The following is a 240,242-nucleotide window of genomic DNA, read 5'->3' as shown; positions in this document are numbered from 1 at the left end:
CACAAAAAGTGTTAACACTGAGTGGACCTGGACGAATGTTAAAACAAACACGCATGGTGTTAAATTAACACTTTCAAATTTGCTGTGGAGGCGAGGTCAGTACAGGTGCATCAAAGCTGGGACCGAGAGACTGAAACAACTATCTCAAGGCCATTAGACTGTTCAATAGACATCACTAGCCGGCTACCACCCGGTTACTCAACCCTGCACCGTCGAGGCTGCTGCCCTATATACATAGACAGGGAATCACTGGTTACTTAAATAATGGAACACTAGTCACTTTAAGAATGTTTACATACTGCTTTTCTCATCTCATATGTATATACTGTATTCAGTTCTACTGTATTTTAGTTAATGCCACTCCGACATTGCTCGTCCTAATATTTATATATTTCTTAATTTCATTATTTTACTTTTAGATTTGTGTGTATTGATGTGAATTGTTAGATATTACTGCACTGTTGGAGCAAGGAACACAAACATTTCGCTACACCCGCAATAACATCTGCTAAACATGTGTATGTGACCAATAACATTTGATATGACTTGAAGAGGGTATTCCATAAGTGCAGACAAAGGATATCAAAGATCTGGAAAGATCCTGTATGGAGGAATAGTCTAAGATTGCTCCTAATGTGTTCTCCAAGCTCATAAAAGATTTTATAAAAAGGCTGTGCTGTTATCCTTGAAAGTGGAGGGTGTTGGAGTAGGTGACTATCTACAGACGGGTTTGATTTGGAACTGAGCATATCTTATATTGCCCAAGTCAAGTGCACTGGGTGTGTGACTACGTAATAGGCCATATAATATATTATATTGATGTTAACATTCTTTTGGGATGGGCACGTATACGCTCACTGCACTTTGGGGATGTGTTATGCACTTTATACACTTGATGTAGTTGCATGACTGATATGTGGTGTGTACATCAATATGAAACATATAATAAAATTATAATTAGACATTATAATTGAAGTTTAATTTTGGAATCGGTCTCGGTGTAATCAAGATTTCTCTTCAAACTATTGCACACAAAAGGTTTTGTGTTATCTTGAATAAAAGCATAAACATCAAACTGGTTTCATTCGGTGAAGGGAAGTGTGAGCTGAGACGGTGACAATAGATTTAAGTTTAAACAACATCTTTAATCATCCAGTTCAATTGCAACAGTGGACACATTTAATTAGAATCCCTCAAAGTAAACTATAATAGGACAAAAACAAGTATTTTCTCCATTTTAGAGCTGGCATAATATGGGCATGTTATGCTTTGCAATGTTGATGACAATGGATTATTTATCTACTAGTAGCACACACCACAAAACATCTTTAAACTGGCATAAAATAGGCATCTTATGATCTACTAGTCAACACCTCAAAATATGTTTACCAGCCATTGTGAAAACCCTCAAAGTTCGCTGTAATATAGAATAACCAATTATTTTACACCATGTTAAAATGCTGGCATAATATGGGCATCGTATGGTATGCAATGGTCATCACACTGGATCAATGATCTACTTGTGGCACACGTTAAAAAGAAATTCTACCAGCCATTTTTAAAGTTTTTTATTTTATTACATTGGGGTCATCAAAGTTCACTGTAATATAACAACATAAACAAATGATAAAGAATGTGGGGGACCAAGTAAATGTATGTCACGTCCTGACCAGTATAAGGGTTATTTGTTATTATAGTTTGGTCAGGACGTGGCAGAGGGTATTTGCTTTATGTGGTTCGGGGTGGTGGTTTATTTAGTAGGGCGTTTGATTTATTATTTCCGGGTTTTTGGGTAATGTTCTGTGTTTGTATTTCTATGTGGTCTCTGGTTTTTTGTATTTCTATGTCTGGTTTATTGGGGTTGGACTCTCAATTGGAGGCAGGTGTTTTCTCGTTGCCTCTGATTGGGAGTCCTATATATGGGTATGTGTTTGGTTTAGTGTTTGTGGGAGATTGTTTCTTGTTTTGTGTGTGAGTGAGCATGACAAGACTGTTTTTGTTGTTCGTGAGTTCTTCGTTTAGTTATTTTGGTGTTATCTTGATTTAAAATAAATACAAGATGAGCATCCACATTCCTGCTGCGTTTTGGTCCTCCGTTCCCGACGACAACCGTTACAATGTAGTTATTTAACCATTTGTATTTATTTTACACTTTTTTTAATGAAATACAAAGAGAAAAATATCAAGCACACTTAGATATTGCTGTGAAGCTGTTTGTTTGTGTGTGTGTGTCTATAGTGCATTGTGTATATCATGACTATGAGTGTGTTCCTAAATTCTATCTGGAGTGCCAGGGTGCGCTCAGGGTGTTCGTAAATTCAGAACATTGTCAGTAATACTGTAAGTCGCTCTGGATAAGAGCGTCTGCTAAATTACTAAAATGTAAATGTAAATGTCAGATTGTCCTTTGGTAAATTCAGAGTGTTTCGCTCTCGGAGCATTCAGAGCGCATACTGGACATTCTAGCCGAGGAGTAGGGTTGATCCGAGCATTCTAACCTCACAACGGCAGTCAAGCAACCAAGCTAAATGGCTAATGTTGGCTAGCTTGCTAGCTACTTCCAGACATAAATGAGAGAACAGTAGAAAGCCTAAACAGTATATTTGACCTCTGAGCTTCCCTATCAAATCAAACAATTTCAAGCAGAGAACCTAAAAAAATAACAACAATGACAAATGGTTTGATGAAGGAAGCCAAAACCGAAGAAAGAAATTGAGAAGCCTATCCAGCCAAAAACATAAAGACCCAGAAAACCTGAGTCTATGCCTTCACTATGGTGAATCACTAAAAGAATACATAGTTACGCTACGGAAAAAGGAGCATCACGTCAGAAATCAGCTTAATGTAATTGAAGAATCCATAGACTAAAAAATATATATATATATATTATTTCACCTTTTTTTAACCAGGTAGGCCAGTTGAGAACAAGTTCTCATTTACAACTGCTACCTGGCGAAGATAAAGCAAAGCAGTGCGACAAAAACAACACAGTTACACAAACAAACGTACAGTCAACACAATAGAATAATATATGTACAGTGTGTGCAAATGTAGAAGATTAGGGAGGTAGGCAATAAATAGGCCATAGAGGCGAAATAATTACAATTTAGCATTAACACTGGAACGATAGATGTGCAAATGATGATGTGCAAGTAGAGATACTGGGGTGCAAAAGAGCAAAAAGATAAATAACAATATGGGGATGAGGTAGTTGGGTGTGGTATTTACAGATTGGCTGTGTACAGGTACAGTGATCGGTAAGCTGCTCTGACAGCTGATGCTTAAAATTAGAGAGGGAGATATGTCTCCAGCTTCAGTGATTTTTGCAGTTTGTTCCAGTCATTGGCAGCAGAGAACTGGAAGGAAAGGGGCCAAAGGGGCTGTTGGCTTTGGGGATGACCAGTGAAATATACCTGCTGGAGCGCGTCCTATGGGTGGGTGTTGCTATGGTGACCCGTGAACTGAGATAAGGCAGGGCTTTACCTAGCAAAGACTTATAGATGACCTGGAGCTAGTGGGTTTGGCGACGACTATGTAGCGAGGGCCAGCAAACGAGAGCATACAGGTCGCAGTGGTGGGTAGTATATGGGGCTTTGGTGACAAAACGGATGGCACTGTGATAGACTACATCCAGTTTGCTGAGTAGAGTGTTGGAGGCTATTTTGTAAATGACATCGCCAAAGTCAAGGATCGGTAGGATAGTCAGTTTTATGAGGGTATGTTTGGCAGCATGAGTGAAGGAGGCTTTGTTGCGAAATAGGAAGCCGATTCTAGATTTAATTTGGATTGGAGATGCTTAATGTGAGTCTGGAAGGAGAGTTTACAGTCTAACCAGACACCTAGGTATTTGTAGTTGTCCACATCTTCTAGGTCAGAACCGTTCAGAGTAGTGATACTAGTCGAGCGGGTGGGTGCGGGCAGCAATCGGTTGAAGAGCATGCATTTAGTTTTACTAGCATTTAAAAGCAGAAAAATCTAACCACTTTGGGAAAATTGGAACACACAGTCTTTAATAGCTGATTCTAAGATTTGTAAAGTTTTCGCTGTTTGTTTTTTGTTATAGAGCCAAAAAGATTGGAGAAGGGGTTTAGATAACTCTTTGTGTTGTCTAAACCCTCTTTGTGTTGTCTAAATAGATTCTCCAATTACATTGAATGAACTACAGGACAAAATACAAACCCTCCAACCCAAAAAGGCCTGTGGTGTTGATACATATAAAGGCCTGTAGTGTCCTACATAAAATGATAAAATATACAGACCACAAATTCCAATTGGCTATACTTAAACTCTTTAACATCATCCTCAACTCTGGCATCTTCCCTAAAATTTGGAACCAAGGACTGATAACCCCAATCCACAAAAGTGAAGACAAATTTGTCCCCAATAATTTCCGTGGGATATGCGTCAACAGCAACCTTGGGAAAATCCTCTGCATTATCATTAACAGCAGACGTGTACATTTCCTCAGTGCTGTACTGAGCAAATGTCAAATTGGATTTTTACCAAATTACCGTACAACAGACCACATATTCACACTGCACACCCTAATTGACAAACAAACAAAACAAAGGCAAACTCTTCTCATGCTTTGTTGACTTCAAAAAAGCTTTTGACTCAATTTGGCATGAGGGTCTGCTATTCAAATTGGTGAAATGTGGTGTTGGGGAAAAACATATGACATTATGAAATCCATGTACACAAACAACAAGTGTAAGGTTAAAATTGGCAAAAACACACAGATGTCTTTCACAGGGCCGTGGAGTGAGACAGGGCTGCAGCTTAAGCACCACCCTCTTCAACATATACACTACCGGTCAAAAGTTTTAGAACACCTACTCATTCAAGGTTTTTCTTTATTTTTAAAATGTTCTACATTGTGGAATAATAGCGAAGACATCAAAACAATGAAATAACAGATATGGAATCATGTAGTAACCAAAAAAGTGTTAAGCAAATCAAAATATATTTTATATTTGAGATTCTACAAATAGCCACCCTTTGCCTTGATGACAGCTTTGCACACTCTTGGCATTCTCTAAACCAGCTTCATGAGGTAGTCACCTGGAATGCATTTAAATTAACAGGTGTGCCTTCTTAAAAGTATATTTGTGGAATTTATTTCCTCCTTAACCTCTTACATCTAGACGTTCCGCTAGCGGAACACCACTCCAATATCCAATGATAGGGCGTGGCGCAAAATACAAACTCCTCGAAAAACCGAAAACTTCAATTTTTCAAACATATGACTATTTTACACCATTTTAAAGACAAGACTCTCGTTAATCTAACCACACTGTCCGATTTCAAAAAGGCTTTACAACGAAAGCAAAACATTAGATTATGTCAGCAGAGTACCCAGCCAGAAATAATCAGACACCCATTTTTCAAGCTAGCATATAATGTCACAAAAACCAAAACCACAGCTAAATGCAGCACTAACCTTTGATGATCTTCATCAGATGACACTCCTAGGACATTATGTTATACAATACATGCATGTTTTGTTCAATCAAGTACATATTTATATCAAAAAACAGCTTTTTACATTAGCATGTGACGTTCAGAACTAGCATTCCCACCGAACACTTCCAGTGAATTTACTAAATTACTCACGATAAACGTTCACAAAAAACATAACAATTATTTTAAGAATTATAGATACAGAACTCCTTTATGCAATCGCGGTGTCCGATTTTAAAATAGCTTTTCGGTGAAAGCACATTTTGCAATATTCTGAGTAGATAGCTCGCCATCACGGGCTAGCTAAATTGACACCCACCAAGTTTGGTACTCACCAAACTCAGATTTACTATAAGAAAAATTGGATTACCTTTGCTGTTCTTCGTCAGAATGCACTCCCAGGACTTCTACTTCAACAACAAATGTTGGTTTGGTTCCAAATAATCCATAGTTATATCCAAATAGCGGCGTTTTGTTTGTGCGTTCAAGACACTATCCGAAGGGTAATGAAGGGTGACGCGCCCGGCGCGTATCGTGACAAAAAATTTCAAAATATTCCATTATCGTACTTCGAAGCATGTCAAACGCTGTTTAAAATAAATTTGTATGCGATTTTTCTCATAAAATAGCGATAATATTCCGACCGGGAAACCCTGTTTTCGTTCAGAGACTCAAAGTTGAAAATGGAGTCGTCTCGTGCACGCGCGCACCCGTCTCATTGTTCTCAGATTGACCACTATCCAAATGCGCTACTGTTTTTCAGCCTGGGACAGCAGAGTCATCATTCAACGTTCTGGCGCCTTCTGAGAGCCTATGGGAGCCTTAGAAAATGTCACGTTACAGCAGAGATCCTTTGTTTTGGATAGAGATGACAAAGAAGGCCAAGAAATGGTCAGACAGGGTACTTCCTGTACAGAATCTTCTCAGGTTTTGGCCTGCCATTTGAGTTCTGTTATACGCACAGACACCATTCAAACAGTTTTAGAAACTTTGGAGTGTTTTCTATCCAAAGCTACTAATTATATGCATATTCTAGTTTCTGGGCAGGAGTAATAACCAGATTAAATTGGGTACGTTTTTTATCCGGCCGTGAAAATACTGCCCCCTATCCATAACAAGTTAATGTGTTTGAGCCAATCAGTTGTGTTGTGACAAGGTAGAGGGATATACAGAAGATAGCGTGTCTTTGTGAGATGCAGTGTGGGTGAATGGATATCTCTGCATGTGTATTTCCCACCATAAAGCATGGAGTAGGAGGTGTTATGGAGTGGGGGTACTTTGCTGGTGACACGGCCTGTGATTTATTTAGAATTCAAGGCACACTTAACCAGCATGGCTACCACAGCCTTCTGCAGTGATACAACATCCCATCTGGTTTGGGCTTAGTGGGACTATAATTTGTTTTTCAACAGGCCAATAACCCAACACACCTCCAGACTGTGGAAGGGCTATTTTACCAAGAAGGAGAGTGATAGAGTGCAACATCAGATGACCTGACCTCAACAATCCCCCGACCTCAACCAAATTGAGATGGTTTAGATGAGTCGGACCGCAGAGTGAAGGAAAAGCAGCCAACAAGTGCTCAGCATATGTGGGAAGTCCTTCTGTTGGAAAAGCATTCCATGTGAAGCTGATTGAGAGAATGCTAAGAGTGTGCAAAGCTGTCATCAAGGCAAGGGGTGGCTATTTGAAGAATCTAAAATATATTTTGATTTGTTTTACACTGTTTTGGTTACTACATTACTCCATATGTGTTATTTCATAGTTTTGATGTCTTCACTATTATTCTACATTGTAGAAAACAGTAAAAAATAAAGAAAAACCCTTGAATGAGTAGGTGTTCAAACATTTTTGACCGGTAGTGTATATAAACAAATTGCAGAGGGCACTAGAACAGTCTGCAGCACCCAGACTCACCCTACTAGAATCTGAAGTCAAATGTCTACTGTTTGCTGATGATTTGGTGCTTCTGTCCCCAACCAAGTAGGGACTACAGCAGCACCTAGATCTTCTGCACAGATTCTGTCAGACCAGGGCCCTGACAGTAAATCTCAGTAAGACATAGATTATGGTGTTCCAAAAAAGATCCAGTTGCCAGGACCACAAATAGAAATTCCATCTAAACACCGTTGCCCCAGAGCAAACAAAAAACGATACATACCTCGGCCTAAACAATCAGCCCCACAGGTAACTTCCACAGAGCTGTGAAAGATCTTAGAGACAAGGCAAGAAGGGCCTTCTATGCCATCAAAAGGAACATAAAATTTGACATACCAATTAGGATCCGGCTAAAAATACTTGAATCAGTTATACACTGCTCAAAAAAATAAAGGGAACACTTAAACAACACAATGTAACTCCAAGTCAATCACACTTATGTGAAATCAAACTGTCCACTTAGGAAGCAACACTGATTGACAATACATTTCACATGCTGTTGTGCAAATGGAATAGACAACAGGTGGAAATTATAGGCAATTAGCAAGACACCCCCAATAAAGGAGTGGTTCTGCAGGTGGGGACCACAGACCACTTCTCAGTTCCTATGCTTCCTGGCTGATGTTTTGGTCACTTTTGAATGCTGGTGGTGCTTTCACTCTAGTGGTAGCATGAGACGGAGTCTACAACCCACACAAGTGGCTCAGGTAGTGCAGCTCATCCAGTATGGCACATCAATGCGAGCTGTGGCAAGAAGGTTTGCTGTGTCTGTCAGCGTAGTGTCCAGAGCATGGAGGCGCTACCAGGAGACAGGCCAGTACATCAGGAGACGTGGAGGAGGCCGTAGGAGGGCAACAACCCAGCAGCAGGAAAGCTACCTCCGCCTTTGTGCAAGGAGGAGCAGGAGGAGCACTGCCAGAGCCCTGCAAAATTACCTCCAGCAGGCCACAAATGTGCATGTGTCTGCTCAAATGGTCAGAAACAGACTCCATGAGGGTGGTATGAGGGCCCGACGTCCACAGGTGGGGGTTGTGCTTACAGCCCAACACCATGCAGGACGTTTGGCATTTGCCAGAGAACACCAAGATTGGCAAATTCGCCACTGGCGCCCTGTGCTCTTCACAGATGAAAGCAGGTTCACACTGAGCACATGACAGACGTGACAGAGTCTGGAGACGCCGTGGAGAACGTTCTGCTGCCTGCAACATCCTCCAGCATGACCGGTTTGGCGGTGGGTCAGTCATGGTGTGGGGTGGCATTTCTTTGGGGGGCCGCACAGCCCTCCATGTGCTCGCCAGAGGTAGCCTGACTGCCATTAGGTACCGAGATGAGATCCTCAGACCCCTTGTGAGACCATATGCTGGTGCGGTTGGCCCTGGGTTCCTCTTAATGCAAGACAATGCTAGACCTCATGTGGCTGGAGTGTGTCAGCAGTTCCTGCAAGAGGAAGGCATTGATGCTATGGACTGGCCCGCCCGTTCCCCAGACCTGAATCCAATTGAGCACTTCTGGGACATCATGTCTCGCTCCATCCACCAACGTCACGTTGCACCACAGACTGTCCAGGAGTTGGCGGATGCTTTAGTCCAGGTCTGGGAGGAGATCCCTCAGGAGACCATCCGCCACCTCATCAGGAGCATGCCCAGGCGTTGTAGGGAGGTCATACAGGCACGTGGAGGCCACACACACTACTGAGCCTCATTTTGACTTGTTTTAAGGACATTACATCAAAGTTGGATCAGCCTGTAGTGTGGTTTTCCACTTTAATTTTGAGTGTGACTCCAAATCCAGACCTCCATGGGTTGATAAATTGGATTTCCATTGATTATTTTTGTGTGATTTTGTTGTCAGCACATTCAACTATGTAAAGAAAAAAGTATTTAATAAGATTATTTCTTTCATTCAGATCTAGGATGTGTTGTTTAAGTGTTCCCTTTATTTTTTTGAGCAGTATAGAACCCATTGCCGTTCATTGTCTGGGGTCTACTCATCAACCAATAATCAACAAAATGGGACAAACACCAAATTCAGACACTGCATGCATAATTCTGCAAAAATATCCTCTCATGTACAACGTAAAACACCAAATAATGCATGCAGAGAAGAATTAGGCCGATACCCGCTAATGATCAAAATCCAGAAAAGAGCTGTTAAATTCTACAACCACCTAAAAGGAAGTGATTCCCAAACCTTCCATAACAAGCCATCACCTACAGAGAGATGAACCTGGAGAAGAGTCCCCTAAGCAAGATGGTCCTGGGGCTCTGTTCGCAAACACAAACAGACCCCACAGAGCCCCAGGACAGAAACACAATTAGACCCAACCAAATCATGAAAAAACAAAAAGAGAATTACTTGACACTGGAAAGAATTAACAAAGAAATTGAGCAAACTACAATGCTATTTGGCCCTAAACAGAGAGTACACAGTGGCAGAATACATGACCACTGTGACTGACCCAAAATCAAGGAAAGCTTTGGCTATGTACAGACTCAGTGAACATAGCCTTGCTATTGAGAAAGATTGCCGTAGGCAGACGTGGCTCTCAAGAGAAGACAGGCTATGTGCACACTGCCCACAAAATGAGGTGGAAACTGAGCTGCACTTCCTAACCTCCTGCCAAATGTATGACCATATTAGAGACACACATTTCCCTCAGATTACACAGACCCACAAAGAATTCGAAAAAACAAATCAAATGTTGATAACTACCATATCTATTGGGTGAAATACCAGTGTGCCATCACAGCGGCAAGATGTGTGACCTGTTGCCACAAGAAAACGGCAACCAGTGAATAACAAACACCATTGTAAAGACAACCCATATTTATGTTGATTTATTTTCCATGTTTTACTTTAACTATTGCACAATCATTACAACACTGTATATAGACATATTATTTTGGTACTTGTGTGAGTGTACTATTTACTGTTAACTTTTTATTGTTTATTTCCCTTTTGTTTATCAATTTCACTTGCTTTGACAATGTAAACCTATGTTGAATTGAACACCTCACTTTGACTATTTACTCCCCCAAGCAGAACTGGTTAGACTGTAAATTCATCAGTATTCGGCGCGAATTTACGAACGCACCCTATAACTAAACACATTTTGCTTTCACAATTTAACATTGGCGGAACAACCCCCCAGGGAGGCTACTGCAATCTCACTCTACCCGTGACGTTAAAGTAATAACATGAAAAAAAAGCCTGCTAATTAAAACAAATACGAGTTGGTATAATTTTTATTGGGGAAAATTGAGTAAGTGTGTGTCAAACTGTTTGCTTGGAATGATTTGTAGCTATCGTCTCAATCTGTGCATGAGAGTGGATCCGAAAACGCGCGATACCGTAAAGTGTTTGCGCACCCAAATTCAGGAAGACACAGATTGATGGATTGACTGCGTTTTGCAAGTGTCGGCTTTCTTGGCCGCATTGTCTCTTTGCATATCTCATATACCCAAGTGTTGCATGAGTCGGGAAAAACTTTTTGTCTTGATCAAATTACAATAAAACCGATAGACTTCACTTTCTTTCGATCTATCATTCGGGTCAGTCGACGTGCGTCTACCAGTTCTGGCATGTTCTCCCCTAAACCACGAAGACTCATTCGAGACGTCAGAGATAACGCTTCCTGGGTGTGAATCATCAAAATCTTCCTTCATCAAGGGGTCAAGTAAGCTTGGTGACATTTTGCACAAGTGGCCCTACATGAAAAACAATGACAGTAATCTAATCATTGTACGAACTAGAAAGAGTTTTGTGGTAAATTAGGTAACTACCTTGTTTGTATGATCAACTATAGCAATAACTCACTTATTTTACATAGGCAGACTTGTTCCAACTTTATTTATCTTTGCCGCAATGGTTTATGGGTAATCCGGAGTGCAGCCAGCCATCCAGCTCGATCGAAACGGCGTTGCTGAAAAAGTGGAAGTTACAAAGGTAAACAGGGACGCTGTCAACACAACACTAGCGAGAAACGATGGAATGGACCTCAACCGACAATTTTTCTACATCGATGTCTGTGGACACCGAGGATGTTACTATCTAGGCTAGCTAATGCCAATTGTTGAACAGCCACATAGGCTACGAGTCAAACAACAATTCGCCCGTTCAGTCTATTCAATTTCAGCAGTGCAATGAGTCTGAACGAACATTCATTGCAAGCACTGTCGTGGAGGAAGCTTTACTTGAGTCGAGCAAAACTGAAGGCTTCCAGTCGAACGTCTGCTCTACTGTCTGGGTTCGCTATGGTAAGGAATAAACTGGCCCAAAGTCAGATGCATAGCAGCAGAGGCAATTATTTGATGTGCCTAGCATGAGGACCAGCATCATACAAAACCAGAAACGTTATCTATTCATCATGTTGTATGGATTTCTTGCACTCCCTAGTTTAAAAAAAAGACAGCTCTGCTTCATTTTGGAAGGTCATGTTCCAGACAGCTTGTCTTGTTTGCTTATGTCACAATGTTCATCCCCCCCTTTCTTCTCTCAGGTAGCAATGGTGGAGGTTCAGTTGGACACAAGCTATCCATACCCACCTGGTCTCCTCATTGCCTTCAGTGCCTGCACCACAGTGTTGGTGGCTGTTCACCTCTTTGCCCTGATGGTTAGTACCTGCGTCCTGCCTAACAGAGGCAGTCAGTAATGTTCACAACCTCAACTCGGTGAAGGAGTCTCCACATGAGAGAATGCACCACCACATAGAGCTGGCCTGGGCCTTCTCCACAGTCATTGGCACCCTGCTCTTCCTAGCTGAGGTGGTGCTCCTCTGCTGGGTCAAATGTTTACCCATTAGGCCTAAGAACCACAACCCCAACAATGGGACCATATCTGCAGGTGTGGCTGCTGCCATCACCTCCACCTCCATCATGGTGCCTTTTGGCCTGATATTTATAGTCTTTGCTGTACATTTCTATCGTTCCCTTGTCAGCCACAAGACAGACAGGCAGTTCCAGGAGCTGGAGGAGTTATCCAACCTGACCAGGCTGCAGAATGAGCTGGACAGTAGAGGGGAGTCCCACTTGCCATCCCCCGGCTCTCATTTCCCATAAAGACTAACCTCTTGTTGATAATGTCTATTTCAAGCCAATCCTTTGTTGCCAATAGTTTTATTTCTATTAAAGCATTACATAATTTCAAAACATTTGATGTTACTCAGTTTCCAAATGTTCACATTTCTAGAGAAAAAAATAAATTAAAATAAAATAATTATTCCAGTCGATGTTACTTTTAACTGTGAAACTATACCAGTTAACACATCGGTGTCTTAAAGATGCATTCCAACCAATCGCAGCACTCCAACGAATAGCAGCTGTCAGCAATTCCAACACCACGGATAAGCTCATATTTGAAACGCATGAAAGCCATTACAAAAACAGAATTTCTATCCAAAAACAAAGCGATTCAAATCAAATCAAATCAAATTTATTTTTATATAGCCCTTCGTACATCAGCTGATATTCTCAAAGTGCTGTACAGAAACCCAGCCTAAAACCCCAAACAGCAAGCAAAGCATGTGAAAGAAGCACGGTGGCTAGGAAAAACTCCCTAGGAAAAACTCCCTAGAAAGGCCAAAAACCTAGGAAGAAACCTAGAGAGGAACCAGGCTATGAGGGGTGGCCAGTCCTCTTCTGGCTGTGCAGGGTGGATATTAAAACAGAACATGGTCAAAATGTTAAAATGTTCATAAATGACCAGCATGGTCAAATAATAATAATCATAGTAGTTGTCGAGGGTGCAACAAGCACGTCCGGTGAACAGGTCAGGGTTCCATAGCCGCAGGCAGAACAGTTGAAACTGGAGCAGCAGCACGGCCAGGTGGACTGGGGACAGCAAGGAGTCATCATACCAGGTAGTCCTGAGGCATGGTCCTAGGGCTCAGGTCCTCCGAGAGAAAGACAGAAAGAGAGAAAGAGAATTAGAGAGAGCATATTTAAATACACACAGGACACCGGATAAGACAAGAGAAATACTCCAGATGTAACAGACTGACCCTAGCCCCCCCGACACATAAACTACTGCAGCATAAATACTGGAGGCTGAGACAGGAGGGATCAGAAGACACTGTGGCCCCATCCGATGATACCCCCGGACAGGGCCAAACAGGCAGGATATAACCCCTGCCTATAACGATTAAATGGCTAAACAATTGAAAAGTGCGCAGGTACTTGTTACTGTGATTCCTGAAATGCAGAGCCTGTAGAATTATTTTTCTAATTAAAAATTATACTTTAGTTACATTGTTTGCTAACTCAGATGCTTAACTAGCTCTGTCTTATTGACCACCCAATATTGCGGTTAATAACTTTTTTTTAATAAAAAAAAAGCTAAATTAGCCGTGCTATGAATACAACTCTCATCTGCTGTCGACATCAGGATACGATTTAAGAGCACTAGTTAGCTCCAAAAGTGGTTAGTAACTTTGGCTGCATGCTGACGGTGCATTCAGAGCCGTCCAGTGGCTAGCCACACTACAACCTTCATTTTACCAGGTTCCCATGAAGCAATTGCAATGACAGTCAACCACAACATACCCGAGAGTCTCCTGATTAGCACGGGGTAGTCTGTGTTTAATTTCATTGTGTATTAAAAACACAGTTTGTCATTGTGAGGGGATTACGCCAGTGGTTTGAAGGGGGAATTAGGCTTCCTGGGAAAACGTGGTCCAAGGTTGCAACAGTAACCAAGGGGGCCGGGGGCTAAGCAAAGGGTCATTTGGATTCGTAACATACCACACAAATTGCTGAATCGTATGAAATCATACAAATTGCTAAATTCATAACATATCACACAAAATGGATGACATAGCACACAATTGGATGAAGTCGTACAACAAAAACGGGTAGCACTTTTGTCTTGTGACCAGCACTTTCAAAACTACTGGCTGAAGTTACACAAGCGTTTGAGAATGCATCTTTCACTGGCACTTGGAGCATTTAGGCCAGTTTTGTTATTTGTTTTACCTTACAGATAATGGTAGGAGGGGGCTAAAGAGGCCTCTCATTAAAGGGATAGTTCACCCAAATTACAAAATGACACTGGTTTCCTTACCCTCTAAGCAGCCCAAGGACAAGGTATGAAAGCAATCTATGCTTTGGTTTCCCTGACACTGTTTCCACATGTTAAAGGTTTTAGCATTTGTGGCACAAATCACATTGGGTCAATATTAGCAATTTTCACACATCATGTCCAAATCATAAGAAAGTATCTAAAATTGATAGTAAAGCTCAAAAGTCACTTAGAAGTTTTGAACATGATGTGCAAAAAATTACTTGAATGGGATTTGTGCCTCAAATGCTAAAACGTTAGCTTGTGGAAACAGTCCCAGGGAAATTAAACCAAAGAATGGATTGCCGTCATACCTTGTCCATAGACTGCTTAAAGGGTAAGGAAACCAATATGTCATTCTGTAATTTGGGTAAACAATCCCTTTAACTACTATATTGTGACAAGGTGGCTTGCCTCATTGTATTCTATGAGCACCAATGAACGGGCACGTACCTCTGCCCAGGCGTTGCTGATGCATGCCAGATCTTACAACGCTTGGATAAGTATTTTAAGTACCAGCTAACCACATATGTTATAACAATCTGGTGTCCGAAGTCACAGTTGACGATGTGGCATGCAACCATTGGTTGATGCATGCAACGTCTGACCAGCAGAACTCGACCATTGTCTTACTTCTGTCAGTTCTGTATTCAACCTAATGTTCAGGTTTCAATTCATGTTTGAGAGATTAAATGTAAGCATCCTACTTAAGTTATTTTTAGTTTAATCGGTTTGCCAAATGTTGCTGCAAACTCTACAAAAAGTGTTTTCATAGTTGTAAACTGTGGTATTGAAATAGCATTTTGTGCCATGATTATTTGGTCGCAAAATATGAATGTGACTAGAAAAGCGTCAAGTTATTTTCACTGCTGTTTAAACAGTGAATACAGAGATTAACTGCACATTCTTTCTGAACACAATTGGCTTTGTAAAAGTGTTATCTGTAGCTTTCATTTTCTGTTCAAAGTGCACCTTTTGTGACTTGTTTGTTTGTACACTGAGTGGGTTGGTTTTGGCAAATGTAACTGTTTACTTTTTGTTTTGCTTCTAGGAATTTGTTTGTAATACCTAGAGTTGCCACTGGGGAATGATGACCAGATGGCACCATGATCTCATTACAAGTCAAATCATGTTCAGTGGTCCCGTTTTCATAGAAGTAAAATTACTAAAATCCTCCTCATGATGATGTGCTCTCTTTATTCGTTACATGATGGAATTTAACAGCATGGTAAGTGAGCATGGTGTCCAGAGATCAGCAGAGATGGAGCACTTTAGGGTGTTCTGATGTTCTTTGGCTTGTCCTATTCACCGTGGTATGTTGATTGTGTTTCCATTAAAACTGATCTCACATCCAACAGATGTACCTTAAATAGAGAAAAAGGGGACACCTCACCATACAGTGAATTGATATTCACATAAGCAGGAGGCTCAACACTTGCAACACCTGGTAAAGACAAACCTCTTAAAACACTTCAAAAGACAAAGTATGTACCTTAGGAATCGGGTATATTGTTGGTGTTGGTGCCTCCGCTCTTCCAAAGTCAGACACTGTTCCACATTTGGCCACTCCGTCCACCCAGAAGCCCTCATAAAGCTGACCTTTGTCCAGGTAAAAGAACTTCCCATGCCCATTTTTCTTCCCATACTTCCAGTTGCCTTCATACCTGTTTTCATTGGCTTCAAAACAAATGAGAGAAGTCGCAACCTGACATATAGTCTACGGCTAAATCCATTCAAACCCAAACAGAATTCATTCAAACCAAATGACAACTTTTTAGTGTTTCATTGAATTACATCCATATTGTCAAAATACACTAATGAAGATGCAATAAAACTTACTTCATCTTTCTCACCCATCCACTTGCATACTCTGGAAATCAACTTTTTGTCTTTCACACACCCCTGGCAACAGTCATTACTTTAAACATTTTTTAACCTTTATTTAACTAGGCAAGTCAGTTAAGAACAAATTCTTATTTACAATGACGGCCTACCGGGGAACAATGGGTTAACTGCCTTGTTCAGGGGCAGAATGACAGATTTCTTGTCAGCTCGGGGATTCAATCCAGCAACCTTTCGGTTACTGGCCCAATGCTCTAACCACTAGGCTACCTGCCGCCCCAGTCATGAGATAGTCTTAAATGTAAAATAATGTGCCCATACCCAGACGAAGCATGCCCTGGCCGTGATGTTTGTTTTTCAGCCATTCTCCCTCATATATGTCCCCATTGTCATAATACATCCTGCCCCAGCCACTCCTCTGATCCTCACTCCATTCTCCCTCATAGCAGGCAGTGTCACTGTAGAAGTAGGTCCCAAACCCCTAAGGTAGATGAGAAGACATATAGAAACTTGCCCTTGTTTCACTGAGGCCAGGTGTCTTATAATAAATGAAGAAATAGAATAGGCCTAGGTTTACATTATTTACATTCTCAGCCTAACAATACAAACTTTGTCCTGTGTACATACATGCTTCTTGTCATTTTTCCATCCACCTGAGTATTCCCTTGAATACTCATTGGTTACAGACAGGAGTTTGCTGTAGGTCCCATATCCATCACGTTTGCCATATTTCCAGTCTCCATCATAAATGGCCCCGGCCTTCTTCCAAATTTGAGTTCCTTTGCCTAGAAAAATTAAATGAACAGTGAGAAAAGCCACCCAAATATTCATTGCACATAAAAAAAAGTAATAATAGGTCTAGCTGGTAACAAATTAAGTGGTGACCAATACTATTGAAGTTATAGTGGGGGAAAAAAAGAAGTAATCTACAGTACCTGACAAAACTTTGGTCACACCTACTCAATCCAAGGTTTTTCTTTATTTTTACTCTTTTCTACATTGTAGAATAATAGTGAAGACATCAAAACTATGAAATAACAGATATGGAATCATGTAGTAACCCCCAAAAAATGAATTAAAAGTGTTAAACAAATCCAAATATTTTATTTGAGATTCTTCGAAGTAGCCACCCTGCTTTGCACACTCTTGGTATTTTCTCAACCAGCTTCATGAGGTAGTCACCTGGAATGCATTTCAATTAACAGGTGTGCCTTGTTAAAAGTTCATTTCTGGAATTTCTTTCCTTAATGCGTTTGAGCCAATCAGTTGTGTTGTGACAGTGGTGTTATATAGAAGATAGCCCTATTTGGTAAAATACCAAGTCCATATTATGGCATGAACAGCTCAAATAAGCAAAGAGAAATGACAGGACATCATTACTATAAAATATGAAGGTCATTCAATATGGAAAATTTCAACAACTTTGAAAGTTTCTTCAAGTGCAAAAACCATCAAGCGCTATGCTGAAATTGGCTCTCATGAGGAATGCCACATGATTGATTTGATTAGGATCTATTTTAGTCCTCACTTGGACTAACCTTCCAAGAGTCCTTAAACATTAAAATACAATCACATTTTCACATACAACACTGTTACAGACTGACATATTGACCAGATAAATACTCTAACAGTCTAAAAAGATACATTGATTCTTCATCGACCATAGTCCAGCACAACTTTCCTGTGTATTATATTTAAATGGTTTTAAAGTAATGTTTGAATTTATATATTGAAAGGTTTCTGGTTTGCTCAGATAAATTATTCAATTTCTTTATTGCTCTAAATCGATAATGTTATTTTGCCTATCTCTCTTTTCTGTCTGTATAACACATGGTGGACAATCTATTCCTAGTATTTACTGAATGTCTGTCTCTTACCAACATTCTCTTTTGTCCAAATGATTTAATGATCCACTAAATCAAAGGCTGCACTAAAATCTAAAAATAGTACTCCACAAACCTGCCATTATCCATAGCATTGAGCCCCTGGTCAGTCATGTCAACCAATGCAGCGGTAGTGGAATGGTTTTTGCGATAAGCATGCTGATTGGCTGTAATCATATCATTCTTTTCCATGTACTCCCATATTTGTCTACTCACAATACCCTCCAATATCTTACTGAGTGAAGGGAGTAGACTAATTGGTTGACTATTGGGAGGAGTAATTGGTTCTTTGCTGTCTTTCAGGATAGAACACAGTTTAGCATGCCTCCATACATTTGCAAATGTCCCCTTTTCCAGTAACCAATTAAATATGTATTTCAGTGGAGCTGCTATCTGGGGAGCAGCATAGCGATGAAAGAAATTGGCCATAAGATCATAACCTGTAGATTTACCGTTGGGTAATGACTTCAATAGGTTTAACACCTCTACTGACCGCATTTCTAGCTAAAAGAGCATGATTTTTTGCTCATAGTATGATCATCAATCCATTGGACAACAGCTTGTTTGGAAGTATGGGTGTTTACATTATCGCTCAGTAAATACATTTTCTTTGTAAAAAAAATAAATTGCAAAATGATTGGCAATGTCAGCTGGTTGTTATTGTTCTCCACACTAGATAGGTATGATGAAATAGATGTATCAAGTAAGCCATTCACTGTATTCCATACCTTTTTACAACCACTAAAAGCATTTTTGTAAAATATTATTTTTTTCTCGATTTAATTTAACTGCATAATTACGTAATGTTCTATAATTCTGTTCATCAAGTTCTAGTTCAGATTTGGCTGCTAAGACTTTTGCCAATTTCTTTGAGAAAAAGCCACACCCAGTTCCTCATCAATCCATGGAGATGGATGAGCCCCAACTGTACTACTGCTTACTGGGGCATGATGGTCCATTACCTCAGTGAGCAAATCAATAAAACATTCTGTAGTGTGATTTAAATCATCCTCTATATAAATCAGCTGTCAGGCGGTGGGTGTAGCTGGTGCACGAAGTCAGGCGCAGGAGAGCAGAGATGAGTGAAAAACGCACTTAAGAAATAGCGCACAGTACACATACCAATGTGCGAACAATAGCGGTTGCCACAAAGCACAGGTGAAATCAGCACCCAGAAAAAAAACCCAGCCAGAAACGTACTGACCTGAACAATACACATTCACACACAAAGACAAATGGGAAACAGAGGGTTAAATACATGACCAGTAATTGGGAAATGAAAACCAGGTGTGTGGGAAACAAAGACAAAACCAATGGAAAATGAAAAGTGGACCGGCGACGGCTAGAAGACCGGCGACGGCTAGAAGACCGGCGACGGCTAGAAGACCGGCGACGTCGACCCCCGAGCGCCGCCTGAACAAGGAGAGGAATCGACTTCGGCGGAAGTCGTGACATCAGCTCCCAGGGTACAGCAGCCAAATCATTCAAAAATAGCTCATGATTACATTTTATTTTATTTATCATGACCACAAACCTTGGGGTTTCTTTGGAACGTTGGTGTTCATGGTAATGGCCACAATATTATGGTCTGTCCAGCCCACTAGCATTGATCTGACTGTTAAGCATTGCAATGGTATATTAGAGAAGATCAGATCAATGCATGTATCCAAACGGTGACCCAACTTGATGATCTAGTAGTATCATTAACCATTTGTTTCAAACCACAGTTCTCAGCACATCTCATCAATTTAGTTCTATTCAAATTATTATGATCCTTCCAATTTATATTAAAATCACCCAAGATAAATACATCTCTGTTACTATCTGTGGCCTGGTCAAACCCAGGTCATAAGTCATCCATATAGGACACCTTAGAGCTAGGTCTATACACACATCCTACCAATATGGGTGCCTGGTGAGGCAGATGTACTTGTGCCCATAGTGCCTCTATTTGACATACATTGTCATCCCTCCTCTCAAAAGGTATATGATTCTGAATGTACAGTGTTACACCCCCACCATTCCTATTCCTGCCCCTTCTAAGTTGACTATATCCATGAATGTTAATTTGCCCATCATTTACAAATCAGGAAAGGAAGACCCAGAGTTACCTCTGCTGCATGAGTTACCAGCCTCAGAAATTGCAGCCCAAATAAATGCTTCACAGAGTTCAAGTAACAGACACATCTCAACATCAACTGTTCAGAGGAGACTGCGTGAGTCAGGCCTTCATGGTCGAATTTCTGCAATGAAACCACTACCAAAGGACACCAATAAGAAGAAGAGACTTGCTTTGGCCAAGAAACATGAGCAATGGACATTAGACTGGTGGAAATCTGTCCTTTGGTCTGAGGAGTCTAAATGTGAGATTTTTGGATCCAACCGCTGTGTCTTTGTGAGACGCAGAGTAGGTGAACAGATGATCTCCACATGTGGTTCCCACCCTGAAGCATGGAGGAGGAGGTGAGATGGTGTGGGGGTGCTTTGCTGGTGACACTGTCTGTGATTTATTTAGAATTCAAGGCACACTTAACCAGCATGGCCACCACAGAATTCTGCAGCGATACACCATCCCATCTGGTTTGCGCTTAGTGGGACTATCATTTGTTTTTCAACAGGACAATGACCTAACACACCTCCAGGATGTGTAAGGGCTATTTGACCAAGAAGGAGAGTGGTGGAGTGCTGCATCAGATGACCTGGCCTCCACAATCACCCGACCTCAACTCAATTGAGATGGTTTGGGATGAGTTGGACCGCAGAGTGAAGGAAAAGCAGCCAACAAGTGATCAGCATATGTGGGAACTCCTTCAAGACTGTTGGAAAAGCATTCCATGTGAAGCTGGTTGAGAGAATGCCAAGATGGTATTATTCTACAATATAGAAAATAGAAAAATAAAGAAAAACCCTTGAATGAGTAGATGTGTCCAAACTCTTGACTGGTACTGTACGTTCTTAGAATCAGTTGAAAGATTTTAAATAAAAAAATGGAGAGAACCAGTCACAGCCTATGTGTCTGAACGGTGACACAGTAAGCCTAATACTTGGTGTGTGCAAAATCTATGTCATGCAACAGTAGTACCATGCTTCTTGCTGTCCAGCCAATCCCCTGTGTATTCATCTCCATTGACTGAATAAACAGTGTGTCGCAGTCCACACTTTTGTGCCTTTCTGTCCCATAATTTTGACAGGGGCACCACCTTTCCAGGTTTCTTCAGATGAGGCATGGCTGTAAGCAAAACATACATGATTTTCAAACATTGTTTGAAAAAGTTATTAATTTAAAGGCACAATCCTTAATCAATTTACAGCAGAACTGCAGTCCCACCACCACCTGGTTTGGAGGATGCTGTAGAAATAGATTTATCTGGTAACCACTAGACTACTGCTATGGATGCAAAGACTTGACAGTCCATTCATGGTACAGGTAGGTGAAAATAGTTTATCATTTGAAGCTAGCTATAGCTACATTGTTTGTTTACAATGACTGATCAAATGACAACCAAAACAGAAACAAAATAAGAACATTTCGCAGATTGTGCCAACTAAGTTAGCTAGCTAGCTAATGTGACATTTTTATACATTTACTTTTACAGCTAAAAATAAGTTATTAACCCAAATTGTACCTCGTATGTGTCCAAGCGAACGACTCCTTTTAGCTCAGTCCACTTGTCTTTTCAATTTTCAAAGTGAAGTAAAATGTAACATTAGGTCAATATAGGTGGTTAGCTAGCTAGGTGGTAAAAGACATGCGAGGCAACAATGACCAAGCGTCCTATCCCCATAGCAACCAACTTGCATAGATGTACAAATACTAGATTTCGTTCAGGCTGAGAAACTTTCTCAGTTTTTGTAAATGTGTCATTATATTTCCCTCAAAATCATTATTCAAAACATTCATGCAAATACAGTTCTGTTTATGAAAATGTTACTGTAGTAGGGGTTCCTGTCTAGTAAGTTTATTTCTGCACTTTAGAACAAGTGACGACACAAATGTACATTTGACAGTAGTAGGCAGTCGGGCGCATGCGCTCAAAATGAAATAAGAAAATAATCGTGGACAGCTGTACTAGCCGTTGGAGGTTCTGTACGGTGGGAGTCGGCGAGTGCCGCTTACTGACACAATGTCACTGCAAAGGTGTCAAACTGAATGGGGAGAAATTGACCAAGAATATCAACAGTTACAGGTAGGCCTATGTGAAGCCAGTTTGATAACTAGCTAGGTGCGTGGCATGACGTGGACTACAGCTAGTTCAGAAAGAGAGGTTGGAGGATGATAACTGATATAACGTTACTATTGTCAGCTCAGCTAGCTTTCTAGCTAACCCAGCCAACATGGCTAGAAGCTAGCTAGCATACTAACTTGATAAAGGGTTTCATCAGGTATTTTTGTAAACGATATGTTGTATTTAGGAGCTTTCCAATATAACGTTAACTAATTCATTTCCTGCGGTATCTGCAAGTCAGATGTACTTGAATTGGTACAGCTAGCTTTTAATATACGCACATGTTAGCTAACGTTAATTATCTAGCAATAATGTTAGCCTGTTTAAAGTCCTTATAACCAGCAAGTTAACTAGCTAACTCCGATTAATAACAATGATTAGGTAACGTTGGTGGATTTCACTAAAACGCAACTAAGTTTTCACCTCGGCGCAGTTAAATCAGTCAACCAATGCGGATAAGTAGCAAATAAGTGTCACTTAACTCCGGGTGTAGTCGTCTTCCTTGCTCTTATTTCCTTAATTGCTACCACTTGAAACGACTGGATAGGTTTCAATGACATTGTAATGTTGCCTTCCATCCACCTGTCATATTCTGCTAGACCAGGGACCATAGAGAGAGGAAATAAAGTAAGCCACTGAGACGGCCTCAAACTGCAAGAATAAAAGGGGGGGGGGGGGGGTCTGTCCTAGACCTTATCCATCGCGGCTTTTCTAAATTCAGACTTTGAAAATAATTGCCTGACAGTTATCAACATATCTGAGTACTGGTGAGCAATGTGCAGTCATTTGTTTTCCATTTTTATTTCTAGGAAACTCACAAAGTGTACAGACAGAAGCTCGAGGAGCTCACCAACCTCCAGGCAACATGCAGCAGTGCCATTAGTAAACAGAGGAAGGGTCTAAAAGACCTCCGCCACAGTCTGCGCAAGTAAGTAGCCTACTATTAGTGCTGGCAGCTTGCAGTTATTGACAAAGAATGGTCCAGTCTTGTTTTCCTGTACCAAATGTCCTCAATTAGGACCTGAGCATTTAGTGTTTTGTTCTATTACAGATGTACAAAAACAAGCGATGAGAAAGAAACGGAACTGATCAAAGACATCCAAATGCAAATTAAAGACAAAGAACATTTCTTCTTTGATATGGAAGCCTATTTGCCAAAGAAGAATGGGTCAGTGTATTTGAGGACATGGTTCTTTTTTGGTTGGTTACAGATTTTACGCAGTTTGTCATTAGAGGGTGTAAAAGTATGTTGTAAAATATTTCTCTTTTCAGATTGTACTTAAATTTGGTCCTTGGCAATGTGAATGTCACACTCCTCAGCAACCAGGCTAAGTAAGTGTGTTGCTTCAGCTTTAGCAAAATATCTGTATTCAGTCACATCCGTTTGGTTGCTGCGTCTGATTCCTTGTTGCTTCTTTTCGCTCGAGCAGATTTGCCTACAAAGATGAATATGAGAAGTTCAAGCTTTGTATGACAATAATCTTGATGTTTGCTGCCATAACCTGTCTCTTCTTGTTCAATTACCGGTGAGTTGATTATATTATACATTTTCATGTTTCCTCATAGCATCGCTTAATGTTTTGTTAAAGCAAGGTAGTTGTAAATGTCTGTTTTGTTTCAGTGTCACAGATGAAATCTTCAACTTCTTGCTGGTTTGGTACTATTGCACTTTGACCATAAGGGAAAGCATCCTCATGAGCAATGGGTCCAGGTGAGCTACTAAGCTTTTTATGTGACTGAATTATTTATTTACTCCATGAGATTCAAATACTAGACTAGCATGTTGACCTAGTTCTGCTTCTTTATTCTAATTCCACTCAATGTGTCCTTTCAGGATTAAAGGGTGGTGGGTCTCCCATCATTACGTCTCTACCTTCCTATCAGGTGTAATGCTTACCTGGTAAGTCCTTTTTATTTATTTTCAACTTTGAACACTTTCATTAATTGCGGTCGATCAAAATCGATTGACAGTTACCCTCAAAGGTTGCCTGACGAGCAGTTTGATTGATAAATGTTATTTGATCGCCTGTATTGATTGGTTCCTCTGTTTCTTCTCAAAGGCCAGAGGGGTCCATGTATCAGATGTTCAGAAGTCAATTCCTTGCCTTCTCCATTTATCAGAGTAAGCATCTACTTTCTCATTTTATCTTCGTATGTGTTGAGTTTTTTTGAAAACAATTCGCAAAGTGTAAGTCTGTCATTACTCATACATGATTAATTGTAAAAGTATTTGATTCATTTGTTGAAATTCATCACTGTGTTTTTCAGGCTTTGTGCAGTTTCTTCAATATTACTACCAAAGTGGCTGCTTATACAGGTTACGAGCTTTGGGGGAAAGAAATCAGTTGGACCTCACAGTGGGTAAGATGAGTTCCTTTTCAGTTAAGACAGTTTCTAAGGCTTGCTTATTGGTTATGACTTGGGAAAGCTTTTGAACCATTAAGTCACAACCAAAATTATTGGCACCCTTGATTAAAAAATATATATATATTAAAAAAAGGCTGTATAAAATAAATAATACAAATACTGAGCTATATTGTATGTTAAGAAAAAACAGAACATTGTGCGTTTGCATTTGTTGGATGAAATGGAGCTCTTTGGCCACGCACACCAGTGGTGGGTTTAGCGTCGAAAAAAGGATGCATATACAGAAAAGAACTCCATACCTACTGTAAAATATAGTGGGGGGGGTTTTGCTTAATTAAATTGTCGCCAGCAGCACAGTTAGTAACCAACGGTCTGGTTAACATTGAAACCAGCTGTGCTAGGGCAAGTAAAATGGTCAGAGTGAGGTGTTCTCTCATTTACGTCTGGAAGTAGCAAGCAAGCTAGCTAACTTTACCCAGTTAACTTGGGTGCTTGACTGCCGTTGTGAGGTCAGAACGTTCACATAAACCCTATTCCTTGGCCAGAGTGTGCAGTGTGCGCTCAAACGCTCCAAGAGTAAAACGCTCAGAATTTACGAACGGACAATCTGACAACGCTCTGAATTTACGAACGCCCAGGGCGCACTCTGGCACTCCAGAGTGAATTTATGAACGCACCCCAATAATCTGGAAATATTCTCTATGGAGGAATGATCTCTTAAAATCCCTTCCAATGTGTTCTCCAATCTCATAAAACACTTTAGAAAAAGGCTCTGTGCCGTTATTCTTGCAAGGGGAGGGTGCAGGAGTATTGAAAACACGGGTGCCAATAATTCTGACCCCTATCTTTTTGAGAATACTTTTTTATTACTTGTGAAGTAAAATATTTATCTCTGAGCAGTTGTATTAGTATAAAGTAATATAATTTTTGCATACAATATCTCAGTATTTCATATAATGTTTTTTTTTTTCTTATCTTGATCAAGGGTGCCAGTAATTTCAGTCATTCCTGTAAATCAAATAACCATGTGTTGGTGACCAATAAAATGTTATTGCGAGTGTAGCGAAATGCTTGTGCTTCTAGTTCCGACAGTGCAGTAGTATCTAACAGTACTCTAACAATTCCACAACTACCTATTACACACAAATCTAAGTAAAGGGATGAGCAATTACCGAGTGGCATAGGCAAAATGGTATAGAATACAGTATATACATATGAGAAGAGTAATGCAAGATATGTAAACATTATTGAAGTGGCCAATGATTTCAAGTCTGTATGTGGGCAGCAGCCTCTCTGTGCTAGTGATGGTTGTTTAACAGTATGATGGCCTTGAGAAAGAAGCTGTCTCTCTGTCCCAGCTTTGATGCACCTCGCCTTCTGGATGATAGCGGGGTGAACAGGCAGTGGGTCGGGTGGTTGTTGTCCTTGATCCTTTTGGCCTTCCTATGACATCGGGTGCTGTAGGTGTCATGGAGGGAAGGTAGTTTGCCCCCGTGTGATGCATTGTGCAGACTGCACCACCCTCTGGAGAGCCTTGCGTTTGTGGGCACTGCAGCTGCCGTACCAGGCGGTGATACAGCCCGACAGGATGCTCTCAATTGTGCATCTGTAAAGGTTTTAGGTGTTAAGCCACATTTCTTTAGCCTCCTGAGGTTGAAGAGGCACTGTTGCGCCTTCACCACACTATCTGTGTGGGTGGACCATTTCAGTTTGTCTGATGTGTACGCCGAGGAACTTGAAGACTTCCACCTTCTCCACTGCTGTCCCGTCGATGTGGATAGGGGGGTGCTCCCTCTGCTGTTTCCTGAAGTCCACGATCAGCTCCTTTTGTTTTGTTGCCGTTGAGTGAGAGTTTGTTTTCCTGACACCACACTCAGTGCCCTCACCTCCTCCCTGTAGGCAGTCTCGTCGTTGTTGGTAATCAAGCCCACTACTGTTGTGTCGTCTGCAAACTTGATGATTGAGTTGGAGGCGTGCATGTCCATGCTGTCATGGGTGAACAGAGTACAGGAGGGGGCTGAGCACGACCCTTGTGGGGATGTGTTGAGGATCAGCGAAGAGGTGTTGTTTCCTACCTTCATCACTTGGGGGAGACCCGTCAGGAAGTCCAGGACCCAATTGCACAGGGCGGGGTTGAGACCCAGGGCCTCAAGCTTAATGATGAGCTTGCAGGTTTACTATGGTGCTGAATGCTGAGCTGTAGTCAATGAACATCATTCTTACATGGGTATTCCTCTTGTCCAGATGGGATAGGGCAGTGTGATGGTGATTGCATCGTCTGTGGACCTATTGGGGTGGTAAGCAAATTGAAGTGGTTCTAGGGTGGCAGGTAAGGTGGAGTTGAGTCTCCCAAAGCACTTTATGATGACTGAAGTGAGTGCTACTGGGCGATAGTAATTTAGTTCAGTTCAGCATTCTTGGGTACAGGAACAATGGTGGCCATCTTGAAGCATGTGGGGACAGCAGACTGGGATGGGGGGAGATTGACTATGTCCATAAACACACCAGTCAGCTGGTCTGCACGTGCTCGGGCTAGGGATGCCATCTTGGCCGGCAGCCTTGCAAGGGTTAACACGTTTAAATGTCTTACTCACGTTGGCCGTGGAGAGGGAGAGCCCACAGTCCTTGGTAGTGGGCTGCGTTGGTGGCACTGTATTATCCTCAAAGCAGGCAAAGAAGGTGTTTAGTTTGTCTGGAAGCAAGATGTGGCTGGTTTTCTTTTTGTAGTCTGTTTGCCTGTAGACTCTGCCACATACGTCTCGTGTCTGAGCCGTTGAATTGCAACTCCACTTTGTCCCTATACCGACATTTCGCTTGTTTGATTGGCTTGCGGTGGGAATAATTACACTGTTTGTATTCCGCCATATTCCCTGTACAAGATATTTGCATGTGTGTTAATAGTTCTTACAAAGAAGTGGGCCACAAGCAACCCCATGACTAGAAAAATGGGACAAAGGTGGTGTTTTACCCTTGAGCAAGTTGCTACTCTTCCATGTTGAGTGATGTCCCAGTTGTCGGAATGCCCTGCATGAGTTCACACATGTCCTCTTTGATTAAAAGTTTACATTTCTACTGCCCAAAATTCCAATTATGATAGACTGTAGAAAAATGTATTTAGTAAAATCTTGCTTACCAGAGGGAGCTAATGGACAACATTTTGCAATCAGTTTGCAGCTTCCCTTTGAACATAGTATTGTTCAAGAGGATAAAGGTTTTGTCCCTCTTGTTTAGCTGTTTTTGATATAGCTTACTTTACTCTACAATGCGTTTTAGTCTAATGATTAACCTGTACTCCTGACAAAGTTAGTTGAACTGGATGTAAACATACTGTCTTTCGGGAAGTTTATGCATTATTCAATGTTTTGGATTTTCCACCATTTATTAATTGTTTCTTTTTTGCAGAGGGGTTCCAGTCATGGATGTGGAGAGGGCTCACCTTCCTCTTGCCATTCCTCTTCTTCGGACATGTAAGTCTAACACAACTGTACTAAAATGGTTATCCAGGGATGAGGTCTGAGTGTGTGCCAGCTTGTTTCACACAGACTAGGATGAGGCATTATGGGGGAAGAGAGTGGAGTGGGGAGACTTAAAAGATGGTATTGCAAAATCTGTCACACTTGTAAAATAAGTGTTGCCCAACATGATTGCAAAGCTTACATTTTGTTCCTTATTTCAGCTAAGATGGTTATTTCAGCTGTTTATACTTTTACATGTACACACGCCAGCTGCCATGCTTGTGTTCTTGAATAAGGTTTTAGGTCTTAGACTGAGCTTTTCTCTCTCAATCCCATTCACAGTTCTGGCAGCTGTACAATGCTTTGACCCTGTTTCGGTTGGCAGGACATAAAGACTGTAAAGAGTGGCAGGTAAGGACAGAAATTCTACCATCCAATCTCTGTAAAATCCCTTGTTTTCAAATAGAATACAGTACAACATGCCTCTACATCCACCCCTGTCTCGTTACAAGACTACTCTCTACTCAGTCACTGGCCACATCATCATGATGATGCAAAATGCATCCATTTTGTGTCATCATGAAGTAGCTGGCGACACTTTGCTTCTTAAAAGCCCAATATCTTGGAAACTTCACTACTGACATGCCACATTTTTGGAACTGTGTATAAAAATCCCTTTAAGAATGACACCTGTGACTTCATTGTACTAGATGTCATCAATGGAAGGTTTAACTTCCAGTGTCAGAGTAGTCTTGTAAAGATTTTCAGCAAAAATTGGATTTCTTATTTAATGCCTTTTTGTGTCTTTCAGGTATTTATGTTGGCACTGACATTTCTTGTCCTATTCCTGGGGAATTTTCTTACCACATTGAAAGTTGTTCGCCAAAAAGTCCAGGAAAACCCAGAGAAAGTGCAAAAGCAAGAGTGAATACGAGTCTGACTACAGCTCAGACTCCCAAGTGACCATGAAACAAATGGCACTTTGAAACGCACAATCGATGGAAATATGGACTGCAGAGGGTTTTTGCCAGGAAAAGACGGAGTGAAGAGACTGATGTGTGTCTCAGCCTTGATGACAGCTGCAACATTAACCAATAACCTTGGCTGAATGTGCTTTTGTTTCCAATAGTTTGTCGTTGTCCTTGCTACCCATGCAATCACAACACAGAGCGGCCTTCTTCTGGCAGATGAACCACTGCGATCCTGGACCATTTGAGGCTTGATCCTGTAGATTTAGTGTAATTGGACAGACTTATTCATTATGGTGTGGATGTATTTAGGACGGAGCATGAACTACATGTACAGAGATCCACTCTTTAAACTATATGCAACTAAACAAAGACGGGTAGCATTAGGTCATGAGAAGAGGTTAGATTACCTACAAAGTATATGTACTGTCAATATTTCACACAGCTGTTTTTGGTATGGAATATTTGAATACATCCACGGCACATTCATTTTTACTGTTCGCAACTACAAGTGTCTGTCGTTTTGATATTTTTTTCAGTAAAGATGCATTGAACTATACAATTCTCCCGGTGTGCTGTTTGAAAGTAAACCAGTTTCTTTTCTCTGGATATTGACATGTTGATGCAGGTCCAACTTATATAAAGAAGTAAAGCCTGCTTTTTATTTCAGCAATGTACCAGCTAAGACTTGTTAACTGATCATAGACATTTACAAACTTTAACAGCAGCCATTTACTACCATTGTTGGGTTGATTTGGCAACCATAAATTGCACAGCTGTACTATTTTAAATAATGAATATAGTAATACATGTCAAGGTTTTAGTATACAAGGATTTTCTTTCCCTTCTGTAATGCACCTTGTTAAACTGAGTTCCTGGTGTTGTAACTTCTCACAGTGGATTCAGAATTAAGACACAAATCCATCTTTAAATAAATCCTGTAATCTAGTTGAAAATGATAACCCTTTCAATTAATGATTATTTGAGACCTGTCCAATTCAGGCTGTGCTGGTTGTTTTGAGTTCACCTTTGTCACAGTATGCTGTAAAGGTCTACTTCAAACAATTACTGCTATGAGCACTGGTACTTTGAGCAAATGATTGGGAATAATGTCTTCAGTACAAATGTGCAGGCATGATCAAGTTCTATAACTCTGCTGACATACCGTATGTATTGTAACGCATCAACTCTGAACTAAGGCAAAATCTCATGAGCTTGTGTATCCCTTTTCAGTGTCATTTAATTTTGAGCTGTAGTGTTAAATCTGAACAACTTTATTACTTAGTGACAGCGCGCTCTAATGCCTCATCTCTCCCTGTAGCCTGTCACAATTACTTGATTTGTTCCATTTGGAATCAAGTGTTCTGTTTTGTTATTGAGAAAATCTAAGGTCTTAGATATTAGTCTTGTTTCCGTAAAGAAGAAAAATCAATTCTACGCTCGAAGGGAGCCACTCTTTTTGTTATACTTGTAGGCAAAAACCTGTTATTGACCATTAGACCAAAATATTACATTCTGTTTGTAACATCAAAACTGCCGCAATGCACTATACAACAGCACCTATTTCCTCATGTTGTGGTATTGGTTTCATGTCATAAGACTGTACCTTGTGCCTAAACGTATCACTGTAACAAGAGACAATGGACTAAGTGATTATTGCTTCTGTCTCTGATTACATCTGATTAAAGGATGTTATCTGAGAGGCATTTTATTTACATTGATATAAGGCCCTGTGTTTTGGAACTAGCAAATATTAATTGATAAGTCATGTAACAAACGTATTTGCTTAGCAAAGAAATATATACATCAGCTTTCACATTTTATTCAGTTGCCTAGCTACAGTACTACTGTAGGACACATTGCTATGTCAGTATTTTTTTCATAGCAACCACCACTAGTGGGCACTGTCATTAAACTTTAGAAAACTGCAATAGATATTTGTCCAGACTCCAGCTCTGAAAGGAACTGATGTCTATCAGCTTTCAACCACAGTAGTAAATGGTTGTAAATTGTCCTGACAATGTAAAAGGTGCAGACTACTTATCATCCTCTGCAGAAAGGGTAAGTCGCTTACATGAACATGTGTAATGGCAGTGGTGTAAAGTATTCAAGTAGTTTTTTGAGTATCTCTACTTTACCATTTATGTTTGACTACTTTTACTCCACTACATTCATAAAGAAAATGTAATTTTTATGCCATACTTTTTCCCTGACACACAAACGTACTTGTTACATTTCAAATGCTTAGCAGGACAGGAAAATGTTCAAATTCACACACTTATCAAGTGTAGGCCGTCATTGTAAATAAGAATTTGTTCTTAACTGACTTGCCTAGTTAAATGTTTTTCTTTAAAAACACCCCTGGTCATCCCCACTGCCTCTGATCTGGTGGGCTCACTGAACATATGTTTTGTTTGTAAATTGTCTTAGTGTTGGAGTGTGCCCCTGGCTATCTTTTAAATAAAAAAAGAAAACCATGCTATCTGGTTTGCTTATTTATTACAAGGAATGTGAAGTGATTTATACTTTTACTTTTGATACTTACAGTACCAGTCAAAAGTTTGGACATCTACTCATTAAGGTTTTTCTTTTTACTCTTTTCTACAATGTAGAATAATAGTGAAGACATCAAAACTATGAAATAACATATGGAATCATTTGGTAACCAAAAAAAGTGTTAAATCAAAATATTTTATATTTGAGATTCTTCAAAGTAGTCACCCTTTGCCTTGACAGCTTTGCACACTCTTGGCATTCTCTCAACCAGCGTTGAGGTATGGAATGCATTTCAATTAAGAGGTGTGCCATTTTTGGAATTTCTTTCCTTAATGCGTTTGAGCCAATCAGCTGTGTTGTGACAAGGTAGGGGGGGTATACAGAAGATAGCCCTATTTGGTAAAAGACCAAGTCCATATTATGTATTTTGATTTAACACTTTTTTGGTTACTACATAATTCCATGTGTTATTTCATAGTTTTGATGTCTTCACTATTGTTCTACAATGTAGAAATCGTACAAATAAAGAAAAACCCATAAACTTTTGACTGGTACTGTAAATATATTTAAAAACAAATGCTTTTAGACTTTTACTCAAGTAGTATTTTACCGGGTGACTTCCACTTTTACTTGAGTCATTTTCTGTTCGGGTATTTTTACTTTTACTCAAGTATGAGAACTGGGTACTTCTTCCACCACTGTGTAATGGGCAAACTATTCCTTGAGTAGGTATATATTTATAGACGACTTCATGAAACAAATCTTGCCAGGTGATAAAGTGATCAGTGGAACAAAGCTCTTCCTAGGAATTGAACTGCTAAAGAAATTGACATTCAACCTCTCAATGATGGATGGTGAGACAAGCTTGAATGTTAAGTCCCCTATTTAGGGGACTATGAGCAGTTCTTGGACCGGTTCCGACTGACATTTGTGTGTATGGGCGCTCTGTGAACCGCGCAACATGTACAGGCAGAATTGAAGCGTTCATGTAAGCCAATGATGAGATCATAGAGATCCTATTAAATTAAATTCAAATTCTATGGCTGAGATGCAGTAGGTGTAATTGTAACAGTGTAGGTTCCGTCCCTCTCTTCGCCCCACACATCAACAACTGACACCCCACGAAGCATCGTTACCCATCGCGCCACAAAAGCCGCGGCCCTTGCAACGCAAGGGGCAACCCTACTTCAAGTCTCAGAGCGAGTGATGTCACCGATTGAAACGCTATTAGCGCGCACCACCGCTAACTAACTAGCCATTTCACATCGGTTACACTCACCCCCCCTTTGACCTCCTCCTTTTCCGCAGCAACCAATGATCCGGGTCACGGCACCAATGTAACAGTGTAGGTTCCGTCCCTCTCTTCGCCCCAACCCGGGCTCGAACCAGGGACCCTTGCACACATCAACAACTGACACCCACCGAAGCATCGTTACCCATCGCGCCACAAGAGCCACGGCCCTTGCAACGCAAGGGGCAACCCTACTTCAAGTCTCAGAGCGAGTGACATCACCGATTGAAACGCTATTAGCGCGCACCACCGCTAACTAACTAGCCATTTCACATCGGTTACAAAATCTGACACCTCATTTGCATAGAGAGCAACACGTCACATTTTCTGGCCTATCCAGACAAGGGATCGATTTCCTCTGGCTGTGAACCTCGCAGCTCAGCTTACAATATGGCATATGAAACGGGAAAGCAACTGCAGCAAAAGCAGTGTCATCTTGCTGTGATGTTCTCAGATGGATTTAGAGATCAACATGAAAAAACCCAATCACTTCGTAGAATTCAAACAAGAGCACTTTTTCTTGTTCACAGGGGGACTAAATCACTTTGTGCTTAAAGCTGAAGTTGTAACGAGTTAGCAGGCATTTGAATGGCGTCTCTGGGCAGAAATGGTACCAATTTTGTACTGCCGCTAAGTACAGTTGAAGTCAGAAGTTTACATACACTTAGGTTGGAGTCACTAAAACTTGTTTTTTAACCACTCCACAAATTTCTTGTTAAGAAACTATAGTTTTGGCAAGTCGATTAGGACATCTACTTTGTGCATGACACAAGTAATTTTTCCAAAAATTGTTTACAGACAGATTATTTCACTTATAATTCACTGTAACAATTCCAGTGGGTCAGAAGTTTACATACACTAAGTTGCACGTGCCTTTAAACAGCTTGGGAAATTCCAGAAAATTATGTCATGGCTTTAGAAGCTTCTGATAGGCTAATTGACATCATTTGAAACAATTGGAGGTGTACCTGTGGATGTATTTTAAGGCCTACCTTCAAACTCAGTGCCTCTTTGCTTGACATCATGGGAAAATCAAAAGAAATCAGCCAAGACCTAAGAAAAAAAATTGTAGACCTCCACAAGTCTGGTTCAATTCCCAAACGCCTCAAGGTACCACGTTCATCTGTACAAAATACCAAAGTCAAACAATTTAAAGGCAATGCTACCAAATACTAATTGAGTGTATGTAAACTTCTGACCCACTGGGAATGTGATGAAAGAAATAAAAGCTGAAATAAATCATTCTCTGAACTATTATTCTGACATTTCACATTCTTAAAATAAAGTGGTGATCCTAACTGACCTAAGACAGGTAATTTTTACTAGGATTAAATGTCAGGAATAGTGAAAAACTGAGTTTAAATGTATTTGGCTAAGGTGTATGTAAACTTCTGACTTCAACTGTATGATCATATTTATTTTCTATTTAGAAGGTGAAATATTATAGTAAGTCGTTTATAATTTGAGCATTTCAACCATTTCCAGCCCTATTCACCCACTTTTGTTGAATAGGGGAAAAATCATATATGATTTGTCATATTTGTATCATATTTGTACTGTGTACATGAGCTTGTGTCCTTAAAAGTGATTACAACTCAGCAATTTCTAAATATTTTTACCCAAATGGTGAGATTTTAATCTTTCTGGCAGTATAAGCATTATTTGGTATTGTTTATGGCCCTCTCATGATAAATAATTACTTTGGTATGTCTATTTAGGCAGAAATCTACATTTTGATATTACATTTAACTGGTTAAAAATAAACGAATAAATCACAGAAGACCAGCAATGGGTACAACAAATTATTTATAAAAGTAAAAATATCAATTCAGTAACTGATAAAAAGGATATTTAAAATTCTATGATACACAATCTCGATCTACTTCTATCATATTCCCACTTATACTTTGGCCTAACGTGGAGACAAAACCACTCTGGAATCCCAGGATAGACCTTGCGCCCACAGAACTAGCAGGATTACCATCTCGACCCAAGCAGACATTAGTTCAGTGTTGAATATCATTGTCCAGATCCCAAGGGCATGAGTTGGCTGGGGATGGTGTCTCTAGACAGGCACTTGATGAAATTGAATTAGGATGACCCAGGATGTGGCAAGCAGTTGTTTATAATAGACAAGCAGCAGATGGTGTAGATTTTACATGTAAGACCAGGGGACAGGGTGTCCTGTTGTGTCAATTGACTTCAAGCCTCTGTCCTTTCACTAAGAGGTCACAGGACGACACAATGCCTCTTCCTCGTACGGTGTTTTGCTCTGCGGCTGGATGCCAGGGCTTTTTTAGTGGCCTCTCTGAAAATGTCCTCCACGTTTTCACGATATTTGGCTGAACACTCCAGATAAAGCTCAGCACTCATGTGCCGCCTGGTGTCCTCACCCTGTGGAACCAAACAAAGAGTACTAATTGGAAGACGGGAGTACTGGATCAGAATTGGAGACTGACACACAGGGCAAATCAGGTGGACTAGGATCAAACATTTGAGAAGCAATTGAAGGCCATGATCCATAATTCAAATTAAATGGTTAAAGTCAAAGCTGCACACTGCAAGTTATATGGATAAATCTGTCATCAGGAGGACAGGTTGATCCTCACCTGTATGTAAGTAATGGGAGCCTGGTCCATGGCTTTGAGCCTCCTGGTACGTTCCTTATCCTTTCTCAGGTCAGTCTTACAGCCAATCAGAATGACAGGAACATCGCGACAGAAGTGGTTCACTTCCGGGTACCACTTTGTGAGTCAGCAGATCACAAAAGTGAATGTAGGGGTCAGAGGTCAAGGTAGGAAGGTGGTCAAAATATCACATTGGGATTGCAAAAAACACTTCATAGACAGGTTGTTTGGTTTGGCTCTACGTCCATTGCATCACACACCCAGGTATCGGTTCTACAAATAGGTGTGTTTTCTTTTGTGTTTACTTCCTCCCTCCCTTGCTGTAGTGTTTTATGCTTGCAATGTCTCACTCTGACTGCATTCCCCATGTCTTTATCACACTTTGCATTCATGGCTCTGTATTGACATTTCCCTGCTCATTGAGGGAGGCTTCCAGCACAGTCCCAGTTTGTGCTGTGGTTGATTCACATGTAGCGAGGGGAGTCAAAAGAAAGTACACCACAATATCAAAGTCAATCATTTACAGTCATTCATCAAACTAAATTCCTACCTAGACATGACGTCTAACCACTGATAAGAGGTGAACTCACACAATCCTTTTCCACCTCTCTGTAGTGACTAATGTTGGGTTTGTTGTACAAACCACACTCAGTTAATGTTAGTTTCATTATGCACTGTACTGGGGTCCTAGCAAAACACACCAGCCTGTCAAATTCACTCTGTGGTTAGCTGCTTTAGCGTTGGATGTTGTTGGGCAGAATATGAATGTCATTGGCTGTCACTGCATAATGTAATATCGTTGATGAATCATGGTCAGTGAGCTTACTTTGATTAAGACATTTTCAAAACTGGTGGGGTTGGTTACGTCATAACAGACTAACACCAGGTTGGCATTCTGATAGGAGAGTGGCCTCAAACGATCGTAGTCATCTTGGCCTGAAAAAGGTACACAGAAATACACAATGTTAAGTGTTTGATTACATTTTTTCAAGAAAATAGAGACAATAGTAAACAAGGATCTGATCCATTGGGTTTATCCTTGCAGTCCAAGAATGAAAAAAAAAATGGCACATTCATAAAATAACGATGTTAAAAGTATGTCAAATTAAAAATGTTCCACTTTTATCAACAACAAAAAAACTCTAGTATGGAACAAGTTGATACAGAACCATGCTGGGGGTGAGTTATAAAACCACATCCTGACTTCAACTTCCATTTCCTGTAAAATAAAGTGGCTGGTGCAGCAGTTAGGGTAAGCTGATGACTCACAGTGAACACTGTGAACACTGTGCTTGGACGTGATACTATGTTCCAGGAACAACCTAAGTAGCCTTCCCTGTAGCTCAGTTGGTAGAGCATGGTGTTTGCAACACCAGGGTTGTGGGTTCGATTCCCACGGGGGGCCAGCACAGAAAAAGTGTATGAAATTGTATGAAATGTATGCATTCACTACTGTAAGTCGCTCTGGATAAGAGCGTCTGCTAAATGACTAAAATGTAAAGTGTAGATCATTCTGCCAATTATTAGTCAATACGTGTCATGTATATATCTAGAGGGGAGTGGAATATCCAGTATTGATAGAGAACACGTATAAAGTCATTTCTGAAACTAATTTCTCAGGAAGCCAAGTATCCTACAAGTCTGGATTAAAACCCCAAAATCCATAACAAGGAGCTGAAAGACTAGAAATCAAGTTTGACATGATCCTAATCAAATAAAAAAACTTTTCAACAGAGTAAGGTATTATTTTGAAGCTACTTGCAAGTAACAATAAAACAAAGATTTTCAATTCAATATCTAGCCATTTCATCTGATAATCTGAGGTTTCGTTGACAATGTCTAGTTAAAAGTTTCAAAGACCAGTCAGATGACAAACACAGATAGAAACAGCATTTCTGTCTATAGATGAGCCTAGGCCACATCCTGTCACAACAGCTTTCTACAAAACTGCTGCTTATCAGTGCTGCAGGAGGGCAAGGTGTAATGCTCAGTGAGATGTCGTGTCATACTCATAGTTTACCAAAAATGTTTTATTAACTACAAAGTCAGACAGTATTCTACAAAAATCCACTATGACATTTCAACACAACACCTTGTTCGGGAAAAAGGAGCCAGTCAGATAAAAGTCATAAGACATGTTCAGTGCTCATCCTAGTCCAATGTTAGTTTTTACTGCTTATTCTCCATAAAACAAGAGTATCTTTTTAAAACGGATGGCTATATTAGTTTCTAATTGAAACCCTTCCAGAATCTCTGTTTTGAACCCACTGTTTTGAATGCATTGATGTCAGACACAATTCTATCCTTCTCTAGCTTTATTTTCCACCTAGCTGATCAAAGATCTGCTATCAGAATACCTCTGCTTGAGCATGACAGGCAAGGTGACTCCACATTCACACCCCACACACTGCATATCTGCCCATGTGCAGAACTTAACTTAACCCTCTGTTAGATCTATAGATACTTAATAATACTTACCAGCTGTGTCATAGAGGTTTAGTCGAATCTCTTTCCCTCCAAACTTGACTGTGGTGACATATTTCTCAAACACAGACGGAGCATACTTCTGTTAAACAGAAATGACAAAGGGAGAAAGAAATTCCGTATTTCAATCATTGGGATAATATTAAAGCACATAATTGAGACATAATAGAACCAAAACTGGATACAGTGCCATAGAACACTACATGTATTCAAAATCTGTCTCGGACAAAACCCTAATTATGTTACAACATTATTTTTGGAGATGGAAGCCTATATTTAGAATAGTGTTATTTCTCTGTTCTCAAATACCATGATTTTGTTTGGGAGTGTCAATGTGGTGAAAAAGGAATATATTTGCCTTAATTAATTATTTGAAAGGTTCATGTTTATGCTGGAACTTTGGCATTACACGCATTTCAGTCTGAACTTGTATAATGAACTAAACAAATCTGCTGACCAAAATTAAATGGAGATGTCAATAGAATAACTGTTTTATTTATATTAAGACATTTTAGTAAGATGAAATATATAAACAATATACTTTTATATAAATTTCATGATAGAGAAGACTACGATCATTAGACTACTCATAACATTTTAGTTTCACAGCCAACCCGAGCATGGCTTGGTGATGACACCCTCAATAGGGCACAAATGAATCAGGACTGCATAATTGAATATATTTTTTAAAGGGTGATTATCTTAATCTAAACAATAAAATTCAAAACACATTTACCTTCTTATACTCTTATATTTAAAGAGACGCCTTGCTGTCCTTACCTCTGGAAAGTCTCCTTTGGCATAGACCATTAGAAGGGATGTTTTCCCACAACCCCCATCACCCACAATAACAATTTTGAGTTCTTCTCCCTTCTTAGCGGTGCCATTGCTTGTCATAGTACCATTCTGTGTCATATCTCTTCTGTACGGTCCAACAGGTCGCCGTCAGACAGAAGTCAGGGTAACGTCAGTTCCTCCAAACAGAGTCCAAACACATGTCAGTGTTGCACGATAAGTTAATTTAAAGAAACTCAGCTTGGCTAAGTGAGAAGAATAAGTGAGTGAAAAAGGCAGAAACAAAGTTCAGGCTCATCTTAACCAGGTCTTTCCCTCTGCTCACCACTTCTTGTTCCTGTCCAAACACTTCTCACCCGCATCAATTTGTTCACCGGAAGAGTCTCTGTGGTAAGACCTGTCACACAATAGTCAACAGCAGTGCTCTCTCACCTTCCCACTCTGTAGTCATCTGGCCTATCCCATAACATCACTAGGTGGGGCTGAGGCTCACACAGAGGCACTGTCTCTATTTGAAAAGGTGTATTGAGTGTGCTTCTGCAAAGTTCTGAATAGTTCACTCTCCTCTGTGCCCTCCTCCTCCCTCTCAGAGAAGAAATCAATAATGATCAGTGGTATCTGAGAAGTATTGGTGCTCTGTGATATAGAGGGCTATTATTGCAAGGACTCTGATGAAGAGTGGGGTTAGATGGGGTCAGGGATCACACAGGCCTTTGATGGATCTGTGCCACCTTGAATTCTAGAGCTCTCTTATTTTACTTAGAGTTAGGGATATAACCACTATGGATGAAAAGGCTATTCTATGTCACCCTGTGTGCCTTCACTGGGCCTCTGAAATTATACTGAAAATGTGACCACTAAACCACAATAAATGTAAGTTGGCAGTTTAGTACTCAAGATACTTTTTTCTTAGCGTAAAGATGCAATTTGCTTTTAGAAATCATCTCTGAGATGTCTTCTTCATTTTGACAGTTGTCAGTAATTTTAAACCACCAACAATTTCAAAAACGCAAAGACAACAAGACAGCCATCTTATTGATTTATATTTATTTGCAATTCAAAATGATATTTTGATGAACATTTCAAAAGTAAGAGCAAGCATGAAAGACCATTAGGCAAGCAAATATATTTTTTAAAACAGCTTCTTACAAAAGTAACATGATATTTTGATTAACATTTTATAAAAAGAAAGTACATTTGAAAGACCATTGGGTAAACTGTTAAACATTTTTTTTTATGTTTAAATGCGTACTTTTATGTAACTCTTTTCAACCTAGTGCTTCATTGCCACCTACAGGAATGCCACCAAAAGGGATATTTCATTTTGGCTTCTGACAGGCAGTATGCGTGTGAAAAACAATAAGGAGAGAAAAAGTATATTAGACATCTATTTGGTTTAGATATCATACAGTTTGTGGCAAAATAAATAGACCCAAAGAAAAATAAAGTCAACTTCAATATACACACAATATCTACATTTGTATCAGTGGATTTTGTCATGCATTTCTAATCTAAATTATGGGATTTATGTGAAGTGATATGTTATATGAATAATAACGTTGGCTATATTCTGTTATTATTGCACCAATAACAGTTAATCAATTTCTCTTATATTTATTCAGCCCTTTGGAGAAGACAGGCAGCTGCCCTTTTGAAGGACTAGGCCTATAACACTCCTATGCTCTCAAGCGGTTATGGAGCAGGGAAAAGACTATTCAGAAAAGAGAGTGAACGCATATGAATAATGTAGGCCCTTGGTTTAAATACATTCATAAACATTCAATATTCGCATTAAATTGGAGTAAAATATAGTTTTGACTAGCGGTACTAAAATGGCCGCTCTCTCTCTTCTGTCCATTTCGTACTGTGTGCAAATGGTGACGCTGCAGTCGAGGCCAAACTCGAGGAAATCTTGACGGCCTCCACATAATGTATTCGCCTCCAACACTATCCAAATCAAAATTATCCATGGGATTCATTTTGATTTAGATTGTGTTGTAGGCGAATAAATGTAAGCAACATTTTTGTTTAAATCTTACAATTGTATCTTTATTTTCCTGTGACATAGGCCTACTGAATTAACACAATTTATGAGCTAAAATGCCATCGTGCACGCAACAGAAATCAACGGGAGTAGCCCAATTTGATCATAGTAAAGCCCTCCCTAATATATTATATTTCTGTGGGACTGCAATCCAGATTAGAACGGTCAAAATGTGATTCGAAAAATAGACATGTAGAATGTATAGTCTATGTTAAACGTTTATAACGGTAAATATACATTTTGTAACTTTTAACAGTGTTTAGTCAATTGGCAAATTATCTAAATTACCATGGGTCTATTTATTTTGAAGTCTATTTTAGTTTGTCTATAGGCTCCAGGCGATGAATGCTGGTTGAATACATTTTCAATGTATTATTCTAAATGAAATTCAAAACAATGGTGCAGTAACCTGTGTCTAGTTCTCCAAATACATTCCAAAACATTTTTTATACAACTATCGAAAGCAGTATTATCCCCAAAATATATCAACATGAATTGACTTATGCTATCATTTTAACTATTAACAGATTGACATAAAGGCCTAAATAGATACCCATCTTGCCTGCATAGAACAGCTTGACGTGCAACGGTCCGAGTATTAGGCTCTGTATTTACGAATGTGCAAAGAGAAATAGTGTAGCCTACTGTACTGCGAGCAGTCGTTGGTCTTCTGCACAAGAGGCCCATTCCCTTTTCCCCCTGGGTGTGCGTTTATGTTCCTTCAATGCTTGCGTAATGCTAACATTGCACAAAAACAGCTGGCCGGCTTTGCCATACAAAAAAACTTCACTATGATTCAGTCGGATTTTTAATAGAGGTCTGCCGGTCATAGACATTTGCGTAACTCTTTTTTTTTAACTTTCCACTCTAGTTGCTTCTATAATAGTAAAAACACGTCCTGCAATAATTTGAACACTGAGGAACGAATGGTCTGCATGGTTATATTCTATATGTTATATTCTCTACAAGAAAGGCCCATCAATTGCTGGTATGCCCAACGCATCAATGTTGTTTTCAGAGGGTGTAAACAACACGTCGTTGGATGGCTGGTTTAGGCTAGTTTAGCCTCGTGACCTTATGGTTCGACGATCCTTTTACCCTTGGCCAATTACGCAGCAATTGTGCAATGCATATTGAACCCTTCCTGGAAAACCCAGCTCCTCTAAAGTTGACTAAAACAATTCCGACATGTAGACTGTTCTCTGTTTTTGACAGTGAGGTTATTCAACCGCTGTGTTGATCAAGAGACTAAGATTGATCAGCATTATGCATGGCATAGACTACTGTACGCATAGCAACTGTAGCCAGACGAGCACACCTGGAGACCCTTACTCAGGGAAAACAACCTCACCACACACACTGTTTTGGTCCCATTGTTCTGCTTCACCTATAGGATGGATTACATCTTGCTTGTCTGACATGTAACATCTTCTGAGTAGCTGATCAACACCTCGAAATACAACATCGAACAATTATCTTGAAGGGGAAATAGAGAGCACGAAGAAGTCTGAAATCCCTTTTGAGTATCCTGAACGAAATACAGCACTATGTTCGAAATCGTTTCTTCTGACCTTATATGGCTGTGTGGGTGCAGTTCTCTCAGACGCGTGGCAACCGGCCAGATTCTCAGATTACTGTCGTTCGCCAAAACCGGTTTAGATCTACCAGCAACTAGACTGAATGTGCCATGTTTCTCCGCTCTGTCGTTTGAATTCTGCTGTAGCCTACACTCTTTTACACACACACACCCGTTGAAGTCATATTTCTTGCGCACCATTGAAATGCTACATTTCCAGTGGGCAAACAGAGACCTGTATGGGAGACTCAGTTATTTTTTGCGACTGACTATTTCGCCCAGCAATGGCGCAGCAACATAACCAGCACATAGTGATCTCGTTTGTCTATGAAGAAGCCATTTTGAAATTGAGAACAGAACAGCAGAGAAGCCATTAAACAACAGTACATATAAAAAGGTCGTTTTTGGACAAGTGGGAGCAATGAGATGTCTACAAGATTAATGACCCCTTAAAGCATTTCAGTGCTCCCAATAAGACATCTTTCTATTGGATTACATGTTTAATTAACTGTAAGTGTATGATTAGTATTTAATTCCAACAATATAATACTTGTTAAGATAAACTTGGATAAATACATCCTTGGTGAACCTGCTTCTTAAAACAATCAACTTTCCCATTATTGTTGTTTAGAACTATAGTCTATGCTTTGAGACAGCTCAAAATCCATTACCTTTAAAATTACAAGCTTTCCATGGCAGTATGTTATGTCGTGTAGCTTCACTTTTAACATCTTCAAATTCGAGGGTGAGGGATTTGACTGCAATTCTGTCATCAGGAAGAGAGAGGGGAGTTGGTTTGCATATTGCTCTCACTGATGCTGATGGAAGATTTTCAGCATTTGTTATTCGTTGGTCAAATAGCAGTAAAGACTAAGTCAAAAGCTTCAAGTGAAATAGTTTTGGGCTAATTGTTTTCTTCCTTTTTAGGTGTTGCAACCCCACCCCTCCCTTAATCCAATATTAGAGGATCCGAAGATGGGAATGAAAACGTTCCATTTAGGCCTGATAAATGTATTTCATCACAATGTTAAGGTAAATATTTTCATTAGTTTCATTTTTCATCTGCTTCCTGTTGGATTCAGTATCTATGTGGTTAGCCTTTGGAGATACTAATAAGTAGGATTGTGTCTGGAATTCTACAGAAATAAAAATATGCCCTTGAAGCAAGGTCAGGTAAATGTTACCCTCACATTCGTTCTGTCTAATGCCCCAAAAATGGTAGGCCTATAGGCTTCTCCTTACTATGAACCTTTATCATTTGACACATTTAGTGCATGAGCCATCATTTGAAGGAAGAATACTTACTGATTTTCAGGGCATTAAAGGTATCTGTTGTGTAACTAGATGCTGTAGCCTACCATGTGAAAGAGAAGCACCCACTCTTTAATGTAGAAAAAGGGGGTTAGTTGAGAACAAACAGCCAATTTCCAGATTCAGCATTTTTGAGAAAGGCCATTTGCTCTCTGGCCTGTTTTGTGCTGACATTAGAGCAGCAAATATACTTAGCCTCTGATGGATACAGTTAAAACAGCATGCAAATTAATGTATTGAAGAGAGGTGGCAATTCTACTGACACCATTACTCATAAATGATAATGTATGATAGAAGTCAATGAATAAACATAATTCTGATATTTTAATAACAGTAACTGCACATTTCCTACATTTAAAAATTTACAAAAGTTAATAATGTAATTTACAAATGCTATCATACATGGCCATTTACAGTGCAAAATGCCATTACAATGTCATTATACTTTCTCTTCATAGCAACTACAAGCTGTTTATTCACTATTTTTTACTTTAGAATCAAATACTTTTATGGGTGTGCCATGACCTAGTTAGGACAAAGATGGATTCCAAGCAGAGGAGGAAAAAAAGGTTAAAAATGTCAAAGGGATAACATCCAGTATTTTATCTTCCTTCTTCTCAATCCTGTCAATGAGGAATCATTGTAATTTATCATAGTCCATAAAGAGATGAGGAAATCAAGTATAAGATCCCTTTTGGAACAAAGGAAACCCATATTTGCCATTGAGTCCCATTTCAGGAAAATGGCTGCTGAGCGCGCGCTCAGCCCCCTCTCTGCTCACTGTTAAAGGATTCCTCAGCCGTGCCTCTAATAGCAGAAGCTAAAATGGAGCTTCGCTCTGATTGGCCAGTGGAACTGCTACTGTTAACCAGCCAATTGCCCAAGCACTGCAAAATATCATATCATGCAATGGATGGTACATCTCCTTAGCATACTTAACACAAAAGCTCAAAAAGACAATCGATCAGATTAATAATGCAAAACGTGTCGGCTAAGATAAATGGTTCGTTTTCAATCTCCCCATATGTGGCTTTTGGATATTATAAGGGTATTACAGACTATAAGTGCATAGGTTATAATGTAGTCCTAGTCTGCAGTCGCAAACTGTTTTTGAGTAATGTTTTATTTACGTAATATATTGTAAACAGACCCAACCGTTTTCCTGAGATACACCATTAGCACAGCTCTAGGGTCAGGCTTTAAAATTCCTTTGGCTAACCTTTTCAATCAGGAATTAAAACGTAATACTGACCCTAGATCTGTGCTTAGACAGAACTTGCGTCTACCTTCTAAGTCCATCTTGTTTGCCGTTTGAGTAAATGTAGGCGGTAGATTCAACACTTATTACATGCCCAATGTGCGAGCTATAGCTACTATACAATTACTTTAAATATTTACATTAAAATGCAATACATATCTTGATTTATTAATGTGACTTTGTGTTTAAAAGTGTCCAATAATATTCCAAAATATACACATACGTAAAGAACCTCGAATCGAAAGTGCGAATGGTATGAGGGAAGGGAAGCTCAATAGTGGTGTATTGTGGGAGAGACCGAAACCCCAGACTGGAGGCACAATATGTGTTGGCTCGCAAAAAGGAGACAGTATCCTTTAAATCATGTAGTGTAATCAGTGGGAGGTAAACGATCTCGCCGTTTGATTATTAAAATATCGTTCGATCGGATAAATCATGTCCAAGCCAGGGGAAAGAAACAGGCTAAACGAAGACCATGGCAGAAAGCAGAGTTCAAGTAAGCCTGCTCTTTTTTTTTTTTCTTTCCTCTGTAATGTCTGTTTCGGTTACTGGGATACTCTTCTGACCCCCATTTTCTTCCTCAGTATTTGCAATTCAAGCATCTACTACTGTAGCCTATCGCTACAATGTAACGAGTGTTCGTGCGTGAGTCTGTTGCTCTCATCTTCTTGAAATTTCTACACAGGTTTGGCGAACGGCATGGACAACCACCATCCCGTTTGCAGTTCGGGAGAGAAACGAAGTCACCATTGGAGAAGTTTCAAGTTGATTATTGACCCAGCGTTGAAAAAGGGATCGCACAAACTGTATCGTTACGATGGAACGACTTTTAACATGCCCGTAAGTGTTACATCCGTATTAGAAAAGAGAAACCCCTTCACTACATTGTTGCAGAGTGTTTGCCTCAAAGATTGACACAATGTACGTTGTTAGTGGGCAGGACACGTTACTTTCTGCACCTGACACAGTGCATCAAAAGTGTCACTATCCCGTCGCTACAAACGCAGTCAAGGGTTTATGTAAAAAAAGAAACTCTAATCAACTTGATTGGTCGGCAATCGACCTGTTATAATATTCCTGCTTGTCAGAACTTTGAATGGTTAGGCTACATTTTATCATTCATTCTACAGAACCCTGGGATGCCACCCGTTGATATCGTCCGAGACCCGAGAATCGGTCGTCTCTGGACAAAGTACAAGGAGATCGATCTGCCGGTTCCGAAGTTTAAGGTAGGCTAATGAGTTTACCACTGAGATCTTAACCGAATATGCAATGATTTAGACATTTTCGGGCTGTTACAGCCTTCTAAAGTTCCGAAGTTTTAGGTATGCAGACACACCCCCTCGCTGATGTTGATTGTGTCATGTTTTTTATTTAGGGCTCCAGGCAGGCAGCACATGCTACTGTCCCTTTATAGAATACACATTTTGCATGATGTAGCCTATGTCAACACCATTCTATTGTGGTTATTTGGTTTTTCAAAATGTGAACAGCAGCTGTCCTAAAATGATGACATTTAATCAGGTATACATGCATTTTATTTTTGTTTGTAACATTGAAGCCTGTAACTCTGGTTTCAATGGCTAATGGATAAATATGCTGTAGCATAAATAAATGTAACATTGGATAATTTAATGCAACTATTTTATTTCTCCAGATTGACGAATGTTACATCGGCCGTGTTCCACCCAAGGAGGTGACATTTGCAAGGTTGAATGATAACATCAGAGAAGGTTTTTTGACTGACATGTGCAAGAAATTTGGAGACATAGAAGAGGTGGAAATTCTATACAATCCGAAGAACAAAAAGCATTTAGGAATAGCTAAAGTTATTTTTGGAACTGTAAAAGCAGCCAAGGATGCTGTCCAGACTCTACAGAACACGTCTGTCATGGGCAACATCATCCACGTGGAGCTGGATCCTAAAGGTAAGCAATCTTTGCATGGGCTAAATATATGAGTATTTATAAATGATGTGCAAATAATTCTCAGTTGTAGAAACTACATTTACGCATATGTGGTAACTTGATCCTTTATTTATAAGGTGTCACTAATTTAACTTTTGGAGGAGAACATTTAGTCACGTGTATACATTTACCTCTGGTTGCTTGGTTATCAGAGTAATTGCATCTCAATGTCAGTACGATTTACATGGGATTCAGCCCACGAGCATCAAAACGGTGTACAAACTGCAGAACGGTATTATTTTGACTAGAATACAAATACAAATGAAACACTGTTTAGGCCTATATTGGTTTTGACTTGTTTATTTGATTTATATCTGCTTATTTCAGTAATCATTTAATTAGTTATACTTGTAGTTGTTTATTTCTTCTTTCTGTGCACAGGGACGGGCTATAATCAAACAGTTAGGCTTGAAATATGTTAAACTACAGCCAAAATATAGTTGCTTAATTTCAGCCTATAATTAAACAATATTTTACCTGTTCATGCTAGCTGCATTTTACAATCTTAATATCTTTGGCTGTAGCCATTAATATCGGTAATGAAGGACTTGTGCATATTTCAAAATGGAATATCATGTATCTTATTTAAAATTGACACATCAAGAACCTGCAACAGTTGTATTCTCTTAAAGAGACAGTGGTTCCTCTCATGTCAGCAGAAGGTGCTCAGTTATGCATTTGGTTTATACGCCTACCGGTAGCCTATTCAGTAGCCTATATAGATAGGCTGGAGATCAAGCAGAAAATCTTAGGCCTACTGAGTACTGTCAATTTATTATATTTTCACCTGCCAGCAGTAGTAGGCATATATCCCGGAAATTGATTTTTCAATTAGGCTAATGAACTCCATGTGTAGCTGGTGATTTAAAACTTCCATGAAATGTCACAAGAAAATTTTCCTTGTTATAAATCATGCAGAAACTCCTCCAAACCATAATTTTCTGTTTTCAAGTTTTATAAAATAAATTGTATAATAGTGTCTTCAGAAAGTATTCATACCCCTTGAGTTATTCCACATTTGGTTGTGTTTCAGCCTGAATTCATGTTGGATGAAAAAAATATATAATTCTCATCCATCTACACACAATACCCCATAATGGCAAAGTGAAAACATGTTTTTAGAAATGTTTGCAAATCTATCTCATTTACATAAGCATTCATACACCTGAGTCAGGAGAAGTAGAAGCACCTTTGGTAGCGATTACAGCTGTGTGTCTTTCTGGGTAAGTCTCTAAGAGCTTTCCACACCTGGATTGTGCAACATTTGTCCATTTTATTATTTTCAAAAATGTTCAAGCTCTGTCATATTGGTTGTTGATCATTGCTAGACAACCATTTTCAGGTCCTGCCATGTATTTTCAAGTAGATTTAAGTCAGCTGTTATTCGGACACTCATGAACATTCACTGTGTTCTTGGTAAGCAACTCCAGTATAGATTTTGCCTTTAGGTTATTGTCCTGCTGAAAGGTGAATTCTTCTCCCAGTGTGTGGTGGAAAGCAAACTGAACCAGGTTTTGCCATTAGGATTTTGCCTGTGCTTAGCGCCATTCAGTTTATTTTTTTATCCTGAAAAAGTCCCCCGTCATTAAATATTACAAGCATACCCATAACATGATGCAGCCACCAATTTGCTTGAACATATGGAGAATGGTACACAGTATTGTGTTGTATTGGATTTGCCCCAAACATAATTTTGTACTCAGGACAAAAAGTGTATTGCTTTGCCACATTTGTTGCAGTATTTCTTTAGTGCTGTTGCAAACAGGATGCATGTTTTGGAATATTTGTATTCTGTACAGGCTTCCTTCTTTTCACTCTGTCAATTAGGTTATTATTGTGAAGTCACTACAATGTTGTTGATCCATCCTCAGTTTTCTCCTATCACAACCATTAAACTCTAACTGTTTTAAAGTTACCATTGGCCTCATTGTGAAATCCCTGAGGGTTTCCTTCCACTCCGGCAACTGAGTTAGGAAGGACACTTGTTTTCTTGTAGTGACTGGGTGTATTGATAAACCATCCAAAGTGTAATAATTCAATTCATCATGCTCAAAGGGATATTCAATGTCTATTTTTTTTATTTGTACCCATCTACCAATAGGTGCCCTTCTTTGAGAGGCATTGGAAAACCTCCCTGGTCTGTGTGGTTGCATCTGTGTTTGAAATTCACTGCTCGACTGAGGGACCTTACAATTATCTGTATGTGTGGAGTACAGAGCTTGAAGTAGTCATTCAAAAATCATGTTAAACACTATCATTGCACATAGAGTCCATGCAACTTATAATTTTAATTGTTAAGCACGTTTTCTACTCCGGAATTGTATGATTGCCATAACAAAGGGGTTGAATACTTATTGACTCAAGACATTTCAGCTTTTCATATTTTATTTATTTTTTGAAAAATTTCAAACAACATAATTCCACTATAACATTATGGGGATTTTAGGTAGGCCAGTGACAACTCAATTGAAACCATTTTAAATTCAGGCTGTAACACAACAAAATGTGGAAAAAGTCGAGGGGTGTAAAGGCACTATATATCACATTATTTTGTATTTATTGCTGTGCATGATGTTCTTTTTACTCACCTAAGGCGTCAACTAAAGGGTAACTGAGAAATATAATTTTCTATTTCAGTAAGGTGCCACCAAACTTTTATTGTACCATATCTTAACCTTATCCATTCAGGAGAGAATCGCCTTCGATACTTCCAGCTACTTCTGAATGGCACCTTCACCCCTCGGACACTTCCGGTGGGAGGAGAAGTGTCCCCTCGTAGCCTGGCAGAGGCTCTTCTGGTAAGACCACCATTTTTGTGTTGATGTTTAGCAGCACTTATGTTGTATTTGAGAAAATGTGCAAGTGTTCCATAACAGGCTCACAGGAAAGGTAAGCATGTTTAATTTGTCTGAACATTCTATTTGATGTACCTTTTGTAGTACTCGTCTCTCTGCAGTGCCAACTGATAGACAAGGCCCTAGTCCCTTGAATTGATTGTAAAGTTCTGAGCATAATCCAGAGTCTCCCAACTTTCAAGGAAAACTCCAACCAAAAATGTTTTTTTGGTGTTTGTCCATTGTTGACTTAGTTTTCGAGATATGTAATTTTAAAAATGCAGAAATCATCCCTGTATGTTCCGTAGTCAATATATACTGCAGAATAGCCAGTGTGAGTTTATTGTATCTCACCAGAAATGTAATTCAGTTGAAGACCTAGTTATGTAATTACTGTCAGTAGTTTTTCCAGCTTCAAAGGTTTGTTTGGTGAATCTTTTTGCTCTATGCCTGAATCATTTACCCATTTCAGAAAGATGTGGTTTATTACATCTAATAAAGAAATATATATATATTAATTATATGGCAATGTTTTTATATAACCTCCTTTCATACAGCCCCTTTACCACGTTCTTGCAAATTGTAACTTGCAAATTGTGATGGGTGGGGTGTGTTGTAAAACCATGGGGGCTGTTGGCATTTCAAATTAGGGAGGTGTTACATTTTATTTTACCATTATTTTACTAGGCAAGTCAGTTAAGAACAAATTCTTATTTTCAATGATGACCTAGGAAGAGTGGGGTTAACTGCCTTGTTCAGGGGCAGAATGACAGATTTTTACCTTGTCAGCTCGGGGATTCGATCTTGCAACCTTTCGGTTACTAGTCCAACGCTCTAACCACTAGGCTACCTGCCGACGTGTTAACGAATTTACCTACAAAAAAGCACAGAACCATTTACACAGACACAATACCTGTATTTTTGTTACATGGTCTGTGAAAATGCAGGAATCATGTCTAGGTCTTTAGGTGGCTTTTCATTTGCTATGTTTTTCACCCCCTGCCCCTTTCAGATCTAACAAAAAGCATGTAAAAAGAAGTAGGCATGGTAAATTAGTGGGATTTTGGTCTGTGTATGAAAGGTATAATTGTTACTGCCCTGTACTCAAGTGAGTCCCAGTGAACCCCTAGCCAATCTAAACTGACACCCTTATCTCTAATCTCTATCAGTGCAGCAGGTGGTAAAATGGGGCCCAGGAAAGAATGTTGTCAAGAACGTCTGCCTGCCTGCCTGCAGAGAAAAGGGGCTGCCTGTACTTTGAGCCGTAGCCCTACTGCCCAGCTGCTCCTGCAATCACTGCTAGGCTGTCTTTAGCTGTTTCAATTAATACATAATGGGAAGTGTTGCAAAAACTCTAATTTGACCATTCATCTTTAGATATAACTGTTGGCCTGTAAAGTGAAATCATACCTATGGCGCTGATAATCTGATGTTATATACAGTCAGGCCCAAAGTTTTTGGCACCCTTGATTAGCAAAAAAATATAGTATAAAATAAATAATACAAATACTGAGCTGTATTTAATGCCACATTTTTTTACAAGGAATATTTTATTTTAATGGGGGTCAAAATGAATGGCACCTCTGTTTTTCAATACCTCACCATGTGCGGATAATGACAGTGAGACTTTAAAAAATATATATTTTTGAGTTTGGAGAACACACTGGGTGGGATCTTAGACCATTCCTCTGTACAGAATCTTTCCAGATCCTTGATATCCTTTGTCTGCGCTTATGGCAAAGATGTCATTTCAGCTAAACCTAGGGTATGGCAAAGTGACGGGGGGGATTCCACCCGCTAATACTGCTAAACTGCATTTGCCTTTTAATCGGGATTAGAATGATTTAGTAGCCTATTTTACATTGTTGGTGTTGAGCTAGGGTATGGCGACTGCCATAACCAATGTACTTCCCTGGCTTATGGACTGTCCTCTTCCATTCAACCACAGGTTTTCAATGGGGTTCAAGCCGAAGACTGAGATAGCTAATGCAAAATGTTCATTTTTGTGGATTTTAATGTGTGCTTGGTTATTGTCTTGCTGGAAGATCCACTTGTGGCCAAGTTTCAGCCTCATGGTAGAGGAAACCAGGTTTTTTGGCTAAAATGCCCTAGTACTGGGTAAAGTTCATGATGCTGTTGACCTTAACAAGGGCCCCAGGACCAGTGGAAGCAAAATGGCTCCATAAGATAAAAGATCCACCACCATATTTTACACTAGGTATGGGGTTCTGTTCTTCATATGCATTTTTCTTGTGACGCCAAACTGGTGTGCGTGGCCAAAGAGCTTTATTTTCATGTCATCCAACAAATGTAAACGCCTGGAGATTGCTAAACGGGATAGACACTTGGATTTGAACCTGTGCAATGGTCAGATTACATGGAGGTGGATCTCTATGGCCACACAAACCATGTTTCCATCCACAGTTTTTATGCAAATAAACTGATATCGTATGAAAAAAAATCATAATCATCTGTGATGGAAACAGGCGATTTCGGTACATTTTCTAAATGCCGACCGATTAATTATTCGTTCGACCTGGGATCATTTTGTGTCTAAAATTAGTTATGCGAGAAATGGCAGTGGAAATGCCTTTATGTGCAAATATTTCAATAATAACCATCATATCGAGGTAAACTTGGAGTCACGTGATGATATGGTGTGTGTGTGTGGTCTTCCCACTACGACTCGAGAAACCATGCAGGTTAATAGATTACAGATAAAATGTAAGTTAGGATGTACTTCACTGGGTGGTGAAAGTGCATGGTGATGAGCTTGATGCTCCTTTCCAATAAATATCTAGGGTCTTATTCTGATGACATGATGCTTCACTGTCATTTGATAAATAGAAATTCTTGCTCTTATCCAAAGTAATCTCATGCAGACTAGCCTACTCGCACTGTATCTGCTAGTTCTTGGCTAGAGCGCACTTGCCAAGACCAGACATGAGTTAACACAACAGTTTTTGTTAAACTAGTTGAAATTTGTTGAAATGCAATGGAAACACATTGAACTTTTTATTTTTATTCAGTACATGAAAACGTAAGTGGAAAAATTACATTTTCTGTGCACTACGTCATCACACATTTCACATTTTATCCGCAAGTCAGTTTTGTGGAAACGCACCACTGATGGGTAAATGCATATATTTTCTTTATGCAGATTTGAGAATATTTGCATGCAGATATGTTGCCCATTGGATGGGAACCTAGCTACAGAGGGCAGTCCAAAAGCACAGACTAAGGATATCAAGGATCTAGAAAGATTATGTATGGAGGAATGGTCTAAGATCCCTGTGTTCTCCAATCTCATTAAACCTTTTTATAAAAAGGCTGTGGCATTATCCTTGCAAGGTGAGATATTCAAAACAGGGGTGCCAATAATTTTGACCCATCTTTTTTGGAGAAGAATATGTATTGCTTGTTAAAATATATTTCTCTGAGCAATTGTATTAGTATAATATAATTACCCAATTTTCTTTTTAGCATACTGCACAATAAAGCTCAGTATTTGTATTTATGTTTTTTTTTTTTTTGCTCATCTTTATCAAGGGTGGCAATAATTTAATTAATTTGACCCGACTGTGTTTCATCACTGCTTTCTGTGAGTGGGTTTCCTAAGCAGATTTTGGTGTGTCCCTCCCCAGGCCTGTGAACCCTTGCGCCGGCTCTCTGAGAGCAGCTCATCTGCTGCAGTGGGAGGCACAGTGACCCCCAGCGGCGCCGCCACCAACACCACCCCATTGTCCCAGGACACGGCTTACTCTAGCCTAAGGCAAGACACGCCGCAGTCCCAGGGCACCCCTCATACCCCTCGCCAGACCAGCACCCCCTTCTCTCAGGACTCCAGCTATTCCAGCAGACAGGGCACCCCAGCCTACCAGTCTAGCCGGACCGAAGGCTCCGGAAGCTACAAGTCTCGCAGACACGAGAGCAAGTTCCAGGATGCCTACAACCGGAGACCGGAGAGGCGCTACGTCCATGGCGCTGGGGGATCGGGATCCTCCTCATCCTCCTCCTCTTACCGAGGCAATTTTGAACAGTCTGCCTTTAAGCAGCACCAACCTGCCCCACCTGAACCCCCTCCCTCTGCCTCATCCTTTGCCCACACACCTCCTCCCCCTTCCAGTGCCAGCTTTAAGTCAGCCTTCTCCCCCTACCAGCAGGCCCCCATGCCCCCTGCGTTCCCCCCCTCAGAACCTCCGATCCACCAGCCTGTCCAGCGGGAGGTGGAGTACCGGAGACCCCCCCAGCCCCCCATGGCCCCTGCCACTGACTTCATGCCAATCAAGGATAAGCCAGGTACTCCACCCATTCCAGAACCCCCACCTGAACCCAAGGCCCACCCCAGCACCCCCCTTGCCCGGAAACCAGAGCACTGCCCACCTTCTCCTGGCACCCCTTCGCTGGAGTCAGAGCGAAATAGCCTGGACTCCCGTATCGAGATGCTGCTGAAGGAGAAAAGGACAAAGCTTCCCTTCCTTCCTGGAGGCGACTCATCAGACACTGAGGTGCGTATGGAGGGGAGCCCCATCTCCTCCTCTTCCTCTCAGCTGTCCCCCATCCCTCCTTATGGGGGCACCCACACCTCTCGGCCCTCTAGCACAGGCCTGGAGGACGTCAGCCCCACGCCCCTGCCTGACTCCGATGATGAGGAGCCCATCCCTGGAACAGGCTTGCTCCTCGAGAGGGTCATCTCCCCAGACCATCTCCATGGGATGAACACCACTGACCTGAAGGATGGTCGCCTCGGAAACCACACACCCACAGACAAAGTGGAGGTAAGAACAAACAGTATCATCCTAACTTTGGGTAGATGCACTGTTTTTAGAAAGTTAGGGATGGAAAGGGGGAATAGAGGGTCCATTCTATACATGACATGTTATTTGCCAGAGTAGTAGTATTGCTATGGAGATGTCTGCTTGCAGCCTGATCTATTTGGCAGTTATAGAGGGGGCACAGGAAGTAAACAGGCCCGCACTTTGGTTCGTTTCATTCTTGTGCTACTAGAGGAAATGGTTTATACTGGTTTCACAGCAAACAGTGACTGTTATTTTATGGGTTTCTTTCAAACTTGGTATGCTGTGAAGTTATCAACAACATACTGGGATACAGAACGTTTGAGTAGTTTGTTTTTCCCCTGCCATCAGAACTCTCAAAGAAATACACTTCATACTTTTCATGTACTTTGACGATCTATTTCCATGGTCTTTCTGTTTGTTTGGCTTTGTGTTTAAAAAAAACATGTATTAATCATTTTGCAAAAATGCAAAGCTCCTAAAGTTGCTAGTTAATTCTCTACATGGCACAATTAAACATTGCAGCCAGCCCTCCAAAGTGTGGACATGTATCAGAGAAACATCAAACAAAGGCTTTAAAACCTGATCCCAGAGCAATTTGACAGGCAAAGTAAGTGGCAATACAGTTGCGGTACAATTTTAGGGCCTAATAGGGTACCTCTATCGGTTCAACTAGTCTTTCATAGTCAAAGAAAAGTACTTTAGGAAGTAATTATTCTCTTGATGAGTAAACAGTTATTTTCCTCATGTTTTATACTCACTGTTTGTAACTAGCTTGTGCCCTGGTAGTAGTAGACCCACACCCAGTGATGTGACTGGGAAAGAGAAACCGGACTCCTTCTGCTGTTGGGGAATAGAGAACACTTTCACTTCCTCTTTTTAAAGCTCATTGGACACGTTGTCAGGGGAGGAGTAGCCTACAGGGCCTGCTGGCCTTTGGCCCCATTCAACACTCAACACTTACTGGTTCTGTTGAGCCTGACATTCAGGATTGGCCACATAGCCCTGTATGTTTCATGTTATCATAAAGCAAACATTTCAATAATATGACCAGTTTGGCACACACGCCACTCCCCAGGCTTTTTAAGTCTTTATGATATTGTTTGTTTCATGAATCATGATTTCATTGCCACCCAGATATGGTTTGTTTAACAATGATGGCTATTATTAATGGGTTGGGGGAAACATTCGTCATTTTATTCATGCTTGTGTTCAGAATCCATTTAAGTTACTAGGGCGATTCCGGTGTTTTGGGCATTGCATTTTTCACACAAAATCACTACTTTAATGTCTCACAGAATGGACAAGCAAAATGTAAATGAAACTTTTGATTTGTGCGTCAATAGTAGCCCTTGGGGGAGTGTATACCCCAAAAAGTGGACTTGTAAATATTGACATGTTGGAGAAATAAAGCAATTATGAAGTGCGTTTATGGATGTTACGTGAAATGGACAAGCTTTTTGGGGAGACTGAAAATATTAGCAAAAGTCTGAGTTGCTAAGTCTTAGGTCAAACAGAACAGATAGATGGCAATAAAAACAATACCATAGAGGCTCAGAATAAGTTAGAGGAAAAACTAAAAGAAATTGAGGAACTTATTCAACGAAGATCAAGTGTAATATATTATAATAAAAAAGCATACTGGATGGAAAATGTGGAAAAATGTACAATGCATTTAAAAAAAAAAATCTTCAACGTAGAAATGCTACCAAAATTAATTGACTAAAACTTGTTACAAATGATGGGGTCACCTATGGTTCACCAAATTATATTTTGAAAGAGGAAGCAAAGTTCTTTAAGCATAGGTTTTTGTTTGTTGCCTCCATCTATTAATAATGTAATATTAACAGCAATACAGAAATACTCATGTGAAGGTGAAATTACAGAGGAGGAACTTATTGATGCAATTAAAGCCTTTAAGTCCAGTAAAACTCCAGGGCTGGATGGCATACCAGTTGAGGTATACCAAACCTTTTTTGATATACTCAGATGACCGTTATTGGCATGTTTTAACCACTCCTATAAAAATGGTAGATTATCAGACACTCAAGGTCTGATTTCATTATTACTGAAACAGGATACAAGTGGGAAATAAAGATCCAGTCCATTAAAAAAATTGGAGGCTTTCAGTGTTGTTACATTTACATTTTAGTCATTTAGCAGACGCTCTTATCCAGAGCGACTTACAGTAGTGAATGCATACATTTCATTTCATGCATCTTTTTTTATTTTTATTTTTTATTTTTTTGTACTGGCCCCCGTGGGAATCGAACCCACAACCCTGGCGTTGCACACACCATGCTGGCGTTGCAAACACCATGCTCTACCAACTGAGCCACAGGGAAGACCGTGATGTTGTGATGCAAAATGTATAGCGCATAGGTATAGTTAAGTATTAATTCTAATCAGACAGGTTTTTAACATGGACGATATATTGGAGAAAATATAAGGCAAGTACTGTAAACAATACAACACTATGAAAAATTTGGGAAACCAGGCCTGCTATTCATAGCAGACTTTGAAAAGGCTTTTGATAAAGTACGACTGGAGTTTCTATATAAATGTCTGGAACATTTCAATTTTGGAGAATCTCTTATAAAATGGGTTAAAGTTATGTATAGTAACCCTAGGTATAAAATAGTAAATAATGGCTACTTCTCAGAAAAAATGTTGAGAGGAGTAAACCAAGGTTGTCCACTATCAGCATATCTATTTATTATAGCCATCAAAATGTTAGCTATTAATATCAGATCCAACAATAATATCAAGGGATTAGAAATACAAGGCTTAAAAACAAAGGTGTTATTGTACGCTGATGATTCATGTTCTTTTAAATCCACAATTTGGATCCCTCAATAGAGGATATAGATATATTTTCTAACCTCTCTGGATTTCAACCAAATTATAAGTGTATTACGTATTGAAGCACAAAAATGATGTGCTCATTGTGTGGAGGCTTACCATTTGACTCTATCAGGTCATATACTGTATAGAGAGATCCTGACACCTTGTCCTTTCCCTCTCCCACAGAGCCATCAGTCTTCTGGGGAAGACATGGAGATCTCGGATGAGGACGACATGCCAGGCACACCCACGCACAGTGGCGACTGTGCCAAAGGCATCGTGGTCCACTCTGCTGTGTCCCCCATGCAGTCTATGCCCCTCCCACCCCCCGGCTTTCATCCTCTACCCCCTCAAGCAGGCTTCGGTCTTCCACACCACCTCTCTGCCGTCCCGGGCCCACACCTGGCATCTGGAGTGCCCCACCCCATGCTGCCTCACCTCTACCCCCATGGCATGGTGCCCATGATGCAGATGGAGCTGATGAGCTGCCTGCCTCAATGGGGCAGCGTTCACATGTCCTTCCAGATGCAGACCCAAATGCTGAGTCGCATGGCCCAGACCCGGGGGCCCTACCCCTACCCACACTTCATGAACACCGGAGGGACGACTTCAGCTGGGTCAGCAGCCATGCAGTTTGGGGGTCCCTACCTACCCTTGTCCATGAGTAGCACCCCAGCTGCCAGTGCAGGGGGCCACGGGCAGCAACCTTGGCCCCATCCCAGCATGCCCAAGTTCAACCCTGCCGTTCCTCCACCGGGCTACGAGGCTAAGAAGGAGGATCCTCACAAGGCCACCGTGGAAGGGGTGCTGCTGGTCATCGTCAAGGAGCTGAAGGCCATCATGAAGAGGGACCTCAACCGTAAGATGGTGGAGGTGGTGGCCTTTAGGGCCTTTGACGAGTGGTGGGATAAAAAAGAACACTCAGCCAAGGTGAGTCATACTTCAAATCCAGCTCCTATCTAGTCTCACTTCAGTCTCACGTGAACAGTCAATTGTGTTCATGAGAGTGGACCATTTTTTTATATTTTTTATTATTATTATTTTTTTTAACTAAGCCTGTCAATGTTGGTTTAGCTCAAATATATATCCCTCAGTGTTTTTGTGGCCATTGTTGCTTGGATACAAAATTAATGTTGTTAGGAAAGCCTAAATTAGAACTCCTGGAATGTTTTGTATCAGAAAAGCTCAACTAACCTCATATTTTTGCGAAGTCGAGGTTATGAGGTAAAATGTATTTGAATGTGTTGAAATGATGGACTCTTGACAACAAGGTAGGTATAACAGAGCTATATATTTAGAGAATTTGGCTAGTTGAAATGGGTGAAATCGTTGAGTATGAAGGACATTGCTGTGTGAACTGGCTAGGTTGTTGTACTTTGCTATTTCACAAACTCTAGCTACCATTTTAATTGCAATGACATGACTATTCAAGCCAGGTATTCTCCTGCGTTAACTAGCCAGATAGCAAACAGGCTTTCATGTGAGTACCATGTTGTTCCTTCCCCCAGGCGTCCCTGACCCCGGTGAAGGCTGGCGAGGAGGAGAAGGAGAAGCCCAAGCCCAAAGAGACCATGGGCTCCAGTCTACTGGAGAACTGGAACAAGGGAGAAGGCCTAGGCTATGAGGGAATGGGCCTGGGCATCGGCCTCCGAGGAGCCATCCGCCTGCCCTCCTTCAAGGTACCACCAGCCACTTTTAGGATTGACTAAGAATATGTCTAAAGGGCTCTGGTGCTTTGTAAAATCGTTCAACAGTTGTATTTGTCAGAGATGATTAATGTGTGTGTGTCTTCAGGTGAAGAGGAAGGACCCACCTGATGCCACCTCCACCGGGGACACTAAGCGAGCGCGACCCTCCACGCCTGTGGACGATGAGCTGGAGGACATAGCGGAGCTTCCAGAAGACGGGTCCAGGATGGACGAGGACAGCGCGGCATTACGGAGGCGACATGCGCGGCCGCTGGAGCTGGACAGCGAGGGAGAGGAGGAAGTAGAGACTTCTGGGAAAGAGGAGTCTCTGTCCGATAGGGAGGAGGAGCCTGACGAGACAGAGGCCTCTGAGAGGTTGTCATCGGGCAAGGTGAGCTGTCAATCAAATGACCACATGTCCTAGAATGGTAGACGAACTGTTGACCATCACAACCTTCAACAGGTGCTTCAGCTCATTGGGAGAAGGCAACCTGAGGCATCATACTGTAGACCAATGCTTTTAATAATAGCTTTTAACCTCTGTGATTGGACCTTTCAGGAGAGTGGAGAGGAAGAGGATGAGGACGAAGATGAGGCGGCCTCAACCAGTGATGGTGAATCATCGGAGTCGTCGGATGAGGGTAAATCCACGCTCATGTCAATGACCATAGTTATTGGGTACTGTGTGTAAACTCTGCCTCTGTAACTTGTCCTATTCTCTCTCCTCCTCGCTCCCACAGATGTTGCCAGTTCAGCATCCTCGAAAGTTGTCTCTGACTCCTCTGCGAGTGGGGACTCCTCTGACTATGATTCCAGTTCAGAGGAGGAGGCAGAAGAAGAGGAGGAGGAAGAGGAGGAGGCGGCGGTAGACGTGGAGAGTCTACCGGATAAAGACGAGGACCGGGTTCGGACATCTTCGTCCTCATCCTCCTCTTCGTCTTCATCATCTGAGGAGGAGGTGGAACCCAAGGCGCCCAGCACGCCCTTAGGTCCTCCCCCAGAGGACGAGCCCTCCGAGCTGGCTGGTTTAGAGGAAGACCAGAGGCCTAGGGAGGGGCTGAAGCTCAAGCCCAACCACAGATCCCTCAGCGAGGTGGAGGGAGCAGCGGAGCCTGGCCGGACCAGCCTGGAGGACCTCAGGCCACCTTCACCCAAAGGAGTCCCAGGTCTTAACCCTCTCCTGTTACCTAACCACACAAGCTTTGTGTTTCAGATGCCATTTCAGATGTTACACTCTGCATATTGCTTTTAACTGACAGATTGTCATGACATGTTGGTTGTCTTTCAGCTGAGGAGTCGGACCTTGACGTGGAAGTCGCCATCCCTGTATTGAAGACAGAGCCCCAGGATGATGTTACTAACCTGCGGCCACCCACCCCGACAGGCTCCCTGGCTGACAGCGACCAGGACTCTCGACCCAAGGCCCACACAGAGGACAAGGATCTGCCCTATACGCCAGGTAGAGGGGCTTCCACATCCCTGGAGCCCGACACAGCCCTCCCTAGATCCCTAGTAGTCCCACCTATGCACCTCCCCCTCCCCCCTTCCCCAGCCATGGGAGGCCACTCCCTCCTGCTACCGCCTCCCTGCCCCATGCCGGACCTCCCGTTTAGGGCCAGGCTGTCCACAGACGAGGATGTGCCCCGCACCCCTGGCAGGGACCTGATGGACCGGGCAAGGGGCCTGGGCAAGTCCCAGAACAGCACTGAGAACGTGCCCGTCACGCCTGGCAGCGATGCCCCTCTGACTGGCAGCAGCCTGGTCAGCCTCAGCTCCCCCCACATATCCGGCAGCCCCTTCTCCTACCCTGCCCAGTCCCCCGTCCTGAGTGCAGGTATCCCCCGAACCCCTGGCAGAGATCTGACCTTTACCCCTGTCTTCCCAGACCCCACAGCCCTGGCTGCTGGCCTTCCCATCCACCGGAAAGCCTCTTCAGAAAGCCCGCTGTTCAAGGAGCCTCCACTCAGCACCCTGGCCAGCCAGACCCTGCCCCCCGACTCCCTCCAGGGACAGGCCTTAACCAGCGTGCCAAAAGACCTGCCTGCTGTCCCGGCCTTAGACCTCCCAGTGCCCCCGGACGTAACCCCGCCTAAGAGGAAGCCTGGGCGACCCAAGAGTAAAAAGGCTGCAGCACTGGCAGCTCTGGCAGCACTGACTTCTCCTAAGACTGAGTCTATGGAGCTCTCGGTGACTCCCACCTCCATGCCCCCCTTTTTGCCTCACGATGCCCAGCTCCGAGAACTCTCTGCAGACACGGCTGCTGCAGCCACTCTTCCTGACATCCCCGGCTGCGCTGGGCTAGACTCCTCCACAGTGGGCCTGGACTTCCGGGAAGGGGAGCCAGAGCCGCATACGGTTCTGCCCCTTGACGACCGGTTCCTCCCCTATGAAGAAGAGGAGCACGTGCAGAAGCCTGCCCGTAAGGTGCGGCGAGGGTGGGAAGAGCTGCTGCTGGCTAGCCACTCCCCCGCGTTCACGCCGCCGCGGCCCCACTACGTCCCACGCTCGGAGTTTGAGGAGATGACCATCCTGTACGACATCTGGAACGACGGCATCGATGAGGAGGACATCCGGCACCTGCAGGTCACGTACGACAAGATGCTGCAGCAGGACAACGGCAACGACTGGCTCAACGACACGCTGTGGGTCCAGCACCCTCATATCCTTTACTACTGCCGTTGATAATATTACTGCCCATTTATTGCTAGTACATTCATATTTGCCTTTAACTGTATAGCAATGATAGGGCCCTCTGATGCCTCTCTACTCGAATACAAACAAGCTAGTCTTTTTTAGTCCTAAAGTGTTGTTCCTTTATTGTCCTTTTTTCCCTGTTCTTTTTAGTATTGCTTAGTCATCAAGCAATTTAGATAGTTGTACATTTAGAAATGCTTGGTCATGGTTCTACCAACCCAAGGTTTAGCCTTTTCCAAAAGTATTTTGGAATGATTTCCCTTGACTCCCCTGCACCTACCAACATCCCAGCGGTGAAGAGGAAGAGGAGGGACGACGGCATGAGGGATCACATGACTGGCTGTGCCCGTAGCGAGGGCTACTACAAGATCGACAAGAAGGACAAGATCAAATACCTCAACAGCAACAAGCACCTGCTGGAGGAGGGGCCCATAGACATGCAGGTGGGTTTCAGCAGAGAGTGGGCTGATGGGCTTGAGTTCACATCAGCAAGGGTGTCTGTTCATCTGCGCGTTTGTGTTTCTCGACGCGTCTGTTTGCCTTAAGGTGGCGTTAGGAGCTCATTGTGTTTTCCTTCTTAATGTCACTCAATCTCCTTCTCTCCCTTACTCTGTCTCGCTCTGCAGGGCAAGAGTATTCCCGCGCAGCCCCTAGTCTCCACCAGAGCTGGCTCTGAGCGGAGGTCAGAACAGCGCCGCCTGCTGTCCTCTTTCAGCTGTGACAGCGACCTGCTCAAGTTCAACCAGCTGAAGGTACCAAAGGCCAAACACAGCCCACACACAACCACTGTTATTTTACTCTGTTAATGTGTCAATGCAATACTGTCACTTCAACTTGTCTTGTTTTATTTTACTCTTTCCCCAGTTCCGTAAGAAGAAGATTCGGTTCTGTAAGTCGCATATCCACGACTGGGGTTTGTTTGCTATGGAGCCAATTGCTGCTGACGAGATGGTGATTGAGTACGTGGGTCAGAACATCAGACAGGTGAGTAGAACTGTCTTCTCAGTCTGAGGGAGGTTATGTGCAGACGGGAAGCATTCTAGAGATTATCCGACAACACAGACGTGTACTTTGTGCCGGCTGCAAATCGTCATGTCCTACAGGTGAGTGTTAAGCAGGCTAAGTGTAAACCCATCCAATCCTCTGCCCAGGTGATTGCTGACATGAGGGAGAAACGCTACGAGGACGAGGGCATCGGGAGCAGCTACATGTTCCGTGTGGACCACGACACCATCATAGACGCCACCAAATGTGGCAACTTCGCCCGCTTCATCAACCACAGCTGCAATGTAAGTGTCTCCTCTCATTCAAAACTGAATCTAGTCAAGTGTCAATTCGTTGACCCAATTTCACATTGCTAGGCTAGCAAACACGTTGATGCTAACACCTCTGTTTTGTTCGTGTTCTCAGCCCAACTGCTACGCTAAGGTGATCACAGTGGAGTCCCAAAAGAAGATCGTCATCTACTCCCGACAACCCATCAATGTCAACGAGGAGATCACCTACGACTACAAGTTCCCCATCGAGGACGAGAAGATCCCCTGCTTGTGTGGGGCAGAGAACTGTAGGGGAACGTTGAACTAACGTTAGACCCTGGCCAAGGGGAAACTCCCGGAAAACAACAAGCACTGTTACCAACTAACGTTGTCCCCCATTCCCTGGACACACACACAGAGACACCATGCTAAAAACACAAGGACAAAAGAGGAGGGGTGGAAGAACCAGGAGATGGGTAAACAACCCATCATCTGGATACAGTGCAGCTACCTGTCTGGGACTCTTTTTATACATGCAGATATTTACTCAAGATTGTTTACGATTCCAGGTGCTCTTTAAAATGGACATAAACATGGGTTTTCTACTACTCTGCCAGTGATCCTTTGAATTTCCACAATGCTGTACACCATCTGGCTTCCTGGTGCAGCACTCTTAATTGTTTTGTGTTCCATTCAGCATGGTTCCCCCCAGGTCTGGTCTTGGCTTGTACAGTTTTACCTACTCCAACTTTTCTCATAAGCTTTACGGAGACCACGTGGAACGTAGCCCCCCCCCATTTTCTATGTTCACACACACACTTCTAGCTCTAGCTGCTCATTAATACTGTTGACACGCACAATGAAAACACTTGGCCGTGGGAGGGACACCGCTTCCCCCATGGGAGATGACACTATTCTCACCATTTTGGTGGTCATAGTGGCACATACAGGAAGTAGGTTTCGGGTCCTGAGAACTGGGTTTGCTACCCAAGGACAAGCCTGCGGGGATGCCTCCATTTCCTTAACCCCCCCCCCCTTTTGTTTTCATTGTAAATGCAGAAAACTGATGTAATTGAAGCTACAGAATGAGTCATTGTGTCATCAATTCACCAACATGTGGAGATCACTGGAGTGCAGATGAATCCACACCTGCTCATTCCAGCAAAGAATATGGAGTATGCTGCTGTCTGTTACTTTATTTAAACATGAAGGAATACGTTTTCAGAGATTTATAAAATGTTATTCCAATGGTTTTGCCATCCTTTGTCATTCAGAAATGACCCTTCATACTGTCTTGTCTTCCCCCCAAAACACTATTGTATTTTGTGTGCAATGAGTGAATGTACTGCCCTCTGTAGGCCATACTGTAGAAATAGGGAATGGGAAAATAATGCAAGATGGGTTCCTTAAAAAGTGAGCTTTTACACCATAGTGTAGTATAGTGTTTCCAAAAGCAACCATAGGCACATCATTCCTTCCATAGCAAACGTTGTTATCCCTGCACAGTGAGACTGCTGATGCAGATTGTATTGAAATGTTTGGACTTCATGATGCCTTCTCACCTCCAACATGACATCCATACATGTCAATCTGGTTGCTAAGGTTACCATGTTATAGAAGTTATTCACCATTTAAAAGACTGCTCTAAGGAAGGGTTCCGATCCGTACAGCTGATGAGTGAATAGCAATTTCAACTAGCATTATTAGCTTTAGGCTTTTTGTCAGGCTTAGATTTCTTCCTAAAGCTTATCCAATGCTGTCTGGAAGCCATACAGGTGTCCATTGCATTTCCAGTGTTAAATCTTGAGAAAAGCATTTATTCAATGCTCTATAAAGTTCACAACAGGAAAATGATAGTAAAAATAGGTGTAAACTAGGTAAATGTAATTCCAATGTTCTCACATGACTGCAGTTAAGAGGAACTTTTTACATTAGAATTACCTTGACAAAAGCCTTGGAATGGGGGGTGTGGCTAGAAAAGAAGGCAGTTTATAAATGTAAGTTAAACCACAAGTGTCATATACATGTCTAGCTTCTGGGGTTTCCATGACTACAGGGCAAAAGTGTTTCTGAAATCTGCCGCTTGCTACTGTGTTAATGCGCATGCACTATTATGAATTGCTGTCTACTTTCGCCTGTGTGAATGTGTTTGTATGACATGAATGTGTGTGGTGTACGTGACATTGTTTTTATTTTACTGGCTGGCGGTGTGTTGGTGGTGGCTGGTTTAGGTGTTCTCACCCCATGGTGCTTCTTTGTAACATGTCAGGTCCCTCCCGGTACAAGTTAGTTCAGTATTCTACTCAGTGTTTCTAATCTGAAACAACCCAATAGACCTTGCACTATCACCACCACACTAAGAACCCCAAGCTTCAATCTTCTGTTTGTGTATGTTTGTCGCGTGGGTATTGTCTCTTGTCATTCAGTTTCATGAATCATTGCTGTTTGTGAATGCACTGGAGGCTTGCACTTCTGCTTACGCCCTCCTAGCCAATCAGAAGTCTGACAACCAAGTAATTCATTGCTTCTCATTCAGTTGGATAGCTCATAGTGTCTTTTGTTAGTTTTTTTTAACAACCGTGATGTTTATATTGTACAGGATCACTTGTATAGAAAAATACCTGAAGCTTTTCTTTTTTTTTTATCGTCATGGGGAATAAATAAAATGATGCATCTTTTTTATTTTTTAACAAAAGATTGAGTATTTGAAGTGGTCTTTTCAGGGATCAGTAAAAAAAAAAGTAATCTTTAAAAAAACATGGGTTTAATTGTTTATTTAAAGGAAAGGTGCATCTTGTACAGAACAAAAATCTCCATTTCCCTTTGAAAGATTGTTTCTTGTAGAAACGTCTTCATTTTTTTCTGCCCATTTCCTTTGTAATCTTAAAATGAATAAATACTTTAACTGTGAATATATATATATATATATTTTTGTTCCAGGGGATTTGCTACAGAAATACAGCTGAGAGATCTGTGTCAGACAGAGCTGGTGAAGCTGGTGGCAGTATTTTCAGCTTGTGTCAAGCTTTATTTAGTATTTTCTGTTGTAAATTCTATGAAAACTTGTTTGCAGTGTGGAGAAAGGAAAAACACATGGTGCAGAAATGACATGGGAATGGGGTGGAATCATCAGCCTGTTTCTCATGTCTATTTATTACACAACAAATGTATGAAAAATAAAATCATAGAAAATAAAGCCTTTTTTCTTCTTCAAATGACTGAATGAATACATCAAATTTCAGACAGCAATTACTGGATGATTTTATGTACAGTAACCCAGTAGTATCAACTGACACACAGGACGTTGGAAATAACATTTCCTTCATGTTGGAAACCTCAATGGAGAATGCCTGCATACCTTCACCCATAATAAGCAACATGAATAAACCAACATTCAGAGACGTTGTCCTTTTGATAAAACAATGCCCTACTGTCTGTCAGTGTGTAGGCTACAGTTTGGTTCAGGACCAAATCATGTGATTTCTCCATTTCAAGCAGTCAGGCAGTGTCAATTCTAGGGATCCTATGGACTCCCAACAGTATTAAATCAGTAAGTGTATATCAATAGCATCAATCTCCAATCATAGCAATAGCATCAACCACTTAAAGGTATGCAGTAAAGCAATGTAATAAGACTACATATGATTTATGGTCATGTACCAAAATACAAAGATACTGGTCTGGTGTTCTGCAAGAAATGTAAAAGATCCTAGGGGTCGATCTAGAATTGGACCCAGTCTCTCTACTGTTAGGTCTCCCTAGTAGGCATGTAACTTCTGTGGGTAAGAGGAGGCTTTACAACATCCTTACCTTCGCAGCGAGGAAAAACATCCTTTTACAGTGGATTAGTGATAAAGTTCCTTCTATTAAAGATTGGCATAAGATACTATTTGAATGGGTGCCACTGGAATATTTGACATGTACATTGCATTCTAAGACAGATCAGTTCTACAAAGTATGGGAACCTTACCTAAATTACCTAGAACCTGAAGTATCAGCTATTATGCTGCAAGGATTCTCTTAGAATGGTGGTGATCTATGTATTTCATAACTACACTGTATGTATGTGTGTATGTATGCGTATGTATGGGTGAGTGTGTGTATATGTATGTGTGTATGTATATATGTATGTTTGTGTGTATGTATGTGTGTGTATGTAATATATATATATATATATATATATATATATACACATGTATATGTGTGTATGTATATGTATATATATGCAGGTATGTGTAAGTGAGTGCTGTTTTTTGCTTTGTCTTTGTTGTTGTATCTCTTAATATGGGTGAAAACTGTGAAACTCCAATAAAAATACTGTTACAAAAAAAAAAGACTACATATGATTGAGGCCTCCCATGACCTCATTCTCAACCATCCGGACTGACGGAGACAGAGTGGCCTCTGTGTGTCTGCCCTCTGCCACCCCAAGTCAGTGACAGGAGGTGGATGGTGTGACCAGCAGTAGGGGAACAATACAGTCGGCATGGATACACAGGTCAGGCTGTCAGGCTCCCCGGGATCACCATTCTCTTTATCGTATTGGATTTGGTCAACCGCCAGAACTGAACAAAGTGTGAGATGTTGTAATGCCACTACTTTATCAATCCACACCTCACTCATACAACCCCCCAGTATAAGCATGTCATACCAGTCACTCTGAGTGAGTCACCCCTGGTAGTTGCAGAGCAGTGGTGTGACATGGGGAAGTTCTTCTGATGACCGTTTCAAGTGGATCAAATTCATGCAAAATAAAGGGAGGGAAGGCAGGCAGTGAAATAATATCTCTGCTACCTGCCAATAGCAGTTGCTGAGGGAATATACAGCAATGTCATATGGCCACCAGGGGGAATATAAACACTGAGTTCAAATTCAATTATTTATTTTAATTAACATTAATATAGTAGGTCAGGTAGTGATTGAATGCAGTACAATCAGAGATGCATACACGGTAGCATTGATGAACAACATTTTAGTACTGTCACCAGTACTAGATCTAGTCTACACAATGTTATGAATTGAACTGTTAAACATGTAATGAAACATTAAACCATTTCTAATTGAATGCAATGACAGTGATATGATGAAAACATACAGTGGTCAATCACAGTAAACAGTACTCTTTTTTTTCACAGTATTTTATGTATCCTCTGTAAAAGAAAATCTATGGTATTGGCAACTTCAGAGTTTCTCGGCTATGATGCTGTCCCACAAGTAGAGAGAGTGTAAAGCTAGCATGAACAAAACAGCCCTAAGCAAAGAGCTAGAGCCCATAGATGAGCCCAACTGTTAAAGTCAGTTGAAGGAGAAGTATTGAGAGTGCTGGGCTATAGAGGTGATTGGCCATCGCTGTAAGCAGTTTGGCATCTTTGGAGGCGTAGACGCTGCGACTGAAGGTGGGATGGATGTGTCGGAAGTTATCATGGAGATGTGCTACAAATTCTTCATCCTCCTCTGTGGAGAAAATCCCAGTGACAAACTGTTCAAACTAGGGAAGAAGAAACACATTAACAGGGTGGTTATTTATAAACTGTGATGTAATTAAGCATGATCATTCATTCATTAGATTCATCAGATCATTCATGGTACTGTTTTCCATCACTAGTAACAATCCTAGTATAGCTGTTCGCCCAGGGTTGTTCCATGGTCACAGTATCCTGGTGGAACACAACAATCAGGCTGGTTCTACCAGGGTATGGTGAAAGCATAGATTCAGGACTTTTTCGCTAGCACAAACTGGAATATGTCCCGGGATTCATCCGATGGCATTGAGGAGTTTACCACATCAGTCACCGGCTTCATTAATAAGTGCATCAACAACGTCGTCCCCACAGTGACCGTACGTACATATCCCAAACAGAAGTCATGGATTACAGGCAACATCCGCACTGAGCTAAAGGCTAGAGCTGACGCTTTCAAGGAGCGGGACACTAATCCGAACACTTATAAGAAATCCTGCTACGCCCTCAGACGAACCATCAAACAGGCAAAATGTCAATACAGGACCAATATCTAAATCATACTACATTGGCTCTGACATTCGTCGGATGTGGCAGGGCTTGCAAGCTATCACAGATTACAAAGGGAAACCCAGCCACGAGCTGTCCAGTGACGCAAGCCTACCAGACGAGCTTAGTACCATCTATGCGCTTCGAGGCTAGCAACACTGAACTATGCATGAGAGCACCAGCAGTTCCGGACGACTGATCACGCCCTCCGTAGCCGATGTGAGTAAGACCTTTGAACAGGTTAACATTCACAAGGCTGCAGGGTGAGACGGATTATCAGGACGCGTACTCAGAGTGATCAACTGGTAAGTGTCTTCATTGACATTTTCAACCTCTCCCTCACCCAGTCTGTAATACCTAAACGTTTCAAGTAGACCACCATAGTTCTTGTGTCCAAGAATGCCAAGGAAATGACTATCGCCCCATAGCACTACCACCTGTAGCCATGAAATGCTTTGAAAGGCTGGTCATGGCTCACATCAACACCATCATCCCAGACACCCTGGACACACTCCAATTTGCATACCGTACCAACAGATCCACAGATGACGCAATCTCTGTTGCACTTCACACTGCCCATTCCCACCTTCACAAAAAGAACACCTACGTGGGAATGCTGTTCATTGACTACATACAGCACAGCTCTGCGATCAACACCATTGTGCCCTCGAAGTTCATCACTAAGCTGACCCTAGGATTAAACACCTCCCTCTGCAACTGGATCCTGGACTTCCTGACGGGCCGCCCCCAGGTGGTGAGGGTAGGCAACAATAAATCCGCCCTTTGACCCTCAACACGGGGGCTCCTCAGGGGTGTGTGCTTAGTCCCCTCCTGTACTCCTCCCTGTTCACCCACAACTGCGTAGACGCACACGACTTAAACACCATCATTCAATTTGCTGCCTACACAACGGTGGTAGGCCTGGTCACCAAAAACGATGAAACAGCCTACAGGGAGGTGGTCATAGACCTGGCAGTGTAGTGCAAGAACAGCAACCTCTCCCTCAACGTCAGCAAGACAAAGGAGCTGATCGTGGACTACAGGAAACGGAGGGCCAAGCACGCTCCCATCCACATCGACGGGGCTGTTGTGGAGCAGGTCGAGAGCTTTAAGTTCCTCGGTATCCACATCACTAAGAAACTATCATGGCCCGCAAACATCAGCGCAGTTGTGAAGAGGGAACAACAATGTCTCTTCCTACTCAGGAGACAGAAAAGATTTGACATGGGCCCTCAGATCCTCAAATAGTTCGACAGCTGCACCATTGAGAGTATCTTGACTGGTTGCATCACCGCTTGGTATGGCAACCGCTTGGCATCCGATCGCAAAGCGCTATAGAGGGTAATGCGTACGGCCCAGTACATCGTTGGGGCCAGGCTTCCTGCCATCCAGGACCTCTATACCAGGCAGTGTCAGAGGAAGTCCCTATCAATTGTCAAAGACTCCAGGCACCCAAGTCATAGACTGTTCTCTCTGCTCCCGCACAGCAAGTCTGGAACCAGCAGGACCCTGAACAGCTACCCCCAAGCTATAAGACTGTTAAACAGTTAAATAGTTAACCAAAAACTCCCTGGAATATCTGCATTGACCCTTTTTAACTCATCACATACGCTGCTGTTACTGTTTATTATCTATCCTGTTGCCTAGTCACTTTATCCCTACCTATATGTACATATCAATTACCTTGTACCTCTGCACATAGACTCAGTACTGGTACCCCGTGTATATAGCCAAGTTATGGTTACTCATTGTGTTGTTCACAAAGCATGTAAAAAATACAATTTGATTTGATTTGAGATTAAACCCATTTCATGAGTGTCCTTCCTTTCAGTAGTGCTTGCTTACCTGTGACCATGAGATATAGGTAGGGACTTCATACATGGTCCATATAACGGCTTGAGAACAAGGTGGAGTGGTGAGGCTACCATGGTAGCGGTAGTACTGGGACAAATGGCTCTCAGGCAGAAGGCCGATCAATGGGAATGGCTTGACTGTAGCCGTTTGACCTAGGAGAGGGAGAAAGACCTTTATTAAACGTTTATTAAACCCTACATGGGACTGAAGCATGTTCACAGTCACCACACTATATATATATATACACTGAACAAAAATATAAACGCAACATGCAAAAATGTCAACGATTTTACTGAGTTACAGTTCATATAAGGAAATCAGTCAGTAGGCCCTAAACTATGGATTTCATATGACTGGGCAGGGGCGAATGAGTTTTTCCCCACAAAAAGGGCTTTATTACAGACAGAAATACTCAGTTTCATCAGCTGCCCAGCTGGCTGGTCTCAGACGATCCCGCAGGTGAAGAAGCCGGGTGAGGACGTCTTGGGCTGGCGTGGTTACACGTGGTCTGCAGTTCCGAGGACAGTTGGTCGTACTCCCAAATTCTCTAAAATGATGTTGGAGGTGGCTTATGGTAGAGAAATTAACATTCAATTATCTGACAATAGCTCTGGTGGACATTCCTGCAGTCAGCCTACCAACGGCACGCTCCCTCAAAACTTGTGACATCTGTGGCATTGTGTTGTGTGACAAACCTGCACATTTTAGAGTGGCCTTTTATTGTCCCCAGCACAACATGCATCTGTGTAATGATAATGCAGTTTAATCAGCTTCTTGATATTCCACACCTATCAGGTGGATGGATTATCTTGGCAAAGGAGAAATGCTCACTAACAGGGATGTCAACAAATTTGTGCCCAAAATTGGAGAGAAATAATATTTCTTTGCTGATGTGAAATTTCTTGGATCTTTTATTTCAGCTAATGAAACATGGGACCAACGCTTTACATGTTGCGTTGATATTTTTGTTCAGTGTACATTAGAGTACTTATGTTTCTACAGACCTTTGTAGGCAATGGAGGGAAGTAGTCGTGATATGCGTCCAAAGTGTACATTTTCAATGTAATAAAGCTGCAAGAAGTTAGAGGTTTAGAATATATGACTTCATCATGACAAAATAAACAGATATTTTTTTAAATATGCTCTAAAATGAACTACATAAAGTATTTAACTATAGTTTACATCAATAAAGAACGCAAGAACTGCAAGGCCAGTTGGGTCATCCAAGGCAGATGTCAAATTGGGGTGACTTGACTTCATGTTGACTATGTGCATCTGCAAAAGAAAATGCACTGTCAATTAAATATAAAACCAGGATGCAGGCACTGACAGCTGCTATTTATTTTGTTCACCAAAGATATCCACCCTTCAGTGTAAAGTTGACTGGATGTAAAGAGAACCATCACCCACACTTACCTCCATTGGATACCTGTGCCTGTCCACAGTGTGCTCTGAGCCGTTGGTGTTGAGGCTTCCCCAGTGAAAGTGGAGCTGGATGGTGTGGTACGTCCCAGGAAGACCTCCACCACTCACAGACATCCCATTCCCAACCTCCAACACAACTGCATACAAACACACAGACCACTTATAAACGTCTACACAAAATGCACAACCCATTCTCACACATACATTCTCACAAGCACACACATAGTTGTCCTGTGATGTAATAAGAAACGGGACACGTAGGCTAAAGTCGCTAAGTAGACAATAACTACTCAGTAGACACACCTCCTCACAAATCAATTTCTACGGTAATGATAGAGGATATTCACCAGAGTGCCCATTGTTTTTCAGTTTCCAGTGTCCTGTATGAACAGCATGAAAACCATCCAGATGTAAAGCCTCCAGTGACTCATTTCTGGTCATATGATGATCCAGGTTGATTGGAGAGTGATGTTCTTCAAGTATTGGGTGGCAGGATGGGAACGCGTCTCCCCATGCATATGGATCTGAGGAGGACACAAAAACACACGCTGATGGCATTCAAAGTGTAAGTCTACAGTCACCATAGAGTTAACACGATAAGAATATTACTATATTTTTTATTAAAATATCGATTTGAAATCTACCGAAAATAATTATGAGAAAAAAACATTTAAAAGTGCATTGTCTCTACATTGAATAAACATAGACACTTACCACAATAACTCTCATCATAACAGAAGTCCACTGAAAACGTAAAACAAGGAGGATATCAACTGTAAAGCGTTCTTACCCATGACGTAATACACACTCAAACAGCTGCCTACCTTGGATAATATCAAGGACAAGCCGGATACTCACCGGTGTGTGAACCTGTAATAAACATCACTAGGAAAGTTATGATTGCCAAAATCATTTTTGCGCCAATAAATGAGCACAGCATTTCAATAGGTCTAGTTAATGTCTAAATAAAAATGACAGAGGCAGGTCTAATCGGTGCTTAGGGATCTGTGCAAATGCCAAGCTTAAATAGGACTGGGAAAGTGAATGCTGAGGGCTTTTTCTTTCTTTCTCTGTTTGGTCAGTGGAGTGTGTCATTGCCAGTGGTCTTTACTGATGAATGTCACATAACGGGACATTGATGTGAGGGAAGCTTGCCAACTCTCGGCTGAGCACCGATGCCCCCAAGCGGTAAGGTCAATTGTTTTTTAATTTTTTTATAAAAACGATTAAGTAGCAGGTTGGAATATGTAAAATGTTATCACTGTTTATTTTGTCAGTGTATCTCCTAGTGGTCTGCCGATAAAGGGTGCCTGTCGAAGGAACGGACAGCTATAGGTGTATAGGCCTAAGATCAGGTGAAAACATATGCTGCAATATGCTACTGATGCTTGACACGGTCTGAATAGTAAATCGTACATCTTTTGGTTTCAGCCTCACTGCGAAGATAAGTTGCCTTATTGGAGCGAAGACTGATAAACCCATCTATTGCCAGGGAGGAGAATTAATTAACGGACAGGGCTCCCCTTATTCCCTTCTCTGTCAGCAACACACAACTGACCGTTTAGGGATTTCCCACTTCTCACCTTAATCCCCCTGACATTTGGTTACAGTGGCTGAGGGATTTCCTTGACCAATCAAGAGAACTCAGTGAAATGCCAAGACTGATGAAACACATATACAGTACCTTCGGAAAGTATGCAGACCCATAGCAAAGGGCAAACCTTTTCCACATTGTCTTACATTACAGCCTTATTCTAAAATGGATTAAATAAATAACCTCTTTAGCAATCTACACACAATACCCCATAATGGAGGAAGCGAAAACAGTATTTTCTTGTGTTCAAATTTATACAAAAATTAAAAACAGAAATACCTTATTTACATAAGTATTCAGACCCTTTGCTATGAGACTCGAAATTGAGCTCAGGTGCATCCTGTTTCCATTGATTGTCCGTGAGATGTTTCTACAACTTGGAGTCCACTTGTGGTAAATTCTATTGATTGGACATGATTTAGAAAGGCACACATCTGTCTATATAAGGTCCCGCAGTTGACAGTGCATGTTAGAGCAAAAACCAAGCCATGAGGTCGAAGGAATTGTCCGTAGAGCTCAGACAGGATTGTGTCGAGGCACAGATCTGGGGAAGGGTCCCAAAATAATTATGCAGCATTGGTCACGAAGAACACAGTGGCCGCCATCATTCTTAAATGGAAGGAGTTTGGAACCATCAAGACTCTTGCTGGAGCTGGCTGCCCGGCCAAACTGAGCAATGGGGGGGGGAGAGAAAGGCCTTGGTCAGGGAGGTGACCAATAACCGATGGTCACTCTGACAGAGCTCTAGAGTTCCTCTGTGGAGATGGGAGAACCTTCCAGAAGGACAACCATCTCTGCAGCACTCCACCAATCAGGCTTTATGGTAGAGTAGCCAGACGGAAGCCACTCCAGAGCCAGGACATTAATCCAATCAAACATCTCTGGAGACCTGAAAATAGCTGTGCAGCAACGCTCCCCATCCAACCTGACAGACCTTGAAAGGATCTGCAGAGAAGAATGGGAGAACCTCCCCAAATACAGGTTTGTCAAGCTTGTAGCGTCATACACAAGAAAACTCAAGGCTGTAATCGATGCCAAAGGTGCTTCAACAAAGTACCGAGTAAAGGGTCTGAATACTTACGTAAATGTGATAGAAAAAAAATATACAAATCCTGTTTTTGCTTTGTCATTATGGGGTATTGTATGTAGATTGAGGGGGTGGGGGGACAATTTAATCAATTTTAGAATAAGGCTGTAACGTAACAAAATGTGGAAAAAGTCAAGGGCAGAAGCAGGTAGCCCTATTCACCCACTGCAGTCAAGTGCGCAGTCAACCATCGGTCTCAAGTTCTCTGCTAAAACTACAGGCTTAACCTTCCCTGGGTCCTTACCCGAATTGAGACAACAGGCATCTGTCCTTCATGATACAATTTATTTGGCATTTGGTTAGATGTACATCTACCTCAGAAAAATACATAAAAGCACCCTGCAAAATAAGCAACAAAAATTTTACAATTTAAAAGCTATGAAATTAAAGAGAATACAATTAAATGTATCAACGGTTGCATTTTACATGTTCTAACTCATTGAACATGTCGATAACAAAATCAACTACAGTTTAAATACAGCAGTTGGGGTTGGAGCAGGGGTTCCAATGCATTCATCTATATCAACCTGTAGGCAAGCCTCTGAGCTAAGCCTGGGCAAAGATGAGCAGAACTTTGTTTAAATGATAAAATCTGTTGGAAATCTCAGCATGCCTAAAGACTAAAACATGCACTATAGGCCCTAAAACAAGCTGAAAACACACTCAAACCAAATATTGAGATCTGACCCCCAAACATGCATGCACACACCAAAGTTTATTTTTTTAACAATTCAAGACATGATTTCCTTGGATAATCCACAGAAGGATTGTCTATGCTAAAAAATAGAATAAAAGTAATACAAAACAACTTGAGACCTACCAAAGAGAGAAAAAAGGAAATGCTACATACAACCATACATAAAACACAAAGCTGCAATTCTCAAGATATATCTTCAACCATTTCATTGCTGCTGGTGATAGACTAAAGCCATATAGATGACCATGCTATGCAGATCCTGGCTGGTAAGGGCTTGAACTAAACTGACTCCAAAATCATCATAGGGGCCTTTGTGCTTTCATAGGCCTGGCATTGTAGCCTTCCTACTCCGATGACCATTCAATGCCACAGGTGAACAAGCAACATGGCTCACACAGGTCTACAGTATATACACATCAGGAGTGTATAGAATGATTGTCATAATGGGGACAAATTGTGGTTTTCCTAGTAGCTTTTTCACTACTGCGTTAGACTTTCCTGTCCGTCATCATGAAACAGAAGAAAGGGGGTTGACCACTCAATCCCATATAGGCTACTACTAAAACCTAAACAGGTAAATCCCCAATGTCATGTTATAGTGTGAATCTTAAATACACTGACATGACAATGTACATTGGTAAGAAAAGAAATACAGCAGATCCAATGGCTTTCAAAAATGAGAATTGATGAATGTGTACATAAACCCTCACACATACGTAGAGACAGTTGAAGACAGAATTCATTTAGTATTAATTGTTAATATCATTTCATGAGAACACTTTTTTAGTGTAAGAAGTTTACTTTTACAAATTTCACGAGGGGGTATAAAATGGTAAGTTACCCTTACACATCGCTAGGAGCTACAACTGAAAAGCAAACCGTCATTCACCATTCATTGACATTCTCTTTCATGAGGTGAACTCATTGACTAAGGTGGGGGGACCCATCATCAATGTTCAGATCCCACAACAAACAAGTCACAGCCTACTTCTTACCCAAGAAAAGGGCACAATACTCAACCTACTTCAATTAGAACTCATAAAATGAAATTCAATACTGTAGCAAGACTATTTGAAAAGTTGTAGCATTTACCTCGGAAAACAAAGTAATAGCAGTGTGTTAGTTGGAGCTAACACTAACCGTACCTAAAGATTTTTGCAAGGTTAAAAAAACCTTTTGTAGCAGAACCTTTCATTTTCCTATTCAAATGTGTGCCATCAATCTGGAAGACGTCTTAGCATATCAGATTGATTGGAGAGCGCAGAAATCCCAGTTCGGAGGCGGTGCTTGTGATGGAAAAATAATGCATTTCATTCATGGAGGAGACTTGGATATCTAGTAGGGAGGGAGAGCAGAAGCATTCGATGCTTCGAGTTGTGTGTGATGCTCTCTAAGTCCAACAAATGACAATCCAAGCTCTGCCTCCAGGATATAAGCAAAAGGACGGAAGCCATCTACCCCCTCCATTATTACCTGCTGTAATGCCTGAGGGAGTACTTACATCAGGGGCAATCTGGAGCATCAAGCTCAAACAATACAATTGAAAAGCTTTGTCCAATGAAAAGTAGAAGTGGAAACTCAACCTCCTCGGCCCGGTGTAGTGCTGTTAGTTCTCTGTACAGAATAATCAGTCGTCAAGATCCTTCTTCACCGGTCTGTGTTCACCTGTAGTAAAGTGGTCTGCTTCACACCATTTTCTCCAAGTTCAACTGACAGACACCCGACCGATTTCAGTTCACCTGTTTAAGAAACACACCAGTCCGATTCTCCTCACCGCTGCACACCTCAAGGAGTAGACTGGTCCCTCAATCCATCCTGATAGTCTCTACCCTCTATCTATTGCCATTCCAGTCTCTTCTCACCCTCTCCTCTAACTAATGGACCAGTCCGCTCCAGTCCACCCTCCATATGATGGACTCGTCTGACACTGTCCACCTCTCTCAATCTGTGGGTCCAGACGTAGCAGTTCCCCTCCCCCTCATCTCAGTCCTATACCATGGTGCTGAGGGATGAGCTGCTGCTGCAGTCTGCAGGCATGGAGTCAGGGGCGTGGCCGTCAGTGGGGGTGTCAGGCTCAACCAGGAGGGTACTGCTGTCGATGGAGTCCTCCCGCTCCTGGGAGGACAATGGCACAGAGTCTGGCTCGGGGACAGGTGGGGCTGGGGCATCTGTCATGGCATCTACCACATCCCTCATCTGACTTGGGATCATCTGAACTCCATGGCGTGCTGTGGAGAACAGTGAGGACAGGGTTCAGAAACAGCTAGATACTTAACATTGTATCTAATAATAATCACAACTGTTCTATCACAGGAAGTGAGTAAATCACAGTAACAACAGGGTGGTCCATAAGTTATTTTAGGCCTACCCAGGTCCATATAGAGAAAGCTGTCGGGGTTGAAGGAGGCTTCGTAGGGAGGAGGGGGGTCGTCTGGGTGCTGGATGTCTGGGTATTTGTAGGCAGCGTAGGGTGGGGGAGGTTCCTGGAAATGAAATGCACCTCCCTCTCCATCATCAGAGAGGTGCAGGGGAGTGAGACCAGTGCCAAAAGCATCTGGGCCATAGTCAAAGCCTGGGACTCGTCGCCCAAGGTTGAAATGATGCACTGAGGATAGAGAGAAGGAGACAACATTTCCACTAATTGAAACCAATGTAGACGGATACTCACAAAATAAAATGTGAATACACTGAAGTACCCGAGACTAATACAGGCTAGCTAGGAGAGGTGTTCCGGGTTTGTTAAAAAGCCAAAAAGGGCTGTTTTTTCAAGGGATGGCAGTGAGCTTGGTGACATACGTTGTTCGTATGAGTGCGATTATATGCTGCTTACGGTTTCCTCCAATGAGTGTTTCGATGCGCTCGCGTCGTCGCTGCCGGAGCCTGTGCACCATGAACAGCAGCAGAGAGAGGATGAGGAAGGAAGAGACACAGCTGACGATCAGACGCATCCCACTGGCCATGGAGTCAAACAGGTTGCTGCCTTCTGAAAGACAGAGTGTCCACATTTTAATACAATTCAAATGTCCTTAATTTTATTACAACCGTTTCTCAACTTTTGTCCTTTTACTTCCATCTTCTGAAACTACAGGGACAAACATTGAGGCACATGACAAGTGAGATGTGTTAAGAGCGCCACCTTGTGGGACATTCAAACATCCATAGTTTATTTTTTTTTTAAATAATTAAATAGGGAATTGTGTGAGTATTTAGGCAGTACCTGGGTCCAGGCAGGTGAACTTGCAGCACTCCTTGGGGTCCTTGCCGAAGTGCTTGCAGCCCTCCGGCCGATTACACAGTGCAGCCACACACATCTCTGGCTCGCCGTCGTGACATGTGCAGCTCAGGCACGGGTCTTCCCCCTTAGGCGTGAAGTAGTACCCCTCAGTCACCACCTGGTCCTTTATGTCCACACATGTCTGCCCTGTTAAAATTAAATCAAAGGTTTACAACCAGAACCAAACAAAAACTATACCTACAGAGGATGCTGGACTTCCCTAATTTACATACGCATTACAGCACGCATTACAGCACACAATATTTTTGATACAGAATTATGACTCAAACAACCAGATTTCCACTGAGCATCTACACTTGTTACAATCAAGCTACTTTGATCTCCTGTGAAGCTGCAAAGGTCATTGGGTTTTAATAAGAGCAGACATACTCCTCTTGCACAGGAAAGGGAACTTCTTGTAGCAGTTCTCGGCATGCCAGCTGTGAAGGCCGCGCTCGTTCATGCTCTTGATCTGGAAGCGCTGCAGCTGGGCACAGAATACGTTGTCCTGAGTGGGAGATGCCTCTCCAAATTTAGTCAGGCCCTCCGGGGGGAGGAACACCTGCATCGACCCTGAAGAGGAACAGAGAAGGGAACAAGATGAACCTAAACCAAATACAGGTTCATTGGTTTGGTTGTTTGAGCATGACAATGAGTGCTCCTTGAGTTCAACTGCGCCATTTTGCCTATTTTCATTCATATTAACTGCACCCACCTTTATAAGCCACCTCCCAACGGCCCTCCAGTGAATGGTTCCGATTGGTTATGACATACTGGTAACCCACCCAGAACCTGAATCAGAGAGAAATTGGATGAAATAATGACTATGGGAGAGTAAAGCATCAGCCTTCAGATCAACACTATATCACGTCATGTAACCCATCCTTAGCAAACACATACTCACTTGCACTGGTCTCTGCGCTCGCACACTTTCTCGTCGAAATCCACCTCGATCTTGAGGATGAACTGCAGTTCCTCGTTGGTAACAAAAGTCGCCAACGAGCCATTGACTTTCTGGCATGTGTCCACAGCTTGCCAGTAGTTCTCGTTCCTCAGGTATACTTTGTAGCAGCTGGCTGTCTTCTCGTAGTGATGCCACCCACTTGGGCACTTCTCTGTGGAGGGGAAAGGTGCTTTAGCGCTCCTCCAGTGTCCAGTAACAAAGCTTTCCATCTGTTCTTTTAGCAACACTTCCAGTAGTTTAGATATTGTTTTAAAATCTCTCTAGCTCATCTTAGATGAGTACTGAGTGAATGACTGATGGAGGTAGTTAGGTGGGGTCTTACTGTTAAAGCGCATAGGCTGGGCCACACCGATGACATCTTCCACTTGGTCAAACTCATTGGCAAAGTGAAACGTCTCATCCTTCATGGCTGTAAGGGAGGATCCGAGAGAGAGAGATACCAGAGTAAGCAGTGTTTCAATAAAAGGAATGTAGTGGCTACTGGCTGAAGATCATAAAAAAACCTTCTGAAGACAGCTTCGTTTGGACTCAAGGAACTTCTTATTAGGGGATGGAGAAACTGCCTTTAGCCCAGTCACAGGTCATCAACATTAGTTATTTCTCGTGACAAGAAATAGTCAAATGTTGACTGCTTTTGCTACAATTTATCAAATAATGTAATATGCACACAGTCCAGATGAAACAAGATGGCCGTGTTATGGAGGTCAGATGCTGTGTGTGTACCAAATCCTTCCCAGAATTCCTATAATGCAGCCAGCGATCAGTGCTAGTTCAGGAATTAAGTAGCGGAAACAATAGGATTTCCTTCTATCGCTTACTACTGCAATATCTAACCACATTAAAGTTCTACAGCTGCACCATTGAAAGCATCTTAGCTTGCTGCATCACAGCTTGGTATGGCAACTGCACAGTCCTCGATTGCAAGGCGTTACAGAGGGTGGTGCGGACGGCCCAGTACATCACTGGGGCTGAGCTCCCTGCCATCCAGGACCTCTATACCAGGCGGTGACAGAGGAAGGCCCGGAAAAATTGGCAAAGAGCCCAGCCACCCGTCATAGACCGTTCTCTCTGCTACCACACAAAAAGCTGTACCGGAGCACCAAGTCTAGGACCAAAAGGCACCTGAATAGCTTCAACCCCCAAGCCATAAGACTGCTGAACAGTTAATCAAAATGGTTAACCAGACTTAATACCCTTTTTTGCACCGACTCTTACACGGACTATGCTCACTCACTGGACCCTACCCACATGCTCACACTCCACATACACTGCTGTTACTCTGTTAATCTATCCTAAATGCATAGTCACTTTAACCCCTACCTACATGTACATATTACATCTACCTCATAGCCCTGCACATTGACTCGGTACTGGTACCCCTTGTATTTGGCCTTATTTATTGTGTAACTTCTACTTGTTTGCAAATTCTTTTTTTTACATGTTTTGTATTGTTGGGAAAGGGCTCGTAAGTAAGCATTTCACAGTGGTCTACACCTGTTGTATTTGGCGCATGTGAAGTTTTTTTATTTGATCTCCCCAAAACTGATCAAAAAACAAAGCTCTAAATGAAAGACGTTAACAAAACATATGCACGTATGAGTTTGTTGGTTCCCATGACATTTAGAAAGTTGTTTTCTAAGAAATCTAGAGCTGCTCTGACTGCTGTTCAAGATGAGCCTTATAGTATTGTGGGGAATGTAAGAATTCTCTGTCCTTCACTTTGGAGCATGCAACACAATATAAATGGACATAGAGTATCATGATTGTTAGGGAGGGGGACTAGAGTTCAGGATGAGGTCTAGGTACAGGGTTGAAGAGGTGTTACTCACGGGGGCAGTCCAACTCATCGCTCTTGTCCTCACAAGCAGTCCAGCCGTCACACTGCCAGGACAAGGGGATGCATTGCATCTTCCCACTGAGGCAGGCAAACTGCCCAGGGCTGCAGCGCAGCTCTGAAACACAGCACAGAGGGAGGCTAACATCACACAGCGCCCCCAGTAGTTTTGACATGGCCACTGCAACACAGCTCTTGGTCTCTCAGTTTTGCTTACCAACTATAAAAACACAAGTCTATAGAAGACTGAGCATTTCCAGCTTTTAGGATCATTACTTAGACACCTGCCCCTGTCTAGTGATAAATAAGAATTAAGGTTTCACCATTTATCATAAACATTACATTAACAATGCAACCGATGCTTAAAATAATGAACGGTTTCTGGGAAACAAAATTAATAAAAAGAAAGCATCAAGGGAAAAACAAAATATTTATTGGAATTCAGTTATGCAGCAATCTCTCAAGTATTCTGACGGAGTTCAATTCAGGTCTGGTGGTTAAAATAAAAATCAGAGCAGATACTAGCTATTAAACAAGATAAATCCGTATAACTAGAAGCAAACAGGGGTCATCATTGTGAGTGCTATTGAGAACTGTGCTTAGAAACTAAAATATGAGAAACAGGAGAAATGAGGGACATGTATCAGGGCATAACAATTACCTAAAATAGGCCTCTATAAACAAAAAATGTATAGCCTAAGACGAGACATAGGCCTACTATATACATTTATGGCTAGACACTAAAATAAAGGTAAGTGCCAAAATAAAATAAATGAGGGATACAAAGTATTTTGAAAGCAGGTGCTTCCACACAGGTGTGGTTCCTGAGTTAATTAAGCAATTAACATTCCATCATTCTTAGGGTCATGTATAAGAATGCCCAATTGCCCATTAAATTTGGCTACAATGGCTAGAAGAGAGGGATCACAAAGGAGCATAGGGGGTTTAAAGGGTGTGCGTGTCTCAGTCATCAGATCTCAACCCAATTTAACACTTATGGGAGATTCTGGAGCGTCTGGGATCGTTTTCCAACATCAACAAAACACCAAATGCTTGTGGAAGTATGGTGTTGCATCCCTCCAATAGAGTTCCACACACTTCAAATCTATGCCATTGCACACTGAAGCGGTTCTGGTGGCTCAACGCCCTATTAAAGACACTTGTTGGCGTTTCCTTTATTTTGGTAGTTCTGTATATTCCTTAGTAACAGAGAAGCAGAGTTAAGTGGGTCAGCGTCTCTGTGCCATGTGTGATTAACATGAGACGTGCCACAGCATCAGGGGTTATCCTGTGAGAAGGTATTAGGCCTAGCTTTCTAAAGCAGTTAGAACTCTTCTCACTATGGCCCTGAGCAGATATAGGCCTGGCTTCTAGACAATCAAACTGGATACTTTGAAGGTAGTTCAATATTGTTAAAGGAGTTGAATGCATAAAAAATAAAAAATAAAAGAGTAAATATCTGAGTTCAATGGAAAAACAAAGCACTGCTGTGAATGGGAAAATTCAACAGAGGCACAAGCTGAGGATCGAGATGAGTAACCCAAATAGCTGGAGCCTGGCAGACCTATACATCCACTGCACTAAGAGGAGATGCTGCTTACCTGACAATAATCTTGCCAGAGCTAGCCGTGGACCTGAAACAAAACAAAAAAGCAATTTCTGATGAACTAACCCGTTGAATCTCAAAATTCCCAGTTTGGAATGTTCCACCACAAAGGGAAGGGAAAAGTTTGGAGTGAACTGTATGATGACAGAGAAATGACAACATGTGGAAAAACGTTTTACAGAAAATGTCATTGGTATTTCACGTCGCACTCACTAGATACCATTGCTGAGCAAAGATCAATGTAACCAAGGAAACTCTGGGTATTTAACCATCTGTTATTTTGATGATTGGGTTGACCCAAAAGTCACCAGGACCACCCACTCTTCCAATAAAGCCATACATTGTGTGTGTGTGTATGTATGTATGTATGTATGTATGTATGTATGTATGTATATATATATAAAAATAATGTAGCCTAGCCTATTCACAACTAAGCAAGTCGGCCAAAACCACCCGTGTTTGTATTTATTAAAGGCCCCAATTAGCTGCCAAGGCAGCAGCTACTCTTCCTGGGATCCAGCAAGATTAAGGCAGTTATATATTACATTTCATAACACTTTACCCAATACATTTAGTGTTCCCACAGGCCACTACTCAACTATCCCATATTTACAATACAACATCCATGTGCACGTGTGTAGAGTGCGTGTTTTATCATGTGTGCGTCTCAAAGTCCCTGCTGTTCCATAAGGTGTATTTTTATCAGTTTTTTTTTTTTTTACAATCCGATTCTACTGCTTGCATCAGTTACCCGATGTGGAATAGAGTTCCATGTAGCCATGGCTCTATGTAGTACTGTGCGCCTCCCATAGTCTGTTCTGGACTTGTTATAATTTCTACCCGGCACAGCCAGAAGAGGACTAGCCAACCCTCATATCTAGAGAGGAACCAGGCTTTCTTCCTAGGTTCTGGCCTTTCTAGGGAATTTCCTCGCCAATGTACTTCTACACCTGCAATGCTTGCGGTTTGGGGTTTTAGGCTGGGTTTCTGTACAGCACTTTGTGACATCAGCTGATGTAAGAAGGGCTTTCTAAATACATTTTATTGATTGAAGAGACCTCTGGTGGCATGTCTTGTGGGGTATGCATGGGTGTCCAAGCTGTGTGCAAGTAATTTAAACAGACACCTCGGTGCATTCAGCATGTCAATCTCTCCTCCACTTTGAGCTATGAGATTTACATGCATACTAGTAATATTAGCTCTCCGTGTTAGAGGTCGACCGATTAATCGGAATGGCCAATTAATTAGGGCCAATTTCAAGTTTTCATAACAATCGGAAATCGGTATTTTTGGACGCCGATTTGGCCAATTTTTTTTTTTTACCTTTATTTAACTAGGCAAGTCAGTTAAGAACACATTCTTATTTTCAATGACGGCCTAGGAACGGTGGGTTAACTGCCTTGTTCAGGGGCAGAACGACAGATTTTTACCTTGTCAGCTCAGGGATTCAATCTTGCAACCTTACGGTTAACTAGTCCAACGCTCTAACCACCTGCTTTACATTGCACTCCACGAGGAGCCTGCCTGTTACGCGAATGCAGTAAGAAGCCAAGGTAAGTTGCTAGCTAGCATTAAACTTATGATTGTTTTTTATAAACTTATCTTATAAAAACAATCAATCACTAGTTAAACTAGTAATATCATCAACCATGTGTAGTTATCTAGCCTGTCCTGCGTTGCATATAATTGCTTAGGTATACGTTGCTCCAACCATAAACATCAATGCCTTTCTTAAAATCAATACACAAGTATATATTTTTAAACCTGCATATTTAGTTAATATTGCCTGCTAACATGAATTTATTTTAACTAGGGAAAATGTGTCACTTCTCTTGCAAACAAAGTCAGGGTATATGCAGCAGTTTGGGCCACCTGGCTCGTTGCGAACTGTGAAGACTATTTCTTCCTAACAAAGACAGCCAACTTCGCCAAATGGGGGATGATTTAACAAAAGCGCATTTGCGAAAAAAGCACAATCGTTGCACGACTGTACCTAACCATAAACATCAATGCCTTTCTTAAAATCAATACACAGAAGTATATATTTTTAAAACTGCATATTTAGCTAAAGGAAATCCAGGTTAGCAGGCAATATTAACCAGGTGAAATTGTGTTATTTTGCAATCATTGCACGCAGTCAGGGTATATGCAACAGTTTGGGCCGCCTGGCTCGTTGCGAACTAATCTGCCATAATTTTATGTAATTATGACATAACATTGAAGGTTGTGCAATGTAACAGGAATAACCTTTTGTTTTCGAGATGATAGTTTCTGGATTCGACCATATTAATGACCTAAGGCTCGTATTTCTGTGTGTTATTATGTTATAATTAAGTCTATGATTTGATAGAGCAGTCTGACTGAGCGATGGTAGGCAGCAGCAGGCTCGTAAGCATTCATTGAAAATAGCACTTTCGTGCGTTTTGCCAGCAGCCCTTCGCAATGCATTGCACTGTTTATGACTTCAAGCCTGTCAACTCCCAAGATGAGGCTGGTGTAACCGATGTGAAATGGCTAGCTAGTTAGCCGGGTGAGCGCCAATAGCGTTTCAAACGTCACTCGCTCTGAGACTTGGAGTAGTTGTTTCCCCTTGCTCTACATGGGTAACGCTGCTTCGAGGGTGGCTTTTGGCGATGTGTTCCTGGTTCAAGCCCAGGTAGGAGCGAGGAGAGGGACGATAGCTATACTGTTACACTGGCAATACTAAAGTGCCTATAAGAACATCCAATAGTCAAAGGTATATGAAATACAAATCGTATAGAGAGAAATAGTCCTATAATTCCAATAATAACTACAACCTAAAACTTCTTACCTGGGAATATTGAAGACTCATGTTGAAAGGAACCACCAGCTTTCATATGTTCCCATGATCTGAGCAAGGCATTTAAACGTTAGCTTTCTTACATGGCACATAATGCCCTTTTTCTTTCTTCTCCAACACTTTATTTTTGCATTATTTAAACCAAATTGAACATGTTTCATTATTTATTTGAGGCTAAATTGATTTTATTGATGTATTATAATAAGTTAAAATAAGTGTTCATTCAGTATTGTTGTAATTGTCATTGAGCCACAGGTCTTCCCTGTGGCTCAGTTGGTAGAGCATGGTGTTTGCAACGCCAGGGTTGTGGGTTCGATTCCCACGGGGGGCCAGTACGGAGAAGAAAAAAAAAATGTATGAAATTAAATGTATGCATTCACTACTGCAAGTCGCTCTGGATAAGAGCGTCTGCTAAAATGACTAAAATGTATTACAAATAAATAAATAGAAAAACCGGCATCGGCTTTTTTTGGTCCTCCAATAATCGGTATCGGTGTTGAAAAATCATAGTCGGTCGACCTCTACTCCGTGTACATTTAAGTGCCAGCCATGCTGCCCTGTTCTGAGCCAATTGTAATTTTCAGAGGTCTCTCTGTGGTACCTGACCACACGACTGGTGCGACAGAACTAGAACCTGTAGGACCTGCCTTGTTGATAGTGTTGTTAAGAAGGCAGAGCACCGCTTTATTATGGACATACAACAGTAGCTAAGATGGGGAGAAGTATCAAAATGTTTTGACCATGACAGTTTACAATCCAGAGTTACTCCAAGCAGTTTAGTCACCTCAACCTGCTCAAATTCCACATTTATTACAAGATTTAGTTGAGGTTTAGTGAATGTGTCCCAAATACAATGCTTTTAGTTTTTGAAATATTTAGGATTAACTTATTCCTTGCCACCCATTCTGAAACTAACTGCAGCTCTTTGTTAAGTCTTGCAGTGATTTCACTCGCTACAGTAGCTGATGTATGCGAATGACTCAACACTATGCACATAGACACTGGCTTTACTTAAAGCCAGTGGTAATTCATTAGTAAAGACTGAAATTTGTAAGGGGCCTAGACAGCTGCCCTGGGGAATTCCTGATTCTACCTGGATTATGTTAGAGGCTTCCATTAAAAAGAACACCCTCTGAGTTCTGTTAGACAGGCAACTCTATCCACAATATAGCAGGGGGGTGTAAAGCCATAACACAGACAATGATTGATAATGTCGTAAAAGCAGTACTGAAGTCTAACAAAACAGATCCAACAATCTTTATCAATTTCGCTCAGCCAATCAGTTATTTGTGTAAGTGCCATGCTTGTTGAATGTCCTTCCCTATCAAGCTCTCACCCAGCCCCCGAATTAAAACCTTGAGGTTAAGTCAATAATAGGTTCTTCCACCACTTGCAGTTTAACAGGTGATGGTTTATGAGGTTAGACAAATACACTACTTGGACAAAAGTGTTTGGACACCTGATATTCCAAAACCATGGGCATTAATATGAAGTTGGTCCCCCCTTTGCTGCTATAAAAGCCTCCACTCTCCTGGGAAGGCTTTCCACTAGATGTTGGAACATTGCTGCGGGGACTTGCTTCCATTCAGCCACAAGAGCATTTGTGAGGTCGGGCACTGAAAATGGGCGATTAAGCCTGGCTCGCAGTCAACGTTCAAATTCATCACAAAGGTGTTCAGGTCAGGGCTCTGCAGGCCAATCAATTTCTTCCACACCATCAACAAACCATTTCTGTATGGACCTTACTTTGTGCAAGGGGGCATTGTCATGCTGAAACAGGAAAGGGCATTCCCCACACAGTTGCCACAAAGCAAGAAGCACAGAACTGTCTACAATGTCATTGTATGCTGTAGCGTTAAGATTTCCCTGCACTGGAACTTAGGGGCCTAGCCCAAACCATAAACAGCCCCAGACCGTTCTTCCTCCTCCAAACTCTACAGTTGGCACTATGCAGTCGGCCAAGTAGAATTCTCCTGGCATGCGCCAAATCCAGATTTGTCCGTCGGACTGCCAGATGGTGAAGCGCGATTCATCACTCCAGAGAACGCGTTTCCACTGCTCCAAGAGTCCAACGGCGGCAAGCTTTACACCACTCTAGCCGACGCTTGGCATTGCACATGGTGAACTTAGGCTTGTGTGCAGCTGCTCGGCCATGGAAACCCATTTCATGAAGCTCCCAACGAACAGGGGCAGTTTGGAACTGGGTAGTGAGTTTTGCAACAGAGGACAGACAATTTTTGCGCAGTACGCGCTTTAGAACTCAGTGGTCCCATTCTGTAAGCTTGTGTGGCCTACCACTTCATGGCTGAGCCGTTGCTGCTCCTAGATGTTTCCACTTCCCAATAACAGCACTTACAGTTGACCGGGGCAGCTCTAGCAGGGCAGAAATTTGACGAACTGACTTGTTGGAAAAGTGGCATTCTATGACGGTGCCACGTTGAAAGTCTCTGAGCTCTTCAGTAAGGCCATTCTACTGCCAATGTTGGGTCTATGGAGAGTGCATGGCGGTGTGCTTGATGTTATACACCGGTCAGCAACAGATGTGGCTGAAATAGCAAATCCACTAATTTGAAGGTTTGTCCACATATTTTTGACCAAAAATAATGTTTCAAGGCAATAAGCAACAATAGCTAGTCTAAATTATCTTTAGGTTACTTATTGGGACAATGAAACAATAGCTAACAAAAAACAGCAGATGGCCCAGTCTTGTGTTGCTCCTGCGACATAGCAACCTAAAGTTAGCTTTGCATGCCTGTTTGCACGCTGAAATGCAGCTTGCGAATTACACAAAACAAAAAAGCAACAATTTCAAAGATTTTACTGAGTTACAGTTCATAAGGAAATCAGTCAATTGAAATAAATTCATTAGGCTCCTATCTATGGAATTCACATGACTGGGAATACAGATATGCAACTGTTGGTCACAGATACCTTAAATTAAAAAGATAGGGGCATGGATAAGAAAACCATTCAGTATCTAATGTGATCATCATCTGCCTCATGCAGCACGACACAGCACTTTTGCATAGAGTTGATCAGGCTGTTGATTGTAGTCTGTAGAATGTTGTCCCGCTCCTCTTCAAATGGCTGTGTGAAGTTGCTGGATATTGCTGGAAACTGGAACACGCAGTCATGCACGTCGTTCCAGAGCATCCCAAACATGCTCAATGGGTGACATGTCTGGTGAGTATGCAGGCCATGGAAGAACTGGGACATTTTCAGCTTCCAGGAATTGTGTTCAGATCCTTGCAACCTGGGGCTGTGCATTTTGCTGAAACATGAGGTGACGGTGGTGGATGAATGGCCCAAAAATGAGCCTCAGGATTTTGTCATAGTATCGCTGTGCATTAAAAAAAAAAGATGAATCAGCTGTCCGGTTGGCTGGTCTCAGACGATTCCGCAGGTGAAGAAGCCGGATGTGGAGGTCCTGGGCTGGCGTGGTTACACATGGTCTGCGGTTGTGAGGCCAGTTGGGCGTACAGACAAATTCTCTAAAACGACATTGGAGGCGGCTTACGGTAGAAAAAGAAACATTCAACTGCACGCTCCCTCAAAACATCTGTGGCATTGTGTTGCGTGACAAACTGACAAATTAGTGGCCTTTTTATCTCCAGCACAAGGTGCACCTGTGTAATGATCATGCTGTTTAAGCAGCTTTTTTTATATGCCACACCTGTTAGGCGGATGGATTATATTGGCAAATGGGAGAAATGCTCACCAACAGGGATATAAACAAATTTGTGCACAAAATTTGAGAGAAATAAGCTTTTTGTGCGCACGGAAAATTTCTGGGATCTTATTTTAGCTCATGAAACCAACACTTTACATGTTGCGATCATATTTTTGTTCAGTATAGCTAGCTAGTAGTGTTGCACGGTAAACCGAAACTTCTCTACTTTTCGATATTAGATCATGAAAAATGTGTTACTTTCAGTACTTGTGTCAAATGTCTCATAGATCAAGCTCCATTTATCAGCGCTGCCGACCCCTTACTATAGCTCACAGTTCCTGCTCCACTTACTCATTGCTAACTGTAGCCGGTCCTGAGGAACCGCTTCACTCACTGGGAGTCTGGGCTGCATCATGTCAGCTCCTCACTCATGCTACACAGAAGTTAACACTTGAATAATACGACACGGCGTGTAAAAATGTTCAAACTTAACGAAACAATATCCACACAGGCTAGAACACAAATGTAAACTGATACCAGTAGCTTCCAGCTTTGTATGCCAACTTTCCTTGTTAGCTGACAGCTAAAATCAATTCACTACCTTAGTACTTTGCGATAATATGCAAACCATAGCACAAAATATGCTGATTGATTTCAAAGCTGATTGACAACAAAAAAACATGAATTCACTTATTCGGTCTCTCTCCCAAAGATTATCGCCGACCCCCTCTTGCCTAGAGAATAACAATTAATTGTCCCAATGGAAGGAAAACTGATTGTCATCTGTAGCCCCATGTAATCAGCCAAAACAAGCTCAATAAGCCAGTGCATGCATTCCTATTGAATATGCATTCAACGGTATTGTGGATAGGCTATATCTTGTTCATCAATAGAGATTTACCATTCAAATAAAATGCTTACCATATTGTTATGTAGTTAGATTGGTAAAAACAATCAATTTGACTTTGTACGATTGCATAATTGATTCATGAATGCATAAATGGCTGTCTGAAAAATGACGTAAAAAAAATTCCAATGTAATGCCATTGAACTCAAAAGATGTCCAACAATTGAACAGGGCCCAGTTTCCCGATAGCGATGGAATTTAGGCTTACGATTGTTTTAACGATTCCTCGTTCCAACAATGGCCGAAGAGTTAACATGCATTTGCCGAAACACCAAGCAGGGAGAACATTCACTACGTGCGTCGTTGAGGCATACAGTCGATACTGATAGGAACAAAAGAAAGTCAGCGCTGCTCTCAGATCAGCTTTATCCATTCAAATCTTACCTTAACATTATAATTATTCCACAATACTGACGATGGGTCTGCTCCTAGAAAGATATTACCACGGCTGCAAATTTTGAGGCGGCTTATGCTAATGCTTAGTTTACCCTTAAATAATGCACTAAATAAAGATGTGGCACATCATTGCACACGTGTTGTTACACATCATAAAACAGAGGTAAAAATGACAGACAGTAGGCAGCCTACAATTAGCAAAATAGATCTCAATTGAATGAAAATGAAACTGATTTCAATATTGTTGAATTATATATGCTTATGTAACCTTTCTGAATGCAGTCATCAATAAAGGTAAAAAAAAAAAAAAAAAGTATGCCTTAGTTACTTTGAAGAACTACAGAAACGTGATCAGATGACTTGGAATGAAATAAAGTAATTAAATAAAACAAAAGTAATATACAAAACAGAAATATTTTATTCATGTAAAGTAATGTAAATAAATGGTTAATGGTGATAAGCAATAATGGGCGGTCACTACCATCATTGGACTTAATTGTTTTAAACCCAATCGAAACGGAACACGTGATTATGTTTTAATAATCGAAACGAACTGATTTAAAAAACACTAACTGCTCAGCACTATTCGCTTGTTTTTAACAATTGCAAAGTCATTGGCAACTGTCTTTGTAGTCAACTTCTTAAAACGATCGGCGGTCAGAGACAGATAAACATATTGATTTTATGTTTAGCAGAGATCTGTGGTGACCCGGTAGGTGGGGAAAGCGTCTAAAGCTAGTTATTCTACTGGCGGTCGGTAAATAACGAGCGTTTTCATGTGCAACTTTAGTAACTTAACGATGGGTTTGGGAAACAGCTCGGAGATTTAGCGATAATCAGGCCCAGAGCAGTAACGTTTGCAAATTTACAAGCGCGATTCTGTGACTAATATTGTTTGCCATGGTATCGAGTTTTGTGATACTAAACCTGTTATCGAAGTCAAAATGCTAGTATGGTGACAAGACTAGTTAGTACTGGGTTCTGGAAATAAAGTGCAGCACCCACATTCACGCAGCTACAGCTAACGACGTTAGCTAACTAAAGCTGCTAACTAGTAGCGTTAATGCTAAACTTTCATCAGGCTAGCTATAACTTGTAAACGTTCTCTCCAGCAAAGTGTTAACCATACCGACGATGGAACTGCAAAATATAGCTAACTAGTTACAACTCAATATTGAATAATGTCGCCATATAACTCATTTTAAAATAACATGATTTACGTTAGATAACTACGCAGTAGTGGGCTAGTGAGCCCACACCGCGGTCTGTTCACCAAAGGCAGCGGCAAAAAATTGAGACCAGTGGATAAGCTAGCTAGAAACGCCATTTACACTAGCTAAATTCCCGTACAATTAGGCCTACCATAGCTCACGGGTATAACGTTACATACATAAGCAAGCTAGCTGGCAACCAATTGTATTTCACCGGTCTTACCTGTTCGTGGTGGGTCTGTTAAAGTGAGGACGAAGAGCAAAGAGAGAAGGACGTAACTGCTGCTGTCAGCCTTTGGCAACATTTATCCTCCATTCATAGTAACTCCTCTACTCAGAAATAAAATAAACCGAGATCCAACGTTTGCTTCGAACCTATCAGCGCCAAAGGTAGTTCCTAGCCATTCAAAAATATGAAAATATATGGTAGATAACGAGCTACATCCTCATTATTAAGCCCTGTTTTTCATTCGGCCTGTCCAACAATGTATTCCAGAACGGAAAAAAACAAGATGGCTCCGTCCTCCCATCACAACAATCCCAAACGGCCACAAAGCCTATCAGCTGGTGGGTTGGAGGCGGAGTTTTCTAAAGTTATTGTCATACAGTCATTGGTTATTGTATGCGAAATGTGTTACAGTAACCTGTGTCCAGAGTGATAGAGTATTAATTTTCTATTAATCGGTTTGTTTTGAGTCATTGCAAATAATGCTACACCTTAACCTAACGGACAGCATAATTGTTCTTTTTTTAACCTTTATTTTATCAGGGAGTCATACAGAGATCAAGGTCTCTTTTACAGATGAGCCATTAACTACATAAAATAGAAACATCAAAGTATAAATATAAATGCCAGCAGAAAGAAAAACACGATAATAAAAAAAAACCACATCGATCAGTAATAAGGTCCTCAATCAGCTTTATGAATTGCTAAAGGCACCAGAACATCAAATGTAATAACCTTTTAAAAGATTGTTCCACAAATAAGGTGGAAGACCAAAGGAATTTCCAGAGTTGGCTATCCCTGAGACCGGATGTTGTAATCGTATGTCTAAAGTTTAGTGGGACTGCTACAGGGCTCTGTATATGAAAACATAGCAATGTTTCAACCTACGTGACATCAGAGGCCAACCAACTTTCTGGTAGAAAATGCAGTGATAAGTACTACAATTACCGCCTTTATAATAAGTATTGTAAACATATTTATCATGGGTATTAAAATGTCATGAATCCTTATGAAAATGGATGACGCCCGAGTTTCCGATTAGTAATTACAAATTGAATGATCGTTCAAAAGAAAATTCCCAGTCCGAGCTCATTTTCCCCCACCGAGTTATCATGAACGCACCATTATGGCATACATAAATGGCTCTGCTTTTGAGAAATTAAACGTTCCATTATGACACAAATGTATATCATAGAAACAAACTTCATACGTAATTGCCTACGTTTACGATGATAAAATATTGAATGTTAGTAACATTGACCACATGTGTATCTTTGATATTCAACTATGAACGGAGTTCAACATGGTGTCGATAATGGTGTAATAATTCGGGTCTGACTAGCCATGGATGACTCACTGGTGCTGAAGAAACGGGGATATACACTGGGCATCAGTTTAGGCGAGGGGTCATACGCCAAAGTAAAATCTGCTTATTCCGAGCGTCTTAAGACCAATGTTGCTATCAAAATTATTAACAGAAGAAAGGCGCCAGCGGATTTTTTGGAGAAGTTCTTACCACGGGAACTGGAGATCCTTGCATCCCTAAATCACCGAAACATCGTCAAGACCTTCGAGATATTCGAGACTTCAGAAGGGAAGGTGTACATGATTATGGAGCTTGGTGTGCAAGGGGACCTACTAGAGTTCATCAAATTCAGGGGTGCTTTGCCCGAGGATTTCACCAGAAAACTGTTCAAACAACTGTCACTTGCAATACAATTTGCACACGACCTAGATGTTGTTCACAGAGACCTGAAATGTGAAAACCTGCTATTGGACAAAGACTTCAACCTCAAAGTGTCCGACTTTGGATTTGCCAGGAGGATCAATTATGATGATGCTGGACAAATGATTCTCAGCAAAACATTCTGTGGCTCTGCAGCCTATGCAGCACCAGAGGTATTACAGGGGCTCCCATACAACGCCAAAGTGTATGACGTTTGGAGTATGGGGGTCGTTCTATTCATCATGCTCTGTGGGTCTATGCCCTATGATGACTCCAATATTAAGAAGATGCTGAAGATTCAGAAAGAGCATCGCGTTGACTTCCCACGCAGCAAAACTGTCCCTACAGAGTGCAAAGACCTGATGTATCGCATGCTTAACCCAGATGTGGCCCAGAGGATAGAGGTCGATGATATCCTTGACCATGTATGGGTGCAGTCAAAATCCAAATCACATGATGGTAGTAAGAGACGAGAAGATGGGCCTTCATCTGAAGCTGCTTGCTCCAAAAAAGAAAGGAAGGGTGAAAGTAGTAAGCATCCTCATGGCAATGAGAACAAGAAAGGGGCAAAAGTGGAGGTTGAGCCCGAATTGGGCCCTAAACTTTCTGTGGAGGGCAAAGAGGCAGCTGAACCATCTAAGCACACCAAGAAAGAATCATCCCCAGATGCAAGGAATGACATCCCTGCTGATTCATGTTGAAATGCTGGATTTATTCCACCAAATGAGTTACAAATAAATGAAGCATACATCTTTGTTAAGATTAACCATATAGACTTAGTTACATTTCTCCAGATGTTGAGTCTGCTGTGATAAAAGGTGAGTGTCAACATTTCAGGTTTACAAACAAATCACTCGAAGGCATTTTTTAGGTTGAAGACTGAAATATTATATTTCAGAAAGAGGCATACAAAAGAGGCTTACATGAACATTATATTTACAAAAACCAATGAGGCCTCATCGTAACATTCACTAAAATTCTAATAATTTTAGTCTATGTACAATTATGGGATCTCTGGAACCCAGATTTCAGTAATCCAGTCTTGGAAGGTTTCTAACACAGTACATGCAATGCCTTTCTTTCCAACACCCTAAGAACAGTAATGACCTGAGCTTTGCAACTATCCTTGAATTCAGAGTTTGCATTTCGACTCTATGCCCTTTGTGCACAGACTGTTCCAGTCATAAAAGTCAAGTCAATAAAATCCAGGGGGAGGGCATGGGGTGGGGTAGAGAGAAACACCCCATGGCCAGTAATTTGCTTGAGTTCACTTCCTCAAGATAACTGTCCTTCCTCAATTTTGCTTCACCACGGTCAGAAGAAGTCAGAGGCTTTCCTCCTCTTGGGAAGCTGCAGTAGGTCGTCTGTGATGGACGCTGGGTCCTGGGAGGCGGGGGTCCTGGATTTGCTTGGTGTCGGAGTGCCTGAGGGAGTGGCTGGACCACCCAGGGGGGTTTTGGAGCCTGCTCCTCTGTGTGTGGGCGATGGTGTGTAGCTTGCCCTTAGAGCTTTATCTGTGTATTTGCTGGAGGTCCGGTTTACAAGCCTCTGAAGGGCAGGGGTCAATGCTGGGCTCAGGCCTTTTGGTGTGAGACTGCAAGACAGAAATTAGGTCCAAAATAATTAATACAACCATTTAAAAATGACTAAGAATTGTGTATAACCAGTGGTGGAAAAAGTACCCAACTGTCATACTTCAGTAAATGTAAAAGATACAGTAATAGAAAATGAGTCATCCAGTAAAATACTACTTGAGTAAAAGTCTAAAAGTATTTAGTTTAAGTATCAAAATTAAATGTAATTGCTAAAATATACTTAAGTATAAAAATTAAAAGTATAAATTGTTTCAAATTCCTTATTAAGCAAACCAGCACAATTTTTTACTTTATCTTTTTAATTTACGGATAGCCAGGGACACACTCCAACACTCAGAGATAATTTACAAATGAAGCATTTGTGTTTAGTGAGTCCGCCAGATCAGATGCAGTAGGGATGACCAGGGATTTTCCCTTTAAGAGCGTGAATTGGACAATTTTCCTGTCCTGTTTAGCATTCAGAATGTAGTAGTACTTTTGGGTGTCAGGGAAAATGTATGGCATAGAAAGTACATTATTTTCTTTAGGAATGGAGTGAAGTCAAAAATATGAATAGTAAAGATACCCAAAAAGTACTTTACACCACTATGTATAACAAGAGGTCATAGAAATGAGCTATGAGAAAAAAGAAGAAAAAAAAAACCACATCATCTTTTGCTAAATACAAAAGACCAAAACAATGCACTTATGTAAATCATCCATCAGTTTTTACCTTGCAAGATTTTCTGTGACCTTTCGCAATGCTTCTTTCTTCTTTGCCCGGTTTTTGGCTGCAGCCTCATTGGCCATTTTCAAACCCAACCGCTCTCTTCTTCCTGGTTCTGGAATCTGTGTGTGAAATTCTCTCAGGTTAATCAATTATTCCAAACAAACCATTTTGGGGAGTAAACGCAGCAAAATAGAAATAAAGAACGGTCAGTCATCGTCTTGTACCTTGAACGATGGGCCGATATTCCGCTCTTGAAACGGCGAGTCAGACCCATCCAAGCGAAAGGGTGTGCTCTCTATCTCACCCCAGGTCATCAGGGGGGACTCAGCCATACCTGATAGGACAATATCAGGTTAGAGGAGTTTGGTTTTTATGCAGTTGAGTGTTTTATGGAAGCCTCCAACATCAACAAATGCTGGAAAAACATCTATTACCCAAAATCTAAGTATTTCTGATAGTTATTTTCTAGTTGATAATATTGAAAATGATCTATACTTGAACATAGCATAAATACTTACCTGGGGAAGGGCAGGGAGTTCCTTCAAACCCATATCCGTTAACATTAGGGGAATCCTGGGCATTAAGCTCTTTGCCATCTGGGCCTACTTTACCCTGTTTGAACTGGAGAAACACTAGCAATGTCAGATAAATCATTCAGGATCAATCCACTTCATCTGATCTTTAGATAGCCTGATCTTAACATTACTCAACTTTAAACCCCTTCACTAAAAATAGGATAAAACCATTTACTTAAAACCAATAACTTGTCAGACAAGGACTTTACCTGTGCATTGAGGGCTGCAGCCTGCTGAAGCTGGCATTTGTTAAGGGCTTTGCTGAAGGGGTCTCCCACAAAACGAGTGTTCTTGTGAATCACCTCCCTAGGCTTCTTGAAGAGGGTGTCATCATCCTTGACACCTTATTAAAAAAGATAACTCAAGTAATTCAACCTCAAACACAATTAATTCAATCATCCTACACATACAGTGCATTCGGAAAGTATTCAGATCCCTTCACTTTTACACATTGTGTGACGTTACAGCCTCATTCTAAAATGGGTTAAACACACATCTTTCCTCATCAATCTACACACAATATCCCATAATGACAAAGCGAAACAGGTATTTAGAATATTTGAAAATGTATTAAAAATACATAAGTATTCAGACCCGTTACTCAGTACTTTGTTGAAGCACCTTTTGGAATGTACTGCATGGTGTTGGCAGGTGTGACTCCATGGCTTCATGCACCTCATACAGAGCACATTATAATTAAGCAAGATAACAGGAACATTTCTCATGCAGGGAAACATAAATCCTCACCCTCTGGATAGTACATAAGGGCATTCTTTGCTTTGTACTCCCAGGTCTCTAGTCCTGCCTTTACACACTCAAGGGCTTGCTTCTCTGATGACGGCAGGGCAAGGTTTTCTTCATGCCGCTAAAAACAACAGGCTGTTATATAATCTCTGTTAATTGAAGGTAAAAAAATATCATTGCTTTCAAATCAAGACATAACACTCCATGAGCATTACATACTTACACATTTGAGTAGTGTGCAATTCACATCAACAAAACGAGAGTTCAAACTATCAAAGGAGCGATTACGTCAAGTGTACCTGTTTAAATTCAGCCTCCGCCTCATATAACCACGAATGCCTCAACTTCTCCTTGTCTTCTGCTAGAACCATGATCTGCTCAAAGGATGCATTATCCTCGCTTGTGTTCTTAGCCAGGAAACGATCAAGACATGGCAGCTCTTTCTCCTCCTCATCTCCTTCCTTATTCACTACAAAATATCGACAAACACAGGGATGAAGTATTATTGCTGTAATTACATTTGTTACATTGATAGGAGGGGTTGAGTTGAAGGGTGGGATTAAAAACAACAAGATAACTAATGTAAAATATACCATGACTGTAAAATATATATAGGTTCAGAACTTTAGTGAAACAGCACTGTTTAAAATATATGGCAAAACAAATCAAACTGGATGGTCTTCAGAGATAGATGAGATGGGTTGATGGTAGCTGAAGGATGGGATTAAAAAACAAACAAAAGGTAACTATTGTAAAATACATTGTGTCCATAAAATGTATATAGTATATATAAACTGGTTGTAGAAGCCAAAGTGTTGTTGTCCATCAGTTTACTCCAATTAGGGGAGAGGTTAAGAGAAAATATATATATTTTTAAATATGGGGGATTGGAAGTGATGCATACAATTACATTGATGGAAGCTACACTCTGCAGTATTAAAGCTGATCCAGCCCCTAAAAATGTGTGTGTGTATGTATGCATGCATGTATATAAAAAGACCAATAAAAAAAGTTATTTACATAGTACTATATAATAAATCAACTTTACATAGTACCATGTCCCGTGTTGCTCAGTTGGTAGAGCATGGCACTTGCAATGCCAGAGTTGTGGGTTTGATTCCCATGGGGGACCAGTACTAAAATGTATTATATAATAAATCAACAATCCAATGACCACTAGATCATAACAGCAGGAAGTGCTACTTTCTACATAGTCTTGAGAGCTAATGTAATGGTTTTCATAGTTAAAAGTTCGGTGTCTTCAGACTGAGTAGTGCTGTGAGTTGTGCCATTCTCAGTCACTATAGTGAACAAGAACTTACCGCTGTCTGCTCCTTTCTTGGTTTTCCCCAGTACAGAAGAGGGCGATCCAGGACGACCCTCTGGTGTCTCAAAAGAAGCTGGAGTAACATCTAAACAATCAAGTGGGGGGATATTAGTATAACACCACTGCTGCATTCATAGACAACAAGTGCATTATGCAAAAAAAGTGTAGAGCGGACAGTTTACTTATCTTACTCACATGGGGCATTGGAGAGTGGTGTGGACTTGGCTAAAGATGACCCATATTTAATGGATATCTCCCTCATCTTCCCAAGATCCCCATTTTCCTCAGCTTCAAGGTAGTCCTTCTGCGCTTGTAACTTTGTCACATCTGGAAAAAAGTCCCTCTGGATGATCTTCTCTAAATTCTGTTGAAAGTCAAACGCATGAAAACAAGTTAGGAAGTCATTGGCAAATGTCAAAAGTATGTGGACACTTGCTCGTCAAACATCTCATTCCAAAATCATGGCCATTCATATGGAGTTGGTCCCCCCTTTGCTGCTATAACTGCCCCCACTCTTCTGGGAAGGCTTTCCACAAGATAATGGAACATTGCAGCGGGGACTTGTATCCATTCAGCCACAAGAGCATTAGTAAGGTCGAGCACTGATGTTGGGCGATTAAGCCTGGCTCGCAGTCGGAGTTCCAATTCATTCCGAAGGTGTTCGATAGGGTTGAGGTCAGGGCTCTGTGCAGGCCAGTCAAGTTCTTCCACACCAATCTCAACAAACCATTTCTGTATGGACCTCACTTTGTGCAAGGGGGCATTGTCATGCTGAAACAGGAAAGGGACTTCCCCAAACAGTTGGAAGCACAGAAATGTCTAGAATGTCATTGTATGCTGTAGTGTTCACTGGAACTGAGGGGCCTTGCCCGAACCATGAAAAACATCCCCAGACCATTCTTCCTCCTCCACCAAACTTTACAGTTGGCATGCATTGGGGCAGGTAGCGTTCTCCTTGCACCCTGATTCATCCATCGGACTAGATAGTAAAGCATGATTCATCACTCCAGAGAACGATATTCCACTGTTTCAGAGTCCACTTGGCATTGCACATGGTCATTTTAGGCTTGTGTGCAGCTGCTCAGCCATGGAAACCCATTTCATGAAGCTTCCAACTAACAGTTCTTGCCGATTTTGCTTCCAGGGGCAGTTTGGAACTCGGTAGTGAGTGTTGCAACGGAGGACAGACAATTTTTACACGCTACGCGCTTCTGCACTCGGCGGTCCCGTTCTGTGAGCTTGTGTGGCCTACCACTTCATGGCTGGGCCGTTGTTGCTTCACAATGACAGCACTTACAGTTGAACGGGGCAGCTCTAGCAGGGCAGAAATGTTATTAACTAACTTGTTGGAAAGGTTGCATCTTATGATGGTGCCATGTTGAAAGTCACTGAGCTCTTCAGTAAGGCCATTCTATCCAATGGAGATTGCATGGCTGTGTGTTCGATTTTATATACCTGTCAGCAACGGGTGTGGCTGAAATTGCCGAATCCACTCATTTGAAGGGGTGCCTACATTTAGTCATTTAGCAGACGCTCTTATCCAGAGCGACTTACAGTAGTGATGCATTTGTTTTTGTTTGACTGGCCCCCCGTGGGAATCGAACCCACAACCCTGGCGTTGCACACACCATGCTGGCGTTGCAAACACCATGCTCTACCAACTGAGCCACCGGGAATCAGGTGTAGTGTATATAGTGTATAACATCACTAGTATGTGTGTTTAATCACCTTTACCTGTATTGACCTTTAAAAAAAAAACTCATATTTGCACTAACACTACAGGCTTACTGCATTATAAACCAGCTGCAGGTAACGTTAGGATAGAATCTGCACTGGTTAACTACCTACTGTAATATAACTTAGCTGTCTGTTCCACAACGGTACGTTACCTCTATGTAGTTCTCTTCATCGAGCACCTTTCGATTTGTTTTCTTTGTTTCCTCGGGTGGCTGTCGAAGAGCAACTGTTGTTACAGGATTAGCTGGGACAAGGGTTCTAGACATCAGCGCCTTTCCAAATCCTTCCATTGTCGGTGGCTACTAGAAGCTAGAGAAATGCTCTGGGGGCCTTGGCTTCTGTTTGTTAGCTAACGTTAGCTAGCTAGCCAAACCTCGCTGGAAAAACACGGATTATAAAAAAAATCCCGTTATAAACTCAAAAGAGCACCTGAAAATAGACCTCTGTGAATACCTTACTTGAATTCGCGTAGTAAAACTATCAAGAGTTCTTAGCTAATGTTTTGCTAATCAAGGAACCTCAAGCGAACAACGTACACAACTCGACTGCGTGACTTCATCCGAAATTCTTCTTCGATGAGTTATAAGGCTGGTTGGCATCCAATAAATATTGCATTACCGCCACCTACTAGACTGGAGTAGTTGGCGGTATATAAATAAATGCCATAAATAAATAACATACTCCACTATTTAAATCTATTTAGTCCTACTTCAGGCCAACAGCCTGAAAGGATGGGACACCACCACTTAGCACTCTGTAACTCTTCTGACATCGAATCTCGCACAGCCAAATACCTCTCTGCAGCCTCCACCACAACCTCTATTTTCTGCGACTTATGTTCCATCCCTGCAGTACAGTTGATAACCATTGTATAAATGCCAAGTCCAATCTTACTGAAACATACAGTACCAGTCAAAAGTTTGGACACACCTACTCATTCGAGGGTTTTTCTTTATTTGTACTATTTTCTACATTGTAGGATAATAGTGAAGACACCAAAACTATGAACTCATGTAGTAACCCAAAAAGTGTTAAACAAACCAAAATATATTTTATATTTGAGATTCTTCAAAGGTGCCACCCTTTGCCTTGATGACAGCTTTGCACACTCTTGGCATTCTCTCAACCAGCTTCACCTGGAATGCTTTTCCAACAGTCTTGAAGGAGTTCCTACATATGCTGAGCACTTGTTTGCTGATTTTCCTTCACTCTGCGGTCCAACTCATCCCAAACCATTTCAAATGGGTTGAGGTCGGGTGATTGTGGAGGCCAGGACATCTGATGCAGCACTCTATCACTCTCCTTCTTGGTCAAATAGCCCTTACACAGCCTGGAGGTGTGCTGGGTCACTGTCCTGTTGAAAAACGAATGATAGTCCCACTAAGCGCAAACCAGATGGGATGGCGTATCGCTGCAGAATGCTGGTTAAGAGTGCCTTGAATTCTAAATAAATCCCTGAGAGTTTCACCAGCAAAGCATCCCCACATCATCACACCTCCTCCTCCATGATTCACGGTGGGAACCACACATGATGAGATCATCCATTCACCTACTTTCCGTCTCACAAAGACACGGCGGTTGGAACCAAAAATCTCAAATTTGGACTCATCAGACCAAAGGACAGATTTCCACCGGTCTATGTCCATTGCTCATGTTTCTTGGCCCAAGCAAGTCTCTTTTTATTATTGATGTCCTTTAGCAGTGGTTTCATTGCAGCAATTCGACAATGAAGGCCTGATTCACGCAGTCTCCTCTGAACAGTTGATGTTAAGATGTGTCTGTGAAGCATTTATTTGGGCTGCATTTTCTGAGGCTGGTAACTCTAATGAACATATCCTCTGCAGCAGAGTTAACTCTGGATCTTCCTTTCCTGTGGCGATCCTCATGCGAGCCAGTTTTATCATAGCGCTTGATGGTTTTTGTGACTGCACTTGAAGAAACTTTCTAAGTTCTTGAAATTTTCCGCATTGACTGACCATGTCTTAAAGTAATGATGGATTGTAATTTTTCTTTGCTTATTTGAGCTGTTCTTGCCATAATATGGACTTGGTATTTTACCAAATAGGGCTATCTTCTGTATACCACCTCTACCTTGTCACAACATAACTGATTGGCTCAAACCCATTAAGAAGGAAAGAAATTCCACAAATTAAGTTTTAACAAGGCACACCTGTTAAATGAAATGCATTCCAGGTGACTACCTCATGAAGCTGGTTGAGAGAATGCCAAGAGTGTGCATAGCTGTCATCAAGGCAAAGGGTGGCTACTTTGAAGAATCCCAAAAATAAAATATGATTCCATGTGTTATTTCATAGTTTTAATGTCTTCACTGAATAGGTGTGTCCAAACCTTTGACTGGTACTGTATATATACATATATTTTAATTACCCTATCATCTAACTCTATACTCATTAAAACCCATCACCTTATTCCACTACTTTAATAACCCTATCTGATCCTACCCCAGGCCAATGGCCTGAGAGGACAGGACACTACCACACGCTGTAACTCTTCTGAAGTCAAAACTGGTACCCCCAAGTACTTCTCTGCAGCTGCCACCACAAAATCTATATTCTGTGATTTACATTCAATTTCTGCGGTACAGTTGATAACCATTCCTATGAACTCTAAGAAGCCAACCTTACTGAAGCATATATCACTCATTGGCCTATCCCTCTGTGCTGGCACAGATCTACTATTCACAGGATCCCTCACCCTTGACCCATCCTCCTCTACTTTCTTCACTGCCTCAGCATACGACACCTTCTGCACTACTCTAACTCTAGCCACCTCAACCTGCCTCTCTCGTACCGGACACTTCCAATCCCCAGCGACACGGGAACCCCTACAGTTGACACACAAACTTTATCCACTGAAACTACACAATCCTCTATCCCATGCCCTCCTGCACACTTCCCACATCTTAGAATCTCCCTCCTACACACAGCTGCTACATGACCATAAGCATTGCAACTAAAGATTCTTACTCAAAATTCAAAAGGACTGACAGTGACTCCTCTGTTTCACCTTACTCACCACTGGCTCTGCGTCGCACCAAACGGCAGGCGTTACAAACACCGGGAATCTTCAACTTTAATTGCTCCATCTCCACACTTAACACTACCCCAGAAACCACTCCTTTCAATGGTGCCCTGTTCCTAAGAGCAAAGCAGGAAACAGATCTTGACCCAAGTTGCGTGACATGGAGCGCCTGCTCCCTCTGGTCAGAAGAAACACAAACACATATCACAAGCCGGGTACAGGTTACCTTCACTGATTCAACTGCACCCAACTCCTTTCCCACCATGTCTTGTTTTGCACAAAATAATACAATTAAGTGCGACAGGATCTTTCTAAACGTAGCTCTTTATTAGCTAGCTATAACTGGCATGTTCATGTGTTTCCGGCCATGATCAACTGAAAATGACTACCGTCGTATCAGAGCTGAGTATGATATGACAGTAGAATGCAACCAATTACAATTCAGTATGTTGATACATGAATATTATATCCCCCTTCTTTAAAAAAAAAGATAAATGTTCTACATATGTTCTCTGTAGTTTGAACTCAAGGTAAGTAACCATTTATACTGCATACTGCACCGACTGCATCAGCATAACACACTCTGAAACAATGATTCAACATACTGTTACTTTTAGAACAAAGATTTCTCAGCAACTCAGCTTTTCACTGTATCATTGACATCTCAACATTTCAAACAAATACAATACCAAAGCATTTCAAGTTAATTTGTCAATAACAAGTTTACAGTCTGGAACTCTTTTATGGCAGCGATCTGCCTACAACCTTTGACATTTCACAGGTCTAGGACAACTCTAGGCTTGACCTCTTCCTGACCTTGTGTGATATGATGCTGAGCAAGCTTCTATGTCAGTCAACAGTTATTGTGGTATTGCAGGTAAGTATGGTTTATGTTGTGTGTGTGTTTAATCCATCACGTTTTCTTTCAGGGAAACAGTTAATCTAGTCAGTGTGTTGTTCTTTTGTGGTCAGTAGGTGATGACGATTACGGTGGTACACCGCTCCTTCTGCGGTGCGGATGTGATATGAATGACGACTGCTGGCTTCCAGTGGCCATGCTCCAGGATTCTGACTCTCCGTTGTTCAGTGGTGGCAGTGGTCTCGCTGACCTGTCGTAGTATCGCTTCTGGTGTTGTTGTCTCTGTGCACGGTTTGCATGCATTTCCTTGTAGCTGACGACCTCAGGTTGCAGCTGCTGGTTGGTGCTGGGAAGGATTGAGCGAAGTCTGCGGCTCATCAACAGCTGGGCTGGTGATTTGAAGTTGTCAACTGGAGTGTTGCGGTATTCAAGGAGACTGAGGTAGGGGTCTCTCTTGTCTGCTTTTGCTTTGTCCATGAGTGATTTAGCAATCTGCACAGATTTTTCATCAAGGCCATTACTTTGAGGGTAATGTGGGCTTGTGGTGACGTGTGTGAACTCCCATGCTTTTGTGAAGGATTCAAACTCATTTGATTTGTAACAGGGCCCATTGTCAGATATTAAAGTCTCTACAATGCCATGCCTGGCAAAGGCTGCTTTCAGCTTGTGGTTCACAGCTGCAGGTGTGGTGGTGCTGTGAAGCTTGTCGAGTTCGAACTATCTGCTGTAGTATTCCACTGTTATGATGTAGTCCTCGTTGTTCCAGGTGAACACATTGGTTGCCACGACCTGCCAGGGTCGGTCTGGGATACAGTGAGGTAACATTGGCTCTTTGGTGTTTGAGGGGAGTCGTTCAAGACAGGTGGGGAATTTACCAACAATGTCCTCTATTTGTTTGCACATTCCCGGCCAAAACAAAATGTCCCGTGCTCTCTGTTTGCACTTTTCCATGCCCATGTGTCCAGCATGGATCTTTGTCAAAATTTCTTCTCTGAGACTGGTAGGAATGATGATTTTCTCTCCTTTCAAAATGATTCTGTTGATCTGTGATATTTCATCACGATGGTTCCAGAACTCTGAAATGCTCAGAGGGGATTTTTTCCTCTCCTCAGGCCATCCATCCTGTATGACTTTCCTCAGCTGTGTGGGTTGTGGGTCCTCTTCTGTTTCCGCTCAGATCTCCTTCAGTTTTGTGTCACTAACTGGTAAGTTGCTGTACACAGTGTGCACCTGCATGTCCATGTCTTCACTGAGGCTGCTGTCCTTGTAGGTAAGAAACTTCCTGGAGAGTGTGTCTGCGACAGTGATGTCTTTGCCTGGCATGGTGAGTGATTGTGAAGTCGTATTTTTGTAGTTGAAGGATCATTCTCTGTAGCCTTGGCGGGGCTGGGCTAGCGGTTCCTTATGACTGACTCAAGGGGCTTGTGGTTGGATTCCACAATGACTTGTCGTCCATAGACGTCCTGATGGAAATGCTTAGATCCTAACAGAATGGCGTACAGCTCCTTTTCGATTTGAGAGTAGTTGATTTCACTACTCTCAAAGAGATTTGGAAGCGTAGCCGATGTGCTTTCCTTCTTGCAGTAGCACTGCACCTAGTCCATACTTCAACACATCCACTTGGAGTCTGAGCTCTTTGTTGGGGTCATAGTAGGCAAGGATTGGTCCTGGTTCTCTTGTGATCAAGTCTTTCACTTTCTGGAAAGCAATGCCGTGTTGCTTGTCCTAGAGAAACTCACTGGACTGCTTTAGCAGCTGACGCAGGGGTGCATTAGCATTGGAGAGGCTGGGTGCGAACTTTGCTAAGTAGTTGACCATGCCAAGCACTGTTTCCAGCTCTGTGCGGTTCTTTGGTGGCCCCATTTCCTTTATGGCTGAGATCTTCTGTGGGTCTGGCTTGATTCTATTCACTGTGAGAAGATGTCCGAAGTAGCTGACCTCTGTAGCGCCGACTAAGTGTCCATGTGTTGTAAATGTCTCTCCCTTTTTCACCGATCCAGAGGAGCAGGTAGCTTCACTTCTCCTCTTCTCCTCTTTCCTTCAGAGGACCAGTGAACATTAGCTCCACATGCTGTTTGAACTTACGCCATGCAGTGGGTAAGTTTGTAGACCGCCAGTCCATTCGAGGTGAAGGAACTCCAGCAAAATCCATATATTCGTCCTTTTACTCTGACACCATGTCTTGTTTTGCACGCTTTGTACAAAATAATAAAATGCAGTACGACAGGATCTTTCTAAATGTAGCTCTTTATTAGCTAGCTATAACTGGCAAGTTCATGTGTCGCTGGCCATGATCAACTGAAAATGACCTCACGACCTGGGTGGTATTAACCAATCATAGCGCAGTATGATACGACCGTAGAAAACAAACAATTACAATACAGTATGTTGACATATATGAATATTAAACCACCCACCCTTAATCCAAAAATGTCACTCCTACTGGACCAAACATTTCTTTATCATAACCATGTTTATCAATACAAGCTCCTTACAACACCTTCTACCCCTCCATTTCACTTCCAGATCTAGAACTGGCATCCAGCTCACTCTGTTTGAACTTGACACCAATCTTCCTCGACATACCTTCGCCCTTCTTTTTGCTAGCTTCAACAGATTCAAACCCATCCTCTGTCTCCCTTAGTCTTTTCAATTTCCTCTCTCTTTCCCTCCAATCCTCTTCCCGACTCCTGAAAATGTGTAACTTTTCCAAGCCAAAATCTACTTTTAGCCTCCTCGAGAGACATGCAAAGCCCTGTACTCCCTCTACTTCAAACTCGAGCCTCCTTTCTACTCTCATTATCCAGGGACAGTTTCTCTGTCACTGGAAATGTCTGTCAGTGACGCTTTTAGAATTATTCTAGCCTTCATCATTGCATTGGATAAGGTATCCAAAAATGTCTAGAAAATGTCTACAAGGGCATAATACGGTACACCATTTTCTAGTCTTCCAGGTCTTGCACACCAAATGCTGTTCTTTTTTGTCGCCTCCACTTCGCTCTTCGGTTTTTAAACCATACCTATCGAAATAAAAGTAAATTAGGCTACATTGACAAAACATTTTAAAACTTAATGAAACCAAAATATTTATAAACAGACAAAAAAAAAACACAAGGAGCCTACCTCTACTCGCTCTTCGCGTAAATGAGTGCGTTGTGCCAGTTTTTCCCTCGCGTTAACATCTGGATACTGGTTCTGAAGGAACATCTCCTCCAGAGCATCCAGCTGGTCCTCAGTGAATATGGTGCGGTGTCGCCGTGTTCGCCTCTGGACCTGACTGAAGGAGGGCTCCTCTCTGTTAGTGTTTCCTCCTGGCCTGCATGGCTCTGGAAACATTCTTCTGGACCATGCATACTGCCAAGCTGAATTAAAATAACTTTACATGTAAAGGTCAACGCATAAACGTCTATACACCTACCTGGCTAATGGTAAAAACAACTGATCTGCTAGACATAATCATCAAACAAACATGAGAGAGAAAAATGAAGAGTGATCATAGTGTCAAAATTGTCGTAGGTTTAGGTCTTACTTTCAGGAGGATAGTCAGCCTGGAACACCTCTCCACAGTGGGAGCAGTACCAGCAGCATGAGCAGGTGTGCTGTGAAGGTTCTATGTGCCTCCCAGCAGGAATACTCTCTGATCTTACTCCATCCTCACCTGGTACAGTGTTGTGGGTCACATCAGACTGCCTGCTCTCCTCATTGTTAATTGGAAATCTGTTCAGTATATTATCAATGGTGAATGGAAACTTCTGTCTCTCCATCCTGCTTGACCTCTCCATGACAAGATTTCTGCCCAAAGAATTCACTTCAAATTCAACCTAGTGTTTAAAGTGCCAGCCAAGGCAGTCAGTTAATGCTTTTGGGTGAAGCATATACCTTACAGTGTGGCTCATTCTCCACTGTGCTCAACCACAGACCCACTCATTCTGATTTTATAACAGAAATTTAGGAAGAAAAAAAGAGAGGAAAAAAAGAGAGGAAAAAAAACATAATCCCCCTATGGACTAGACAAATACAAAATGGTTGAAACTTAATTCCCAGCTAATCTGGGCAGTTTTGTGAGGGGGTTAGGGAGGATGGGACTTCAGCTAATCTGGCCCCATTGCTTTGCTTTCTGAAAAAGAAATCAGATTTCTCTGTATTAAATTAGGGGTAGAGAGCTTCTAAGATCCTTATTGTTGTGGTTTTAGAGAAAAATAGATTGCTTGGTATTAGAAACCTGGTCTTAAAGATTAACCCTTTGGTGTAACCAAGGACCTATTGGGGATTAGCCCCTGAATTTGAACACTTGCTGTCCTCGTTGATTTGTGCTCAGAGTTTATTCCAAGACACGAGGCTACACATCTGGTTTTCAATCAATCTGAATCATACAATTCCAATACAAAGGTCTACATGTTTACAATCTTTATTTATCCATTAAATAGAGACAATGAAATTTGGGGATTTTTTTGCTGTCACAGTACCAATCCTCACCACACAACACACAAGGCATGCTGGGAGCAGCAAAGGGTCAGCTGTAGAGCAGAGTGGTTTCAGCATGTTTGAGCATTACAGCCATTCACAAAGGCAGCATATTCAGAGGTGAAATATCATTCAGAATGTACAGGTATGGATAGCCAAGGCTTCTGACAATCTCTCTCTGTTAGTATTCACAACATGAGAACTGGACCTTATCTATGAAGTGCAGTCATTCAGCCTGACTTTTCTGACAATGTGCAAGGCTGAGGTAAAGCTATTACAGGTTGTATTTATTCTCCAACAAATCCTTTGATTTCATATAAGGCAACACAACACCTTTTTATCAAGGAATTAATGGATTTTCAAAATCTGTCCTAAGCTCCTCAGATAAGGGTTTTTTGAAAACAGATAACAATAAACATCACCTCATCCCTTTCACTGGGGTTTAATGGCCAGCAGATTGTTGATGTATAGTTTTTAGAGCTGTTGAGATAGCTATCTCTGGTCTTTGTGATTTTTCAATGAAAGACATTGTATCACATCCACATAGGTTTAATGGTGTTAAATTCATTACTGGGGATTAGTATGATAGAAGCGCCTTATATTGTTGTTGTCAAAGGCAATTGGTTTGTAAAAACTTAGAATCCTCTTGTGGAAAATATAAAATAAACATAAAACAACACATCCTTGCCCAACGGCACATTCTAATGGTGTAACATCTAGCCGGAAGATTGGTTAGACCAATATTATTTTCTAGACTGCAAGAGGATCAAGCAAACTTCTGAACTAAATAGCTGAGAAATGACATATGGATGTAAATGAAATAATACTCTGTGCTTGCAGTTACCAGCATTAGGCGGATCAGGGTTATTTAGAAACTCGGAATGTGGTACCAAATGATTGAAATTGTCACATATTTTCAAGTGAGTGCGGAATGGTTTACATACGGTTCAGTAAGCCTAGCCTGTAATAAATCAGTGTGAGGCAGATTACGAAATTGCTGCAATGCCACCTAAGCGCTCTTGAATGAGTTGGATAATAAGTTCTTTAACCCGAACATGAAAATCAAAACAAGTTTTGGCCAAACACGTGTCCTGAGGTGTGGAATGTGAGTGAGTACAAGGATTTGACATTGCTGTGTGGAATGTGTTCAAAGTTCCTTCCCCTATGCTGAGTGGAAAAATGACTATTCTGCTCTCTGGAGATACTCAAGCCATGGGACTGATTTCTTAAACATTTTATAGAATAGAAAGGGAAATAGGGTGGCTATATGTGAGGCTATACACTATTATGTAGTCCTAGGGGTGCCTTTAGTGAAAATTGGGGAATTAAACAACGGTAGACTGTAAAAAGTCATTCGTTCTGCTAACTCCATTTTTTGTGGAAACCCGTTGCCTAGAACTATTCAAGTAACCCAACTGAGGGTATGCAGTGTCCAGTACTTAAAGTAATAAAGTGACATCGTATTTGTCAGTTCCCCAGCTGTCTTCCCAGCTTCTGCATTAATGTGTATGTTGTTGTTACCCATGTGCTGACGCTATACCTCTCTTGTTACCTGTCTGTTCCGCATTAAACGTTCAGCTCCCGTACCCGCTTCTCATCTCCAGCGTCGATTCTATCAAATATGTTTTATTGCCTCACAGGTGATATGGATTATAATATTTATTTCAGGGTCTTTGTTATACTCTCTGTAATCTTACCTTTCTAAATGGACAAACTTTCATGTTGTCTGTTGTGTACCTTGTTAGGATGCCTTCTTTCCAGTGGGGCCCAATACAATGGAGAGCTGCAGGTGACAAGTCAGTGGCCAGAGGTGCTTGAACTGGCTGAAAGCAACCAGAGGTCTTAATTCAACAGTTCATCTCGGCATTGAAGAGGGTACAACTTTTTCAGTGTTTTTAGATTTTTTTTTATTATTATTATAGGTCAGTAGTCCAACAGGTTTTTATTTAGTACGATGCCCCCAAATACAAGCTGAGATACAAATACATGATATCAAGCCATTTGCAGTTTCAACTGTAAACAATACAATCTTTGAATATATGGAATGTAAAGGGAAGGTGTGATCTGCAGAGATGATGCCTGCTTCTCTCTACACTGCTTAATGTCAACATTTTGTGTCCCTTGCTTTTTGGGGCTACTTTGCTTTTTTCTTAGGAGGCCCTTGGGATCACAATTATTACTGCAACCCAGAAGACTCAGATAGCCTATGGTGCTTTGTTATTGCCAAGAGGAAACTATACAAAGACAAACTTGTGCCAGCGACCTCTGCCAATGTATTTTTGATTATCTACACTCAGATTCTGGGGCCTGGTGTGAAGAGTGCTCTCTAATGATAATTTGATTGTTTTCAACACTATTATTTGAGGTCAATCAGTTCAGTCAACAACTTGGTCTCATGTGTTTTGGTGGGAAAGCTTTTCACGTTCTTCCACAATTTCTAATCTCACAAAACAAAGTAACGGCCTTGACTTATTCACAACACATGTGCATGTTTTTAGAAATAAAGATAATAATTCCCCTCAGTGGGACAGTATTATCAGTGGCATACCGACGTTTCACAGTGCAGTTTTATAGCCATTATCATGCTATTCTACACATTTTGCAATGAGGCTGAGAGAATGTTGAATTTTTAAAGGTAATTTCATGCAATTCTGCGTATATTGCCATAGGGCAGAGAAAAAGTTGTAGTTTTATAGCTTATCTCATGCTATTCTACACATTTTGCAATGAGAATGAGATCAAATGTTGCAGTTTTACAGCTTTTGCCATGGCGTGTTCATATGCTATCTGGGGAGGGGCTGCCCAGATCCCGGAGTTGGCAGGGCGTTCCATTATCATCAGCTGCTAAATTGGTTCACATGGCTGATATCCTGAGAATGAGTGACAATCAAATTAAACTAATTGGAGTGCTTACAACTGGACAAAAACGTTTTTTTGAGAATACAACACAGAAATACAGACAAATTACTGTCAATACCAGAGGTGGCCAGCCTCGCTTCACTGATCCCTGATTTACTTGGTAAGAGGACTTCTATTCCAGCCCAGCAACTACACATTTGATTATCAACTAATTAGGTTTTATGAATTGAATCAGGTGTGTTAGTACTGGGCTGGAATAGAAGCCTGCACATCCAGCAGGGTTGGCCTGTTCCAGTTGTAATTGGTTTATATGTAACCGTGTAGGTTCCGTCCCTCTCTTCACCCCAACCTGGGCTCGAACCATGGACCCTTGCACACATCAACAACTGACACCCCACGAAGCATCGTTACCCATCGCGCCACAAAAGCCGCGGCCCTTGCAACGCAAGGGGAAACCCTACTTCAAGTCTCAGAGCGAGTGACGTCACTGATTGAAACGCTATTAGCACGCACCACCGCTAACTAACTAGCCATTTCACATCGGTTACATATACATTGTGTGTGACTTTTAACTGTATTTTTGTTTACAACATTTGCAAACATATAACCCATGGCATACCCTTATTATCTTGGGATATTCACAGGGACCTCTTCATTTGGGGCGGCAGGTTAGAGTGTTGGATTTGTAACCGAAAGGTTGCAAGATTGAATCCCCGAGCTAACAAGGTAAAAATCTGTCGTTCTGCCCCTGAACAAGGCCGTCCTAGGCCGTCATTGAAAATAAGAATTTGTTAAATAGTTAAATAAAGGTAAAATAAATACGGTAAATAAAAATGTCACAGCTCTCTGTATCTGAGGACAGAAAACATCACAAGGAAACAGGCTTCATTATGCTCAAATTAGACAGTACTGCATATTATGTTGCAATATCTCTCTGTTCTCATAGTTTTTCTAACTAGGGACTGGAACTAGAGAATATTTTCATAATGTTCTCCCACGAAGGTATCTGCCCTGTCCAGAGTAGCCTACTCTCTCCCTCACCTGACAGCCAGAGTTGCTAATCCTTTCACCCTTTTCCATGTCTGTTAGCTAGCTAGCTACAAATGCATTTAGAGTTTGTGTTTTTAATTTACAATGATAAATACATCAAGATAGCTAACAAGCTAATATGAAGTTAGCTGGTTATATTTCATTCAATTAGCTAGCTATACAGTATGTAAAGTTAGCTAGCTAGCTAGCGAACATTACAATATCAGCTCATTTAAAAATATATATATATATATATATTAATATATATATGTCTAACTGAAAATATCTTTCACTGTGATATTTGTAAGTGTATCTCCAAATTCCAGGTTATGTCTTAGCAACCATCCTTATGGCCATCATTGTACTGCTGGGATCAGACATAACAGCCGGTTACTTCTACAAGAAGTCATTTGGGGGATTCATTCCTTGTACATCCCACATGCATAGCAATGGAGAGAAACAAGGAAGAACATTTATAGAAACAAGCAAGGAATCAGAGATACAAATGACTGCGACTTTCAACTGGCATAAAGGCTGTCTCGCTGCACATTATTAGGGTATTAGATGTCGCTGCATGAATCTGGAGATCTATATTTAGCCATCCAATCTAATTAACCGTCTGCTTGTCTATTTATGATCTTAGTTCATCATAGCATTTTATATAACAGGGGTTACTCATTTCTTATACAAGGATTCAATTGTTATCATTCTAATTAGTTATGAGTGTGATTGGCAGTGGACAACAGTTTGGAAACAAATGAAGCAAAGTGAGATGATCTATGCAGCAATTATGTGAATGGATATTAAACAGGGACTTGTCTTGGGTCTTTATACCCACGGGCCAAAAGCTCAGGAGGCAGCAGGAACAAAAGGCAAGTGAGCGGGGGCTGCAGTGGATCAACTTGCCTGTCTCTGACTTCTGCATCCCGACATATGAAATGGTAGATGAGAATACAGTGGCAGTCTGTGTCCAACAGACACCTGCTGAAGAGGACAGAGTGCGGGAGGAAGGGGAGGGGAACGGGAAGGTGGAAAGAGTGGGTGGGGACAGGGAGGTGGAGGGTGGGGACCCACTAATGAACCAGGCAGGTACCCCTGAGGTGTGAGAGGAGCTGGGTGGATAGATGTGTTGTGGAATGATGCCATTTCTCTCTATTTTTCAAATGCTGTTTTTGAACAAAGCATGTAAAAACTGAAATGCCATGTGTGAACGGTCAATTAATGGGAATGGTACAGAGGTTTTGGACTGCTTGGACTGACTACACACAATGAAGACTTTTGGAGTTGTATAAGCAACGGAAGATGTATCTACACAAGCGTGTAATTATGGGTCTCCAGTGGTAAAGGCGAGTACTGTATGTTGAAATAAAAGCTAGTAGAGGCCTACAGTATTTATACTAAACAAAAATATCAACACAACATGCAACAATTTCAACAAATTTACTGAGTTACAGCTCATATAAGGAAATCAGTCAATTAAAATAAATTCATTAGGCCCTAATCTGTGGATTTCACATGACTGGGCAAGGGCACAGCCATGGGTGGGCCTGGGATGGCATAGTCCCAGCCAGGCCCAGCCAATCAGAATACATTTTTTGGCACAAAAGGGCTTTATTACAGACAGAAATACTCCTCAGTTTCATCAACTGGCCGAGTGGCTGGTCTCAGACGATCCCGCAGGTAAAGAAGCCGGATGTGGAGGTCCTGGCGTGTTTACATGTGGTCTGCGGTTGTTAGGCCGGTTGGACGTACAGCTAAACTCTCTAAAACAACGTTGGAGGCTGTTTATGGTAGAGAAATGAACATTACATTCTCTGGCAACAGCTCTGGTGGACTTTCCTGTAGCTCCACTAATGTCTGGGCTGATATGCCAGTTGTCATATGACACAATCAGATATTTTTTTTAATGGAAATAATAGGCTACTGCTGCATGAAATGAGACAAAGCATTAGCACCGATTTTCCCCTAGCCTGTTTGCACTTCATCTAATATAATAATTTGCTTAGCTATAGCCTAGGACTAATGTCTGGTCAATTATTTATATTTGAGAGTTAGGTTGACACTGATGAGCTCACCTTCAGGACAGGTGTCCCAGAGATGGTATATCATGCTGCCAAATCCTTTGGTTGTGTCCTCTCTAAGTATTCAGAACACGGGATTGTACTGCCCTCTTGTGATGAGTAGGCATATGACAGATAAAGGGAGACAGCGCAGGGACACACATGCGGCAGCGGATCGGCTTGCGATATTCTGTACAGTACATACCGCTTTGACGTAACCACGCGCCACACAGGCGGAAAGGCGGGAGACCGTCGCTTCCGCGTATGTCAAGAAGTCAAGATGGACGAAAAGTTGATATTGTCTGTTTTTAATTTTCCTGAGCTGTATAATACAACTTTGCCAGATTACCGCAATGGTGACACAAGATCACTTGCTTGGGGGAAAATAAGCTCATTGACAGGTCTTCCAGGTGAGCTTTGGTAGCCTATTTCTACACATTTTCAAGTCACATTAATGCAAATGTTTTAGCTAGCTAACATTAGTTGTAAGCAAGCTGACTTGTTTTTCAAGTTTGCTAATAGTATATGTTTTAAATCACGTGAGTAGCATATGAGTACGTTGAGTTTTAACAGCGCCTCACTGCAAGAACCGCATTGTAGTCAATGGGGAGGCAGCGGCCGACGAATTCGTGAGATCAGCGCAGACGGCAGACACTGCCGCACAGGGAGGGATTTTTTTCCGTTCCCCACCGCGCGATGAGACACGAGTAGCGTCACTTGAGGCATCGCATTTTCCACGCATGAATGACATTAGCTACCAATTAATCACGATAGAAAAAATGTCAAGTAGACTGTCGACATCTTGACATGAAATGGAGAGCACTGCAAATTAGTACCAACTTCAATGGTAGAGCCTTCTATTTACAGTTTATAAGTAGGAACCCGATGAGGCTCCATCGATGGAAGAGACAATCACCTCTAACGTTATCTGAAGAAAAAAAAAATCAATAAATATTTATATTCATACTACTTTAGAAAGCTTCATGTTCGATATCCAATGCATAAAACAATATATTATTTTGAGTATGATTCATCTATATTGATTTATCCATTTAGCTGAAGAGTGCAAAAGGAAATGGAAGAATCTGAGAGACCGATACTTCAAGGAAGTACGACAGGAGAAGAGGAGTAAGGAGGAGACAGGGGAGCTCGCTCCAAGCCGATGGAAATACAGACAAAGTCTGATCTTTCTTCAACCATTCATTAAACCAAGAAACAGCAATGCGGCTCCTGCCAACCTGGAAAGCCCTGATACGATCAATAAAAGCACACAGAGTGAAATAATACCTGTCAAAACACTCAACACAGCCCTGGTGAACGACATGAAAACCCCTAGCACCCAGGTTGGCACCATGTCACAGCTAGCTTTTGTGACCGAGCTGTCCCCAGGGCAACAAGGCGCCCAACTGTCATTTCTAGGGAAGCGTCCACCAGGCGCCCAGACGTACCTAGCGCCCCAGACATCCGCAGTGCTCCAGTCATCAATTTACGCATCCAAGGAGAGGCCTCAGACAAGACAACCTGCTTCACCATGTTCCTCAAGCACTCCCTCTAAGCGCTCCGCTAAGAACAGGATGCTGCTGGCCAAAGAGAAAGATCACAGATCAGATTCCACGATCCCTATCCGGCAGTGTGACGAGGATGAGATGTTACTCCTCAGCTTCGTTCCTGCTTTGAAGAGGCTAACCCCACAAAAAAGATGTGAGACCAAAATTAAAATCCAACAGATTATGTATGAGGCCGAGTTTAGTATGGATCAGCCAGTGACTGTCAATGAAACACCGGTGACGGTGTCCAAAGAACTGCCAGATCAAGAGACGTCATAACTCATTCATATTGTAGGGTCGACGGGTTGTTCTCAGGTTTAGATATTTTTTATTTTGACCGAAACGATTTTTTCCTAAAATATATATTTTTTTTTTAAATCTATCTCCTAATGCACATGAATAGGCAAGTTATTCATGTTCTGTTTTTGGAATATCACATTTTTGGTCGTATCATAGAGGTACAAAAAATAATATTTTTTATTTTAATAGATGATCTTCTAATTTTGCTGTTGTGAATGCAAGTTGTTAACCCAATTGAAAATAACATGGGCTGTTATTCCGTTTCTAATTTTGAATGTTTAATTGTCTGGAATTAAGTGGTCAAAGCCTGATGAGAAACACATTGACAACCCATATAAAAGCTGGAATTAATGTTTAGGTAAAGATCTCTCAGTAGGATATAGGGCAAACAGTCTTTATTACAGATGCTAATGCTATTCTAACCATCCATTGTTATTATAATAATCCACTCTATATATTTTACAATATTTATTTTAGAATAAATGAGTGAGTAAAAGTTGTAAACAAGCCAAAAAATTATATAGAAATTAGAGGGATTACTCATGCATATTATCATGACTGTCATCTTGTTAGTTGTCAGGTTAAAGAAAACTATATCCATTTGATACCGTTTGCATATTTTTTCCCAAGCTCTTTACTATGTATGCTATAGAAGCATTTACATTAGAATTCTACATTTTTCATCAGACTAAATAATAGTCTTACAAGTGGCAGACAATGACAGTATCATTCAATAAAAAAATAACTCCTTTAAATTGTCTCAACTTTCATCCTTCAAATATTGTAACCTTAAGAGAATTTATTCACTTATTTTGTGAAACATAAGAAATAGTCTTACCAAAATAGCTCCTAGGGCAACTGAGGACATACTGGTATAGTATGTCATTAAATAACTTAAACCCATACCAATATGGCTCTTCTCGACTATCCCCCTGCTAACACCACACATAAAAATGCACCAATGTATTGTTTATATGGCTTCATACTGGTAGTGGTACCCAAAAGGCAATTGTTGTGTCAATAATTTAAAAGTATCCCCAATGATACACCTCTTCCTGAATTTATATATCATATTTAGTTTAGAAACAGGACATACCACTTGTAATCTATATCCATACAAGCACAGAGGGTACATCTGGTAGCTTACATTTACCATCTTTCTTTTAGGATCTGGTTCTATATTGCCAACCTGGTACACTTAAATGTCTAATAAAAACATAACACCCTTGATGGAAATGAGAGGCAGGGCCATTGTTCAAACAAAAAAACAATTTCAGACTTCTGTAGGATTCATAGTACAGGTGTAATCAAACAGTAGTGATATTGATTACTGAAATTAAATCAATAGCTTGTCAAGTCTAGAGGACAATACTTAAATGCGGAAAAGGACAAAAATCAAACAAGTATCTGGAAACAGAGTATTAAGAACTGTCCAACTTGAGCCTTGGTCCTGGCTGCTCAGACATTTATGCGATTAGCAGCCAAAACATGATCACCAGAGCAACAAATAGAAAGAGTCGAGACAGGAACTGTTCATCCATGTGCTGAGGGGTTCCAGGGGCAGCTGTGTGGGGGGGGGGACACGTTGAGAGAGATTACTTTAACAGGTGAACAACTGCTTTTCAAGGTAGAGGGGGCCATTCACAATAATCACATTTTGATTAGAGGTCGACTGATTAATCGGAATGGCCGATTAATTAGGGCCGATTTCAAGTTTTCATAACAATCGGTAATTGGCATTTTTGGACACTGATCATGGCCGATTACATTGCACTCCACGAGGAGACTGCGTGGCAGGCTGACTACCTGTTATGCGAGTGCAGCTAGGAGCCAAGGTTAGGTGCTAGCTAGCATTAAACGTATCTTTTAAAAAACTATCAATCTTAACATAATCACTAGTTTACTACACATGGTTGATATTACCAGTTTATCTAGCTTGTCCTGCGTTACATATAATCGATGCGGTGCCTGTTAAATTTATCATTGAATCATAGCCTACTTCGCCAAACGGTTATTTAACATGCGCATTCTCGAAAAAAGCACTGTCGTTGCACCAATGTATACCTAACCATAAACATCAACGCCTTTCTTACAATCAATACACAAGTATTTATTTTTAAACCTGCATATTTAGTTAATATTGCCTGCTAACATGAATTTCTTTTAACTAGGGAAATTGTGTCACTTCTTTTGCGTTCTGTGCAACAGAGTCAGGGTATATGCAGCAGTTTGGGCCGCCTGGCTCGTTGCGAACTGTGTGAAGACCAACTTCGCCAAATGGGGGATGACTTAACAAAAGCGCATTTGCGAAAAAAGCACAATCGTTGCACGAATGTACCTAACCATAAACATCAATGCCTTTCTTAAAATCAATACACAGAGGTATATTTTTTAAACCTGCATATTTAGTTAAAAGTAATCCAGGTTAGCAGGCAATATTAAACTAGGGAAATTGTGTCACTTCTCTTGCGTTAATGGCACGCAGAGTCAGGGTATGTGCAACAGTTTGGGCCACCTGGCTCGTTGCGAACTAATTTGCCAGAATTTTACATAGTTTTGACATAACATTGAAGGTTGTGCAATGTAACAGGAATATTTAGACTTATGGATGCTACCCGTTAGATAAAATACGGAACGGTTCCTTATTTCACTGAAAGAATAAACGTTTTGTTTTCGAAATGATAGTTTCCGGATTTGACCATATTAATGACCTAAGGCTCGTATTTCTGTGTGTTATTATGTTATAATTAAGTCTGATTTGATATTTGATAGAGCAGTCTGACTGAGCGGTGGTACGCAGCAGCAGCAGCTCGTAAGCATTCATTCAAACAGCACTTTTGTGCATTTGCCAGCAGCTCTTCCCTGTGCTTCAAGCATTGAGCTGTTTATGACTTCAAGCCTATCAACTCCTGAGATTAGGCTGGTGTAACCGATGTGAAATGGCTAGCTAGTTAGCGCGGTGCGCGCTAATAGCGTTTCAATCTCGTTCTGAGACCTTGAAATAGTTGTTCCCCTTGCTCTGCAAGGGCCGCGGCTTTTGTGGAGCGATGGGTAACGATGCATCGAGGGTGGTTGTTGTCGATGTGTTCCTGGTTCGAGCCCAGGTAGGGGCGAGGAGAGGGACGGAAGCTATACTGTTACACTGGCAATACTAAAGTGCCTATAAGAACATCCAATAGTCAAAGGTATATGAAATACAAACGGTATAGAGAAATAGTCCTATAATAACTACAACCTAAAACTTCTTACCTGGGAATATTGAAGACTCATGTTAAAAGGAACCACCAGCTTTCATATGTTCTCATGTTCTGAGCAACTTAAACGTTAGCTTTCTTACATGGCACATATTGCACTTTTACTTTCTTCACCAACACTTTGTTTTTGCATTATTTAAACCAAATTGAACATGTTTCATTATTTATTTGAGGCCAAATTGATTTTATTGATGTATTATATTAAGTTAAAATAAAAATGTTCATTCAGTATTGTTGTAATTGTCATTATTACAAAGAAATAAATAAATAGAAAATCGGCCGATTAATCGGGACCGGCTTTTGTTTGGGTCCTCCAATCGGTATCGGTATTGAAAAATCATAATCGGTCGACCTCTAATTTTGATCAAACATTGTTACAATACACAATGCGCAACCTGCAGAACTAAAGTACCTGGGGGTGGTCTTCCATCATTGATGTTAAAAGCTGTGGCAAAAATGCCAAATGGAAAGGCACCAATGCCAAAAGACATCTGGAATCCTCCATCTCCAAAACCGAAACCCTGAAATCCCTGTAATGGGAAGAAAGAGAACTTTACTGTAACATTGCATTGACAGGGTTATAACATGACTATTCAATATGTACAAAAAAAAAACTTGATTTAACAGGTGTTTTGAGGGAGAGGTGACGCAATCGTTCTTGCTGTGTTGTCATTCTCAAGGGGTCAAATAAAGAGCCTTTCTCTTTTACTCCTCAGATAGAGCTTAATAGGTCCCAGTGGAAAAGGTAATTCTGCTAATGAATTAGGCTATGGGCAGGTTTGCACTACAGCAACTACACAATACCATGTAATAGTTTCATCATGAATGGGTAGTGCAATACAGCAGTCAACATTGCAAACAGGTGGTACACAGTAAAACAATCTGGATTGAACTTTGCTCACATTCTTGCAAAAATAATTACAGTCTGAAAAGTGAGAGTATAGGCTTGGTGATGATAGAGCTGTTGTAATACACAGTACTTACACCACGATTTTCAGGCTCTGGCCTCTGTCCTTGTGGTCGAGGAGGCGTTCGCTCCCTATAACAATGAGAGATTAGTTGTTTACAGCAGTAGTTTGGGATGTGGAATTCAGAGTAGATAATTGAGGATTGTATGAAAACTGTGCGCCTTGCTTTCACGTATTGAGTGCATCAACCCACCTTGGGTCCTGTTGGCCCGTGCTTCCCCTGCCATATAGTGGGATGACTTTCTCTCGACTGATGCCTGCTTTGCACACTGGACACACTTGTCTGTTAGGTCTGGTCTCCAACCACTGCATAAACATGGGGGGGGGGGGCAATTCAGACATCCCTGGTTAAGATCGCATGATACATTCAGAGAAGCAGTAAAATATCCCTTGGGATAGGGTCAAGTGACAGCTGATCATGACAGTGGTTGTGTAAAAGAAATGAGGTATCAACTGACTTACCTGATGTAAGCAGGGCCAACTAGATGGGCAAGGGGACAGGGAAGGTAAGGGATGGGAGATAGAATAATTAGATGACAGTCAAGTCATAGCATCTCATCATTCATCCTGACATCTGAGGATTGCACTACGAAAACTAAAAATGGCATCAATAACATTTCCCCATATGCAACTAACATGACATGTGAAATAAGACCACAGAGATAAATTACTCTATTTAATTGTGAACGAGACCCTTTACCGAGTACAGGCGACCAGATAATAAGGATGAATGTCCCTCAATCTCAAATACGGAACAGTGTCAAGACAAGAGGGTGCTTACCAAAAGAGATGCCCACACAGACTGATCACTGCGTCCTTGGAGGTGTCCAAGCAGATGTTGCATTCGAATGTGCTGTCCTGGTTACCACCCTCCCCCGCTGTCGAGCTGCTGGAGCCGGGGCTGGGGTTCTCAGTGGCAGTCGAGGCAGCTGCTGGTGGAGGGGCAGCGCTAGCCATTGTCTCAGGATGTAGAGTGAGGTGACGTAAGTAGCCGACCCCCTTGCCTGTAAATTAGCATGTGTAAATGAATCCAAAACATATGACAATTGATATTTCCGTTGTTGAATTAGGTTATAATAGCTAAATGTTCAGAGAAATGTTGCTCAACATTTCTCCAGCGACATTAGTAACGTTACCAAATAGACTGACGCAGCAGATAGATCCAGTGGCTAGCTAGTTTAGCAAAACATGTATGCTAAAGCTAGCTAGAAGAATGTAGCTATTGGTTTAGCTAACGTTACATAGCTAGCTATATCAACATCAAAATACAATTGACTACCTCCTTGCTTTCATCAAACAAATCCTCTGTGTCGTGGGTAGAGTTATCTACCTAGCTATGTAGAACGCCACCTATTTACTCAAGTTGCCAAGTTAAATTCCATTTTTAGTTTCAGATGATTGCGTCACTGTATTATCCGGAAGTTGTGTGGTGATGATTAGGGATACAGATTGGTTGCCCTAGCCCCAGGTCGTCACCACAGCCACCCTTTCTACAATTTTTCTTAAAATCTGATTTTAAACCTTACTCTAACCACACTGCTAACCTTATGCCTAAACTTAAATTAAGGTTAGGCAAAAATAAAATTGTTTTCATAAATGTGTACGTTATTGCCTACAGTTGGTGTCGTCAATAGTTACCACAGCCATCTGGGACGACTGACTTAAGTGCATTGAAAACAACTGTGAACTTGAAAAAAAAAATATAAAAACGAGCTCCGACAGGGAAAAACTATTTTAACGGTCATCCAATTCGAAATTCCAAGTCGGAAACCGGACATAGTTTTCCCCCGGATTTCCCAGTTGTTTTGAAAGCAACATTATAGTACGCAACAGTGTACTAGTAACAATATCCATTCAACCTAGTGGTCAAACATGGAAATGGTTCCAGTCGTTTTTCCACCATTCATTTTCACATACTGAATTTGACAAACACTCCAAATTAAGTATGTGTTTGTTCGTTTTGATGAAGCTCCTGCACGTCATCTCTAGCCGACACTGTCAGCTACCGTTCACCAGCATGGGGAAAAAGAAAGAAAAAAAACTTCACCAGCGTGATCAGTGACCTGTGCCCAATCCATGATGAATCCATGTGTTGTTTTGAAATTAAAGTGTTGAACTTCTTACTTCCCCTTTCTCTGTTTTAGCTAGCCACTGACCACACTTTAGCTAGCTAGTAGAGCAATAGATCAAAACATAATTTATTACTTAGCCTAGATAATTACAGTGTGTCGACTTGTTTATTTCTGACCTTATGGCATTAAGGATGAGCATAAGTGTATTACAAGGGGAAAAGACCACTATAGTCTGAACATGTGGAGAAGTGCAGCTATAGTGAGGGGCAATTTACCAGTTTGGTCAGGGCCAGCATGAGGGATAAAGTTTATCCTGTGTTGGTGAGTGTAGCTATTAAGTTAAGTTTGAGCATCTTATAAATACAATGTGTTCAATAAAGCTGTCATTCTACAAGAGCCACTTAATGATATAACCAGATTATCCTGAATATCAGATTTAGATGACTTATAACTCAGTTCTAGAATGTTGTCATTGATGAGAATGAATCTAAAAATCTATTGATATTCAGAATTGACTGTTAAGACATCCAGCCTGTATTGTAGTTTCATGGCCAGTATTTATTTTTTCGGTGTGGTACATGCATTCAGCCTTGAATTATAGGATCCTTCCCACTATATGATTGATATGTCAAGTGATAAAATCCCACACAATCAATGAAAAGTTAATGGGAAAACTGCACTTGTCCTCATGTGAAAAATACAGTTCATTAAATATTCTACAGCTGTAATGTCATCAATCAAATCAAACTTTACTTATATAGCACATTTCTTACAACAAATGCATTTCAAGATGTTCAAAGTCATGCACTGAAAGGCATGTGGCACTTAATATCCTTCCTCTTGGCATGTCACTTTACCACTTGCAAATGCAAGAAAAATAATTCAATACATGATAACCCAACTCAAGCTCAAAGATAATACATTTCATCTGACAGTGGTTGGGATCTACAGTCAACATAAAGCGTTAGTAAGTAACAGAAGAGTTAAAGCAATCATCAGCCTAAATACTAAATAGTGTAGCACTCAAAAAGATGACAATCTTTCAAAAATCATTTCCAACGTATGTTGCAGGGTGACACACATGGAGCTCATAAGTGTAGCCATGCAGCCTATTTTGGTGGTCTACAATTTCGGCCGTACGGCTGTGGAATGTGAGTGGAGGAAGCCAGCCGTGCCCAACCAGGTGCAGTCAGTGGAGTACCCGGCCGAAGACTACAACCCTATATCCCGAGAGCCCACAGAGGAGGATCTTCAGTGACTAAGGAACCATCTCCGTGGCATGTTCAGTGGAATGACAGGGCTCCTTGAACCTGAGCCAGAACAACCACTACCTTCCCTGTCATCACCAGACATTGTTAAAAAACAAGGGCACCTGGGGCATGTAGGCATCCTGGCTGTCATGGCGCTGTCGGTGGAGCAGCAGGAAGCTATACAGCAGGCAGCAGTCGGACATTGCATCAACCCCAACTGGCACACCATGAAGAGAAGGAGGTTTACAGCCAGCAATTTTGGAGCAGTGGTTAGGGCCAAGTTCATTACTCCGTCGCTGCTAAAAAGGGTCCTCAGATCACAGTCGTTGGATGGGGGTGTTGTCTGTAAAGTGGGGCACAGATAATGAAGAGGAGGGTATCAAGGCATTCAAAACAGCTACACTGATGGATGTGTTGGAGTCAGGGCTTTTGGGGTTGGGGGGGCGACTGAGCTGAGATATCTGCCATGCACGCAGAGATGTGTGTCACCACCTGTGTGTCAGAAGGTGGGAAGGATAAAAGTAGTTGAGTGTCATCTGCATAGCAATGATAAGAGAGACCATGTGAGGATATGACAGAGCCAGTGACGTGGTGCATAGAGAGAAGAGGGGAGGGCCTAGAACGAAGCCCTGGGGGACACCAATAGTGAGAGTATGTGGTGCAGACACAGATCCTCTCCACATCACCTGGTAGGAGCGGCCTGAGCGTGTGCAGAGCCTGAGACGCCCAGCCCTGAGAGGGTGGAGAGGAGGATCTGATGGTTCACGGTGTCGAAGGCAGCAGATGGATCTAGGAGGATGAGAACAGAGGAGAGAGAGTCAGCTTTGGCAGTACAGAGATTCTCCGTGACACAGAGAAGAGCAGTCTCGGTTGAGTGACCCACCAGCCTATCTGGTTAGAGACAAGACGATTGTTCTGAGAGAGATAACGAGAGAGTTTATCAGAGACAACTCTCTCTCTCTCCCGCACTTGCTGTCTCGACCTCTTAATGCTTGGCTATGAAAAGCCAGCTGACATTTATTCCTGAGGTGCTGACCATCTATACCCACTGTGATTAGTCTTTGACCCTGCTGGTCATCTATGAACGTTTGAATGATAAGAACGATATGGCCTTAATGCCCATGTACTTTTATAATCTCCACCGGGCACAGCCAGAAGAGGACCGGTCAACCCTTAGAGCCTGGTTCCTCTCTAGGTTTCTTCCTAGGTTCCCTCCGCCTTTCTAGGGAGTTTTTCGTAGAAGAGTGGAGGCTGTTACAGCAGCAAAGGGGGGACCAACTCCATATTCATGCCCATGATGTTGGAATGAGATGTTCGACGAGCAGGTGTCCAAATACTTTTGGTTATGTAGTGTACCTTGGTGAGTGTCAGACCAAAGGAGAAGGACGGGTTATCCTAGGGGAAATACACAACCTCAGTTTTTGTGTGGACAAGTATTTGTTTTTTAAATGATCCCCTGCTGTCCAACCTCCTGGTTGCTATATTGACAATTCACAGAAGAGGACCCTTAGAGGGGTGTCTTTCTTTGATGACAAGAAAATGTCAGTCCTCCAATGTCAGAACAACTGTGCTGGAAGGTACAGTAGGTCACTGTCTTTCCAGTAGTAAGGAGGGAGAAATCAACAGGAATCCCACGTGCTCAGTCACTCACTCAGTCACTCACTCACCCACTCACTGACTCACTCGCCCAGCACTCACTCACTCACTCACCCACTCACACAGTCACTCACTCAATAATACAACTGATACATTCACATTTTCCATAGGGTTGTGCTCTACTACTACTACCTCATCACTAAGTAACAACTATTCAATTGTTCCCTACTTGTATTGATGGCCTCTATGTGATTTCTATGTCTTTTTTAAGCTTTCTTGTCAGTATACCCAGGGGTAAAAGTAACTCATGCTGGTGTCCTCTGCATCAGAGGCTACCTGTATGCAGGGCTGGAATTTGGAGCTGAGTGTTATTGTGGCCGGTCCAGGCCCCTAACGCCTCAGAGACTAACTGTAATATGGACTGCAAGGGGGACCAGAGCATCATCTGTAGAGGACCCGATCGGCTATCCATCGTCTTCTTAGAATCAGCTCCGGACACTGTTGGACACAGTGAATTGTTTATTTTTCTGTACATATTCTTGATAATGTTAATCCACTAGCTAACCCATTCTCTCTCTACACAGATGGAATAGAGACGTTTTTAAAGTGGGCTTCAAGAAGCCAGTGAACGTAACAGAGGCTTTCCCCATCAGGGCTGACATCCTGCATTTGGGGATTTCTGCACTGATCAGGTCAGGAAACCTCTATCTTCATTCTATTTTAAATGGAAAATGAATTCAGTTAACGGAAAACCTCACCATAGTGTCTTCATTATCTACATCAAATCTTGTCACTCAGTTGAACCTGAAGTTTGTATCCTCCCCTAGGTGTTGTCTCTGGCTGTTCTTTGGGGTCAGTGGTGCCTTTGTGGTTACCCTACATTCTTGTTCCCCCTGCATGAGCAGGATGATAAAGAGATGTGTTTGCCGAGCTGCCCTGGAGAAGAGCTGGAGCACTGTGGCACTCAGGACTACTTCATGGTGTAAGACTCGAATCAAGGGTGAGCATTCCAGTAGGGTCGTACAATTTTTTTAAATTATTTTACGCAACATCAGTCCCAAGCTGTCATTTTCACTTTGCACATCACGCCATTATTATGCAAGCTTGCCTGCTGAGTGGTGGTGAGTGACTTGTGGCGTTTATTTAGGGACTTTCATTTCCACAAAACCCCCATGCACTGCATCATGGGTGGGAACAGGGTACTGACTTCCTCTTAGGTATTTGTTTTGTTGTTCTGCAGATGCCCCATGTTTCAATATGTAGTTAGGTCATCATCTCTGTGCTGATTTCTACTTCTGCTTTACACTGGTTGAATATTACACTTTAGCTAATCTCGTAATCCAGGACCAAAGCTTGTCTGTTCCTGTTCAAACAGCTGCTGCATGGACAGGTGTTTCCTGCTCTGCCTGTCAAAAAAGCTGATGGCATTAGCCAGCTTCCCAGGGACAGGAAACACCTGGGCACGTCACCTGATATAATTGTCCACAGGATTCTACACTGGCAGCTACGACTTTGATGGTCCCCTCTACTACAAAGGGAAAAACCCAACGAGCAGGCTTATTAAATTGACCCATGAACACCCCACCACACCAGTTGAGTCAATGGCCCACTGTCCATTTTGTGACTGTAACTTTAAGTTGTAAAATACTGAAGGGTCCCCTTTAACATGTTTAAAATGAGAGAGAGATTATTGGTGCAAAGGCAGAACTATCTGCATAAAGACCCATGAGTGGCAGGGAGGCGATTCATGCCTTTGACTCCAGCATTGTAATGATCAGCAACCCCTACAAAGCCCTGATGCTTGAGTTCGATTGCAGGTATGGAGGCCATGTTGGATTTAACCCCCTCGCTTTGTGGAGAGGAAAAGGTGAAAAGGATGCCTAGGATAAATCTATTTGAACGTTTTTAACCTCAACCTCTTCCTACGAATCATGATATTATTTTCAGTCATTGCACAACCCCAGTTCTTGAACTATCACGTGTTGTAGCACACAGTTGCTTAATCGTGGAAGGGTTCTTTTTTGTTTGTTACCCAAAGATACTGAACATAACTATAAACGCAACAACTTCAATGATTTGACTGAGTTACAGGTCAGTCAATTAAAATAAATAAATTAGCCCCTCCATAATCTATTGATTTCACATGACTGGGCAGGGGCACAGCCAAGGGTGGGCCTGGAAGGGCATAGATCCATCCACTGGGGAGCCAGGCCCAGCCATTCAGACTGAGTTTTTCCCCACAAAAGGGCTTTATTACAGACAGAAATACTCCTCAGTTTCATCAGCTGGCTGAGTGGCTGGTCTCAGACAATCCCGCAGGAGAAGAAGCCGGATGTGGAGGTCCTAGGCTGGCGTGGTTACATGTGGTCTGCGGTTTTGAGGCCAGTTGGGCGTACTGGAAAAATTCTCTAAAACAATGTTGGAGGCAGCATATGGTTGTCACGATCGTCAAAAGGAGAAGAGGACCAAAGTGCAGCGTGTGTGTCGTTTCACATTTTATTTATACTGTGAAACTATGCAATACATAAATACACTGAATGAAAAACCACAACAAACCGTGACACAGAGATGAACACATACACAACTCAAAATTAATCACCCACAAAACCCAGGTGGAAAAACCCCTACTTAAGTATGATCTCCAATTAGAGACCATCCCAAACAAAACCCCAACATAGAAATACAAAACTAGAACCTAAACATAGAAATAGAAAACATAGAGAGAGAAAAACCTGTCACGCCCTGACCTACTCTACCATAGAAAATAACATCTTTCTATGGTCAGGATGTGACAATGGTAGAGAAATTAACATTACATTTTCTGGCAACAGCTCTGGTGGACATTCCTGTAGTCAGCATGTCAATTGCACGCTCCCTCTAAATGTAAGGAATCTGTGGCATGGTGTTATGTGACAAAACTAAACATTTTAAAGTGGCCTTTTATTGTCCCCAGCACAAGGTGTACCTGTGTAATGATCATACTGTATCAGCTTCTTGATATGCCACACCTTTCAGGTGGATGGATTATCTTAGCAAAGGAGAAATGCTTACTAACATGGTTGTAAACAATTTTTGTGCACAACATTTGAGAGAAATAAGCTTTTTATGAGTATGGAACATTTCTGGGATCTTTTATTTCGGCTTATATTTTTGTTCAGTAGATACTTTAAGAAAACATGAGTGTCCATAACTTTGACAACTAATTGAATAGAACTAATGTAACAGATTTTAATCAGACACGCCTTTTGATATCCATTGAAACTCATATTTACACAGTAACACTGAATTAATACATTACAAATCATATAACATCTATAGAAGCAGTGCAAAAAGGTACCATCGTTACAAACTTACAAACAACCTCAATAAAATGACACAATCTTAAACCTCAGACGTGTGTGAAAGCTTTACTCTCAAAAGACCCAGACTTTGAGAGGTTACGTCCACCTGTACGCCCATCTTCTGCCATTGCATTTTCTATCTTCCACAGAACAGACCTCTTTAGGGTTTGCCGAAAGTCATGACCCATTAACACATACAGTATGGGGTTAAGGAAACTGTTTGCTGCAGCCATTGTGCTGCCCACCTTCAGCCAAGTGTAGAGCATCTCAAGACTGTGGTTGCCCAAGTTCACCTCCAACAGGACAAAGGTGTGATAGGGCACCCAGCAAACGAAGAAGGACACAATGAGGACAGTCATTACCTTGACAGGTTTAGTGGATTTCATGGGGCGACTCCTGAGCTGCACAAAGATAACTGAGTAGCAGAAGACTATAATCAAAAGAGGAATCACAAAGCCACAGACAAATCGACTTAGAGCCACTGCCTTGTGCCCAGACTGATAATCAGTATAGCACAGTGTATCAGCCCCATGTGTTTTGATCTGGCGGTGGACCAGTGAGGGTACAGTCAGGGCAGCAGAGAGGGCCCACACAAGGACGACCACTCCGGATGCTCTGGGAATGGTCCGGTTGTTCTGAGCCCAGACAGGAAAAGTGATTGACACGCAGCGGTCAACACTGATCAGAACCAGCAGGAAGACGCTGCTGAACATGTTGAGGAACATAGTGGAGGAAGTCAGCTTACACATAACCAGCCCAAAGGGCCAGTGTGAGGTGACCATGTATACAATGTTAAAGGGCAGACAGACACAGAACAGAAAGTCTGAGATGGCCAGACTGAGGTACCAAGTGGTGTTGACCGATGTCCTCATCTTGAAGCCAGAGATCCAAATTACTATAGCATTTCCACTGAGACCCAGTAGTGATATAAGGATATTGATTCCAGTTTCCACTGAAAAGGACCTGGGATGGTTGAAAGTCACTGAGCCACTCACAGAGGTGTTTTCATATGTTTCATTGTCAGCAGTATAATCTTCTCCATATTCTTTATAGTCAAAATCCTCCATGTTACTGTAAGACTTTTCTAGTCAAAGACTCCTAAAACGTCCTGTTGATATACGCACAAATGATCAGCCAACACATTGAAAGCATACAATTACAGCTAGCATTATGTGCCTTTTGTCAAACTTCAGAATTTAGCACTATGACATAAAAAGGTGTAAAGGAAAAGACTCACCTTGTGTCAGTGTGAAATGACAGCAGCTATCACAGCCTACTGAGTGTTCTCTGAGTTTAAATACCCCTGCCTCTGGAGTAATGGCTCACTTCTTCTTTAATTTTAAGTTAGAACAACATAAAGGAATGGGGAACCTAGATGGGTACTGAGTTTGAAGTTCCACATCACACCAGAGTATGTGAGCGGAGCGGAGCAGAGCGTGCCCAATTTGAGTGGAGCGTGGATTGAGATTCCCAAAGGCTGGAGCGTCGTCCTGCTCCCCCACTCCAATTTCGCTTCAGTAGCGTTCCAAGTAGCGATCACTTCACGAGCTCAGGGCATGCCCACCTCAGCACGCGTTTGTAGTAAAGTTGTGTTCAGCTATACAGTCGTGGCCAAAAGTTTTGAGAATGACACAAATATTCATTTTCAAAAAGTCTGCTGCCTCAGTTTGTATGATGGCAATTTGCATATACTCCAGAATGTTATGAAGAGTGATCAGATGAATTGCAATTAATTGCAAAGTCCCTCTTTGCCATGCAAATGAACTGAATCCCCCAAAAACATTTCCACTGCATTTCAGCCCTGCCACAAAAGGACCAGTTGACATCATGTCAGTGATTCTCTCGTTAACACAGGTGTGAGGACAAGGCTGGAGATCACTCTGTCATGCTGATTGAGTTCGAATAACAGACTGGAAGCTTCAAAAGGAGGGTGGTGCTTGGAATCATTGTTCGTCCTCTGTCAACCATGGTTACCTGCAAGGAAGCACGTGCCGTCATCATTGCTTTGCACAAAAAGGGCTTCACAGGCAAGGATATTGCTGCCAGTAAGATTGCACCTAAATCAACCATTTATCTGATCATCAAGAATTTCAAGGAGAGCGGTTCAATTGTTGTGAAGAAGGCCTCAGGGCGCCCAAGAAAGTCCAGCAAGCGCCAGGACCATCTCCTAAAGTTGATTCAGCTGCAGGATCGGGGCACCACCAGTACAGAGCTTGCTCAGGAATGGCAGCAGGCAGGTGTGAGTGCATCTGCACGCACAGTGAGGCGAAGACTTTTGGAGGATGGCCTGGTGTCAAGAAGGGCAGCAAAGAAGCCACTTCTCTCCAGGAAAAACATCAGGGACAGACTGATATTCTGCAAAAGGTACAGGGATTGGACTGCTGAGGACTGGGGTAAAGTCATGTTCTCTGATGAATCCCCTTTGTCTGGAGAAGACAAGGTCCTGTGTCATGCCAACAGTAAAGCATCATGAGACCATTCATGTGTGGGGTTGCTTCTCAGCCAAGGGAGTGGGCTCACTCACAATTTTGCCTAAGAACACAGCCATGAATAAAGAATGGTACCAACACATCCTCCGAGAGCAACTTCTCCCAACCATCCTGGAACAGTTTGGTGACAAACAATGCCTTTTCCAGCATGATGGAGCACCTTGCCATAAGGCAAAAGTGATAACTAATTTGCTCGGGGAACAAAACATCAATATTTTGGGTCCATGGCCAGGAAACTCCCCAGACCTTAATCCCATTGAGAACTTGTGGTCAATCCTCAAGAAGCGGGTGGACAAACAAAAACCCACAAATTCTGACAATCTCCAAGCATTGATTATGCAAGAATGGGCTGCCATCAGTCAGGATGTGGCCCAGAAGTTAATTGACAGCATGCCAGGGCGGATTGCAGAGGTCTTGAAAAAGAAGGGTCAACACTGCAAATATTGACTCTTTGCATCAACTATATGTAATTGTCAATAAAAGCCTTGCACACTTATGAAATGCTTGTAATTATACTTCAGTATTCCATAGCAACATCTGACAAAAATATCTAAAGACACTGAAGCAGCAAACTTTGTGAAAATTTGTATTTGTGCCATTCTCAAAACTTTTGGCCACGACTGTAGCCCCTTGCGTTAGCTACTGTCATGAAGTTCGCAAAATATTTTCATAAAGAAGCTGATAAAACTCACAGGTGTTAAGTCAAGGTGACTTACAAAGATGAGGACCAAGCGCAAAAGAGGGAGTGCGGTAACTAAACAATCATTGTGGAATCTGAAAAGACATGTATCCCAAAAGCATGATGATGTACTTACTAGGTGCTTAAATAAAGGAATGAGGTGGGTAGATAACTAAGTATGTCATTGTAGCTGGATTTCCAACCGCTCAACTCAGCTCACGTGCTCTGCATCACAAGCTTGGCGTGTTCAGAACCACGGAGAGCACTATTTCTATCACTCTATTTTCAGACAGCTGGGGAGCTATAGTTAAAAGTTGACCAATATCGCCTTCTTGTGTTAAACTTAGGAAATGAAATAAATCTGAACGGTTGGTTTGATTTGTATGTTTTTTTAGATTGCTGAGAGGAAAGGTCAAGGATACCTCTCTTCACAACGACCATGCACACTCTTCTGTCACGTAAGTGCGAAAATACATATTCCTTACATACAAATCAAATCTTATTTGTCATGTGCTCCGAATACAACAGGTGTAGACCTTACTGTGAAACGCTTACTTACGAGCCCTTTTAACCAACAATGCAGAGTTTTAAAGAAGTAAGCAAGAAAAATTTGCTAAAGAAAGTCAAGAAAAAAATAGCAACACATTAAAAATAACAAAAACCACGCTATATACAAGGGGTACGGGTACCGGGTCAATGTGCAGGGGTACAGGGTAGTCGAGGTAATTGTGTTAGTATGTACAGTAAAGGTCAAAAGTTTGGACACACCTACTCATTCCAGGGTTTTTCTTTATTTTTACTATTTAATAATAGTGAAGACAAACTATGAAATAACACATATGGAATTATGTAGTAACCAAAAAACTGTTAAACAAATTAAAAGAAATTGTATATTTCAGATTCTTCAAAGTAACCACCTTGCTGACAAATTTTCACACTCTTGGCATTCTCTCAACCAGCTTCATGAGGTAATCACCTGGAATAGTTTTCAATTAACAGGTGTGGCTTGTTAAAAGTAAATTTGTGGAATTTCTTTCCTTCTTAATGCGTTTGAGCCAGTCAGTTGTGTTGTGAAAATGTAGGGGTGGTATACCAAAAAGATAGCCCTATTTGGTAAAAGACCAAGTCCATATTATAGCAAGAACAGCTCAAATAAGCAAAGAGAAACGACAGTCCATCATTACTTTAAGACATGAAGGTCAGTCAATCTGGCAAATTTCAAGAACTATGAAAGTTTCTTCAAGTGCAGTCGCAAAAACCATCAAGCGCTATGATGAAACTGTCTCTCATGAGAACCGCCACAGGAAAGGAAGACCCAGAGTTACCTCTTCTAGAGGATAAGTTCATCAGAGTTACCAACCTGAGAAATTGTAGCCCAAATAAATAGCCCAAATACTAAAGGACACCAATAATAAGAAGACACTTGCTTGGGACAAGAAACACGAGTAATGGACAATCACCCGACCTCAACCCAATTGAGATGGTTTGGGATGAACTTGGACCGCAGAGTGAAGGAAAAGCAGCCAACAAGTGCTCAGCACATGTGAGCACTCCTTCAAGACTGTTGGAAAAGATGTCTTCTATTATTCTACAATGTAGAAAATAGTAAAAATACAGAAAAACCCTTGAATGAGTAGGTGTGTCCAGTACATATAGGTAGAGGTAAAGTGACTATTTGTACAGTACCAGTCAAAAGTTTGGACACCTACTCGATGGTTTAGCTGTAAAACAGTTTGAGGATCTGTGGACCCACCCATACAGGTGGTAGGCACCTTTTAAGCCTCCTGAGGGGGAATAGGCATTGTCGTGCCCTCCTTGCGACTGTGTTTGGACCATGATAGGTCCATGATGTGGACACCAAGGAACTTATAGCCATTATAGTCCCGTCGATGTGAATTGGGATGTGCTCGGCCCTCCTTTTCCTGTAGTCCATGATCAACTCATTTGTCTTCCTCACGTTGAGGGAGAGGTTGTTGTCCTGGCACAACACTGCCAAGTCTCTGACTTCCTCCCTATAGGCTCTCCTCGTCTTTTGTGATCAGGCCTACCACCGTTGTGTTGTTGGCAAACTTAATGATGGTGTTGGAGTCATGCGTGGCCACACAGTCGTGGGTGAACAGGGAGTACAGAAGGGGACTAAGCACGCACCCCAGAGGGGCCCCCGTGTTGAGGGTCAATGTGGCTGATGTGTTGTTGCCTACCCTCACCACCTGGGGGCGGCCCATCAGGAATTCCAGGATCCAGTTGCAGAGGGAGGTGTTCAGTCCCAGGGTCCTTAGCTAAGTGATGAGCTTGGAGGGCACTATGATGTATTCAATGAACAGCATTCTCAAGTAGGTGTTCCTTTTGTCCATGTGGGAAAGGGCAGTGTGGAGTGCAATAAAGATTGCATCGTCAGTGGATCTGTTGGGGCAAACTGGAGTGGGTCCAGTGTTTCTGAGATGGTGGTGTTGATGTGAGCTATGACCAACCTTTCAAAGCATTTCATGGCTACAGATGTGAGTTCTACAGGTGGTAGGCATTTAGGCAGGTTACCTTGGCGTTCTTGGGCACAGGGACTATGGTGGTCTGCTTCAAACATGTAGGTATTACAGACTGGGTCAGGGAGAGGTTGAAAATGTCAGTTGAAGACATTTGCCAGCTGGTCAGCTCATGCTCTGAGTACGCATCCTGGCTTCGTCGGACCACTTCCGTATTGAGCACGTCACTGGTACTTCCTGTTAGAGTTTTTGCTTGTAATCAGGAATCAGGAGGATATAGTTATGGTTGGATTTGCCAAATGGAGGGTGAGGGAGAGCTTTGTATGCGTCTCTGTGTGTGGAGTAAAGGTGATCTAGAGTTTTTTCCCTCTAGTTGCACATGTGACAAAATTTGGTAAAACGGATTTCAGTTTTCTTGCATTAAAGTCCCCGGCAATTAGGAGCGCTGCCTTTGGATGAGCATTTTCTTGTTTGCTTATGACCTTATATACAGCTTGTTGAGTGCGGCGTTAGTGCTAGCATCGGCTTGTGGTGGTACAGTGAGGGAAAAAAGTATTTGATCCCCTGCTGATTTTGTACGTTTGCCCACTGACAAAGAAATGATCAGTCTATAATTTTAATGGTAGGTTTATTTGAACAGTGAGAGACAGAATAACAACAAAAAAATCCTGATGAATATAAATACTTTACTGATAAACAGTAGCCGCAGGATCACAGTACACTGGAAAAAACAACAAACACTAAGTCTCAAACTCACTCAGGAAACAATCTTCGCGCTCTGATCCAGGTAAGGCGACATTGTCGAATGAACACCTCGGCTGATGGCACCCCAGCTTCGGCCTCTTGTTCAGGAAACAAGGGGTTGCGAACCCGAACTGACACTCGAACGGCGACACAGTGGACGAGTTCGGCAGTGTGTTATGAGCATATATTCCTCCCAGACGAGGAACTTACTCCAGTTGCTGGCCTGAGTGGAGATGAAACAGCAGAAGAGCTTCTCCAACTCCTGGTTGGTTCGCTCAGTTTGCCCATTAGACTGTGGGTAGAACCCGGAGGAGAGACTCACGATGCCCCCAACAGGGAGCAGAAGGCCTTACAATAATGTGCGACGAACTGGGGCCCACGATCTGAGACAATGTCATGGGGAAGTTTGTGTAGTCAAAAGACATGGGTAATCATGAGATCAGCGGTCTCCTTCGCTGAGGTCAACTTGGGTAAGGCGATGAAATGGACTGCCTTGGAGAACCGATCGACGACCACCAGGATAGTTGTAAGCCCTTGGGATGGAGGTAACCCTGTGATAAAGTCTACGGACAGGTGGGACCAAGGCCGGCTGGGGATTGGCAGAGGTTGAAGCAACCCAGCCTGTCGCTGTCGTGAGGACTTGCTTTGGGCACAGGTGGAACAGGCCGCAACAAAGGATCTCACATCCTCAATCATGTTGGGCCACCATAATTTCCGCCTCAAGAACTCCAGTGTCCGATTAACCCCTGGATGCCCAGTTAATTTAGAGGAGTGTCCCCATTGTTGCACTCGAACAGGCTGATCGTGGAACATCAAGTCTGTTAGTGGGATCCCCGCCGGGGTCAGTTTCTCGGATCTGGGCTTGTTGTACCATGGTCTCAATACTCCATATCACAGGGGCCACAATGCGGGTGCTGGGGATGATGGGCTCGGAGTCCCTCTCCTCGTTAGAGATCATGTTGGCGGGACAGGACGTCTGCTTTCTGATTCTTGGATCCCGGACGATATGCTAGTGTGAAATCGAACCTGTTAAAAAACAGAGCCAACCTAATCTGGCGAGCGTTCAACCTCTTGGCTTCTTGAATGGAGACCAAGTACTTATAGTCTGTCCAGATCACAAAAGGATGAGGTTGGAACCATGACAACTACATGTCCAAGGAACTTGAGTTGAGACTTGCAGAAGTGAAATATTCTTTACATACAATTCCTGGTCTACCCTTTTAACCTTTAGTTAGATGACCATGTATGTTTTTCACTTTAGGCTAATTTAGAAAGGCCTATATATGTAACAGTTGTTACAACTGTGTTATTGGTTAGATTTGTTAGAGACAAATTGCTGATTAATTTGTTTTGCACAATGCCCCTCATTTTAAAGTAGCAAAAACAACTTCTAGGATGGAAGTTTCAGACTGAATGAATTCAGTGATGATAGAGCAGCTGAATTAAATTCAGGTTGAGTCATCAGGCAAGAATTATACTACCCTGTGTTTGTCTTCAGGGCTCATTCCTAATGTTTGGAAATATTGGCTGAATATTGCTAGAATAAAAGGTTATATCAAAGGAAAGCCATGCACTTTCCTGTCATTCACTGGGATTAGTCTAAAACCTCCTCCAACACTGTCACGCACATGATAATGCTGCGTTCATCTCCGAATTCTTCTGATTTCAGTGCATTAAAGACAACAAATCATTTTGGACGGTCATTCAACTCGGAAGTCCAACTTCTAGAGCTCCGACTTTCCAACCTGACGATCACAGGCGTTTTGCTCTCGTAAAAGCCTGGGTTTTCTGCACATTAAGACTTTTTTTTTTTAACTAGGCAAGTCAGTTAAGAACAAATTCTTATTTACAATGACAGCCTAGGAAAAGTGGCTTAACTGCCTTGTTCAGGGGCAGAACGACAGATTTTTACCTTGTCAGCTTAGGGATTTGATCTAGCAACCTTTCGGTTACTGGCCCAACGCTCTAACCACTAGACTACCTGCCTAGAAGCTTATTGCCCAAAATTGATCAATTGAAAGTGTGGGTTCACAGCTCCAATCTAGATGTGTTGGTCATTACTGAGACGTGGTTAAGAATGTGTTTTGAACACTGAACACTGACGTTAACCTTTCTGGTTATAAACTTTTTCGGCATGACAGATCTATCAAAGTTGATGGAGTGGCAATATTTACCAAGGAACACTTCAGTGCGTGGTTGTCTACACCAAGTCTGTCCCCAAACAATTTGATTTGCTGGTTTTACCCATTAAACTTTTAAATAACTCTTTGTTGACTGTTGCAGGGTGTTATCGGCCACCATCAGCACCGGTCTGTACCCTAAATGCCCTAAGCTCTCTCCTGGCGCTTTACACTAAGTCTGAATTTGTCCTGTTAGGTGACCTAAACTGGGACATGCTTAAACCACCTGACCAAGTCCTAAAGCAATGGGACTCCCTAAATCTTTCTCAGACTATTACCAATCCCACAAGGTATGACACCAAACACCCAGAAAAGGCTACTCTCCTTGATGTTATCCTTACAAATCATCCTGATAGGTATGAGTCTGGTGTTTTCTGCTCAGTGAAAAAACCTGTCCTGACTTATCATAGACACTTGCTAAAAATGAGCAAGCCTTCCTTCTTGATCTGGCTTCTGTAAATTGGTATAGAATCAGCTTGATCCCCTCTGTTGAAGATATTTTCAGTGGTATCCTTAACAAATATGCGCCCATAAAGAAAATTTGAATAAAAAACAGGTTCAGCCCCTGGTTCGACCGTGATCTGGCAGAGTTACTCCACCTCATGAATTACATTTGGCAAATGGCTTGGCACACACATATTCAGGCTGACTGGCTCTCGTTCATGCAAATTAGAAATAAGTGCACTCAGGCTATCCAGAAGGTCAAAGTTAGTTACTTTAAGGAGCAGTTCTCTCTCTGTGGGTCTAACCCCAAGAAGTTCTGGAAAACGGTTAAAGACCTGGAGAATAAACCTTCCTCATCACAGCTGCCCATGTCCCTTAATGTTGATGATGTGGTTGTTACTGACAAGGAGCACATGGCTGAGCTCTTTAATCACCAGTTCATTAAATCAGGATTATTATTTTACTCTGCCATGCCTCCTTGCCTGTCCAACATTTCCTCATCTCCTACCCCTTCTAATGTGACTATCCCTGATGCTCCTACCGCTTTTATCCCTGCAGGCGGTCACTGAGTCTGAGGTGCTAAAGGAGCGCCTTAAACTGGACCACAAAAAACATCTGGTTCAGATGGTTTAGACCCTTTCTTCTTTAAGGTTGCTGCAGCTAACATCGCCAAGCCTATCTCTGACCTTTTTAACCTGTCTCTCCTCTCTGGGGAGGTTCCCATTGCTTGGAAGGTAGCCATGGTGCATCCTTTATTTAAAGGGCGAAATCAAGCTGATCCTAACTGTTATAGGCCAATTTCTGCCCTGTTTATCAAAAGTGTTGGAAAAACTTGTCAATAATCAACCGACTGGCTTTCTTGATGTCTATAGTATTCTCTTGGGTATGCAATCTGGTTTCCACTCAGGTTATGGATGTGTCACTGCAAACTTAAAGGTCCTAAATGATGTCACCATTGCACTTGATTCTAACCAATGTTGTGCTGCCATTTTTATTGACTTGGCCAAAGCTTTTGATATGGTAGACCATTCCATTATTGTGGGCCGGCTAAGGAGTATTGGTGTTTCTGAGGGGTCTTTGGCCTGGTTTGCTAACTATCTCTCTCAAAGAGTGCAGTGTATAAAGTCAGAACATCTGCTGTCTCAGCCACTGCCTGTCACCAAGGGAGTACCACAAGGCTTGATCCTAGGCCCCACGCTCTTCTCAATTTACATCAACAACATAGTTGAAGCAGTAGGAAGCTCTCTCATTCATTTATATGCAGATGATACAGTCTTATACTCAGCTGGCCCCTCCCCAGATGTTGTGTTAAACGCTCTCCAACAAGCTTTCTCTGCCCTTAACCTTGTCTTGAACACCTCCAAAACAAAGGAAATGTGGTTTGGTAAGAAGAATGCCCCTCTCCCACCGGTGTGATTACTACCTTTGAGGGTTTAGAGCTCATACAAGTACTTGGGAGTATGGCTAGACGCTACAATGTCCTTCTCTCAGCACATATCAAAGCTGCAGGCTAAGGTTAAATCTAGACTTGGTTTCCTGTATCGTAATCGATCCTCATTCACCACAGCTGCCAAACTAACCCTGATTCAGATGACCATCCGAACAATGCTAGATTAGGGAGGCGTAATTTATAGATTGGCAGGTAAGGGTGCTCTCGAGCGGCTAGATGTTCTTTACCATTTGGCCATCAGATTTGCCACCAATGCTCCTTATATGACACATCACTGCACTCTATAATTCTCTGTAAACTGGTCATCTCTGTATACCCTTTGCAAGACCCACTGGTTGATGCTTATTTATAAAACCCTCTTAGGCCTCACTCCCCCCTATCTGAGATACCTACTGCAGCCCTCATCATCCTCATCCTGCAGCCCTCATCTTTCTGCCAGTCACATTCTGTTAAAGGTCCCCAAAGCACACACATCCCTGGGTCACTCCTCTTTTCAGTTCACTGCAGCTAGAGACTGGAACGAGCTGCAAAAAACACTCAAACTGGACCGTTTTGTCTCTATCTCTACATTCAATGGCAACCTTCTTGCCCTTTGTGTTGTTAACTGTGCCCAATAATGTTTGTACCATGTTTTGTTCTGCTACCATGCTATGTTTTCGTCTTAGGTCTCTCTTTACCTAGTGTTGTGGTGTCTCTTGTCCTATATTCGTATTTTATTTTTAATCCCAGCCCCCGTTCCCGCAGGAGCTCTTTGTAAATACGAGTTTGTTCTTAACGGATTTGCCTAGTTAAATAAAAAATAATACAAAAAGACGTCATGATTTGACCTCGTATTGTTTCAGCGTTCACAGTTGTCTTGAAAGCACCATAAAGGTAGGCGCTCGCTCGCATGGTTTCAGAGTGCGTCATTTCAGACAAACCGTGAACATGGCGGGTCTAATAGCAGCAAAGAAGTGCATCACCCCTCTTGTTGTGATCAAAAGGCTTTCTTCCCCGGAATATAAAGCCCAAGCCGCCTACCACAAGAAGGTAACAAAAATAACTAGCTGTGTTTGATAGCTGATAAATTCAACCATGTTTCACTGTTGAGGTCGTAAACTCTTCCAACAACGTGAATGGCTTGGCGCAGTAACGTTAGGCAACTAACTTAGTAGGTTAACTACCTATATTAGGTAACTGAACTTGCCCAGAAGCAAAGGTAGCATTGATGAACTGTTATGTATTTATCATACAGTGACGTTTAGCTAGTTGAAATATATTCATTAAAGAAAGCGGTAGCTTAGGTAACAACATGCGTCACATGCCTTGCCTTGTATTAACTTAATACTCTAAAGGTAGCTTGTTAACTGTAATTGAACATGTTCGTTTTTTATGTTTATTTTTTTCCCTGCCAATGCAATTTTCATGTACAGCATCATGTCGAGTGAGACAAGTGCTACTTGACGGTTAATCTGTTCCGTCCTGAGCTGTTGGCTAATTCCACAGCTATTTTGGTAACAGGTACCTATAGCTAATTTATTTACGCTAGGTGACATGCAGTGAAGCGGCATCCATAGTGGTAGCCCTGGCAATACGCAGTTTCATAGATTTTGGGTTCTTTATGACAGAATCTGAAATAACATTTACACATTAACTCGGTTTCTGTTGAACCAACATGTGTGTTGGAGGATACATTATCCCTTGATCATTATTCAGTTTCATTACACAAGTTATTAGAAGAAGGCCTCTTCTGTACGGGGAGTTTTAAACGCTCGGTCTGAACATTGAAGCCAAAATTAGTGATTTATTTATTTATTTATTTTTTTACGAGCGTGTATACGCCTCAAATTAGAAAGGAAGTCTATTTTTATCGCTTCTACGCGAAAGTGAGCGGGTAAATTGCTAGAAAATAGACTGCTTGTGCATTGTTACGTCTGGAATTGTGACATAATTAAAGTGTATATGTAGCAACAAAACACGAGGGGGCAGAGGCGTGGACTCGAGTCACATGGCGTGGACTCGAGTCACATGGCGTGGACTCGAGTCACATGGCGTGGTGACTTAATACCCAATCCCCATGCCCAAATATGAAAAATTATGCTATTTAAAAAAGTGTGCAGCGCATCAACTCTTAATTTGACGGATTACGGTTTGAATCGGACAACAGCCAATCAAATTGTTCCAGCTGAAAAAAAAAGTTGAGTGACAGTGCAGAGGAAGGCCAGCAGGTGAATTCAGATGGAGCCCTTGGAAAGATGATACTTTATATCCAAAAATAATAATTTTGGGTATCAACAAAAAACTGATTGCAACTTGCAAAACATGCAGGAAGAAAATTACAGACCTGGAGGCGCAACAATTTCGTTAACCTGTTAGGGCTAGGGGGCAGTCTTGACACGGCCGGATAAAAAACGTACCCGATTTAATCTGGTTACTACTCCTGCCCAGTAACTAGAATATGCATATAATTATTGGCTTTGGATAGAAAACACCCTAAAGTTTCTAAAACTGTTTGAATGGTGTCTGAGTATAACAGAACTCATATGGCAGGCAAAAACCTGAGAAGATTCCAAACAGGAAGCGCCCTCTCTGACAAGTTGTTGTTCATCTTGGCTCTTTTTATTGAAGACTGAGGATCTTTGCCGTAACGTGACACTTCCTACGGCTCCCATAGGCTCTCAGAACCCGGGAAAAAGCTGAATGATATCGAGGCAGCCTCTGGCTGAAACACACTATCGCGTTTGGATAGTGGCTGGTCAGAGTACTCTGAGACTCACGCTCGTGCACGGGGCACGAGATGTATTTATTTTCTCTCACTTTGTATGTATACAGGCTTTCCCGGTCGGAATATTATCGCTTTTTTACGAGAAAATGGCGTAAAAATTGATTTTAAACAGCGGTTGACATGCTTCCAAGTACGGTAATGGAATATTTAGAATTTTTTTATAACGAAATGCGCCATGCTTGTCATCCTTATTTACCCTTTCGGATAGTGTATTGAACGCACGAACAAAACACCGCTGTTTGGATATAACAATGGATTATTTGGGACCAAACCAACATTTGTTATTGAAGTAGAAGTCCTGGGAGTGCATTCTGACGAAGAACAGCAAAGGTAATAACATTTTTTCTTATAGTAAATCTGACTTTGGTGAGTGCTAAACTTGCTGGGTGTCTAAATAGCTAGCCCTGTGATGCCGGGCTATCTACTGAGAATATTGCAAAATGTGCTTTCACCGAAAAGCTATTTTAAAATCGGACATATCGAGTGCATAGAGGAGTTCTGTATCTATAATTCTTAAAATAATTGTTATGCTTTTTGTGAACGTTTATCGTGAGTAATTTAGTAAATTCACCGGCAGTGTTCGGTGGGAATGCTAGTCACATGCTAGTCACATGCTAGTCACATGCTAATGTAAAAAGCTGTTTTTTTATATAAATATGAACTTCATTGAACAAAACATGCATGTATTGTATAACATAATGTCCTAGGGTTGTCATCTGATGAAGATCATCAAAGGTTAGTGCTGCATTTAGCTGTGGTTTGGGTTTATGTGACATTATATGCTAGCTTGAAAAATGGGTGTCTGATTATTTCTGGCTGGGTACTCTGCTGACATAATCTAATGTTTTGCTTTCGTTGTAAAGCCTTTTTGAAATCGGACAGTGTGGTTAGATTAACGAGAGTCTTGTCTTTAAAATGGTGTAAAATAGTCATATGTTTGAAAAATTGAAGTTTTTGCAATTTTTAGGTTTTGAATATCGCGCCACGGGATTACACTGGCAAGCGTCCCACCTAGCCCATAGAAGTTAAGTCGTGGCTAATATAGCCGACAGCTATACCGTAAATTCCGGACTATAAGCCGCAACTTCTTTCCCACGCTTTGAACTTCGCGGCTTAAACAATGACGCGGCTAATATATGGATTTTTCCCGCTTTCAAATTTGTGGGTCCTGACAGCGTGGAGCATTGTCAAAAAATCCACTATCATCAACTGGTTTCGAAAGGCTGGACTGCTGCATGTTGACGAGGGCTCAGCGGGGGATTTGCCTCCGGATGAAAGTGATGAGAGCGACAATGAAAACGATCCAATATCGGATGAAGCAATTCTGAGGCTATTCAACTCTGACACCGAAGGAGATGGTTTCAGTGCACAGGAGGAGGAAGATGGTGACCAATGACTTTCTTGGTAGGCTACTGTTCACTGCTAATGTTTTATTTTTTGTTAGAAGCCGTGTTTCGTTAAAGCCGGTGTAAAGTTAATTTGTTTCAATGTACCGGTAGGCACCTGCGGCTTATAGACGTGCAGCTTATTTATGTTCAAAATAATATATATTTTTTAAATCGGTGTGTGCGGCTTATGTTCAGGTGCGCTTAATAGTCTGGAAGTTATGGTATATTTTATTACCTTACTAGTGTATCATGTAGGCAAATGTAACGTTAACTCAATGAGCCTCCACACAGTCAGTCAGTGCGGGAACGTGATCATTGCACCCAAGATTAAGCTGCAACTGGCTAGGCAGTTGGTAGCCTAAATCGTTACTGCTGTTCCTAAGACTATTGACATGCGTTAACCTACTGTAACCACAAAGAGAGAGTGTAAGGTTGAGCGATTATGTACAAGCCTACATCGCACAATTGCGATAGTCGATCACTTTTGGGGGGGGATTTCTCATGGCTACCCATGTATTTCCATGGAAATATAACGTTTATTTGGAAAGTAATAAATGCATAGATATTTTTAAAAGCATTAATGATTTGCATAAATGGAATATACTAACTATTACTCTTGTTAAAAATATGAAATGGTATTACATTTGGTGAAGAGCACATTAGGACTTGACTCAGACATGACTTGGGACTTGAGTGCTAAGACTTGAGACTTACTTGTGACTTGTAAAACAATGACTTCATCCCACCTCTGAGGGGGTGTGGTATATGGCCAATATACCACGGCTAAGGGCTGTTCTTATGCTCGACGCATCACGGAGTGCCTGGACACAGCCCATAGCCGTGGTATATGCCACAAACCCCCGAGGTGCCTTATTGCTATTAAACTGGCTATCAACGTAACCTAACCACACAGTTTATAATAGGTATGATAAACTGGGTGGTTCCAGCCCAGAATGCTGATTAGCTGACAGCCGTGGCATATCAGATCGTATACCACTGGTATGACAAAACATTTATTTCTACTGCTCTAATTACATTGGTAACCAGTTTATAATAGCATTAAGGCACCCCGGGGGTTTGTGGTAATATGCCAATATACTCTGGGATGCGTCGTGCCTAAGAACAGCCCTTAGCTGTGGTATATTGGCCATATATACCTCCCCGTGCCTTATTGCTTAATTATAAACTGGGTGGTTCCAGCCCAGAATGCTGATTGGCTGACAGCTGTAGTATGAGGCCATATGACAAAATATTTGTTTTTACTCTAATTACTTCAGTTAGTCTCAGGCCTAACAACAGCCATGCCAATATATCCTCCAAACACTGGCTTCTTGGGCATTATCACTTAAGTTTAGCTGCCAGTGCCAATAACACATATTTGAAAACAATAACTTTATGCCTACCTTTGTTGTTTTTGAGCACAGGCATATAGCCAAGGCAGGCTACGGCTTGGAAACTCAAGGAACTCCAAGAGCGAATACTGTTATGTAGAACGAACGAGACTAGCTAAATTCTCTAAACTGCTAGGGTGTATTAGCTACAACTCTCCTCACCTTGGTGAGCCACTAGCAGGAGGCAGGTACGGTGCATCCGGTAGGACATTTTTAAGATGAGTCAAAAGGAACACCACAATAATTGACAAGGGGCTATATAGCAAATGACTGTTTACTATGGATTCTCATGACAGTTGGCATACGCTATGCAGTGTATGCGAATTGATGCTCTACTCTCGCATGCAAATTGACGCCGTTGATGGCGTCTGGTTTCGGCTTAACAGGATCACTTGCGGTACGGTTTTGGAAGCATAGAAATAATCAGTGAGGAAAAAATACAATACACACACACACACACACACACTTATAGGGTTAGTGTTCCCACACAGCCATATCTCCATGTTACACCGCGTGTTAATGGAAAACAGACGGAACAGACCTGCTCTGTAAATGGACTCCACAAACATGTTGTCACTGAAAAATACTGTTGGCTGCAACTGTTAGAACCTTAGTAAACGTAAACCCTGGACACTCAAATTAGTATATGTATGGGTACATAGTAACGCAAAGGTTGTGTGTTCGAATCTCGTCACGGACAATTTTAGCTCATTAGCAACTTTGCAACTACTTGCTACTTTGCAACTGCTTAGCATTGTTGAAAACTTGTTTGAGGAATCAGGCAGAACTCATTTATCAGCAATAAGAGGTTATACAAGCAAGGAAAGGAACTCTCACGATATACCGGAGAGGATCTCAAAGATTTTACAATCATTCTTTATTAGGGCTGACCCCAGTTAGTTGATAAGGTCTACCCAAGATTTGTTTGTTTTTTTGTTGTGCAGTGGCATACAGTACCAGTCCAAAGTTGGGATACCTACTCAGGGTTTTTCTTTATTTTTACTATTTTCTACATTGTAGAATATTGAAGACATCAAAACTAAGAAATAACACGTATGGAATCATGTAGTAACCCCAAAAAAGTATTTTAGATTCTTCAAAGTAGCCACCCATTGCCTTGACAGCTTTGTGCACTCTTGGCATTCTCTCAACCAGCATCATGAGGAATGCTTTTCCAACAGTCCTGGAGTTGCCACATATGCTGAGCTCTTCTTGCCTGCTTTTCCTTCACTCTGCGGTCCAATTCATCCCAAACCATCTCAATTGGGTTGAGGTCGGGTGATTTGTGGAGGCCAGGTCATCTGATGCAGCACTCCATCACTTTCCTTCTTGGTCAAATAGCCTGTACACAGCCTCTCGACCTTCGCCTCTCCCAAGTCCATAGGGGAGTTGCAGCAACGGGACAAGACTAACTACCAATTGGCTATCATGAAAAAGGGGTATAAGTACAAAAAATAAATATTTCATAACTGGTACGTAGATCCGTATAAATGGTACGATAACTTGCCACTCCAAATGGAAAAGGTTGCCGACCGCTGGTGTAGCCTATTACCGGCAACTTCAGGGGCATAACGGCAGAATTTAAGGCCAGCAGCGGAGGAGGATGTGGAACATTGTTTAGTTTTTTCTTCTTCAGGGTAGGCTATATTGCTCTCTTTAGTAATTAGTGTCTTAATTTTTATTCGGTGCTTAAAGCATCAGACAAGCTCAGTAGCCTACATATAGCTGAATTTATTTATTAAAACAGGGTCTATTAGAGGTCGACTTATTTTTATTTTTTTAATTAGGGCTGATTCAAGTTTTCATAACAATCGGCATTGTGCCGATTACATTGCACTCCACGGAGAGTGCGTGGCAGGCTGACTACCTGTTACGCGAGGGCAGCAAGAAGCCAAGGTAAGTTGCTAGCTAGCATTAAACTTATCTTATAAAAAACAAATCTTAACATAATCACTAGTTAACTACACATGGTTGATATTACTAGTTTATCTAGCTTGTCCTGCATTGCATATAATTGATGCGGTGCTTGTTAATTTCTCATTGAATCACAGCCTACTTCGCCAAACGGGTGATGATTTAACAAGCGCATTCGCGAAAAAAGCACTGTCATTGCACCAATGTGTACCTAACCATAAACATCAATGACTTTCTTTAAAATCAATACACAAGTATATATTTTTAAACCTGCATATTTAGTTAATTTTGCCTGCTAACATGAATTTCTTTTAACTAGGGAAATTGTCACTTATCTTGCGTTCTGTGCAAGCAGAGTCAGGGTATATGCAGCAGTTTGGGCCGCCTGGCTCGTTGCGAACTGTGTGAAGACCATTTATTCCTAACAGAGACCGTAATTCATTTGCCAGAATTTTACATAATTATGACATAACATTGAAGGTTGTGCAATGTAACAGCAATATTAACTTATAGATGCCACCCGTTCGATTTAAAATACAGAACGGTTCCGTATTTCACTGTAAGAATAAACGTTTTGTTTTTGAAATGATATTTTCTGGATTTGACCATATTAATGACATAAGACTCATATTTCTGTGTGTTAATTATATTATAATTAAGTCTATGATTTGATTGAGCGGTGGTAGGCAGCAGCAGGCTTGTAAGCATTCATTCAAACAGCGCTTTCCTGCATTTGCCAGCAGCTCTTCAATGCTTGAAGCACAGCGCTGTTTATGACTTCAAGCCTATCAACTCCTGAGATTAGGCTGGCAATACTAAAGTGCCTATAAGAACATCCAATAGTCTAAGGTATATGAAATACAAATGGTATAGAGAAATATTCCTGTAATAACTAAAACTTCTTATCTGGGAATATTGAAGACGCATGTTAAAAAGAACCACCAGCTTTCATATGATCTGAGCAAGCAACTTAAACATTAGCTTTTTTACATGGCACCTATTGCACTTTTACTTTCTTCTCCATCACTGTTTTTGCATTATTTAAACCAAATTGAACATGTTTAATTATTTGAGACTAAATAGACTTGTGTTATATTAATTTAAATAAGTGCTCATTCAGTATTTGTCATTATTATATAAAAAAACGGTAGTGTTATTTTATTTTAATCGTTATTTGCTTTTTTTGGTCCTCCAATAATCGGTATTGGCGTTAAAATCATAATCAGTCGACCTCTACTCTAGACCCAAACTGATACAGACATACATCCTGCCCTGCCTTTCTACATTCTTCGAAAGCCAAGTGAACAAACAGATCACCAACCATTTCGAATCCCACCGTACCTTCTTCGCTATGCTATCTGGTCTCGGGTGCGTCTGGTGCACCTCGGCCAGGCTCAAGGTCCTAAATGATATAACCGCCATTGATAAAAGACAGTACTGTGCAGCAGTCTTCATCGACCTGGCCGAGGCTTTCGACTCTGTCAATCACTGTATTCTTATCGGCAGACTCAACAGCCTTGGTTTCTCTGACTGCCTCGCTTGGTTCACCAACTACTTTTTAGATAGAGTTCAGTGTGTCAAATCGGATGGCCTGTTGTCCGGACCTCTGGCAGTCTCTATGGGGGTGCCACAGGGTTCAATTCTTGGGCCATCTCTTTTCTCTGTATATATCAATGATGTCACTCTTGCTGCTGGTGATTCTCTGATCCACCTCTACGCGGACGACACCATTCTGTATACTTCTGGCCCTTCTTTGGACACTGTATTAACTAACCTCCAGACGAGCTTCAATGCCGTACAGCTCCCCTTCCGTGGCCTCCAACTTCTAGTAAAACAAAATTCATGCTCTTCAACCGATCGTTTCCCGACTAGCATCACATCTCTGGACGGTTCTGACTTAGAATATGTGGACAACTACACTGCTCAAAAAAATAAAGGTAACAGTTAAACAACACAATGTAACTCCAAGTCAATCACACTTCTGTGAAATCAAACTGTCCACTTAGGAAGCAACACTGATTGACAATAAATTTCACATGCTGTTGTGCAAATGGAATAGACAACAGGTGGAAATTTATAGGCAATTAGCGAGACACCCCCAATAAAGGAGTGGTTCTGCAGGTGGGGACCACAGACCACTTCTCAGTTCATATGCTTCCTGGCTGATGTTTTGGTCACTTTTGAATGCTGGCGGTGCTTTCACTCTAGTGGTAGCATGAGACGGAGTCTACAACCCACACAAGTGGCTCAGGTAGTGCAGCTCATCCAGGATGGCACATCAATGCGAGCTGTGGCAAGAAGGTTTGCTGTGTCTGTCAGCGTAGTGTCCAGAGCATGGAGGCGCTACCAGGAGACAGGCCAGTACATCAGGAGACGTGGAGGAGGCCGTAGGAGGGCAACAACCCAGCAGCAGGACCGCTACCTCCGCCTTTGTGCAAGGAGGAGCAGGAGAAGCACTTCCAGAGCCCTGCAAAATGACCTCCAGCAGGCCACAAATGTGCATGTGTCTGTTTCTGACCGTTTGAGCAGACTCCATGAGGGTGGTATGAGGGCCCGACGTCCACAGGTGGGGGTTGTGCTTAAAGCCCAACGCTGTGCAGGACGTTTGGCATTTGCCAGAGAACACCAAGATTGGCAAATTCGCCACTGGCGCCCTGTGCTCTTCACAGATGAAAGCAGGTTCACACTAAGCACGTGACAGAGTCTGGAGACGCCGTGGAGAACGTTCTGCTGCCTGCAACATCCTCCAGCATGACCGGTTTGGCGGTGGGTCAGTCATGGTGTGGGGTGGCATTTCTTTGGGGGGCCGCACAGCCCTCCATGTGCTCGCCAGAGGTAGCCTGACTGCCATTGGGTACCGAGATGAGATCCTTAGACCCCCTGTGAGACCATACGCTGGTGCGGTTGGCCCTGGGTTCCTCTTAATGCAAGACAATGCTAGACCTCATGTGGCTGGAGTGTGTCAGCAGTTCCTGCAAGAGGAAGGCATTGATGCTATGGACTGGCCCGCCCGTTCCCCAGATCTGAATCCAATTGAGCACATCTGGGACATAATGTCTCGCTCCATCCACCAACTCCACGTTGCACCACAGACTGTCCAGGAGTTGGCGGATGCTTTAGTCCAGGTCTGGGAGGAGATCCCTCAGGAGACCGTCCGCCACCTCATCAGGAGCATGCCCAGGTGTTGTAGGGAGGTCATACAGGCACGTGGAGGCAACACACACTACTGAGCCTCATTTTGACTTGTTTTAAGGACATTACATCAAAGTTGGATCAGCCTGTAGTGTGGTTTTCCACTTTAATTTTGAGTGTGACTCCAAATCCAGACCTTCATGGGTTGATAAATTGGATTTCCATTGATTATTTTTGTGTGATTTTTGTTGTCAGCACATTCAACAATGTAAAGAAAAAAGTATTTAAGATTATTTATTTCATACAGATCTAGGATGTGTTGTTTAAGTGTTCCCTTTATTTTTTTGAGCTGTATATAAATACCAAGGTTCCTGGCTAGACTAAACTCTCCTTCCAGACTCACATTAAGCGTCTCCAATCCAAAGTAAAATCTAGAATGTTTTCTATTTCGCAAACAAAGCCTTCACTCATGCTGCCAAACATACCCTCGTAAAACTGACTATCCTTCGGCGACGTCATTTACAAAATAGTCTCCAACACTCAGACTGCATCCAATTTGCTATCCCAGTGCCATCCATTTTTGTCAACAAAGCCCCATATACTACCACCACTGTGACCTGTATGCTCTCGTTGGCTGGTCCTCGCTACATATTCGTCGCCAAACCCTCTGGCTCCAGGTCATCTATAAGTCTTTGCTAGCTATAGCTCCGCCATATCTCAGCTCACTGGTCACCATAGCAACACCCACCCATAGCACGCGCTCCAGCAGGTATATTTCACTGGTCATCCCCAAAGCCAACACCTCCGTTGGCCGCCTTTCCTTCCAGTTCTCTGCTGCCAATGACTGGAACGAATTGCAAAAATCACTGAAGTTGGAGAGTTATATCTCCCAAACTAACTTTAAGCGTCAGCTGTCAGAGCAGCTTACCAATCGCTGCAGATGTACTCAGCCCATCTGTAAATATCCCATCCAACCAACTACTTACCTCATTCCCATATTTGTTTTTGCTCTTTTGCCAGTATTTCTACTTGCACATATCACTCCAGTGTATTTTGCTAAATTATAATTACTTTGCCACTATTGGCCTATTTATTGTCTTCCCTCCTTACTTCATTTGCACACACTGTATACAGATTTTTCTGTGTTATTGACTATGTTTGTTTACCCGGTGTTGTTGTTTTTGTCGCACTGCTTTGCTTGATCTTGGCCAGGTCGCAGTTGTACTGGCCTATCTGGTAAAATAAAAAGGCACCCAAGCTAATGTTGGCTAGCTTCCTAGCTATTTCCAGACACACATGAGACCACCTGACCATTTTACTCGGTCTAGCAGGGCTAGTTAGGCAGTTCATGTTATCCAGAGCGTTGGTAACTGTGCTGCTGGCAACAATTTAATTATGGCCCCCCGGCCGTATTCAACGGGTGTTATTCTGCGCTCTGGTACACTCAGGCGAGTGCTCTGAAATCGGAGTACATAGCCAGAGCAAATTTATGAAAGCACCCGACTGTCCATTGAGAACGCACAACGACTATACCATTTTAACTAAGAATTACGGGAATAATCAACTCAAATGTTTGGTAGTTAGCCTATAGTTAATATACTGGCAAGTTTGATGTATAAGTAGCTAGCTAACATACAGGTACATACTGCTGTAATGATATGCTATGTGATTCGTGAGGACAGCGTAGCTAACATTATCAGCCAACATAACGTGTAAGGTAACTTATTTGAAAAGTAATTACTTTATTACATTGCTCAACATCTTAATATTTGTCATAATTAGTTAAAGCAATGAATTTGTATCTGCTCTCGTTGTACTTCTGCTGCACATTTTCTGCCAATTTTCTTTAAATCTGAAAACACTGAAGCCACGCCCATTTCCTGAAGAATTGCTTTTTAGGCCCTCAAGTACGGAAATAATGTCCCCTACGTGTGTACTTCATATTTTTGGTGAATTTGGTATGACATCTGGGAACTTTTGGCATACTATGACCAAATAAGCATACTATATACTCAATTCATGTCACAAATAGTACTGTTAGTATGAGTATTCAAACACGGCTCAGGTTGGGGAAAACAGTGTATCGTAACTATTTTGCATTTGTGAAATGAAAGTAGAGGGCTTTGTTTTTAGAACCGATACTGCAGTAGACAATTTATTCATGTTTTAGATGGTGGTTTTGAGCCAACTCACTTTTTTAAACAGAACATATAAGGAGTAACGTTAGGCTCCTTTAGTCCAATATTGGGCTAACAATATCCATGTAGCTACTACACTGAAGAGTGCATAATCCATGAGAATAAAATCAATTTTGTGGAATTGTCTTTTTTTTTTAGGCTAGCATTTCATCACTCATTCTGAACATACTGTATGAATAGCTTATAGACAGTGTATTGGAATGTTTACAACTCCTGTTTTGGCCAAAAGGAACATAAGCTCAGTCATTTCTGGCTGCTCCCACATATGTGATGAGATTTGGGCTAGGCCTAATCAAAACCCCTATACATATCTACCTCTCATTCCAGTATCTCTACATTGTAAATATGGTACTGGAACTGACTGACCCTGTATATAGTATGCTTGCTTACTGTCTCATGTTCTACCTGATGATGTTTTTAGTAGAGGTCGACCGATTTGTAATTAGGGCCTATTTATTTTATTTTTTGTTATTTTTCTATTTATTTTTTGTATTTAAAAAAAAAATTAGGGCCGTTTTCATAACAATCGGTATTTTTTTTGTAATTTTTTTTTTTACACCTTTTATTTAACTAGGCAAGTCAGATTAAGAACACATTCTTATTTTCAATGACGGACTAGGAACGGGGGTTAACTGCCTTGTTCAGGGGGGATTCGTTTTTGCAACCTTCCGGTTACTAATCCAATACATGAGGAGCCTGCATGGCAGCTGCCTACCTCTTACGCGAGGGCAGCAAGAAGCCAAGGTAAGTTGCTAGCTAGCATTAAATTTATCTTATCTAAAAAAAACTATCAATCTTAACATAATCACTAGTTAACTACACATGGTTGACGATATTACTAGTTTATCTAACGTGTCCTGCGTTGCATATAATCGATGCGGTGCCTGTTAATTTATCATTGAATCATAGCCTATTTCGCCAAACGGGTGTTGATTTAACAAGCGCATTTGCAAAAAAAGCACTGTTGCACCAATGTACCTAACCATAAACATCAATGCCTTTCTTTAAAATCAATAAACAAGTATATATTTTTAAACCTGCATATTTAGTTAATATTGCCAGCTAACATGAAATTGTGTCACATCTCTAGCGTTCATTGCACGCAGAGTCAGGGTATATGTAACAGTTTGGGCCGCCTGGCTCGTTGCGAACTAATTTGCCAGAATTTTACGTAATTATGACGTAACATTGACATAACTCGTAAACATTTGATTCAGACGGCACTTTTGTGGATTTTGCCAGCAGCTCTTCGCTGTGGTTCAAGCTGTTTATGACTTCAAACCGGGTGAGTATAATTTGTGGAACGTTTCAACAGGAATCTATTCCAAAAACTTCGTAAATAACAAGGTTGCCAAAAAACAACGCATACAAAGTTGTAAAGCGGCAGAATAAGATACCGGGTAGTGAGTGGTCTATTTCATTGTGTTTTTCACTCATCACGTTTATTCCAAAAAATGTCTGTCCTCACTCTGGTTGCCTATAGACAAACATTAAGAATAAGCTACGTGGTGAGTTGATGCCTATTCAGCAGCGAGTTAGCTAGGTTTGTATGCGTTGTTGGTTGGCAACCTTTTACTTTACGTTTTTTGGAACAGATTCCTGTTGGAACGTTCCACAAATTATACCCACCCCTTCAAGCCTATCAACTCCCGAGATTAGGCTGGTGTAACCGATGTGAAATGGCTAGCTAGTTAGCGGGTGTGCGCTAATAGCGTTTCAAACGTCACTCACTCTGAGACTTGGAGTAGTTGTTTCCCTTCCTCTGCATGGGTAACGCTGCTTCGAGGGTGGCTGTTGTTGTGTTCCTGGTTCAAGCCCAGGTAGGAGCGAGGAGAGGGACGGAAGCTATACTGTTACACTGGCAATACTAAAGTGCCTATAAGAACATCCAATAGTCAAAGGTATATGAAATACAAATCGTATAGAGAAATAGTCCTATAATAACTACAACCTAAAACTTACCTGGGAATATTGAAGACTCATGTTAAAAGGAACCACCAGCTTTCATATGTTCCCATGTTCTGAGCAAGGAACTTAAATGTTAGCTTTTTACATGGCACATATTGCACTTTTACTTTCTTCTCCAACACTTTGTTTTGCATTATTTTTGAGGCTAAATTGATTTTATTGATGTATTATATTAAGTTAAAATAAGTGTTCATTCAGTATTGTTGTAATTATTATAAATAAACCCCCAAAACCTGCCGATTAATCGGTATCGGCTTTTTTTTTGGGGTCCTCCAATAATCGGTATCGGCGTTAAAATCAAACGGTCGACCTCTAGTTTTTAGTATTACACTTACTGATTACTGCATTGTTGGGTTTAGAGTTTGCAAGAAAGGCATGTCACTGTACTTGTGCACGTGACATTTAACTTAACAGTTGAATAATTAAACTCATCAGTACCAACTGGCCCCTAACAAACTCACCAGGGCCTCATTTACCCAGTTGCGTTGTAACTTAAGCATTACGATGATCATACCAGATAATCATGCATCGTTATTTACCAGCCAACTAAGTGTTTCCCAAACAAGAAAGTAGTGAGAACGTTCGCTAATTGCGTTTAGACCATGCGTCGATACTGATGGGCTCAAAAGAAAAGGAGTGCTGCTCTCTGATCAGCTTTCTTCATTCAATTCTTACCAGTCATTCCACAATACTGACGACAGACTCCTAGAGAGAAACTCAGCAAAAAAAGAAATGTCCTCTCGCTGTCAACTGCATTTATTTTCAGCATGACAAGATTCAACAACTGAGACTTAAACTGAACAAGTTCCACAGACATGTGACTAACATAAATGGAATAATGTGTCCCTGAACATAGGGGGGGGTCAAAATCAAAAGTAACAATCAGTATCTGGTGTGGCCACCAGCTGCATTAAGTACTGCAGTGCGTCTCCTCCTCGTGGACTGCACCAGATTTGCCAGTTCTTGCTGTGAGATGTAACCCCACTCTTCCACCAAGGCACCTGCAAGTTCCCGGAAATATCTGGGAGGAATGGCCCTAGCCCTCACCCTCCGATCCAACAGGTCTCAGACATGCTCAATGGGACTGAGATCCGGGCTCTTCACTGGCCATGGCAGAACACTGAAATCACACACAGAACAAGCAGTATGGCTGGTGGCATTGTCATGTCAGGATGAGCCTGCAGGAAGGGTATCACATGAGGGAGGAGGATGTCTTCCCTGTAACGCACAGCGTTGATTGCCTGCAATGACAACAAGCTCAGTCTGACGCTGCTGTGACACACCGCCCTAGACCATGACGGACCCTCCACCTCCAAATCGATCCCGCTCCAGAGTACAGTCCTCGGTGTAACGCTCATTCCTTCGATGATAAACGCAAATCTGACCATCACCCCCGGTGAGACAAAACCGCAACTTGTCAGTGAAGAGCACTTTTTGCCAGTCCTTTTTTTTTTGTCCAGTGATGGTGGTTTTGTGCCCATAGGCGACGTTGTTGCCGGTGATGTTTGGTGAGGACCTGCCTTACAGCAGGCCTACAAGCCCTCAGTCCAGCCTCTCTAAGCCTATTGTGGACAGTCTGAGCACTGATGGAGGGATTATGCGTTCCTGGTGTAACTCGGGCAGTTGTTGTTGCCATCCTGTACCTGTCCCGCAGGTGTGATGTACCAATCCTATGCAGGCATTGTTACACGTGGTCTGCCACTGCGAGGATGATCAGCTGTCCTTCCTGTAGCGCTGTCTTAGGTGTCTCACAGTACGGACATTGCAATTTATTGCCCTGGCTACATCTGCAGTCCTCATGCCTCCTTGCAGCGTGCCTAAGGCACGTTCAAGCAGATGAGCAGGGACACTGGGCATCTTTCTTTTGGTGTTTTCCAGAGTCAGTGGAAAGGCCTCTTTAGTGTCCTAAGTTCTCATAACTGTGACCTTAATTGCCTGCCGTCTGTAAGCTGTTAGTGTCTTAACGACCGTTCCACAGGTGCATGTTCATTAATTGTTTATGGGTCATTGAACAAGTGTAACCGATGTGAAATGGCTGGTTAGTTAGCGGTGGTGCGTGCTAATAGCGTTTCAATCAGTGACGTCACTCGCTCTGAGACTTGAAGTAGGGTTTCCCCTTGCGTTGCAAGGGCCGCGGCTTTTGTGGCGCGATGGGTAACGATGCTTCGTGGGGTGTCAGTTGTTGTGTGCAAGGGTCCCTGGTTGGGGCGAAGAGAGGGACGGAACCTACACTGTTACACAAGCATGGGAAACGGTGTTTAAACCCTTTACAATGAAGATCTGTGAAGAGTTAGTTATTTGGATTTTTACGAATTGTCTTTGAAAGACAGGGTCTTGAAAAAGGGACGTTTCTTTTTGAGTTTATTACCACCTATGACTCCAAATTGAGGTTGCTCATTCTAAACGCTTACCCTATAATGATCAAAATCAAAGTTTGCGCACATGTTGCACATTAAATAAATTGAAGCAAAATTTGACAGCCTAGAATTAGAAAACAGATAAATAAATTGAATGAACATAGGCCTGTAATTTTCAAATAAATGTTATGTTTTCTTTCGCCATGGTTTTCATTTGAAGCATCGTCTTATTCTTCGCATATTTGTTACAATTGCAAAGACATTGGCAACTTTATTTGTAGTCAACTTCATTCTGAAGTTATCGGCAGTTCCAGAGTCTTGAGTCTTTGTTTAGCGGAGCTATTCTGTGTATAAAGTGACGGCATGGCAAAAACAAGCATCTAACGACGCACTTAGCTATTCTGAGTGGTCTGAGGTAAATGCGTGTTTTCAAGTGCAACTTTAACTATGGTTTTGAGAAACCGCTCGGTTTCTAAAGATGCATCAGAACCATCTTAACAATGATCTTAATGCTACTCAGGCTCTGGGAAACGAGGCCCTGACATTTTAGGATATTCAGACAATCGTCAAAAGCTTTGTTCCCAGCATTGTTTAATAGTGTAGAGAATGACTCCACATCATGGCTATTACATCTGGGGGGAGGGAGGTTGCAACAGGAATTACTGTTGTGAGCAGTGGAGCCCTGTCCTAATCTGTTTATTTTAATATGCCTTACGTAACGTCAACTTGTTACATAACGGCAATGCAAGAGGCCTCTCAGCCTTGAGCCTGCTTTTTTGGGAGAGAGTTGGAATGTGATTACGGATGCTGTTATGTGAATGTTTTTAACTGCAGCAGGGCATGTAATCATAATCGTGAATTAAGTGGAATCAACAATATGTTGACTAACCAGGACATTTCCTTTTTTCCCCCCCCCAATTTTTAGGTAGTGGACCACTATGAGAACCCAAGGAACGTTGGCTCCCTGGACAAGACCTCCAAGAATGTGGGTACAGGCTTGGTGGGTGCCCCAGCTTGTGGCGATGTGATGAAACTGCAGGTACGTTGGTCTCCTGTCCTGATTTGTGTTTTATCAAGTCCACTTCACAGGAACCTCCGATGGCCTGGGGTTTTGAATGAAGTTGCCATTTACTGTATTCCAAAGAAGTGTCAACACAGGATTTACGGAGAAGCGCCATGCTCTATTTAGTTACCAAGCATATGTGTTTACTAACGTGACTACATTGTTTATGAATTCATTTGTGAACAAAAGTCACCATTGCATAAAGTGACTCTCCTTTCTGCAGATTGAGGTAGACGATCATGGGAAGATTGTGGACGCCAGGTTCAAGACGTTTGGCTGCGGCTCAGCCATCGCCTCCAGCTCCCTGGTAACAGAGTGGGTGAAGGGCAAATCTGTAAGTGAACATTCTGCACCCATGACACTTCCTCTGTTTCCTGTTTCACTGTTCTGTCTGAATGTTGCATTTCTCAATTCAAGTCTTTTCCGCCCACGCTGCTTGTTTGTTCCTTTTGTTACATATCATGGTTGGATGGAGTTTTTCTTGGTTGATGGAATGTTGCTCTCTTGGCTTTCAGATTGATGAAGCACTGACCATACAGAACACGGATATTGCCAAAGAGCTCTGTCTTCCACCGGTCAAACTTCACTGCTCTAGTAAGCTCTTATTTCAGTCTAATATCGAAGACTGTTCTTTCCCAACTGTCTAACAAGTTGGGAAATTCTAAACCATCTTTTTTTTAACCTAATTTTCAAACCATTTGAAATTCCTGACTGTGCCCTTTTCTCCAGTGCTGGCTGAGGATGCCATCAAAGCTGCCCTCCATGACTACCGTCTCAAACAGGATGGCAAGATTGAGGCGGTCAAAGCCAGCAACTGAGGGGTTGCCAATGTTATCCTGAACACCAGTGTCCTGCACCCTACTACCAAGGGGACACTCAAAGTATAGTCCTGGATCCCCACTCCACCATCCTTCTATATATGGGGCACCTTAAATTAGTTCATGTTATGTCCACCCATACAACGTACATGGATGGCACAGTGTAAACACCAAGCCCCTGTGGCATTATGTTTTTCTGATCTTTACTCCAGCCTGTCACGTTAACGCACATTTTAAGGGCACTGATCGGGGGATTGTTACAAAGTAAACCTTATTTTCAGGAGTGAAAAATGTGAAGTGTGTTGGGAGTTTGCTTGGTTTTTTTGTGCTTGAGTATTGTCATGGAATGGGTGTGTTCCATTGGGAACTGATTCTGGATGCAGTGGTGGAAGTATTGAATAAAACCTTTAAGGCTGTCTTAGTATTCCATCAACACTCCTGTGCTTTGAAGGCAATGATGAAGTGCAATGCAGAAGATGTAAAATGGTAGCAAACTATCAAGGTATCTATTTTGATTGTTTAGAGTGACATTTCAGACACAGTTCCTGGTTTTAATGGAAAGTAATAAAGTAATGCGTAAGTAGTATGGCATGTCTGTCTTTGTTTTAGTCATTTAAAGTCTAACCAGCTTTTCAGTACTACCTGGTATTTGTCAGATGGTGTGTATACTACCAGATAAATTGAAGTGCTGAATTTCTCCACTAGATGGCAGCACTGGCATACATTATCCAGAGCCATGTTAAATATGTTTGACTTCATACATTCAGATAAATGGTTCTGCTTTTATCGTTACCTACCCAAATACTCAACACATTTTAGAATGCTGCTGTTTCTTACTGTCTTCATAAAATCTACTTTATTCAACCAAAGTACAATATGGAAATTAAGAAAGAAAGCTGCACACTATTTTTATACAGTTTACTGTCCATTAGTCGGCACCTCTACAAACATTTTGGAGTGTGCATGTTTTCAACCACACTGGAATAACCAGCCTGTATTCTAACAGTACAAGTAGAACAGACATTTGTGTTGGGTGCTTTCCCAAGTTTTGACCCAGGACCTGGGTCTGCAGCTGAGCAACTGGCCCTTTAAGGGCTTCATATTTTTTGGACTGGTAAAATACTTATGTAGGCATTGATTCTTGAAGAATGTAACTTAAATGCTTCATAAGTTTAGTTAATCTGTCGTACCTCCATCAGAACCCCAACTATAAGTTTGTTGTACTTCAATGTTTGTAAACAAAGTTGGTGTAAACAAACACTATAGCTTCAAAACATGGTTCACTATCAGTTTGATCTCATGGATGCTCAGTCCTTGCATCCATAGCTCTATGAATTTGAGTCGTTATATTAAGCCCCATCCCTCAGCTGTTTACCGAAACAAGTGGCTGGGTGCCTGCTTTGTTATTGTTGGGACTCCGGATTGACCCTTTAATGGAAATGTTTAAAGCGACGGGATAAACATTTGACGAACCAAACAATAAACAGAGGTTTTATAACGCAAAAATACCTCCCTTTAATGTAGGAAACATACTAAGTTCAAGTTGTTGCAGATGCTGCACCATGATGTGCTCATGGTGAACTTACCTTCTACTTATCCATATTTGTTCTTCAAGGGGCAACAGGTAGCCTAGTGGTTAGAGCGTTGGGCCAGTAACTGAAAGGTTGGTAGGACGAATCCCCGAGTTAAGGTAGAAATCTGTTCTCCCCCTGAACAAGGCAGTTAACCCACTGTTCCTAGGCCGTCATTGTAAATAAGAATTTGTTCTTAACTGACTTGCCTAGTTAAATAAAAAGGGAAAGCAATCTCATGTTGCCCTAAAAAAGGATCTCTACCAATGAATGGAAGAGGGAAACAAAAGGCAGTACCATTACTTTGGCCATTGTACTAATACATATAAAAACACTAAGACTACAGCATCCACCTGGGTGTATGCTCAGGTTACATAATATACCCTTTAGGGAGCGACATGGAAAGATGGCTACTGGGAAACAAAAGTGTATATGATTACATACAACTGAATAGACATCATTTGGTAAATCCAAAGAGTGGTATATAAAGCTGACCGCTTTGCTTAAAGATGTCACTCATGCAAAAGCGTCCAAACCATTGAGCTCAAACGTATTGTCCAATGCAGTGGAGGCTGGTGGGAGGAGCTATAGGAGGACAGGCTCATTGTAACGGCTGGAATGGAATAAATGGAACGAGATCAAACATATGGAAACCACATATTTGACTCTGTTCCATTGATTCCATTCCAGCCATAACAATGAGCCTGTCCTGCTATATCTTCTCCTTCCACTAGCCTCCACTGGTCCACTGTCCAACAAAGTTAAAATGCTGTTTTCTCCCCAGTGATCAACGGAATAGACTGCGTGACAGTGGAGTTCTCCTGCCTATCCCCTTCCTGCTTGGCCTGTGAGTGCCCTGGGCCAGATGGAAGCTCAGCTCTTGTGAGTGACTCATCCTCCTCTGTTAGGCCTATCTGTCCTGGAAGGATCTCTGGCTGCTTGGGGCAGCTGTGGTGTTGGGCCTCACTGTCTGAGAGCTGGCATACTTCCTCCTCGCTCTGCTCAGCTGGATTTGATGGCTCGTTGTCTTTCTCTATGATTTCTCCCTCAGCCTGAACATTCACATCAGGACTATTCTCTGCAGCTGCTGCTATCTGTGTGGGGTTGTTTCCCTCTCGCTCGCCCAGGGGAGGTTTGGAGGGAGTGCGGAGGTTCTTGGCTGCCCTCATGATGTCTTGCTGGAGCTGCTTGCTGGAGTCAACTGGTTCAGCCTGCTGCCCGTTGGAGGGTTTCTCTGGCACCTCGTTGAAGAGCTTGGTACATCCGGTCTTGTCCCTCTGGTCCACGTACATCTTAGAGGGGAAGGACGATGGGTAGTAGGCATTGACCTTCCGCTTGCGGCTCATGATGCAAGCACAGCAGAGGATGAGGAAGATGGTGATGAAGAGGATGGAGGCAACAAGGATGAGGAGCATGTTCTCCTGTAGGAAGTGAACCATCTGGCTGAGCAGGAAGTGCTCTATGTGAGTGGAGCCATCTGAGGTGGTTGGGGACTCTGAGGCGGGGTCACTGGTGGTAGGTGAGGAAGGGGTGGGGATGAGGCTGCCCAGCTCCTCCTCCTCTGCACTGCCCTCCAAGGAAATGTTGAAAGGGTGGGGTGTGGCCAGACTGGGACTGCTGGACCACAGCATCACAGAAAGACTAATCAGATGAAGTGCCATGAGGAACGTCATCTCCTGTAGGACCTGCACAAAACAACAAGAACAGTGTCAGTGCTGCAGTAACTGTTGTCACTTTGCATTTCCACTTATTGAATTGCACAGATTTTGATCAACAGATGTGTTTGCAATTAATGTAGCTGTTCTTGCGTCTAACAGTGACAGCTAACATCTACTGCTTTGTGTGTGTTTCACAAAACATTGTAAAGGCCTCACCCATCTACAATGAATGAAAAATATCTTCTGAGTAATTTCTATTCTTGATAGAATGTCTATAGCTGTAGAGCCCTAAATGTAATTTTAAGACCAAGACAGCAGCTGAGAACTGATGAGAGGCAGGCAGGATTTAAAGCCTGGATTCAAATCATAGCATGTCACATGCAGACACACACACAATGACAACGCACACAGACAGATACAGTAGATGCACACACATGCCTAGATTCAATCAGATTGGCCTTAACCCACACTAACTGAAAACTGCACAGCAGATCATTGTTAAGTCGATGTCGGAGGTGTAAGTTAACTGAGCTGGAGCTGTCAAATTGGTGAACGGCTGCTCTTGTGGTCATTGTCACGAAGCCACACACGTCCGACCCGCATTCGAAGTTCAGAATGAAAAAGTGTAGAAATAATGACACATCATTAGACTGAATAATCCAAATTCATATTAGCCTAATCGAGTTGTAGATTACAACACACATTCCAATGTTTAAACTTGTAACAAGGCTGCATGGGATTTCTACTAATGAGACTTGGAAATGTCTGCGACGGGTATAACGCCGGGAGTCGCTTGCTGATATGACAGCTCCAATGCAGTTACACCTCCGTGGGTTAAAGTGGAACTGATTGAATCTAGGCCAAACTCCTGACCAGTCACTGATATTTGGTTACATGACTAAAACGTTAATCCCATTTTGTCAATCTGCTTTTGGTCAATGTGAGAGTCACATCTGATGTTAATGTCATTGCTTCCTGTCCCGATCTTTTAATAACTATTTTGGATATTTATTTAAACAACAGCTCCTTTTCATGCTGCTTCACAGAAATAAATCATGAACCTCTCATTTCCCTGAAATTGAATTTGGCTTAAAAAAAAATCTACAGTAACGTGGGGTAACTAGCTCCCTCGGGTAATTCTCACATAAACCACTGTCACCTATTTGCCCTGGCTGCCGCTAAAAATGTTACCCCGGTATTTGGGAAAAATGCCCCTTTACAACAAAAATTATTAAATAACTAAAAAAGTGTAAACTGTAGCCACTTATTTCCCTTCATAGTTTGTTTGCCTAGCATGACCATCATCCACATACCACATTTTTACCAAACTTTACATTTTTGTGTCAGCAGTTGGACATTGTTCTTAGAGGGGAGGGGGCTGGTTACCCCACGTTACCCTAGCAATAACAAGAACTAACTCTTACTTTCACAATGACTGAGAAAAAAACAACTGATCATTGCCGATAGAAATGTAATGAATAGAGTTGTCATGAGTCCTTACTCAACATGTCAGAGGCATGTATTTTCTACAAAATATATTTCTATCTGAATGTTCCAAAGTTGTGCTCTGCTGAATGTAGCCCTGGACTAGAATGCTGGCCTGGTCCATATAAACCAACCAACCCCCTCCTTCACCCCCTTTTCCCACTCCATCTGTGTGCAAGCTGGGCCACATGAGGCATTGCACTTATCAGGGAAGGGGGGATGGGAGTGCATCTACAACTTATCGCCCATTCCCCCTCAATGTATACTTTCACACACCTACACATAAAGGACACAGATGTATTAGTCTCTATTGAAGTGTTCAAGATACCATTAGATGGAGATGATCAGACATTTTTCAACAGTCATACATTTAGCACTGCCTTTGTGTGGGAAATAATGACATACGAACATTTTAATACGGTTGAATAATTCAAAAAAAATAAAAGCTCTATTCACCGCACATTTATCTGCACAATATCTCATTCAAATATGGGAAACCCATTGGTCTCAGAGAACATCCTGTTGGGGAACGCTATTGAACTAGCCTGATTCCCTACTGGCGGGCTGCTTACCTGGAGACATGTCATGATGCTGTCACTGTAGCTGAACTGCAATGGTCATGTGAGGTCATACCTGTCCACTAAAGTTAACTCATATTTGATAATGTTATCAGCTAGTATTTCATCTGTTTCCCTATGTGGTAAAATGTACAGTAAAAGTAAATGAATAGAAGAGGCTCTACTCACCTCCTACAGAAGTGGTCACACAGAAAAGGCTCCTCTGGAACGGTGGATGCTTGAGAGAGGAAAATGGACTGAGAGAACAAGAGGGAAAACGTGCCTGCCTCACCTCCTCCAGTAACTTCTACAGTTTCTCTGACCGGCACAGAAGGGGAAAAAAAGTTTTTTGCCATTAGGACACATCCCTCCTTCCCCCTTTCTTCTCCTTTCCTCCCCTCCTCCCTCTCTTCTCCTTTCCTCCCCTCCTCCCTCTCTTCTCCTTCCCTCCCCTCCTCCCTCTCTGGCTGCCTTGCTTCCCAGAAAATGACTGGGCTCTACACAGATTGTTCTTGTTAGGCAGTAGTCTAATGTGATGTGGGGGCAGGGGGCTTGGCTCTCCTGTCCCAGATCTAGATGCTCAAGGCCAGAGTCAACAACACTGCAGCAAACTGGCTGGAGCTCAGAGTGAGTGGGGAAAAAAAAAAGCGTTCAGGGTTTTAACTGGGGAATAGACAGAGACTCAACTAACTGCAGACATTTTATTGGATGAATTGTTTGTCCCTTGGCTTACTCCCTCTGTCTTCTTACATGCACTTAGCAATCTTAAAACATTTTGGGCCTCCTAAACAACAACTATCAAGGCCTTTTGGATTGCTGAATTCCCTTGCACTTACCCTCTCACTTACTTTCCTCACTCTGCCAGATACACACATCTCCCACACTAGCTAGAGTGAAAATCTCAAGAGGTTATAGTTAGGGCTAAAGGGTTTTTTGGCCCCACACTGTCCCTCTGACACCCTAGTGACTTACAGCAGAACAGCCACGTTAACAGACATGCAGCTCCACAATTTGATCGTCTCTCACAGGAAAGGGTTCATGTTTCTTGTGTGGACAGCCTGGTCTCATAGACTAGACGTAACATAGTATGTAAATCCAGGACACTGAAATTAGTATGATACATTATATATACAAAAGTATGTGGACACCCCTTCAAATTAGTGGATTCGGCTATTTTAGCCACACCCTTTGCTGACAGGTGTGTAAAATCGAGCACGCCGCCATGCAATCTCCATAGACAAACATTAGCAGTAGAATGACCTTACTGAAGAGCTCAGTGACTCAACGTGGCACCGTCATTGGATGCCACCTATCCAACAAGTCAGTTTGTCAGCCCTGATAGAGCTGTCCCGGTCAACTGTAAGTGCTGTTATTGTGAAGTGGAAATGTCTAGGAGCAACAACGGCTCAGCCGCGAAGTGGGAGGTCACACAAGCTCACAGAACGGGACCATAGAGTACTGAAGCGCGTAGCACGTAAAAATGGTCATGTAAAGTTAGATGGAGGAGGACTGTAAAGTTAGTTGGAGGAGGAATAATGGTCTGGGGCTGTTCATGGTTTGGGTTAGGCCCCTTAGTTCCAGTGAAGTGAAATATAGTGCATGTTACGTTTGGTATGGTTAATTAAGACAGAAGGTTACTTAACTTTTTGCGGATTAGTGGGACGCTACCGTCCCATTTTGAACATTTCCGGTGAAAATGCAGAGCGCCAAATTCAAATTAAATTACTATAAATATTAAACTTTCATGAAATCACAAGTGCAATACATCAAAATAAAGCTTAACTTGTTGTTAATCCAGCCAAGGTGTCAGATTTCAAAAAGGCTTTACGGCGAAAGCAAACCATGCGATTATCTGAGGACAGCGCCCAGCACACAAATGCATAACAAATCATTTTCAACCAGGGAGTTGCGACACAAAAGTCAGAAATAGCGATATAATAACTGCCTTTGAAGATCTTCTTCTGTTGGCACTCCAAAAGGTCTCAGTTACATTACAAATGGTCCTTTTGTTCGATAATGTCCTTCTTTATATCCATAAAAACTCAGTTTAGCTGTCGCGCTTCAGTCAATAATCCACTCGGTTTCCCTCCTTCAAAATGTATACAAAATGAATCCCAAACGTTACCAATAAACTTATCCAAACAAGTCAATCAACGTTTATAATCAACCCTTAGGTACCCTAATACGCAAATAAACTATACAATTTAAGACGGAGAATCGTTGTCTTTACCGGAGAAAAATAACAAAGAACGCGCTCTCAGTCACGCGCTTGGCCACACTACAGCCAAAATGGGAGCCACCTAGAAAAATGTAAATTTCTGGCTCATTTTTCCAAAAACCAGCCTGAAACTTTTTCTAAAGACTTGACATCTAGTGGAAGCCCTAGGAACTGCAATCGGGCACGATTTTGCCCTAATATAAAAGTGCCAGCCATTGAAATCAGTGGTAGGATGAATTTTCTTTTTTTGTGGGGGGGGGGGGGATGGTTTGTCCCCGGGGTTTTGCCTGCCATTTCAGTTCTGTTATACTCACAGACATTATGTTAACAGTTTTAGAAACTTTAGAGTGTTTGCTATCCAAATCTACCAATTATATGCATATCCTAGCTTCTGGGCCTGAGTAGCAGGCAGTTTACTTTGGGCACGCTTTTCATCCGCATGTCAAAATACCGCCCCCTATCCAAAATGAGGGTGGTTGGTCGGGGTGGATGGGTGGGCGTATAACACGAACGTCTTTGCAACTACTTAGCATGTTAGCTAACCCTTCCCTTAATCTTAACCCTAACCTTAACCCAGCCACCTAGCTAACATTAGTATTAGCCACAACAAATTGGAATTCGTAACATATTGTAAAAATTTGCAATTTGTATGATTTGCAATTTGTAACATACCATATGAAATGGATGATGGACATCGACAAATTAATACATACCATACTAATTGGAGTGTCCCGGATTTATTTTTTAGTATGTTACGTCTGCCAATGAGTCCAGGTTGGTGTGGATATAAGTAGGGGGTTGGGTCGTGTGCTGAGGGCCTTGCCAGAAACAATGAGCAGGGTGTTCTATGGAGTATAGTTAAAGATGCACAATGTGTAGCCACAATTAAGAGAGAAAAAGAACCAGCAAGCCAGAATGTGTGTGTGTGCATGCATGTGGGCATGTGTGTGTGTGTGTGTGTGTGCATGCACAGAGATATGAATGTGTATAGAGTAAACACAGCTATAGGTCAGAATGTGTGTATGTTTGGCGGGCCAGCTGGTTGACTATGTTTGAGATTCATCCAGACTCGCCAACCTTTATTTGGTCATCATGACAGTGAGGTGGTTACAGAGTGCATGCCCTAGTAGTGTCTAGTCTATGATTCAATTTGTCTTATAAGCTCTGTCTACATCCCTCAGCGTCAGCTTTCCCTGGCATGAAAATTCAGACTTTGATTCCGGTTTCATAATATAGTGTTGATGCGTATGAAGCATGTGGACTGAGATGTCAATCTCAGCTTCTGCAAAGAAAGAACTTTGATATTGATGCCAGAAAGGGGCCTTGAATGCATGTGAAAAATAAATGCTTGTTTTACCTATTTATTATGAGTACGTAGTACAACAAAAGGAAGTATCAGTGCATATTACAAACCACAGGGCATAGTTTTATAGTGACAAGTCTAGAGGGTCCATATTTGGAAAGCTGAAGTAACACAGCTTTAATCACCACAGACACAGTCATTAGCCATCTGCCCTTTGTTTAATATCACTTTGTCATTTATTTACAGTTTTGTTATGATTTATTCATCTGTTCCAGTCCTTTGTGATCACTTCCCAGTGGGCACACCACGTCATTTCAACTTGGAAATTTGGGTATTATTTGGTTGAGACGTTGATCAATGAGATTTCATCCTTTATTCACCCACTCAAAAAGACAGCCAGAAGTTTATTGAATTCCCAATGTGTTATCACTATACTTTCCAATGTGTTATCACTATGCTTTCCACATTCCAATGGAAAAAACAATGTCAGATTTTTTTGGTTAGTTAACATCTAAATGTGTTATCACTGCGCTTTCTACCATTTTAAAGCACAACAAAGTTCAAATGGGGATACAATAGTCAGATATTTTGGATTAATACAATAAATAACTTAATGTTATCATCTAATATCACAACCAATTGACCTGGATTGCAGTTGAGATTACATTAAAAGTACATAGTGCAAGTGATCAATGCTGTTCAAGATTATTACAGCAATTGTTAAGTTCTCCACTGACCTGTGACCTTTGCTATCTTGAACATACATGCTTTCTATGATTACATCAGACGTTTATAGTTACAGTAGGCTAACCTCAAAATGTGGCCAAGGATGTGTTATCATTTTAAGGTTGAACAACTACTATTACATTAGTTTGTAACTTTAGGCTATTTGTTGTATTACAAAAAGTTTATTGAATTGTGTTTGGTTGACAACGCAACCAAATATTAATATGTAAATAATTGAACGCTTTAATAATTTCATCTGAGCCACTGGCTTAATCCTATTCTTTAACTTTTATTTTTGGAATGGTTAGAGACGTGAATCCAGCATAGATTATTGTTAACTTGTTGACAAGTTAATGGGCTATTTACTGTATCGCAAAAGTGATATTGAATTGTGTTTGGGTGTCAAACTGGTTACCATGGTGACCTAATCCTGTGGTTGAAATTTCAATCTCAAAACAACAGTTGATTACTTTTTGCAAATCCAATGCATTTTAAAACAGATTCCACATCACAATACGTTGACAAATTACATTGAAACAATGTTGATTGAATCAGTTTGTGCCCGGTGGATTTCCTATACACTGAATTTGACTGGACTCAGAGACAAACAGACATGTGGCGTCTCTAGGAAAGCTGTCCTTTCTTTCACATGGAGGGAAAGGATATTTTTTTAAGCATTTAATAATGGTCAAACATCTGAGGGCTTGAGAGGTTTAAAGGGGGTTAGGTTTAGCAATGAGATCTTTGTATTAAGAGTTATGGAAATACAAGGACACAAGAAACATACGCCGAACGTCTGGGACATTCTACACAGACACTCTATACAGAAGGAAACAGACTTACAGTGCATTCGGAAAGTATTCAGACCCCTTGACTTTTTCCACATTTTGTTACGTTACAGCCTTATTCTAAATTGATTAAATCGTTTTTTCCCCCCCTCATCAATCCACACACAATACCCCGTAATAACAAAGCAAAAACAGGTTTTATAAATTTGTGCAGATTTATATAACTAAATGAAAATATCACATTTAGATAAGTATTCAACCCTTTACGCAGTACTTTGTTGAAGCACCTTTGGCAGTGATTACAGCCTCGAGTCTTCTTAGGTATGACGCTACAAGCTTGGCATACCTGTATTTGGGGAGTTTCTCCCATTCTTCTCTGCAGATCCTCTCAAGCTCTGTCAGGTTGGATTGGGAGCGTCGCTGCACAGCTATTTTCAGGTCTCTTCAGGGATGTTCGATCGGTTTCAAGTCCGGGCTCTGGCTGGGCCACTTAAAGACATTCTGAGACATGTCCCGAAGCCACTCCTGCATTGTCTTGGCTGTGTGCTTAGGGTCGTTGTCCTGTTGGAAGGTGAACCTTCACCGGAGTCTGAGGTCCTGAGCACTCTGGAGCAGCTTTTCATCAAAGATCTCTCTGTCCTTTGCTCCGGTCATCTTTCCCTCGATCCCGACTAGTCTCCCAGTCCCTGCCGCTGAAAAACATCCACACAGCATGATGCTGTCACCACCATGCTTCCCCGTAGGGATGGTGCCAGGTTTCCTCCAGGCGTGACGCTTGGCATTCAGGATAAAGAGTTCAATCTTGGTTTCATCAGACTATACAATCTTGTTTCTTATGGTCTGAGAGTCCTTTAGGTGCCTTTTAGCAAACTAAGCGGGCTGTCATGTGCCTTTTTCTGAGGAGTGGCTTCCGTCTGGCCACCCTACCATAAAGGCCTGATTGGTGGAGTGCTGCAGAGATGGTTGTCCTTCTCTCCACAGAGAGACTCTAGAGCTCTGTCAAAGTGACTATCGGGTTCTTGGTCAGCTCCCTTACCAAGGCCCTTCTCCTCTAGTTTGGCTGGGCGGCCAGCTCTAGGAAGAGTCTTGGTGGTCCCAAACTTCTTCCATTTAAGAATGATGGAGGCCACTGTGTTCTTAGGGACCTTCAATGCTGCAGAAATGTTTTGGTACCCTTCCCCAGATCTGTACCTCGACACAATCAACACAATTCCTTCGACATGGCTTGGTTTTTGCCCTGACATGCACGGTCAACTGTGGGACCTTATATAGACAGGTGTGTGCCTTTCCAAATCATGTCCAATCAATTTAATTTACCACAGCTGGACTCCAATCATGTTGTAGAAACATCTCAAGGATGATCAATGGAAACAGGATGCCCCTGAGCTCAATTTCGAGTCTCATAGTAAAGGGTTTAAATTCTTATGTAATTAAGGTATTACTATTTTTCATTTTTTTATACATTTGTAAAAAATTCTTAAAACCTGTTTTCGCTTTGTCGTGATGGGGTATTTTATTTAATCCATTTTAGAATAAGGCTGTAACGTGTTAAAATTTGGAAAAAGTTAAGGGGTCTGAATCCTTTCCGAATGCATTGTATCTAACACCTTCTAAAGGACATTTCATCACATATATTTCCTTGGATTCTCCTGACACTGACTAAATTTGCTGTAATCAGATATTCTTCATACAGTTGGGTCACTGTACATCAAGGTAGATTGTTTGTTTAGTTACCAAGACCTCAGAAGATCAAGCTTTTCGGCTGACAACAAATAAATAAATACTATTGAAGGCTGTAACATTCTAACCACATAAAACAGCCCAAAATGAACATTTGTCATAAGCCGCCATAATTCAAGTCCAGGTTTTCTTCTAGCTCTGGAAGTGTGTATGTGCGTGAATGATTCTCCTAAAAAAGAACTCTAGAAATCCATTGTAGATCTTAAATCTCTCCAGTAAACTGTCCATGTAAAATGAAGAACCCTTGTGAAAACATGCCTCTCTGTCTCCTGTTGTTAAATGAAATACCATCAGGGCTTGGTTCAGGAAGGTTTCCAAAGACAAGCAAACCCTTTTTACATCACTCATCCTGTTTTATGAGAACTTCACTATCAACTGTCTTACAGATTCATGTTTGTGTACAACGGTGCACTTTTTTGTACGCAATCTCACTCATAACTACTCAGAGGCTGCATTGGGTTGCATTACGTTTGAGAATGATTGACCACCTGACTTCTCCAAACTTGGTCACTGTTTGTGGTATACATGTCACGATAAAGTAACATATCATTGGTTCTCCATTTGTGGTTTCTATGTCTCTTCCTCTACTGCAGTGATTCCCAAACTCGGTCCTGGGGATCCCAAGGGTTTCACATTTAGGATTTTCCCTAACACTACACAGCTGATTCAAATGATCACAGCTTGATGATTAGTTGATTATTTGAGTCAGCTGTGTAGTGCTAGGGCAAAAAATAAAACGTGCACCCATTGGGTGCTGAGGACTGAGTCTACTAGCTGTGTGAGACAGATGTGCAGCGAGGCCCAACCAACAACTTTTAAGAGGAAGCTGGAATCTATTCTAAGAGCAACAGTTTACATATTCACAGCAGTCGACCAGTCAGATGTGCAGTTCAAAGTCTAATCAAATGAAAAAAGTCCTCCTCTAACCCAGAGTAAGGAGCAAAACAACAAAGGTTTTATTCACTCCCATAGTCTCTGATTTTAATCCTTTCCCTTAATAAACTTTATGACAGCTGGGAAAAACTGAACAAGACCATCAGCCATCAGGCTTGGAGCAGTTGTGTACCTTGTGTAATTGGACCATATAGCACCTCACACAGTGTAGTACAGTCAGACGCCGTCACCGCATTCAACGTGCTGTATAGGGCCATAAACAAAGAAAATGCTTGTCTTAGGTGGCGCTCCTGGTGGCCGGTGATTTTAATACAGGAAAACTGAAATCCATTTAACCTGATTTCTACCAGCATGTCACCTGCGCAACTGGAGGGAAAATAACTCTAGATCACCTTCACTCCACACAAAGACACGCTTACAAAGCTCTCCCTCGCCTGACCACAACCCTATCCTCCTGATTCCTGCTTACAAGCAAAAACTCAAACAGGAAGTACCAGTGACATGCTCAGTATGGAAGTAGTCTGATGAAGCAGATGCTAAGCTACAGGACTGTTTCGCTAGCACAGACTGGAATATGATACGTGATTCATCTGATGGCATTGAGAAAATTTACCACATTAGTCACCGGCTTCATTAATAAGTGCATCAATGACGTCGTTCCCACAGTGACCGTACGTACATATCCCAGTGACCGTACGTACATATCCCAGTGACCGTACGTACATATCCCAGTGACCGTACGTACATATCCCAGTGACCGTACATATATATCCCAGTGACCGTACGTACATATCCCAGTGACCGTACGTACATATCCCAGTGACCGTACGTACATATCCCAGTGACCGTACGTACATATCCCAGTGACCGTACATATATATCCCAGTGACCGTACGTACATATCCCAGTGACCGTACGTACATATCCCAGTGACCGTACGTACATATCCCAGTGACCGTACGTACATATCCCAGTGACCGTACGTACATATCCCAGTGACCGTACATATATATCCCAACCAGAAGCCATGGATTGCAGGCAACATCCGCACTGAGCTAAAGGCTAGAGCTGCCCCTTTCAAGGAGTGGGACACTAATCTGGACGCTTATAAAAAATCCTGATATGCTTTCCGACGAACCATCAAACAGGCAAAGCGTCTACAGGACTAAGATTGAATCATACTACACCGGCTCTGACACTTATCGGATGTGGCAGTGCTTGCAAACTGTCACTGATTACAATGGGAAACCCAGCCGAGAGCTGCCCACTGACACGAGCTTACCAGACAAGCTAAATGCCTTAGTAAGCCTTTGATGCTCTCTTTGTGGCAAGCAACACTGAACCATATGTGAGAGCACCAGCAGTTCCGGATGACTGTAGGATCACACTCTCCGTAGCCGATGTGCATAAGACCTTCGAACAGGTTAACATTCACAGACGGATTACCAGGACGCATACTCAGAGCATTGTGTCTCAGAGCAAGTGTCTTCACTGACATTTTCAACCTCTCCCTGAACCAGTCTGCAATACCTACAAGTTTCAAGCAAACCACCATATTCCCTGTGCCCAAGAACGCCAACAATAACCTGTCTAAATGACTACTGCCCCGTAGTGCTCACATCTGTAGCCTTGAAATGCTTTGAAAGGCTGGTCATGTCTCACATCAACACCATCATCCCAGAAACCCTAGACCCACTCCAATTCGCACACCGCCCCAACAGATCCACAGATTACACAATCTCTATTGCACTCCACACTGCCCTTTCCCACCTGGACAAAAGGAACATCTATGTGAGAATGCTGTTCATTGAATATAGCTTAGCGTTCAACACCATAGTGCCCTCCAAGCTTATCACTAAGCTAAGGTGCCTGGGACTGAACACTTCCCTCTGCAACTGGATCCTGGAATTCCTGATGGGCTGCCCCCAGGTGGTGAGGGTAGGCAACAACACATCCGCCACACTAACACTCAACGCTGTATTTCTCCTGTCTTATCCGGTGTCCTGTGTGAATTTAAGTATGCTCCCTCTAATTCTCTCTCTTTTCTCTCTCTCTCTCTCTCTCTCTCTCTCTCTCTCTCTCTCTCTCTCTCAGAGTACCTGAGCCCTAGGACCATACCTCAGCACTACCTGGCCTGATGACTCCTTGCTGTACCCAGTCCACCTGGTTGTGCTGCTGCTCCAGTTTCAACTGTTCTGCCTGCGGCTATGGAACCCTGACCTGTTCACTGGACGTGCTACCTTGTCCCGAACTTGCTGTTTTCAACTCTCTCTCTCTACCGCACCTGCTGTCTCTAACTCTGAATAATCGGCTATGAAAAGCCAACTGGCATTTACTCCTGAGGTGCTGACCTGTTGCCCCCTCTACAACCACTGTGATTATTATTATTTGACCTTGCTGGTCATCTATGAACATTTGAACATTTTGGCCATGTTCTGTTATAATCTCCACCCGGCACAACCAGAAGAGGACTGGCCACCCCTCTGAGCCTGGTTCCTCTCTAGGTTTCTTCCTAGGTTCCGGCCTTTCTAGGGAGTTTTTCCTAGCCACCGTGCTTCTACATCTGCATTGCTTGCTGTTTGGAGTTTTAGGCTGGGTTTCTGTATAGCACTTTGTGACATCGGCTGATGTAAAAAGGGCTTTATAAATACATTTGATTGATTGATTCAGTAAAGACGTAAAGGTCGAGACCCAGTCTGCGTCTCTCACATGGATAGGAAGACCATTCCATAAAACTGTTGCTCTATAAGAGAAAGCCTTGCTTCCAGCTGTTTGCTTAGAAATTCTAGGGACAATAAGGAGGCCTGCGTCTTGTGACCGTAGAGTACGTGTAGGTATGTACGACACGACCAAATCGGAGAGATAGGTAGGAGCAAGTCCATGTAATGCTTTGTAGGTTAGCAGTACAACCTCGAAATCAGCCCTAGCCTTGACAGGAAGCCAGTGTAGAGAGGCTAGCACTGGAGTAATATGATTTTTTGGTTGGTTCTAGTCAAGATTCTAGCAGCCATATTTAGTACTTTATCCAGGTAGCCAGAGAGTAGAGCATTGCGGTAGTCTAATCTAGAAGTGGAAAAAACATGGATGATCTTTTCTGCAAAGTTTCTGGAAAAAAGGTTTCAGATTTTTTGCAATGTTATCAAGATGGAAAAAAGCTTCCCTTGAAATTCTCTTGATATGTTTGTCGAAAGAGAGATCAGTGTCCAGAGTAACGCCGAGATCCTTCACAGTTTTATTTGAGACGACTGTACAACCATCAAGATTAATTGTCAGATCCACCAGCAGATCTCTTTGTTTCTTGGGACCTAGAACAAGCATCTCTGTTTTTTCTGAGTTTAAAAGTGTCAAGAGAATTTTCAATCCCAATGATGATAACTAACAATTATTTAAGCTTTGACCAATCCCCGAGGTTTGTAAGACCCTGGGTTTAATAAGAAGACTCAGTTTATGCAAAAGGTCCGTACAGTTTATTCAGAGAACGTTCTGAAGTCCATAATACAAAGACATGCCATTTTATAACTCACTCCCTCCCTACCTAATACACGCACATACATACACACAAACAGTAGGTGGGATGTATCTTTCCTCATAGTTCTCACCACTCGTTTATCACTTCCAAGCTGGCAGTTCCCTCCTCCCGAGATTAGATGAACACTGACAGGACTCTAACCAGGTCTAACCAGGTCAGGTCATACACAGTTTAATTGTTCTCTGTATTTTCTTAGTCACACACACACACACATTTCTACTTGTCTCGACCAAACCTTATTGGACTGAAGTTTATCATTCTAATTATTCATTATATATGTTATAACTAACAATTATGCTTCAGGGTGGAATTCTTTAGTCATTACCTTAAACATATAAATTCCCTTATCAAAAAGTAAAACATTTGTCGCCATCCACTTCCTTATGTCTGAAACACAGGCTTCCAGGGTAAGCCTTTTTGGGGCTTCACCATGTTTCATTGAAATACACCAGCTTCAAATAGCTGAAAATACTATATTTTGGGTTATGGAAAAGATATTGCACAGCGGTTTAAATGGTACAATGATTCTCTACACAATGACTGCTTGTTTCGTTACATAAACTGAAATTAGGCAAACTATTGGATTTTCAACAACCAAGTAATGGCGCAGCGATTCTGTATATTGCACCTTTAAGCGTTGTTGTGGACTTAGAACATCCAATTTTGTTGTTTTCATATTTAAAAAGTTTGACTTAGAGAGCGAAAACCTGAAAAAAATCTAAAACCTGTGAATTTCTGACTCAGTTGACAGACTCATCTGTTTCAATAGTAGGCCTACTATAGTCCTACTTGTACAGTACAGCTTCAGTTGGCCTGACTGTGAAAGACCAATATGGGATTTATCATTTTAGGTCATTCAGAGTATGCCACTGTTTCTCATAGAAAGGTAAATGGGATTAGAGTATACCCACTTCTCCAGGCACCACTATGCCACCATGGGTAACACAGAAACATAAAACGTTTTAGGAGTAATATTTAGGTGGAATGGTGGTGCCTAAGGTGACCACATTTAAAATATCCAAATGCGTGACAAAGGGATGATTTTGCGGGACAGTGCATACATTTGTCTGGTTGCAGGACAAAGGGCCAAAATGCGGGACATGTGGTTACCCTCAGATATTTCCCTCTATGGTAGATGCTAGTTGTCTGGGGTCTGATGATGGAGAGTGTCTGGTGCTCAGGAGAGATACAGTATAAACTACAGACCTCCTGTAACCAGGCTCATTGCTGTGTAGTGAGAGAATGGAAATGTGGCAGCAAGTATTGAAACCTGCCTCTATGGAAACCACCCGTTCCTGTTCTTGTGAGTCATTGATGAACCAGCTCCTCTCAGTGCTCATATGTTGCTCTGGGCACTCTTTCTATCACCCTTCACAGAGGTAGTTGTCTCAGAGCTAATATATTCATCATAACCACTAGTTTTGTTGCAGGCTGACACCTTTTCTTGGCGTAGACTTACTTCATCAAACTACACACAATACATAATGCGTAAAGCGAAACGTTCTTGTCTGCAGGAGGTTTGAGCACTATATTGACTAAATTGGCAGACAGACATAACAAACATGACATTTGACCCATTCAAAACAACAACAAATTATATTTCCCCTAAAGGACCTAAACTGTTAAAAATGTTACTTGGCAAAGACTGCGTGGGAACTTCAAAATACTGACATCAGAATGTTAACACATGAAGTAGCCACACACATAGCTAGAAAAGAGGACATCATTACCACGTAGTGACCTTCAAACTGGCTGTTTTCCCAGCAAAGGATTTTAAGAGGTGGGTGGTCAAGAAGCGAGTGCCTCGGATTCAGGATGATGGGGAAGGGAACAAGAATGAGAACAGGAGTGAAATGTCTCCTAGGTAGCCTTTTAGTAATCATCCAATAATTAATCTAAGTGCTATACCAGCAGGACATGAAACTAAAGTAGCTTTCAACATGCACTAGATGACCAAAAGTATGTGGACACCTGCTTGTCGAACGTCTCATTCCAAAATCATGGGCATTAATATGGAATTGATCCCCCCCTTTGCTGCTATAACAGCCTTGACTCATCTGGGAAGGCTTTCCACTAGATGTTGGGACATTGCTGCCATGACTTGCTTCCATTCAGACACAAGAGCATTAGTGAGGTCGGGCACTGATGTTGGGCGATTAGGCCTGGCTCGCAGTTGGTGTTCCAATTCATCCCAAAGGTGTTCGATGGGGTTGAGGTCAAGGCTTTCTGCAGGACAGTTAAGTTCTTCCACACAATCTCAACAAACCATTTATGTATGGACCTCACATTGTGCATGGGGGCATAGTCATGTTAAAACAGGAAAGGGCTTTCCCCAAACTGATTGCCACAAAGTTGGAAACACAGAATCATCTAGAATGTTATTGTATGCTGTAATGTTAAGATTTCCCTTCCCTGGAACTAAGGGGCCTAGCCCGAAACCATGAAAACATCCCCAGACCATTATTCCTCCTCCACCAAACTTTACAGTTGGCACTATTGTGAGAGAACAATTACGCATTTACCTGATTTGTTGAATATTAATAGTTAACAATTATATGCTTAACAATAGTAAGACATTTCTATTCTACTAATGTTGTGTTTCTGTAAAGGGATGGTTCCACTCTAGCTCCCTTCAGCTGGTTTAGACGTATAGTCAAGGACATGGGCGGCTTGGGACAGAGATAAACTTGAGGAACAAAATAGACCTGTATTGTTACAAAATCATCTTCTGTCTCTGAGTAACTTGGTCACACGGCACATAAGACAAAGAGCCTCTGAGAGTGACCACAGTTCTTCGGTCCATCCTGTTCTTTTCATAATCTTTCAAGGGCACAGCTGTGGAAATATGAGGTGAACAGAGTCTGGCTTGAGCACTGTTAACAATTCTCTCAGCAGAAAGGAACTAACGTTATCACTTGTTTGTGTGCTATGAGCCGATACACACAGCCACAAGAAGAAGACAAGGTAACTTATGATGCCCTGATCTGCCCGGGGAGGGGTGGAACCAGCCATGACTAAGCATTGTTAGTGTCAGCTATATAAGACCCATGATTCCTCATTGGGCTCTCAACGAATCACCTACAGGTGGCTCATTGACCAGCTCCATTATTGCAATCCTTAATCGATAATAAAGATTGATTGTTTGAAGAAATTACAAAGTCTCTCTCACTTGATTAGAATTTTCCACGACATTCATGGCGACGAGGATGGGATCCTTGTCTCTGTCTGCTGACCACTCCTGAGGACCAGGGTCAACCATGCATGGGAATCACTCTAGGTTTGATTCAAGCCAACCCGCACTTCACTAAGGGAGCAGAAAGGGACCCTGCCCAGGGTCCTCCAGAGGGGGCTGGCGAATGGATACAGGATCTTTAACAAAGACAAATCGAATAGGGTGAGACTAGCATTTCTTGGAAACAATTCATAAAAAAACAAAGTCGTGAATGTACTGTTGTTTTAGAGATTATGAGATTCTGATGCTATCATCATAATAAAGACAGAGTCGTGACCATACTGCCATAGAGTGACCGTCGTGACCGTACTGCCATAGAGTAAAAGACAGAGTTGTGACCGTACTGCTGTTCTTCAGATTCTAAGATTTTGAAGCAATCGTCATAATAGAAAGAAAGTTCTGATGATACTGTCCTAAGAGGAGAAAACACAGAGTCGTGAACGTACTGCCGTTGTAAGGAGAGGTGTGAAATGCATTATAATGCCCTGGGTTAGTATAGCAAGATGCAAATGTAAAAATGATGTAATTCCAGGAAGTAGTCCTGAACTAGAAACGCGTAGAAGCAAGAAAATATTCCTGCAGGTTATAAAAATATGGATTAAGTATGTTTGGGAACGGTACTGTGTGAATGTGATATGAGAGTTGTGTGAGGGTGAAAATAAGTGTTAAGCTGGAGTTTGGGTATTAAGTGATGGAATTTGGGATCATTTAAAATTTGGATAATATGATATATACATTTGTACAATAAGTTGATTGAAATTTAGATAAGTTTCGATTTATAATGTTATATGGGGATTCTGTGAAGATATGAAAACATGAAAAATTGTATGTGGGTATAACCGATTACTAGAGATTTGATAAAGTAACAATGGGAGAAAATTCTAATAATATAGAACTTCACATCCATACTTAGACCTACGTAAGGGATGTGAAAGTATTCTGAAAGGTTTAGTGTGGTGCCCTTATGGATCATTCGATAAAAATAAGGTTTTGTATTGTATGACTGTCTAAACAGGTCTGGGAAATATGCTCAGAAAAAGATTGGAGTATATCCACTTTTGGTAAAGGTACGGGACTAGACTTACCCCTAACCAATAAAATTATAAACGCTTATGGGATTTTCTCTGTCCTGGTAATAAATAAAAAAATTGAAAACTGTCCACGAAGCCTGAAAATTATATTTTGTCCCGCAGCAAGAGAGGAGTTGCTATGTTTATCGAATAAACCCTTTTTCCGTAAAGTTAGAGCCAATTACCATGGAATATAGACGTAACTTGGAACGACGTAAGAAGCCAAATGAGGTTTTCCATCGAAATAATAATAACTGCGGAGCAAATGTGATGTAATAAAGGAATTTCATTATGTCCCAAGAGAAAAGATAATCTGCTTTTATTAAACCCGCCAGATCTGTTCCAAATCAATGAATGCCGATTCAACTCGTTGACTGCTAAATCCCCTTTGAGCATGTGAAATCTTTGCAAAGAGACACTTGGACGAACTTTAAGGCTATTTTCTGGTAATTGTGTCGTTATTATGTGCCAGATGTTAATACGACAAACCATTATAATTGGGTTATTTGCGGGATTTACTTGTCATTTCAATAGCATTGGTTCTATGTTACTGACTAAAATCTGGGTTTCTGATTGTAATTCAACTATTGCCATGGTTTTCTTAGCTAGATACAGCAGCCAGTATTTGTTTTAAGATGTAAACTGAATGATTTAGCAGGGCGATTTTGAGGTAATAACTTTTTGTGCTGCCCAATGGTCTGCTGGAGTAACCTACTGAGAATGGAGTGTCCATGACTTCCGCCGAAGTTGGTCCCTCTCCTTGTTCGGGCGGCGTTCGGTGGTCGACGTCACCGGTCTTCTAGCCATCGCCGCTCCACCTTTCATTTTCCATTTGTTTTGTCTTGTTTTCCCGCACACCTGGTTCACATTCCCTCATCAGACTAAATGTATATTACCCTCTGTTTCCCCCATGTCTGTGTGTGGAATTGTTCTTTGTATAGGGTGTTACGCTACAGGCTGGCTTGCGCTAGGTTTGTTTCAGACCTATGTTTGTTTGTTTTGTTTAATCCGGTTCATGTTACCATGGTTGTGCTTTGTGCTGCCTCGCATGTGCCTTTGGGCCAGGGTGTATATTAAAGTTCTTCTGTTATCACCCATCTCTGCTTTCCTGCACCTGACTTCCCGGCAACCAGTCACTCACCCCGTTACATGGGGTCGTATTTTAAATCACTGAATCAAATATTAATCATATGAATATGAACTGAATATATGCTTGTCAACAACAGAACATTTTTGTATTATTACCTGTAGTCTAATCAGAAGGGACAGTTACTTAAATGTAATGCATTCTAATAATAGCTGATCGGCAATTGCGATAGAGCTGTGACCATGATCATAATTGATAACTAAACATGGGTTTTAATTATGGCATGATTAAACAAGGTTACAACAGCAATGAACTGAAGTTGTGGGAAGTAAGAGGCTCTACTGAGACTGACAAACAGATTTTACATTTACATTACATTTGAGTCATTTAGCAGATGCTCTTATCCAGAGCGACTTACAGTAGTGAATGCATACATTTCATACATTTTTTTCTCCGTACTGGTCCCCCGTGGGTATCGAACCCACAACCCTGGCGTTGCAAACACCATGCTCTACCAACTGAGCCACACGGGACCGCAGGTGAAAGCGTTATGGTGCACGCTGGGCTAGAGCAGGCTGTAAGAGACGTTTTTTGACAATGTTCAATTATTATTATTTAATTTTATAGTTTGAGGTAAACACTAATGATTAGGAAAAAGTTTATAATTTAGCATTAGTCCTATGTGTGATTGGGACCATCACAAGGACAGCTACCCTTTACTGATGAAGACAGTGATGTTTGACCTGTTCCATATTTAGAAATGCGTTTGTTGTAGACAGAGGTTTGCTCTCACAAGGTCGGCTCAGCGGGAGTGGAATATTGGCTGAACGCCCAGACTCTGTGATTGCCAGGTGTTCTCTCCTAAACTGGGAGCATGCGCTTTGCTGAGAAAGGATCCACTTGGCTATCTTTGACACTGGCAGGTTAGAACTGTATATGGTATGTGTATAAGGTTAAAGGTTTTAAACTCAGTGGCACAACAGAAGCCATTTACAAAGATAATGTACTAGTGTAAGAAAGCACTCTCCCACGTGTCATATTTTACTTGGTTGAAATTCTGCATAGATTATGACATAATTGGCTTACATTATGAACTATTGCTTACATGCGCTGCTTTATGCATTAAATATTTGCTTGTTGATGTCTATGAAGAGATAGCATTCAATCGTAGGGACTGTATGCATCCTTAGTTCGTGCAGGTGACTGGTGGTCATGACCTCCTCCTTCTCAGACCAATTGGCAAAATGCCCAGAATATGTTTTGGAGGAGACAGTGCTCCGTTTCTTGGGAGGCTGAGCGTCCGCGATGACGACCAGTCACGTGTAGGAACCGATCCAATGAATTATTGCCTATATGTTTTATGAAGAATGTAGGAACTTTGTGAATTGAGATGTAATGTGTGGGGTCTTTTCATTTGGTTTTAGTGGGGGTTTCACGGGTTAGAGAGGATGTACCTTAAGGGGCACACAAATTACAGTTTTGGAAGTTTTTATTTTCGGAGTTTTAATTGAACACGTGAATTCTTTTGATAACAAATGTACTGAAAAAAAACTAACAATGTAGACCTCGTATACAAAATGTATGAAATGTTTGAACTGTTTTTGAATACTTAGTCTGAGGTACAGGGAAAGGAAAGGGAAAGAAATACTAATTTAAAGAGGTTGAATGACCTCTGTCCTGACTTTCTAATGTGGTTTGATCACCCTCACTGGAAAGGAGAGAGACATCGGGTGATGATTTGAAGGTCATATGTAATACTGATTTAAAGGTAATATGGTCTATTTTACTATTACCTTATGGGATACAATTATTTCTTTATGGAGTTATTAAGGGCAGTGCTTCTAATACAATTTGTTATTTTTAGGATTTTTATTTAACCAGCAGTGTTGTTGTTGTTTTTTACACATTTATCACAATATGAGTCATGTGTCAAAAGGGGGTGCCCAGAGGCTTTTTGGTTAAATATGCAAATTGTTCATATGCCTACCTGTAAAAGGAAGCAGTGTATCAAAGGATATATGCAGAAGTTTGTTTGTTCTGCTTTAATATAAATCTCTCCCTAAGAATTAGCCGTCTAACTCGCTGACCCTGTAACTCTGCGGTGAGGTCATCGATATGATGGGGGAGTATAAGCCAATAAAATAAAAAAAATGATTTCAACTATGTGTTGTTATTCTCTTTGTCATGTGGAGGGAGCATGGAGACAGACCCGTTCCAAACTTCTCTCATGTTGCTGGTATAATTGTTGGGAAATGGACAAGACATAATGGACTGTAAAGGACAGTGGCGGCTCAGGTGAGAGACATTATCAAGGGCCATCCACTTTGAACATGTGTCATTGGGAAGACAAAATGTAAAGCTATCTGAAGAAGAAAATGAAGGGACGACGGAAGATTGAGTGCCCGGGGAGGGAGGGGGTTGGTGAACTGTGCCCGTATTGGGGTATCAAGTTGATTGTATAGGTCTACACACTGTGAAATGTATAGTAATTTAGACTAAGAATGCATTGAGATACTGATCTGTAATTACCACCGTTATAAGAAAGTTAATGCTCGAATTATGGATAACTATACTGTAAGCTAAGGTAAAGGTACATTCTGCTAGTGTCGATGTGTGCTAAGTTGAGGGTTTAACTTTGAGTTATACAACCAACGTGATTCACTGAGCAATGTCATTCTAAATTCTGGTTTGATAATTAATTGGGTTTAATTATGATTTGGAAACTGAATGATTTCCCTGACCAATTCCCTATTCCTGACTACATCTCTGATGATGAGGATGCCAATTCTGAGCATAAGGACCCAGATGTAGAGCTCATGTTCCACACTGTGTGTACAAAGTGCCCAAAGAGGGGTCTCTGTCACTGGTGTAGGAAGGGTTCTAAAAGAGATGGACATTTCCACCACACTGAGCCCTATCACTGTGCTCGTTGTCAGTGGGATGATTGTCCCATTTGCTGTAATGAAGCTTGTGTGTGATGTTAATTTTATGGTTTTTATTATTTTACAGATTGACTGTGTTTTGATAAAGAAGGTATTAAACTCAGCAACCTAAAGGAAGGTTGTTTACCATGGATGAAATATCAGTCACCAGAAGGATGTATTTTGTTTATTTAAATACATGCTTCACAATAATTATGTAGTGCTTGTACCCTTACATTTTTATAGAAGAAACTGAGTTTCTTGAGAGGGGAATGTGAGAGAAAAATGACGTATTTACCTGATTTGTTGAATATTAATAGTTAACAATTATATGCTTAACAATAGTAAGACATTTCTATTCTACTAATGTTGTGTTTCTGTAAAGGGATGGTTCCACTCTAGCTCCCTTCAGCTGGTTTAGACGTATAGTCAAGGACATGGGGCGGCTTGGGACAGAGATAAACTTGAGGAACAAAATAGACCTGTATTGTTACAAAATCATCTTCTGTCTCTGAGTAACTTGGTCACACGGCACATAAGACAAAGAGCCTCTGAGAGTGACCACAGTTCTTCGGTCCATCCTGTTCTTTTCATAATCTTTCAAGGGCACAGCTGTGGAAATATGAGGTGAACAGAGTCTGGCTTGAGCACTGTTAACAATTCTCTCAGCAGAAAGGAACTAACGTTATCACTTGTTTGTGCGCTATGAGCCGATACACACAGCCACAAGAAGAAGACAAGGTAACTTATGATGCCCTGATCTGCCCGGGGAGGGGTGGAACCAGCCATGACTAAGCATTGTTAGTGTCAGCTATATAAGACCCATGATTCCTCATTGGGCTCTCAACGAATCACCTACAGGTGGCTCATTGACCAGCTCCATTATTGCAATCCTTAATCGATAATAAAGATTGATTGTTTGAAGAAATTACAAAGTCTCTCTCACTTGATTAGAATTTTCTACAACACTATGCATTGGGGCAGGTAGCATTCTCCTGGCATCCAGATGGTGAAGGGTGATTCATCACTCCAGAAAATGTGTTTCCACTGCTTCAGAGTCCAATGGAGGTGAGCTTTACACCACTCCAGCAGACATTTGGCATTGCGCATGGTGATCTTAGGCTTGTGTGCAACTGACTCATTTCATGAAGCTCCCAACGAACAGTTCTTGTGCTGATGTTGCTCCCAGAGGCAGTTTGGAACTCGGTAGTGAGTGTTGCAATCGAGGACAGACGATTTTTACTCGTTACGCACTTCAGCACGTCCTGTTCTGTAAGCTTGTGTGGCCTACCAATTCGCGGCTGAGCCGTTATTGCTCCTAGATGTTTCCACTTCACAATAACAGCACTTAAAGTTAACTGGAGCAGCTCTAGCAGGGCAGACACATTACAAACTGACTTGTTGGAAAGGTGGCATCCTATGACAGTGACACGTTGAAAGTCACTGAGCTCTTGAGTAAGGTCATTCTACTGCCAATGTTTGTCTATGGCAGTGGTGTAAAGTAAGTACTCTAAGTAAGTACTTTAATGTACTACATAAGTCGTTTTTTGTGGTATCTGGACTTTACTTTACTATTCATATTTTTGACAACTTTTACTTCTACTTCACTACATTCCTAAAGAAAATAATGTACTTTTTACTCCATACATTTTCCCTGACACCCAAAAGTACTCTTTACATTTTGAATGCTTAAAATGGTCCAATTCACACACTAACAAAAAAACATAATTGGTCATCTCTATTGCCTCTGATCTGCTTCCTTTGTAAATTATGTCTGAGTGTTTGAGTGTGCCACTGGCTATACATACATTAAACAAGAAAATGGTGCTATCTGGTTTGTTTTATATAAAGAATTTGAAATGATTTATGCTTTTACTTTTACTTTGATACTTAAGTATATTTTAGCAATGTCATTTACTATTAATAATTAAGTTCATTTTAAACCAAATACTTTTAGACATTTAGTATTTTACTGGGTGACTTTCACTTTTACTTGAGTCATTTTCTATTAAGGTATCTTTACTTTTACTCAAGTTTGACAATTGGGTACTTTTTCCACAACTGGTCAGTGGAGATTGCAAGACCGTGTGCTCAATTTTATACACCTGTCAGCAACAGGTTTGGCTAAAATAGCTGAATCCACTACTTTGAAGGGGCATCCACATACTTTTGTATATATAGTATACAAAAGTATGTGGTAAGTAACATGTCCCCAAAAAAACAAGTTCCCATCAGACTACCCAAATCCACTTCGTCCTCCTTGAACTCTCATCCTTCCACTTTTATCCTTTCATCTCACTCCATCTAATCTACAAAGTCCCCTTAGTCCACCTTCATCCCCTCATCCACCCACTGGTTCCCTGTGTCTGTCTGGCTGCCAGACACAGCCCCTCTGACCCCCATCCCTTCCCAGTCTGTCTGATGAGAACAGTCCCAACCAGAACCACAGGAGATGCAGCCTCTGTCTGGACAGGAAGCCAGGAGCAGAAAATGCCCTTTTTATGGGCCCACCATGGTAATGAAAACCTCTACTCTATGCTTTTGATGTCCCCCCCCCCCCTAAACTATGATACTGAATGTCTCTGTTGTCGGAACAAAAGATCTTATGATTTCACTGAGACTAGTTATTGGTTTTTGAATTCTGATTGTCTTGTTTAATGACAATTTCAGATTCTGTGGTATTATCCAACAAATGTTTGATAATACCGTTGTATCATTTTAGTGCCCTCTGTAATTTTGGCTCTGTATTCCAGCACTTTGGATTGAAATGACACAATATGTTAAAGTGCTGACCGCCACCTTTATTTTGAGGGCATTTTCATCCATATTGGGTGAATTGTTTAGAAATTACAGCACTTTTTGTACATTGGTCCCCATTTTAGGGGACCAAAAGTATTGAGACAAATTCACTTAAATGTATTAAAGTAGGCAAACGTTTTGTATTTGGTCCCATATTCCTAACACAATGATTACATCAAGTTTGTGACTTTACATATGTTAGATGCATTTGCTGTTTGTTTTGGTTGTGTTTCAGATCATTCTGTGTCCAATTGAAATGAATGGTAAATAATATATTGTGTGGTTTTGGAGTCACTTTTATTGTAAGAATAGAATGTTTCTCAACACTTCTACATTAATGTAGATGCTACCATGATTACAGATAGCCCTGAAAGAATCGGCTATAAAAGTGAGAAAGTTAAACGGACAAATATATCTCCCCCCAAAAATGCTAACCTCCCGTTATTGAAATGGGGAGAGATGAGCATGTCTTGGGGGTATGATATTAACATAATGGTTTCTAAAATCCCACTTGATCTGTCTTGCATCAGACTCTGCGCTGCTCTGCCTGTTCCAGTGTGTGGATAATTTCATTCAGGCCAGGAAAACAAACCGAGGAGAAAGGACAGAAAGAGAAGTTAGTGCAAAGAAAGAATTTAAGGGATTTATTGTGGAGAAGACATGTGCATGAGTAAAATCTTTATTGCATGCACAGAACTATATGTCAAAGGTTTGAGTGAAACAAGTGCTGAGAGTGGTCCTTTCCAAATGCCACAACATGCACCGGAGAGGGGACCTCAGATTGACCCCTAATACCAGCCACAGAGTGACAGAGGCACCACTACACTTACACAACATTTACACCAGCGAGAGCTGCAGTTTACCCCACTGCCTCCAGACACCGCCACAGTTCAAATCTATACCCAGAAGAGCAGAAGCTAAAAGTATGATCAGAAGCACTTCCTTCACATTCAGTGACCTGATGCTTAATACAAGCAGTTGGCTTGCAAAAAAAAAAAAAAAAAAAAGCTGATTTATTTTGTCTTTCTTTTGCAACAGTAACAGCTATAGTTGGTTTGAAAATAATTATCTTTGACTAAATTATTCTATGATATTATAGTCTGTAACTGGAATGCACAACAGGAGAGAAGACACAAAAAACTAAAATGTAAAAGTGGTGCATGAACCACACACCATTTAAATTTGGCAGCACAAAAATCAAGGGAATATGGCAATACTGGTGGTTACATACAACTGTTGAGAGTATGGCAGTAAGTAAAAACTTCACATAAATGTTCTTGACCACAATTTAAAACAATAACAAAAACGGTAAGACTTTCCATTCAACAAAAAAAATGGCAGATATTTAAATGCATTTCATCCCCAGTAAAAAGTGGACTATGAATTGCAACAGTTTTTTTCTCTAAGTGTTTTAGAGGAAAGTGTGAGGGTAGGCATGATGAGAAAAAAAAAAGTTCATCTTGGAATGCGTGCTTGGGATCGTCGCTGGGAAGATGCCAAGCGGAATTGATGAAGCCGAATTCTACAATTTTGCCAGTGGCTGGCCCCGCACACTTGATTCTCTCCCAACCAATGAATGGTCCTGAGCGGGGGTCGAGTCTTAGATGGCAACCTTGGAGATCTGGTCCTCCAGTTTGGCAATTCGACGGTCCTGTAGGGTGACAAGGTCTCTGAGCGACTTGACCTCTCGCAGTAGCTCCTCCAGTTTCCCTTCATTTTGCTGTGATAAAGCAGAGAAAGAACTACAAGTAAAAAAAAATGACAAGAGACATCGTCACAAACCATCTAAATGGCTAAAATGACTAAGATCCAAATCTAGTCACTGATTTATTTAGTTTACCTTAATACATCTTGACTGTTGCCAGTGTTACAGTACAGTTTATTCACTATGTTGTTACGGTAACTGTCCAGTCCTACTCACTGTACAGGGATGTGGAGAGGCCTTGCTCTGGGCAGGTGAGGTGTTCTCTGCTTTCTTGGCTGGCTTGCCCTCCAGGACGTTGGACTTCTTGACCACCTTGAGGTCGCGGTTCTTTCCGGGGACATAGCCGTTTTTCAGGGAGATCAGGATAGGCTCACCGTTCTTCCCATCAAACCAGTCCTCCGCCTCGATGGCACAGTCTGGTCCCGCTGTGTCCGGGTAGAGGTCATCCTGGAACAGGTCCGACTGTACGTGTGTGTGGGATGGCGAGAGAGACGTAATGGTATCAGGATTGTACTCTAGTCAGTGGTGGACTGTTGTCCATTCTTAATATTGCCCCCATCTGAACGACAAATGCACTCTTTTTTACAGCATCAATATCTTCAATGTTAAAAATAATTAGTCAAAGAAAGAGACAAACCTTTCGGGGGACTGTCATGATGATTGGCTCACACTTTCTCTCATGCAGTTTATAAAACCTGCACGGGAAATAGACATCATACAATGAGGATGTACAGCCGTGGGAATCAAAGGCATTGGGACTGTTCTCTCAAATAGCGCAACACGCCCTCCCTCTAGTGGACGAAAGGAGAAGGTCTCAAAGCCGTCAAACACTTTCTAAGTGTATGGTCGTTACCTGGCAATCTCGCACTTATTGACGTCCAGTCCACGTTTAGGCATGTACCCCATTCCCCTCTGGGGCTCCTTGCTGGAGAAGGTGTTGAGGTAGTGCACGAACGGAGCCTCGTCTGTGATCTCAAAGTACCGGATGCTACTGTCACCCTGAACAGAGATGAGAGCTTACTGAGAAAACCCGTGCGAGACTCTGCCGCTGCACTTTAACAGTGTCAGGTTAATAGAAAACGACAAATCCTCCCAGAAAGACGGACGTCACACTAATCCGCCATCCAGATGGGAAACTATTGGTGCTACTGGGTTCGGGGGATAAGACAGGGATTTAGGAAAGACATGACATCTCTAAACAAGCATATCATCCTCACCTTCCCACACAGGTACACCACGTTGGTGTCTGCGTCGTAGAAAGGCAGCAACACTCCATTACTGGTGTCCAGCTCGTGGACTGATATTGGTTCCTCCATGCTTTTCTGTTAACACAATAAATACATTTCATGTGCTAAGATGGATATGTGGCTAGATAAGGATATGTGCATCTATGAGCGCATGAACATCTATGTGTGTGTGTGTGTGTGTATATGTCTGGTTGGGAGGTGACGTACAGGGTTCCAGAGGGCTAGCTGCCGCTCGCTCATGCGGCTGAAGCCGGTGGTGAAGATGTTTCCGTCAGCCAGGAAGATGGCTCTCATAGGCCGTGCTCCATCGTGGGCCTTGTCCTTCTCCTGAAAAGACACAGCACGTCTGTCAGAGAGGATCGTATGTTTGAGCACCAATAACACGTCTCGGTAGGAGGGTGTGTAGGTGTTTGTGAATGAGTATGAAAGAGAAGAGTGCATATCAAGCCAACCCCCAGAGTCCCCAACCCACACACCGCCACAATCTTCTCCTTGCGGGGATCGATTACGCGGATCTTCTTGTCCTTGCAGGCGGTGCAGATGAGGGCTCCGTTGCGGCTCCAGCAGGCGCTGAAGATGACGTCAGGGTGCATGTCCTCCAGCTGGATCATGGCCTCGCCTGTCCCCACATTCCAGATGATGATCAGGTTGTCACAGCCTGGAAGGACGGACACAAACAAACAACAGTCAGAATCCACATGCCTCTGTCTCATAGCAGAGTGCAATCCCGCAGTAGAGTGAAAAATATAGAAGATGCCTTGTATTCTCAGAGCTGATGTGACAAATGTACTCCATGCTGAACGTGCCACACTCCTTGTGTGAGAGCAGAGAGTCAAAGCTGTCTCTACCTGCACTCATGAGGACGTTCCGGGCCGTGGGGTGCCAGGTGACGATGCCCACCCTCTTGGAGTGTCCCTCCAACACCACCACAGGCTCAGCCAGCGGGGTGACCAGCCCATTCTCTGGGATCTGCCACACCTGGAGACACAGAGAGATTAAGTTAGTCATGATGCCATTAGCTTCTACTTGTCTTTAGCGATTTTCTCATTTTTAACTATGGAGACAGACTAAAAGCTACACTACACAGCCAAAAGTATGTGGACACCCCTTCAAATTAGTGGATTCGGCTATTTCAACCACACCCGTTGCTGACCGGTATATAAAATCGAGCACACAGCCATGCAATCAATCTCCATAAACAAACATTGGCAGGAGAATGGCCCGTACTGAAGAGCTCAGTGACTTTCAACGTGGAACCGTTATAGGATGCCACTTTTCCAAAAGACTAGTTCGTTAAATTTCTGCCCTGGCCAACTGTAAGTGCTGTTATTGTGAAGTGGAAACTTCTAGGAGCAACAACGGCTCAGGCGCGATGTGGTAGGCCACACAAGCTCACAGAACGGGACCGGCGAGTGCTGTCTGTCCTCGGTTGCAACACTCACTACAGAGATCTAAGATCACCATGCGCAATACCAAGCATCAGCCGGAGTGGTGTAAAACTCACCTCCATTGGACTCTGGAGCAGTGGAAACGCATTCTCTAGAGTGATTAATCATGCTTCACCATCTGGCAGTCCGACGGACAAATCTGGGTTTAGCAGATGCCAGGAGACGCTACCTGCCCGAATGCACTGTGCCAACTGTAAAGTTTGGTGGAGGAGGAAGAATGGTCTGGGGCTGTTCATGGTTTGGGCTAGGCCCCTTAATTCCAATGAAGGGAAATCTTAACTCTACAGCACACAATGACATTTAACATGACAACACCCCAGGGCACAAAGTGAGGTCCATATAGAAATGGTTTGTTGAGATATGTGTGGATGAATTTGACTGGCCAGCACATAGACCTGACCTCAACCCCATCAAACACCTTTGGGATGATTTGGAACACCGACTGCGAGCCAGGCCTAATCACCCAACATCAGTGCCCGACCTCACTAATGCTTTTGTGGCTGAATGTAAGCAAGTCCCTGCATCAATGTTCCAATATCTAGTGGAAAGCCTTCCCAGAAGAGTGGAGCCTGTTATGGCAGCAAAGGGGGACCAACTCGCACCCCCACATTCAGCCATGACATTGTGATCAGTGATTTTCTTTTTTAACCAACTTTTTTCTCCCCAATTTTGATCTTGTCTCATTGCTGCAACTCCCCAATGAGGCGAAGGTCGAGTCATGTGTCTTCAACCCACCAAACCGCGCTTCTTAACACCCACTCGCCTAACCCGGGGAGCCAGCCGCACTAACGTGTTGGAGGAAACACCATTCACCTGACGACCGAGGTCAGCCTGCAGGCACCCGGCCCACCACAAGGAGTTGTAAGAGCACAAATGAGCCAAACCCCCCCCGCCCAAAACCTCCCCTAACCCCGGAAGGCGCAGGGCCAATTGTGCGCCGATCTATGGGACTCCCAATCACGGCCGGTTGGGATCCATCCCGGGATCGAACACGGGTCTGTAGTGACGCCTCTAGCACTGCGATACAGTGCCTCAGAGCACTGCGCCACTCGGGAGGCTTCGATCAGCGATTTCTATTGGAGAAGCAGTTTCTAGGCATCTTCATACAATCTTTGATGTGCTTGTCTAATGTTACCAGGATGTGCTAACAGTGTTTAGTCTAAAGGTGGCAGCAGAGAGCTGATGGGGACAACACACCCTTTGTTCAGAAACAAGGAAGGGAGAGGAATAAGGTCTGCATAACACTTCATGTTTCAGAGAGCAGACCTTCCTACAATGTTTTTGTATTCCATCTTTTAGGTCTATCGCATCATATAAAATACATTAAATTAGATCAAATATTGTATGGACCACTCAGTGGACTTCAGTCTCTCGCTACAGGCGAGACCAAATAAAGACGCAAGACATACTGACAGGATGACCTCACCGCCCCACCATTTACATATGGCTGGGGTTCTGATTACGCTATGACACATGCTTTGTGTATAGAGCACACCACGGAGGTTAATGTTGCAGCACTGACAGACAGGGTTATTGATCCCATGTGAATCTCAGGTCTTTCTCAGAGATGTCACCGAGTTCACTGCAAAATAATCTATAGGGGTTGACAAGCTTGACTTCACAAGATGCACACAAGGCGCCCAAGTGTGTAGCAGGTAGGTAGGACAGCATATTGACCATAGTGTCACCGCGACACCATTTTGACCATGTAAGCAGTGAAAACTAGACGTACGTACCATGACCGTGCAGTCCTCGGAGCCGCTGGCGATCACATGGTCATTGTGAGGGCACCAGTCAATGTCCAGGACAGGTCCCGTATGACCACATACTGTTGGGTAGGCCTTGTCTATGCGACCCGTCTGGAGAGAGAAAAGAGGAGGTTTGGTATGATTGCTGGAGATCAGTAACATAGGACGGGAGAAACTGAACTGTGAGCCCCCAATCCTACTGGCAAAGACCAAGGGTTGAATTGTGAAGGAGAAACGAATAAAATAAAGCGTTAGGGTAAAGGACATACTACTCTCCCTATGAGACAGACACTTTGTTGTTACTGTATGTCTGGCATTTCTAAACTATTACTTTCTTTCAGCGCCATTCATCATCTTTACTATCATCAAATCCCCAAGGCATGATGAGACGTGGTCGTTTACAAACTCCGCAGGCTAACGTTCCTAAAAAAAAATACCATTAATCCAATCAGAGGGCCTCTAGATGACATGAGCAACCTGGGGGTCAGCGTGTGACCTCTGCCGTCAACTGGATCAATGAGTGATGAGGAGAGGAGGACCCACTTATTTCGCTCAGCTCCTCTGTCTTTGGGTTAATCCAGGCCGACACCGACTCTGTGCCTGGCAGGACTGAGGCCTCAGTGACGTCACGAAAGGGCTGTGTGAGAAACCGGTTCTCCTTTTACAACTAGCTTAGTCCCTGACTACGGCTGTTACTGACCTCAGCATTTTTTTAATACCACACTGATAAAGAAATGTGTCCCTGCCAAGAGTGATCGCGATGGCAAGGTATAGGGCTAGAGAGGTATGCATTCTCGTTAATGTTTCATTTAGTCTGCAGCTATGTTGATATTTTTTCTCTCAATCAGCCATTAATACTAAATAGAAATATCAGGCTCTCAAAACTCCTAATTATGAGATGCTGGAATTGAGAAGCAATCTAATCACCGGTCTGACCCCCTGGGGCGTAACCGGCACTCCCTGTCTGCCATTACTGCTGTTGTCACGGTAACAACTTGCCAGGAGGAGCGGGAACAGCAGCCAGTAAGTTCATATTCACAACATGGCCTATCATACAGATCAAGGAGGGAGGGATAGTTTGGGTTTGTTGACTGAGTATCTTCACTAATTAGACTCCCCATACACAAGCCTCCCTCTCAGGGGGAATGCAGATCTGTTCTAGAACAAGACGTCGGTAACAGTCACGTTTCCAGTCGGGCTGGGAATTTCCAGGGACATCACAATACGATATGTATTGCGATTCTATATGTATTTTGAGTCAATACTGCAATTTTATTGCAATTTGACACTCCAAAGATATTGCTCACCGTGTCTACTGCAGAGGGACAAGAGAGAGCCATGAGTAAAACGAGTTCTGACCACATGGACATAAAATTGCTGAAAACATGTTGGCTCACCACTTAAAAAGATGGATAACAAACTAGAGAAGTAATACCAGAGTTTTGGCGCAGGAACAGCCGACTAGGCCTAGCTAACCTTAGCGTTTTTTTGTTAGAGAATTGATACTACTGAAGCCATAGAATCGATATATCGTCGCTATACTTTACTGTGTACATTTTTCCCCAATCACTAATTTCCAGTGTAGGTTGACATCTGACCATTATATAGGCTACTGCTACATGAGTGGACAGACAGACTGGAGGTAAGTGACTACAACAGATGTTACAGCAGATGTTGGAGAACACACTCACGCAAAAAGGGAGAAATATTTTCAAGACACAGCCAGGAAGTTACATATTCACTCAAACAATCATCTCTGTTCCATGGATAATACTGTCTAATTGTTGTGAATAATGGTGTTTGGAGATGTGTTGCTGAACTCGTGAATCTGACTTTGGGTACGTCGGAAAACGGCTTAAATGCCAGAATCTCGTAGTGCCGCTTTAAGCAATGTAGCAGTTACCAGTCTCTTTAAGGGGGATGAAGGAAATATATGATAATGTAAACTAATTAACCAAGTGGACTAGAATAATTGCATCCCATCCAGTACCCTAGGGTCAGTGAGGCAAGTGTAACAAGAGGGCGTGAATGCATGTAATACAAATGCCTTTACAACAACCATACTGATTAAAATAGATATGTGATTGATTGCTTGTCTATGGTGTTTGTTACTATAAGTGGCTGGCACGGTTTCCAAATGCTAACGTTTTAGCATTTGTGGCACAAATCCCATTCAAGTCATGGGACCGATATTAGCATTTTTAGCCAATCATGTTTAAATCATCCATAAGGCTGCGTTACACAGGCAGCCGAATTCTGGTCTTTTGATCAATCAGATCAGCTCTGAAAAAGATCTGAGGTGATCGGTCAAAAGACTAATTAGTGGGGGAAAATATCCAAATTGGGCTGCTTGTGTATGTATATGCAGCGCAAGTGAGACTTTGGTGAGCTTCACAATCAATGAGATACTTTTGGATTTTTTGGACATGATACGTGAAAAATGTGAATATCGGTCCCATGACTGAATGGGATTTGTGCCACAAATGCTAAAACCAGGGGTAAAAAAAAATCCCATGACTGAAACTTAAGTCGATCTCAGATCAATTGTCTGGGGCCAAGTTAACTTTCTTACATTAAAGGGGAGGTTATGACCATCATGCATTTTGGGGAAGAGGATCATTTTGTACATGTATTAAACTGGGAGTTGACCAATTCCAGTATCCTTGTTCAGGGGGTCCGGGGTGCCCCCGGGGATCATATTTATGTAGAAGGACTGAGTTCTGGTGAAGGTCAGTTCTGGTGACTTTTTAAAAAGGACATTCTACTCCAAAATGTAGGAAAATAAAATGATGCCAGACATCATCTAAAATATAATTTCCACCTCCAGAAATGAGCCCAATAACATGTCGGTAAAAATTGTGTTTAAATGATTTAAACATATTACCAGATGTCGCATAGAACACAAAACAACAAGTCGACTAGGTAAACAATTCTATGAGGTCGTCTGATTTAGTTTTAATAACATTACATGGCAAAAATAGAAGCACTGGAAAGTTACATCCTGAGTGATTAAGTATAGGCTTTGAATTACACACCGCTGTTTGAGTTGTGCGCTGCGGTAGTGCGCATGTTAAACTATTTCATTCCCTTTATCTGAACATCGGAATGTCATCAACAATCGTGCAGTTCAGTTCAGTGCCCCCCCGAGACGTTTTATTGCTGTCATACCTTGTCCATAGACCGGCTTACACAGGGTAAGGAAACTAATGTCATTTTGTAATTTGGGTGAACTATCCCTTTAAACTCAAACATGTTTTCCTGAACAAATAATGCAAATTGATATTTGATTACAACATCAATATGACACTCATCAATATAAGTGATTCTGCTTAATATATTTGAATGTAGAGTTCACCACAACATTTTTAACACCCATGTCCCAGAATCCACTAGCCAACACACATTTCCATCAGCCAATCGGGAGACAGACAGGAAATGGTCCTGTAGGCAGCCTGACATGCAAAGTGCTGGACTGCCATATATGGTCAAATCTGCTGACAGCAGCAGCAAGCTCTTGGGTACTGAATAGAGGAGGGGAGAGAGGAGAGTGGAGACACAGACAATTGCTGTTGGCTGTTCACATAACTCCCCTACACATATGCACACACACTGGTTCGCTAGTCACGCTGATCAATCCCAGGCATAGGAAGCTTCTTTCAAATAAAATGTTCTTTCACCAAATTTAAACCACCTAGACATTTGACCTAAAATCCATTCAGCGTGTAGCACTACTGTCCAGAAGTTGTTGGTCTTCCATAAGGTCAGAAAACCTGAACGAGGTGGGCAAGCCCTTTGCAGTAAGATACGACAGCGCACCCTCACGTTCTGCATACGTTGTCAGGCCAACAAAATTCGATTGGCATATATCCGGCATAGTAAAATATCATTGTAATCTAATTTAGTTGAAGTCATAGGAATGAGCCATTTCAAGAAAGACCTCTGCAAATACTCTCAGTAATCAAATCCTTAGGAAATAACAAATAATCAAAATCATACTGGAACAGAATGGAGCGATTGAATGTAACTAATACTGAGATCTAGGCCAACAGTGAGAGGAAGTGTTCCAAGAGCGATGAAACAGGAGGAGCCACGATGCTGCCTGGTTGGCCGACAGCGACACACTCACCTTAAGCAGAGGGAGGACGAGGAAGGCTCCGCCCCCACTGGCCTCGATGATGATGGCGACAAATTTGGGGTTGACGGCACAGAAGGAGCTGTCCCATGTGACCCGGGAGACGCGGATGTCGTCATAGCACTGGTCGTTCTTCACCGCCTGGCCAAAGACATGACGGAACTTACTCGCTCGCACCACTCGCCTGAACATATCTGTCATCAGGAGGAGAGACAGGGAGAGAGAGAGAGAGATGTCAGACAGATGCTATAACAGGGTTACTAATCTCTTATGGACAGACGCACGTTACATAAATGGTATCCTAGTGTCTGTCAGACTGTGGGATGCGATGACTAACAATGAACTTTGGTCCGGATGGGAAATTTGGCCCATAGACATGATTGAAATTTGGCTTCAGATTTAGGGTGGGTGGAGACTTTCCTAGTCTCGTTAGTATCTTTCCTCATACATCTCCCCCCAGAACTTAATCAAGATACTTTTGTATATATAGTGAAAGTGCTGAAGCACATAGCATGTAAAAAATGATCTGTTCTCGGTTGCAACACTCACTACTGAGTTCCAAACTGTCTCTGGAAGCAACGTTGGCACATTAACTGTTTGTCGGGAGCTTCATGAAATGGTGTTCCATGTACGAGCAGCCGCACACATGCCGCACGCAATGCCAAGCTTCGGCTGGAGTGGTGTAAAGCTCGCCGCCATCGGACTCTGGAGCAGTGGAAACGCGTTCTCTGGAGTGATGAATCACACTTCACCATCTGGCAGTCCAATGAACGAATCTGAGTTTGGCAGATGCCAGGAGAACACTACCTTTCCGAATACATAGTGCCAACTTTAAAGTTTGGTGAAAGAAGAATAATGGTCTGGGGCTGTTTTTCATGGTTCAGGCTAGGCCCCTTAGTTCCAGTGAAGGGAAATCTTAACACTACAGCATACAATGACATTCTAGACGATTCTGTGCTTCCAACTTTGCGGTAACAGTTTGGGGAAGGCCCTTTCCTGTTTCAGCATGACAATGTCCCCATGCACAAAGCGAGGTCCATACAGAAATGGTTTGTGGAGATCGGTGTGGAAGAACTAGACTAGCCTGCACAGAGCCCTGACCTCAACCCCATCGAACACCTTTGAGATGAATTGGAACGCTGACTGCGAGCCAGGCCTAATCGCCCAACATCAGTGCCCAACCTCACTAATGCTTTTGTTGCTGAATGGAAGCAAGTCCCCGCATCAATGTTCCAATATCTAGTGGAAAGCCTTCCCAGAAGAGTGGATGCTGTTATGGCAGCAAAGGGGGGGGACCAACTCCATATTAATGACCATGATTTTGGAATGTGATGTTCGACGAGCAGGTGTCCACATGCTTTTGGTCATGTAGTGTATATACAAATATCAAACTTCACATTCTCTTTAGACACGCTCTACACTGAAAACAAATACTGGTGTGGCCACTGCCCAAACTAAGGCTCAGTTGATATGAAGCCACTCACATTGAAAACTTTATAGGATAGGGTCAAGTTAGTTATCCCCATCTCTGCCTCAAATGGTAGATCACAGCTTATCTAAACTGGATCAAGCCTAACAGCAGAGCTGGCTCCAAATCAGAATAGAGGCAGACTTTTAGATGTCTACTTTTCTGTGCATCTGATCAAATGAGGTGATGGCTGAGTTTGTGTGTATGAACTATGAACCTAGAAAGCATTAGCCTAATATGTATTTTGAGAAAACTTTGCATCTCATCCACTGCCCTTCTTATTAGCCTACTTAGGCAGCCTTTATTCACATTGCCCAATGTTCACTTTGGCAAGCTGCATGTTGGTGTAAGCTGGCCACAAACAAAGTCCCACGAGAGGTCTGTCTAGCTAGCGTATAGCTCTGTTTCCATAACAACAATGATAGATTCCCATCACGCCTCACAGGGAGCAGGCTCCCATCAGAAGAGCTGACCCTGCTGCAGGAAGAGCTTAATCAATTACGGGTTAGCATCAAAGGCTTCCTTGTGTCTCCCATAGCCACCAACAGAATGCGGTGCATACCCACAGTACAGTACTGTGAAATCAGCCAGGGCTGAGCCAGGACAGGCAGTAATAGAACTGATGCTTATGGGCTATGTTCCACTCAGGCCCTTTAGCTCAGACTCCCTGAGACCTTTCACTTAATCAAGTATCACAAGCATAGTGCACTAAAACTTTGTACTTGACACCCCCTTGACCTGGTGGATAATCTTGAGAGGAGATACTGTGTGCAGTTGTCATTTTGCCAACATGCCACCCATGCCGAAACTCACCATTGCTGGCAATTGGCATTCAATGAATTTTGATCCTACCACCATCCTTCATATGGGATGTTGTTTTTGATGACAGATGGTTTCCTTCACAGGAAGTGGATGCAGAAGTTGTATCTTTCCTTTAGCCCATATAGTGGTCACAATGTGCATGGCAGACAGTGATAATAGACCAGGCTATAAGAATAGGCATGCCAGTCAGACATTCTATGTACTTGTACCATTAACCCACATTCTGCTACCTTCAACGTCTATTCAGAATGTTCACCGATGACCTCGCAATCTCGCAAGGACTGCCAGAATGTAGTAAATAGCCTATCAATTGACCTGACGTAAGCACCGGGCATAATCTCATAGATTGTTGTTAGGAGCCCTGAGCTCGTGTTTTGAATGGTAGGATAGACAGAAACAACAGTCCTGATCTGAATAACACAGAAGCCGTCCCTGTGGTGAAAGATGGCCTTTCAGTCAAGGTCATTTTCATTATACAAGGAGCTGGTACATGTGTCGCTGGGCCGTCCGCTCTCTCACACACGTGTGAATGACAGCTAGAGCTACGGCGTTTACATTCCTCCTCTGACTGAGATCAACCAAGCCCAGGTCAATGGGCTTGCATCTTTTTGATGAAATGGGGCCAGTGACAGAAACATCTGCATATATAGCAACACCATATTTCCTATAAATCATATTAGCCTACACATAGGCTATCCTTAATTTGTCCTGAATGGACTCTCCTAGTCACACATCGATCTCTTTTGAAGCGGGAACAGGCATTAGCACAGCAAGGCCATCTCTCCTGGGTCAAATACTCTCCTGGGTCGAAGCCTTGGGTACAGGACATAGGCTATGATGCTGTGGTTATATGACCACAGCCTGCATAACTACAACCGCAAGATGCAGCCAGAGAAGGACATGCAGGGTTTGACAAACAGAACATTTCGTTCCATTACTAGTTTCAGCCCTAATGATTCATTCTGGATAGGCTCTCCTCTCACACACATGAACCATTCACCAAGATGTGCTCCATGCCTCGCATGCCTAATTTCTCTCAACACGATGACCTACTTTACAGAGAGCAGCATGGCACAAAAAGGACCGAGTCTGGGGTAGCACCACTGCAACTTAAAGATCACACCCATATGAACCTTGGGTCTACGTTCTCCTTTTACTGAGTGTATGGCATCTTTCACTGTAGTTCAATTAGAGATATGGAATCACCCTTCTATTCTTCTTACAGAGTTAGTTGCAGCTGTAACTGGAATGGAAGGGTCATACATAAATCCTTACTATACACAACATACAGCATTGACAGTTATGTCAGCAACTTTGAGACTAACATACTCTGCTGCTAAACAGAAGTCAATCATGTATATCGGTCCTGTGTGGCTCAGTTGGTAGAGCATGGTTGCCATGGATCACCCTTACAAAAAAAATGTATGCATGACTAAATCGCTTTGGATAAAAGCGTCTGATACATGGCATATACTATATAATATCTTCTCACCCCTGATAGATGAATGTCCAACTTCACCATAACTTCTCCTCCACTACAGCAAGCAAAAGTGACATGACCAATAATGCAAACCATTTGCTATAGTAGGTGCTAGGTATTGTGAGGTCGACTTAAGGACACACTGTAACCAAATTATTGCATTTGTGTTCAAAATGATTAAAATGTTGGTCAGACTAAGGTAGGCCATATGCCTACTTTCCTGGTAAGAACAGTATGGGTGCAGTAGACAGACTGATAACTATAGTCTTGGATTGAACTGTGACAACCCCACCAGTGGCATCTATAATACGTTTATGGCCTAGCTAGCTATCAGACTGGGCATCATTGATGCATATCATTGGACACATCATTGTCTGCCACAGAGCATGTAGCTAGGTAGCTAAGCAATGTAGCTAGCTATTAGCTAGATGGCTGGGTCCTGTAGGCTGCCGTCATCTCCATGCATGTTTCTGATTCATACAGGTTATTGATGATTGATCAGAGTAGACATGTAAATACAGTGTATTAATAAACCAACACATTTGACCATAGTCAGAACATAGCAGGCTACTCTTCATTCCATAATCTAAAGGTGGACAATCGCCATGCATTGTGTGGCAAGCAAAAATGCTAGCTACTTCCTTATGTGCAATTCATTAGCAATAATTTCCAAAGGCAGCTCCCCACTCAGGAGGAAAAATGTGCGGTTAATAATGACTTGCTACAGCGGTGTCTAATAAATGGATGACAAAGATGTTTATGAATTTACATGAAGATGCTACCGTCTAGAATTTGGAGCATAGACCACCGTCAGTGAGCTATTATGACGCAAGTGCAGATTTTATTCATGGATCTGGCTGTTCCCATTCAAAACGGTGCACAGCCGGGTAGGATAGCTAGCAGCAAGATGTTTACTGCAAATACAGGACAGTCCATTTTCCTTACCTCCTAAATCTATGCGAAATTTTCCGTGAACACGAGGTAATCAATCTGAAAACATGAATATGGTAGTTTAGCCCTCGTCCGTTAAGATTTTCCCTTGTTACACTCGTTCAGCCGTTCGAGTATTCTTTCCCTCCAGACTGCAATTCTATGAACCGGAAGCAACGCCCTGTTTCATCCCCGCCTCTTCCATATGAGGCATTATAGGAATCCCATATCGGAGAGATACCAATTGTCTCATTTATATGATAAAGATACTCTTTTAATAAAAAATGCTTTTTTTTCTCCACTGAAAATTATTAATGGGTCTATGAAAGCATCACCAACACTGTTACAAGTAGGTCTATAATAAAAAGACAACTAGGCCTAGATCATGGTCGTTTTGGAGGAACAATGCCAATGGTCTCAGAAATGATTGAGTATTTGCTGTAAACAACCTGTACATGCAACCAGCATGAAATGTCACACACTCAGCCTAATTTACCTTTTAATTGACACACCCATGTAACTGCATAGCCCTGCTAGATTGGACATAGCCTACAGTTAAACTTCAAGGCACATTCAAAACCAACAGCAAAAGAATGTGTACAATAATGTGCCAATACTCAGCTTTCTTATGTTTAGTGCGCCTGCATGTGGTGATTCTGAGAACTGCAGGGCAGGCAGTTCCAAATGTCTCCATTCACGCTATCCTGCTTATCACATTTCTCAGATGTTTGCTCCAAGTCAACCTGTACCTTATTTATTTTCATTGTAAGAGTCAGCAATTTATCAGGCACTATTGCCAACCCTCAAACTTCCCACATACATGTGGTTCTATGTACAGTACAGCTGAACCCAACGACTAACACATTCTAACATGTACATAACATAGTTCCAAAGGGCTAGTGTGTGTCATTGACTCAAAGGCAGACTGCAATCTGACAAAAATGACTTCTTTACAACTCAGGTTCCTCACGTATGCGTGTGTGTGGCTGTGTGTGTGTGTGGGTGAGAGAGAGTGAGAGACACACACACCAACTAGAGTGAGCGAGCAAGAGGGAGGGAGGGAGGGAGAGAGAGTACATCACTGGGGCCGAGCTCCCTGCCATCCAGGACTTCTATACCAGGACGTGTCAGAGGAAGGCCCTAAAAATGGTCAAAGACTCCAGCCATCCAAGTCATAGAAGCAGTACCGATGCATCAAGTCTGGAACCAACAGGACCCTGAACAGCTTTTACCCCCAAGTATTAAATAGTTAACCAATAGCTATAGCATTGTCCCTTTTGACTCATCACATACACTAACACTGCTACTACTGTTTATCTATCCTGTTTCCTAGTCACTTTATCCCTACCTACTGTGTACGTACATACATCTTAGTACTTCCGGCGCCGACAGTTCCTAGGAAACTATGCATACTGAATCTACCTCGATTACCTCGAACCCCTGCACATCGACTCGGTACTGGGACCCCGTGCATATAGCCAAGTTATCATTACTCATTGTGTATTTATTCCTTGTGTTATTATTTTTCTATTTATTCTCTTTTTTTCTCTCTGCATTTTTGGGAAGGGTCCGCAATTAAGAGTTTCACTGTTAGTCTATACCTGTTGTTTACAAAGCATGTTACAAATTACATTTGATATGAGGGAGACATATAGACAGAGAGAACATTGATCCAAAGCACCTTCTTACCTTTTTTGGGTTCAGGCTCTGGTGGTTTTTCAGCAGGCTTCTTAGTGACATCAAAGGCCTTCTTCATCTGTGATACTTTCAGGCTCTGGCCCTGGTCCACAGCCCCGGCAATGGACATGGCCGTGAGCGGTTTTGCCCGGTCTGCATGTCTGATCATGGACTTGGCCGCAAGGGGTTTTGTCCAGTCTGCATGCCTGATTCTCTGGTGCATCCGGTTAGTCTCCTTTATGAGCTCAGCCACAGGCCTGTATGTCTCAGTTTCATGCTCAGCCACAGGCCTGTATGTCTCAGTTTCGTGCTCAGACACAGTATCACGATAACGCTGCTCAACAAGACCACTATGGATTCCACGGTCACTGTGGTCAAAGTTCTTCCAACGGACATCTGTGCTGACAGTGTCAGCATGGGGTTCAGGGTCATCATCATCATCACATTCCATTCTCTTACACAAGGCCTGCTCTAGTTCTCGTATCTCCTCGTCATATGAAGGACAAGTTATGTCTTCTGAGATGGCAACCGTTTCTAATAGAACAAATGGCTTTTGGGGCTTTTTTGGTACAGGAGGCGGTGGACCTTTGAATTTAGCCTGCTTTTCCAAAACAGGTTGTCCGTCCAACATGTCAAGTTGTTTTGGTTCTTCCTCTTCTGCAGCACGTTTGACCATTTGTGCCCAAGCATCAAAATCTATGATATTTCTATACTTTTCCTCTCTAGTTGGTGTCCTTTGTCGTTGTGAAAAATCGAAATTATCTGGCGTGTACATGTTGGATGGTACAGTGTAAGCAGCACCTGTGTTGTCCCATAACACACACATGTCCTGAGGAGCTGTGTCACAAGCATTTTCTTTGTTGACTTGATGTGAATGTCTCCTCCTCTTCTTCTTCTTCTCCTCCTCCTCCTTGTGATAATAATCATCACATATCTTCTGCTCATCCAAGCAGCATGTTTTTGCAGCTGGAATCTTAACGAAGGGATTTGGGGGCTTTTTTGGGACAGGTGGAGGAGGCCCCTTTGGTTTAAGCCTCTTCCCTGCAACATAAGGATCTATAGAGGCACCTGAGGTCGCTTTGTCCTCTGTCTGGGTGAAATCCATACTGTTGTTTTGTTGTGTTGGCAATGTGCTCTCCATTTTCCTCTCAGGCAGACTATGAATGAGGGGTGGTGGGGTGATGACAGCAATGTAACAGACAGGCTGGCTCTCCATCTGCATGCTAACAACCTGCCTCTGCCCATCACTGTCCTCTAAAGTTGGCACAGACAGAGGAGGTAAGGGAATCACATTGCATTGTTCTAATGAGCATGAGGACGAGGCAGTTATGAGTTGTGGCATCTTGGGGACAGAGCAGGAGAGGACATTAACTTTGACCTGTTTTTTTGACATAGAGGCAGCTGATTGGATGTTTGTTTTTCTACCAGCCGTTAAATTAACATTCTCATCAGAAAGGGATGTTTTGGCATTCTCAGTAACACTCAGAATCTGAATTGGTGAGGGAGATATGACTGCATTCTGAAGTACTGGCTCTTTCTCTACCTTTACAGAAGAACAACTACCAGCAAGTTCTTCCTTAGCATCATGTAAAACAGCCTCAGTCTTACTCTGAGACTGTTCAGCAGCTAAATGTTGATATTTGGTGATGGAGGTGCATGTATCAGTGGACAGGGATACTTCTTTTGCTTTTCCAGTAGAAGTTTCAGTTTGCTGTTGTAAGGAGACACTACCACAATGGCTCTCTACATTATCAAACTGTTGAATGGATTTCCCAGTTTTGTCTGTACCTTTGGCCTTTGGTGGAGGCTGAGGAGGATTTGGTGTGTCAATATGTCCTGGGACACATGTGGAAGATGCCCTGGGTACTTCAGGTTCGCACCGATTTGACTGACAAGCCTCAATCCTGTGGTCTGTGACACAGTCTCTCTTTACCTCCCTCCTCGGCACGTCTTTCACCTGTGGATGCTCATCTGTGGCTGTGGCCTTCCGCTCTTTTTCAGTTTGTGAACCACTCTTAACAAGATCTGTCGTCTCCGAGCGTTTGTCCGGCTTCGTTTTTGTGTTGAGCGTGGTTAATGCTTCTGTTTTCTCATCAAGTTCTTCCTCTATATTTAATAGGACCAAATCCTCATGAGTGCAGTCTTTATCTTCAGGGGATTTATTATATATATCATTTGGTTTGGAATTGGCATGGGTTGATTCAATACTCAAGAGGGCTGGTTCTTTGCCTTGAATGCCCGTTTTGAGCTCACAAGTCGCAGTCTTTCCCGCCTCATTCTCCTTCATAGCTTTGACAGCTTCAGTTCGTTCAGCCTTCTTCGGGCGACACACGATGCCTTCAGGTTCAGCCAAATGTGGATCCGCTCTTTCCGAACATTCTGTGTGTGAACATTGGGTATGTGCATCGCAACCGCTGCTACCATTACCGGAAAGAACACAAGAAGTGTTTACAGTGCTGCTCGTATCCTCATCCCGTGTTACTTGTTGCAAACTCTGTGTTTTGCTTGTTTCATCACCCAAAGGTGAGGCTTTTTGTGAGGTCTTCTTACTGGATTCCTGGTGTTTTTTTCCTGAAGAGCTCTGAAGTCTGTCCTCACTGAGCCTCTGAACATTCACAGCAGAAGAAACGTTCCTCTTTGGATCAGTAGGCGACGTTGTATGGTCTTGAGGTTTATCCACAACAGCGGCAGAAGTCGTATCCTCCTTCACTATTCTATTTACAGAGAGCGGTTTAATTTCCTTCTCTTTGTCCCTGATATTAGCGATCGTGCTCCTCACATTAGATGATAACCACGATTCATCCTTCTCCAGAAGTACAAAGTCCTCCTCGGTAGGCTCTGTAGTCACCAAGTCCTCTGTGTTAGACATATCTGTCGTATCCTCTGTATCTGAGTTGCTGTGCCAACTTCCAGCCAGGGATTTACTCCTCACTTGTCCTTCCATTGTATTTGCCCTTTTCTTACTACCCGCAGCTTTATTCTGTGTTTTGGGCTCTGAGTGCTGTGTGCTCCTCTCAGAGTTCAGGACACTTTCTGGCTTCTCTATATCATATGTGACAGCCCTGCCTTCTCTGTCCCCTCCCTCGTTCCCTCCCCCCGCGGTCAAGGGGCTCTGTTCCTCACATAGAGAGGTGCTCATTGGCCCCTCACTGAGGGTGTCTGTCAATGCCGGGGTGGCAGTGAGCTCATCGCCTCCCTGCTCACTGGACAGGCTGCTGCTGACACTCAGGCCCTCTGTTTTCCCATAGCTCCCAGTCCCACCGCTACTGCTACCACTGCCCTGTTCACCGGGCTCCGACTGCTCTCCTCCATTGGAGGCATTTGTTGAAACTCCCTCCTTTTCCGACACTTTGTTCAGTTTCTGACCCATTGGTTGTTTTAGTTGTTTTCTCTCTAAAAGGAAGAGAGAGATACATGTCAAGACACAGCAGTGGTCAAGGAATGACTCAGTGTACAGTAGCATTCTGCTTGCCCATCTCTTAATTTGACATAAGGCCTAGGGCCAAGCCTCTCGCTCTCTTACTCGCTCACAATCTCACCCCCTACCTCTACCTTTCTGGATTTCTATATATAGAATAGGAAATAGAAAATAAATATATTACTCTCTTTCCTTTTGAAAACCCACCACTCTCTCCAGTGGACTCTCTCTCTCTTCATTCTGTCCTGCTGGAATGTTGTGGCGCTATAATTAAAGTGGCTCTCACTGCCGCCAGTGAGTCACAGGGCCAAAAGGGAAACAGGACAACTGGGATAATAGAATCAGTCAGCAGCCAGGTGCCAAGGTCAAAGACTGAGGGCTGTTTGGAACGTGAACTGAACAAAACCAATGTCCATTTCCCATTGAAAATAAATATATTAAGCATATTGACATATATCTACAGTAAGGGCATGATCTAAGCACACTCTTAGAATAGTACAGTAAGGCACACGATAGAATTAAACCAATCCGATCATGTCCCATCAGTAGCATCATACAGTCTGAGTTCAGCTCCGTTTCCATTGGCACTTTGAAGTCAACCCAGGTTGGGCTGGCCTTGGTGGGCTAGCTCAAATTGCGTTTCCACTGCCTCCAGAAATTTGAAATGATGTCATATTGCTAGGTAGCCAATATGTAACTGCAGCTGGCTTCGCTAATGTTGCTAGCTAGCTAGCTTACAAGATGAAGAATTTAATTCACCCTCACCATGCTATAACTAACGGTACCCCATACTACTGCCAGTGCCAACCAGACTCAGAGCCGTGTAGCTAGCTTTCAATACGACCTGGCCAGCTAAAATTCCTGCTAGCTCACGTTAGCTAGCTAGCTAGCTTGTTTCAACTCTGATTTGCTTGCTAACATTAGGTAGCTAGCATTCAAGGGCTGACTGTTCTCATAAAAGTTTATTGTGTAGTGCAAAAATGAATGAAGGATCCAGCTATGGCGGTAATTTGTGTCATGTCTGACTACTGCAGTACTGCTTGTCCATGTGCTAGCTAACAGCAACAAGCCCAGACAAGCTACCTAAACGTTGTATCAGCATCCAGCAGGGATCAGCTTGGTGGTTGCATAGTAAGGGCGCCACCAGCCAAAATCTTATTGAGCTGGCACAAGTTGTGAAACTGGGCTGCGCTGGCCCGGGTTTCCCTCGACTCAGCTCGAATTTGAGAACTACATTCGACCCAACTCGAATTTGTCCCTAATTTTAAGTGCCGGTGGAAACAGAGATTTATAGCTCTGCAACAACAGAGTGCTCTCCTGTGTCCTCCTTCAAACCCATTAATTGTTTATGATTGCTATGACAACGAGGACCATGGAAAGATCGGATGGAATAACATAAGAGTCACAAGGGCTTTGACTTTTGAACTGGGTTGTCTGTCTGGGAACTGGTCAGGACAGAGTTTTACGACTGACGTAATGGACGGCCGAGGAGAGATTATTCAAGAGGAACAAAGCTCAACAGGCTTAAAAATAGCATTATGTTTCTTAGTAGTTCAAGGTTGCAAACAAAGATACAAAGTATTAGGACCTCAACTGACCGTCACACCAAGGTCAGTTTATTATCTGAAGTAAAAACTTCATTTACATTGCCAAAACCTTCTGAAATGCACATAGGCCTATTGGACGTAAATGCTCACTGTCTGCGTGTCATCACAGTAACTGGCGCTATGACACAGAAATGTGATACCATGTCCTTAACAGCACATGCCTTCAGAAAATATTCACACCCCTTGACTTTTTCCACATTTTATTGTGCTACAGCGTGAATTTAACATTTATTAAATTCAGTTCTGTCACTTGCCTACACACAATACCCCAGAATGTGAAAGTGGAGTTATGTTTGTTGAATTATTATTATTTATTTTTTTCATGAAAAGCTGAAATGTCTTGAGTCAATAAGTATTCAACCCCTTTGTTATCACAAGCCTAAATAAATTCAGGAGTAAACATTTGCTTAACAAGTCACATAATAAAATGCATGGACAATAATAGTGTTTAACATTACTTTTGACTGACTGACTGACTGACTGACTGACTGACTGACTGACTATCTCATCTATGTACCCAACACATACTCTGGCTGTAATCTGTAAGGTCCCTCAGCCGAGCAGTAAATTTCAAAACACAGATTCAACCACAAAGACCAGGAAGGTTTTCCAATGCCTTGCAAAGAAGGGCACCTATTGGTAGATGGGTCATTTTTTTTTTTAAACAGACATTGAATATTCCTTTGAGCATCAATACACCCAGTCACTACAAACATACACGCGTCCTTCCTATCTCAGTTGCCGGAGTGGAAGGAAACTGCTCAGGGATTTCACCAAGAGTCCAATGGTGACTTTAAAACAGTTACAGAATTGAATGGCTCTGATAGGAGAAAACTGAGGATGGATCAACAACATTGTAGTTACTCCACAATACTAATCTAATTGACAGAGTGAAAAGAACACTGTGCAGAATAAAAATATTTCAAAGCATCCATCCTGTTTGCAACAAGGCACTTAAGTAAGCAACAAATTTGGCAAAGTCATTCACTTTTTGTCCTGAATACAAAGTGTTATGTTTGGGACAAATCCAATACAACACATTACTGACTACCACTCTCCATATTTTCAAACATAGTGGTGGGTACATCATATTATGCGTATAATTGTAATCGTTAAGGACTGGGGAGTTTTTCAGGATAAAAAAGAAACAGAATGGAGCTAAGCATTCTGCTTTCCACCAAACACTGGGAGATTAATTCATCTTTCAGCAGGACAAAAACATAAAACACAAGGACAAATCTACATTAGAGTTGCTTACCAAGAAGACAGTGAATGTTCCTGTGGCCAAGTTATAGTTTTGACTTAAAACGGCTTGAAAATCTATAGCAATACCTGAAAATGGTTGTCTAGCAATGATCAACAACCAATTTGACAGAGTTTGAAGACTTCTGAAAATAATAATGGGCAACTGCTGCACAATCTAGGTGTGGAAAGCTCTTAGAGACTTACCAATAAAGACGCACAGCTGTAATCGCTGCCAAAGGTGATTCTAACATGTATTAGTTCAAGGTGTTGAATACTTATCTAATCAAGGTATTTTGTATTTTTCATGATTTTGTTTTACAAATGTTAGAATTTGTCCTTCACTTTGACAGAGTATTTTGTGTAGATTGTTGATAAAAAAAGACAAATAAACCAATTTTAATTCAACTTTGTAAGACAACAAAATGTGAAGTAAAAAAGTAAAGGGGTGTGAAAACTTCCTGAAGACACTGTAGCAATACATGTTCAATGTTCATAGGGTATTGATTTAGTAGACTACAAAATGGAGTGACTAAACATATCCTATGGATGAAAACCAAATGAAGACATCCTGTAGCCTTTAATTTCATGTCCATGTTCCAGTATCTGTTTGATTCCGCAGGGTGACGTGATTGAGGACAAACAGGTGACAACCTCTTGACCCTGCATCACTAATCCTGCCTGCTGCCTCTCTAGCTATTTCAGGCTTAAGTGGTGCTGAGAGCCACTCACTGATTTTTTTAGGCTTATCCATGTAGGCCTAGAGAGCGCCCTTGTCCAGGGCTACTCGTATATGAAACATTATTTTCAGTAAGCTCCCCAGACAATTATACTGCATTAAACCCAGCCCCGCAGTGATCAATGTTTTAATAATCGTTGAGTTTGAATATGATAACATTTATTTTTTTTACATTAAATTCTGACAGGTCAATACAGTAGGGAAGAGTGGGTAAGTTGAGCCAAAGGGGTAAGCAGAGCCACCCTTGTTTATAGGAAACCATACACAAAATTCATAATTTGACCAAATATTTAGGAAGAGGTCATCATTTCATGGAGTCTGAAGGAAGAAATCACATGGAAAAAGTGGTAAGCAAGTCAGGTCCAAAAAACAGATTCACCAAGTCAAATTTGTTTGAGTTTTCATGATGCTTGTATCTAAACCAAAGTAGATAATTTTAAGATTGTTCTATACATCAGTTGGAGTCTCTGTAAGCGTCAATATGAGGTCCTAAACCAAGAATTAAAGTGCATCCTTGTAGCTGTGTGGGCTAATATAGTCAAAATGTTTGCCTTGGGGTAAGCCAATGACCATGGGGTAAGTTGAGCCAATGGTTGATCCAATGTCAGGTTGAGCAAATGGAAGTGTTTTCTTCCCAGGTATAACGCAAGGCATTATCACTGGGATATGAGGTAACAACAGGGCCTGGCCTATGTTAAAAGTGTTTAAAAAGTACAAAGTGTTTGTTAGGTGTTAAGCCTGTGTTAAAAAAATGATTGTAATACAAAAAGCGATTGTGTTAGGGTAAATAAAGACACGGTTTTAAAAAGGTAGTGGTAATATTTCATTCAGTACAGACATTTGTAGGAGGCTTAACTTACCCTGGCCCGTGATTCAACTTACCCAATAAGTAAGTTGTGGGATAAGTTGTCCCAAGAGACTACCTTTTTTTGGACAAGCTCTATTTTCAAAACTGTAATATTGACATGAATTCTGACTATTTCCAGGGATACACAACATCCTGAAACATATGCAGATATCTTTGTTAGAAAGAATAGTATACTTCCCTTGACGGAATGATGCTGAATGAAAAAAAAAATGGCTCAACTTATCCCACTCTCCCTGTACAGCCTTAATTTTGTGGCCCAGTTGTTGAATCGAATAAAAGATATAAACAGGTCTGACGACTTTGTAACCTTCACCTGACGAGAAACTAGCCATGATCATATCATATACACATATCACATACACTTAAGAGTGGTCCAATTAATTTATTCTATTCTCACAATGTTGATATGTTGTAGCAACAAAATAAAATTAGTGGTATGCGCATTGCAGAGTTCCTTCCGTCTTGTATCTAAGGGGTTATTTTGAGATGGATGTGTACAGAGTCTTATAATGGCAGCAGCTGGCAGCTGTGGGAGGCATCTGTGACAACGACCTCACCCAAATATCCCCTCCCGCTCTTTCCATGTCTCTCCTATCATGCGAGGACACTGAGCATCGAGAGACATGTGACTCAGATTGAACAAACTCTTAGCAACTCTCGAAAGTCCCACCATAGGCTGTTTTGAAACAAAAAGTGAAAAGAAGTGCCACATAGGACACACATTCAAACAACTAATAGAAGAGTCAAATAGGTAACAGCTATGCAGAGCCTAGTGTGACAATAAGCCTGCTATGTAATTATTTGGTAGGCCATAAATGGATAACTACACAAATACCTCTGCTTACTTTTTTGGCCAACTTCAGAACAGCCTATTGAGAGGTACAAACATGGAGTTGGTTCTGAATCATCATGGCCATGGATGGAGTGGGATGGTCGAGTGTCGATTCCTTTACCCGGGAGTTATATCATGACATAAACACCTGAGGCACATGCACAATGTTGTCTGACACGTGAATGCAAAAATATGTCACTCAGAATAACATCAAATAATATGCTGCTCTAGTTGATTCCCCAGAGAATTAGGAATTTAACATTGCACTAACCCACACGTCAACAAATATAACTCAATCGGAATTGATGTAACCTATCCATAAAGTCTACATCTCTGTTGTCATGGTAAGAGCATTTTCTTAATGTCATCTGAGGCTAGAGATGCAGAACAGAGGTAGGGAGGCACTCACCCCAGTCCGAGTTGTGGAATCCGCAGGCCTGCCTGCCTGTCTGTCTAGCCTGTTTCCCTGAAGGATTACAAAGTAGTTTTGTTGGAGGTACTCCTTCCACTGTCAGTCTCATTTGCTTACTTGCACATCCCTGCCCATCCCGTGATGTCAGAATGACTTAATTTGACTAACTCAATAAGAATTCTCTGCCTTGTGGATTTAACCAAGCCCATGCAAAAGCACTAACGCAAACATATACTGCTGTTCACAAGAGACAAAACCCTCCTTGCACATCCCTGCAAAACAAAAGCAGATCTCAATAACATCCCCTTTATTTGACACATAGCAGTAGACTATCAGTCCTTTCTTCTAGTTAATATAAAGCTGAAACTCTGCAAGGTCTATAAGGGGTCAACACAAATCAGTCATTATATGGGTACCATAACAAAGATTCCAGTGAACCATATTTAAAACTATAAATAAATAGCTTGTATTTTAGAAAATGTTTGCTTCACGCAGTGTGGAGGAGGAAACATGGAACTTCAAACTGGCTGCTTAATATAGCCTAGTAGAGTGGCTGTCCTTTGAGGCATAATTTTGCTTGATGCAGGAAAGTCAGATTAAAGTGAGCCTTAGAATTTTGTTTCTTGTGTGGTAGGATTCAGAAAAGATTGGTAACCAATGGTCTATGTGCATGTAGTTGCAATGCAAGTGTCAGAAGAGGGACTGTCTCCTCTCCATTAAGTATGATCCACTACTGGCCAGCAGATAGGTTATGCAGAGGAAATGGTTTATTTCCATCATTCACATCCACTGGACATCCTTTTAACAAAATGTAAAATAACATTTTAAAAAGTGCATTACACATTAACATAGTGCAAAGAATAAGTTACAGCTTAAAATGTAAAAAATATATAACAAAAACAATCAATCAATGTAACAAAACTTACTCTCAATATGATGATGTATGTTTTAGGAGTTTTCATTCATTTATGCCTTATATGCAAAAAAAATCTCTAACACTTGTTGATGGTAAGGAATGAATATCAGGGAAAGATGGCAACTTGTACTCTTGACATGAACTACAATAAGTTCCCCCTCTCCCTATGTCTCAGTGTCTCTGTACCCAGCTTTCTGTCTCACTCTCAAAGCATTGACCAGTTTAAGGATTGTCAGTAAGGGCAGGTGGACCCTAAGATGCCTGGGAATGTATATATAAAACTTTGTTCTGTGCCCATTTGCACAAATAAACCCCTCAGACTTTGGTCTCAATAATAGCAAACAAAATAATAGCAATTGATGAGCCTGTCAAGCAAATACACGTGTGGGAGTGAGAGCTTGTGTACTCCGTGTGTGTCAAGATGTCGCTTTCGAGGGGCATCAGGATAATTATTTTGGGGGCAGAGGGCAAGTGGCGTTTCCATGGATACACTCATTCACAATGACTCTGCAAAGCCTGTGACGAGGTTAGGACAGACAGAGCTAAGGCCAGGGTTAAGGCACTTATGTAGAAATCATTAAAAAAACAAAAACATAAATAATAACAGTGCAGTAGCTTTAAGCATCAGTTGTGACGGACTAGTTCAAGACACTCCTTTTGACAGCACTTAAATCCTCCATCATATGGCCTACTGTTCACTGCTATGAGCATGACGTAACACTGAGCACCACTGGCCAACCAAACAGATTCTACAATAATGTCATCACCACACCAGTGTCATCAAATAAATAGTTGAACTTTCGGGATCTAATTCCACTCTTTATAATATTATAGGGTATTCTGTAAACCTTTAATAACCTGCTATGTCAGAAGTTACATCATGCTTATAACAGCTACATGAAGGCATAACAGTGGGTTGGAATAAAGCGCAAACCCAAATGATATATGGTGACCTCAAGTGCTAGACATCTGATTGGCTGAACTAGATTCAATAAAAAATAAAAAAAAAAGGGACAGGGGGCAGTTTTGTAGACATATCCCAATTTAAAACCCTACTAATTCCTATTCCATTCTATTAACTGTATTTCCTGTGAGGCAACCTCTTTAAAATTGAATACCCACCAGTGAACACAGGCAAATTCATCCAGTGCCTTAAGTGCAGTAACTCAAACGCCACAAAGTGTTCACTGACCACAGAACCCAACCCATTAATGTGGCTTGTACCCAAATTAAATGCAAATTTGCTTTGACCAGTACCTCTGAGTAACAAACACTGACAGTAGTTACTAATATAACAAATGCAGAGCCACTCATATGATTAAAGGGATAGCGCACCAAAATTACACATTGGTTTCCTTACCCTGTAAGCAGTCTATGCACAAGGTATGGCAGCAATCCATTCTTTGGTTTAGTTACTCTGGCACCGTTTCTACATGCTAACATTTTAGCATTTGTGGCACAAATCCCATTCAAGTCACGGGCCCGATATTAGCCTTTTCCGCGTATCATGTCCAAATCATCCGAAAGTATCCAAAATTGATTGAGAAACTCAAAGTCACTTATAGATGTTTTGAACACGATGCACAAAAAAATGCAATAAAATGGGGCCCATGACTTGGAAACAGTGCTAGGGAAACTACACCACAGCATGGATTTCTGTCATACTTTGTCCATAGACTGCTTTTGTTATCACAAAACAAAAGCAATCTTGTCTACATATAGTATAGGCCATTGCGTCAGTGGCAATGACATACATACAGTTCAATTGAAAAAAAGTTGATTGATCCCCCTACTTTAAAAGGGTAACAGTTGTTTTGCACTCATACACAGACAGCTTTTCCATCTTCACATAGCACTACTGTCACAACCATGGTAATAAACTCCTGATATATGCATGCGCCTGCACACACACACTGCCACCATCACACATATTATCCTTGCACACTCAACATGCCAAATGCATTAGTTTATAAACAGCCAAACAACTTTCAAAAGCATAATAACACCCTTGGGGCAAAGTAAATTTAGGCTGGCCACAAAGAAGTCAACTACCTGCATATTATGTGCCAGTTTATCAAATTAGAACATATACTAAATAAATACTCTTAACTGATAGGGGTTAAGTTAAGATTGGTCAAACAGCATGCGGGATGGCAGAGCCTCCAGTCAGACTTGGCCTGTCATACTGTACTGCTGCTCTACACACAGCTTCGGAAGTGTCTCATGTCTGCTGTAAATAAACTAAAACTTCTAGTAGCTAGCTACTGATATTCTACAGACTGCAACAGAAAGCAGAATTGTAACCCCTTTCTGAGAAACTATGACGGTGGATAATCGTCCGTTCCTTCCAATGCCTCAACTTGTTTTTGTCCCAACTTCCTTGTTTGGCTGTTAGTGTTGCCATGCTAATGCAAAAGGCTGAGAGAAGCTGGCTCTTTCCCAAACAGATCCAGCTAAAGCCCATTACGCTGTGCTGCTAACATCACAGACACATTTGGAACTCCCAGGTCTGTCAAAGCAAAAACAAGCTGTTCAAACAAATATGACTTATACAGTAGTTCTGCTTCAATGTATGGCAACGATTCCGTTTTTTTTTTTTTTTTACAGTACAAATAAAGGTAGTTCAATGTTGCTCTGGCACAAAGACAGTTGAATAAAGCCGGTTTCACAAAGCTCCTACATCTACTGTGCAATACCACAAATGTGTGTCAATAGGGAGGAGAATAAATAGAAGAGGAATGCCGTCAGAAAAACTTGAACCTAATGTATTTGATTGCCTTTTGAGAGTGATGCAGAGATGTTGGAAGAAAGATATGGTGTCAGACACAGTATGTCTGACTACAGCTGGTCTGGAGAAGAGGGGACAGAGCACTGATCAGCGGTAAAGTAGAGTAATACAGCGTTGTGAAATCCAATCCCAAAATGATTTCAACTCTTTCAGTTGCCCACAAATCCTCGCAAACCATACAAGGATGATGAGTTCTCAATCAGATCATTGAACTACTGTACCTATTGCCATTGCACAGCAGTGGTGAAATGCCAGCTGTGGCAAAAACTAAACAAATCCAACGTTTATATGCTCCCTCTAAACTGCTTCAAAGTAACAAACGAATCCAGGAGAGAATGGAAAATGGGATTTAGTCAATATTTTTTCTCTTTCTGCGTTTCTTCCCATCATCCATAGCATTGATCAAGAAGAGGCTGTAGCCGTGACGATGAGGACACGGTATGTAACACTATATGGTCATGAATAGAATATTGACCACTTTTCAAGACATTACTTCATGAAGTACTTCAAAATGGAGGAGGGCTGGCTGAGCCAGTCATTGAGAAGAGAGGCAAGTCAACAAAAACAGTCATGGACTAAAATATTCTTGAGATGCTTGTGTTCCGACTGAGGTACACTGCTTCGCTTGAAGAGGCAGGAAGATGCTCATATGATGAAGTCGTTATTCGGTGACACAAAAAAACGCACGAGGAAAATACAGTGAGTGAGGATTCAATATTCAACAGTCAGTCTGTTCAGGGGCACATGAGGAGATGTTGAACGAATCCAAGCAGAGGCTCAGTTGCACACATTCATTGAGCTCCATTGAGAGTGCCTTCTCCAACAGTATCTCTTATTTGGATTGATAAAACAGACAGTACATGTATGTATAATAGGAATTGTGTTGTTATTTTTCTTTCTTCCAGCCAACATTCTGTTAATATGTCTCGAGAGACAGAGGAATCTCCAGGACACCTCTAGCAAACCTGGCAAACTTCCTCCATCCTCCTTCAAACCTGCTCCCTAAGTTCTGACTGCGGAACCTGTCTGGAGGAGACACACTGGAAACACAGTCAGCTCCTGGGGGTGGATGGGGGCTCAGAGGGTTCCTCTTCCCCTGGTGTGGAGGGGCAGGCTGGTGGCTCGGTGAAGAACAGCTGGGCCTGATCGTCAGCTAGGTCTGAGAGGTCCTCGGAGTAGAAGGTGAGGCCTCCCAGCTTGGCCAGGGAGCTGGAGCGTTTGAGCAGGGAGGGGACGGTCAGGCCGGCCAGCCTCATGCGGGTTTCTATCTCCTGGGTGCGCTGCCGGACCAGGCCTTGGTGTCCTCCGCGGTTGCTGTGGAGGCTGTCGCTGCTGGAGCTCCGGGTGAGGGTGGAGCCGTGGGGGGAGGACACGGGGGTCCAGGTCTGGGCCGACCCCTGGGGGTACGACACCGGGGTGGTGTTCATCTGGGGGTCTGCGGCTATGACCGTGCAGCTGGTAGATGGAATGGGGGTTTCAGAATGCATCCCTACATCCCCCTCCACCTCCATTTCCTCCACCGCCAAGTGCAGGTCCATCTGCTCAGCAAGCCCAGCCCCTGAGAGTGGACCCTCCATGGCCAAGCCTGAAAGCCTCTCCAGCTGTTCTGCCCTCTGCCTCACCAGCCCCATCCCCAGCTCAGGCCCTGTCCTCTGTAGCTCCACTCCACCACCAGCAGCAGGCTGCAACTCCACCCCAGCAGGCTGCAACTCCACCCCCCCACTAGGAGACTGACCTGCTGGCCTCTCCCCGTCCAGGCTGAGCTTCATAAACGTGAGCTCCGTGATGGCTCCGGTCCCAGCCTCCCTGCCAGGCCTTGGCTCCTGCTCTTCCTCCTCCTCATCCTCCTGCAGCTCGTCCATGTCCTCCGTCTCCAGGGAGCAGTGTCTGTCTCGGGGCAGCTCCTCGCAGCTCATGGGCGACACCAGCCGCTGGCGGTAGGCCTCCAGGCGGGCAATGGTGGCAGGGAGGGTGCAGGGGGAGTGGGGGGCGGGGGTGTTGGTGAAGTGGGTGCCAGGGGGGTCTATGGAGATGGTGGGGACCACCCCGCAGTGGCGTGTGGGGTTAAGGCGGTGGGTGCGGCCTCCTGCCGGGCGCTCACAGCGCCGCCCTGGTGGCAGACGCTGGCAGTCTTTACAGGACTGGTAGGAGGGCTTCACTTTGTAAGGGTTTCCAGTGCTAGCACTGTCCTAAACAGAAGAAACAGAGAGAGGGAGGGAATGCATGGTCAGACAAAGGTCTCGAAGCTAATAAAACACAGATATTATGACACCAATAAGATGCTGGTCCCTGAAATGAATGGGATCGAATAATGACAGAAACATTAGGCATTACAATTACCCTCATGTAAGCTTAATATTTTAACCCTAAACCCAAGCCAGTTCAAGTCAAAATTAACCCAACTTTTACACCCCCATTTTTATAGATACAGGTAGCTATTGACTGCCCCACTCACGTCGAAGGTAGCGGGGCAGCTGCGCTTGGCAGCCAGGCGGTTACTGTTGTTGGCGTTCTCGTTGTTAAAGCGGTTCATGTTGACCTGCTCCTTCCTCTCTTCGTCCTCTCTCGCTCCCTCTCCTCCTGCAGGACTCCAAGCCAGGGCAGCCATCTCTGCCTCCTCCTTCTGCGCCTCCTCCTCGTCCTCCTCCTCCACCGTGCTGAACTCCAGCCTCAGCCTCATGTCCTCCAGGGGCTCCAGGCGGCCCCCACAGGTCTGGGCGGCGGTGCCCTCCCCGGGCAGAGCCAGCTGGGCCATGGGGAAGCCCTCGTCCTCCAGAAGGGCGTCCCTCTCCACATCCTCGATCTCAATAAACACCCTCTCCATACCCAGCAGGGGAGGGCCGCGTACTGGGGTGGAGGGCTCGCTGTCTAGGGCCGTGTCCGACAGCCGTCTGAAGTAGTAGTTGTAGTTGAGGGGGTCCAAGGGCTCCACCTCCAGGCCCAAGCCCCGACAGGGGGAGGCTCTGCAGCCCTCTACCCCCCAGGCCTCACCCTCCACGGGAGTCTCCTCTCCACCACAGCACTGGCCAGACGCCTCATCTGGGTTGTCCTCCCCTCCCTCGGGCCTCCACAGCTTGTTGTGGCGCTGCTTACTGGGGGACAGGGGGGGACGGAGTTAGAATGACCATGTGTACAGAGCATATGCATTGTATACAGACAGACATCATAGACATAATGAGATGCTTAGCCACTAATAAACATTCAGTCGCCATTATCTGCAGTCTCTCTACCAAGCTAATAATACACGAATAACCTTACAGATCCCGTCTAAACAGCTACTGTGGTAATTTAACGGTCACATTTGATCTGATCTCTATGCAGCGAGTTAGGTAGAATACCTCATGACTGCAGTGGAGTGAGAATGTAAATTAATGGTAGAGACTCCTCGTAAGGCCCAGCTGGTTACACAGTGCCTTCAGAAAGTATTCATACCCCTTGACTTTTTCCACATTTTGTTGTGTTACAGCCTGAATTCAAAATGGATTTGTTTTCCCCCCTCACCCATTTACGCAAAATTCCTCATAATGACAGTGAAAACATGTTTAGACATTTTTTCAAATGTATTGAAAATGAAATACAGAAATCTCTCATTTACATAAGTATTCACACCCCTGAGTCAATACATGTTAGAATCACCTTTGGCTGTGATTAAAGCTGTGAGTCTTTCTGGGTAAGTCTCGATGAGCTTTGCACACCTGGATTGTACAATATTAACACATTATTTGAAAAATTCTTCAAGCTCTGTCAATTTGGTTGTCATCGCTAGACAGCCATTTTCAAATCTTGCCATAGATTTACAAGCCGATTTAAGTCAAAATTGTAACTCGGCCACTCAGGAACATTCAATGTAGCCTTGGTAAGCAACTCCAGCGTAGATTTGGCCTTGTGTTTTAGGTTATTGTCCTACTGAAAGGCGAATAAAATAACATGACGCAGCCACCATTATGACTGAAAATATGGAGTGGTACTCAGTAATGTGTTGTATTGGATTTACCCCAAACATAACACTTTGTATTCAAGACAAAAAGTTAGTTGCAGTATTACTTTAGTGCCTTGTTGCAAACAGGATGGATTCTGTACAGGCTTCCTTCATTTAACTCTGTCATTTAGGTTAGTATTGTGGAGTAACTACAATGTTGTGGATCCATCCTCAGTTTTCTCCTTTCACAACCATTAAACTATGTAATGGTTTTAAAGTCAACATTGGCCTCATGATGAAATCCCTGAGTGGTTTCCTTCCCCTCTGGCAACTGAGTTAGGAAGGATGCCTGTATCTTTGTAGTGACTGGGTGTATTGATACACCATCCAAAGTGTAATTAATAACTTCACCATGCTCAAAGGGATATTCAATGTCTGTTTTTTTTTACCCATCTACCAATAGGTGCCCTTCTTTGCCAGGCATTGGAAAACCTCACTTTGTGGTTGAATCTGTGTTTGAAATTCACTGCTCGACTGACGGACCTTACAGATAATTGTATGTGTGGTGTACAGAGATGAGGTAGTCATTCAAAAATCATGTTAAACACTTATTGCGCAGAGTCCATGCAACTTATTATGTGACTTGTTAAGCACACAATCTCAATTAAATACATTTTAATTTCAGCCTGTAACACAACAAAATGTGGAAAAGGTCAAGGGGGTACTTTCTGAAGGCACTGTATACCTGAACAGACCTACATACCGTAAAACTTAAATTAAACGCTGAGTCGCAAATAGCCGTCTATCCCTTTTAATAGCCGGGCCTCTGCACACATTTCAGCAAATAAACAGCTATTTCAGATAAACGCTGGGTCTAAGTGAATTGTTTACTAGTGAACTTCAATACCGTAAAGATTGCGCGAAAGACGATAAAGGAGACAGCGGTGTGATTTGACATGGTCGGCTCAACGAGTGAGAATGGTGCTAAAGTACAAAATTGGGTTGATGATATGCAGCCTAGTCTTCGCAAGTCTGATCGGCGATGGATTTGTTATTATAAAAGGTTTATACTGGTCATATTTGGTCACAAACAAATGTGGTAGTCTTTTCAACATTTTATTGAGCAAAAGCTGTGTGCATTAAGGAAATACAAGCCTGGCTCAAATAGAAGCCTGTCTCTAATAAGCACCGGTTGTGTGTGATTGAAGCAAATAAACACCTGGGCTATTAATTTAAGTTTTACGGTATACCTGTATGGTACCCCAGTCTACCCTGACTGACTCACCTAGCGTCCAGGATGCCCTCGTACTCGGCCAGCTGCCTCATGAAACCAGCGTTGGGCCGAGCGATGCTCCTCTTCTGCTTCACAAAGTTGTAGGCCTTCTCCAGAGTCCAGCCATACTCCTTCATAGCATACGCTATGACCGTGGAGGCTGACCGGCTCACACCCATCTTACAGTGGACCAGACACTTAGACTGGTTCTTCCTGTGGGGCAATAATACGTTTTACATTGAAACCCTACTCATTTAGAAGATGTCTTATCCATAGTTACTAGGCTGTCCACATAGTTTATAGAATAACTTTGGCCAAGACAGAGGCACTAGCCACTATTTCATAGCCTACATTGCCTTTATTGATGTTCTGTGGTGAATACTTCACATGCTCCCATACATGTTAGCCGTTCAAGGAGTAGGGTTCAGTTTGTTTTGAGAAGTAGGCACTCACTTGGCTCGGACAATGAAGTTGTAGGTCTCGTTCCAGTGAGCCAGCAGGTCTGTGGCCTCCTCGTCGTACACCCGGATGTTGTGGTAGGTGAACGTGCCCGGGAAGAAGTTGTCTATTTCCCTGGTCACGTTGAGGATGTGGCCCACACTGCATCAAGAAGAAAGAAAAAAACATGTCAGTCTTTAGTTCAGTGATGCTAGCGATGTTCTAACAACAGACCTTTTTGTATTGGTAGGCCTTTTGAAGGAGAGATTCAACAATGACTTGACAGAATAATACAACGCTATGTTTGTGAGCCAGGGCTGGTGGTTAGGGAGCAGTTCTAGACATAGCTTTAGTGTTTGTGAGACGCCCACTCACCCACAGTCCCGTAGTTCCTCTAGATTGGAGGCATTCCACTCAGAGCCCTAGAGAAGAAACAAACAAAGGAATATACATCAAGACAACTTAGTCAGGTTACAGGGGTGAAATGAACTGTAACAACACCAGGGTTACAGTGAGAGGTGTGGCAGGAGTTCAGAGGTTAGCGAGGAGGACTGTAGTTACATTTGAGTCATTTAGCAGATGCTCTTATCCAGAGTGACTTACAGGAGCAATTAGGGTTTAGTGCCTTGCTCAAGGGCACATAAGCAGATTTTTCACATAGTCTGCTCAGGATTCGAACCAGCGATCTTTTGGTTACTGGCCCAACTCTCTTAACCGCTAGGCTACCTGCCGCCCTGTGTTATCTAAGGGCCTCTCTTTTGTACCTAAATGTACAGATAAACCATTCGATATGAAAGTAGATCTGTTTAAATTCTTTCGGAAGATTGAACTTAAGCATGTGTTTTCGCAAAACACTGTTTCGGGCCTAGAAACACATCAAAGTACTGGTACCCATTTTCAGCCCAAAAGCAAATTCTGTCCCATGGTTAACAACTCCTCGATTAATACCTATTGTAGGTTAGTCGAACAAGAAGCCATGTCAGTGTATACGAGACAAACAAACCACATTCAGAAGAATCTCACTAGAACAGAAGAACAGGCACTTAATGAATTAATGAAAGATTCCTCTTTGGTTATTAAACCTGCGGATTAGGGGGGTGCTATAGTTGTTTTAGACTATGAAAAATATATAGAAGAAATTCAGAGACAATTGAGCAATGAACGTTTCTATAGAAAACTGAGTGTTGATCCCACACAGGTGTTCCAAAGGGAAATATGCTCTAATCTCGAGCAAGCCCTATTAAACAACCTTCTCAAAACCTGAATATATTTGCTGCAAATGTCCATGCCTGTACATTTTACCGAAATTACACAAACCTAAAACACAACTAGGCAATTATCCAGGCAGACCAGTGGTTGCAGCAATAGGCTCAATGCTAGAGCCCTTGTTGATCTTTGTAGACTCTTTCATTAAAACTCAGGTGCAAGCATTGCCATCTTATGTAAAAGACTCTATAGACTTCATAAACAAGATCTCACCAATAACAGGTTTAACAAAAGACTGTATTTTGGTCACATTAGATGTCGAGACCTTATATACCAGCATTCCCCACGTGGAGGGGCTGGCAGCCCTAGCTCACTATTTGGGAGACAGAGACACTAACAAATATCCACTAACAAACTTTATTCTAGAGCTGGCTGAATTTGTTTTGACGTATAACTATTTCAGGTTTGATGATGAATACTACCTCCAAACGAATGGAACATCGATGGGCTCCACATTCGCTCCGAGCTATGCTAACCTCTATGTGGGTCTTCTTGAAGAACGTTTTGTTAATAATGAAAACAAAAATCAATTTTTGAATAAAATCCTGAAGTGGCATCGATATATTGACGACATTTTTTGCATATGGGAAGGAACTGAACAAGAGCGGTCAGATTTTATGGCATTACTCAATGACATTGACCCCAATCTCAAATTCACTATTGAATGTGACACTCAGCGTGTTCATTACCTCGATATGTGGATTGAGAAATCAAATGTAACCCTGTTTACAACTCTGTATAGAAAAGAAACGGGGACAGCTTCCATCCTGAGCCATTAAAAAGAGGACTTCCTAGAAGCCAGTTTTTCAGACTGCGCCGTATATGCCACTCCACAGAGGATTATCTAGAAAAAGCAGCGGAGATGCGCATTAGGTTTCTAAGAGGCTATTCTCCACAATGTGTGGATGAAGCTCTTAATTTGACATTGGGAAAAACACGAGATGAACTGCTACAAAAAAGTCCCGGTAAAGCTAAAGAACACTCAAATGTTCATAACCACAAATACTTTGTACTCGCGAAAAGTGGGAGATGCGGTCAAGAAACACTGGCATATTTTATCATCGGACCCAGCTTTGCCGGCTGAATTTAAAAATCCACCACTTATTGTCTATAGGTGAGGTCGCAATTTACGCAATAAATTGGTTCATGCCAACTGCCAGCCACAAAAGAAAATCAGCCAGGCTCTTTTACGCCCTCTTCCAAATGGTAGCTATAAACGCAGAGGATGCGCACAGTGCAACAATATGATGAAGTGTGAATATTTCTGCCACCCACACACAGGAAAACGGTTCTAAATAAATGACATTATTACGTGTTCCACCACCCATGTTATTTACATTATTAAATGTCCATGTGGGCTCTGCTATGTCGGTAAAACCTCTCGTTCTCTCAAACAGAGAATCACTGAACATAATAAAAGTTCAATCAGGAGAAACGACAGGGATTATCGAGTCGCAGTACATTTTAACGACCTAAAGCATGACATTTCTACCTTTAGATTCTGTGGCATAGAGAAAGTTAAGATATCAGACAGGGGAGGTGATATTAATAATACTCTGAGTAAAAGAGAATGTTTTTGGATTTTCACCCTCCAGACATTATTTCCTAAAGGACTTAATGATGAAATGCCTATGTATGTTATGTTGTGAATTTGAACATGAATTATCCTTATTTAAGATTACTCTGATGTTTTTCGTACAATGTACCCAATGACTAATGAAAACCTGCTCGGTAGGTCGATGTCCTCATTGTGGTTTTACAGACGTGTTTAATACGTCTTATTTACACACTTTATTTGAATATTTATGAAATATATATTGTTATATTTGGTAGCACTTATTTGTTTTTTACTTCGCCTCAAACCCCTTTCCATGCGTGGAACGGATGTGGGTGGGGCTGTCTACATAAGGGTGCTAATTTTTAAAAAAACTCACAAAAGCTCTGACGAAGGCCGTGAGGCCGATACGTAAAGCTTATTAAAGATCAGTGATACTATCAAGAGCAGTGTGCCGTTTCCTTTTTCCTTCATGGATACAAAGAGACCATTAGGATGTCAAGAAAGGTTATTACCAAGTAGAGGTGGTCGAAGATGAGTGTGGCTTTGTCCATCTGACCCAGGATCAGCAGCATCTCGTTGTCGATGAACTCTTTGTACTCCTTCAGGTTACAGCTCATATGCTGCTCCAGCTCCACACGGATCTGGGGGCACATATCAGGTATTAGGTTGCACCATGGTACTATACCATACACATAAGTGAAGTTGGGAGGACTAAGTACAAAAAATGCTAGAATTTCTTAACAGTTCACCTGACATGGATGAAATTACCCTCAAATTAAAGATGACAGTCTGCACTTTAACCTCAGTCATTGTATCATTTCAGAGCCAAAACAACAACAAAATGTGTCACTGCCCCAATACTTTTGGAGCTGACAATACCTCCTTGGAAGTGACATTCTCCAGGTCCCGGAACATCATAATGCTGCGCAGTTTGGCTTTGATTGCACACTCTGTTCTCTCGCTCTCCGTTGGCCTGTTCAACATACGTCAATACAATTATGAATGTAACCAGCACATTTCATTTCAACCAAAAAAACCCGGTTAACACCATAATGGACATACAGTACCTTCTGAGATTGGTAATGTAACTGGAAAAGAATCATACTAAAATCAACTGAAGTGAATTTTACTAAATCGGATGGGTGAGGTCTTACCGGTCGACGAACATGGCAGGTGAGTCGGGCCGCGTGGTCTCCAGGTCGGTCATAGCGTTCCACTCGTTGATGCAGCTCTGCTCGGAGGTGATACAGCTCTCATAGAAGCCCATCCAGGTGAGGGCCATGCCCCCGGGGAAGTAGTTGTACCTGCGAGACACCTCGCATGCCTTATGGAGGATCTGCAGGGCAGACCTGAAGACACGCCGGTAGCAGAAGCTCTCAGTCATAATACAGGTTCACAACAGCAACTGTTCAGTAGCTATTCTACTGATCTAATGACATGGAGAGTCAGTCTTTGGATCATTGATTTTTAATGACGGCAGGAAATTCAGAGCACATTATTAAGGCGTCTTGTCAAATCCAGAGCAAAATATGAGTCTGCTAAGAATGAAAACAAATTGTAACGTCTATTGACCAGTAGATGGTGCATGGACACTGCCAGCGTTTTTATCAGCATCACAGTGTTACCAGCCTGAATAATTCCATTAGTAGTTTATGATTTTCATTCCATTGATTGTTGATATTAAGATGAAACCAACACCACAAGCTCAAGGTGGTAAAGTACAGTACTGTCCATAGACAATCACTATGGTTTCAGGGAATATAAGGTCACCAGACAATGATATTCTGAAGTACCCAAACACAGTATCAATTAAAATCACAAAACAGACACTTACCACATGGCCTGTACAGAAACAGGCTTGAAGACATGTGTTCGTCCTCCTGTGGTCACACTAAATCCTCTGAGGAGAGAGAAGATGGAAGGATGAAGGATTAGGTTGGGTTCATGGACAGAGAGAGGGAGAGAGAGAGAGAGAGAGAGAGTGGTTTGAGAACACAAACGGGGCTGAGCTATAGTGGCTCGGGATGCTATTCAGGAAACAAACCAATGGAACATTCCTCCAGCATAGAGAGAGGGATGACTTTAACAGCTCAGCAAGAGCTCATCTGCCACATTGAGGGATGAAAACGGCTGTAGTTCACTGTACTGCCCACTGGAGGGCAAAGTAACTCATTCTGCGTCCCTTACAGGGCTGAGCCGTTTGAACGGGCTTAACGATCAGAGATACTTCATGGTTGACTGTGTGAATCCAGCTTGATTGTCTGTGGGATGTACTGCGTGTGACACATACCGTATCTTTGTAGGAAGTTCCATGTATACGTATGTGGGGGGTAACTACTGACAGCCATGTTATTGAGGAAAAATGTACTTTCTATGCCTGGGATGTGGTTGTCCCACCTAGCTATCTTAAGATGTAAGTCCCTCTGGATAAGAGCGGCTGCTAAATGACTAAAATGTAAATGTAGAAGAGCAGCACTTACCCATCTCCATCTAAATGGATCTTCGCGTCGCTCCATAGCGGTAGCACCATCCCGATAGAGCAGCTTTTACTGGGAATAATACAACGGAATTAATCATTTCTCTAAGACAACAACAAACCGCATTGTAGTCTATCACTGCTGGCTGAGGAGGAAAGACGGGTGGGTACCTGTCCTTATCGGTGAAGTCCATCCCCAGCAGGATATTCTCCTCTGTGTCCTGGCGACCACTGGTGTAGACCACAACCATGTACCGCACGCGGTCAGACCAACCGCTCTCTAACCGTACAGCCTGGGGTACAGCAGGAGGAATAGGTTACACTGTGTAGCATCTGTGCGTCAATCAATATGGATGGTAAGTACATTTGTTGGGATTTGACTCACCAGTTTAATGCGGTCCTCAGAGCGGAGGGTGTTAATCATGACCTGCAGGTGTTGAGGTAAGTCACCTAGGAGAGAAGAGGACCACATACCATAATCCAGCTGCTTCAGGTGGTGTGTCCCGATCAATCAAACCGATCTACCCATCAGCCATATCTTGTAGAACTATTTCCAGCTCAGCTATCCAGGTTTCTATTTAGATACCTCCTGCAGGTTGATCCAATTCCAACCACAGCAACACACATCTGTACAGAAGTTACACACGGCAGAGCAAAACCTGAACAGCTCATGACGGGACATGAAAATAATCGGGAATGGTGTACCAGAACATCTAATCTCAAGTACAACCCTCGGCTAAACTGATGCAAACATGCAGAAACAGTCAGTCATATGCGTAAACACACAGACAAAACGGCAGGTTTATCAGAGCTCAGCATTGACTTGAACGCCTGGTGATGTAATCAAAGGAATCTGGAATGCTCCTCACATTGATCTTGTGTTTAACCTGCGTATCATAGGGGAGGAGAGGGGAGGGGTGTGTTTGGACTCCAAAATGAAGGGATAGCACTCGCCAATCGAACAAATGTCAACAACAACCCTGCTATGAGACATGCTGTATCAGACACACATATGCCTACGGGTACATACACACCACCGAGGTAACATCAGCTGCACTGCGGGTTGGTTAGTCCAGCTTGGCGAGTTTGTAACATCTTGATGGGAAAATCAAACAAGCAGGATGTGGAAAACCGGATCTACAAAGCCCCTTTACTGCTAAAAGCAATACCTGCCTTGAGGGCACTCAATCAAAGGCCAGGTAATAATTCAGTGAACATGGGATAAACACAGGCTCAACCACAAAAGCCAAGCCAACCTCAGCAAATATGACCTTTTCTTTGCATAGAGCTTTAGCAGTGGCATTGTCACAGTTCACTGAACAACGGGCTCAGTGTGTGCCAAGAGTGTTTGTAGTTACCTGCGAGTTTGTGGTGTGTGGGTGTCTTGGGTCCCTGTGCATTGGTGCCCTGCTGCAGGAAAAGGGCAGCTCCTTTGACCATGAAGAAGCTCTCGCTGAGGCTGTAACACACACAGACAGACAGGCAGACAGACAAGGAAACACACACAGGCAGACAGGGAAACACACACAGACAGACAGAGACAGACAGGCAGACAGGAAAACAGGGTTTACAGACGTCTCAGACTGCATCAGTATCCAGTGGTTTGATGATGTAACAGAGAATGGGGAAGCATTCATTTGAGAAGTGAAAGAGCACATACTGTACTGTAAGTAGGCAACAGATCATCAGAAAGCCTACATAGCGTGTTGGGCAAATCATTATACTGCTTGAACAGCTTAAGCAGTGTCTGTGGCACACTGTTCTTCTACGGCGTTCTACTCAGAGGACATTAGAAACATTCACTCCATTCTACACCTGTTCGTTCTCCCTTCCCCGTTTTGTTGTGCTCCATTTACGTAGGTCTACAGATGAACAGAATGTCTGTTGTCGCAAAACTACTCAGCCACAGCCTACTTTACTTCCCATGTCTTTGACAGACACCAGTGAGTTCACTTCATTGGAGTCAAACAGCCATCGAAAGTTAATGTGGAAGCTCTACTGCAGAATATCACAAGGTTGATGTGGTTCAATGAACTGTCCAAACCACAGTATTCTTCTCACTTAGCAATAAGTCAGACTGTTTTTCTCTAGAGCCAGGAATGGAGACAATGACCTGGAAATGTCAAAATGTACCGAGGGCAGAATCAGGGAGCAGAGCTACAGTGAGAGAAAGAGACAGGGTGGGATGGCTGTTAATTGCTTTTCAAAGGTTCAGTGACCAGCAGAAAAGGACATTCCGAGCTCATCCGTAAGTGAATGTCAGCAGACTTTAGAGACCTTTCCTTGATGAAATATTCCCCTGACAGAACATGATTAGGTCCCCTGACCTTTCTGGGAGGGAGAGGGGGGCAGATAATTGTGCCCACCACTGTAATATGTCCCCTATCTGGCCAGCACCATCCCTCCCTTGTCTGGCCAGGGATGGGCTCTCCTGACTGCCCAGGAGGCACTGACCACCCCCGGATAAAAGCTAGGTTTTCCTTGGACTCCACAATGTCCAGGAGAAACAGAGCTAAGTGGTCACTGGCCATAACATTGACCAAAAGGAACAGAGCTGGGCTTTGTTAACAGGCAAGCTGCCCTCTCGCTCTGCCACCACACAAAGACTGGTATGACAGAGTGGGTCCGTCACAAGAGCTTTTGTTTCTGTTCAGCTGTTCCATCGTATTGTTTCTTTTCAGAATGTCCTGAAAAGACGATGATGACGAGGGTGGCCTCGGTCAAGAGGTCAGAGAGTGGGGTACCATAGGAAATCAGTTGGGTACATAATATGTAGCTCATCTTTCAAAATGTCCAAAGTCCTCTAAATGGGATGTACTGCAACAATAATCACAATCCAGAAACAAGAGTGACAGATGAATGTATAGACCTAAAGGTTTATCAAATATGCTCCAGCTACTGTTGATCTGTCCATTACACTATTACTGAGAACAAATCAGAGCTAATACCCATGTCTCTAAGACAGCTGGGAACAGTAGACGTCTAAAAAGGAACACTCAAGAATCTAGACAGCAATTAAAACAATACCCGTAAGCAATTCCAACAGCACGATCAAATGCATAATTAAAGTACACTTTGTATTTATGTCTAAGAAAAATAAGTTGTCAATAAAATGCACAGAGCTATAGAAATGGATGTTACACTTTGTTTTACCAATGACTAATAACAGAAAATGCAGGTCACACAATATATGCACTTCCAAGTTACAACCGTTCAAACCATCTTTGCTACCACTTATCAAGGTAATAATGCCAGTGACAGAAACACTTAGGATTGCCTCTCCTGGAGTGAGTGTGCTGAGGACTTACATTCGGTAGATCTCGCTCTGAGTCAGGACTGCGTTCTCCACAAAGTGAGGCAGCATGGTAAGCATGGCTTCCTGCGAGGGCTCCACCACAAGATGCATCCTGATGCTGGTTACTGGATCTCTCCCTTAGTAGCGTTCTGGTCTACTGGCTTCCTCAGAAATTATAGCTTCATAGCACATCCATGTGCAAAAATTACATTCACAACCATTTTATGCCTCAAAAACTACATTTGGCTTCTGAAGCACAATAGCCAAGATTGCCTTGGGTTTCTTTTTTTTCATGTAAAAAGGTGTAGATTGGGTTGAACTAGTCTGATCATGTATCCTAGTCTGGTGTGTCTGTCTCTCCCTCCTGTCCGTCTGGGTTGTGAGGATTAGTCTTCAGACTTCTGCTGCGTCTGCTCAGCTCTGTTGCTTATCTCTTCCTCACAGCGCGCGCTTGAGCAATCAGCACTCCCTCCGCAACACTCCTCCACAAAAGCTCTATTCAAGCATATTTCGCGTTGGCTGGGTTGGGTGGCAGGGAATCTAGCTCGGCTCAGCTTCAGTCTACAAAGCACGCGTCTGTAGAGCGGAGGCTGTTTGACATGAAGGATCCCAGAGGATCTCTGATGAGACACTGAGCCAAAGGAAACATACTACTCATTGAGTGGCATATTCAACTCTGTATGAACCACAACTCGTTCACAGAACACATCCAAGTCCATAATAGTCCAAACATAGAGGCTGAAGCAATTTAAGAAAGCTACTAGTTAGACAACACACATACCAAGGAGATCTCCCTTTTCTAAGTCCCTGCATGTAACACACACACACACACACACACACACACACACACACACACACACACACACACACACACACACACACACACACACACACACACACACACACACACACACACACACACCACAGTGAGCGCTCTCCTTGGCTGTTGCATAACCCTGTCTGGTACTTGGGGTTCCTGGCTGAGGCAAGCAGGGTGCTGTGAGTACCAAAGGCTGCTGGAGGGTTGAATGTGGATCAGTTTTCTGCCTGACTGATACAGTATGGCTTTCAGAGAGGGCAGGTTGAAGTTTATTGTCATGAGTCTTGTCCTGGAGGCAGAACTGTGCCATTTGCCCTTAGATATGCCAGCTGCAAAGTCAAAATTGGCTATATTGTAAAAATTCTTTAAAATAAAAATGTGCTTTTTGGTATTCATTCAAGGTTAGACATTAGGGATAGCAATGTGCTTAAGGTTAGGTTTATAGTCAGATGTATGACTTTGTGGCTGTGCTAGCTAGTAACAACTGCAGAGCAGCCTAAAGAACAAGATTCATGATGAAAAACGCTAACCTGCTCAGAGAGGCAGACTCGCTGACATCACCGGGTCCACAGGACTGAGAGAGGACGAGATGAGCAGGTCTAACGTGGATTGGGTTGGGCCGCTTCCAAAACAGACTCTTCAATAAGCAATGGTGTGACTATTCCGCCCTACAGCGTGTCTCTGGGTTGGTGACTCTTTATCATTATCAACTCAAAAGTCTTTGTTTTAGCCCAGGGGTCCACAAACGTTTTGGGGCCGGGGACTCCTTTTGTGATAGCAAATTCATCAGGGATCCCCTCATAATCAGAACACAACTTGAGTTAGATAAAAGGTTTTACTATGACTTCAGCAGTGCGTGACCGGACGAACTAAGTCTCGGGCCCTGGGAAGGAACATTTTAAAAGGCCCGCCTCTTGGCATCGGAGAGAGAATGTTGCAGTTTTCAAACAAATGTCCTGCAATTCTACACGTCATCATGGGGCAGAAAGATTTTTAGTTGTTGCAGCTTTAAAGCTAATATCCTGCAATCCTACACCCTCTAAAAACATATTCCAGACCCCTTGGACAAAATTGGTTTAAACTGGTAGTAATATAAAAAAATCTGAAATATAAAATTATTATTATTTTTGATCTGGCCGCAGCACCTTCACTTTGAGAACCCCTGGTTTAGCCTTTTAACTAAAAAATAACATGCAATGATGCTTGATTCAAAACACCTCATATCAATCATTTGGTTAAGTTTGTGTTTTTTTTTTTACTTCCCTCATCCTCCCTGCTTCTTCTGCCAAGAGAGCAGGCAGAAGCAGCTCTGCACGAAAGATTTTACATCATCAAAATGTCTCTCCATCCCACCTTTCAAACATTCCTCTATCTGCCTGGTGCCACCAAGAATGTAGTCTACCTTGTCAATGTTAGAATCTCAACACACCCTGTATGTATCATGTCTACCAGATGGGGGAATATGTTGTGTAAGGCTGAAACCTCCCTTGCCCAGTCAGGTTGGACTAGAGAACAGAGTGTGCAGCCAACACTGGGCCTACTACAATGGACAAATAGGTCTTATCACCTCTCTTACCAAGAAACTCTGACAGTCTAATCTAGAACAAAACAAGACCATTACATCACATCACATCCTGCTGTAGCCGAGCAGAGGATTCCATCTGTGCTACTCACCCCCAGCTCTGCAATACAGCTGGATAGTGTTTCTGGTTTGATGGAATGTATGATAGCGGTTGATGGGAATGTTAACTCTGGCTTGAACCATTAACACTGTTATTACAGTGGATACAACTAGGCCTACATCTAGGTGTAGAAGGGTCCTCTGATAGGGACATTTCATGTACTACTGTAATGGGCTGCAATGGCGTGTGATGTTCCATCCCTTTTGCATGCGATCAAGGTGTGGGCCAATTGATTGGATAATAGTTATACTAAACTCAGCAAAAAAAGAAACGTCCTCTCACTGTCAACTGCGTTTATTGTCAGCAAACTTAACATGTGTAAATATTTGTATGAACATAACAAGATTCAACAACTGAGACAAACTGAGCAAGTTCCACAGACATGTGACTAACAGAAATGGAATAACGTGTCCCTGAACAAAGGGGGGGGTCAAAATCAAAAGTAACAGTCAGGATCTGGTGTGGCCACCAGCTGCATTAAGTACTGAAATGCATCTTCTCCTCATGGACTGCACCAGATTTGCCAGTTCCTGCTGTGAGATGTAACCTCACTCTTCCACAAAGGCACCTGCAAGTTCCCGGACATTTCTGGGGGGAATGGCCCTAGCCCTCCGATCCAACAGGTCCCAGACATGCTCAATGGGATTGAGATCCAGGCTCTTCGCTGGGCATGGCAGAACACTGACATTCCTGTCTTGCAGGAAATCACGCACAGAACGAGCAGTATGGCTGGTGGGATTGTCATGCTTGAGGGTCATGTCAGGATGAGCCTGCAGGAAGAGTACCACACGAGGGAGGAGGATGTCTTCCTTGTAACGCACAGCGTTGAGATTGCCTGCAATGACAACAGGCTCAGTCCGATGATGCTGTGACACACCATCCCAGACCATGACGGACCCTCCACCTCCAAATCGATCCCGCTCCAGAGTACAGGGCTCGGTGTAACGCTCATTCCTTAGACGATAAATGCGAATCCAGCCACCACCCCTGGTGAAACAAAACTGCGACTCGTCAGTGAAGAGCACTTTTTGCCAGTCCTGTCTGGTCCAGCGATGGTGGGTTTGTGCCCATAGGCGACGTTGTTGCCGGTGATGTCTGGTGAGGACCTGCCTTACAACAGGCCTACAAGCCCTCAGTCCAGCCTCTCTCAGCCTATTGCGGACAGTCTGAGCACTGATGGAGGCATTGTGTGTTCCTGGTGTAACTCGGGCAGTTGTTGTGGTCATCCTGTACCTGTCCCGCAGGTATGACGTTTGGATGTACCGATCCTGTGCAGGTGTTGTTACACGTGGTCTGCCACGGCGAGGACGATCAGCTGTCCATCCTGTCTCCCTGTAGCGCTGTCTTAGGCGTTTCACAGTACGGACATTGCAATTTATTGCCCTGGCCACATCTGCAGTCCTCATGCCTCCTTGCAGCATGCCTAAGGCACGTTCACACAGATGAGCAGGGACCCTGGGCATCTTTCTTTTGGTGTTTTTCAGAGTCAGTAGAAAGGCCTCTCTAGTGTCCTAAGATTTCATAACTATGACCTTAATTGCCTACCGTCTGTAAGCTGTTAGTGTCTTAACGACCGTTCCATGTTCATTAATTGTTTATGGTTCATTGAACAAGCATGGGAAACAGTGTTTAAACCCTTTACAATTAAGATGTGCGAAGTTATTTGGATTTTTACGAATTATCTTTGAAAGACAAGGTCCTGAAAATGGGACGTTTCTTTTTTTGCCGAGTTTGTTTTTTAATGGATATAACATTAACGCAAGAATAATACATTCTTCATCCAGAGCAACATAGACCTACAATGTGTAATTCAGCACCAAGCGTCCATGTTATTTCACCAGGACATTTCTGTGTGCCTCCTGCTGTAACCTAACCCTGGAATTCCCACTGACACCAGGGTCAGGGGTCAATATCCATAGGCTTTGGGAAACATACTCACCGATCTCCTAGCCAATGTATACCACCCCTCCCCCTACTGGAGCACAACAGATCCTTCCAAAACATTACTGCATCCTTAATGTCTGTGCATGCACAGCTTCTCAGGAAATATGGGGTGGGTGGGGGGGGGCTTACCTCTGATTTGCTCTCCGGTCATCATCACTCCCAAAATCCTGCAAGACAAATACAAAGAGAAATGTTACATATACTGTAGGCCCACTAGAAACACAAACCAGTAATCCTTCCATCATGGCTGTGCAGACAGTACAGCAGCATGGATTGCGCAACAGCAGCACATGACCATATTATGACCTGCTATGTCCTATGCTCCCTTCATTGACCTTGCTATAATACCTCATCACAATGTCACAGTACAATGTCTCAGAGGGTATATAGGTCATTACTATGGTGTTTTTGATTGATGTGAACAAGTAACTAAATAAAGACCTAAGGCCTACTGTAAAGTAACAGTTAGAGCAATGCTGTAACTCCTGAGGACAGAGGGCAGAGTAATTGTGGTTGTTTGTTGCATTAAGTAAGATCTGCGCATAAAACTCTCTGGGTGTTCCATGAAAGGTTACAGAAGTTATGGTGGCCAAAGGAGCACTGACATAGGCCTAAACTCTGTGCTCGACCCGTGGTGATGTCGAAGAGGTTATTTAATCCAACAGCTCAAACTAATCCAATCACTTGTAGCAACATACTCTAGATACTTTCAGGTATACAAGAGAGGAATACACAGGATTATACTGTAGGTCACCGACTCAGTATGAAATCCTTTCTGCAGCAGTATCTTTAATGATGTAATTAGTATGACATCATTTCTGCAGCAGTCAGCCATGTGTGTGTTTGTGTGCGCAACTGACTGCCACGATGGGAATTCAAGCCATAATGGGTTCATTGGCCTTTGAAAGTCATGGTATAAAAAAAAAAATGCATCATATGCTTTATTAGGGAGATCAGAAGCCGGAGAGATGTACTACAGTGTATGTTTTAACTGAACTTAGGTTTTAAAAACGTTCAATACACTTGCATTGAATACAGTGTATCAGCGCTCTCTACTGGCCATACCAGGTTACTATCTATGATCTCATATGTTTTGAAATATTAGCTCACACCTGCCACCGTAGTATTTTGACTGTGAGTTGAACCATTAAAACGAGCGGGTACCAACCGCAGCATCCCTGACTCACTAGTGATGTAACCGTGCATATTAATAGGCAAGTAGCTAGTTGTACTATTCTGATCAATCTCACTCTATTCCATATGCCAGCCAAAGCAAATTAATTTAAACAAATTACTTTCAAAATGTGCAAAAGCCTGAGTTCATACTTTAATTAAAGTACCTACTGTATAAACGCGTATTTGTCTTTTAAACCACACAAGCTGAAGGCACAAATAAAATGTTGCCACACGCAATGAATGCATTGTTCTGGTAACTAATCCCCAGCTCAGATTTTGTTTACAAGCTAACGTCGCGGGGCTGGACTAGTTAACCATTCTAAACGCCACGGATTCCAGGAAGTCAACTATTAAACAATGTCCATACAAAACTGTTTTGCCGTGTTAAATAAAAAGTCACAACATTTGTAAAATTCTATTGACAGCTGAAAGCGTTCTCTGCTATGCTGGGCCTAGTGGGTGAGGGACGTGGGAATCGGGCGCATCCCCGGCGTTTCCTCCACGGCGCTGCCTATAGCGAACAACCCCCGCGCTAGACAGTTTCCACTTACCTCCCCCGCGTTGGTGGTGGCGGTACTGGCGGTGGATGCTGCGCTGGGGGTGGGAGAGCGCTGCAGGGTTACCAGGGCCATGGTGGGCTGCTGTTACGGAGGAGGGGAGTCCTTTGAATGGGAGAAAAAAAGGCGCGTTGCTCTGGGACAAGATGCGCCGAAATTGTCCCTGTCCAGCACAGGAGAAAAAGCTCAGGATCGCATTAAATATTCTTTGGCTCTGATTTCACCATGATACACCCATCACAGGCTTCCGCCTCGCTCATCCTCCACAGTTCGCTTTAGAATAGTCATCTGTAAATAGTTGTAAAGGCAAGTATAACACTTCGTCCATCTGTGTTATATGCCATTTTATCACGCAGACAAACAAAACATCGTAGATTGCATGAGGAGCAGAAATTACATGCGCTTCTGTTTTACTGCCGGATACTACGATTGGCCGCTTCAATTTGCGTGCGCGCTGTCATTGGGCAAATGTCGTCAAGGTGATTCTGGCCAGACTATATTTTTGAGACTATAGACCACAGACTATTCTCTGCGGAGTCCCCAACAGGCGGATGTTCCGGTGTTGTGCCGAAAAGCCCCCCCCTGCCAGAATTCTCCCCCCCTTCGCGTGAATGCGCACGCACTCAATTCTTCATTGCTGCGACTTGCTTGAAAGTTGAGATTTCTGATCACGTTAGGCTGCGTTTCAATTTTTTTTAATGTCGGTTTGATCGCGGGGAGGCACTAATAATGTCTACAGTTTTCGGTTTGGTTATTTGTTTCAAGTGTATTAGTCTATAAATAAGTCTCTTTGCCAAAATTCGTCTTATTCGACTAGTAGTTGTTCTGACATTTTTATTGCTTGCCTACATTTGACTCCCTCCTCTGTTTAATATAACACACATTCATTATTAATTTCGGTTGACTTTAGCCACCAAATTACGGAAATTAGAAGGGGGGGGAGATTTTGGCAAGGCTATTTTCTTGCCTGACGAAATTCTCCCCTCTATCTATCTTGGGACTGCAAGGCCTGGCACACTTCTGAATAATTTTGGTAACTCATGTTGACCAGTAGTGTGTGCCACAGAAAGTATTTGACTCTAGCCATAAAATTAAGGAAATTAGAAGGGGGGGGTAGATTTCAGCAAGGCTATTTTCTTGCCTGCCGAAACCCCCCCCTTCTATTTTGGGACTGCAAGACTTGCCAATGCAATATAAAGTCAAAAGAAAAAGCCTGGAAGGAAGATGACTAGAAACAATTCGGTTGACCGTTTTATGTGTGGATTAATTGTCGGAGTAAAGGACCTTGTGCATTTCAGGTAAAATAACAACTCAATGTTTATATCCCAGGACAAATTAGCTAGCAACAGCAAGTTAGCTAAATAGGACAAATTAGCTAGCAAGTGCAAGCTAACTAGCTAAATTGCCATGCATGTTTAATGCTTTTCGACCTGTCCCCAAATTAATGTAATTGGTTCAGAGTTTGTTTTGATATTTTAACCTGCGTGTCGTGATCGCGTTTGGTGTAGGGGGACAAAATAAATCTATGCACGATGGTGCACGCACGCAGCCGGTTTGGGTTCCGTGTTAGGCTCCTTAGTTCCAGTGAAGGGAAATCTTAATGCTACAGCGTACAATGACATTCTAGATGATTATTTTCTTCCAACATTGTGGCAACAGTTTAGGGAATGCCCTTTCCTGTTTCAGCATGACAATGCTTCTTTCACATGCTTTGCTTGCTGTTTGGGGTTTTAGGCTGGGTTTCTGTACAGCACTTTGAGATATCAGCTGATGTACGAAGGGCTATATAAAAATAAATTTGATTTGAAAATTTGAATGCCCCCATGCACAAAGCGAGGTCCATACAGAAATGGTTTGTTGAGATCGGTGTGGAAGAACTTGACTGGCCTGCACAGAGCCCTGACCTCAACCCTATCGAACACTTTTAGGATGACTTGGAACACCGACTGCGAACCAGGCCAAATCGCCCAACCTCACTAATGCTCTTGTGGCTGAATGGAAGCAAGTCCCCGCAGCAATGTTCCAACATCTAGTGAAAGCCTTCCCAGAAGAGTGGAGGCTTTTATAGCAGCAAAGGGGGGACTAACTCCATATTAATGCCCATGATTTTGGAATGAGATGTTCGACGAGCAGGTGTCCACATACTTTTGGTCATGTAGTGTAGCTACCAGCTATCAGTGGTGTAAAGTATAAATACCTTAAAGTACTACTTAAGTAGTTTTTTTTAATATGTACCTTACTTTACAATTTATATTTTTGACTACTTTTACTTTTCTACATTCCTAAGGAAAATAATGTACTTTTTACTCCATACATTTTCCCTGACACCCAAAAGTACTCTTTACATTTTGAATGCTTAGCAGGGCAGGAAAATGGTTAGAACATCCCTGGTCATCCCTACTGCCTCTTATCTGGCGTGCTCACTAACACACATGCTTAGTTTGTAAATTATGTCTGAGTTCTGGAGTGTGCCACTGGCTATCTGTAAATTTGTTTTGCTTAATATAAAGAATTTGAAATGATTTATACTTTTACTTTTGATACTTAAGTATATTTTAGCAATTACATTTACTTTTGATACTTAAGTATATTAAAAACCAAATACTATGACTTTTACTCAAGTTGTATTTTACTGGGTGACTTTTACTTGAGTCATTTTCTATTAAGCCATCTTTACTTTCACTCAAGTATGACCATTTTGCACTTTTTCACCACTGATAGCTACTGTAACTATTTTGCTTTTTGTACCTGTTGTTGGCGCTTGTTGACCCGCAGTGTTGTGCCAGTCCTACTTGATCTGGTGCGATTCAGAATAGCCATCGACGATCTGTTCGCATCGCAAGACTCAACCCATTGTCCAATGTGGTTTTCCATAAAGGGTCCAGCAGGCCCAATCGGGGTCGATCCCCTATCACACAGATGGCTAAGGGGGCTGCTGTATGTGTTTCCATCAATTCCCTTCCCCCCTCAGGTAGGGAGGAAGATCAGTCTCGAGAGCGCATCTTTTCTACTTGTTGCTCCACATTGGCCACAGCAACCATGGGAACTCCCTCTCTGTGCAGACCTCCTTTCACAAGCGAAAGACAAGCTTTGGCACCTCAAACCCAGCATACTGAAGTTGTTGGTGTGGTCCCTGAACATGACCTCCTTGTAGCTGCAGTGTTATCCTTCTTGGTAATTGATCAAAATCAGGCAACCAGGGAATCTTCTATCTGAACTCTGTATTAAGTGGAATGTGCTCAGAAAAAGGTATTTCGACCAAGCAGAATCGCCTTCTTCCTGTCCAATTTCTGTAATTTTGACTTTCCTCCAGGAGCTTCTGGCTGCAGGGAAGTCCCCATCTAAACTCAACAAAAAAATAAACGTCCCTTTTTCAGGACCCTGTCTTTCAAAGATAATTTGTAAAACTCCAAATAACTTCACAGATCTACATTGTAAAGGGTTTAAACACTGTTTCCCATGCTTGTTCAATGAACCATAAACAATTAATCAACATGCACCTGTGGAACGGTCGTTAAGACACTAACAGCTTACAGACGGT

General features: G+C 42.2%; 16 protein-coding genes and 1 pseudogene across 26 annotated transcripts; 7 read left to right on the top strand and 10 right to left on the bottom strand.

The window, feature by feature from the left end:
• Positions 1–10,822: 10,822 nt before the first annotated feature.
• On the top strand, positions 10,823–12,545 carry LOC106564585 (calcium release-activated calcium channel protein 1). Its single transcript, XM_014130732.2, is given in 3 exon segments — positions 10,823–11,654; positions 11,897–12,033; positions 12,035–12,545. Coding segments are annotated over 3 exon segments (672 nt in total). The 5' UTR covers positions 10,823–11,540; the 3' UTR covers positions 12,456–12,545.
• Positions 12,546–15,628: 3,083 nt separating this feature from the next.
• morn3 (MORN repeat containing 3) lies at positions 15,629–22,194 on the bottom strand. The gene is made up of 6 exons (XM_014130721.2): positions 21,803–22,194; positions 21,259–21,405; positions 16,921–17,078; positions 16,615–16,774; positions 15,944–16,128; positions 15,629–15,815 (listed from the first exon to the last, which is right to left on the bottom strand). The coding sequence occupies exons 2-6, from the start codon at positions 21,401–21,403 to the stop codon at positions 15,753–15,755; spliced, it is 711 nt and encodes a 236-aa protein (XP_013986196.1). The 5' UTR covers positions 21,404–21,405; positions 21,803–22,194; the 3' UTR covers positions 15,629–15,752.
• Positions 22,170–30,903, top strand: LOC106564569 (transmembrane protein 120B). The gene is made up of 12 exons (XM_014130715.2): positions 22,170–22,363; positions 23,212–23,330; positions 23,454–23,570; positions 23,675–23,734; positions 23,833–23,928; positions 24,024–24,113; positions 24,237–24,302; positions 24,463–24,524; positions 24,671–24,763; positions 28,172–28,236; positions 28,567–28,635; positions 29,036–30,903. The coding sequence occupies exons 1-12, from the start codon at positions 22,301–22,303 to the stop codon at positions 29,150–29,152; spliced, it is 1,017 nt and encodes a 338-aa protein (XP_013986190.1). The 5' UTR covers positions 22,170–22,300; the 3' UTR covers positions 29,153–30,903.
• Positions 30,904–34,766: 3,863 nt separating this feature from the next.
• On the bottom strand, positions 34,767–43,278 carry rhof (ras homolog family member F). Of its 2 annotated transcripts, none has more exons than XM_014130695.2 (5): positions 43,177–43,278; positions 38,085–38,172; positions 36,433–36,542; positions 35,589–35,723; positions 34,767–35,373 (listed from the first exon to the last, which is right to left on the bottom strand). In XM_014130695.2, exons 1-5 carry the CDS (start codon positions 43,276–43,278, stop codon positions 35,209–35,211), a joined length of 600 nt encoding a protein of 199 aa, XP_013986170.1. In that variant the 3' UTR covers positions 34,767–35,208. The 2 variants fall into 2 exon arrangements, with proteins under 2 accessions (XP_013986170.1, XP_013986162.1); XM_014130687.2 differs by lacking the exon at positions 43,177–43,278 and adding an exon at positions 38,871–39,358.
• setd1ba (SET domain containing 1B, histone lysine methyltransferase a) lies at positions 42,841–66,349 on the top strand. 4 transcript variants are annotated; one of them, XM_014130662.2, is made up of 18 exons: positions 42,841–43,015; positions 43,433–43,537; positions 45,760–45,914; positions 46,205–46,303; positions 46,732–47,002; positions 49,730–49,839; positions 53,520–54,653; positions 57,702–58,445; positions 59,024–59,194; positions 59,310–59,594; positions 59,763–59,844; positions 59,944–60,369; positions 60,492–61,862; positions 62,174–62,340; positions 62,524–62,649; positions 62,762–62,881; positions 63,049–63,186; positions 63,308–66,349. In XM_014130662.2, the coding sequence occupies exons 3-18, from the start codon at positions 45,774–45,776 to the stop codon at positions 63,479–63,481; spliced, it is 5,559 nt and encodes a 1,852-aa protein (XP_013986137.2). In that variant the 5' UTR covers positions 42,841–43,015; positions 43,433–43,537; positions 45,760–45,773; the 3' UTR covers positions 63,482–66,349. The 4 variants fall into 4 exon arrangements, with proteins under 4 accessions (XP_013986137.2, XP_013986129.2, XP_013986150.2 ...); XM_014130675.2 differs by lacking the exons at positions 42,841–43,015; positions 43,433–43,537 and adding an exon at positions 43,584–45,570 and having other exon boundaries at positions 60,492–60,662; positions 61,089–61,862; XM_014130654.2 differs by lacking the exons at positions 42,841–43,015; positions 43,433–43,537 and adding an exon at positions 43,583–45,570.
• A 1,677-nt stretch (positions 66,350–68,026) lies between these two features.
• On the bottom strand, positions 68,027–73,758 carry car15 (carbonic anhydrase 15). The gene is made up of 8 exons (XM_014133370.2): positions 73,299–73,758; positions 73,155–73,184; positions 72,788–72,964; positions 72,432–72,577; positions 72,198–72,290; positions 72,020–72,086; positions 71,007–71,167; positions 68,027–68,641 (listed from the first exon to the last, which is right to left on the bottom strand). The coding sequence occupies exons 1-8, from the start codon at positions 73,378–73,380 to the stop codon at positions 68,417–68,419; spliced, it is 981 nt and encodes a 326-aa protein (XP_013988845.1). The 5' UTR covers positions 73,381–73,758; the 3' UTR covers positions 68,027–68,416.
• Positions 73,759–75,389: 1,631 nt separating this feature from the next.
• Positions 75,390–93,054, bottom strand: LOC106564385 (integral membrane protein DGCR2/IDD). 4 transcript variants are annotated; one of them, XM_014130462.2, is made up of 11 exons: positions 92,725–93,054; positions 83,492–83,524; positions 81,886–82,008; positions 80,379–80,465; positions 79,997–80,207; positions 79,808–79,884; positions 79,483–79,665; positions 79,036–79,239; positions 78,649–78,801; positions 78,187–78,423; positions 75,390–78,046 (listed from the first exon to the last, which is right to left on the bottom strand). In XM_014130462.2, exons 1-11 carry the CDS (start codon positions 92,804–92,806, stop codon positions 77,808–77,810), a joined length of 1,629 nt encoding a protein of 542 aa, XP_013985937.1. In that variant the 5' UTR covers positions 92,807–93,054; the 3' UTR covers positions 75,390–77,807. The 4 variants fall into 4 exon arrangements, with proteins under 4 accessions (XP_013985937.1, XP_013985944.1, XP_013985954.1 ...); XM_014130469.2 differs by having other exon boundaries at positions 78,649–78,798; XM_014130479.2 differs by lacking the exon at positions 83,492–83,524.
• A 607-nt stretch (positions 93,055–93,661) lies between these two features.
• Positions 93,662–95,154, top strand: LOC106564460 (testis-specific serine/threonine-protein kinase 1-like). The gene has a single exon (XM_014130567.2). The coding sequence runs from the start codon at positions 94,072–94,074 to the stop codon at positions 95,152–95,154; it is 1,083 nt and encodes a 360-aa protein (XP_013986042.1). The 5' UTR covers positions 93,662–94,071.
• LOC106564444 (splicing factor ESS-2 homolog) lies at positions 95,145–101,750 on the bottom strand. The gene is made up of 10 exons (XM_014130548.2): positions 101,293–101,750; positions 99,599–99,767; positions 99,399–99,488; positions 98,376–98,545; positions 98,080–98,197; positions 97,542–97,675; positions 97,276–97,378; positions 96,982–97,091; positions 96,761–96,876; positions 95,145–96,047 (listed from the first exon to the last, which is right to left on the bottom strand). Exons 1-10 carry the CDS (start codon positions 101,428–101,430, stop codon positions 95,768–95,770), a joined length of 1,428 nt encoding a protein of 475 aa, XP_013986023.1. The 5' UTR covers positions 101,431–101,750; the 3' UTR covers positions 95,145–95,767.
• A 13,939-nt stretch (positions 101,751–115,689) lies between these two features.
• Positions 115,690–118,703, top strand: LOC106564493 (uncharacterized). The gene is made up of 2 exons (XM_014130617.2): positions 115,690–115,863; positions 116,510–118,703. The coding sequence occupies exons 1-2, from the start codon at positions 115,734–115,736 to the stop codon at positions 117,277–117,279; spliced, it is 900 nt and encodes a 299-aa protein (XP_013986092.1). The 5' UTR covers positions 115,690–115,733; the 3' UTR covers positions 117,280–118,703.
• Positions 117,756–123,032, bottom strand: rnf185 (ring finger protein 185). 2 transcript variants are annotated; one of them, XM_014130626.2, is made up of 7 exons: positions 122,802–123,032; positions 122,304–122,526; positions 121,985–122,003; positions 121,716–121,828; positions 121,539–121,593; positions 120,967–121,084; positions 117,756–118,864 (listed from the first exon to the last, which is right to left on the bottom strand). In XM_014130626.2, exons 2-7 carry the CDS (start codon positions 122,477–122,479, stop codon positions 118,767–118,769), a joined length of 579 nt encoding a protein of 192 aa, XP_013986101.1. In that variant the 5' UTR covers positions 122,480–122,526; positions 122,802–123,032; the 3' UTR covers positions 117,756–118,766. The 2 variants fall into 2 exon arrangements, with proteins under 2 accessions (XP_013986101.1, XP_013986109.1); XM_014130634.2 differs by having other exon boundaries at positions 122,853–122,982.
• A 1,961-nt stretch (positions 123,033–124,993) lies between these two features.
• On the top strand, positions 124,994–128,324 carry LOC123728448 (WSC domain-containing protein 2-like; annotated as a pseudogene).
• A 598-nt stretch (positions 128,325–128,922) lies between these two features.
• On the bottom strand, positions 128,923–131,181 carry LOC106564465 (C3a anaphylatoxin chemotactic receptor). Its single transcript, XM_014130575.2, has 2 exons — positions 131,019–131,181; positions 128,923–130,889 (listed from the first exon to the last, which is right to left on the bottom strand). Exon 2 carries the CDS (start codon positions 130,846–130,848, stop codon positions 129,829–129,831), a length of 1,020 nt encoding a protein of 339 aa, XP_013986050.1. The 5' UTR covers positions 130,849–130,889; positions 131,019–131,181; the 3' UTR covers positions 128,923–129,828.
• Positions 131,182–140,983: 9,802 nt separating this feature from the next.
• Positions 140,984–159,831, top strand: LOC106564518 (iron-sulfur cluster assembly scaffold protein IscU). The gene is made up of 5 exons (XM_014130644.2): positions 140,984–141,276; positions 158,285–158,398; positions 158,646–158,756; positions 158,938–159,016; positions 159,152–159,831. The coding sequence occupies exons 1-5, from the start codon at positions 141,175–141,177 to the stop codon at positions 159,238–159,240; spliced, it is 495 nt and encodes a 164-aa protein (XP_013986119.1). The 5' UTR covers positions 140,984–141,174; the 3' UTR covers positions 159,241–159,831.
• Positions 159,832–160,144: 313 nt separating this feature from the next.
• LOC106564485 (transmembrane protein 119) lies at positions 160,145–165,106 on the bottom strand. Its single transcript, XM_014130605.2, has 2 exons — positions 164,701–165,106; positions 160,145–162,496 (listed from the first exon to the last, which is right to left on the bottom strand). The coding sequence occupies exon 2, from the start codon at positions 162,482–162,484 to the stop codon at positions 161,573–161,575; it is 912 nt and encodes a 303-aa protein (XP_013986080.2). The 5' UTR covers positions 162,485–162,496; positions 164,701–165,106; the 3' UTR covers positions 160,145–161,572.
• Positions 165,107–187,447: 22,341 nt separating this feature from the next.
• On the bottom strand, positions 187,448–206,479 carry cor1c (Coronin-1C). Of its 2 annotated transcripts, none has more exons than XM_014128684.2 (11): positions 203,488–206,479; positions 197,093–197,292; positions 192,955–193,077; positions 190,619–190,748; positions 190,247–190,428; positions 189,978–190,097; positions 189,741–189,845; positions 189,377–189,522; positions 189,161–189,218; positions 188,740–188,985; positions 187,448–188,538 (listed from the first exon to the last, which is right to left on the bottom strand). In XM_014128684.2, exons 1-11 carry the CDS (start codon positions 206,417–206,419, stop codon positions 188,419–188,421), a joined length of 4,362 nt encoding a protein of 1,453 aa, XP_013984159.1. In that variant the 5' UTR covers positions 206,420–206,479; the 3' UTR covers positions 187,448–188,418.
• Positions 206,480–213,338: 6,859 nt separating this feature from the next.
• Positions 213,339–237,267, bottom strand: LOC106564343 (protein phosphatase Slingshot homolog 1). 2 transcript variants are annotated; one of them, XM_014130401.2, is made up of 15 exons: positions 236,696–237,267; positions 235,098–235,135; positions 228,586–228,686; positions 227,613–227,677; positions 227,399–227,520; positions 227,232–227,300; positions 226,586–226,651; positions 225,906–226,100; positions 225,631–225,724; positions 225,264–225,392; positions 222,303–222,349; positions 221,943–222,089; positions 221,502–221,702; positions 218,753–219,389; positions 213,339–218,486 (listed from the first exon to the last, which is right to left on the bottom strand). In XM_014130401.2, exons 1-15 carry the CDS (start codon positions 236,774–236,776, stop codon positions 217,350–217,352), a joined length of 3,129 nt encoding a protein of 1,042 aa, XP_013985876.1. In that variant the 5' UTR covers positions 236,777–237,267; the 3' UTR covers positions 213,339–217,349. The 2 variants fall into 2 exon arrangements, with proteins under 2 accessions (XP_013985876.1, XP_013985883.1); XM_014130408.2 differs by lacking the exons at positions 235,098–235,135; positions 236,696–237,267 and adding an exon at positions 230,536–231,249.
• Positions 237,268–240,242: the final 2,975 nt, after the last annotated feature.

This window comes from Salmo salar, chromosome ssa01 (assembly GCF_905237065.1).
Source record: "Salmo salar chromosome ssa01, Ssal_v3.1, whole genome shotgun sequence".
In the NCBI taxonomy this organism is placed as follows: domain Eukaryota; kingdom Metazoa; phylum Chordata; class Actinopteri; order Salmoniformes; family Salmonidae; genus Salmo; species Salmo salar.
This window is presented reverse-complemented; position numbering and strand designations above follow the sequence as displayed.

What these genes read in the sequence shown, in the direction of transcription:
- cor1c (XM_014128684.2), bottom strand. Translation starts at nt 206,419, where the DNA reads ATGGAAGGACAAGTGAGGAGTAAATCCCTGGCTGGAAGTTGGCACAGC. An exon ending in TGGTGTACCTGTGTGGGAAG is followed by an intron (nt 189,523 to 189,740) that starts GTGAGGATGATA and finishes ATCTCTGTTCAG; the next exon opens with GGTGACAGTAGCATCCGGTA. An exon ending in AATAAGTGCGAGATTGCCAG is followed by an intron (nt 189,219 to 189,376) that starts GTAACGACCATA and finishes TTTCCCGTGCAG; the next exon opens with GTTTTATAAACTGCATGAGA.
- rnf185 (XM_014130626.2), bottom strand. Translation starts at nt 122,479, where the DNA reads ATGGCTAGCGCTGCCCCTCCACCAGCAGCTGCCTCGACTGCCACTGAG. An exon ending in ACGGGCCAACAGGACCCAAG is followed by an intron (nt 121,594 to 121,715) that starts GTGGGTTGATGC and finishes TCATTGTTATAG; the next exon opens with GGAGCGAACGCCTCCTCGAC. An exon ending in CAGAGCCTGAAAATCGTGGT is followed by an intron (nt 121,085 to 121,538) that starts GTAAGTACTGTG and finishes TTCCCATTACAG; the next exon opens with GGATTTCAGGGTTTCGGTTT.
- setd1ba (XM_014130654.2), top strand. Translation starts at nt 45,510, where the DNA reads ATGTCCAAGCCAGGGGAAAGAAACAGGCTAAACGAAGACCATGGCAGA. An exon ending in CACCCACAGACAAAGTGGAG is followed by an intron (nt 54,654 to 57,701) that starts GTAAGAACAAAC and finishes CCTCTCCCACAG; the next exon opens with AGCCATCAGTCTTCTGGGGA. An exon ending in AAAAAGAACACTCAGCCAAG is followed by an intron (nt 58,446 to 59,023) that starts GTGAGTCATACT and finishes TCCTTCCCCCAG; the next exon opens with GCGTCCCTGACCCCGGTGAA.
- LOC106564485 (XM_014130605.2), bottom strand. Translation starts at nt 162,484, where the DNA reads ATGACGTTCCTCATGGCACTTCATCTGATTAGTCTTTCTGTGATGCTG.
- LOC106564385 (XM_014130462.2), bottom strand. Translation starts at nt 92,806, where the DNA reads ATGTTGCCAAAGGCTGACAGCAGCAGTTACGTCCTTCTCTCTTTGCTC. An exon ending in AACACTCATTGGAGGAAACC is followed by an intron (nt 78,424 to 78,648) that starts GTAAGCAGCATA and finishes CTCTATCCTCAG; the next exon opens with TGCATCATTTCAACCTTGGG. An exon ending in CTTTCTCTATATGGACCTGG is followed by an intron (nt 78,047 to 78,186) that starts GTAGGCCTAAAA and finishes TGTTCTCCACAG; the next exon opens with CACGCCATGGAGTTCAGATG.
- rhof (XM_014130687.2), bottom strand. Translation starts at nt 39,005, where the DNA reads ATGACACAGAATGGTACTATGACAAGCAATGGCACCGCTAAGAAGGGA. An exon ending in CCAAAGGAGACTTTCCAGAG is followed by an intron (nt 38,173 to 38,870) that starts GTAAGGACAGCA and finishes TCTGTTTAACAG; the next exon opens with AAGTATGCTCCGTCTGTGTT. An exon ending in AAACCTCTATGACACAGCTG is followed by an intron (nt 36,543 to 38,084) that starts GTAAGTATTATT and finishes TACCTTTTTCAG; the next exon opens with GCCAAGATGACTACGATCGT.
- LOC106564569 (XM_014130715.2), top strand. Translation starts at nt 22,301, where the DNA reads ATGTCACTGCAAAGGTGTCAAACTGAATGGGGAGAAATTGACCAAGAA. An exon ending in AAGAATATCAACAGTTACAG is followed by an intron (nt 22,364 to 23,211) that starts GTAGGCCTATGT and finishes TTTTATTTCTAG; the next exon opens with GAAACTCACAAAGTGTACAG. An exon ending in CTCCTCAGCAACCAGGCTAA is followed by an intron (nt 23,735 to 23,832) that starts GTAAGTGTGTTG and finishes TCGCTCGAGCAG; the next exon opens with ATTTGCCTACAAAGATGAAT.
- LOC106564465 (XM_014130575.2), bottom strand. Translation starts at nt 130,848, where the DNA reads ATGGAGGATTTTGACTATAAAGAATATGGAGAAGATTATACTGCTGAC.
- LOC106564493 (XM_014130617.2), top strand. Translation starts at nt 115,734, where the DNA reads ATGGACGAAAAGTTGATATTGTCTGTTTTTAATTTTCCTGAGCTGTAT. An exon ending in CTCATTGACAGGTCTTCCAG is followed by an intron (nt 115,864 to 116,509) that starts GTGAGCTTTGGT and finishes TTATCCATTTAG; the next exon opens with CTGAAGAGTGCAAAAGGAAA.
- LOC106564518 (XM_014130644.2), top strand. Translation starts at nt 141,175, where the DNA reads ATGGCGGGTCTAATAGCAGCAAAGAAGTGCATCACCCCTCTTGTTGTG. An exon ending in AGTGGGTGAAGGGCAAATCT is followed by an intron (nt 158,757 to 158,937) that starts GTAAGTGAACAT and finishes CTTGGCTTTCAG; the next exon opens with ATTGATGAAGCACTGACCAT. An exon ending in GGTCAAACTTCACTGCTCTA is followed by an intron (nt 159,017 to 159,151) that starts GTAAGCTCTTAT and finishes CCTTTTCTCCAG; the next exon opens with TGCTGGCTGAGGATGCCATC.
- LOC106564343 (XM_014130401.2), bottom strand. Translation starts at nt 236,776, where the DNA reads ATGGCCCTGGTAACCCTGCAGCGCTCTCCCACCCCCAGCGCAGCATCC. An exon ending in CACACACCACAAACTCGCAG is followed by an intron (nt 227,678 to 228,585) that starts GTAACTACAAAC and finishes CTTCTCTCCTAG; the next exon opens with GTGACTTACCTCAACACCTG. An exon ending in AGAATGTCACTTCCAAGGAG is followed by an intron (nt 225,393 to 225,630) that starts GTATTGTCAGCT and finishes ATGTGCCCCCAG; the next exon opens with ATCCGTGTGGAGCTGGAGCA.
- morn3 (XM_014130721.2), bottom strand. Translation starts at nt 21,403, where the DNA reads ATGCCTCATCTGAAGAAACCTGGAAAGGTGGTGCCCCTGTCAAAATTA. An exon ending in GCTGGACAGCAAGAAGCATG is followed by an intron (nt 17,079 to 21,258) that starts GTACTACTGTTG and finishes TAATTTTTCTAG; the next exon opens with GCAAAGGAACTCAAATTTGG. An exon ending in CCAGGGCATGCTTCGTCTGG is followed by an intron (nt 16,129 to 16,614) that starts GTATGGGCACAT and finishes TTTGTTTTGAAG; the next exon opens with CCAATGAAAACAGGTATGAA.
- LOC106564460 (XM_014130567.2), top strand. Translation starts at nt 94,072, where the DNA reads ATGGATGACTCACTGGTGCTGAAGAAACGGGGATATACACTGGGCATC.
- LOC106564444 (XM_014130548.2), bottom strand. Translation starts at nt 101,430, where the DNA reads ATGGAAGGATTTGGAAAGGCGCTGATGTCTAGAACCCTTGTCCCAGCT. An exon ending in CCTTATGTACTATCCAGAGG is followed by an intron (nt 97,676 to 98,079) that starts GTGAGGATTTAT and finishes TTTTTTAATAAG; the next exon opens with GTGTCAAGGATGATGACACC. An exon ending in ATATCGGCCCATCGTTCAAG is followed by an intron (nt 96,877 to 96,981) that starts GTACAAGACGAT and finishes TTTCACACACAG; the next exon opens with ATTCCAGAACCAGGAAGAAG.
- car15 (XM_014133370.2), bottom strand. Translation starts at nt 73,380, where the DNA reads ATGCTGTGCTCATTTATTGGCGCAAAAATGATTTTGGCAATCATAACT. An exon ending in TATTACAGGTTCACACACCG is followed by an intron (nt 73,185 to 73,298) that starts GTGAGTATCCGG and finishes TTACGTTTTCAG; the next exon opens with TGGACTTCTGTTATGATGAG. An exon ending in GGCACAGGTATCCAATGGAG is followed by an intron (nt 72,291 to 72,431) that starts GTAAGTGTGGGT and finishes TTTCTTTTGCAG; the next exon opens with ATGCACATAGTCAACATGAA.